The 286,630-nt window shown below is 38.1% G+C and overlaps 9 protein-coding genes and 1 long non-coding RNA gene across 20 annotated transcripts; 5 read left to right on the top strand and 5 right to left on the bottom strand.

Annotated features, from left to right (window-relative positions):
* Positions 1-20,547: 20,547 nt before the first annotated feature.
* cxcr4a (chemokine (C-X-C motif) receptor 4a) lies at positions 20,548-22,311 on the bottom strand. Its single transcript, XM_055212737.2, has 2 exons — positions 22,166-22,311; positions 20,548-22,026 (listed from the first exon to the last, which is right to left on the bottom strand). Exons 1-2 carry the CDS (start codon positions 22,178-22,180, stop codon positions 20,959-20,961), a joined length of 1,083 nt encoding a protein of 360 aa, XP_055068712.1. The 5' UTR covers positions 22,181-22,311; the 3' UTR covers positions 20,548-20,958.
* Positions 22,312-32,950: 10,639 nt separating this feature from the next.
* On the top strand, positions 32,951-49,550 carry ical1 (islet cell autoantigen 1-like). 4 transcript variants are annotated; one of them, XM_055212736.2, is made up of 17 exons: positions 32,951-33,032; positions 33,881-33,922; positions 34,009-34,042; positions 34,170-34,341; positions 37,634-37,706; positions 37,957-38,080; positions 38,652-38,850; positions 39,075-39,200; positions 39,296-39,394; positions 41,680-41,765; positions 43,209-43,255; positions 43,339-43,407; positions 44,539-44,769; positions 45,258-45,524; positions 45,630-45,731; positions 45,870-45,986; positions 48,081-49,550. In XM_055212736.2, the coding sequence occupies exons 3-16, from the start codon at positions 34,029-34,031 to the stop codon at positions 45,983-45,985; spliced, it is 1,725 nt and encodes a 574-aa protein (XP_055068711.2). In that variant the 5' UTR covers positions 32,951-33,032; positions 33,881-33,922; positions 34,009-34,028; the 3' UTR covers position 45,986; positions 48,081-49,550. The 4 variants fall into 4 exon arrangements, with proteins under 4 accessions (XP_055068711.2, XP_073726925.1, XP_073726923.1 ...); XM_073870822.1 differs by lacking the exon at positions 32,951-33,032 and adding an exon at positions 33,045-33,423; XM_073870823.1 differs by lacking the exon at positions 32,951-33,032 and adding an exon at positions 33,045-33,427.
* Positions 49,547-56,497, bottom strand: fam117ba (family with sequence similarity 117 member Ba). Its single transcript, XM_055212738.2, has 8 exons — positions 56,060-56,497; positions 54,978-55,133; positions 53,642-53,725; positions 53,395-53,505; positions 52,627-52,770; positions 52,320-52,542; positions 52,119-52,239; positions 49,547-51,916 (listed from the first exon to the last, which is right to left on the bottom strand). The coding sequence occupies exons 2-8, from the start codon at positions 54,996-54,998 to the stop codon at positions 51,628-51,630; spliced, it is 993 nt and encodes a 330-aa protein (XP_055068713.1). The 5' UTR covers positions 54,999-55,133; positions 56,060-56,497; the 3' UTR covers positions 49,547-51,627.
* A 3,199-nt stretch (positions 56,498-59,696) lies between these two features.
* On the top strand, positions 59,697-83,114 carry bmpr2a (bone morphogenetic protein receptor, type II a (serine/threonine kinase)). Of its 3 annotated transcripts, none has more exons than XM_055213022.2 (14): positions 59,697-59,998; positions 60,262-60,435; positions 67,009-67,161; positions 67,250-67,426; positions 69,074-69,181; positions 69,280-69,371; positions 71,272-71,496; positions 72,607-72,721; positions 73,068-73,228; positions 73,310-73,457; positions 73,535-73,671; positions 73,754-73,923; positions 78,277-79,415; positions 79,514-83,114. In XM_055213022.2, exons 2-14 carry the CDS (start codon positions 60,360-60,362, stop codon positions 79,774-79,776), a joined length of 2,964 nt encoding a protein of 987 aa, XP_055068997.2. In that variant the 5' UTR covers positions 59,697-59,998; positions 60,262-60,359; the 3' UTR covers positions 79,777-83,114. The 3 variants fall into 3 exon arrangements, with proteins under 3 accessions (XP_055068997.2, XP_055068995.2, XP_055068994.2); XM_055213020.2 differs by having other exon boundaries at positions 59,697-60,067; XM_055213019.2 differs by having other exon boundaries at positions 59,697-60,153.
* Positions 83,115-84,427: 1,313 nt separating this feature from the next.
* On the top strand, positions 84,428-237,613 carry dock9b (dedicator of cytokinesis 9b). 6 transcript variants are annotated; one of them, XM_073870819.1, is made up of 53 exons: positions 84,428-84,696; positions 128,537-128,656; positions 155,189-155,275; positions 158,419-158,501; positions 161,559-161,628; positions 163,275-163,370; positions 164,397-164,531; positions 168,474-168,648; positions 170,192-170,247; positions 170,779-170,853; positions 172,216-172,356; positions 172,466-172,672; positions 176,063-176,185; positions 176,477-176,559; positions 176,651-176,773; positions 178,092-178,171; positions 178,316-178,506; positions 178,664-178,729; positions 180,064-180,156; positions 180,267-180,378; positions 180,981-181,099; positions 182,530-182,616; positions 182,715-182,807; positions 184,876-184,991; positions 185,098-185,167; positions 185,259-185,384; positions 185,480-185,551; positions 185,636-185,782; positions 185,917-186,000; positions 186,153-186,264; positions 188,482-188,660; positions 188,743-188,850; positions 188,933-189,029; positions 189,105-189,235; positions 189,940-190,054; positions 208,624-208,690; positions 208,788-208,835; positions 213,594-213,661; positions 213,967-214,073; positions 214,155-214,292; positions 215,011-215,193; positions 215,286-215,399; positions 216,765-216,980; positions 218,797-218,854; positions 219,804-219,910; positions 221,929-222,051; positions 222,187-222,300; positions 233,012-233,158; positions 233,413-233,623; positions 234,697-234,887; positions 235,788-235,888; positions 236,009-236,147; positions 236,435-237,613. In XM_073870819.1, exons 1-53 carry the CDS (start codon positions 84,580-84,582, stop codon positions 236,558-236,560), a joined length of 6,147 nt encoding a protein of 2,048 aa, XP_073726920.1. In that variant the 5' UTR covers positions 84,428-84,579; the 3' UTR covers positions 236,561-237,613. The 6 variants fall into 6 exon arrangements, with proteins under 6 accessions (XP_073726920.1, XP_073726918.1, XP_073726917.1 ...); XM_073870817.1 differs by having other exon boundaries at positions 84,429-84,696; positions 213,525-213,661; XM_073870816.1 differs by lacking the exon at positions 84,428-84,696 and adding an exon at positions 109,646-110,218.
* On the bottom strand, positions 132,092-140,011 carry LOC129450574 (uncharacterized). Its single transcript, XM_073870820.1, has 6 exons — positions 139,905-140,011; positions 139,211-139,297; positions 138,344-138,952; positions 135,826-137,842; positions 135,587-135,709; positions 132,092-132,491 (listed from the first exon to the last, which is right to left on the bottom strand). Exons 1-6 carry the CDS (start codon positions 139,905-139,907, stop codon positions 132,271-132,273), a joined length of 3,060 nt encoding a protein of 1,019 aa, XP_073726921.1. The 5' UTR covers positions 139,908-140,011; the 3' UTR covers positions 132,092-132,270.
* Positions 140,214-147,945, bottom strand: LOC141365878 (N-lysine methyltransferase KMT5A-A-like). The gene is made up of 5 exons (XM_073870821.1): positions 145,561-147,945; positions 144,837-144,971; positions 141,849-142,011; positions 140,546-140,738; positions 140,214-140,430 (listed from the first exon to the last, which is right to left on the bottom strand). Exons 2-5 carry the CDS (start codon positions 144,955-144,957, stop codon positions 140,317-140,319), a joined length of 591 nt encoding a protein of 196 aa, XP_073726922.1. The 5' UTR covers positions 144,958-144,971; positions 145,561-147,945; the 3' UTR covers positions 140,214-140,316.
* LOC141349103 (uncharacterized) lies at positions 194,102-206,759 on the top strand. Its single transcript, XR_012370825.1, has 7 exons — positions 194,102-194,361; positions 194,538-194,622; positions 194,770-194,844; positions 204,111-204,178; positions 204,296-204,390; positions 204,457-204,556; positions 206,632-206,759. It is a non-coding gene; the product is annotated as an uncharacterized lncRNA (long non-coding RNA).
* A 2,744-nt stretch (positions 237,614-240,357) lies between the features above and the next one.
* On the top strand, positions 240,358-256,443 carry slc15a1b (solute carrier family 15 member 1b). The gene is made up of 24 exons (XM_073870812.1): positions 240,358-240,464; positions 243,188-243,311; positions 243,477-243,514; positions 243,671-243,755; positions 243,874-244,015; positions 244,132-244,251; positions 244,350-244,449; positions 247,275-247,365; positions 247,474-247,563; positions 247,644-247,720; positions 248,008-248,094; positions 248,190-248,279; positions 248,390-248,434; positions 248,832-248,864; positions 248,957-249,045; positions 249,130-249,211; positions 249,365-249,484; positions 250,516-250,650; positions 251,326-251,372; positions 252,672-252,779; positions 252,962-253,073; positions 253,198-253,332; positions 255,294-255,401; positions 255,489-256,443. The coding sequence occupies exons 2-24, from the start codon at positions 243,305-243,307 to the stop codon at positions 255,690-255,692; spliced, it is 2,145 nt and encodes a 714-aa protein (XP_073726913.1). The 5' UTR covers positions 240,358-240,464; positions 243,188-243,304; the 3' UTR covers positions 255,693-256,443.
* Positions 256,444-256,499: 56 nt separating this feature from the next.
* On the bottom strand, positions 256,500-280,770 carry stk24b (serine/threonine kinase 24b (STE20 homolog, yeast)). Its single transcript, XM_055213003.2, has 11 exons — positions 280,116-280,770; positions 274,072-274,302; positions 268,237-268,293; positions 267,775-267,883; positions 266,275-266,432; positions 265,895-266,080; positions 263,398-263,543; positions 263,002-263,119; positions 262,859-262,921; positions 258,714-258,850; positions 256,500-257,358 (listed from the first exon to the last, which is right to left on the bottom strand). The coding sequence occupies exons 1-11, from the start codon at positions 280,155-280,157 to the stop codon at positions 257,319-257,321; spliced, it is 1,287 nt and encodes a 428-aa protein (XP_055068978.1). The 5' UTR covers positions 280,158-280,770; the 3' UTR covers positions 256,500-257,318.
* Between the last annotated feature and the right edge of the window lie 5,860 nt (positions 280,771-286,630).

The raw sequence follows: 286,630 nt of genomic DNA, 5'->3' as shown, positions 1-286,630 counted from the left end.
CACATCTAAAATCCAACTGGAATTGCTTAACTATCTTTTTACTATCTTTTTACACTAAAATGCTTTAAATGCGCTTTAGAAATGTTAGTCATTCAATGCACAAATGTCAGTATGTTACACTATTTTAAAACCATTCATTCATTCATTCATTCATTTTGACGCACTGCTAGATGCAGTGGACAGTGTTTTGACAAATTTGAGGTTTAAGGATCTGTGGCCATTGAGGACAGCGGCCTACTTGTACCTGATAAGAGGAAGTAGTTTGGTTAGCAAGAAACCCACACTTGCTGTTTGAATATACTGAGAAAGTGCACATTATGCACTTATGCATGTGTGTCTGTATCTGTAGGGCGTATGCTGGGTTGTGGTCTCAGTAAGTAGTAGGCTAGTCTGTTGTTTTGAGGTTCTTGTGGCCGTTGATTTCACCAAGTGGCGGCATTTTTAAATTTTTAACTTGCAGTTTGATTGGTTAGTAGAATAAAGACGTGTCGAAATGCAATTAATGCATGGCTCACTATATAAAGAAGTAAAAAAAATACACCAATTAATGTTTATTGAAACAATGCAGTACACATTGTCACATTGTTGATCTCTATACATATGTGCATTTAGAAAGTGCAGTTTGAAACCCATGCAAGAGTTTTGCAATCCTTGGAATCAGTTTAAACTCAGTAAATATAGTAAACATACACAAGTCGCTCAATTACCCCACACACCTGAGCAGGTATAGAGTTATGGCAGCGTCTAGACGGCTTTGTCTGCAGGGCGTCATGAAATCATCACGTTTCGAAACCTTTGGCATAGAAGTGTGTACCGGGGCCGTCTTGCATTTGGGGTGAAAAGAAGATGTTGCATTAGCCGAGAGATTTATGTCTTTCACAATCACCACGCAGAACGCCCTCACACGACGCCACAGCTGTCAAAAAACTGATACAATCTTTTTTGTTGTAAACAAGCATTTGTCATGGTTTTTAATGCAAGACCTGACAGATATTATTCTGGATGTGAAAGCAGAAAAGAATTTTTAATAGCTAAAGCCGCAATCCATAACGTTTGCCTCTATGTCGCCATCTGTGTTTGAACACAAAATTGCAATTATTTTAACTCGAGTTGAAGTCAAACTGACATTTCCAGAGATTTTGAATTAAATGTCTGCATTTTTATCCGATTAATGCCCACAAGGATGCATAGAGTGCCGCATGGATGACTTTTTCTGCATGCGGCTAATGCGGAAGTTAGCGGGATACTAGTCTCAGCCTCAGACGTCTGATGTGTATTGTACACTTAACTCGAAACCCTGGGAATGTCGAAGTCGTTTTCTGATTTGTTGAATTAAACGAATTTCCGGGAGACGAGAGTGTCGCAATTTTTCAGTCCCTCGGGAAACAAAGCTCTGTCGCTCGATCGAGGAAGAGCATCAGTTGTTCAAGTGGGTAATAATGAGCAATTATTGTGATCAGCTGAACGCTGCATATGTTTCCTACTGCTTGGGTTTTGTTAGGAGATAGAGAGTGATGAACCATTGTTAGGCACTTTTGCAATGTTAAACGCTAAAATTACTCACTACTTGTTCGGTCTCTCGACTTGTTGTATGCCGGTCTGTAATTTTGGGGAGACTTCCAAGACCCGAAACATATGCTGCGTCCGAAACCGCCTACTTCATACTATATAGTACGCGAAAAGCAGTAGGCGAGGCGAGTAGTATGTTCGAATACATAGTATTCGTAAAACAGTATGCGAAAAGTACCCGGATGACCTACTACTTCCGGTTAGATTGTGCAGTGTGCATACGATGGACACTTCACTATCCCATGATGCCCCGGGAGAGGAGTTATCCAAGGAAGAAGACGACGCATGCGGTTGTTTTCGCGCTGAAATGACGACGTATGTCACGTGATGTAGCAACATGGCGGATGTAGTACGTCCGAATCTCATTCATACTACCAGGATTCATACTATACAGTACTTACTGTTTTAACGCCAAGTAAGTAGGTACTTCATCTTATTCAGTACCTACTATACAGTATGCGGTTTCGGACGCAGCCATAGATTTCGCTAGGCGAAACAAACTGTGATTGGTTGTTTGACATGTCGGTCAAACGGCCTTGTGGGTGGGTACTGGCCAAAGAAAGCAGTGAAAAACACGCAAGACTAGCGGGATACTGGTTCCCTCGCAAAAAAGACCACTCATTTTTCCCATAACCGTTTGGATTATTGCAACACAGTTTACTGTACCCATTGAATTCCATTGTATTTGTTTTTCCTATTATGGAAGTCAATGGTTACGGCAGCTGTGTGCTTACCATCATTTATCAAAATATCTTCTTTTGTGTCGATCAGAAAAATAAATTCATATAGGTTTAGAACAACATGAAGATGAAGAAATAATGGCAGAATTTACATTTTTAGGTGAACTATCCCTTTAATGTGCGTTTTTGCGAAAGAACCAGTGTCCCGCTAACTTCCTGGTTGGCCTGCAAAATAAGTCATCCCTGCGACACAATACATATTACACACTGTATTAGGATTTCTACTAAGGACTTGCACTGGTTTTTATAGACAGTTTCAGCAGTAACAACATAAACAAGCGGCTTTCGTAACTTCCGGTAAACTCAGTGAAGAATAAATAACAACAAAGTCCTTTTAAAGTAGTTTATTTATATAAAAAGCTAAATAAACAACATGTAGATTACATAGGAACGCAAAACATTTGTTATTTTCGACGAGGTATTTATTTAAGAGTTCAGTTTTAGCAACTAGTCAGACCATTAAACAAACAGAAACCGGAAGTAAAGTTCGGACCAGACGTTTATCGCGTCACCGCACGTGCGCCCGATGAAACGGTCTATACACGAACCAAAGATGTTCGATATAACAAGATTGAGCACTCCTGTCACTATGAATAAAGGACAATGCAACACTCAGTATAGCAGCACTGAACCAATCATCAATCAATAACGACTGACGAGTCTTGGGGGGCTCTATGTAGATTCATGTGAGGTGCTTGCCAACATGTGCGCATGCGCTGTAGCCGAAAAAGGTGTTTTTTTGGTAAGAATATGTTGTTTAATTGTGATTTTAGAAATATCTGTATTTTCCCTTTTAAATTATAAATAGGACTTTAGTCTTGCATGACTAAAATAAATGCCTGGGGGCGTTGCAAGCATGGCCGCCTATAGTGGCGCGACTCCCCTAAAGGGATTTTGGCCCAAACCCTCACACACATAATCAGATGTAAGATCAAAACATAATTTAGTTGGTTTTTAATTCAATCTTACACATTATAAGTCAGTTTTATACACGTCTATAGAAACTTTATTTGTATACACGCAACACAGTCATAAGCTTGATTCGCCCCAAAAAGAGAGAGAGAAAGAGAGAGAGAGAGTGAAAGAGAGCAGGGTACAGATGTCAGAGGTGAAAGGTCTCCAGGAGAAGGTCACAGGAGCACTAAGAGCTCCTAAAGCCATCAGAGGTCAACCTAAGTCTTTCGGGTTAGAGTTTCCAAAGAGTGAAAATCCTGCGAGGATTTAACAGGGTCGGTTGCAAAAGCGAAAATCCACTAAATCCAAAATTTCAGGTGTTTGGTTTAACAGGCTTCCATAATTACACAGACTATAAAATACCTGTAGAGACTTGTGTGCCGAATACATAGGACAGGTACGTATGTGCGCTAGCTTGTTTTATCAAGGGGATATATGTTTATAAGCCTGCATGCCTAAAAGGGCATTTGTTTGTTTCTGCACCTGTATCTCTCTCTCTTTCTCTCTCTCTCTCTCTCTCGCTCACCCTCACCCCCTCGCTCATGTTTTGTATGTTTTGTGTTTGTTTAGGGCTGATTGTGGGAATCTTTAAGTGAGCTGCTCTCTTATTAGCACACAGTGAGAATAGAAGAGTCTTCGGAGGAAGATCATTGTGTCTAACAGCAGGTGTGTGTTTGGATGAGCGTTTCACACAATGTGTGACGATTCATGCAATGTCAGTGCAGGCGGGGAGCCCAATTACCGTCGACTCATGCTGTTTCTCTCAGAGATAAGAATGTACTTTTATTAAGATAAAGGTCTAACTGCATGATAGTTGCTAATATAACAGATTCAGTTCAAAGCACATAATCTATTGAAGCAAACGTCTGTTTTGTAACAGCTTGTGCTCATTTGGACAATTTACCGTCTTTGTTTTAGACTCATTTTTGGCAACAAATGTGGAATAGTTTTCACTTGAAGATGATATGTTGGCATATGTACTGTATATAATGCAGCTAGGACCAGAATGGAGGGTATGCATTGACCTCACTTTTCCACGTGACCACACCAGAGCACGTCCTGTTGAGTGGCAAAAGTTCAACAAAATGGCTGGTTTTCATAGCGGCTGCTGCAAAAATGCCAGTAAAACTGACTATTATTAGCTTAAATTAAATTTAGTTGGACTTTATAGCAGAGGTGGACAATACTTGGTTACATTAGCTACATTTTCCAAGCATCTGTGCTTTATTAGGATGTTTGTAGTGGGAAACATTTTACTTCACTAAAGGATATAATCATACTGTGTATTCTTTAATATTACATCTTAAAATGTATTTAATACCCAATTACATTAAAATTGTATACTTTTACTTGAGTAAAAGTATGTTAATGTACTTAAATATTAAATGTAAAACAAGAACTTGTATTTATGAAATGTAATAGAGTAAAAATTATTATGATAATATGCTTTGGAATGTATGTTTTCCAAAGAAAAACACGGATACAATACAAATACTTGAAAAATACTTTTAAGTAGAAAGTAAAACCTCTGCTTGATAGTGACCCTAGCAACTTATCAAACCACCTGTGGTCTGTGGACGTTGGCATGAACGATCAATTTACTTGTCCTTTCGGTGTGTTTTGGCAGTCTGTAAAACGATAGCTCCGAATTCTTGTTAATCTGTTAGTACAGTATCGTACAACAGCTTTTTACCATTTCAGCGTGTTTTCACGCTGTACTCAAATGCTGCCGCTCTGTCTTTTGCCACTCAGTGGGCGTAACCGCAGTCCCCTCGCCGACGGTGACGTCATGTGCATACCCTCTATGCACTAGTTAACATTTGACGTGGCTTAAAACCTTTTATAAACACACAATACTATTCAAAAGCGTAAGCCACTTAAATGTAAGTCACTTAAATGTTTATCATAAAAACATTCAAAAGTAGTTTTTTTTATAATTTTCTTGCATAACAGAACTCAAATGTTTTTAAAATGGGTGACTGTCATCAGTTTTTAACGCTTAACATTAAGTTTTTGTTGGCCTGTTGGTTATCATATACTTTTTCTGTTTAATTTATCGGTGCATGTCGGATGCAAACGGACGTGTGAACATGGGTGCCTTCTCTGAAGGTCCCTTTTTCCCACCATTGTTACCCTTGATTCACAGGAAACTAGGAAGCGTTGACTGTTGCTCACTTTGCATTGAGCTTGACCGTGAGGCCGTATAGCGGTCCTGAAATGTTTATGATGCATTACGGTGGTTCATTCATAAATAATAAACACACCTGATATCGCAGTGACCCACACGGCGGCCTTCAAAACCTTGCTTGTTAAATTCTCCACCTGTTGCATTGACCTGAATATATAACAGTAGGAAAACAAACAGAGGGACAGTTTTCGATATAAGAACTTTGTTCCTGGTTTATCGCACCACCTTTGAAACCTTTGAAAAGAAACACTTGCTCCCACTCCCTTGTATAGCAAAACACTTGTCAGATGTGTTAGACACTACACACACACAAAGAAGTGCACATGGTTTGCTCTCAGCTGTCTGTCAGGATGTTGTTGGACTTTTGAGGACATCCTCCACACAGCTGAGATCGTGAGAAAATGAGTGATTGAATGAATGAATGGATCCTTCGGTAAACCCGAGGCCGAGTACAGAGAGAGATGAGACGAGTTGACCTGGAAGGAAGCTATTATGGGGCATAATCATATATTGTGACTGACCTATTGTTAGATTTTTCCCATCCTGCAAACAACTAGCATGTGCGTGAGTTATTGTGCGTCTGAGTTCCAAAGCGAACTTTTTCGGCACAGATGTCTGAGGTTGTATTTATTGTTGTTTGTTTGTGTGCGTCAGTGTGTGTCACTAGTTGTATCACAACAACATGTGTGTAGTCTGATGTTTTAACTTTCCTGAAACGAAGCGGAAAAATGTTGTTCCTGTTGTGTGCAGACAGAAATACAGTAGATGTTCTATTAATAGAGACGGTTGTTTGTACAGTACAAGTGTTAAATCCTGGATGATACGTGTTTGGAGGCAGGGTTGTGTGGGGTTAGGCGAATGTTACTTTTGATCATAATTATTTATACATTAGACATAGTGCAAGGCACACCAAACACAATGCAAAATTGCATGAGCAAGCTCAACACACACTTTAGTCTAAAAAAGTATTCATGTTGTATATTATTATTTATTATGTAGGAATAATTGACGACGTGCCATTGAATTATAAGAAAATAATGCACACCCTTTGCGTCGTGCCGTTACACCGCGGGTGTGCATTATTTTCAAATAATTCAAAGGAGCGGAGTCAATTATTCCTCTTATACCACGGTTAACACAAACATTGCTCTGGTGCCTATTTTGAAGACATTTGACAAGTTAGGTGTGTGGTTATTAAAAAATAATGCATACCCATGGAACATTTCTCAACCAATCAGAATACAGCATTCAGCAGACCGTGGTATAAAAATTAAACTCATTTTCTTTTTTTCTGTATTTGTTTTGACTGTTTACACTGTAAAAAAATGCAGCATGAAGTTAAAACAACTTGGTTTTGCAAGTCAATTCAATCTACTATGTTAAAGGGATAGTTTACTTGAAAATGAAAATTCTGTCATCATTTACTCGTCCTCATGTTGTTATAAACCTGTATACATTTCTTTTTTCTGATAAACACAAAAGAAGATATTTTGAGAAATGATGGTAAACACGCAGCAGATAGTGACAATTGACTTCCATAGTAGAAAACAAATATTTTGGAAGTATTGTGATAAATGATGAAGATGATATTTTGATAAATGGTGGTAAGCACACAGTTGACGGTACTGATTGAATTCCATCATATTTTTTATTCCTACTATGGAAGTCAATGGTCACTATCTGCTGTGTGTTTACCATCATTTCTCAAAATATCTTCTTTTGTGTTCATCAGAAAACGGTTTAGAACAACGTGAGGATAAGAAATGATGACAGAATTTTCATTTTAAAGAGAACTGAGACTTAACATATAGTTTTTAAGTTGAACCAACCTAGTGTGGTAAACTCTACAAATGCTGGGTTATTTTCAACCCAGCATTGGGCAAATATTGGACTTTAATATTGGACTTCGAAAAATATTGCTTAAACTCAATTGCTGGGTTATTATAACCCATGCTGGTGGGTAACCAGGATAACTTTTAACGCATCTGTGTATTCTGTCTAATATTTACCCAACACTGGTTGAAGATAACCCAGGATTATTTAAAGTGTAAAGGGATAGTTTACCCAAAACATCATTTACTCACCCTCATTTGGTTACAAACCTGTATACATTGTTTTGTTCTGATACATTTTTTGTTCTGATATTTTGAGGAATGTTTGTAACCAAACCGATCAGAAACCCCATTGACTTCCATAGTATTCTTTTATCCTCAGTGGGGCTTCTGATCGGCTTCTGATCCTGAAATTTTTAAGAGTGTGCGTTAAATGCCTTCAGCCATCCCTGTTTTTTCTAGTGTAGCATGGTGTAATTTGCTGACTTAGGTGTCGGACAAAAGAGATTCACGCAAAACATCATTTGATCTCTGAGACTTGATGACCTTTCGACCCTTTACCTGTCTCCTCAGGTGAAGGTGGGAAAAATGCATCAAAGATCTTACCTGTACACACCGTGACACTTATTGCCACCTATGCACGCACTTTAACAAACAGGATTTCAGTAACACAAGCAGTATAAAATGTCTTGACAGGTCTTTCTCGGTCAGTACACGTGTGCTGGAATGCACTTAAGAATTTGACTGTTATGAGGAGTTGTAGTGTGTTGGTGTGTTTACGTCATCACACAATACAGACATCTTTTGGCTGTCAGTGAAGCTGAGAAGTGCAGTCAGACAGACGGACGACATACAGATGCATGTTGTGCAATGAATACCAGCACGTAGCTCAAATCTTTAATCTCTTTATGATGCATAAAATATAAACAACATTCTCACACTATCTACCTTATACATGTACCTGACTCACTGTGTGTGCTGGCATTTGTATATGATGCCCAACACTTATTAATACTGTAATATTAGCATTGTGATTTATGTTATTGGTTTATTGAGTATTTTAATAATTCCTTGCATTGCACATGATTTATAAATAAGTTATGATATAGTCTCAGAATTAAAGGTACAGAAGCTCACTGTGGCTGTACCTTTATAAAAAGTACACCTTTGAATATAAAGGATGCATAATAATACCTCAAAGGAAAAAATGAGTATCCTAGCTAAATATTGGTACCTCATACTGTATTTGTACCTAAATTATACATAGTATAAGCTTTCTAACGGGTGCTGTCCCAGTTACTGCTTTTGTACCTGTATTTTTAAGAGTATGGTCTTAAATGAGGAAATTTGATAACCTGTTTAACAGCACTGTATCTCTACAGTTAGGTCAGAAGTACAAGTTTCGATTGATCTAAACAGGTTTAAAACGATGTTGATCTCTAAAGCTGATGCTGGAAATAAAGGAGGAAATAAAAAGAATTATGTTTAGCAATGTTTTAAGTTAAAATCGCATAATCTAATTTTGAAATTCGGAGCATCAAAGTTTGATTTAACTTGATTTCACATTGATTTCAATCTTTGACGTGACCTTACTCAGTTATTATTATTATCAAGATATCAAGGTTATATTTTCACAATGTTTTTAGATTATGTAGTATGATTTTATGAAAAAAGTAAATCACAAAAATGGGTTTTCAAAGGCTGGATCACATATTTGAAGGATACAAATGACAAAAAAGCTCCAGAAATTTTGAGGTGCCATGGCATGAAAATCTGACTTTTTCCATGTTTAAGTGCTATGATTGGGTCCCCAGTGCTTCTATCAACCTAGAAAATGTGAAAATGATTAACCCAGTAACTTAGTTTTGCTAAACCATTCTCTACAAGCATGAAAAAATAGGTTGTTGAATTTTGGCTCTTCTTATGATGTCATAAGGAGCTCTTATTATAATAATACCACCCCTTAATCTGCACTCTCCAACCACAGCACTGCCATTTAGTGCAGAGAAAAGCAAAATTAAGTTTTAATTGCAACAAACCACCATCATTGTGATCAGTGTTTGAATTTCATCAGCTAATTTGCATTTTAAAGGACACACCCAAAGCGGCACATTTTCCTGAGATACTGTACAACTGTTTGAAAATATGGTATATGAGGATGCAAAATTTTGAGAGAATCGCCTTTTAAAGTTGTCCAAATGAAGTCATTAGCAACTGCATCCCCTCACAAAAATATTTTTATTTATATTACTACCGTAGGAAATGTACAAAATATTTTCACAGAACGTAAAATTTACGTAATATCTTAATGATTTTTGGCATAAAAGAAAAATAGCTAATTTTGCACAATGTAATTTTAGTTTTGGTAAAACCATTCTCTGCAAGCATGTCAAAAAATAGGTCATTGAATTTTGGCTCCTCTTGTGATGTCTGAAGGAAATAATACCACCCTTTAATCTGCACTATCCAATCACGGCACTGCCATTTACTGCAGATATCAGCTCATTTACATTTTAAAGGACACATCCAAATACGGCACATTTTTGCTCACACCTACAAAGTGGCAATTTTAACATGCTGTAATAAATTATCTATGTGGTATTTTGAGCTACACTTCACATACATACTCTGGGGGACACCAAAGATTATATGACTTTCTTGGGAAATGTCCCCTTTAAGTAAAAAAACGTTTTTAAATATTTGTTACCAATTGAAGTAAGTTTTTATGTGGAGTAACTTTCACTTTTTTACTTGGTTTTGTGATTCAGGGTCACAATTACTTATATACCTATTCAACTTTTTGAAATTGTATAAAATTTGAATTGATACTAATTTGGTTTATAGGAGACAAAGGATTGTTTAAATATTTTTTTTTTTTTATTAAGCAAATCACGAATTTACAGTAATAAAAATTTAAGGAGGACATAAAACTGCACTGTAAAAAATGCAGCATTTTGTCAAATCAACATATATTTTTGTTACTTTAATATAAAAATTAAAAAAATTAATTTAAACTTGTTTTTATATGTTTGTTCATGTAAACTGTAAAAAATGATATCAAATCAACATATATTTTATGTTTGGCTACATTACCTTAACAAATTAAATTAAAACAATTTCAATTTGTTTTTATAAGTTATGCCAACTTATCACAAGGCAAAACTTAAAAATAGTGAGTTGAATTGACGTGCAAAACCAAGTTGTTTTAATGCAGCATTTTTTGGTAGAGATTTGGTCTGGGTTTGATTCTAAATAAGTGCATGGACTGATTAAATGAAATAAATACAATTTTGTGTATTTTGTGTCTACCAAATACATATTATATGTAAATATCCTCTCATGGCACTGGCAGCTGATACTTGTTCTTGGTCCGTCTGCGTGCTTTCAAACCTGTAAACACAAAGCCTTACTGATATCCCTTTCAATAGGCCTTTGTTTGAAGGACACAACAATCGAACAGTAAACACAGGAATTACAAAACAATAAGCATCCTCCGACTCTAACCTCCTTCTCATGCCACCTTTCCATTTTGACAGCTGGGTTCAGGAGCTGAGGAGGGGGAGACCTCCATCTTTCAACCCTCTCCCCTTCGTTTACTATACCACTACCCTTCCTTCTTTCTCTTTCTTCTCCTAAGCCCTCTCTTCCACGTCTGCTCGTGCGACTCGAGGGTGGACCGAAACAGGATGCCCGACAAAAAACAAGGCGCAAAAAGTAAACTTCCAGGTTCTATTTCTCTCTCTTCCTGATGGGAAGTCTTTTCTGAAGCAGTGGGAAAATGCAAACCTTCGCTCAGCATCTCAATGCCCCCATTCCTCTCAAGCTCTGCTTTCACAACCATTGTGTTACACTGACGAAAAAGGGAAATCGGGGGGTTCGATACTGTGTGGTTTGGAGCTAGAGGTGCAGAGATGATGTATACCTCATTGACCTCATTGGTTCTTGGTTTTGGTTTCGTGAGTTTTCGATGTGTGTGTGTGTATGAGTTATCTCTCAAAGGGGAGGTCAAATTAACTGCATGAATTGGATTTATGAGTGTTACAAGTTGAAGGCTTTTCAACATCAGGCCTGTTAGACAAAGCGTCTGACATAAGTGCTTCGGCGGGCAGCACTGAAGTCAAAAGTCAGAAGGTTAATGACCTTCGTGTGAACATTCGCCAAGAGAAACGTTTGCCTTGTCCATCTGCACTATATTAAAATTTCATACATTATAAACTCTTTGATGTTGAATCTTGACATTTTAAGATATGGTCCAGTGATCTTTGAACTCTTGACGAGTCAAAGTGTGTTCTGTTGGTAGAGGTTTATAGTGGCAGGGTGATATTTATATGAATTTTGTTTGGGATACTGTTGTTGTTATTATCATTTGAATGTAAGGAGTTTAGATGCAAAACCCTCTTAACAATTTTTTTTTGCAGAAGATTAAGCGTATTTAAAGCAAAGTACTTCACAAACATATAATACGTGCAGAAAGCATTCGGTCATATCATTATTTCATTTTTGAAGAGGTGACTTTTTATCTGACCTCTTCATATGTTTCTGATTGCTTGTCGAATAATGCTTAAAGGACATGTTCGGTATTTTACACTTAAAGCCCTGTTTTCAGATTGTTTATGATGAAATAGAAAGTTTTTGACTGAAATTTTGACATATGCGGCTGCCCCGAGAATTTTCGGGTGTTTGTGTTTCACCTCCCATCTCTACAATGGGTGTATAGGTGCACAGGAACAATCCTTCCTAAAATGCATTAAACTTTCATTTACAAAGACGTGAAACTCACTGAGTGGTCAGGGGTGTTCACTGATATGCTCACACAAAAATAGCTGCAAAAGATGCTTTCCAACAGCTGTTTTAGCATTCGTTGTAAACTTGTGGACAATCTGAAAACAGGGCTTTAAGTGTAAAATACCGAACTTGTCCTTTAAGAAAAGACATGATGTGCTCCTTCGTTTTCATGATTTTACATTTCTTTTGGTGTGTAAGTTTGTGTTAGTACATGTTAAGGATCGTTACTAGGGCTGTCACAATGATTGAATACTCGTCTCATTGCGATTATTTGACCTCATCGCAATGATTTCAGATCACCGCAATGATTGCACATCTCTTTAAAAAACACAAGGGGGAGCTGTAGGAATTGATTTTTGCAGCCACTACAGACATGTGCGGTCCAATCTAATATGACCTTAGAAGGATTGGCTACTATTTAAGTCCTGGTATAGTTTATTTTGATTGCATTTTTTTATTTTCATTTTTTTCAGACACTTTATTTTGTTTATTTCTTATGAAGAATTTTCAGTTTTTGAAAGATATATTCATTAAATTATTACTTTTAAATATGTGATGTGATGATATTAATATTCACTGGCAGGTAAACCTTGCAAAAGATTTTAAAAATTACAACAATGTGTGAAAATTATTTAATAAACAAACAAAAAATGTATGAGAATTAAATGTCAATGCAATAAAACAGACAATTAATCGTCAAAGCACTAAAACAGGCAATTAATCGTTGTAATCGCCACAAATTATTAGACAATCAACCACCAGCCAAATTTCTTAATCGTGACAACCCTTATTGTTACAAATCCCTACGATGACGCGTAAAATTGTCACACAGGCAAACACAATGTAAATGTTCTGGGATCGCTCCCGGAAAGAGGACCTAGTAACATTCCCATAACATTCCCGGAAAACCCCCTGTGTGAACAAGACGCAGAAACAATGCCGTAGTGAGGACGCGCTTGTCATCACAACAATAACTTTATTGTTGTGATGACAAGCGCGTCCTCACTACGCGTCATCGTAGGGATGTAGTCCAGCTCTTTAAAATGAGGGATTTACTTGCAGATTAACATTCACGATGAGAAATGTCTGCAAACTGGACTGAAGCAGAGATCAGGGAGCTTGTCACTTTCCACGCTGAAGCTGAGATCATTCAGCAACATAGCGTGTCTCCCGCTCATGAGCTTATAATAAACAAAAATACACACGCATCATCGCAACAAGATATATCATCAGCTCTTTAAAACGGGGGTTTTAAATTCACATTAGCAATCACGATGAGAAATGCTAGCAAACTGGACTGAAGCAGAGATCAGGGAGCTGGTCACTTTCACTTTGAAGTTGGGATCATTCACCAGCATACTTGAACAGCCGGTCATGTGCTCCTTTATAATCTTATCATAAACAAAAATGCACACGCATGGTTTCTGAACAGAGAAATAACAGATAATAAGCAAACTTCAGACGATGCAGAGAAAAAAAAACAAGTGCAGGACTTTTAAAACATTGCATGTCTTTTAGGCATCTTTACGGCATCTGCATGAACGCACACAGAAAGATTCAGAAAAATCATTGGCAGTGTGAATGAACCAAAAATCAAACGATCCCGGACAAATCCCAGATGCATTTTCTGTGTATTTTCCGTAATGTCTGTGTGAAACTGCTTAATTCAACTTATGTAATAGATGTAAACTTTTAAAAATTAAGGTCCTAAAAATGGTTCTTCTTGTGATGCCATAGAAGGAACATTATTGGTTCCGCAAAAAATTTTTTGTAGAAGAACAATTTTCTTTATAGACGCTTTTAGCAGTAACAACATAAACACGTAACTTCCGGTAAACTCTGTATAAGAATAAATAAGAACAAAGACCATTAAAGGGACTGTAAGTAGGATTTTAAGTGTTTTATTAATCAAAATCAATGTCTTTATTCATGAATATGTCTTTGTTGGTGTCAAATGACCTCTGCCAGTGATCTGACTTTTCTTTGTAAGCTTAGAATTTCTCCTCTTTACTTACATTAAACGGGTAAGTCCAAGGAGGCATCCATATCGTTCCGCTGTATTGATAAACTATAATAACATAGAGGGACAAAAAGCACTAGCCTACCAACGTGGTTCCACAACGTGTTTTCATTCAGAACACGTGAACCAGCTGCAACAGAAAAGGAGATCAGTGATTACATAACGGCTACCTTAGTTGCAACACACATTTGGAAAGGCGAGGCGCTAGAGAGCACTGTTCTTTGAATGCAAAATACAATTTCACCACTAGATTGATTACCTAGGAAACCAAAACATTTGTTATTTTCGACTAGGTATTTGTTCACGAGTTCAGTTTAGCAACTTAGTCAGAGCATTAAAAAAACTGAAACCGGAAGTAAAGTTCAGACCAGATGCAAATTGCGTCACCGCACGTGCGTCTGATGAAACCGTTTATATTGTCTGTACAACCATTTCCATTACAAACCTTTTGTGTCCCAGAAAAATGATTTGTGGATGTTAAACGTTCTCTGTGGAACCAGACAGCATGTCAAAGTTTATTTTAATAGCGTATGTGTCAGCTATGACTATTCAGCTGCGTGTGTATAGAGGAAATTTGAATCTGGTGGGCAATAACATTAGTTGTGTGTAGACCCATATGAGGAAATGCATATGTTTTTGTGTTTTTGGGTATTCCCACAAGAGATGCCAACAGTGTTAGAAGGACTGCAGGTGGAGGAAGCGTTGAATGTAAGTGAGCCCACTGTTATTGCAACAGGTGCCCAAGCACCTGCCCGTCTGTCATTACACTGAGTTTGTGCACGTGTATGTATAAGTGTGTGTTCGCGTGTGTTAATAAAAAGCCCTCTATCAGTTGACATAAATTCTCTTTAGATCCTCTTTAAAAGCATATCATGTTTCTTAGTAAAATAAAAGGCGTGAAAAATCTAGGTAACCTTAGCTTACAAAATGACTTCTAATTATTAATGATGTAAACAAATAAGCGGAAATCAATTTGTCTAATTTAGCATATCACGGAAAATTGATATGTCATGGGTCTTAAACTTGACGCTCACAAACACATCCACATCCACATTCACCACGTCTAATCCCATCATTCATCTACAGCCTTTAAAAGGGGCAGCTGCCCTCCCTCAAAGCGTACACATCCCCCAAGATCATATTTCCAGCCATAGCCCTGGGTGACAGTCTAGGCCGGGGCTCGTGTTTGTCCAAGAATATTTAAGCTTTGCAGAGGGACGATAAAGATTCCCATGGTTTGATCCAGCAAAAATAGCCCACTAAAGATTCCTTCAAAGAGCAGCGCCGACGTTCGGCTTATCTTTGACAGAAACATGAGTTAATCAAACCCAATCAGAATTCCAGTGTAAAAAGAGGAAATTTAACTACTGATCTTATGCCAACACAAATGAGGTGGGTGTGACTGCTTTTTTTAGAAGATAACACAGTTTGTCTCTGTTGGCAGCTCAAAACAGTATTACGGTAAATACGTTTTTTTTTGTTTTTTTTTTTCTTTAGACGTAACAGCTATTTTTTCTTATTTTGTGACAGACTCGCTTCCAAAGTCAAACAGCATATTCACTCAAAGACAAACAGCTGTCTCCTTAAAACAACAAAACACTTTACAACGGCAACTAAATCATATCAGTACACTGGCCACACTGTAAAAAACGATGGTTCAACTTAAAAAGTATGTTACCTTGTTGCTTTAAAGGGATAGTTCACCCAAAAATGAAATTCTGTCATCATTTACTTACTCTAACCTGTATAAATTTTGTTGTTCTGATGAACACAAAGGAAGATATTTAGAGAAATGTTTATTACCAAAGCATTCGTAGACCCCATTTACTTCCATAGTATTCTTTTTTTCTACTATGGCAGTGAATGGGGTCCACAAACAGTTCTCAAAATATTTTCATTTGTGTTCATCAAAACAAAGAAATGTATACAGGTTTGTAACAACATTAGGGTGAGTAAATGATGACAGATTTTTTTTTTTTTTGGGGCTGAACTATCCCTTTAAAATTTTGCCTTAAAAATAAAAAATCTTTAAACAAATTTTTGATCAACTAATACTTTTAAGTTGAACAAACTAAACATTTTATTGCAACAAAGTAACTTACTTTTTTACTTTTTGTTAACTAACAAATATTTTTTACAGTGCATTTAGACAGTTTGCAAGATGCAAGACAATGTAAAGACAATTTTTTAAAAAAATTATTATTATTATTGTTATTATTAAAATTATTACTTATTACACTTTAAAAACATTCAATCTTTGATTGGGTAAAATAAGTACAGAATAAATTATAATTATTACTATTATTATAATTAATAATAATAATGACTTCAATAAATTCAAAATTATATAATGTAAGCCTTAATTTTAATCACAAACATAACATCGCATAACATCCATACATGTATTTATCATGCATGGGGCTTTTCTCATGGCTCCGTGTGGAAAAGTGAAGAGTGTTATCGTATATCAGCTGTTATCTCTATAGCCTGCTGAAATGTGGCATTGTTGTTATTGAGAGAAAAATGTAAAGTGGGTTGCAGTCAGACCCCGGTAAGTATTTTTACAGCGGGAGCTTCTGTCCCTGCGGATTTGCCGCAGGAAACTGCCTTCCAAACAGCCACTTCCCCTAAAATAACACCCACATTTATCCGTTTATCGCACAACAGACTCTTGGGTGGTGAAGTGTGATAGTGTTACGGTGCGTGTTCTATCTGGCTTATGTGTAATTCGAGAATTTAATATCATACATGTGCACGATAATGCCGGGTTCGTTCAGGTGTGATGTATTTATGCTGTTCCACAAAACAACTATTAAACATGTGTTAAACCGCTTACCGATACAGTAGCATTTGTTTGCTCATTGTCCGAGCCCCAGGAACTGTGATTCATTTGTAAATGATCTTGGTTTTACTGACCTCTCTGGCTCCAGTCCTTTTGGGTAAACATGCTAAGGTTTTGGGGGTCACCGGGGTCGTAAAGTGTCTATATGCCCCACCGGGGTCAATGCAGTGGGACCTAAGAGTGACCGCTAATAGTCTCAGACATGATCTCCTTCCTGCGCTATGGATGTCAATAGCTTTACCCTCTAACCCTCACACTGCTTGTAAGTGGAAAAACACATGCAGAGCTTTGAAACCTGGCCTGCGGTGAAGTTTGTGGAAAAATATTTGGGATTTGGAGACGGAATTGATTCGATATTCAGTTTGTATCTAAATCGATACTCACATGAGAGGTATTGATTGGCAGCTAGAAGAGTGAGATTAACAGCAATAAATGACCGGCTCTTAAGGAATGTTCACTGACCACTTTCCATTCTTACAGCCCCCCCGGGGAAACAGATGCCTGATGGGACACTTAACACTCTCAGACATGCAAATCTTTCACACTCTACATTAGGGCCCATTACTGTGATTCAACGGGCTCTACGGTCCCTGGTGTTAGTCCGCATTGTCCTTACGCGCGGATTTCGATTGTCAATGGGTCGACCCTGACGCATTTCCACCTCTTAAAGTGGGGGCCTGGCTACCAGCTTTTGCAATGCAGAGGTCACGGACTCTTGTTTCCTACGGCTGTGCATTGCTGTAGTGCACTATTGCCTTGTAAAGACCTCCCATGGTGTTATTACGGCTCATCTTCATCCCATTCAAACTAAATGCATAACGAGTAATACATGGAGGTTTCGTGTGCAAACATTCAAAGAAAAAGGTTTAGAAGTGGTCTTATGTTTAGCATTGTTTCGGTTTGCTGTGCAGAAGCGTGTAGGTGCACTTCGCTATATGGGTGATTCTCACGAAAACTTAGTTTTAAACATGTCAAGCATGAAAATGTAAAAATTGCTTAAATTTACTTTTTTTCCCACCAGACATTGAAAAACAAAGTCTGGAGTAAATGGGAACATTAATTTAAAAACTTTTACTTATCATTTAACACTTTTTGTAACATAATTTAAAAAATTAGTCCTAAAAAATCTCATTACCGCAACAATCAGAAAACATCAACACTGACGTATTTTCAAAATGACATGACAAACCTGAAAGAACATAATTTGGAGATTCTGCACATGCATTTAAAATCAAAGTATTATGCTTCTATTAATTAAATTAACATTTAATAAGCATCTGTTGCGGTAATGATAATCAAAATGTCGTGTAAGCATTCTGACAAGACAATATTTCAAATTAACTGTAAAAAAAATGATCTTACCTGGTAGCCATCTTGAAGTAACTGGTCCATGTGCTTGGTCACTCAAAATCAAACTTTATTAAAATGATGTATGTGTGCTTAAACTGTTCTCAAAAAGTGTTGCGGAGGATGAGAACATCAGGCATGGACACATCATTTTCCTAATTTTTCTTCATTAATATTATACATGAATATTCAGTAAATATTTTTTCTGTCATCTAGCAAAACATCCATTTATTTTTTTTCTTAATATTTTTGTGTTAATTTGATTAAATTACAACATAACGCATGTTCAAACACAGCTGGACACATTGCAGTAATTCAATTTCAGCAGAAAATGAGATAAAATTTCCAATTATAAATTCTTATTTTGAAATCACACATTGTGCAAGGTAAAACACAGTATTGTGTTAATTCTGATGCTTTTTAATGTTACTATATTACACATTTTAAAGCTAAAATCATTAGTGCCGTGGTGTTTCAATGGTTTCGTGAGAATCACCATATATGCCTGTGTGTATACTACGAAAGTTTTCAACAGTGTATACATGATCTTAAATAGCTTCTAGAGGGCATTACTACATTAAAAATTAAGATCAATTTACACCAATCATTGTGTTCAAAAGTTTACATACCCCTGGCTCCTAGCATCTTAGTATTGCCTTATTAAGCATCAGTAAATGTTTGTATCATACATCACTATTGAAAGTGGCCAAATATGCAGATGATGCTGAAAAAGCAAACACAAAGGAGCTGGTGCTTTAGTGGCTCTGATATGTACATTTTGAACAGGGTTATTTTTGAAAATCCACTTATTGTGTGGACTATATGCAAACATCTGTTATGTGAAGTAGTCATTCCAATGGAGAACTGAATAAAAAAGAAACTTCAGTTTATATTTCTTGAAAACAAACATTTTGCAAATGCTTGTAAGCTTAATTGTAGGCCTATATATGGGGAGGAGGGAACCACCCAAAATTTTTAACACTATAAAAAAAATGCAGCAACAAGTTGATTTTGCAAGTCAATTCAACCTACGTTTGGGCCTGTGACACATCACATAGCTTATGAAAACAAGTTGTCATTGTTTAATTTGTTAAAGGGATAGTAAATCCAAAAATGAAAATTCTGTCATAATTTTCTCATCCTCATGCTGTTCTAAAGCACACATCTGATTGTAACCATTAACTTTCATAGTACGAAGACAAATATTATAGAAGTATTGTGATAAATGATGAAGAAGATATTTTATTAAATTATGGTAAGCACAGAGTTGACGGTACCTATTGAATTCCATTGTTTTTGTTTTTTCTACTATGGAAGTCAATGGTTAAAGTCAGCTGTGTGCTTATCATCATTTATCAAAATATCTTCTTTTGTGTTCATCAGAAGAAATAAATTCATACAGGTTTAGAAAAACACGAGGGTAAGAAAATTATGACAGAATTTTCATTTTTAGGTGAACTATCCCTTTAATTTATAGTAACATAAAAATATATGTTGATTTGACAGAAATTGTGCATTTTTATTATTTATATTAATAAAAAGTATATAAATGAAAGTTTTCCTTTTAAAAAATAACTTTTCTACAAGCCTTCTATAATGTAGCATAAATGTGTGGTAAAAAATTATCTGGTTTGACAGGTTTTTCTACAGAATTATGCTCTACTGAAAATCTGATCGTAAACGCACATGTCCTCACAACCCGAACTGCAGGATTTTACCTAGACTACCTCAACACGTCATGTTGAAAAGTTTTCTTGTTCTTAATGACTCATATGTGGGATGTTTAGGATTATTAATCTGTGACATACGCATGGTGACTGTGTAATGTAGCCTAATAAACACAATCCCTTTGAATTAAAAGGACATTTGTGAAAAAATAACGAAACATGAATGTGGGAGATCATAGAAAGAAATGAAAGTTATTAAATGATAACAACTTTATAAATGTTTGCATTTACAACGTTTTTTTTTGTGTGTGTGTTTTCGGTTCTGCTGTTTATTTTGTCAAAAACTGAAAACGTTTACCTCTCAGGGAATCCCCAGTCTTGTGTATGCGTCAGACGTGAGGTTATCATCACATGGGGGACTATAATCACTGTACTTTTTACACTACATGCTTGGCTAGCTTTTGATAAGAGTACTTAACAAACTTAGTGGCATCCCTAGAGTAAAAGTGTTTTCCACTACATGTCACACAGTGTTGTTGAAAGTACGAAACTTGCTTTGCATAACCAAAACCATGCGTGCAAACACACAAATGACGTAAAATCTTGAGTATCAAAACATTTATTGCAAAGACTTCACATAGCAAAAACAACTTTTGGACCTGAAAAGACCCAAACATGCATCAATTCAGTCTATGTTTGACCTAACCTGTAATAAATAATTGCAATGGTCTACATACGTAAGTGCAGAAAGGAATCAGTTCAAAACCATTTATATACATGATATGTACAGTAAACGTTATGCACACCATATCAACAATTAATGTCCACTATACCTCTTCTCACTATGAAGAGATTTTACAGTAATACTGAAGCAAAATTCAGTATGTAGCTCATACTGACTGTCATATTTACATTCTAGCAATGCAGCAATCAGGCTCAACCTGATTGTTTTCACGTAAAGCGTAAAAAAGTTCATATCAACAGGAAAAAGTCACTGTCCAAATGGTGTCTGTGTTAACTAGATTGAAAGCTGGAGGATTCGGACTCTGTGGATACAGATGACATCCCACCTCTCTTCTTAGGCAGAATTTTCAGACTGGACCCCCGGCTTGGGGAGAGAGCACTGCGGGCGGACTTCTTGAACTTTACCCCCAGAAAAGCGTACAGGATCGGGTTAAGGCAGCAGTGAAAGTACGCCAGAGCCTCCGTCACGAAGATCCACTTCTGTAGCCCCTGCTCCAGCTCGCAACTATGAGGAATCACCTCGAGCATCATCAGCGTGTCCAGCAGGATCCCACCGCAGTACGGCAACCAGCAGACGAAAAAGCAGACGATGAGAACAACGGTGGTTTTCAGGGCTTTGCGCTTCTGCGTTCCCTTGGAGCCGCGCGACAGCTTGGAGATGATGATGCAGTAGCAGACGAGAATCACGAGACCGGGCAGCACGAAGCCCACCAGGATGTGCTGAAAGCGGAACGTGACCACCCATGTGACGTAGGAGTCCTGCGGGTAGATGCGCTCGCAGAAGGTCCGGATGGAGCTGCTCTCCGCCTTGGCGAACACGAGGTCCGGTACCGTGAGGAGCGCCGCGGGGAGCCACACGCCCACGTAGATGATGCGATTGGCCAGAAGTTTCCTCGGACCTTGGCTGTTGGTGGCGCGCACCACGGCGAGGTACCGGTCCAAACTGATGAAGGCGAGGATGAGCACGCTGCTGTATAAGTTAACCGTGTAAATCATGTGCACGGCCACGCACATGAACCCGCCGAAGTACCAGTCTTTGGCCGCGTCCACGGCCCAGAACGGCAGGGTGAGCACGAACAGAAGGTCCGCCACCGAGAGATGCAAGCGGTACTTGTCTGTCATGGTGCGGGATTTTCTCTGGCAACCCATCACCAGAACCACAAATCCGTTCCCGATCAAGCCCAAAACAAATATGATTCCGTACACGGTGGGAAGAAAGATCCGCTGGAACTCGTGGCTGACTTCCACGTCGCACGGGGCATCGAGGTTAGCACCGATGTCACCCGAACCGAACTCTGAGCTGTTGTCAGATGATAAATCATCCTCGAAGAAGATGTGCTGCAGGGAAAGTAAACAAAGTTTAGTATCAAATCAATGTAAAGTGCGTAACTGTTTCTTTACCTCAGTTGGTAGCAGCGAATAAAATAAATAAATAGGCCTAAAAGAGACTGCAAAATGCATGAATATAAACACTTACTTCGTAATATGCCATCTTGAAAACACAATCCAACGTTGTTAGTCACCTCCGACTCTACACTGACTTTGTCAGCCTCAGAGGGTTTTAAATACCCCTCTCAAGCGCCGGAGCTCCGCCCCCTCACACGCGCAACATCAACCGCAGCGTCGCGCGCACTGTGATCGCGCTCAGAGAACAGGTAGCGCATCTGGACCGTCTTCCGCAAACACTCTTTTCCTGTTTACGTGTTTCAAATCTGTGTCGAAAACAGCCTTTAGTTGTCCCACGACTGAAATCAGTGTTTTTTAATAAATGCCTTAAACAAAACCAGTGTATTTATCCCAGGTTATCTTCCAAGTATATTTTAATAGTAAACTGGAGTAAAATATACATTTCTTTAACCCTATATTAGTAAATAATAAAGTTTGCTGCAGTATTCAGAGCAGTTTATCAATATACGTATGCTATACAATAACAAAGTTTAGTACTATAATTTAGGCTTTTACCCAAATTTACTTTAGCAAATACTAAAGTATATATAGTTTTCAGGGCACATTATCTATTTACTATAGTTAATCTTACAAAATAGCATATTTTAACAAAGTGTAGTAATTGCTATAACATGCTACAGTACAATTTAAGCCTATAGTAAATATTAAAGTATACTACATTATTTATTCATGTGGGATGGTGGCCTGCATAATATCCCTAACTTGGTTAATTTGCATGTATGCGTTTTTCCAAAGCAATTTAAGCATCTCTGTGATCAAACCCATGCATTGCTAAAACAGTTGAACTACAGGAACACTAAATATGATTCGGGATTACTTTGACAATAACAAGAAGCCTAAAGTCGTGTGTGGAGTGTCATGGATGACAATCTGTTGAATGTTTATAGTGATTTGAAATTCCCAGCGAAGTGGCTCACTCACTAAAACCCTTAAAACACTTTGAAATGTCATTCAACCAGATGCTTCAGTTAAGATCTAAAGATTACACACAGCATACTTGTAAATGGTGAATGCATACACTAGCCTTCTCTTTTTGTAAATAAATTCAATTTAATTCAATTCAATTAAAAGAATAGGGAGGATCAGTTTTTTGAGGACACACACACACACACACTATATGTTAATCTCTTAAAGTGCTCCGAGCTGTTTATGTTTTGCATACGCTGAATGGCTTTTTATCACATGAAAAAGGTGCTAATGTGTTGACCATCAGATAAATTTAAAGAGACAGCCTGAGTTTTCACAGATCGTTCGCTTTTTTCTATAGTTAAATCTTACAAAAACACAAGACTTCTTTAAAAAACCGGGATATGTCAGTCATATGCATGCATATAGATGCATGAAGACCATCAACTAATTTCTCTCACAATACCTGCCACTCACAACTCCAATATTCCAATGTCATGGATGCCAGTTAGGCATACAAAGCATGACCGGGACACCTGGCTGAAATAAGAGGTCAGACCTATATGGTTGTAGGGAGGAAGGGCTGTTCTCAAATACAAAAACCCTTTGGCAAAGTGTGTGTGTATATATGCTCCTTCCTTTGGGAGAACATGTGTTCTCACCTGCCCCCATCAGCTAAGAAAGATGGGTTCCTGAAGTCAGCCTCTCAAACTGGCAGAATGTGTTGTAAGGTGATCCACGTGTGTGTGTGTTTGTGTTCATCCTATACTCTAAATATGTATATTGATCTATAAAGAAACATTACCGCACCTAATTATTTTATCGGAACTAGTAATGAAATACAAACATAAACATCATTAATCTCTCAGTCAATGTATAAAATCTTAAATCTTAATAAGTTTTTATCTCAAGAGTTTTTCCACAGGTACATTGGCACCGTTTGTACATGTGTTCATGTGTGGTTGTGTGTGTGGGCCGATGAAAGAGAGCTGGTGCAGTAAGACACAAACTGAACCTCTTTAATGTCTACAGAGGTGTCTAGGCAGTATATGAGAGGAATGGATGTTTTCATCACATCTTAAGCTGGTGTCAGTACAGCAGAACATCTACTCATCCATAAACATTTGATTTTCACTTCCTGTTGTGGGGCAACAAAGTTTCGATTGCAGTGAATAGGAAGGTGACCGTTGGTATGATGATAGCAGTTTGGAGACAGCTGTCCTTAGTGTTCTTATTGAAAGAAAAGAAAGACTACTCTGTTCGTGCAAGTGTAATTTGTGTAAGATGAAGGGCGATATGTATATCTGAAAACATTTTTATGAAAGAAATTACTGGTGTTATTGTTCCCGTTTGGATACACGCCAGTGCATATGTGTAGCTCATGATTCATTGAATTTACTCAATTTTTTAAGGTAAGTGCTTGCAATCAATTTATTTAAGCTACATTTAAACAAAAAAGATTAGTAAAGTAAAATATAAAACTTTTGTTTAAATGTAGCTTAAATAAATTGATTGCAACCACTTACATTAAAAAAATTTTGTAAATTCAATTAATCATTTTTTTTCAGTGAATTTTGTAAGAGGCATTCATTCAAACAGAAAGGAAATGTGTCATATTTGTGTGCTAAGAAGATGAATGCAACATTAAAAAAAAGAAATGAATTTTTGATGATTAAGTTGGATGACTGCTCCTGTATAGCTGAGTTAAGCATTGCGTAAGCGGCACAAAAAGTCACGTGTTTGAACCTTGGGAACACACATACTGATAAAAACATATAGATTGTAATAGGCTGTAGTCGCTTTGGACAACAACATCTGCAAAATGCATAATGTAATAACTATTGTATCTAATGTGTTTGCTAAAAACATTGTGCACTGAAAAAAATGATTCAATAAATTTATTTAAGCAACATTTAAAGAAAAGTTTTTGGTTTTGTTTTGTATTTCACATTTTTTTGTTTAAATGTAGCTTAAATAAATTGATTGCGACCACTTACCTTAAGAAATTTAGTAAATAGAATGAATCATTTTTATTGTGTGTTACTGCACTGCATTAGCAATGCAAAAGGTTGTGGGTTTGAATCCCAGAAAACAGACATTAAATATACACACAAAAAAATGATTCATTCAATTTACTCAATTTTTGAAGGTAAGTGGTCGCCATAAGTTTACTTAAGCTACTGTAAAATGTGTTTCTGTGCCTTAGTAGATTTAACTAAATAAAATGAGTAAACTGTGTTACAATTTTTTTTTAATTAATCAAAATATGAGTTAAAATAACTTAACTATTTGAATAATTTGAGTAATTCTAAATGAACACATCATTGAGTAAATTCAACTTCATTTTATCATGTATAATCCACTTAAATTTGTAAGAAGGAAATTAACTTAATAATTTTGTGTTGAAACTACGTGATTTTATTATTAAACATAACTAACTAGGCAGTGGGCTCGTTCCCAGCATGCTTTGCACGGGACTGCATTTGAAGATTATAATTTGAATTTAAACTCTATTTTAGGTGTTTTTAACTAAAAAGAAAGATTTGTTAGTTTTTAATGTTCATTTATCTTCGAGATTTGGAAGAGTTTCTGTTTCTTCGTTTGAGTTTTGTAGTTACCATCGTTCAGAAGACGTACTTGTGCATAGACTGCATACTGAAGTATGTCGCGCTTTACAGCTGCCCAAAACTAAACTGGGTGGTCGCATTGATTGAAATATGAAGAAATATTAAGTCTAAATCAATGTTTATGGAAACAACAACAAACCATAAAAAAAGTTACCTGTACCAAGAAAAGTAAATTAAACTAACAGAGTAATACTAGAACTATTAGTTAACTAAGCTTAATTTTGTTGCACTTGTATTAGGTAATATTACAGTGTTTACTTAAAAAGGTTGCAAGCTGACTCAACCTAAAACTTCCCATCCAATCACTTTCCTCACTTTTTATAAGTTAGATCTAGGTATTACTTTTTACAGTGTACATTTAAAAAAAATAGAAAAAAACTGTTGTTTAAATGTAGCTCAAATAAATTGATTGCAACCACTTACCTTAAAAAATTGAGTAAATTGAATTAAAAATTTGTTTAGTGTAAATGTATGGCTTGAATGTACTGTAAATCACTTCGGATAAAAGTAAGTCACGTCAGCCAGATGTGTAAATGTGGATAACATTTACATTTCTTTAGCCCATTTCTTCACATCTGCAAATCATTTGTAAATTCTGTCATCATCTATCCAACCTCAAAAGTTGACTTGACTTTATCCTCTGTAGAATACAAAAATTGATTGTAAATAAGTCATTTTTTTGACATTTTTGTTCAGGCACAATTTGCATGATTTTGCATAAAAAAGATGATGTATTCGCTTGGAGATTTGTAGCTGCTCTTGAAGCAATCAAAAGCTGTGCCAATTACAATATCTTATATAGAACTTTTTTTTACTCAGCATACAAACTGGTTTATATTTAAAAATCTTTATAAATTAAGCTCATTCTTGATGTCTATGTGAACCAAAAGGCTTTACACTGCATACAATGTGCACAACTACAATTTTTTTTAAATCCCTGCCACAGACACACTCTTCCACAGGGTTTCCTCCCTTTTCCACGGAGCATGACAATAGCCCTCGGGACAGGGCAGAGAGATTCTGATAAGGATACAATAGGTCTGATGAATCCAGATAAGGATTTAGCCTTTCTGAGAATCATTAGGCTATCTGCATGGATGTATGTGTGTGTCTTTCTTCCTATCCACTTTATCTACTAATAACGATTAAAACAGAGATTCATTTAAAGGGTAAAGATTCAGATAACAACACGCTGAAGCTCAGCTTTTCTCTGGAGTGTGTTGAAAAGAGAGATTGTGCTCTATTTGCTCCATTGCTATTGACGGCACGGTGGTGCCTTGAAGTCTATACGGTGGCCAGCCTTTAGGCGACAGAGAACAAATCACTGCTTGGCCACCCCATTCACAGAGGTGAGCAGAGACGGGGGGAGAAAGAAAAGGTAGTATTAGGGTAAGAGGAGACACCTGTTTGAGTAGCCCAATGTCCACGCTCTCTTCTTTCTCTCTTTCATCCCAACTTGTCTGATTGTGGAGACAGCTGAAAAGTCTGTTATGAAAGGAAACGATGTCAGTGACCGACCCTTATTAATTAAAAAGCCATTCGAGACCAAAGCATTGCCTGCAGCGTTGATTTATACCGAGTTACTAAACCAGTACAGACACTGGTCACAAGTAAATAGGAGATCATTTGAATACTTACAAACCAAAAACATTTTAAGCTGATTTACTTTATATTATGATGATAATAGCAAAATTGTTTCTATTTCTGCTGGCTAGAAATCTGACTCTGAAATTGTGCTGCAGGTCTTTGAGAGGATTAGATGGGCTGATCTGAGCACTGATATGGACCCTCCTGTCTATCCATTTGCATCCTTTTTCGATGGACTTTCACTCTTCTGTGTGTATATGTGTGAGATGGGGGGTGGGTACTGCATGGTAAACGGCTAGTGCACTTTAAAGGTACGTACTCGGTTTAACGGCCACACATAATGTTACATTTCATACGTCCGGGTGGGGTAATTTCCTTTATAGACGTTTGACTCATTTTTGCACTACACGGTTTGGTCTCCTCCTATGTCTTGTGGTTGGCTTATTGATCGAGAGCCACTCCTAAAGTGAAAGGGCAACTCCTTCACAGAGTGCATGTCTGGAAACTGCAACAATTTATGATGTGATTTTGAAAGTGGGGGCGCTGCCATGATTTTGATTTATTTGTGTGAGTAATGCACGCATTAATGTGCCTATTGGAATGTAAGATTTATTACAGGGGAGTCCGCCACTCGTGTCACCCCCTTAAGGAAAAATCTACCTTTTTTTGGGTTTAACTGCAAACTGTGCTTAAGAAATTTGTGACTTTATCTATAAAAGGATATTGTATGTTTCACATTAAACATGACAATACTGCGGCCTCTTGATTCAGGGTCAAGCTCATTATTATATCACTGTCATCATCTATTTAACTTGAACTGAAGAGGTTTGACTGATTCATTCATCTTTTTCTCTCCAGACAAGCTAATAACAAGTGAATACAGTGTAAATACACAATGGTCTGGCTGTGTAATTATATCACCATGGTAACATCGTAAGCTGTCATTCGGGTGAGACTAAGAGAGGACCAAGATGTCCATTGTCCTAAACAACTGGTAGCTAATTGAGATAAAATAAATTGAATGATTGAATAGAATGGACCATTATAGAGCATACACACACACAGACACACACACACACACACACACACACACACACACACGTAAAATGAACAGCTATAGCCCATTAGTGTGCTGACAAGCACTGTTTTTGGGGGGAAGGTGGCGGAGGGGTGTGGGGCGGTGTGTCTGTCCTTAGTCGTATGTGCCAGACTTTACTAAACCGACGTTTGTCTGCTGTCCAGGTGTGCACGAGCTCTGTGTAAAGAGAGCTATAAGAGTTTACTGTTAGATGATTTGACTTTAATCTTGTCACCATCCGTCTATGTCTACCTGCCTTCTTTTGTTTTTACAGAGATCCTGCATACGTTAAGGCCACATAACTGAAGACAAGGGTCTTCTTGAGGTTAAAGATTTGTGGTTGGCTGGGGTGTGGTGTTGGCATATGCCCGTCTGTGTATGAGTACGTGTGCGTCTGGGTGTGGGTACGCCTGCATACGTGTGAGAAGATTGTATAGATGCTTGAGCTTCGGAGCCGCTTTTTCTCTCAGATTGCGTGCGATGGTGTACCAAGCTAAACCACAGCTTCCTGATTTTTTTTCACCTGTTTGTATCTTGTATCTTGTACAATTTCACTTTTATGGAAACACTGGTTATGCGACAAATTTGTATGCATATTATGCTGACACCTATATAACAGATTAGTTGAACTCACATACTTAAAATATTAAATATAGTTTTTAGGGTAATTGTTCTTAGTTTGGGATTCATGTTTGCTAAATTAGTGCTAATCAAAAACATTCAAGATGAATATTTTTCGTGTGGTTCTCGCGCCATCTACAGGACAAAAGTACTCAATACCTCTCTAATTCTAAAGTAGGCCTACTGTTTTTCAACCAAAGGGGGCATTAAAATCAACAAACTACAAAAGAGGTTCAAGCTAGATATTTAATTAAAAATAAATAAATAAAGAACATACACATATCTAGTTTTGTCAAAAGGTTGAAATCCATGGCTCTGAAGGTTACATAGATCAAACTTTGCATGTTAAAATGATGCAGGGAGTTTATTGTTTATATATTATATTATGTTATACTATTATAGTAATTTTTGTGCCTTACTGTTTATTTTACATAAAAGCACTCTACATAATGTAAAGAAAATTATTTGAAAATATAATCTTAAAATCTTTAATATTGACTGAATTCATGTCAAAGATTGAAATAATAATTAAATTAAATGTTGAAATCAAATCAGCATCAAATTTTGATGCTCATTATTTCATAACATTTGTGAGACTTGGCTTTCACGTTTTTTACTTTTTTATTAAGTCTCTTTATTGAAATACAAACAAAAAAATACAAGAAATTTATATGTAGTATTAAAAACAGTATAAAACTCCCCTTTCACTTGAGTAATAGCAGGCAACTGCAAGATCTCTTAAACCTAAATGAAATTAAAGGGATAGTTCACCCAAAAATTTAAATTCTGTCATCATTTACTGACGTTCATGTTGTTACAAACCTGTATACATTTTTTTTATTATTTTTTTATGAACACGAAAAAAGATATTTTGAGGAATGTTTGTAACCAAACCGTTCATGAGCCCCATTCACTTCCATAGAAGGAAAAAGAATACTGTGGCTCATGATCGGTTTGGTATCTTGTACAATTTCACTTTTTTGGAAACACTGGTTTATGCAACAAATCTTATGCTGACACCTAAACAACAGATTAGTTGAACTCACATACTTTAAATATTAAATATAGTTTTTAGGGTAATTGTTCTTAGTTTGGGATTGATATTTGCTAAATTAGTGCTAATCAAAAACATTTAAGATGAATCTTTTTTCGTGTGGTTCTCGCACCATCTACAGGACAAAAGTACTCCACAATTCTCTAATTCAGTGGTTGCCAAACTTTTTCAGTGTGCGGCCCCCTTAGTGTACGGTGCATTCCTTTGCGGGACCCCAAAGAAAATTTGTGACAAAAACTGTTCTAAAACTCAACATTTTAATTAAAAAAAACATTAAATTATACAAAGAAGTAGTGCTTTTGGTTAGTAGCCTCATTTTTTTAGGTTTAATTACACAGAATTCATGATAAATTAATGTTTTTCATAAAATGTCATAAAACTGGGACCCCCCTGGCATCATCTTGCGTCCCCCCTGGGGGCCCCGGCCCCCAGTTTAAAAACCACTGCTCTAATTCTAAAGTACTGTTTTTCAACCAAAGGGGGCATCAACAAACTACAAAAGGGGTTCAAGCAAGATATTTAATTAAAAATAAATAAATAAATAATGAACACACACATTTCTAGTTTTGTCAAAAAGGTTGAAATCCACTTTTCTAAAGGTTACATAAATCAAACTTTGCACGTTAAAAATAATGCAGGGAGTTTATTGTTTATATATTATATTATGTTATATTATTATAGCAATTTTTGTGCCTTACTGTTTTTTTACATAAACCACCCTACAATGTAAAGAAAATTATTTGAAAACATAATCTTAAAATCTTTAATATTGACTGAATTCATGTCAAAGATTGAAATAATAATGAAATTAATGGTTGAAATCAAATCAGCATCAAATTTTGATGCTCGTTATTTCATAACATTTGTGAGACTTGGCTTTCACATTTTTCACTTTTTTATTAAGCCTCTTTATTCAAATACAAACAAAAAATACAAGAAATTCATATTAAAGACAGTATAAAACTTTCCTTTCACTTGAGTAATAGCAGTCAACTGCAAGATATCTTAAACCTAAATGAAATTAAAGGGACAGTTCACTCAAAAATGAAAATTCTGTCATCATTTACTGACGTTCATGTTGCTACAAACCTGTATACATTTTTTTTTTTTTTTGATGAACACGAAGAATTTAACTTTTTTGGAAACACTGGTTATGCAACAAGTCTATTATTATGCTGACACCTAAACAACAGATTAGTTGAACTCACATACTTTAAATATTAAATATAGTTTTAATGTAATTGTTAATCTTAGTTTGGGATTTATATTTGCTAAATTAGTGCTAATCAAAAACATTCAAGATGAATATTTTTTCGTGTGGTTCTCGCGCCATCTACAGGACGAAAGTACTCCACACCTCTCCAATTCTAAAGTACTGTTTTTCAACCAAAGGGGGCATCAACAAACTACAAAAGAGGTTCAAGCTTAACATTTAATTAAAAATAAATAATTAACGAAAACACACACATGAAGTCCACATTTCTAAAGGTTACATAAATCAAAATTTGCACGTTAAAATGATGCAGGGAGTTTATTGTTTATATATTATATATTATAGTAATTTTTGTGCCTTACTGTTTTTATTTTCACATAAAACCACCCTACATAATGTAAATAATTTTATTTGAAAATATAATCTTGAAATCTTTAATATTGACTGAATTCATGTCAAAGACTGAAATAATAATGAAATTAATGGTTGAAATCAAACTTTGATGCTCGTTATTTCATAACATTTGTGAGACTTTAGCCTGGCTTTCACATTTTTCACTTTTTTATTAAGCCTCTTTATTAAAATACAAACAGAAAATACAAGAAATGCATATGTAGTATTAAAAACAATATAAAACTTTCCTTTCACTTGAGTAACAGCAGGCAACTGCAAGATATCTTAAACCTAAATGAAATTAAAGGGATAGTTTACCCGAAAATGAGAGTTCTGTCATCGTTTGCTGACGTTCATGTTGTTACAAACCTGTATACGTTTATTTTTTTCTAATAAACACAAAGAAAGATATTTTGAGGAATGTTTGTAACCAAACCGTTCATGAGCCCCATTCACTTCCATAGAAGGAAAAAAGAATACTGTGGCTCATGATCGGTTTGGTTACAAACATTCCTCAAAATATCTTTCTTTGTGTTCATCGGAAAGGAACATTTGTGCAGGTTTGTGGCGGCATGATAGTGAGCGGGTGATGACAGAGTTTTCATTTTTGGGTGAACTATCAAACTTTGATGCTTGTTATTGAAAATACAGGAAATACACAACATTAAAAACAAAACAGTTTTCAGAATTAAATGTCTTCTTTATTCATCAATCAGTAATAAGTGTGACCTCTTTTGGCACTATCTTGAGCTTTTTTGAGGAGACTAAAGTCCTAAAGTCATTCAATTAGAATTGGGATTTAAAAGGATAGTTCACCTAAAATGAAAATTCTGTCATCATTTACTCACGCTCATGTTGTTACAAACATGTATACATTTCTTTTTTTCTGATAAACACAAAGAAAGATATTTTGAGGAATGTTTGTAACCAAACCAATCATGAGCACCATTCACTTCTATAGTAGGAAAAATACTATGGAAGTGAATGGGGCTCATGAACGGTTTGCTATTACTTAAGTGAAGGAGAAGTTTTATATTGTTTTTAATACTACATACAAATTTCTTGTATTTTCTATACATTTTTATTTTAATAAAGAGACTGAGAAATAATTATATATGATTATACCATTGCAAAAACAACAAATATAATGGTGTCATTGGTGGCCTAAGACTTTTCCACATATAGGACTACTGTATAATGATGCTCTCGGCACGTATCTAAGAATATTTCAATCAAACTATTAAAACACTTCATTTAAGATAGCTCTGTTAAACGTAGCACATTTGGCCATATTAATAATCAGTGTGGATGTTTTGGCGCATGCGCACGTGCGCTCTCTGAGCTCACGGGAATGACGTGCGTGAACGTTCCCAGCGCTGCTCAAGGCAACGTCAGCGGGTAAGGAAATGCGATGCCCTAAAAACATTTCATTAAAATGTAGACACTACTATGATCGGTGCGGTCTGAAAAACATTAGCACCAGTATGTTTTCCGTTCCTAAAGACGTCGTGTGGGTGTTCGTGCAAGTTTAATAGGAAAACGCAGCGCGAGCTCGTTGTCTCCTTATCTTCTTGTCTTGTTTGGGATCCGGTTGCCTCCTTACTTGGACATGTATTCGTTTATCTTCATAAGGAGTGCTTTGTTTAGTATGGATACACAGTACAATGCAATTGTTACAATAAGGTATCACATGTGCGCGGCACAAAAGCTCGTAAGATGCAAGCAGATGTGAGAAAACCAAGCGGACGGGTTGCAACATTGTAACGAGAGCCCATGATGAGTTTCATCCGTGCGTAAGCTCCATGAACTGTACAGATCTGCGTTTTTGTTTCAACAAACGAAGTATAATTTTCACTGTGTATAGATAGTACATCAACACTTCACATAGCTAAGCACAAGACACGAGTGTTAAAACGCAGATGTGCGGTTAAAGGGCTTTTTCGCATTGTTTTCTCAAGAGTCGACTTTTTGAACGCTTGTTTGCTTTTTAGACTGATATGTGTTATCGCATGTAACGTTTATTTGCTTTTTTAGCCTGATATGTGTCATTGGTGACTAGAAATGATTTCTGTAGTCACTGTTGCAGCTAACAGCTGTTGCCTCAGAATAAGACATAACAAATGGAGACAATAGAGAATTCAATGCTCTTTAGCTCAGTTTCATCGGTTATTGATTTGCATAGTCCGTTTAACTTAATTTTTAATTAAATACGTTAGGATTGTTTATATTTTTATTATATTTTACAGTTACTTCAGTGTCTGCTGAATGCATCCGCTGAATTTTGCAACGTGAGTATTGAAGTTTCTATCTTTTTCACGTGTGGTTCTTGCTACTGATTTCACAATGTGTTTTTTCTTCATGTTTTGCTTTACAGAAGCAAAGCTCACCAAAAACATGGACAGCTATGGGTTTGTATATTAATTTTGTCCAATAAACGTAAAAGACATGGTGCACTTGATGACGTTCATGTCTATATTATTACCATATGCATTATATTTGTATATAAAAATTACCACACGCTGTGTCTTTTCTCAGGTTCTCCAGTGATATGTTCAGTGGCAGAGCTGTGCTGGGGGAGGACAGCTCGGTCATGGCTCGAATGCAGAAGAAGTTCTGGAAAACCAAGCAGGTGCTGATCAAGGCCACAGGAAAGAAAGAAGATGAACACGTGGTGGCGTCTGACGCAGACCTTGATGCCAAATTGGAGGTATGAGCACCTTTCTGATCCTCATGAAGGTGCACTCTGTTGTGATTGGTCAGCAATAAAAGAAAGGGTAGCCTAATTGGTCCAGGATGTACTTTCAGTGGCAGTGTATGACTCACGCTGTATGCTTGAAAGCAATAAAAATGTCTTTTTTTAGAAGCATGTGAGCCAGAAAAGGAGAAATGAATGAGATGGATTTTGAATGAATGAGATGGATGGATTTTAATGGAACAAAAGCAAATGATGAAAGAGGAGAAAGATGATGTCTGAGGTCTAGATGCTGCTGCTTTGATCAACAGTGCTTGATCTTACTCAATTTTTATAGTCCGTCTGTGAGCATGTATGGGGCATCTCTCTATCTCTCTCTTTCTCTTGCTCGCTCTTAACCACTCATAGTTTTAAAAAAGGTTTGTTTGTTTGTATGCCTGTCTAACTAGTCTTGCCTTGGGCTGGTACACTTAAGCATATCCTGTTTTATAAGCTATTAGACTGTTTCCTGCCTGTATGCCTGTGTATGAGAGTAGGGAACAGTCACTGTAGGCCTCCAGGGTGCTTGCTTAAAGAACAGGTGTCTCCGTTTGAATTGCCTTGAATAGTCTGTTTACCAAATGTTTACTTAGTTTCTTTAAAGGTTAATGCACAATAATGATTTCTTATGGTGAGGGAAAGTGACATTTGTAACTTCAACATGAGCACTTAAAAAGATGAAAGTGTGCAGAGCTGCCTAAATGAAGGGTGTTACTATTAAATGCATGTCAGGTAGTTAAAAAGTAACCTGCCTTTCTTGCACGGGTCATGCCTTCTATTCAATAGGTGTAACTTTAAAAACACATCGCTCTAAAACTTTCTGGCGGACAATAAACGGAGAAAACATTGGTTGTGAAAATGAGATTGTTTTACTTTGTTCAATATAAACATGAGAGTTCCTGTAGTTCAGTTGGTGAAGTGTGACCGTGGCAATTAGGGGTGCTCGGTTATTATGCTAAATCACGGTTATTTAACACATGCATTTATTTAAGTACGTGTTGCAATAGGCTACCCGTGTCAAAGCAGTGGTGCCTTCGAAGTGCCTTACAAACACATCGGTCTAGCAGCACGCAATTTATATTTTAATCACATAATATTTGTTTTACCTTGATTATCTTGTTTTTGAATAAAAAACGATTAATTGCACAGCCCTAGTGGCAATACAAAGTCATGGGTTCGGTTCTCAGGGAATGCACATAGGCCGTTTCTCAATCGGAAGGCTGCAGCCTCCAGAGGTCGCATTTGCAGGCTGCATATGCCATAAAGACTATCTTATTTCAGAATATTAACAGTTATAAAGTTGACACTTATTCTCATATATTAATATAATATAATCTCATATATGCTTATAACTTGCGAATGTAATGCCCAGTTGACTTATGCAGCCTGCATATGCAACCTTAGGAGGCTGCAGCCTTCCGATAGAGGGTATGCATTGATGTCACTTTTCTACGTGACACCCTGTTGAGTGGCAAACGTTCAACAAAATTGCTGGTTTTCATAGCGGCTGCTATGAAAAAATGGACTATTATCTGCTTAAATTGAATTTAGTTGGACTTGATAGCAGAGGTGGACAATACTTAGTAACGTTAGTTACATTTTCCAAGCATCTGTGCTTTATTAGGGTGTTTGTATTGGGGAAAATGTTACTTTACTACATTCTAAAGCAATCATATTGTGTATTCTTTAATATTGCATATTACAATTTATTTAATACTTAATTACATTAAAATTGTGTACTTTTACTTGAGTAAAAGTACGTTAATATACTTAAATATTAAATGTAAAACAAAACTTGTATTTATGAAATGTAATAGAGTAAAAATTAAGATAATATGCTTTGGAATGTTTTCCAAAGAAAAACACGGATAAAAATACAAATACTTGAAAAATACTTTTAAGTAGAAAGTAAAACCTCTGCTTGATATTGACCCTAGCAACTTGTGAACCCACAGTGGACTTTGGCATGAACGATCAATTTACTTCTCCTTAAGGTGTTTTTTGGGAGTCTATAAAACGATAGCTCTGAATTCTTGTTAATCTGTTAGAACAGTCTATCGCACAACAGCTTTTTCCCATTTAGATGCATTTTCCCTGTGTTCACGCTGATTGAACTGACGCTCTGTCTTTTGCCACTCAGTGGGCGTAACCGCAGGCACTTTCGCCGAAGTTGACATCATGTGCATACCCTCTATTGTGAAATAGCAATAGTCTATACAACTATTTGGCTTTGGATAACATTGTCTGTTAAGAATTTTAAATTGCTAGTTGCGTACAATAAATCGCAAGACAATAGTTTTCCTTTCTAGTCTAGGAAGCATGTCATTGGACAAAAAAATTGCATGCCTGTGTGGGTGCAGAATGAGTTTACCAATATTTTCCCAAGAAGATATAGAATATATATTTAAAAAAAATATATATAGGGCTACAAGTTAGTGCTAAAATGTACTCTCCAGTGTTTTTATATTCCCTGTTAAAGGTGGGGTGCATGATCTCTGAAAGCCAATGTTGACATTTGAAATCACCTAAACAACCACTCCCCTACCCCAATAGAATCTGGACTTTCTTTTGATAGACCGGCCCCACACATACGCAACCCCAGCAACAATGTTGGTTATTGGACATGCCCCTTACTGCTGATTGGCTAGAAGTGTGTTTTGGTACTCAGCCTGACTCTCTTTTCCAAAGTGGTTTTCAAAAATCATGCACCCAGCCTTTAAAAGAGTTATGTTTCTGTGTTCCAACTCTGTTTGAGAGAACACTCAGTGTGCACACTACAATGAGTCAATTGTATCAGAGTTTCCTCTCATGCTGTTATGGCCTTAACATCCTTTGTTGCCAAGACAGCGAGACGTGCAAGGCTACTTTGTGTTCTGATGTGTTGTCTGGGTTTGGAGATACGAGATTACCGTGTGTATGATTGACGGACTGAGTGTATAAATGCTGAACATCACAAACGACTCTGAGATTAGATCTTGTGCATGGTGTGTTAAAATAATGGCTTGGAGCAACTCTAAAATATCTGCCAGGCCTGCTGTTTCATTTGGCCTGATTTGCAAGTTTTTGTAAGAGGTCGTTTGTTGGGGTTAACTAGAAGTGAAACAATTGTTTGATTATGAAAGAATGATACTGCAACAAAAACATTTTCACATTCCATTTAGGGGCGGAGTTATTTGTTTCAAACAAAAGTGCTTATCGTATCAGCCTGTTACCTTATTAAACACAGATTACGAAATTAAACTTATTGCAATATTTCTGTTCTCTGCAGTTTTTCCGTTCTGTCCAGCGCACTTGCACAGAACTTCTGAAAATGATTGAGAAATACCAGCAAAGGATCACACGTAAGTGAGGAACATGATCTTCTGCCCTCTTTGTGTGCCCGGGCACAAAGACCCTTGTTTAGCCTGTTTTGAATGAGGTGGCTTAAAATTACGGTTTCCATGGGTACTGATGTGTTCGGTCAAAAGTCACATATACTGTAGGGTAACATGTGTATCTATGAATGTATATCACCAATCATAGCATTTAATAAAGCTTTTTAGGTTTCCAGTTTTATTACATTGTTTTTCCCTTGTCATCCTTTCTTTTTAGATCTTTCTCTGGAGGAAAACGAGCTCGGGCTATTCCTGCGCTTCCAGGCAGAACATGATAAAACAAAAGCAGGCAGTATGATGGATGCCACTAGTAAGGCCCTATGTTGCAGTGCCAAGCAAAGGTAAGCACACACATTTGATTCAGTTAATTCATTATAGTTTTTGTTTTGATGTTTCTCCGTGATGTTTATTCTCATCTATAACATCTCATTCATTTATTTTGTAATTATCAGATTAAAGGGATGGTTCATCCAAAAGCGAACATTCTGTTATCATTTACTCACCGTTAAGTTGTTACAAACCTGTATACATTTCTTTGTTTTACGGAACACAAAGGAATATAGAAATAAATTTGAGCAATGTTTGTAACCAAATCGTTTTTATGCACCACTGACACTATAGTCATTTATTTCCTATGGAAGTGGTGTAGTTTCAATTCAAATTAAAATGTTAAATGTGGAATATTTTGATTGAAACTTAGATAAGGTATTTATAACCCATGTGAAACGTATTCCTTTACAGTCCTAGAAAAAATATTTATATTTTCTATGCATATTTAAGATCCACACAATAGTTCAACCACAGTCTTGGATGCAACATCATCTAGACCCTGACATGCCACATTAATTCTCTGGTAATTAGTAATAAAGCCAATAACAACAGTTTTTGTCTCGTTCTGTCTTTCGTGTCCAGACTGGCCCTGTGTACTCCTCTCCATCGAATGGAACAGGAAGTGGAAACGTTCCGGAGGAGAGCTATCGCTGACACTCTGCTGACAGTGAGCCGGATGGAGAAAGCTCGGACCGAGTACCGTGGAGCTTTACTCTGGATGAAGGATGTCTCACAAGAACTGGACCCAGATACTTACAAACAACTGGAGAAATTTCGCAAGGCAAGAGCATACAAATCAAATGAAGGAGGAATTGTATATACTGTATGTATATAGGTCAAGTTTGAAGGGATTTGTATTGCCACAAAATCAAAGATCATCTCATTAATTTGATCATATTGAGACAAGCTTTGTCATGTGTAAACCTTAATCACTTGAACACTTGTAACTTAGATGAGCAGAGACATATTTAGATGTTAACAACGACTCTGCATGTTTGTGAACAGGTTCAGGCTCAGGTGAGAGGAACAAAAGTACAGTTTGATAAGCTGAAAAATGATGTGTGCCAGAAAGTGGATATGCTGGGAGCCAGTCGCTGCAACATGCTTTCACATTCCTTATGCACTTACCAGGTATAACATTTATCAGATACAACAGCATGTAATACATTTTTCTTAAGTTGTTATTTTTCTTCTTAAATTTTTTATTTTTTGTTGTTTTTCTTTAGACAATCCTTCTACAATACTGGGAGAAGACCGCGCATGTGATGTCTGACATTCATGAGGCCTTCAAAGGATATGTACCCTACCAGTTTACCACCCTCAAAGTGTGTATTAGTATAAGCAGATATGTGACCTCACCTATGAAAACCCAGCTAATGTCATTTTTCGGTCATTTATGTTTTACAGAAAATCATTCTATGTAAAAAACATTTGGTGAAAAATCACTTTGCTATCTTTAATACTCACTAAGTGAGTATTTCATGAATTTCGTTTTCAGAAAATCATGTTTTTGTGAATTTTCAATTTGAAAACAAGCTTATATTTAATGCTGCATCACAATTGAACCATAATTTGTCTATCTGTGTGTTGTATACCAAGTTGAGATTGTCCTGTTTTCATCAATATATGACACATGTATAGGTGCATTCTAAAAGTCTTGTAAAACAGGTTTATTTATGTGATGTGCGTGTCTAAAAAGCAGAAAAATATTTAAATCAATCCTGTGCTGCGTGTCATATTCATACTCAGAATTCATCACGTAACAGCATCTAAAAACTGAATTTTTTTTCCGACACGTAGCAGCTTTAAAATGTATTTAAAGTTGAGTTACAAAACAGATCATCTGTTCCTGGAATTTCGGAGATGACAAGAAAAATGTCACCAAAATAAGAGCCAGGTTAAAGTCACAATATTTATGCCTTGCCCTACACTGACCTGGGCCGGGTTTCCCAAAAGCATCGTAAGGCTAAGTAAATCGTAAAAACGATCGTACGAATGATCTTAGAATTAGGGGCCGTTTCCCAAAAGCTTCGTAACTTAAGTAGCATTTGAAAATCATCGTAGAACTACGAGTGCTCTGAAGTAATCGTTTATTCATAAGTGCATCGTAAGACAACAGAGTTACAAGGTCACCTGCAGGACAACCAGCAAATTGCACTCCTGCAATAACAATAATGTAATGTTTTAAATGTATATTTATTTATTGGGTTCTTCATTGTTTGTTTTATATTAAACATATTATATAATATATTTAAAATTCAAATGAGAAATCAAATTTAAATGACTAAACATAAATTAATAAAGAAGGAAAACGTATTAGGTACAAGTTGGTAAAAGTTTTTTTGTATTTTGGTAAAAGTTGGTACTAGCAAATTGATAAATGGTTTCTACCAATTGCTGCTATAATTCATCTAAAAATTGTGACATCTAATTAAAGAAACCAAATAAATGTTTACCGTACAATGCAATAGGCTAATTCATAATAATAAATAAACATAGATAATAAAACAATAATAATAATCTAAACTTTAATATAAAATGCAGAAGGCATTGCACAGTGGGACAAGTCCTAACTAATATGAAAAAATAATATTTAATTACGCACAAATTATTAAAACATTTAAAAAGTAATTGAACAATTATGAATAATAATATTAAAAATATTAGTGCACATCGGCTGAACATAATTGGCCTAAACAAGCTTCTGCTACAAATTCAAATCATTCTATAGGTGACATTTCAGCACTTGACAAACGAGCGATCGTTTTACGTGTATCTTTGGGAAACGCACATAAATGAACAACGAATGTTTGTTAGGTAGATCGTAGAAAGTGCTCTTAAGTGCTAAGATCAATCGTTATCGGGAAACCCAGCCCTGATTGTCACTTGTCCGATTTAATATTATGGTCCATTTTCACTTTCTAATCATAAAAAAGAGGTTCCTGAAACAAATGATATAAGAATCATTGTGTGTTTCTGTGCATAAAGTGAACACAGAGTCGGTCAAAGTCAATATTTTTGCAAGCCAAGTTTAGTTATTATTATTTTTAATACTAAAGAATAATAAAGCGTAGTGCCAATCAAACATTAATTTCAGTATTTTAATGTTATAAATAAACGTTTAATGGTTCTTTCTGTGTTTTTAAAGCTTTGATTGTGTTTACAGTGCACAATATAACAAGTGTAGTCAAAAAACTGTTCTAGTGACGTCATTAAAGCAGGAAGTAGAGGGCTGAAGTCCAAACTGGCCGTTCGCTGTAGGCTTTGAAAGGCGAATTCTGTTAAAGAAAATATATCACATGGCAGTGAACTTTGAGCTTCATCATTTTACAGGTATTGTTAATGCTATTATAGCAACATTACACACTAACTAGGGTTTAAAATAAAAATACGTGACCTTTAAGTATTGTATACGTTTTGAATCTGTCATTTATAGCAATAATCACAAATTACATATTTTTGTAATTTTTATGGTTATGACAACTTTGATGCTATAAATCTCAAAATTCGATTATGCGACTGTAGCCATGGCTTTCACAGGTGGGGTATGCCAAAAAATCTAAACTGCTGAGATGATGCAATTTTGTATGTAACTTATGACCAATCACAGGAGCTGAGGGACCCACTGGACCTGATTGCTTCAGAACAGCCAGCAGAGGACAGCAAAGATAAGGACAAAAAGACACATCCAGACAAGTGAGTACACACAGGGTTACCCATCCTATTGATTAATTTTGTATCTTGTCACACAGAACAGGGTCATGAAATCTGGTCTACTCCAAGGACCACCAACCAAACAAGATATTTTTTTGATTGACAGCTAGAGCAATTTAAAGCTGCAAAAAATAGGCAACTTAATTAATAGTGCCCTCTTAAAGGAATAGTTTACCAAAATATGAAAATTGTCACATTTGCTATTCATATTTTGAACATATTTAGCTATTGATAGTAATGCGAAAGATACAATCCAGCACATGAAGTTCACATGTAGCAACACAGTGATAAAATCGAATTTTATTGGTTTGTCCATGTCTCACAACCAAAAACATGCATGTTACAGCTAGTTATGCATCATGTGAGAACCAGTGAGATTCGACATTATCAGCAATCTGCCAAATTTAAAGGGCACATTTCACAATACTTTTTTTTAAGATGTAAAATAAATCTTTGGTGTCCTTAAATTTCATATGTGATAATTGCCACTTCGTAGGTGTGAGCAAAAATGTGCCATTTTTTGGTGTGTTCTTTTAAATGCAAATGAGCTGATTTTTTTTCTTTCTAAAGGCTCTGATTGCTGAGTCAGAAGCCCTTTTCACGCAGAGATACGGAAAATACACGGAATGCGTCAGGGATTTGTCCGGGATAGTTAGATTTTTGGTTCATTCACACTGCCAAAGATTGTCTGGAATCTGCGTTGCATTCACTCACATGCCGTAAAGATCCCGTAAAGACATGTGACGGGTTTAAAGTCCTGCTTAGTAGGTTTTTGCTTATAATCTGCAATTTCTCTTTTGCGAAACCACACGCATGCATCTTTGTGATAAGATCATAAGGAACGAATTTTGAAATGACGCATGGTTCACATGACGCAACAAACACATATTTTGACATGATGAGCCACACACATGGCGGGCTAAGTACATGTTGTGACAAGCTTGAAAAAGAAGTGACTGGTCGCGGGTGGTTACAAGGTCCCCTATACGGGAGCGATCCCAGAACATATATGGGACGTGTTTGTGTTCACACAGAAGGCTCTCTGCCAATTTAACGAAAATTTTCTGGGACCAAAGTGCTGTGTGAATAAGGAACAGTGTAACTCCATTACAGACCACTCCACCTCTGTAAACAGGAAACACTGCTTGAGTTTGTCGTCATTTCCTGGAAATCGTGAAATGAGATGGTGCTTTTGTTTCTGTGCCACCTGTGTATATACCCTGTAATAAGTTTAAGCACCCATTTCTTGGAAACATGAAGTGACTCACTCTTATTCGTCATATTAGATTTAATCAAGTGTGTTTGGTAATACTAATCTGATACTGTCCATGTCTAATGTGAATCATCATTTCCCATCTTATTCTCACAAACTATTGTATCCGTATAGCTGTTAATCTATCTAATAATTTGGCATTTGTATTTCAGTCTTGTCTCCCTTGAAGATGAAAAACAAGATGAATCATCTAAGACCGGTATGGTTAGCTCTTAGCGATTGTTAGTTTATTATCTAAATGCTCATGTTTCTGACAAACATGTTCTTTATTATTGTTGACAGTTTCTACTCATGCTGTGGATGGACAGAGCCGAGGGTCTAACAGTTCATTGTGTGCCAGTCTGGATTCTGGTAAGTTGGGTTTATATATGTGACCCTGTCTGAAAAATCCAGGCTACAGTCTGATATTCAATTTATGAGATTAGGACCATCAAAGTTTGATTTCAATCATTGATTTCAATTTTCACATGACCTTATTTAGTCAATATTAAAGATATCAAGGTTATATTAAAAAAAAAATGTATTTACTTTGTAGGATGATTTTATGTTAAACGGACATTCCACTTTTAAAAAAAGAAATATTTTAATTTTCCAGCTCCCCTAGAGTTAAACATTTGATTTTTAACGTTTTGGAATCCATTCATCTGATCTCCGGGCCTGGCGGTACCACTTTTAGCATAGCTTAGTATAATACATTGAATCTGATTAGACCATTAGCATCGCGCTAAAAAATAACCAAAGAGTTTCGATATTTTTCCTATTTGCCGTAACATGGCTGCAGGAGGCGCAATGATATTACGCAGCAGCCGAAAATAGTCCCCTTAGTAACTTTCAATGGCAGGCGACTATTTTTGGGCAGTGTGTAATATCACTACTCCTACTGCAGCCATGTTCTAGCTGCAAAATCCTTGAATATTACACCAGAATGAGAGTATAATCCTAGTCATATCTGCCTTGAAAATCACAACTTTTAATTTTCTGTCGGTCTTAATACACAATGTAACTACAGAAGAGTCAAGTTTTGGATGGGAAAAATGTCGAAGCTCTTTGGTTGTTTTTGGGCATGATGCTAATGGTCTGGTCAGATTCAGTGGATTGTGCTAAGCTATGCTGGGAGTGGTACCGCCAGACCCGGGGATCGGCTGAATGGATTCCAAGACAGTAAAAATCAAATGTTTAACTCTAGGTGAGCTGGAAAATGTGTATATTTTCAAAAAAGTAGGGTGTCCCTTTAATCACAAAAAATACTTTAGCTGGGTTTACACAGACTGGGTCACGTGTGCACTTGCATACTATTTGTCCATAAAACTAGTCTGCTAGTCCATGACCATCATTTTCTGATTGAGGTCATTTAACCTATTAAACACAAGAATTAAATGGTGGTAGAACTCTGCGACTTATTGATGCAGTTCCTAGTGCCCACCTTTGTCTTACTATCTAATGTTCTTAAAACACCTGTTTGCATCTGTTGTGTTCACGCAGCTTTGAACGAACAGTTAGGTCCCATCAGTGAATTTAGCAGAGGCGATGACCTGCTTTTAATGAACCCTGACCCTGCATCGTTAATGACCCCGACCCTGAACCCAGCCTTACCTGCTATGCAACCCCAAATACCACAGGAGGCCACGGCGCCCTCTGTTGTTCAGTGGGGTTTAAGCACCTCACATGAGGGAGAACAGGAAGGTTTACCCAGAACTCTAACACCTCAAATAGGTATAAACGCCTTAGTGGGCATCTCTTCAATGCCCAGCTCTCCCTGAAGGCTTGTTCTTGCTACCTAAAATCAATCTTAAATCTGCTTTGGATGTGTTTTAAATCATTTTCTGGCAGAACAGTGCAGTTTTTCATTCTTATGCTTCTTTCCACATTCACAAAAACTGTAAATGCTCATCTTTACAGCCCCTTTCTAAGAGTTTGGTCAATTTCTTGAGTATTTACATTTTTTCCACTCGTTTTTCTTGTCTTTGAGAGGATTCTGGGTAATTTTTGTGTACATTTGTTAACCCTGTCGTGCTCTTCATTATAATTGCTACACTTATTGATACTTATTGATGTTTATGTCTTGCATATTGCACAATGAGATTATATAACCGTCTGTTACATAACTGACCATAAATCTATTCTCTAATATTTATGTTGCCGCCTCTTTTTATGAAAGCATTTTTTGGCAATCCTCTCAGTTTATCTTGTTTGTGCCACAGGTAGAGACCTGCTGTCTGATGCTTTTTACTCTGGAGAGGTGAAGGAAGAGGAAGGAGAGCGAGGTGATCTGACATTCCTGCAGGATCTGTTGAGTCCTGGGGCTGCGGGTGGCGCTAGTGAGTTCAGTAAGGCGTGGCAGGATGCTTTTGGCTGTTTTGAGGCTCCATCTGGTCCTGTTGAGCCCGCTTCACCGCAAACAGGAACTGCAAACACACCCACTGGATTCCTGCCATCTCAACTCCTGGACCAGAGCCTTAGCACCACAGGTTTGCCAAATCTTTGAGACTGCCCTCTAGTGGCTGGAGGAATGAACAGCAAAAACTGATAATACAGTGGGACAGACTCTTATTTGTTCTCTTTCCGTTATTCAGGTTGGGCAACACCACCTATGTTTCAGACCCCACCACTTCAAACACCATCTACTGGAGGACAAGCTCAGCACATTCAGAGTAGCCCAAACTCTTCGGTCAATGGTGCGAGTTTAAGATTTTACTAAATAGATTTACATTTATGCATTTGACGCATGCTATTAGCTCATAAAATCAATTAACTCATAAATCTATTGAATGTTCACTGTTTTTGTGTTACTTTTTGTGTCTGTGTGATGTCAGACCCAAAGGGAAGCTCCAGGGATATGTCTGCCTGGTTCAACCTCTTTGCAGATCTGGACCCTTTGTCCAACCCTGACGCTATTGGACGAAGCGATGAGGAGATCCTTAATGCCTGAGGTGTGTGACCTTTGTTTAACACAACATTATGCTTTCTAAATCAAATGCCTTTTTATGTAAATGAAATGTTTCAACTCTAAAGGCCGAAGTATACTCCATTTTTTACGTGTACGGAGGGTGTGCGTACAGTGCGTGTGATGCAATTTTGGTCATCAGAAGAGTGTGTGCGTACTGTACATGAATGAGTTAAATAAATTATACTTTGCAAGGCTGTGTGTTTGACCGTGCACGTATGTTCATGTACACGTAAAAAACAGACTATACTCCAAGCTTCAGGGAGGGCTTCACATTTTGCAAACCTTGTTGGAGAAACTAATTAGTAAAATCAATATCCTGAGGTGCACAAACACAGTCCTCTATGACGTTATTGCCATTATGGTTATTGAGTACTAGTGCAGCTTCCCTTTTTGGAGTTTATATGGAAACGATAAAGCTGCGTGCACGCCGCAAAGCAACTAACAATAGCAGATCGACGCAAATTCATTTTTTTTATGTTGCAATGTTGGACTTTTATGAAGAATCTTCTGACAGAAATGCAATATAATATAATATATATATACATGCCTATATTTTCAGTGGTGTATAAAGACGACGTGTATGTCCTGTGGCAGCTACCGTAGCTTCTCTTTGTATTTTGAAATTGAGGTTGGTTGCAATCCGCATCACCTCTAGATGCTGCTAAAAATCCCACATTATACCTTTAACAGAAGCTTACCGACTTCCGGGGACGCAAGCGACAGTTGGCGACAGCAAGTGTGCATTTTGAGCTATGCAACAAAGTTTACATTTATGGAAACGATGATTGATAAAATGCATGTCCGTGAGAACTGTAAGTGGACTTATGTTTTGGGGTTATTTAAGCCTGTTATTGTATTAGTCTATAGTTCTTGCAAATTTAAAGTAAGGTGATTTTATTGTTTGAGCAACCTGCTAGCTAGGTTTCACGTGCCTGTTGATTCGATATAATTGTTGAGCGCTTCTGCTCACTTTATTTATGTGCATTATTTACATGCTACAGTAGTTACACTCCTTTAAGATAATGTCATTAATAGTGGGAAATAATCAGTTTTTACAATCTTTGCGCCATCTATCATCGTTCGCCAGACATTCTACAACATCTGCTTTAGTTTGTGTTTATTAACCCTTTAGTTTCACTTCATCACGCAGCTATTCCCATTAGAGGTATCTGTTAAAAACATTTAATTAATTAATAATCTAGTATGTGCTCATTTGCTGCCATATTTTCTCTAAAATTAAGTTTTGAGTGTTTTAAAAAAAAAAAAGTTCATCATGACCCATACGCCCCGCCCCTTTGATTGCCACACCCTCTGCCCGCCCACTCGCCCAACCCTACCACCTTAACTAACAAATTTTCTGCGGGAAACCCTGGAACGCCTCATACAACCTCATTTAAATAGATGGGCGACAAAGTCGGTAGTGCGCATGCAGCTTTAAAAAACTTGCACATTATAACTCACATTTTTTTATTTTTAGGCCACTAATATACCGTTGTCTTGTAAATGGACAGCCAAATGCATAAATGTGACCCTGGAACACAAAACCATATAATTTGTAGCAACAGCCAACAAAACATTGTATGAGTGAAAATGATGGGTTATTCTTTTATGCCAAAAATCATATGATATTATGTAAAGATATTGTAAATTTCCTACTGTAAATATATCAAAACGTTCTTGTTGTGAGTAGGTGCAGTTGCTAAGGACTTCATTCGGACAACTTTTAAAGGTGATTATCTCAATATTTAGATTTTTGCACCCTCAGATTCCAGATTTTAAAATAGTTGTATCTCGCCCAAATATTGTGCCATTCCAACAAACCATACATCAATGGAAAGCTTATTTATTTAATTTAAAAACAAATAGACCATTATGACTGGTTTTGTGGTCCAGGGCACAAATAGTTTTCCATTTTTGGTTAAAAATGTTGTTGTGTAAACCTGGCCTAAATCTTTTTAATTCATCAGACATTGGCAAGCCAGAAATAATGTTTTAATTTCTGTGCGTGGGTTTGTATTGCAAAGGGGAAATTGTATGTGCATTAACCACACTCTCTTCCTTCTGTGACTTTCTTTAGTGAGTGAAGGTATGAAGTTGGAGTGCATTAGAATGAAGGAAATGAGCGCATATCCCAAGCCTTTGTCTGGAGATGGAAAGCTACCTCTCCGGAACCAATACATCCTGAGCCAAGGAAGGATCCAGAAATCTGAATCCGCATCCAAAACTGCAAGCTTTCTTAGTTATGGGAATGCGTCTCCTTCCCTTGTTGTTCTTTCAACGTGCGTGTGTGTTTGTGTGAGTGAATCTACTGTATGCTTATGAATACACTGAGGGGTTAAATACTTCACTACATCTCTATATCAGTTTTTTGTGCTGTTACATAGGAAAGATACTTTAGATGGGAAAGTATTTCTGTGAAGTGCACATCTCTAAAGGGAAATGAAAGGCTGTAAGTTCTATGCGGGACCAAACAAATAAACATATAGGAAATATCTCTGTGCTTTGTAAAAGGGGGTTTTAAATGTCCAGAAACAGGGTTACAGATTTATTACATCTATTATGAGACATATTTTTAACTACTGATACCCAAAATGTGTGAAGTTTGCATGCATAACAAAAATATTTATTTTTAGAGCCTCTTTCACTGGATAGTTTAACTCTAAATAACAAAACAAATAAATACAATTATTTATTAATATCAAAGTGTTACTGTAAACTACATATGCAAGTGTGCTGTGCCATTATTTGGTAAGAATAAAGCGTAATATTAAGTGATCTTTAAGCAATCTTCACAATACACTCGAGAACTGAACTTCTCCCAAATGTTCCCAAATATTCTTCACGCTCACTGTGTGGAAACACTGGAATGGATATGTGTTTGTGTTGTTTTGAGTTTTTTCCCAGATAATCGTATAATGTAATATAATCAGATAATGAGTTGATCTAAAACTATGACCACTATCTGTTTTCTATTGTTTTTCTATTAAAAATCAAGTTGTTGCTTGCACTAAACTGTCTCCGAGCAATATCTCGGACGGTTCTAGAATGTATTTTGTCTTTTTAAGTATGTAAATCCTTAAAACATTTCAGAGCATTTCCTATGGGATATTACTCCATATTCAGTAGATGCATTTTACTTTAAGTGTGGTTTAACGTTTTGAAGTGTTTCAATTTTGTTTTTGTGCAAAACTTTTTATTTTAAGAATGTACACCGCACCATTTACAGCTGCTTTCATCTGTTTATTTTATGCAACTTTTGTTTCAATCAAATAAACAATGTACTTTTTCATTGAAGCAAATTGGAGGGGGGAGAGCCTTCATCAGCAATGCTTTGATACTCCATCGGAGCGGAAATAAATTTGAGTAGATTTCCATAAGGGCATTGGATCGTCAATCATTTTTGCTCTTGCATATGATTTTATGTATGCCAAACATTTGATACTGTTTTATAATACTGTAATGAGTTGCTAGCTTGAAAGATTATTCACATAAAAAAGTCAAACTACTAAGATGTAAAACAAAATTAATACACTTTTCCAACAATCAACATCAGCCACCTGTTTAATTTACAAACATTTTTCTAGATTTAAGGCAATTACATACATTTTGCCTGTTTTCCTCCTTGCTTCAACTAATTGATTCGTTTTAAAGAATACGTTTTACTGTATGACCAGTGGATATTTCACAGTATAAAGATGCTACGGTTCAAATTTGTATGTTAGCTAAAGCCATGCTTTCCCTTTAGCTCTCTCTTGCTGTTTTTAAAGGTGCCAGAGAATGCATTGATGCAATATGTAACTTTTTTAAGTGCAAACATTATTCATTAACCCTAGGATTTGTCCCTAGAATGAAACGGGCTGTTATTACCTTATTTGGAAAGGTCATAAATAATAATGTTGAGCTCTGCTCCGATTGGCTGTTTCACAGCGAGGTTCATGTTAGTAGCTCATATTAAGTAAACAGACCATATTGGATGGTTTCCCGGACAGGGTTTAGATCACTCCAGGACTAGGCCTTAGTTATTTTAGGACACTTAAGAGGTTTTTACAAACAAACCTTACAAAAAACAATGGCACTGATATATGTTCAAATATGTCAGTACAAGGTGTGTTGAAATTAAAGTAGCTGAAACATGCAAACCGCCCCTATATGTTTGAGCCTGTTTTAAAGGTGCAGTGTGTAATTTTTAGAAGGATCTCTTGACAGAAATGCGATATAATATACAAAACTATATTATCAGGGGTGTATAAAGACCTTTCATAATGAACCGTTATGTGTTTATTACCTTAGAATGAGACCTTTTTATCTACGTACATCGAGGGTCCCCTTACATGTAAGTCGCCATTTTGTGCCGCCATTTTTCTACAAACTGACAATTTTTTTACTAAGTTGTCTCCGACGATGACATGTTTGTCCGGTGGTGGCTACCGTAGCTTCTCTATGTGTTTCAAAAGTGAGGGGTGAGCAGTGGACTAAGCCGTTGGTTGCAATTCGCAACCTCACCACTAGATGCCGCTAAAATTTACACACTGCACATTTAAATGAAGATACAGATCAACCAATTGTTTGGAGATTGGAAATGGATGTTTCTGAGTTGTAAGTTTGTGTTTTTTTCAGTATGACCTTCAAAACGTAACTGTAACTTCAATAGTAGAACTTTAGGCTAAACGTTAGCATATAGCGCTAACTCATTAGTCACAACTTTATTTTGCATTGTAACAACATTGCAATTAATTAAATATTGGGGCGTACATCCCAACTGTAACGTCACCGTTGTTGTTATGTTTTGATTGGCCTTATTTTTGCGTTTTTTTGCATGCACATGGATTACGTAAGAAGGTGGAAACAATCGTGATTGAGGTTCACGATATGTCATTACCATGTACATTCTATGGCACCCTTAAAGCATTTCTGTTACCTCATACATAATCATTGTATTTGAGAAAGATTTGATCCTCCAACCAACCTACTTTTCCTTCATTCTATTTGAATTATAGATTTTGCATCATTGCATTGTAAAACTGTTCAGTACATCTTCATGATAATGTCCAGTGTGACATGCACCTTCAAATTGTGTCGCACGCCAACATTTTACATTAAGCACATACAGAGTTATGTATATGGGGGGTTCTATACATTTAGGGGTAGAGACGAACGTAGCTACGGATGAGACGATGATAAGAAAAGGACTTTAAGCAAACGGAATGATGGGATTCAGGCACATTTGTTAGTCGTCCTCAAATTGCTACAACATTCCTGTTTGTACCTCCAGTGCTATTTGAACTGCATGTAAAACTGATCTATATCCTTCATTTCACCACTAAATCAAATCACACATTTAAGTAAAAGATGCATCTGTACATAAGTAAATCCTAAAGGCTTCATGGTAAAATGCAACAAACTGCTAAGAAAGTAAAAAGCAGTGCAATGCGAATTTTTTTGGCAATATACAATTCTGCTAGAAGACGTAATACCATTACCATCATTAACAAATGCTCTTCCTCTTCGAGGTTCAAATCGCCATCTCTCTCGACTCTCTTAAGATCACCGCATGTTTTTCAATAAATGAATGTTGAAAATACGTCACTGAAATTTGGGATTTCTCTGTTCGGTTAAGACCCTCTTTAACCCTCTGGCTCCTCAATGTGTCGCGGAAGACATGGCGACTGACGTCCGTGGGAGAGGACGCTTCCCATGGAGGGGGATAGACTCCTCACCCCGACCCCACTCAGAGGCATCAGGGAGGGGGAGATACTGCGATATGCCATCCCACTACGGAAGTTCAGCTCCTGGGTGGGCAGCAAGGGCTTTAAGATGCTCACCAGGCAGAATGCGGAGCCGCTTTTGGGAATGAAGTTCACCTTGTTCCTGTCTGGGCAGAGATATGGGGGGATCTCGTGGAGAGGTTTTGGCCTGAAGGATTAAAACAGGAAGGATTTTGTTATATTTACGTAGACATGCTTGATTTCCATGTAAACGTGTAAATTATGAAAAATTTGGATTTATTATTCTTTTAAGCGCCTCTTTCCATCTAAAACATTTCAGTCAGGCTCTATATTGTAACCTAATCAGTTGTGCTATGTAGATTTGTATAGACTCTTATTTATTTACTCACTGGTTTTCCTCAAAGGCTTTAATCCTCTCGCAGCCTTCAGGTGGCTCACGTTTGAACATGTAGCTGTTGTTGGGCTTCGGCGATGAAGCATATTTGGGAAGAGGAGACCAAGGTCCAAGTTCTAAAGAGGAAAGGATGATAGTTTACGAATGGATTTGAGTAGCTGAATTGTGTATTTGTGATGGTGGTTGTGTGTCTCACCTCTTTCATTAAGTGTGTCATCATTTGGGAGAGGACTGTTTCCAAATGTGTCATTGAGGATGCTAAGGTACGAGGGTGAGACTGAGTCAGCTCGGCTGCTGCTGTTGCTACGGTTACTGCCAAGCCCACCGTTGGAGGGCGTCTGCGTGTCGATGCTGCGGGTGCTGCTGCTGCGCTGGGGGATGGGAGGGGGGGCTCGGTGCCCATCAGGAACATCCTGTGGCTAAAATACAAGTAAATCTGATAGTGAATCCTTTATTCTTGCTTTATATAACATCTTTAGTCCGAAATATATATTTGGATTTACTATTATGATTTCATCCCGTTCGACCGTGTCCCGTATGATGATGCGTTCGATCTCTTGGTTGAGGCCTTCAATGCTGTTGCGAAATCTGGGAGGTGTGGATTTGGAGATTGAGATCGGGATCAGGATGGTTTTAGGCATCTGAGACTAAGAGAGCACCGGAGACAAAACAAGAAGGTACGTAGTGAATATGCATGTTTTTATGTCTAGGCCTAATGTACTCAAACCAGATCCTGTTAGAATTCCCAGAAATCAGGAATCCAGAGTCTGGATTTGATCCATCAGTAGACTAACCAATGGCTACTACAGAGAGCATTACTGTTGAGAGCCCATTACTGCATGGCTTGGGGGTGTGCGTATTTTGAGAATGATGTAAGTGCTCTTTGTCTTTTCTGTTATTCATTTTTTCTTACTTCATCTCTCAGAAATGATCATGAGTTATCCTAGCTTGTGCTAAGAGATGTGATCTCATTTGTGTCATGTGATCTGTCACGCTTTTAAGCCATATTAATTTTAAAAATGATTTTCTTTCTCTAAAACACAACACATACTGTCCCCCAATCTCAGAAGTTCCAGAGAAGCCTCATAAATAGAGCAGACATTCAGGAATGTGGAGTGCTCTTAAATTCTCCAGACGTTCAGCCTACTTCATTACTGTAGCCTGTACTAGTACTGTAGCCTCTGGTTTATGGGGGCACTTATTTATGCACACAAGTACAATCAGCCGTCTGATTGGATAATGGCGGGCGGCTGGGATGTAATGATGTCTACCTGTGATTGGATGATAGCATGGTTGCCATTAAAGGGTGACTTGCGGTCTTTGTCACGGCGATGACGGCTGCTGCGTTTGCTGCGCTGGAGCTGCTGTCGCAATTTTGCAATCTAAAGGAAGCCAACATAGCAATACTCTTAGCATAGGTAGGTATATATATTATACATTTTATGTACATATTAGATCAAAAATTCAATAATATTATAGCCCAAATGGCCCTTTGTTGTTTTATAAAAGCTTTCTTACCTCTTTAAGCTGATCGGTGCTACCGCACGAAGCCGATCGCTTATGAGAGCCTCTCCTCCGCTCATCTACCCAGGCCCTAGGGGTCTGATATAAAAATAAAGAGAAGTGGAATTGTTTGTTTCAAGAAACAAAAAGACAGAGAAACAGCTTCGCCAAATGACTCAAGTGTGTAATTTAGCATCACCAGACGAATTAATGCATCATTAAAAAATAATGACCCAAACACTCCCCTGTCTGCTAGAACTTAGGTTTTGGTTTATACAGTAGCTGAGCCAAATGCAGTGTATGGCTTGCCGGGTTGCTCACACAAACAGGACAATGTTTTGCAAAAGATCCACATTGTTTACACTTTTCAGCCTATATATTGTAGCCTATATAAGTACAGAAAAGATTACAAAAGTCTATTTGCACCCTAAAACACTTTCAAATTACAATCAAAATGATCCCTTGTTTTCATATTACTTGGTAGGGTTTTACTTTAATATATATTTCGCACCTCTGCGTTAAAGGAAAACACCACAGTTTTTCAATATTTTACTATGTTCTTACTTTAATAAATGTAAAAACATACCTATCTTTTTTTTCAATGCATGCATTTAATTTTTGTACAGCGGGTCGTGACTGTGTTAGCATTTAGCCTAGCCCCATTCATTCCTTGGGATCCAAGCAGGGATGAATTTGGGAACCACCGAACACTTCCATGTTTTCCTTATTTGAAGACTGATACATGAGTAGTTACATGAGTAAGTATGGTGGTACAAAATAAAACGTGGCGATTTTTTTTAAGCGGATAAAAATGAGAACTATATTGTATGGCGGAAGAGCACTTGGTTTGCGGCACTTTGAACTCGGCGCGCAGTAACATCATCACTCCTGACTCCTCCTCTCGCTTAAACTTCCGTCAATATTACTTCGACAGAGGTCAAAGTCAAATATTGAAATAAAATATTTATTGAAAAACAGTGGTGTTTTTCTTTTAAAGGTGCAGTGTGTAGATTTTAGCAACATCTAGCAGTGCAACCAACGACTCAGTCCACCGTTCCCTGAAACGCATGAAGAAGCTACGGTAGCCGCCACAGGACAAACATGATGTTGTCTAAGACAAAATACTAGAGTAAAAAAGCAGGGCTTCTGTAAAAACATGATGGCACAAAATGGCGACTAAGGTCTTTATACAACACTGATAATATAGATATTATCATATTATATATAATATTGCATTTCTGTCATTAGATTCTTCTATAAGTTACACACTGCACCTTTAATGGTCTCTATTGCATGATTTCAGTGTCTGTTTCATTTTTAGGTGAGCAGTTAAATAGGATAAATATCTCACCTGGGTTGCCTTGTCCCTCATTTAGAGGGTGTGGTGGGCGGAGCTGCCGTGCCGCTGCCAGGTCCTTAATAGGCCAGAACGTTTTGGTGACTTCAAGGGAGGATGATCCCTCTATGTTTCAGCTTAAGAAGGGAAGTTTGCAATGAGGAGTGACTACTGTAGAGGGAAGCAGATAATATGATATTACTGATAAGTGCTTTTTATATAGTTTTGATTTTTCACCAGCTGAGCCAGCATCCCCCTTCCCCAGCTGTAAAATAATCATCATATCCTGCCTCTATACATAATCTCTTAATCCTTGCGTGGCCTTTGCTTTATTATTCACATTGCCCCCTCCATTTTTTCTCTCTATTTCTTTGTCATTTATACATGCACATACAAACACAGTATTGCTCTGTGAGTTCACCCTACATTTGTTTTGAGCAAATATTTTGCATATCATTATTTATGCTGTAATGCTAGAATTTACATTCAGCTAAAGCTAAAGGCTACAGCAAATGTATACTGTTTGTAATGTAGTCTACCCATTGTTTACCCACTGTAGTGCCCCCTTAAGCCTGTTTTCGATCGTGGTGTGCGCCATGGTAACCAATATTGAAAACCCAAAATATTAAATGCAAAAAGCACGCTACCAGACCGAATCTTATTCATTGCATTAAAAATGATAACGATAATATACCAAAATATCCAAGGTGCAAGACTGCACGCGGTATCGTGGTGTACGGTATCAGGAAAACAATGCAACATTGAAACAATAAAACGCGTCAATCATAGTTTTTGTTTTTATTTTAATGCACAAAATGCAATGTAGCATGTATATTCCCAGTACTCGATTGAATTGCAATGAATGCAACGACTGCACAGTCGCATTGGGCTCGGTGTGATATCTGCAACGCCGCACCCGTATGAAGCATAACGAAAACAACCTCAGTCTGTGCCAAGCTACACCGATTGCATCGTCTGCATGAATCTACAACGGTTGCAGACATTTACTCTATTTGCTTGAAAAACAATATTCATAACAGAACAACAAAAATGCATTGATAATAAGCGCTAGTTAATTAATTCAAACGGGTACCCACCTTTGACGGATGAGAGAAGGACTGCACGCGACGCATTCATTGTCCTTTTAAATAATAAAAAGATTGATGGGTGATGGATCTAGAGCAATAACATTAGAAAAATGGTGTAAAAATAACAGGTTAGATGTCGGCCGGTGTTGCTGGGTCAGAGAGCAGATTGAGGATGCGCAGGATGAGGGTTGCTATGGGCGTCGCTGTGCTCCTGGTGGTCGTTGGGATGACGCTGCGTAAAGGTGATGCTAGCTGAAATGTGAATTTATTAGAGTCCTGTCGATGAATTAAAATGCCTTAAAAATCTGCTAGCACGTGAACTGAATGTGGCTTTTGCGGGTGCATATGTTGGGGGGTGAACGGCTCCTCAATGAACGGCTGACGTTGAAGATGCGCGCGCGCGCAAGCCGCTCTCTCAGTGGTTCAGTGGACGTGCACGCGCACAGCAGTCTACGTTACTGTTGCTGAGGCGCGTGGTGTTATTTTTCTCGGTGTGTGCAGATGTGCTGATCCACGGCCACAGTTGGGCGCTAGTTCACAACAGAAAGTCACAAATCTTTAAAGATGCCAGATAATGCATTGAAATAGTATGTTAGAATTGTTCTTTTATATTTACATAGAAGTTATACTACTTTATTAAGTGCAAAAATTCTCCAGAGACGTTTTTACATGTCCATTTACAACCTTTGTAATTTGAATAAAATTTTCTATTTTTGCCCTATTTGGAAGGGCCATGAATAATAATGTTGAGCTCTGCTCTGGTTGCTCTGCAGCTCATGCCAGCAGCACACATTAGTAAACATTTTAACAACTTTGTAATTCATTTAATGTGTAATTTCACGTTGGGGGCGTACATCTCGAAAACTGGACAAAATGGTCAAATAACCTTGAATACTAAAAAAAATGTAAGAAATGTTTTTACATTTAGAAGAGTTTCACGAGTTCACATTAAAGGTGCAGTGTGTAATTTTTAGAAGAATCTCTTGACAGAAATGCAAAAGTAATATACAAAACTATATTATCAGTGGTGTATAAAGACCTTTCATAATGAACCGTTATGTGTTTATTACCTTAGAACGAGACCTTTTTATCTACATATACGAGGGTCCCCTTACATGGAAGTCGCCATTTTGTGCAGCCATGTTTCTACAGAAGCCCTTAACGGACAATTTTTTTACTAAGTTGTCTCCGACGATGACATGTTTGTGCGGTGGTAGCTACCGTAGCTTCTGTGTTTTAAAAGCAAGGGCTGAGCAGTTGACTAAGCCGTTGGTTGCAATTTTCAACCTCACCACTAGATGGTGCCAGAGCAGCCGCCAGACCATAACTAACAGGGGTGCACGTGGCTTCCAACGGGGGGGGGGGGGCACTCAATAAGCAAAAATAACTTGCAAAAACAAGGCATTAAAACAACAAATACAGTGCAAGCACACACTCATACAACTAGTACAGACTGTCAGCTCATTTCCTGTATAAAGTTCAGAAGATCACAAACTATGTGTAAAAGTTGAACTATTTTGAACTTTGACCGCAGCTGGACGCAACAACAAACCGCCCTAGCCATTGAAATGAATGGGCTTCATGGCGCAGCGCACACCGCGTCCTAAAAGCCAATTTACCATAATCACGTCGCATTTCTGTTAACGGTCCATAGCCACACTTCACATTTAAGCTTACGTAAATTAAAACAACGCTAACTTACCTTTGGAAAGCTGAAGCCGGCATGTACAAACATTAAACTTCCTTAAAACAGTGTCCTGTAGATTTGAAAATTCCACCTCGGCCTCTAATCTCCGAGTTTGAGCCAATCGGTGTTTGCATGAAGTCAGATGAAGCAGGTGGTGCTGGTTCGTTCTAAATGTTCTAATATCCATATTTTACACGATCCATAAAATGCAGTGAAAAAACACGTTGCTAGTATCAAGTCACAAATAAAAAGACGTAAAGACGCATGAGACGCTGCAATACAACCAATCAGAGAAACTGGTCTATTTTAATTAAACTATATTTTCCTCATTTGATTACATTAAAAGTCATGAAACATTCAATGTTTAATTTATTTTAAATTTTTCTTGAAATATATTAAATTAATAAAAAACTGTGTAGGGGGGCAAAACCTGTTTGGGGGGGCACGGCCCGCGAATGCCACCCCCCCGATGCCAGCCCTGGATGGCGCTAAACACTGCACACTGCACCTTTAATCCAATATTTAGTAAAGCATATTTGGCATATATGTTCCGAAGGGAGGGCTTAATTAATTACTAGTTACTAATTACATCTTCAACCATGTAATTAGATTACTGTATAAATTACTCTCTATCCAAAAAGTATTTTATTATTTATTAATTATTACTTTTTTAAAATCCTATTTAGTAAATGATACAAAGATAGGCTTGAAACGGCTGGAATAAATCATATAAAAGTACATAAATTATTCTGGTCACACTTTTTTACGGTGACCACACTTTTCCAATTTTCACTATTAACTACTTTAACCTCAATATACTCTAATTGCTGATTATTAATAATTAGTAAAGTAGCTGTTACGTTTATGTATTGGTATAGTAATTAGGTAGCATTAAAGGGGCCATGGCGTGAAAATGTTAGCATTGCCACTTTGTAGGTGTGAGCATAAATAGGTCATTGAAATTTGGCTTTCCTTATGATGTCATAAGGACATCTTATTAGAATAATACCGCCCCCTTAATGTACACTATCCAACCACAGCACTGTCATTTAGTGCAGAGAAAAAGAAAGAGAGAAAAAATGATTCACAGCACAATTGAGTTTGAATTGCATCAAACCACCATCATTGTGATCAGTGTTTGCACTTCATCAGGTCATTTGCATTTTAAAAGACACACCCAAAACGACACATTTTTGCTCAAACCTACAAAGTGGCAATGCTAAAATTTTCATGCTATGACCCCTTTAAGGATGTAGAATAAGTTTTTGCTGAATCAGGCATTTTTTAAGTACTAATAAATAGCCAATATTTCAGTAATATTAATGCTAATAACCAACCAGTTAATAGTGAGAATTGGAACTATACTAGAGTGTACCATTATTTTTATTAACTCACCAAAGTATTTAAAGTGAGATGGATTCAAACATGCATTTTAACCTTCGACTATACATTTTGATGTTACATCCACTATTGTATTATATATAATTTTCCTACAGTCCATACACAGTATTTAGTTCAATTAGATCAGAAGTAACTGTAATTAATTTACTAAAAAAATAAGAGTAATCCCTTACTTTACTTTGTCAAGGGAAAAGTAATTAAAATACAGTTACTAATTACTTAGTTGGGGACTTTGTGTCATTCCTGCTGAGGTATATACAATAATAATAATAATAATAATAAATAAATAATATACATGTTATATACTAATATTATATTTGATTTTATATATATATAAAAGAAGGACATAATACTGGACAAATACTAAGATTTCTGAAATTCTTTTTTTCCCCTTCAATTTCCATAAAATTTTGTAATGAAAAAGTGTTTCCATACACATTACATGATAACGTGGGCAGTCTGTATTTATCATCCTTGTCATTCTATCAGTCTGCCACATGAGGGCGCGTCGTCTCCTTTCTCTCATAAATCTGCCCCCACATTGAACAATTGCATCGCGGAGAGAATCTGAAGACGAGGCGTTTCCAGTCGCTGTCTGGTTTACTGAACCTTCCTGACGATCTTCTGCTGTCCGCTCCCGTTGTTTGGAGCACGATCGATAAACGCCACGCAAACGTTCAGTTTCTCGAGGCGATACATGATGGAAATAGATGGAATTCCTGAAACGAAGATAAAGAGATAACGAACGAGAGGAACATGACGACAAATGGACATCTTAATTCTCCGGAATCACGAAACGGATGTTTCCCTTTTCACTGTGGGTTATCTTCAAGCAGACGCGCGCTCGCGTGATGTCCCATGTAACTACGAGATTTTTTTTTTCATCTTCAAAGTGCATCCTGAGGAACAAAGGACACGAAAAGTTTGATGTAGGCTTTGTTGTGAATAGTACAGCATACGCAGACTTTTAAGTAATCAAATGAGTCTGTCAGTTGGTTACATTTGATGCTTTCCGGTAAAAAAAGAAATTAATATATAATCCCCGATTTTCAGTATTGAGTTATACTGTGATTTATACACTGCTTGTCATTTTGGTTGACATTTTTTTTTGCTTTTTTGAAAGAAATGTGATGCTGGATTTCTTCCTGACTGCACCCTAGTCGCAAATAACTGAGAATAAACCACAAAATATTGCCTTTGAAGAGGAGATAGCAAGTTAACATGGCAGTTAAAGGCCGAATGAGAATTCTCGACATTGGACTGTTTGCCATAATGGTTTTTCTCGGTCCTGTGACAGGTAAGTTAGTCAAGTTACAATATCAGAATGGTAAAAGTAAGAATTAAAGGGAAAACTATAATGTCATGTAATTTATGTAATATTGATGTTACACATCTTAGTTTCACCAATACTTCACATCCTTTCAAAGTGTAGTGTCATTTACAGTACTTTGTGTGTGTGTGTGTGTGTGTGTGTGTGTGCGCGCGCGCATGTGTGTATTCATCAATGCCTCCAACATCCATCAGGAACTCTATTTCCTGTGTGTATGTGTGTACAGTATGTGTGTGTTTGTGTGTAGGAAACTATAGAACATTGGTGGGTGTATGTCATCAAACAGGGTTTATTCTGACTGCAATCTTTGTGTGTATGAACATGTGTGCATGTGTGTGTTTTTATGTCCGTTATATATTTGTATGTGTGTTTTTGCTCTTTTTGGCACCTGCCCCAGAGCTGCAGTGAAGCTACTGAGCATCACACAGATAAGATAAGACCCGACCCTGTTCACAGGCTAAACACCGATTAGCTGTGAAGACAAGCACGATACTTAATTTCATTGTGTGGTTAGAAATGTAAACGGACACAATGTGGCTCATAGTCCGGCCTCCTTCACAATGAACTCTGCAATTTGACCATCCAGGTTGGAACCAGAGCCAAATATCTGCTCACAGGGATACTTCATCTAAACCAGCCACAGATTTGTTGATATTGTGCTGTTGTTGCTATAAATTAGTTGTTCTTGCAAGAGCATTTGTGATTCTCAAGTTCTGTTTATTGTTCTTCGCTTGCATTTTTTCAGCAAACTTCTGTGGGTTCCATCCTGTAGCATCGGATAGTGTTGATAACTAATGGTTCGAGTCCAGAAAAATGCTGTTTTTATTCACCTGTTTAAAATAATATAATTTTTTTCATCATTTAACCACAATGACATCTATTAAACCCCACACTGTTTCCTTCTTTAATGAAAGTGGAAAGTTTAAAGAAATAATATCATTTTTTGTTTTACATAAAAGGATGAGGATGGTGATTTTTAAGTGCAAAAAACCCAACATAAAAATACCATAAAAGAAGTCTGTTCAACTCTGTATGTGCTATATTCCGTATTGACATTAGAGCCCTTCAAAAGCTGTGTGAGAAACAGGTTGAAATTTTTTATGGTTTACTTATTTCCTCTTGAAAAATAGCACACATGTAGTTTGAACTTTTTTATAATACTTTTATTTTGTTGTTTTCTGATTTAGCAGTAAAAAATCACTTTTGTAAAGAAACATTGGCCCGTATTCATGAAACATTTTAGCGCAAAGAGTTGCTCCTAGTGTCAAAATTCGAAGGAAATTCTTAGAAATGTGCGCGTTTCCCCTACGTAAGTTAGAAAGCAGAAAGTAATTCCGATATTAAAGTCTCACCTTTCAAAGCATCTCTTCCTTCTAGTTAATTTATAGCATCAAATAAACATGAATGACCATAAAAAGGAATGTTGTTTTAACAGCAAAGTCATACTGTTTAAAGCACACTTGGCATCACATTCATGATTTAAGGGTAAAATGACACTTTTTTCGCATTAGTCCACAAGCATTTTTAAACCATAAACAAAGCACTGTCACTTAGCATGAGCAGCGCAGCAAAAATAGAACCAAGGCTGAAATGATCGCAGCACTGCTGCTTCGTGCGGTGTGAAACCGTTGTCGTATAACAGACGAACTTCGCAATGTGCAAAATGAATTTGACTTTAAGCACATTATTGGGACCTTAAGAACTCTTTTAAGGGTTAAGATGCTCTCTGAATTACTTCTTTCTTTACTAGGATCTTTTCTTTAAATTTAAGGGAAAACGACCACATTCCTAATGGTGCTTTCACGTAGGATGCAGTGTGCGCTGCGCTGGGCTTGCCGCGATAGTCGGTGAACCGGTGATAACCGGTGCTTCAGCCTCTCACCGGTTAGATCACTTGCCCACCGCGACACCGTCTTTCACCGTCGTTTTGATATTTTCGTGTAATTTAATCATGTAGTTTCGTTAGAGAGAGCAAACTGAATGTGTCTGGTGCCTGAATTCAGCGAAGCTGAACGCGCGTCACGTCACAGAGCAGCAGGTGTCAGATTTCATTTATTCCTGTCAGAGTTTGTGAGGCGAGCTGACTGACCAGACGAAGGCAGAAGCCGCGTGCTTACTCGTTTTTGTTATAAGATACATATATGATGTTTAATATAAGCCAGATCGTTTTGTTGTTGTGTTTTTCATCAAGAAAAATAATAAACCCATCATTCAAGCAGCGCTTTATGGAGAAGTAGCCGGTTGCTCTGCTTGGGACTGGCTGGTTCTTTGAGAATTACCTGCGCACATTTTAAGTAAACCAGCTGTTGCACTCGCATTGCATGCAAATTCATTTGCAATTTAACGCACCGTACGCAAGCACTGCATTTAAACAGTTGCGTAATTCAAAAGTGAAAGTAAAATGTGCATGTCTGCATGCGCATTTATAAGCCCCTCCCACACGGTGACACCGGTATCACCGGGTTTGTGACGCGCTGATTAACCGGTGGGAAAATTACGTCACTGCAGCAACCCTACGCTGCGCTATGAAACCCATTCATTTCAATGGCTTGCGCCACGCGAAGCGGTTTTTTGTTGTGTCTAGCAAAGTGCAAGCTTTGTGACGATTACCCGTGCGGCCAATAGAAACGGGGCATCCAAACAAGCAAATCAAAATGGACGAAAAGCTTATATACTGTTTGTTACAGAATTCCCGGAGCTTTATAAACAAGTTTACGATCCTACAAAGACATCAGAAGGAAAGCCGTATCATGGAAACACGTAGCAATTCAAGTTGGTAGTCAGGTGTGTTTTAAGTTAAGTAGCTTGTTGTAGGTAGGCAGCTTAAAGTTACGTGAAATGGAGATGGGCAACATCAGTCTCTGTATTCCTCATCTGCTATTTAATCCAAATATAAATACTGTAGTAATTTATTGAAAACCCTGCCTACTTTGGTCTGGCCATCAGAGCACAAATCGCTTGGCTGCGCTGAACCCAGCGGCGAGAGCACACCGTGTCCTATGTGAAAGCCGCATAAGAATTTTCTTAGAATTTTGTCACTGGAAGCGACTCTTTTTGCGCTGGAATGTTTCATGAATACGGGCCTGGGAGTTTATGTTTAAAGGTGCAGTCAGGTAGTTTTTAGCGGCATCTAGTGGTGAGACTTTGAATTGCAACCAGTGGCTCAGTCCAAAGGTCACCCGTCCTTTTCGAATCGCATAGTAAAGCTATGGTAGCCGCCACAGAACAAACACGTCATCATCGTCTGAGACAATGTAGTAACAAAACGTGCTCTATAGAGCAGTTTGTCTGTTTAGGGCTAGTGGCTACCGCAGAAACATGATGGTGACATATTCCAAGGTAATAAAAACTGTTTTTTATCTGTTTATTATGTAAGGTCTTTATGCACCACTGAAAAGATAGTTATGTATACTGCCCTCCAAAGGCTAAGTGCAGTATCTACGCAAACACTGAAACTGAGAAAAAGGGCTTTAAAGTTTTTTACACCAGCCAGTCAAACATGTTACTGCAATTTTGGCACACACATTTCTCTGAAATGGGACAAAATTTAACCAGGAGACTTTGTCACAAGACACAACAGATCTCACAAAGCCCATTTTAACCCTTAACTCAATTTTGACCAAATGCGTAGTTACTGCGCTTTCGCTTTGTAGGGCAGTATATTATATTGCATTTCTGTCAATAGACCCCCCTAAATTTGACACACTGCACCTTTAAAAGGGCAGTTGATCAAAAAATGAAAATTCTGTCATCATTTACTCACCCTCAAGTTGTTACAAACCTCTATTCTGTTGAACAAAAATGAAGATGTTTTTGAGTAATGTTTGTGACCAAACAGTTTTGGAGCCCCATTGATTTCCAAAGTATTTTTCCTACTATGGAAGTCAATAGTGCTCCTGCCTTCTGCTTGATTACAAATATTGTCCTATGTGGAAATGTTCATATCTGGGTTCATTCTTTTAAATGTAATAAGCATTTGCCGTGATCCTATTCTGGGATTTGTCTCTGTCTCATACACACTCTTCATCTCTTTCATACAAACACATAGAGAAATATTTCTGGTTTCGTCAATATTTTTGTTGCACTCAAACAGTTTAGTAGACCAACTGGATGGAGCATGGATGGTTAGACAGATAATAGCAAGGGAGGGTTTTTGGCCGGAAGCTTTAGGCGTGAATCACTATTTAGGTCGTGGGCACATTGCTGTGCTTTGCAGTAGTGGAGAGTCATAAATTATCCACATCACTGAATTGAATTTTGATTGCTGTTTACAGAGATTTCATTTAATATTATTTTGTAGTTTTTCTTCCCATCTGATTAACATTTTTTAAGATGTAATAATTGTTATATGCTGCACAAGTCATTTTTTTCTCAACTCACACTGTCAAAGACAATCATCTTCAAGAACAACACACACACCCATACACTGTTTTCCTCCCCAAGGTGATTGTCTATTGAATACTAAGAGGGATGAATAGACTACTTTTATTATCTCGATAAGTCAGTCTTTGACTGAGCTTCCTATTGGCTGACTGCTCATTACATTGATGTGTCCAGTGTCAGAAACGAAGTATGTGAGCGGATGGGAGCGGACTCAGTGGAGCAGTTGTATTTTTCCTGGAGCGAGGAGAATTTTTTTCTTCTAGTATTGCGTATACATTTTACACTGAGTGCATCTTCTGCACACACAAATACTTTGACTGAGCTTCCTATTGGCTGACTGCTCATTACATTGATGTGTCCAGTGTAAGAAACGAAGTATGGGAGCGGACTCAGCGGAGCAGTTGTATTTTTCCTGGAGCGAGGAGAATTTTTTTTCTCCTAGTATATATATATATATACAAAAATATTTTATAATGCAGTGTTAATTAGGTAATTTTTTTCCAATTGAGCTAACACGACGTGAGGAGGGAGCGGGGAGAGGGCAAAGAGGAAGCACGGGTAAACCTGGAGTGGAGCTGGAGTGGTTATGCAATGCTTTGAGCGTGGAGCAGAAACAGTTTACAAAAATCTAGCTTTTAGCGTTACTGAAATATATTGGCTTTTGGGTCCCGATAGCAACATTTACAAGGATCAGTCATTTTAGAAATATTTGGTGTGAGGAACATGGTACTTAATAGGGCTGTCACAATTATGAAATTTGGCTGACGGTTAATTGCCTAATAATTTGTGGTGATTATGGCAATTAATTGCCTGTTTAGTTGCTTCGACATTTAATTCTCATAATTTTTTTTGGTTGTATGGTATTGTATGGTATTGTATTCATTGCAATACTTTTTCTTTTTTTATCAAAAATAAAAAAAAGGGCTGAACACCTGCAGCTCTTTGAAAGCTGCTGGTGTTTTTAAATTTTCTGCCATTTTCTCACTCCCTCTAACTTCTGAGACATTGGCCGAATGGCCGTATATGGCAGACAACTGGACAGTGACAACTACAGCAGCGGCATAGGAGGTCGTTTGACGCACACAGAGGGATTTGATGGATTTTTAAATATCGATAGTAGAGATCGAAATATCGACACGCTATCGATACAGCTAACTATCACGATAGTTAGCTGTATCGATATTTTTGCACAGTCCTAATTTAAATTAAATCTTTTGCAAGGGTTACCTGGCAGTAAATATCAATACACATAACACATATTTAAAAGTAATCTGATACAGTCTCGTTTATACAAGCACTGCAGCTCCCCCTTGTGGTTTTTAGAGAGATGTGCAATCATTGCGGTGATCTGAAATCATCGCGATGAGGTCAAACAATCGCGATGAGACGATTATTTAATCATTGTGACAGCACTAGTACTTAATAATTAATGGTGAATGGTGATTGGTTACATTTAAACACACAAACTTGAAAAGTATAAATGAATAGCTTCAAATATTCATTCAAGAAACATTTCAGTCAAACAACCCTAAACTTTTGACCAATGGGGAGTATGAACATAAAAAAATGTGGGTAAGCAATGAAGTGTGTGTGTCTTTTGAATCAGTTATTTTGCTATCAGAGAATGTTCACATCATCCTACACGAAAAGACCATGAGCAGAGACGAAAGTAGGAGTCACAAAGATATAGCAGAAGACTTGAAGAATTGACCTTGGATGTAATCTTCCGAGTTGAGCTCCCTTCTGAGATAGACGTTATCTGCATTCCTCTCTTCAAACAATAATTAAAACAGTTATCACACTAAAAACATTGCCTACGCAAGCCGTAAGTGAGATGTTTGGAGATGTCTTTTTCTCACAATGCTGGATGAGCTATTCTCAAAACAACCGATGGCCATAGAACGGCACCAGTCAGGCATAACTGTCTTGTATTTCCTCCTCAGCCATAGTGCCAGATAGTGCCAAACACCTGTTTTAAGACAAACCCAGGTAGACAACAGAATCGACAACAGCAAATAATAGAAGCACACAGGATCCTTATGTAGGAGAGGATGTGAATCTAGTCATTGCTAAAGTGCATTGAGTTGAAATGGTTTCATGTCCCTGTTTCTCTTATCTATCTCATCCTCTTTTAAATCCCTGTCTCTCTTTCTGTAGCTGCCCAGAGCGAGCAGAGGGAGTGCGCTTACATGAAAGATGGTGGAGAGGGGCGTGTCTTTCCTGAGAACTCTACGATTCGCTGCATTCACGGAGAATACTGCTTTGGATTCTGGAAGGAAATAGATAATGAGATTCGAATAGAAAAACAGGGTATACTGATGTTCTCCAACCACACGTACAAGCATAAAACTTTATCGTCTCTCTCTCATCTCACCTCTGTGTCCTCCATTTAATACAGGTTGCTGGAAAAACGGTAATAGCCAGGAGTGCACCGACCGCTGCGTGGTGACCAATTCTCCATTACATTTCCAAAATGGAAGCACTCGCTTCTGCTGTTGCAACAAGGACATGTGCAACACCAACTTCACTGAAGCCTTTCCACCACCTTCCTCCACCGCCACCAAACAACCACTCTGTAAGTGTGTTTTACGATATATATATGTATATGTATGGGTGATTCTCACAAAAACTTGGTTTTAAAAATGTCAAGCATGAAAATGTAAAAATTGCTTAAATTTACTTTTTTTCCCACCAGACATTGAAAAACAAAGTCTGGAGTAAATGGGAACATTAATTTAAAAACTTTTACTTATCATTTAACACTTTTTGTAACATAATTAAAAAAATTAGTCCTAAAAAATCTCATTACCGCAACAGTCAGAAAACATCAACACTGACATATTTTCAAAATGACATGACAAACCTGAAAGAACATAATTTGGAGATTCTGCACATGCATTTAAAATCAAAGTATTATGCTTCTATTAATTAAATTAACATTTAATAAGCATCTGTTGCGGAAATGATAATCAAAATGTCGTGTAAGCATTCTGACAAGACAATATTTCAAATTAACTGTAAAAAAATGATCTTACTTGGTAGCCATCTTGAAGTAACTGGTCCATGTGCTTGGTCACTCAAAATCAATCTTTATTAAAATTCTGTATGTGTGCTTAAACTTTTCTCAAAAAGTGTTGCCGAGGATGAGAACATCAGGCATGGACACATCATTTTCCTAATTTTTCTTCATTATTATTATACATGAATATTCAGTAAACGTTTTTTCTGTCATCTAAAGTAGTCTAGCAAAACATCCATTTATTTTTTTTCTTAATATTTTTGTGTTAATTTGATTAAATTACACATAACGCATGTTCAAACACAGCCGGACACATTGCGGTAATGAAAATTTCAGCAGAAAATGAGATAAAATTTACAATTATAAATTCTTATGTTGAAATCACACATTGTGCAAGGTAGAACACAGTATTGTGTTAATTCTGATGCTTTTTAATGTTACTATATTACACATTTTAAAGCTAAAATCATTAGTGCCGTGGTGTTTCAATGGTTTCGTGAGAATCACCCATATATGTGTATGTATATGTATATGTATAATATATATGTATATGTATACATTATAGCAGAGATCCTGGAGTGCCGATGTCCTGCAGAGTTTAGCTGACTAATGTTTTAAGAGTCATTTAAAAACTACAGGTAGGCAAGGTTTTATCAGGGTTGGAGCTAAAATTTTGGGACATCGGCACTCCATGACCGACATTGCCTACCATACTGGGCCATATTATGTCCTCTGATACCGATAGCCGATTACCTAGTGATATCTGCCGATAGTTTTGTGGTTATATTAACTTGCATTAACTCAATTCTGAAGATTCAAATTTTCTAACTGTTATTCATCCACATAATGACAATTAATATTGAATTTAAACGAGTGATGTTTCTTTACAGACCATGTCTATAGTAAGCAAAATGGCTTTCATAGACCGATACCGATTATTGCCAGATATATCTGTGCATCTCTAGCAAAACTATCGGTATCTACCAATGTCGGTAGATGTCATTTTAACTAATCGAATATCAGTACTGGCACAGAAATTTTGTATTAGTGCATCCCTAAAAATAACACGTATACATGCTTGTGGTCATGCCTACTTAATTCTCTCTCGAAACTGATATACTACTGAACATTGTTGTGATGAATATTTGCACACAGTTGATTTTCTGCTTTATTAATGCGATGTTTGTCTCCGAACCCTTTAAGATTCTCGTCGGCTTTATGGAGAAGAAGCCGTAGTTGTCCCCTTAGCAATCGTCTTCACGATCGCCATCCTTATTGTTCTGCTTTTCTTCTCCTACCGGATCTTAAGAAGTGAGTTGCGATAGCAATGTTATGTTACCTACTTTACATACATCAATGATATTGTGTCATGCATGTGTGGATTTGTGCATCTGTGTGTGTGTATACAGGGCGCGCTAAACACACGCTGCACACTTTGGATGTGCTGGAGTCTGTGGTTTCCCCCCCTTCTCTTAATCTGGACAACCTCAAAATGCTGGAGGTACATATGACCCTAATTAAAGCACAGATGTTTTTGCAATTAGTGTTGTAACACAAATAGTCATCTTTAAAAGGAAGAAGAAACATATATACATAGTATATAATAACACTAGACAGAGTTAGATTAATTAAAAGCATTAGTCCATTTTCTTAAAAAATTCAAGATAATTTACTCACCACCGCGTCACCCAAAATGTTGATGTTTTTCTTTGTTCAGTCGAGAAGAAATTATGTTTTTTGAGAAAACATTCCAGGATTTTTCTCATTTTAATGGACTTTAAACGACACCAACATGTAACAGTTTTAATGTAGTTTAAAATTGCAGTTTTAACGGAGTTTCAAAGGACTCTAAACGATCCCAAAGAGGCATAAGGGTCTTATCTAGCAAAACGATTGTCATTTTACGTAATTGCGTAATGCCATGGAAAGGTCACGTGTTACATATATAAAACGCACATTTGCGGACCATTTTAAACAATAAACTGACACAAAGACATTTAATTAGTATCATTCCACATACAACAACGTCGGAACGGTCCTCTTTCTCCACACTTGTAAACACTAAACACTGGGGCGTAGTTTCGCATACGTCCTCCGTGACCTCTTGACGTGATGACGTATTACGTGAGGTCTCGCTGGTGCGTCACATGACCGGAGATATACGAAAAGTTGTGGTTTAAAAGTGCATATTTTTTATTTTTCTCGTCAAACATGACAATCGTTTCGCTAGATAAGACCCTTATGCCTTGTTTGGGATCGTTTAGAGTCCTTTGAAACTCTGTTGAATTTGCAATTTTAAACTGCATTAAAACTGTTACGTGTTGGGGTCCATTAAAGTCCATTAAAATGAGAAAAATCCTGGAATGTTTTCCTTCAAAAAAACATAATTTCTTCTCGACTGAACAAAGAAAGACATCAACATTTTGGATGATGTGGTGGTGAGTAAATTATCTGGATTTGTTATTTTTGCTTTTTTTTTGAAGAAAATTGACTTATCCTTTAAATCTTTATTTGTCTGACTCGTAAAAAACACATTCCCTAAACTGCATCAAAATGCAAACAATAAAATGCAAATATGAAGTATTAAAGGCGGAGTCCACGATGTTTGAAAAACGCTTTGGAAAAGGAGACGGTCCGACTACCAAAACACACTTATAGCCAATCAGCAGTAAGGAGCGTGTCTACTAACCGACATCCTTGCCGGGTTGCGTATGTGTAGGGCGGGTCTATCAACAGAAGGTCCAGATTCTATTGGGGTAGGGGCGTGTTTGTTTGGGTGATTTCAAATATCAACATTGGCTTTCAAACATCGTGGACTCCGCCTTTAAAGCTGCAATTCGTAACTTTTGCCTCTCTATCGCCATCTCTGTTTAAAACCTAAAATTGCAAGTTACTTGCAGATTTATTTTTTTACGTGGGTTAAAGGGATAGTTCACCCCAAAAAGAAAACAGATTGGCAAAGCCCAATAAAAAGCCACATTGACTTTCATGGTACTCTTTTTTTTCTACTGTGGAAGTCAATGGGACGGATCAGTTTGGTTACAAACATTCATCAAAATATCTTCCTTCGTGTTCATCAGAAAAAAATGGATACAGGTTTGTAACAACATGATTGAGTAAATGGTGACAGAATTTTCATTTTTGGCTGAACTATCCCTTTAAAGTGAAACTTGACATTTCCTGCAAAGTCAGAACAAAAACAGCACATTTTTGTTTGTTTGTTTATTTGTTTTCATTATTTTTAACAACAACAAAAAAAGAACTTTTGTATTGCAGCACACAAGTAAAAGTAAAAACATTAAGTAAAATTAAGTAAAAACATTAAGTAAAAAACATATTTAATTAATTGCATGTGTAAACGTATTACTTTTCTGACGCAACTCGCTTTCCTATCCTGACAGCTGATTGGCCGAGGCCGATACGGTGCAGTGTATCGCGGATCGCTGGATGAACGATCTGTCGCAGTGAAAGTTTTCATCGCAGCTAACCGCCATCAGTTCACCAACGAGCGGATGATTTATCGCCTCCTAAAGCACGAGAACATCGCACACTTCATAGAGAGCGAAGAACGCATTGGCACAGAAGGCAGGACAGAGTTTCTCCTCCTGCTCGAGTTTTACCCTCACGTGAGTACTTTAAGGGGGCGTGTACCCCAAAGCTTTTAAATGTGGCTGAAACGCCAGGCAGATGCAAACTGTTGGCGCTTGCCAGCATTTTTTCAGCTAAGTGCTTTGATTGCTGATACTTCGGTTTTGGAGTTATACAATGCGCCTGGTAGATTGTTGTGGTATATGCCCGCCCCTCCTCCAGTGTGATTGGACGGCTGAGAGAAAAGTGAAAATATAACCTTATTTACACTAAATTTTGGGGTTTTTGGGCTGCCATTTTATTTTTCGAACTCAACCTATCACATTTCCCACACACACACATACACACGGATAGATTCGTGGGACAAGATGATCAAGGTATTTCAGGAGTCAGGAAGTAAAGCAAACATTGGATTCGGATGTGCCTTGATGCCTTCCTGCCTTGGAATGCTGCCTCGCAGCCAATGTGTGTTATTCTGAAATTAAGCTGGCAAGAATTAACCAAAAGCAAATTCCCACACACATTTATCTCCTGTCACAGTCTTTCTTCTCTACATCACACGTTAGCTCCAAAAGTGTAAGGGCTAGAATTAATTTTGTGGTTATATTTAGAGACAGCAGGGATTTGGTCTTGTTGGAACAGCAACTTACGAGCGTGATTTGATCTTCAGATATCACACAAACTAGCTGCCTTCCTGTAATTGTCCTTTCCATCTTATTTTACCTTTGCTTTTTTACATTTGTGATCACAGTTAAGTTGAACACAGTGTCCTTATTTTACTGTGTATGTGTTCAAGCTCTTGTTACATACACACACCCCAACGCTTTTAGAGAGAGTTTATTGACTGAGCTGAGAATTATTCAATTATTCATAATTGTGGGCTGCCTGCCTGTACTTCCTGTGGACTAACTTCAGACCAGGTTACCATAGCGACAGGTGGCATCCTCAAGCTAACACTGTGGTATGTCTGGAGTGTGCATTTTTGTTTCTTATGTAACACTAAGGATTGCCGCATCTATATTTATCCTTACCTTGTGCTTTAACCCCCTCCCTCCCACTTCAGCTTCCTTCTGTTTTTCCTGAACATTCCTCCCTGTACTTTGCAGATGCTTTGCTCTGAATGGAATACTCCCTCTTTTGTTTCCCAGGGCTCTCTGTGCACGTATCTGAATGGGAGTACCGTGGACTGGCTGAGCTGCTGTCGTTTGGCGCTTTCCGTCACCCGAGGCCTTGCGTACCTGCACACAGAGATAAGAAGAGAAGGTGAGGCGCACATTAAATTTATAATTTTTTACTCATCACTCACTCACTCACTCACTCACATAGTCTCATGGTGGTTCAAACCAATATGATCTCCTTTCCTGTGTGGAAGACAAAATTAAATGTTTCAAAGATTCTCTTTTCATACACAAATGTGTTAGCGACTCACCTGTGGTAAAAAATCACTGTTAAATGGCCTGCTGCTTTATTATTGCACTGTACATTGTAGTTTCTAGACACACTGCTGGGTTATAGTGCACTCTAGTGGCAGTCTTTTCACCTACGTCTCTCTTATCACCCCACCCTTTCCATTTCCCTCACATACCCCCCTCCTTCCTGTTATTGTTAGGCGTGTATAAACCTGCTATATCCCACCGGGATCTAAACAGCAGGAATGTGCTAGTAAAGGCAGATGCTTCATGTGTGATCAGCGATTTTGGACTTTCCATGATTCTGACGGGAGAGAGACCACCCGGGCATGGAGAAGAGGACAGCAGATCCATCAGTGAGGTTAGCAAACGCAACCCAGACCGGTCCAATTCTGTCCCATCCATCCCAGTGTCTTAATCAAATCTGTTGTACACTCTCTAGGTGGGTACAGTGCGGTACATGGCCCCGGAGGTGCTGGAGGGGGCTGTGAATCTGCGAGATTGCGAGTCTGCGCTAAAACAGGTGGACGTTTACGCGCTGGGTCTGCTGTACTGGGAGACTTTCATGCGTTGCGCCGACCTCTTCCCAGGTACCGCACACGCAAACACGCACTTTCCATTTTACTCCTGCAGTAAGTTCTTATTTACTTTTCTTTCGTCACATCAGGCGAGACCGTGCCGGCGTTTCAGTTTGCATTTCAGGCAGAAGTGGGCAATCACCCGACCTTAGAGGACATGCAGGTATTTGTGTCCAGAGGAAAAGAACGGCCCAAATTCCCAGAAGCCTGGAAAGAGACTAGCATGGTAAGAAATCGCACCGGACATAGACATATAGGTTCAAGCCACCTGTAATGCGTATGTGCAATTGTGTTTGTTAATGTGCATGACGGTCCATTCTCTGAAAGAGACAATGGAGGACTGCTGGGATCAGGACGCTGAAGCCCGACTTACGGCTCAGTGCGCAGAGCAGAGACTCGCTGAATTGCTATCTGTCTGGGAACGAGAGAAATCAGTCAGCCCTGCTTTGCACCCCATCACTGCACTACATAACCAAAGGTAATCAATAACAATTAATCATGGCATAACTAAAGGTAATCAATATGCAGAAATCTCTTAGTTTTAACAATGTACAATTCAACACTGCACTGTACAGCCATCATCAAGTTATCCACAAAAGACTTCAGTTTAACAAAAAACATCACTGATGGTCACAAATAGGTGTAGACGTAAGGGTATGCATTGACGTCACTTTTCGCCCTGAGTGGCAAACATTCAACAAAATGGCTGGTTTTCATAGCGGCTGCTGCGAAAACGCCAGTAAAACTGACTATTATCAGCTTAAATTGAATTTATTTGTCCTTAACAGTGACCCATCAACTTTCTGACATATATGTTTGTCTTGCCTAACACTATTAAACCATCCCACCTTTGTAGAACACAATGCTCATCACAATGGATGATTTTTAAATGAAGGCTCACTGACCAAACTTTGCAATTACACAGAATAAGAGTATTCATTTATGTGTATTTCATGTATTTTTATAGTATTTTTATTCCAAAATTTTACATACCTGACACATGGCTACTGCTACTGATTTATTTCTCCTTTGAGTGGCAAAACATTCAACAAAATGGCTGGCTGTTCTAGCGGTGGCCGCGAAAATGTCAGTGTAATTGAAAATTATCAGCAAAAATTAAATTTAGTTGCACTTGATAGTGACCCTAGCAACTTGTCATCCCACCTGTGGTCATTGGACGTTGGCACGAACGATCTATTTACTTCTCCTTTCGATGTTTCTTGGCAGTCTGTAAAACGATAGCTCCGAATTCTTGTTAATCTGTTAGTACAGTCTATCGCACAACAGATTTTTCCCATTTAGACGCGTTTCCTCATGTTTTCGCTGATTTCACACTGTACACAATTCTGCTGCTCTGTCTTTTGCCACTCAGTGGGCATAACCGCAGTTACTTTCGCCGAAGGTGACGTCACTTGCATACTCTCTATAGAGAGCTTCTCATTGGTTCCCACGGCAAAAAGTCAGTGGGATTTTCCATAGGCATAGGAATATTGCAAAAATATAAGCTTAAAAGGATAAACAAAAGGTTCAAAATAATTTTGTCCATCAAGATAATTTTTACAAAGGAACACAACTTTTATGAATTTTGGAGTCTAAATGTGTTTACTAGAAATTAAATGTTGACCTTAAAGGCAGTTTACACATGGTATTAAAATGCGTTTTGGTCGATCGGATCACAAGTAGATGACGCTAAAGGCAGATGTAAACAAGGTGTAAAGCATTTTGAGCTTGTCTACTTTCAACCACATTCAGAGGTAGTCGAAAACACATTTGACCGGATTGCTTTTGTAGAATGTGTTCGAACAGCCAGAAAAGACCGCCTACTCTCCACCTATTGATCTAATATGATGTACGAGCACAATGTTTTACAACGTTTCTGATTTCTAGGGTGAGCACACAGTGTACAGTGCTATCTTTAGGCTTTTATTGATAAAACTAAAGTGGCTGCTCTCTGCGTCTTTCATTAGTTCAAAGTTGTGCAAGCTTATTTCATCAATTGCTCTGAAATATCAGAGAAAGCTATCTTACATATACTCATACAAAACACTTTGCAGCACATTTACTTGCAACACAAGCAGCAGACTCTGACATAATATTAGTTTGCGTTAATTTGAACCCCTCATTTCTCCTGCTTGCGTATAATTGAAAGCAGAGGGACTCGCACAAAGTCTCCACAGATCAGCCCATCAAAGTCATCCAGGCAGAAGCGGCCGAAAGTGGATGAAAGAGACAGATTAAAAGACCAGAATGCAAATGTGAATGGGTCTTTCTTGTCCACTTGTGATCTGATCGCCGAAAACGCATCTTAATATCAGGTATAAACAGCACCTTAGGGTAAAAGCGATCTACACTATGGTTGCTCAGCTTTAACGTCATCACCAACAAGTTTTGACAATATTTTAAATTTTGTTAAACATATTTAAAGACACGTAAACATGTACAATATCACACACATATTGATGGAGGGAGAATATAAAAGATTCAATTCGAGTTAAACTTAATTAAAGTGTTGCACCCCAATCCTAGACCATGACTGAGGTCATAACATTTAAAGGAACCCGCCCACATTTTGGGAATTTAGCTTATTCACCTTATCCCCCAGAGTTAGATAAGTCCATACATACCTTTCTCATCTCCGTGCGTGCTGTAACTCTGTCTGAAGCAGCCCCCGCTAGCTTAGCTTAGCTTAGCTTAGCACAAAGACCGGAAGCGAATGGCTCCAGCCAGCACACCGCTCCCAACAAGCGACAAAACAACGCAAACATTTTCCTATTTATGTGCTGTGATTTGTATAGTCACATCGTGTACAAATAACAAGGTCATATGAGACACAGCCATCTTTTAACAGTATACATACTGGGAACTATATTCTCAGAAGGCGAAGCACTGCTACTTGGGTGGAGTGATTTGCACAACTCTGACCGAACTCTCTGCTCCTCACTAGGGGGCTTCTTGGGTGCTGCGAGCAAATCAATCATAGGTGTGACTGTGCAAATCGCAACACATAAATGGGAAAGTGTTTGCGTTGTTTTGTCACTTATTTGGAGCAGTTTGCTGACTTGAGCCAGTCACTTCCAGTCTTTGTGCTGGGCTAGGCTGGCGGGGGCTGTGTCGGACAGAGTTACAGCACGCACAGAGATGAAAAAGGTATGTACGGACTTACCTACTCTGGGGGATACAGTGAATAAGCTAAATTCCCAAAATGTGGGCGTGTTCCTTTAATAAATTGCCAAAAAATGACTTTCTTACTTAGTATTTTTGTATTGTTTTCAGTGACAATATCTAAAAATTCTTAATTAAAGGCAGGGTATCTCATTTGATCCAGAAACATTTTTAGTTATGCGGGTTAAAAGTCTCCTCACATCCTGATAGCAATCACTATGTAAAGTTGTTTAAATGTATTTGTAGAAATTTATGTCATCTGTGAAAGGCGTAGGACCAAAACATTTTCAACCAATCATAGATCTCGGTCCGAACGGACGTTGCCTTTTTTGTCCCTTATCCATAAGGGTAATTTGAATACCACCGTGCAGCTTGTTCACGCAGACGCATACGTCATCGGTGCGTATACGTGCGCTCACCTCCCATCTGTAAACAGGGAGAATGGCAAACTTTTCTGCACAGGAGCCACAAAACAAAAGACTTCTTTTAAGACAACAACAGCAAAAACTGCCTGGATCAGTAAAGAGCAAAAAACCAAATTAATATCAGTAACTTTACTGCTTTACGACGAGATGCAAAGGCAGGAGAGCTGCAGGAGGCAAAGGGTCTGAAAGGGTCGTTGCACTGTTTATTTTGGTAAGGTAGGTACGCAATATGTTTGTATTGAGATGGATTCAGATATTCTACTTTGATGAAACATTGTGTTGCTTATGAAATTTGTGTTAGTTTACGGATTAGTGTAACTATATAGTTACTACGTCTACACAACCGAAAGTGTGCTTTAACTAATTCTGATGTAAAACATTTGTTTATGTTGGTTATTTTGGTAATGTTATTCACTTTGTACTGCAAAGTTTTCTTACTGGTGAATGAGACATGAGATGTGACCGTCTGATGATGGGTGGGGTCGTGATTACATTGTTAGTCGGCTACCGTTAGCATTTTTCAAAATGTGATATCCTACCTTTTAGATGTATTTTCTTGATGAGCAAAATGACCTAGAAAGATAAGTCTAGTTTTTAGACAAAAATATGAAACTTTTAAGTAAATTAGTGCTTAAAACAAGCAAAAAAATCTGCCAATGGAATAAGAATGGACCTTGAAATAAGTTTACTTTTTTCATAAACACTTACTTCAAGAAAAATGTTCTTATTCAATTGGCAATTTTTCTGGTTTTGAGCACAAATTCACTTCAATTTTATATTTTTTGTCTAAAAGCTGGACTTAGTTTTCATCAGACTTTTGTTCATCAGATCAAAAATACATCTTAATTTAAGAATTGTTTGATTTTCCACTGAAAACAAGACAAAAATAAGTAAGAAAGTCATTTTTTGCAGTGTGTGCTTGTTCAGCATTGGTGGAGTAGGATGTGGCGTCATTAACTTTAGGAGCAATAGTGGCAGTGTTTTTTTTTTTGTTTGTTTACTTTCAACAGAATAAAATGTGAAAATATCTTGACTATGTTTTAACCGAAGATCTTATTTAAGGAGTTTACCCAAAAGCCTATTCAAAAAACACTAGAAGTGCTAAAATGCTTTCTTGTTTGTTTTTTATCTACAAAAATGCATCATCATTGCAGCTTTCTATTGGCTATCTTTTAAAATGTGCATATGATTCTCTGCGGATTTGTATCTTTTACGTTTCAAGCAACAAATCTTCTGTTTTCTAGAAACGACTCTACTGGACGTCAGACACCGAGGTCGGGTCCTGACGTTGAATATTCATCTGCAACCACTGAAGACCTTGACACCTCTGTTGACCCACCCCCAGTGGGACGGTCTAATCCTGCAGAGAAAAACTGCATTAACTATGAGTGGCAGCAGGCCCATTCTTTGCAATCTGGCACAGAGAGCTCCTCCCCAGCCTCTGTTTCCGAGTCCTACACTGCTAATCAGCCTCCACCAGGGGGCAATATCCGCCTTCTCTGTGTTCACCTGACCCAGGAAGACCTGGAGACACCAAAGCTGGACCCAAGCGAAGTCCAGAAGAACATGCGGGAAAGCTCTGATGAGAGCTTGATGGAACATTCACAGAAACAGTTCTGCTCTCCGGAAACGGTGACCATGCGCAGCCCGTTCTACCCCCTGATGACCACGGCTGCCGAAGCTTCAGGGTCACAGGGTTCGGGTCGCAATGCTGACAGCCCTGTAACTATTTTACCCAAGCAACAAAACGTCCCTAAGAGACCAAGCACCCTGAGGCTCAATGCTAAGCATTCTGGGAAGACATCCACCTCCTCTTCTTCTTCGCTGCGGATGAAGTTTGGAAAACTCGGCAAGTCCAATCTGAAAAAGGTTGAGATGGCCGTGGCCAAAGCTAGTGCGGTAAACTCAGCCCACGGGGCCCAGCCAATTCCCGTCGCCAGCAATGATGCAACGGCGAACAAATACGTGAACGGAGCAGCACCTGAGTCTGCGGGGGCGGCCAACAGCACAGAAGACTTGACCTTCGGTCTCTTGACCACTAGCCCTGATGAGCAGGAGCCTCTTCTTAGAAGAGAGTCGTGTCCTGACAACGCAAATAACAATAACAGCAATAACAACAATGGAGAGGGGGATGGAGATGCTGAGGGCGGAGAGGAAGGAGGAGAGGATAATGAGAATAGTGGTTCGGCAGGAGAAGCTCAGTCTGCTTCTAACATGGAGCCGGTTGCACCGCCTGATTCCTGTCCGGCACCACCCATCGCTCCCGCACAGGCCCAGTACCAAGCCCAGACACAAGGAGAGGCTCTGCTTAGACAGAACCGGGGGCGTAGACCCGAAAGGCCCAACTCGCTGGATCTGTCCATTACCACGCTGCCTTTATTAGGTGAGTATAGAAAGGATATATACGGCTCCTTGGATATTATTGTTCCAGTTTTGATCTTGTGGTTTCATGAATGAAAATGAGTCATTTCTTTTTCATAGGAGGCAAATCGGATGGGGACGCGACCGAGGGATCGGGAGATAAAATAAAGAGGCGAGTGAAGACGCCTTATGCTCTAAAGAAGTGGCGTCCTGCCAGCTGGGTTATCACCAGCGAAACGCTGGACGGCGAAGTCAACAACAACAGTCGCCACGGAGGTCAGAATCAGGCCGGTACCAGCAGACCTAAATCAGCCTCGGCTCTATATGCAGGCGGTCGGCGAGGATCTCAGTTTTCCACAGATCGCAATGATTGTGACTTTTAAACTTTGCAATGAAGCAGGCTACAAATCCTGTCGAGTCAAATTCTACCATTTTCAAAGGCAAAGGATTGTCTTAAATTTGTCCTCAATAATAAGCACAGTAAAAGTCTTAGTGGCTTTACAGTGAAAAGAGCTATGCAGCCATCGTTTAACGGTCATGTGCATTTTTATTGTTTTGTGTTGGCATTTTTTTCTTCTAGAAAATGATAAATCAGATCTTAGATCAGTCTTTAGACCATTTATGAGAATGGTCACTAATATTAAATGAGTGCAAATGCCTACCTAATCATCGCATTCCCAGTAAACCTGGAAAATCAGGGAATTATACCGTAGTTGCGATTTCCAGGCCTAGAAAATATTGAACATTGAAAGGAAATATAATTTTAAAGTCCTGGAAATTCCCTAGTGATGTCAAGCTCTAAATTATTATTGGCTACTAGAAACTATTCCCTCTTAAGTACAATCTTAATATGTTAATATTTTGCATATAACTGAAATGACTGGAAACTTAACCGACCTCAATTTCGAAATGCAATGAGAAGCTACGGTAGCTGGCACAGAAAAAACCATAGACTTGAAAAATATGGACGTAGTGTCCGTGACGTCACCCATAGGTTTGTGCATTTTTAAAACCAATAGCTTGCGGAGCCTGCCGTTGCCATCTTGGCTGCGCGTCACTCACGGATAACCGAAAATGGGTAAAGAAGCAGGACGTGGGTGAAGCTGAGATAGCTGGTTGCTGAAACCACGCCCACCTAGTTCGAAGGTAGTGACGGCAGTGGCAGTTCACCTGTCACTCAAATGGCCACGCCCTTAGGGGTTGTGCACACCAAAACTTTTAAACGCAGCTGAAAACGCCTGGAGGATGCTGAATGCCAGCTGTTTTTCAGCTGAGTGCCAGCTTTCTTCAGCTGAGCGCTTTGGTAGCTCTGATACTTCAGCTGTGAGCCGGTTGGCTGTTGTGATACTTGTCCCGCCCCTCCTCCACTGTGATTGGACGGCCGTGTGAGAACTGACATTGACGAGCGGAGCTTTTCACCCAAAGTTGAATATTTTTCAACTTTCTGCGGTTTTTCGCTGGCTTATTTAAAAAAGCTGAGCTTCTATTGTAAACAATTGAAAACATGCGCCGGCCGCGGACGTAAAAGCTTTGGTGTGCACGCCTCCTTTTTATGGAGAACTTTAAAGATTAATATAATTTAAACGACGGATGAGTTCACAAATTCTTGTCGTTGTCCTGAAGGGCAAAATAGCTATTTAGACAAAAATCAGTTTTTGTACCAGGCTGTAAACATATTATTTTCTGCTGTGAATTTGGGCATTTTAACATGGATGTCTATGGGAATTGACTCCTTTTTGGTGCCAGCCTCTAGTGGCACGTCGATGAATTGCAGTTTAAGTCATTTCCCTATTGGCTTCATCAGAGAGATTGGAAAATTGCCGCTCTGGAAAAACATGTTGTCATCTTATGCTACATACAAACAAAATGTGTGGCATCGCGTTACTCGCTCTAGATTACTCGCGGGATTTCACTTCGTGTCATGCAAATTTTTGTGCGAGTTGAATAGTTTCAATTTGGGTGAAGACGCGTTTGAGGCAAACTTGCCACCCATATCGCGTCATTCGCATCGCCCCATGCGAGGATGCATCTCACCGCATCTTTACATTGACTTTGTATGTAATCTACTCACGCAAATTGTTGAACTCGCATCTGGTGTGAACCCAGAGTTAGACAACATAGCGACAAAACGCGCTCCAAACAGTTTGTCCGTTTAGGGTTACTGTAGAAACACGAAGGTGACTTCCATGTAAGGGGAACGGCTCATTCTAAGGTAATAAAACAATACAGTTCATTTTGTAAGGTCTTTTATACACCACTGATAATATAGTTATGGATATTATATTGCATTTCTGTCAAGAGATCCTTCTGAAAGTCCCACATTGCACCTTTAAGTACAGTTTAATCTAAGTACAAAGCTTTATTCTTTTGCCAATGCAAAAAATCCCTGCCGAATATGTTTTCACCTTTTACTAATATCTTCCCACGAACATCTGAAGTTTCTGTGTGTTTCTGTGGACACAGTATTAAGTCATTGTACTTGTAAATGCTATTGCAAACCCAGCAATTCAACGTACAGTATTTCACTGTGGAGGGGAACTGTGCTAGCACTAAATATCAGCATCAGCACTCAAACCTGCTACAAGCAAATATTTTGAAATGTATATAGAGACTGCACAGCAACATCCGATATGAACAAACACAGGGATCACACTTTATCACTTTCTGGACAATTTACAAGTTTTACTCAGAGACAAAAGACAACACTGCACTTGGTCTGGAACGTAAACGGTTCTGGATCACACTATTAAAGGGATAGTTCGCCCAAAAATTTAAATTCGGTCATCATTTACTCATTCTCGTGTTGTTACAAACCTATATGAATTTCTTTATACACAAGAGAAGATATTTTGAGGAATGTCTGCAACCAAACCATTCATGAGCCCTATTCACTTCAATAGTATTCTATGAATGGGGCTCATGATTGGTTTGGTTAAAAAAATTCCTTCGTGTTCATCAAAAAAAAGTGATGAAAGTGAATGAAAATGATGACAGAATTTTCATTTTTGGGTGAACGATCTCTTTAAGATGTCTAATGATATGCTTTGGACCTGCTTGTTATTCACTTATTTTTTTATGTGTGAATGATGGCGCATGAGTGCACCAGATCAATTATCGCTGCTTGCGTTTCCTTGTCCTCTTATCTTGTCTGTAGACGTGTGAAAGGTTTTTGTGCTGCATGTTTGTATGTATTTCTGTGGGATGTGCATCAAGTGCATCTTGTTTCAGTCATTTGATGAAAAATGAGCTTTGATGCTCCTAATTTCATAATGACATTATGAGACATCAGTCTGGATTTCACAGACAGGGCCACATATAACAGCTGTGGTCTGAAATGGAAAATTCTTGTTTTATTGATCTGCTCTGGCATGTCAGTCATAATTTAAAGGGCACTGTTATTATAATCATGTATACTGTGTCCCATATTATCCTCTTGCTGCTGCATGTCTTAAATTCGTCTTTTAGAGCACAAGGCATTTTCACCTGAGACCGTGTGTGTGTGTGCGTATGTGTGCGTTTGTATGTATGTATGTATGTATGTGTTTGTTTGTGTATGTGTGTGTGGTTCTCCTGTTAACACAATCGTTGTAATCGTGTTGTGGTCAATCATTTTATTACTCCTTGCTGAGACATTTTGAAAATTGTGATTTGTAAAACAGGGTGCAGACTGTAAAAGTGTATTGTTATTTGCAAATTCTAATTAAATTATGCTTTGCATTTGCACAGTCTCAGTTTATTTACAGTGTGTGATAATGAAAATAAATGAAGTACTTCACTGTTCTGGTTGCAAGGTCCACCTTGCATTAAAAATTGCAAGATGACCGTTTCACCACCAGGCGTCGCACTAAACACGCTATACAATGTAAGAACATTGTCGCATGTTTTATTAAGCCATTATTTGATCTGTTACAATCAAAATACGTCACAGATTATAGTTGCTTTGTTAATTAACCATTTCTAATAATAAACAACCATTATTATTATACACATATCGTTAAAACCAGTTACATTATATATTTTTTTATTTTTATAAGATAGGCCTACACCTTTACAGTGATGACTATAACACAATAAACCAGTGCTATCTAAACTGGGGGGAATAGAGGCACATTATCATCATTTTACATTACATTTCATAAATACATGTTTTTGTTTTAAATTTAATATTTAAGTACATAAACGTACTTTTACTCAAATAAAAGTTACACAATTTTAATGTAATTAGGTATTAAATACATTTTAATATGCAATATAAAAAATACGATGATTCTATGCTTAGAATGTAGTGCAGTCTTTTTATCCCAAGACAAACACCCTAATAAAGCACAGATGCTTGGAAAATGTAACTAATGTAACTAAGTATTGCCCACCTCTGCTATCAAATCCAACTAAATTCAATTTAAGCTGATAATAGTCAGTTTTACTGGCATTTTCCTAGCAGCCGCTATGAAAACCAGCCATTTTGTTGAACATTTGTCACTCAACGGGACGAGTTCCGGGGTGGTCACGTGGAAAAATGACGTCAATGCATAACCTCTATAAAAATGTTAAAATATTAAATTATTTTTTCCCTCAATATCTTTTGATGTTTAACAAGCTCTTGTCTAAACCTGAATGGCTATGCGTAATAACAAATAATTGCGTATATATGGTAAGAGTTTTGTTTTATCAAGCACGGTGAATTGATAAACTGTAGTAAAAACTGTAGTATACTTTAATATATTTACTATAGTAAAGTTTAGTAAGTAAGGTTCAAAACCACTAGCATCTAGAAATTCTAATACAGTTAACTAGTTTTAGTTAAAATAAACATACTACAGTATTTCTTACGTGGGGCTTCTTGTGTGGTTCTAAATGGACCTCATATGGCTCTGGTATCTCTCAGATCTTGAGTTTCTGCTGTTTAAACTGAGAGGGGTGTCGCTTCTCGCGCGGGACTCTCGTCACCACTTGCACGCGCAGGCTGAGTGTAATCTGGCACGAGCCGCTCGGGACTCCGGGGAACGTGTATCGGCGCAACGGGGACGCGGGAACAGACGCTGAAGGATGAAGTGTCGAAGATGACAGATGAGCGGTCTCACTGCGTCGTCGCGGCTTGTTGTGAAGAGCAGGTCACAACCGAGGACTTTATCGGAGGACTTCTATAGCAATGTATTCATAGACTGTTATTTAAAAAACAAGGTGCGATGGCGTCGTCTGCTCAGCCCGAGACGCGCAAGTTTACGCGCGGTCTGAGTAAACCCGGCACCGCGGCGGAGTTGCGCCAGAGCGTCTCTGAGGTCGTGCGCACTTCTGTCTTGGTGGTGAGTGAGTGCATCTTTTTCCAAAAAGTTTGCCCACTTTTATTGCCTTTCTGTTTCGTTCAGTGTAATTGCATTATGGCCTGTAATCAGCATTATGAGCTCATTGTTGGAGCATTGCGTTAGCAAATGTCCCAGAAACACACATGCTGATAAAAATGTATAGGCCTACATTAAACACATTTAAGTCAGTTTTGTGTGCCAAATGAATAAAAATGGAAGTAGTGCAATGCGGGACAGGGCTGTAAACATGCAAATAAGAATTTTAAACAAACTAAAAGCAGAAATATCTTTTGTAGATTCATTGACAGGTTAAACATCTTTACATAATACACAGTAATAGGGCATTTGGTACTTTGAATATTGAATATTACTTAGATTCGTTCATGCCACCTGTTGTGTGTCCATCATCTTTTTTCAGCCATGCCTTTTTCCAATGGATTGCACTGGTCTGAGAGTAGAAATGGGGGAAAAATCTTTAAAAATTTCCATCTGTGCTGTCTACTGCTAAAATGGATATAACAGCAGTTAACAGTTATAATGACACTTGCTTGAACAGGAGAATTTGGGAACAGGACACCCGGGAACTTGTCAGAACGCTCTTATTATGGCCACTGAAAATTCCTTTCTGGAATGAATACGAAAGATCCTTGACCTGTCTCATTCCACCATAATTCAGTTGTTGCCTTTTTTTCACTTGCACATATTGAAAATGTTAAGAAGTGTTATGAAGTATTTGAAGTATTATGAATAACCAAATTACTAAAAGGGCAGGTTCAATCCCAAGCAATACAGGCAACCATGGGAGTTGCTGCGTTAGGTTATAATCTTAATTTGTTTCAATTGTGCCTATCCTGCAGCTGGTGTACTATTTGGCTGAATGGGAAGTCACTACATTAAAATGCTGTAAAATTTGATTCCGCAGTAAATGGATGCCCAGTGCAGCAATGTCCCACTACTGGAAAGCATTTTGGCAGGGGTTGACCCACAAGGCCCGATTTATTGAGCGCTGTATCAAACAAGAGTGTTTCGCGCTCCAGCTAGTATTACTATGGTAACTCACGATTCAGGGATTAGATTTGATGTTTGTCCTTGTGACATCAATTAGGTTTGGCTTTGTGAATTAGTGCTGTAAATTTTAATGACATGCTTTCGTAATCAAAGAATGGAAATAAACAATATACATCCAAATACACTCACCTAAAAGATTATTAGGAACACCATACTAATACTGTGTTTGACCCCCCCCCCCCTTTCGCCTTCAGAACTGCCTTAATTTAACATAGCATAGATTCAAAGTGCTGAAAGCATTCTTTAGAAATGTTGGCCCATATTGATAGGATAGCGTTGCAGTTGATGGAGATTTGTGGGATGCACATCCAAGGCACGAAGCTCCCGTTCCACCACATCCCAAAAATGCTCTATTGGGTTGAGATCTGGTGACTGTGGGGGCCATTTTAGTACAGTGAACTCATTCTCATGTTCAAGAATCCAATTTGAAATGATTCAAGCTTTGTGACATGGTGCATTATCCTGCTGGAAGTAGCCATAGAGGATGGGTACATGGTGGTCATAAAGGGATGGACATGTTTAGAAACAATGCTCAGGTAGGTCATGGCATTTAAATGATGCCCAATTGGCACTAAGGGGCCTAAAGTGTGCCAAGAAACGCCAAATTTTGACTCTACCATCTGAATATCTCAACAGAAATCGAGAGACCAGGAAACACTTTTCCAGTCCAATTTTGGTGAGCTTGTGCAAATTGTAGCCTCTTTTTTCTATTTGTAGTAGAGATGAGTGGTACCTGGTGGGGTCTTCTGCTGTTGTAGCCCATCCGCCTCAAGGTTGTGCGTGTTGTGGCTTCACAAATGCTTTACTGCATACCTCGGTTGTAACGAGTCGTTATATCAGTCAAAGTTGCTCTTCTATCAGCTTGAATCAGTCTGCCCATTCTCCTCTGACCTCTAGCATCAACAAGACATTTTCGCCCACAGGACTGCCGCATACTGGATGTTTCTCCCTTTTCACACCATTCTTTGTAAACCCTATAAATAGTTGTGGGTGAAAATCCCAGTAACTGAGCAGATTGTGAAATACTCAGACCGGCCCGTCTGGCACCAACAGCCATGCCACGCTCAAAATTGCTTAAATCACCTTTCTTTCCCATTCTGACATTCAGTTTGGAGTTCAGGAGATTGTCTTGACCAGGACCACACCCCTAAATGCATTGAAGCAACTGCTGTGTGATTGGTTAATTAGATAATTGCATTAATGAGAAATTGAATAGGTGTTCCTAATAATCCTTTAGTTGAGTGTATATTATTGTTTATATCCTTATGTCTCTTTCTTTTATAATCTTTACTTTAACAACGTTATATGCATGGAAAATCTGCCCATAAGTCGAAATCCAAAAGGATTTGGCTCGTCTGATGTTCACAGGTCACTTGATCAAACAGATCTGCACAGTAGGGTCTGCAGCCGAAAGGTCTAAATTGGGATATTAAAGGGCACACTTTAACATACACACGGATACATCATTATGATGACTCTCACACGAACACACACATGCTTAGTGACAACAAACTACAAAGGCATTTGAGAACTTGAGCTTTCACATGTACTTTTCATTTTAATTATACTTTCTGTTGTTTTGCGGTATCATTTAATTAACAACAACATCTGATCATTGACAGGTTGTGTGAATTCTTCTTATTTTTCCTGTATACACTTTGTTAACAACACTGGTTGTGGTGTTATTAGCTCTGTGGGGAAGTGATTAGAGCCACGAATGTGTGTTTGGATCAATGTGAGTGTTACATTTCAATTAATGGCTATCCCTAACCCCCTCAAGAGCTAACACACCCACACACACACAAATGTCAGTTTCATTAATGACATTTATGGATATGTGTCATCTGTGATGTAGCACATATCAAAGGCCCTGCCCAAGGTTTCTGTTACCGTCCCAGATGGATTGCTGGTGTCTTTGCTTGTGGACAGCATACGTTAGATAGAACTCTCAATATAACAGCTCAGATTACTGGAATACTATAAGATGAAGCTTCATTTTTTTGCATGTATTTATACTTGAATGTGGAAATTATATGGTAATAATAGCATAATGGATGTGCATGCTATGTATTTCATGTTAAGCTGCTCCACACGTGTGTGTGAAGCAGGTGAGGCCGGTTGACTAGATATCTACTACCATTTATAATGGATGAGAGCAGCTTGGGTGTCTGATCTATTTTTAAACGGTCTTTGTCCTGTGGGCTTGTTAAAGGACACTGAGAAGCCTCTGATCATGTGATCCACTCATTCCCGGGATGGTGTGAATGCGGGGAGTCGGGGAGCATTGGAAGTTTTGATGACGGCTGTAGTCAACTGCTTATGACATAACATTGAAATCACACAGGAATGCTTCTTTTAAAGTAGTACACTCAAAAAAGAGTATTATTATTAACCTCAAGGTGATTATATAGATTATTATCCTTACGGGAGTTACTGTAAGTATTGCACTGTAAAAAGTAAAAGTTGGATCAACTTCAAAAATGTACTTTTTGGTAATGTCAAAGTTTTTTCTCACTTACAGTTTACCCCCAAATGAAAATTGTATCATAAATCTCTTACCCCTGTGATTCGATTCGATTCAAAACCACCAAGTCCTTCAATTGTCTTCAGAACACATTTTTAGATATTTTGAGGAAAACCTAGAGGCTTGTGACTGTCCCATAGACTTCTATTTGATTTACAAATTTTTCCCCAGAAAATAATAAAAGACATTGCAAAAAAGGTCCATATTCCATCAAAAGTACAATAATAGTATTATGAAGCGACGAGAACACTTTTGTGCGCAAAGAAAACAAAACTAATGATTTTACTGAACAATTGTTTCTCCTCCTTGATCATTCAGTGCGTGTTCACGAGCAGACTACGGTGCATGCTGCTGACCTCACCTTTTATGATAAAATTGTCATTTTGGGATGAACTAACCCTTTAAGTGAAAATTTAAGGTAAAAAATATTTTAAAAAATGCTTTAAAGGGGTCATAATATGAGATTTTTTTAAGATGTAAAAGAAATCTTTGGGGTCCCCAGGGTGCGTATTTGAAGTTTTAGCTCAAAATACTCCACAGCTAATTTATTATAGCATGTAAAAATTGCTAATTAGTAGGCCTGAGCAAAAGTGTGCCGTTTTTGGGTGTGTCCTTTAAAAATAGGTAGGAAGACCTCACAAAACAGGCAAAATCTGAACGACATAATTTTTCACACGCTTGCAGAAAATGGCTTAACCATACAAAGTTACTGGGTTGATCTTTACATTTTCTAGGTTGATAGAAGCACTGGGGACCCAATTATAGCACTTAAACATGAAAAAAGTCAGATTTTCACGCTATGACCCCTTTAACACCTAAAACGATTTACGTTTATGTTGAAACCTTTTTGGTTACACTTTACTTGAAGGGGTGTTCATAAGACTGCCATGACACCTTCATAATTATGAGATGAGATGTCATGAACATAAAGGAGATTTTATGCAAATTTATGACAACTGTCATTAAAGCAACACTATGTAGTTTTTTTTACTCTAAAATTATTTCAGTGATAGAACAACTTTTAACTGGACAAATTGTACTGTGCACAATACATTTTTATTATTATTATTATTATTATTATTATTGAACTATTATTGTTTGCTAAACACATGGTGGAAACTTAAAAAAACATTATGAACGGAAGAATATTCATGATGTTGTTATAAAACTATTTGACAGAGTATTAGAACTTAATGACCTTTTAATGAAACATTTTATTTGTACCACTTTAGTTGAGGTCAAGAAAAATATTCACAACGCTGTTATAAAACTATATAACTATAAAACTATATAATGTTACGAGTATTAACACTTAATGTCATTTTAATAACAAATTCAATTTGTATCAAATTGGTCAGTTATGTTGTCTTGGTAATGTCAAGTTGTCATGACAAGTTATGATGTATTGGTTTATGTCAAGTTGTCATGACAAGGATATCTCGAGCGGTGTCATCTTTGCATTGAAAATGACATAATTGAACAAGTGACACTTAATGACAGTTGTCATGAACGTGCATAAAATATCCTTCATGTTCATGACACATGTCATGTCATGATTATGAAGGTGTCATGTAAGTCTTATGAACACCCCTTCAAGTAAAGTGTTACAAAAATGATTTGTTACCAATTGAATTAAAAAAAAAATGTTCACCTCAAATTTTCAAAGAAAATTTTAATTGGAAATAACTTAATAAATAACTTTTTTTTTTTTACATTTTTCCATCTTACATTTTTACTTACGTTAGAAAATTTTTGTTGGAAAATACTTCAGATTTTAGGCGTTGCAATTTGAAGTCATTTTTTCACATTTATTTCACCTTAAATTTTCACTTAAGTAAGAACATTTAAATTGGAAAAACTTTACATTTACCGTAATTGAAATATATAGTTGGTCCAACTTTTACTTTTTACAGTGTGTGCCATCTGCAGACTTTTTAAGATAAATATTTATTTTACCTCTATTCTGCATCTATTTTACTTTTTAAATGTGAAGTAGAGTTCCTGGCAGCTTTGCACTTCTGGTGTTTGTTAAATGTTTGGCATGATGCTCTGTTCAGACCCATGCTGATATAAATTGCTTCACTACCTCTAGGCTGCTTGCTCATGGTTTTACGGGATGGCCATGCTGTGTGTAATCATGTTATTTTGGGAAAAAAATTGTGTAAGACTGAAATGATGTCCCAGTTTGTGTTATTCCTTAGAATATTTAACTTTATCTGTCAGTGTGGGTGTGTTTCAGTGCCCCTGTTGGCTCCTCTGTGCTCCTAATTTAATTTACAGAGGAACCAGGCTACAGCAAACATTAAAGAGCAACCCTGTCTCTGTGTTATTGCATCCTGCTACTGCTGTAAACAGCAAGCCAAGCTTTGGCCTGCAGTGATATTGATGCCATTTGCCTTGGCAGCAAACATAGGCTGTCTGGGTACACTGTACAGTATATAAAATGCATTTATTGGGCGAATTAATTGTGCATCGTTTTTTTAACTTGTCGCATAGTTTCGAATCAAAAACGCTTTGAGTAACGCTTGAGGATTGTTTCCATGGCAGAGGAACCATAATTTGACAGATGCAACCAATTACATCATTAACAACTCAAGACGATAGCTCTGGAAAATGTCACATCAGCGAATGAATTCCCCCTTTTTGCGTCAAGAGATGTGATTCTAACCGAGCTCTTAAACCTTAAAGATATAGTTGATCCAAAAATGAAAATTCTGTCATCATTTACACCGACTTTCTTCCATGAAACAAAACTGCTGATTGTTTTAACAAATATTTCAGTCATTAATTTCCATTTATGCACTTGGCAAAAGTGCCTTGGAGTGCATTTAATCCATACATATTTCATCAGCATGCGTGTTCTCTGGGGATCGAACCCATGACCTTTCTATGACGCAATGGTCTGCCAGCAATGGGAGCACTTTTAATGAACATAAAAGAGGACTAGATCTGTCCAGCTGTAAAACGAAAAGCAACATATTGTAAAAGTATCACGAAAGTTGTCCGGACAACCACTGTGCACTTTGGTATAAGTTTAAATGATGACAGAATTTAAACTTGAGGTGAAATAAAGGAGACGTTTCCATTTCAGAGAGACTCACGGATTCACACGCAACACACCGCTGGAAAATCTATCAAGGCCTTTTTTCATTGTGGAAATTTGTCTAACATCCACATTGAAAGTGAGGGAATGGAACTACTAGTGAAAGATTCTTAACTTTTAGCTGCTGTGCTAATATCTTCGGTCACTCTTTCACATGCACAAGTTGCAAATATTACATATTACTCATGAATATTGGGGTCAAATGTTCAAATATCTGGATATAACAGTGTTCTGTAAGTATTATTTTTTGCAAAAGGTACTGTGGTTAAACTGTGGTACAGTAATGGTATTGTATAGTAATACTATGCAACTTTAATACAGTAAATGTGATGGTACTTAAATGTATATAGCACCACTTATGGTTTGACATAGCACAATATGGTGCTTCACAGTTTCTATATAGGTGATGTTTATCACTAACAATGTTTACCGCTGTTAGTGCTATTTAGCATTATAAATAGTGTTACTATTTCAAATCCTGACATGAAGTTCGCCTCCCCCAGTGTATGCAGTCTTTGGTTGGCCAGTTTTTGCACTAAACAAAACAAAACATTCAGGGAAAACTATCATTATGTCCCACAATTCTAGCCCATGTCACTGGTCGAGGTGATAAAAGGCAACATAGTTTATCATTTTATGTTTTTTCATACTTTAGTGAGTTTTTCAGCCAGCTCTTTGAGGGACTAAAAGGCTTTGCTATTATACACTCACCTAAAGGGTTATTAGGAACACCATACTAATACTGTGTTTGACCCCCTTTCGCCTTTAGAACTGCCTTAATTCTACGTGGCATTGATTCAACAAGGTGCTGAAAACATTCTTTAGAAATCTTGGCCCATATTGATAGGATAGCATCTTGCAGTTGATGGAGATTTGTGGGATGCAAATCCAGGGCAGTAAGCTCCCGTTCCACCACATCCCAAAGATGCTCTATTGGGTTGAGATCTGGTGACTGTGGGGGTCATATTAGTACGGTGAACTCATTGTCATGTTCAAGAAAGCAATTTGAAATGATGAGCTTTTTGACATGGTGCGTTATCCTGCTGGAAGTAGCCATCAGAGGAAGGTTACATGGTGGTCATAAAGGGAAGGACATGGTCAGAAACAATGCTCAGGTAGGCCGTGGCATTTAAACGATGCCCAATTGGCACTAAGGCGCCTAAAGTGTGCCAAGAAAACACCCCCCACACAATTACACCACCAGCCTGCACAGTGGTAACAAGGCATGATGGATCCATGTTCTCATTCTGTTTACGCCAAATTCTGACTACCATTTGAATGTCTCAGATGAAATTGAGACTCATCAGACCAGGCAACATTTTTCCATTCTTCAACTGTCCAATTTTGGTGAGCTTGTGCAAATTGTAGCCTCTTTTTCCTATTTGTAGTGGAGATGAGTGATACCCGATGGGGTCTTTTGCTGTTGTAGCCCATCCGCCTCAAGGTTGTGCGTGTTGTGGCTTCACAAATGCTTTGCTGCATACCTCGGTTGTAACAAGTGGTTATTTCAGTCAACGTTGCTCATTCAGTCGGCCCATTCTCCTCTGACCTCTAGCATCAACAAGGCATTTTCACCCACAGGACTGCCGCATACTGGATGTTCCCTTTTCACACCATTCTTTGTAAACCATAGAAATGGTTGTGCATGAATATCCCAGTTACTTAACAGAAATACTCACACCGGCCCGTCTGGCACCAACAACCATGCCACGCTCAAAATTGCTTAAATCACCTTTCTTTCCCATTAGGGCTGAACGATACATCGAATTTTCATTGTCATCGCGATATGAACTCACGCGATGAACACATCACAACAGACAGCCTTGACGCGATAAATGAAGGGAAAACAGTAAGCGCATGTAATAAACGTTTGACCAATGACGTTTAGTCCTGAAGACATGTGCTGCGTCCGAAATCGCCTACTACCATACTATATAGTATGCAAAAAGCACTACTTTGCCTACTATATAGTATGGGGGTGGGCGGTTTCGGACGCAGCGATGGTTTGCGCGTTCATGCTATTAGGCCAATCAGGGGAACCCCCAAGTCAGCTACGCTCAGATTGATATGTGAGGTGTCAGTTGCGACGCTGTGCCTGTTAGCAAAAACGATGGCAGAGGAAGGAGAGAAGAGTGAGGAAAATGTGTTGTCAGACGAAGACCTTGTGGTGAAAATGAACAGCACTTCAGCTATATCATGAAATTATTTTGGATTTAGGAGAGATGACGCCGCAAACACAGGTACTGTGGAAGCGGTGATTCTTATATTGCATCTATTGCGCGCTCAAGTTCATTATTTCAAATGTATGTGTGCTGTGGAAGCGCCGCTGTCGCGACACGCTCGTTTTTTCCAGGTATTTCAAAAACATTTTAACTTTTCAGAATGACACAAGCGCAGCGTGGAGGTCATGTGACAATAACCTACGTGTCTAGTGTTTTCCACGTGTTTTTAGGCGCAACATGTGAATGGCCCCTAAAACATGAAAAAAAATATTTATCGCAACTCACATCGTCATCGCAACATTAAACAATGTCATCGCACATCGCAACTTTTCCTCACATCGTTCAGCCCTATTTCCCATTCTGACATTCAGTTTGGAGTTCAGGAGATTGGTTGATTAGATAATTGCATTAATGAGAAATTGAACAGGTGTTCCTAATAATCCTTTAGGTGAGTGTGTATGCAAACCCAGAATGAGAAGACTAAACGAGAAAGCAGGCAGCTGAGAAAGAGATTTCATCTAATACCTTGTGAGCTGATTTGAAGCTGACCAGAAGCCCTGTGTCTCTGGTTTGTATAGAGACACACTAAATGCATTACTGTCTTTATTTAAATTCCACACTTTGGACTTTCTGAGAAGAACATTTATCAAATCTGTATCTTAAGTTACCCTATCTGCAAATTTTCCTTTTCATTTTAGCTATTTGTGTAAATATTTATAAAAGCTTAGGTTGAAAGTACTTGGCGATAGTTCACCAAAAAATTAAAATTCTGTCATCATTTACTTACACTCAAACCTGTTCAAATGTCTTTGTTCTGTTGAACATGAGGGAAGATATTTTGAAAAATGTTTGTAACAACGCTAATCTGGGGCACCATTGATTTTCATTGTACGTAGATAAAAATAATTCTATGGATGTAAATGGTACCCCTTATTTGTTTGGTTACATCAAACATTTGCATTCCATCGTGCAAGATGTATATGACATCAGTTTAACTTAAATTAATAATTTTATTTTAAAATGCAATCATGTCATCTTCTTTAAAAAGCAACTATGGTCCAATTCGCGATGTATTAGTACATGTTAACGATATGCAAAAGGTACATACCCCAAAGTAACTGATGACACGAGATATAATTTCCAACGTAAATCTCTTTTCTTGGACTACAACAAACACATGGCAACAATTCGCTTCCTAGGATTGGTGATGTAGACAAGGCCGCATTAATTCCTACCGCTTCAGACTCACAGCCTTAATGCGTTTAAGGAAAGCAGTATATCTGGAGCCACAAAAATGTATGGTATGTGGAAAATAATATGTTTTTTGAACCATAAACCAAGCAAACACATTGTATTATACTAAATACACAAAAAACGTAGTTTTTTAGCAATAAAATAGGTGCACTTATATGGGAGTCAACATTGGCAAAGCTCCAAAAAGCACATACCTGTACATCCATCAATAGAGAAATCTAAATGACTACAGTGGGTCTGCTAAAGTATAATTATATGTTTGTTAAAGGCAATGATTAATATTTTGAGCTTATTTTGTGATTTATACATCCTGTATGACAAAATATAGATCAGCGCAGTAAGTTCACATATGGCGTCACTTCGATAACACTGAATCTTACTGGTTCTGGTGTGTCTCTCGATGAAATACATATGACAACTAGTCATGCGACATGCATGAACCAATATGATTTGGATGAACTGTTCCTTTAAAAATGTTTTGGCGTGCATCTTAAGCATAATCTTTTAATAAACAATTTCCAATACAGGTGTGACAGTGACTTGGCAGTTAAGGTGGTCTTCTTGCCTAATATTAATATTAATAATATTCAAATTTGTATGTTTCTTGGGTTTGTGTGGCTAAATTTTCATATTACATCCGATCATGCTATGTTTTAGGTAACGTTTACCTCTGAAATGTACTGAAAGCGAGATCAAAGGGCAATTCACACTAGCTTGCACACTAAAATGCAGTTTTATTCTTCTGGGGTCGAGTGTATTGAGGTCCCTGGCATGGCCATAAGTTATCCTTACTGTGTTATATGCACACGATTGTTGTGCATTTACAGAAGTGCAGTGTCAGACTCAGCCGGCATAATGGGGAACTGCATGTTCTCTGCCAGCACAGTCATTAAAGCAGCCCTCGATTTAATACTCTTTAACTACTAAAAGTCAATGGTTTCCCATAATGCGCTCTGTACTATGCAATGCTGTAGTAACTGGAAAATATCTATCCCTAGCCTCTTTGTGAGCGTTGTGTGGTGAACATGAACTCAAGTTTACCAGATTTACTTAAATGTATGTTTGTTGTCTCTCTGATTTGATGTTTGTCTTTGTGATGAAGATCGAATAACTTTCTCCGCCTCTAAAGGAACTTTTAGTTTTTAAACCATTCTCATTTTCCACCTGACTTAAGTGTGCCCGATCCACTTTTCACAATCCAGCTTTTCACAATTTGTTACAGGAATGTATAGAAAAAAATCCTGCATTGATCCCAAATTTGGTGGTGTTTCATTCTGAAATAGAAAAGTAAAATCAAGTAGATGTAAAATAACAATTCCCGTTTGAATTATTTAGCATAATAAAGTTGATGTCTTGCTATATACAGTACAAATATATCTACAGTAAGAATGTAAAGTTTGAACCCTGCTGCTCTAATGTATCGTTCTGCTTCAGTGCTTGCCTGTTATGAAAAGGATTTCCTATGATTAAAGGAGGGGATTATCTCTCAAACTGGCGCCCTATATTTCTACAGTAAGATTACAGTTAAACCAGCCAGTGGGTCACTGACTGACTGACTGACTGATCCTCTCTTTCTTTCTCTCTGTTCAATTATCTTTATTAATTTATCTTTTAATCCACATCTTACCTTATCTTATGTCAGTATAAATATAAAGTTATACTGTACATATAAAACGTATTGATTCTTTTGTCCAAAATGTTAACCTTGCTCTGCATTGTTCCTAAGCATTAGCCAGTGCATCTCTTCTTTTCCATCTATCCAGTTGTATCTGAGGAGAAAGTAGGAAAAATACTGTAAGCAAGTCAAAACAAAAGGTTGAGGATACCACATAAATAGGTTAATGTCTAAACTTTTGGTTTATTTTTTTAGAGATTTGGCTAAACCAGAATGTTTCAGTGTAGTTTCTCAATGATGTGCCTGAATATGCAAGACAAGGTGGATGTGTTTGTAAATGTATTTATGCTACACAGCTGAATACCTACAGTATTGTTCAAAATAATAGCAGTACAATGTGACTAACCAGAATAATCAAGGTTTTTAGTATATTTTTTATAGCTACGTGGCAAACAAGTTACCAGTAGGTTCAGTAGATTCTCAGAAAACAAACAAGACCCAGCATTCATGATATGCACGCTCTTAAGGCTGTGCAATTGGGCAATTAGTTGAAAGGGGTGTGTTCAAAAAAATAGCAGTGTCTACCTTTGACTGTACAAACTCAAAACTATTTTGTACAAACATTTTTTTTTCTGGGATTTAGCAATCCTGTGAATCACTAAACTAATATTTAGTTGTATGACCACAGTTTTTTAAAACTGCTTGACATCTGTGTGGCATGGAGTCAACCAACTTGTGGCACCTCTCAGCTGTTATTCCACTCCATGATTCCTTAACAACATTCCACAATTCATTCACATTTCTTGGTTTTGCTTCAGAAACAGCATTTTTGATATCACCCCACAAGTTCTCAATTGGATTAAGGTCTGGAGATTGGGCTGGCCACTCCATAACATTAATTTTGTTGGTTTGGAACCAAGACTTTGCCCGTTTACTAGGGTGTTTTGGGGCATTGTCTTGTTGAAACAATCATTTCAAGGGCATGTCCTCTTCAGCATAGGGCAACATGACCTCTTCAAGTATTTTAACATATGCAAACTGATCCATGATCCCTGGTATGCGATAAATAGGCCCAACACCATACTAGGAGAAACATGCCCATATCATGATGCTTGCACCTCCATGCTTCACTGTCTTCACTGTGTACTGTGGCTTGAATTCAGAGTTTGGGGGTCGTCTCACAAACTGCCTGTGGCCCTTGGACCCAAAAAGAACAATTTTACTCTCATCAGTCCACAAAATGTTTCTCCATTTCTCTTTAGGCCAGTTGATGTGTTCTTTGGCAAATTGTAACCTCTTCTGCACATGCCTTTTTTTTAACAGAGGGACTTTGCGGGGGATTCTTGAAAATAGATTAGCTTCACACAGACGTCTTCTAACTGTCACAGTACTTACAGGTAACTCCAGACTGTCTTTGATCATCCTGGAGGTGATCATTGGCTGAGCCTTTGCCATTCTGGTTATTCTTCTATCCATTTTGATGGTTGTCTTCCGTTTTCTTGCACGTCTCTCTGGTTTTGCTCTCCATTTTAAGGCATTGGAGATCATTTTAGCTGAACAGCCTATCATTTTTTGCACCTCTTTATAGGTTTTCCCCTCTCCAATCAACTTTTTAATCAAAGTACGCTGTTCTTCTGAACAATGTATTGAACGACCCATTTTCCTCAGCTTTCAAATGCATGTTCAACAAGTGTTGGCTTCATCCTTAAATAGGGGCCACCTGATTCACACCTGTTTCTTCACAAAATTGATGACCTCAGTGATTGAATGCCACACTGCTATTTTTTTGAACACACCCCTTTCAACTAATTCAACTAATTGCCCAATTGCACAGCCTTAAGAGCGTGCATATCATCAATGCTGGGTCTCATTTGTTTTCTGAGAATCTACTGAACCTACTGGTAACTTGTTTGCCACGTAGCAATAAAAAAATATACTAAAAACCTTGATTATTCTGGTTAGTCACATTGTACTGCTATTATTTTGAACAATACTGTACATTGTAAATTACTAACTTAGGGCTCTATCTTACACCCAGCGCAATGCAGCGCAATGCGCGACGCAAGTGTCTTTCGCTAGTTTCCACCCTAATTTTCACGTTTAGCGCCGCACTGATTAAATAGCAAATGCATTTGCGCCCCCTTTTGCGCCCATGGGCCTTCTGGTCTGAAAATGAGGTGTGTTCAGGTGCATTGTTGGCGCATTGCTATTTTGAGGCAACTAAAATAGACTACGCCATTGACCAACTAAATCCTGGTCTAAAGTCTAAAGTCAATGGCGCAATGTGTTTTATGTTATTTAAAGAGCGCATTAGTATGCACCTATAAACGGGAGGACAACGCGGGTTTGCTTATCACAAAGTACATGAATGCGCAGCAGCACAAAAATGCTTTTAAATATGAAAGATTAAAGGATTGAATGTAAAAGATTATTATTGAATCTTTTGGTCATAAATGAGGACTAATTATGAGATGTTAGAAGGCGCAAAGAGCTGCTTCACCTGCAGCCTGGTAAGTAAATAAATGCTTTGCTTTAAACAAATGCATCTGTTTTTAAATGTTTTTTTTAAATGCTACCTCACAGATTTATTATATGATGACTCTGTACCTGCGGATATGGTGAGATGAGAAACATTTTTAAGAAATGCTTAAAAAAAACTCTTTGCTAAAAAAAACGCTGTCCAAAGTGCTGAAACGCACATAGAGCCGTTTGTAAATTTTGTAAACTTTTTCTCCTGTTTGTTACAAATAAAGTATTTTTACAGTACAAACCTTTTCTTGCATACTTGTAAATTATTTTTTGATGATATTGGATAGCCATACATTTAAAGCAATTACAAGCCTGCTTTTTTACTTCCATGGGTAAAAGAAAACGGGTTTTAAAGGTTTTAATAAAAAAATAACAATTTCAATACAAGTGAAAAACAACACAATTATTTAACATTAATCTTAAACTGGGGATCTTCTTCCTCCGCTTAGTTTTTCAGTTTACAAAGTCCGTCATCTAAATAGGGATTAGACATAGCGCCAGCGCAACTTGCTTTTAAAGGGGATGAGAGCTCAGACTCTCATTGGTTTACTGCACTTTACGCCCAAAATACTCCCATTACAATAGGACCAACCCTTTTCGACAATGCGCTCGGCGCACAAACCATTTTTCCCGTCGTTAAATTAGCAAAAGTGGATTCGGACACGCCCATTTACACGTTGCGCTGTGCGCTTTAGACAATGCGCTTAGATCGTTAAAATAGGGCCCTATATCCTCTTCGTCCTGTGTGAGACATAATGGTGCATACTTTGTTAATAGTCAAAAAGTAAGTTATTAAATTCAAAACATTCAATGAAATTCATACAGTTTCATCTGCTTTACTGACTAGATCTGACAACAGGTGTATATGGTAATTGCCAGTTATCTGTGTGTGTTTATTTCAGTAGGGATTGCATTCTTCGCTATTAAAGTTTGATTCCATTTGAGTCATTTTATTGATAACAATAAGAGAAGTACTCTGATTGGTGTTTGTATTTGCATATGTGAGAGAACAGACAGCACTTTTCCATCAATAATTCATGGCTGCTTGAAGTGATGCTCTCAGATTGTGTTTGCTGCTTTACTCTGGATGTGAAATATAATAATATATAACATATATCGTTGTAATATTGTACTACATCCCCACATCCCAGATTTTGTGTTGTGATCAGGGATGAACTGACGGGAATTTGACTCCATCCAGGCCACCTTCGCTACTGCCGTCACCATGTTCATGTACTGGACTTGCTAATCTTATAAATAAATATTAGTTGATGTAACAGGTAGATTACCAGACAAATAATAAATTCAGCCACTGTGTTCATCTGACTGAGAACAATTTATACAGATTTAAATATAGAATAGGGGGCTGGCCAAGACACGATCTATCTTAATACCAAGTTGTCAAGATGCAGTATGTCTATACCTCAAAAACGTACTAGGAATACACATGTATACTACCATACCACAGTCAAATATACAGTTGCCGTACACTTAAAAGGTATGAGACACAGTTCAAATGTTCAAATATTTATAAATTAAATGAAATAAACATATTAAATTATCTACACTTTACTTATATTAATAGATAAAAAAAGCATGATTTGCACTTTTTTCACAAAAAGATTTTTATAAAAATAAATATAACTGTCATGGTCCTGCCTTTTTGTCATAGTTTTTGCTCCTTGTGGCAGGATCATGACAGCCCCATGTGTTTTGTGTGATAGCACATGGCTTTTGTGCTGTGTGCTTACCTGTATCGTCTTCTGACCCCACCCCCTTGTCTCCTTGTTAATTACCCTATTGTTTAATTCATGTCACCTGCTACCTCATCATTTACTCTCCTATTTAGTGCCCTTCTGTTTGCTGTTCTGTGCTGGTTCGTTTTGTCTCATGTATGCCATGTTTCCGGGCCTGTCAGTTATTTTGCCCCTCGTGGGACTGTATGTTATTGATATTAAAGTTTTCTGTTAAAAGTCTGCATCTGGGTTCTCCGCCTCATGATTCATGACAATAACTTGCTATAATGAGAGGTCCGTCATTCATTTATCAGTAGATCTATCACATGTCAACCTGAGCTGGCTGCAGAGCAGGCCGGCCAGAACAACCGCCAGGCCGCCAGGAAATATGTACTTACTATCATTTATCAAAATATTTTCTTTGACAGAAATTTCATTGTGAACTATCCCTTTATTCTTAGTAAATGTTAATTTCAACATTAACTAATAAATTTTTACATTTTCAAAATTAACGTGTTAGCAACGCATCTGTTTGACCCTAGACCTAGCAGCACGTTCTTGGGTAAATTGAGACGCTGCCTTAGACAGTAAATAGTCATCAAATATCTAAAATGGTCTTTTTGTACATTTTATGAGAGGTGTACCGTCCTAAATGCTTAAATAATACAAATGATGCGTGTCTATCCACTTGAGCGTCTGAGATTTTTGTTTTGGTTTTACGTGCAGGAATTATAAAATAAAGTGCAGGACTTGCTTGATGTGTAAAATAGCTATTAAAAGAGATAAAGTTTGGCACCTGATTGATGTTAAAAAGAGTTATTAAGAGTGACAGGACTCAAAAACGATCTTCCTCACGCTGACTGATACATCTGAAGCATCTACACAGGACGACCTCGATATATGCACATATACTTACCTAAAGGATTTTTAGGAACAACATACTAATACTGTGTTTGACCCCCTTTCGCCCTCAGGACTGTTTTAATTCTACATGGCGTATAGCATTCTTTAGAAATGTTGGCCCATATTGTTAGGATAGCATCTTGCAGTTGATGGAGATTTGTGGGATTCACATCCTGGGCATTAAGCTCCCGGTCCACCACATCCCAAAGATGCTCTATTGGGTTGAGATCTGGTGACTGTGGGGGCCATTTTAGTACAGTGAACTTATTGTCATGTTTAAGAAACCAATTTGAAATTATTTGAGCTTTGTGACATGGTGCATTATCCTGCTGGAAGTAGCCATCAGAGGATGGGTACATGGTGGTCATAAAGGGATGGACATGGTCAGAAACAATGCTCAGGGAGGCCGTGGCATTTAAATGATGCCCAATTGGCACTAAGGGGCCTAAAGTGTGCCAAGAAAACATCCCCCACGCCATTAAACCACCACCAGCAGCCTGCACAGTGGTAATATGGCATGATGGATCCATGTTCTCATTCTTTTAACGTCAAATTCTGACTCTACCATCTGAATGTCTCAACAGAAATCGAGACTCACCAGACCAGGCAACATATTTCCAGTCTTTAACTGTTCAATTTTGGTGAGCTCGTGCAAATTATAGCCTCTTTTTTCCTATTTGTAGTGGAGATGAGTGATACCCGGTGGGGTCTTCTTCTGTTGTAGCCCATCCGCCTCAAGGTTGTGCGTGTTGTGGCTTCACAAATGCTTTGCTGCATACCTTGGTTGTAACGAGTGGTTATTTCAGTCAAAGTTGCTCTTCTATCAGCTTGAATCTGTCTGCCCATTCTCCTCTGACCTCTAGCATTTTCTCCCACAGGACTGCGCATACTGGATGTTTTTCACTTTTCACACCATTCTTCGTAAACCCTAGAAATGGTTGTGCGTGAAAATCCCAGTAACTGAGCAGATTGTGAATTCTCAGACCGCCCCGTCTGGCACCAACAACCATGCCACGCTCAAAATTGCTTAAATCACCTTTCTTTCCCATTCTGACATTCAGTTTGGAGTTCAGGAGAGATTGTCTTGACCAGGACCACACTCCTAAATGCATTGAAGCAACTGCCATGTGATTGGTTGATTAGACAATTTCATTAATGAGAAATTGAACAGGTGTTCCTAATAATCCTTTAGGTGAGTGTACAGACAGAATTACAGTTTAAAAAAAATCTGCTTTAGAAAGAATTCACGCAGACATAATCTGTTATATGTCTTATGTAAATGTCTAATGTGTAACATTATATTAGATCCTTGCATTACAGTAAATCTTAAAGCTGTCTGTGTCTCCATGTCAATCAAACAATAAAAGAAAGAAAAACGCTTAACATATATTGATATTGTTTTTGACTTTGTGTGTGCCAAATCTATTAGTTTTACCAGTGATTATAAGAAATGGATGCAGTAATTTTGTTTTTGAACCTTAAAAATCTTTAACTGGATTGTTTTCAAAATTAACTTTGCTGAAGCATCCATATTTGTCCATGCCCATGTTGATTAGAGTATTATAAACTTGAAAAGTGTTAAATATAGAACAGATAAAAAAATGTGCGATTAAGTTGCCATTAATTCAAACAATCGTGCGACTTAACTCATGACAATCAATCTACATTAAATATTTTAATTGATTGACAGCCCTAGTTGTAAGCAAGCATAAACAATTGCATTAGTATTATTTAGCATTAACAAAGAGTAATAAATGCTGCATGTTCATCTTAGCTATAAATGCATTTACTTGTGTTAACAAATACAGCCTTATTGTAAAATATTACTGGACTTTAAATATTGCAGTCTTGCTTTTTTGCACCATAGAGCACCTCAGATACTTTTTTAAAGTATTTAAAGTTTTAGGTTGCCCAGAAACATATCTTCATGTCATTTGAGGTTTATTGCATTACATGTAATTGGTTTATAAGCAATGCAACATTATATAGAAATGAATGTGTCCCAACCGAGAGGACAAAAGGGCCAAAAGACTTTAAGGTATAAGTTTTATAAGCAAATTTTCTTATTTTTTCTTTATGGACAGTAATGACTTAAGCATTTACTACAGTTTTCTGTAGTAAATAGTTTAGTTTTACTCTGTGTTATGTCACAAAAATAAAGAAGTCATTAATAAAAATCTGAACTGGAAAACAGTATTGTTTTCTGAAAAGGTCTGGTCAGTGCCTGAGGGACCGCATGAGGAACAATACTAACACTGTCCTGTGTTCTTCTGCGTAGCACCCGGCGGGGTTAGCGTTAGCATGTGTGAGCGTAGCCGTAGTCTGTGGTCACTAAGCTTGAGCCAAATTTCAGCTGTATGAGGAACTTACCCCGTCCTTACGTAACCTCTCCCCCATGCAGGGCTGTGATGTACAATTTCTCAGCTTTGCCACAATGGACATTAAAGGGATAGTTCACCCCCAAAATTCCCTTGTCCTGTAAATTAGCATAGATGAAATAACCATGTTATAATCATTGTCAGTAATTTTTGAAGCATTTGTCATATAGTTTGGAGAAACAGTATGCTTGGAAGCAGTTTGTTTTGTGCCTGTAGATGGCAGAAGAACACAGGAAGGTTTGTTGACCATCCAAAATGTATTGATTTGAGCTAATAGTTTGCTGATGTTTCAGCTTATGTGATGTACTTTAAGTACATTTAATCATTAATGTACTTTTAACATTGTTTTCTTTCCTCTTTTCCTTTCTTAAAACATTTTTATTGTATTTTCTCCTCTATGAAACACCTGCTGAGAAATGATTCCACTTCTGAGTGCATTCTCGCATTTAATCCAGCAACAATTATTTCCATATGCGTATACGCCATATGAATTTGTTTGTACGGATGTTGCCTTGTGTGCGTGCTTGTAAATTAACGTCTTTCAGACTCATTTACAGTATTGCATTATCTCCATGGCAACTACATGCATTACATCAGTTTTGGACTGAGCCACCTGGATTATCAGAGGCCTCTGACGTCTGTATCCACACGACCAGATACAGAGCCAAACCAAAACAATATGTACAAAACTGGAACCGAAAGGGCTCCAAGAAACATATGTTAAAAAAAGACAATTTAAGGAACCAACTGGAATGACATGAAAAAGTAGTACACTTCCATAGTGTACTTAAAGTGCTTTATTTTCGCACACTAATTTTGTACTTAATATACTAAAATTACTAAAATACAAAAAATTAATCATTAGTACCGTTCTTAAGATTATCTAAGTTTACTTCACTGTGCTATTTTGAGACCGTATGAATATGAACTAAAATGCACTTTTAACATACTATCTCTGTATAAAAAAAATTATTTAGTTAACACTTGTATTAAACTTGAACTCAACTTTCATACAAAGATGGGTTCAAGTTTACTACAAGTGGTACCTAAATACATTTTTAAATACATTTTAGCACATTTTAGTGTGCATATTTATGGTGTCTCAAAATAGCACAGTGAAGTACACTCAGATGATCTTAAGAACATCTTAAGAAGTACAAAAGATGAATTTTTAGTATATTAATACAAAATTAGTGTGCGAAAGTAAAGCACCTTAAGTACACTATGGAAGTGTACTACTTTTTCACCTGGGTATGAAAGACGCGAACCTTACACTATAATTATTAGAGTTTAAAACAACTCTATGTTTTTAAATGTTTTTAAAAAAGTGTTTGAAACAAAGCTAGCATCAAATAGAACTTCCTTTCATGTTTAAATTCACGAGATTTGTTTTTGTCACTTTCCCTATTTAAATTATAATTGGCATGTTTGGGAAATTCATTTAAAAATTCAAGTTAAAAATCTTCTAGGCAATACAAAATGATGGGGCATCTGTCCTCAACAATCTGCATTAGATGTATTTTCATATAATGTGGGAGACATTTTTAATGTAACGTTAAGAGATTGTTTCAAGTATGATTTGAACTGCACCTCAAAATATTAAATAATTACATTTTACATATAAAAGTGAAATTGGAAAATGAATGTGTTATAGTAGTTTGCTCCTTGCTATTTTTAAAGCCCCTTAATTAATTTTTGCCCTCAAGAAAAGGGTTTGTGGAGCATTGATCTTATTTCAATTAATCTTTTTTTCATCTTGAAGTTTGAATGTTGAGATAATAAAAGAATGGGGTTCTTTTGATCAGATCCTTCTTTAACAAGCTCTCAAGTCACTCTCTCTCTCACTCTCTCTCTCTCTCTCTCTCTCTCTCTCTCTCACTCTTCACAACTCTTCCCAGCATTATCTTTGGTCAAAAGAGATGCTTATAAGAAAAATGAACCCCATCTAGTGAGTGCATTCATCTTTTTTGAGTACTTATGTGCTTCATATCGGAATAGTTAAAGGGATCGTTCACCCAAAAATGAAACTTCTTAAAGGATTAGTCCATTTTCTTAAAAGAAAAATCCAGATAATTTACTCACCACCATGTCATCCAAAATGTTGATGTCTTTCTTTGTTCAGTCGAGAAGAAATTATGTTTTTTGAGGAAAACATTGCAGAATTTTTCTAATTTTAATGGACTTCAATAGAGCCCAACATCCAACACTCAACTCAACACACAACAGTCTTTTCAACAGAGTTTCAAAGGACTATAAACAATCCCAAACGAGGCACAAGGGTCTTTTCTAGCAAAATGATTGTCATTTTTGACAATAAAAATAACAAATATACACTTTTAAAGCACAACTTCTCGTCGTGTAGATCCGGTTGTGATGCGCCAGCTGACCCCACTACGTCACCGCAATACGTCATGACGTCAAGAGGTCACAGAGGACGAACGCGAAACTCCGCCCCAGTGTTTACAAGCGTCTTGAAAGAGTACCGTTCTTACGTTGTTGTATGTCAACTGATACTAATTAATGTCTTTGTGGCAGTTTATTGTTTAAAATGGTCCGCAAATGTGTGTTTTATATATGTAACACGTGACGTCACTATGCATTTACGTTAGGTCGCGCTGGACCGGACCTTGACGAGAAGTTGTGCTTTAAAAGTGTTTATAAAACGGCTAGTTCCAATCCTTGATTCTGATTGGTCAACAGGTGTGCTTTATTCACAATAAAACACTGCTATGACCGCTTTACCCGACGGTTCTATTTAATATCACTGCGCCCTTAGCAACACCCTTAGCAACACATAAACATATAATGAGACAAAGTCTGAGAACAGTTTGTTGTTTTTATTTGAGCTTTCATGTTGTTGTTCGCAGTCAGGGACTATTTTTTCTAGCGGAAGGAATGCTTTTATTGATTTAACTTCATGAAAGTTGCACTAATATTTTTTTTACTTTAATATTGTGTGGTAACCGTTTTATAAAAGCAATAAGGTACTCGAGGCAAGTGCTGTATCGTGAATAAGTAACGGCTGAAGGGGTTGCAGGCACTCCGCTTCGCGTCGTGCCTAACAACGCCCTTCAGCCGTTACTTATTCACGATGCAGCACAGCCTCTCGTACCTTATTCCTTACATATTTGTCATTTTTGTTGTCAAGGGTGACGGTCGTTTTGCTGGGTGGGACCCTTGTGCCTCGTTTGGGATTGTTTGTAGTCCTTTGAAACTCAGTTGAAAAAAACTGTTAAGTGTTAAGTATTAAATGTTGGGCTCTATTAAAGTCCATTAAAATGAGAAAAATCCTGCAATGTTTTCCTCAAAAAACATAATTTCTTCTGGACTGAACAAAGAAAGACATCAACATTTTGGATGACATGGTGGTGAGTAAATTATCTGGATTTTTCTTTTAAGAAAATGGAATATTCCTTTAATGTCACTCCAAACCTACAGTACAAACCAAAACCAATGTCTTACAAAAGGAGGGGTACATTATAATGACCTCACAGGTGTTTTTCCTAACAATCAATGCTGACTAAATTCCTAAAGGCATTCAGTAAATAAGGAGAATGTGCCAAAGTAATGTCAAAAGCATCAAGAACCCAAGCGTTTCTGATTGGTGGAGGCACTTGACCAGCCCCAATCAGTGTTAATGTCACTCAGCCTGCATACACCAGCATTAAACGTAAACTGCGGGCTTCGATAAATCTGCTCTAAAGTAACGTCTGGTGATTCAGAGTGAGGTAAAATCAGTCTTAACATTAGTGGGCAGTTAAATCTTAAGCAACAAACTTTCTTTTTATTAAAGGGGACATATCATGAAAATCGGACTTTTGTCATTTCCAAGTGCTATAATTGGGTCCCAAGTGCTTCTATCAACCTAGAAAATGTAAAAAAGATTAACCCAGTAACTTAGTTTTGGTAAACCATTCTCTGTAAGCATGTGAAAAAATAGGTCATTGAAATTTGGCTCCCTCTGTGATGTCAGAAGGAGTTAATCCCGCCTCTTAATCTGCACTATCCAACCACGACACTGTCATTTAGTGCAGAGATCAGCTCATTTGCATTTTAAAGGACACACCCAAAACGGCAAATTTTTCTCACACCTACAAAGTGGCAATTTTAACATGCTATAATAAATGATCTATATGGTATTTTGAGCTGAAACTTCAAATATGTGCTCTGGGGACAACAAAGATTTATTTTACATCTTAAAAAAGTCTTGTGAAATGCCCCCTTTAAAGGTTCAGCATGTAAATTTTAGCGGGATCTAGTGGTGAGGTTGCGAATCGCAACCAACGGCTCAGTCCACTGGTCATCCCTCACTTTTGAAACACATAGAGAAGCTACGGTAGCCGCTACCGGACAAACATGCCATCGTTGGAGATAACTTAGTAAAAAAAGTTTGTCCTTTAAGGGCTTCTGTAGAAACATGGCGGCACAAAATGGCAAGTTTCATGTAAGGGAACACTCGATGTATGTAGATGAAAACGTCTCATTCTAAGGTAATAAACACATAACGGTTCATTATGAAAGGTCTTTATACACCCCTGATAATATAGTTTTGTATATTATTTTGCATTTCTGTCAAGAGATCCTTCAAAAAATTACACACTACACCTTTAATATTTGAAAGGTGGTGTTTGTCAATTTTAGAGGCATCTAGTGGTGAGATTGCTCACCCCTCAATTTCAAAACGCATATGTTAGCCGCCACAGGACAAACATGTTGTCATCTGAGTCCATGTTCGTTATGTAAGGTCTTTACACCACAATTTTATTGCATTTCTGTCAAGAGAGATCCTTCAAAAAGTTACACAATGCACATTTAAGGGACAGTGCAATCGAAGAGAAATACAGTACAGTCCAGTACATTGAGATTACATGCACGTGACATCATGTACTGTGATGTCATGTATGAGCAAGATAGAGACAGATGTAGTCACCTGTGGGCACCCTTATTTGTTCAGGGTCTTGCTGTATGTCATCCCTGTTACGTCTGAGTCATTGACACTAAAGTAGGTGACTGTGTCAGTGCCTGATGAAATATTAACGCACAGAGGGTCTTTTCTGTGTATGTTTCAGCTGATGTATGTTAAAGGTATAGTTCACATAACAACATCAGGTTGTAATAATTTATTTGTTTTGCTGAACTCAAGAAAAATATATTGAGCAATGTTTGAAACCAAATCATTTATGAGCACCATTGACTTCTATAGTAGTATTTTTTTCTACTATAGAAGTCAATGGTGCTTATGTTTCTTGCTTGATTACAAATATCTTCTTCCACGCAAGAAAGTCACACAGGTTTGAAAAGATATAGAAAGTTTTAGTAAATGTAAATAAATATTTTAGTTATTTTAAGGTGAACTATTACTTTAAGGAACTCTTTGATGGTCCTATTTTAAGCACAGATGTGTAAGATGTTTGCATGTGTGTTATAGTTAGAGCATGAATGAAACTCAAAAGATGTTGCTGTGCTGTTAGATGTGGGTCAGGAAGCACAGATACAGTAGTGTGATGTTGAGAGAGAGAGAGAGAGAGAGAGAGAGAGAGAGAGAGAGAGAGAGAGAGAGAGAGAGAGAGCATCTCCAGGCTGTGGAGAAGTCGACGCCCAGCACTGCTCATCATTCGCTCCTTCAATCCTCAGCATTTCTCTTCCTCGTGTCCTAGATTCAATACAGCAGAGTCACTTTCTCCTAAAAAAGCATGTCATCTTAACACCACCCAGTGCTGTTTCAGATAAACGCACAATTTAGGGAAGCCGGCAACTTTGAATCTACCTCATTTGTATGGATGAAGTCAATTTGCTGTCATCTTCAAAGAAGATCTCTCCCTTTCCTCCTGCTCTAATCGTGGTTCAGGGCGGATGATGGAGTGATGTGTCCCAGGTCATAGGGGTCTGTGTTGGGTCTTGATTTTTGAAAGCTGGGTCAGCTCTCAATCTGGTTCTCGCCAGGCTTTGGAGCAGGAACTGGAGGAGTTTGATCTGATCTGCTCAAAGAAGTGTGCGTATGTTTTTGGGACCAGGCGCAATGGGTTGCACAGCGAGTGTAATCCTGTTTGAAGGACTGCGGCGTGTTTTGCACAGTAACTGTGGATATGTGTGCAAACCAGAGCCTGAGACATCAGAAGCAACAGAAGAAGAGGATTCACTCAGTTGCAGAGATTCACTGACAATCGCAACGTTGCCAGCTGCAGCTTTGGTAATATTTGTGCCTGTGTTTGTATGTGTGTGTGCTTTATCTTTTAATGGCTTTAGTTTGAGTTTTATCACTGAGTATTGAGTTTAAATGCATGCTGGGGTAAAGCAGGGAAATTTATGTTAATCTCTCATGAATTGTGGAGCAAAATTTAAGACTTTCTCTAATAGTATTACTCAGCAGTCTCTGAAGTAGCTGTGAACTGAGGAAGGTTACTTCAAGTGTGTGTGTGTGTGTGTGTGTGTGTGTGTGTGTGTGTGTGTGTGTGTGTGTGTGTGTAGAAGTGTGCCTGTAGGTTTATGTATTATGTATCTCTTTGAAACTCGTGCAGGGGTTATAAAGTAAGCCTGGGGTTTCCTTGCGCAAGTATGATATACAGTACAGTACCGTACAGTATAATTCCCTACAAGATAACAAGATCCAAACTAAGGTGTATATTAGCATGCATTATTTTAGCCACTTTAATAGGCAAAATAACATTAAAACAGACAGCAGAGAGGACTTGTTCACTTTGTTTATGTTTGATTGGGGATTAAAGGAAAACACCACCGTTTTTCAATATTTTACTATGTTCTCACTGTAAAAAAATTCCGTAGAAATTTGCAGCTGGGTTGCCGGTAACTTACCGTAGATTTTAATTTATGTGATTTACTGGCAACATTTTGTTCAAAGTTAATTGAACATTAAACATTTACAAGTCTTTGTCTTTACAGAATAAAACTAGAAAAAAAGCATCAAGCAAAACATTCTGGGAAACAAAATCTCAAGCAAAAAACGGAAAAGGTTGATGATGATTTTTGGTTCCCAGAATGCTTTGCATGAGGCTGTTATTGTATAGTTTTATTCTGTAAAGATAAATAATTTCTACAGATTTTTTTTACAGTGTACCTTAACTTAGATGAATTAATACCTATCTTTTATCAATGCGTGCACTTTTAATATTTGTACAGCGCTTCTTGAATATGTTAGCATTTAGCCTAGCCCCATTCATTCCTATGGCTCCAAACCAAAGTTTTATTTTGTGCCACCATACTTACTCTTGTAACTACTCATATAACAGTATTTAAATAGGAAAAACATGGAAGTGTTTGGTGGCTTCTAAATTCATCCCTGTTTGGATCCTAAGGAATGAATGGGGCTAGGCTAATGCTAAGGCATTCACAAGGTGCTGTACTAAGATTAAAAGTGCACGCATTGAAAAAGATTGGTATGTATTAATTCATCTAAGTTGAGGTAAGAACATAGTTAAATATTGAAAAACAGTGGTGTTTTCCTTTAAAACTGCTTACAATATGCCTATAAATAAAAGTGCATAATAAGGAATTTTGGTATTAAGCATATTTTATGGCAATTTGGGCTGGATTTGATTGATTATTAGGCTGATTTTGTAACACATATTTGGAAAACAGGAAACACTTATTAATCAGAGTCAGACAGCAAGCATCAAAGAAGACTATTTTAAAAATTGCAAACACAAATGTGACCCTGGACCGCACAACCAGTCATAAGGTCCAATAAACAAATAAGCTTTCCATTGATGTATGGTTTGTTAGGATATGACAATATTTGGCAGAGAAACAAGAATCTGAGGTTGCAAAAAATCTAAGTATTGAGAAAATGACCTTTAAAGTTGTCCAAATAAAGTGCTTAGCAACACATATAAATACATTTTTTATATATTTATGGTATTATTATTATTTATGGAATTTTACAAAACATCTTCATGGAACATGATATTTACTTAATATCTTTTTTTGACCCATACAATGTTGGCTATTGTTACAAATATACCCGTGTGACTTATGACTAGTTTTGTGATACAGGGTCACAAATATGAGTTATATTGTATTTGTAATATATGGCAAAAATTGTGCGTGCACAGCTATGAAATACACGTGTAAACTGCATTGGTTTAAAGCTCACATCACACACGCTGTTTCTGCTTATCTCATGTTCATATTGAGTACCTGTAGAGTAGTATTGCATCTTTTATATATGATTTATGGCATTCTGTAGAAAAGGGGGAATGGCGTTTATTGCATTTTGGGAAAAAGGGTGAAAAGATGACAGAAAAACACGGCGGATATTGGATTTTGCGTAAAATTAAAAATATTCTTTTTAATACTGACCTGATATAATACTGATTCTGGCAGTAACTCATTTTTTTCAAAAATGGCGTTTATTGCGTTTTGGAACCAAACTATTTATATCTAAAGAGTCTTTAGTTTTATCAAATTTATAAAAGACAGATCAGCTGTACCAATTCTTTTTTGAATAAACCCATGCTCTTGGAGGTGTACCGTGGGGGGAGCAAGTCACAAGCAAGCAACACACACAAAACATCCCACTATCTCTAGATAACTTATGATTCACTAATGTTTGTGTTGTTTACATTATATGCATTAACGCACAGATTGCATACAAAACACAGACATTTAATGCAGTTTTACTAACCGCCTGCGACTCATGACTCAGTTGAGACAGCACCAGTTTAACCAAATTTAGCGTTAAAGGAATAGTCTACTTATTTTCAGTGTTGAAATGTGTTATTGCCTTGACTGGGGGCTGTTGGTGCATCCCTCTGTCGTCTGTGTGCGTGCACGTGGGCGCTGGAGCGCGCTGTGGCGCTTGGATGGCATTTAGCCTAGCCCCATTCATTCAATGGTACCATTTAGAGATAAAGTTAGAAGTGACCAGACACGTCAACGTTTTTCCTATTTCAGACGATTAGTTATAAGAGCAAGTTTGGTGGTACAAAATAAAACGTAGCGCTTTTCTAAGCGGATTTAAAAGAGGAACTATATTTTATGGCGTAATAGCACTTTTGGGAGTACTTCAACTCGCCTGAAAAGTCCGCTCCCCTTCTCCCTCTCATAATGGGAGAGGGAGGGTGTTACTGCGCCGAGTGGAAGTACTCCCAAAAGTGCTATTACGCCATAAAATATAGTTCCTCTTTTAAATCCGCTTAGAAAAGCGCTACGTTTTATTTTGTACCACCAAACTTGCTCTTATAACTACTCGTCTTAAATAGGAAAAACGTTGATGTGTTTGGCCACCTCCAACCCCACCTCCAAATGGCACAACTGAATGAATGGGGCCAAGCCAAATGCCATCGAAGCGCCGCAGCACGCTCCAGCGCCCACGCGCACGCACACAGATGATAGAGGGATGTATCAACAATTCTTATTTAAGGTAATAACATATTTTAATATTGAAATTATTCAATATTTTAATACTGAAAATGAGTAGACTATTCCTTTAAGCAAACACACACGCACAACTCCCCTCCTACCACAGAATAACAAACTATATCCATTGTTTCCATAAGTCTGGGTTCTTTGGGAAACTGAAAAATCTTACATTTCTTTCACAAGCAACAACACACTTCTTTAGTGACATTGATTTTGTATCAGCTCTTTGTTGGTGTATGCGTGCGCTATTCTGGTTAAAGTGCCCATATAAGGACTTCCATTGTACTGAAATCGTCCCTAAAAAAATATAGCAAGATTGTTACATATGAATCTTTCATATTCTTAAAAAACTTTCAGAAACTTGTTCGAACCCTGACAAAGTGCATTGGTCCAACTGCTTTTTTGAAACTTTGCATATGTTTAGCATGGGGAATCTTAATCGGACACTCCACTTTTTAAAAAATTTGCTCATTTTCCAGCTCCCCTAGAGTTAAATATTTGATTTTCACCGTTTTGGAATCCATCCAGCCGACCTCCGGATCTGGGGGTACCACTTTTAGCATAGCTTAGCATAATCCATTGAATCTGATTAGACCATAAGCATCGCGCTCAAAAATAACCAAAGAGTTTCAATATTTTTTCCTATTTAAAACTTGACTCTTCTGTAGTTACATCATGTACTAAGGCTGACGGAAAGTTAAAAGTTGTGATTTTCTGGGCAGGTATGTCTGGGAACTGTACTCTCATTCTGGCGTAATAATCAAGGACTTTACTGCTGTACCATGGCTGCAGCTGGCGCATTGATATTATGCAGTGCCCCTAAGTAGTCCCCTTGGTAAAAATTTAATAGCAGGGGACTATTTTTTGGCACTGCGTAATACCATTGCGCCCCCTGCAGCCATGGTATGGCAGCAAAGTTTTTGATTATTACAGCAGAATGAGAGTATAGTTCCTAGCCATATCGGCCTAGAAATCAAAACTTAATTTTCCGTCTGTTTACACAATGTAACTACAGAAGAGTCAAATTTGAAATAGGAAAAATATAGAAACTTTTTGGTTATTTTTGAGTGTGATGCTAATGGTCTAATTAGATTCAATGGATTATGCTAAGCCATGCCAAAAGTGGTACCGCCAGACCCGGAGATCAGCTGAATGCATTCCAAAACGGCAAAAATCAAATGTTCAACCCCAGGGGAGCCGGAAAATGAGCTTAGTTACAAGGAAAATTGAGTGTCCCATTAAACAGTGTTAATAAGGCAGATGGCATTAAATTAGCTATAGACCCCCTTTAAAACTTTGACAAAAAGTCCCTCTAGAGAAGTCGCGCCAGTCGCTGCCATGTTTGCAATGCCTCCAGGCAGTTATTTCAGTCATGCAAGACTAAAGTCCTATCTACTTGAATGTGGGAAGACAAATAACTTGTCTCTCGTGTGCTAAAATCACAAATAACTGCACCATAACTTTCGTTTCTTAAGCATAAATTGCTCTATAAACACAGGTTGCTTTGAGCACCACACATTTCCGTCTAGGGAATCATCAGTTTACAAAAAAAGATGATTGGCTCTTTTTGATGGAAGGCCGGACTTTCTTCACTAGAGCTGACACTGAGCATTGCATTTCTCTCATTCATAAAAATAGCAGTGTCATCTGTGAATATCTATTATCTTTAAAACATTATGCATCTTGTTATTTGTGTGACTCTCTTCACTCATCATACAAAGTGGGTGAACATCATCAAATGATCACCATCAATAAATCCGGTTATCGGATCTGTTGCTAAGATGCTATCGTAGGCTCCATCCCCATGGCATTAGAGGACAAGTGGGTTCAGAGAATGGATGGATGGATCTGTTACTTTCTATATGTTTCTGTAAGTTTCTGTTAATAGATTATATTATCTGATCTTTATCAGTTTTTTGTTCTTGATTTCTGTTGAAATTTAGTGCATTCCCTGCAACCCGGATCAATCCAAGTCATGCCACCCACGCAAACAAGTTTAGCGTTTTTGCCAACTGCTAGACCACGGCAGCACTTTCATAGAAACGGGCAAGCTCCATCACTTTTGCACCCCTTTATTGATCTTAGAGATCCATCTCTCACAGGACTGCATTACTGTGGCCTAATCTCACGTCGGTTAGCCTTTCTCCCTGCTGAAGAAACATCATCGACTTTTCCATATCACATATCACACATGCTTTTAATCTGAAGCTCCCAGCTCATCTCTAGATAATGCATCGCCCTTTCTACAGCCTACAATGGTTTTGAAAGGTGCGTGAAATTCTCTTATCTAGCTGTCATCTACATTACACAGCACCAGCTGGCCGACGTTCAGCCCAGCTGTGAGGCTTCCACTGTGGTTGGGTGTAGGCACTAAGGAGGGGGGCTTCTAGATGTTTTCTTTTTGGTCTGTGGTCTCCACCCTGGCTCCCTGCCCTGACCCCAATTGGGAGACTTCCCAGTTATTGCGTCAAAGTGAGATTATGCAACTCATCCGTATTCTGTCATAGCCCAGGGGCATGGATGACAGGGTGTGTATATGTGCGTGTTGGTTTTTATTGATGCGTTTTTCTGTATTTGATCAATCACTTACATATAATATAGAAGGTTTGTTTTCTTTACTAGCAAGCGACTATCCAATGACCATTTATACCAATATACTATCAATGATAATACGGTAGTAACTTAAAAGTACTCACAAAACCTTAACAACCGGTTTGCACCCCTCACATTTAAAAAAAATAATCTGGCTGATATGTTTATTTAACTCCATATGGTGAGATCTTTCTAAGAGGCTAAGACGTTTGATATTATAAACAACAGCAAGTGCATTCGTGCAGCAACACACATTTTATCTGCTCTAGTCCAGATTTATGGCGTCTTCGTAAAAGGTCAGACGACAGTCCGGCGTACACTTGGCATTCATATTCAGACACTCATTAAAAGCTTGTGTGTACATGAACACACACAGTATACACACACACACACACACACACACACACACACACACACACACACACACACACACACACAAACACTTCTAAAGTCACCCATAAAAGGTCAAAAGTCAACCTTGGGATATGTAAGATAGAACAGTTGGTACTGTCTACATCCTTGAGATGCAAGATGATGCTAAAAGGGAGAATTTTAAGATAATATTTATTTTAAAGAGACAGATTTTTGTGTTTTCACATAGATCTAGATTTCTATGAGGCTTTGTTTAAAACTTTGGCCGTGTCCTTCTTTTTCCTAAGCAACATAGGCCCTTAGAATTCCACAGATTTCTTTCTAAGTATTTGTTTTTATGTGTTTTTTATGTATTGTTTACTAATGTTTAGACTCACCTAAAGGATTATTAGGAACACCTGTTCAATTTCACATTAATGCAATTATCTAATCAACCAATCACATGGCAGTTGCTTCAGTGCATTTAGGGGTTTGGTCCTGGTCAAGACAATCTCCTGAACTCCAAACTGAATGTCAGAATAAGAAAGAAAGGTGATTTAAGCGATTTTGAGCGTGACATGGTTGTTGGTGCCAGACGGGCCGGTCTGAGTATTTCACAATTAGTCTCGCGTAGCCATACTGAAGGTCTGGTGTTTTTCGCTGCTTTTTCTGGACAAAGCCCGCCCACAAGCTGTTTGACCGACATGTCAAACAACCAATCACAGTTTATTTCGTCTAGCGTCACGTTTCGAACTCCTCACAATAACGAGCCGGCTGGCAACAAGTCAGTTATTGAAATAACCAGCCGCAATCGAATAGCATCTAAATAAACAACATTACTCACCATAGAACAACGTTGTGCACTTCATCAACAGCCCCACCAATGAGACGCTCCCGTTAAATGTCTGTTTGAAGCATATCTCTCAACACATACAAGCAATTCAGGAGAACCGAACTTTTTGAATCCACTAACTGCCTCAAGCTAAACTCTTGGACGTCTTTTAGAGTCTATGCTGCGAACTTTGCATATTTTTGAGAATCCAATGTTTAGCTGATCATGATAACTGGTCATTATTATCCACGTGAACACGACTGATTCTCTTCCTCAATGGAACGTCAGAGCTTTGTTTTCCAGGGACCGAAACTAATCGCTACACTCGCGTCTCCTGGAAATCCAGTTTATTTCAACCAATCAAAAGACGACTTTAGACATTCTCACAGGGTTTCCAGAAAAGTGTACAAAAAACATCAGACGTTCAGCCAACAGTTTGTGGGTGTGACGTCTGAGGCTGAGACTATTTCACAATCTGCTCAGTTACTGGGATTTTCACAAACAACCATTTCTAGGGTTTACAAATAATGGCGTGAAAAGGGAAAAAATCCAGTATGCGGCAGTCCTGTGGGCGAAAATGCATTGTTGATGCTAGAGGTCAGAGGAGAATGGGTCGACTGATTCAAGCTGATAGAAGAGCAACTTTGACTGAAATAACCACTCGTTACAACCGAGGTATGCAGCAAAGCATTTGTGAAGTCACAACACACACAACCTTGAGGCAAATGGGCTACAACAGCAGAAGACCCCACCGAGTACCACTCATCTCCACTACAAATAGGAAAAAGACGCTACATTTTGCACGAGCTCACCAAAATTGGACATTTGAAAACTGGAAAAATGTTGCCTGGTCTAATGAGTCTCGATTTTGAGTCAGAATTTTGCTTAAATAGAATGAGAACATGGATCCATCATGCCTTGTTACCACTGTGCAGGCTGGTGGTGGTGGTGTGATTGTGTGGGGGATGTTTTCTTGGCACACTTTAGGCCCCTTAGTGCCAATTGGTCATTGTTTAAATGCCACGGCCTACCTGAGCATTGTTTCTGACCATGTCCATCCCTTTTTGACCACCATGTACACATCCTCTGATGGCTACTTCCAGCAGGATAATGCACCATTCTTGAACATGACAAAAAGATACTGTACTAAAATGGCCCCCACAGTCACCAGATCTCAACCCAATAGAGCATCTTTGGGATGTGGTGGAACGGGAGCTTAATGCCGTGGATGTGCATCTCACAAATCTCCATCAACGGCAAGATGCTATCCTATCAATATGGGCCAACATTTCTAAAGAATGCTTTCAGCACCTTGTTGAATCAATGCCACGTAGAATTAAGGCAGTTCTGAAGGCAAAAGGGGTCAAACACAGTATTAGTATGGTGTTTCTAATAATCCTTTAGGTGAGTGTATACTCTAGTAGATAAAATATTGTTTCAACAGTATTTGTTTACTTTATTGATAGAAATCACTTACATATAGTAAAATTTCTCGTTATCAGCAAGCGACTATCCAGTAACCATTTAACTTTTAGAACATCCTAGCAACCACCCAACCATGCCCTAGCAACCACCGATAATGCTGTAGTAACTCAAAAGTAATCACAAAAGCTTAAAAGGTCTGTGTAAAGTCTGATATTAAATGTGTTCTTGGTTTTTTGACACTATTAAAAACTTGATATTAACCACCAAGCCAAAATTTGGTTTCTCTGCTTTCAAACGCTGGGGGTGTGTCCGCTGTTGGCACTGAAACCAAAGCTGCTGTTCACAATCTTTCTTATCTGTTTCAGCTAAACATTTCTAACATTTATAATGTGTTTAGAAACAATTTTCTGAAAGACAACTGCATAAAAACGCCCTCATAAACACAGAAATTTGCACGGATAACAGTGGCGGCCGGTGCCTTTTTTTTGAGGGTGAACGATGCGAAGCTCGTCAAAACATGTATTTAGCCCATCATGTGTGTGGCTCATCGTGTCAAAATATGTGTTCGGCGTGTCATGTAAACCGTTTTGCAGCACACATCATGTCAAAATACGTGCCTACTGCAGACACTTTGAAGGTGTTTATAATAAAAATTATGCTTGCATTTGCCGGATACCCGCTTAATGTCATGTTTAATCAAAGTTTAGTGTTAAGTTAGTGTCTTCCGAGTATTTTGTGAATGTGAGCATCACAAACCCTTTCAATGCGTGTGCAACAGGCATGTATTTTGACATGACGCATGATGCCCATTTGTTCAAATGACATACCGAACATATATTTTGAATTCGCACCCCTCGAAGAGAAGTCATCGGCCGCCATTGATGCATTAGCATCCCTCACATTCCCAAAAACTGTTTTTACACAAATCAAAATGTCTGTGCCTTTAAGCCATCTGCAAAGAGAATTTGTTTAAAACTTTGGCTGCATTTAACTTTTTCCAATGCCACATGGACTCTACGCCCTCACACAGCGCCGCAAAAAGTAGATTTGCAGATTTGTGTAGAATAAAAAAAAAGTTCAAAACATATCGACTTTTCGATTCGTTCGTCCGGTGCAGCATGATGATATCAACTCATGGTCATGGGTTCGAATTCCAGTGAGTGTGTGTAAAATGTAATGTAATGCACGTCAAGTCGGCCAAATTCGTAAATGTTAACTACAATCCCATCTGTAATGAATTGATCGGCCTATGTAATATGACTTAATCTCAAACTTTCTTTCTTTGTCATTCTTTTGGCAAAATCCTAATAAAAGAAGAGGGACTTTCCATTGCGTTTGCTCTTCTTATTTGTTCACTTCACATTTGTTCGTCTCATGAGCTTTCGTCTGTTTTTCTCTGGCAGGTGAAGCCGACAGTTAAGATCTCTGTTTAACCACAGAGGGAGGACAGATGAGTTTGACACAATACAATAACAACAGTGGACATGAACACACACACACAGACACACACATGCACACACTCCCCCATACCATAACAGCTGTGTGAAGGAGTGGTCTTATGTCTCTAACAGGGAAGAGAGAGAGAGGGAGAAAGTGAGCAAGAGACGGAGCGAGTGAACTGATAAACACTCTTGAGAACTCCACATGGTAAAGTTCAGAGTGAAAGACCAGAAAGAGGGACTCAGCTGGGGACAGAGCAGAAAAGTCTGGCGTGTATGCAGTTTGTCTTTAAAGCAGTGAAACAGACGGAGCCTGGTTCTCTATTCTGTTAGTGGCGTGACTCTGAGGCTTTAGCTTCTTTGAAGAGAGGGTGTTTTGGATCATGCAGGGCAGGGCTGGACGAGCCGCCCGTAGTAAGGATGCAGTGTGTGAGATTCCTCAGCAGGGCAGAAGTCTGGGGGAGATGGAAGTTGAGGGGGAAACAACAGCGCCCGTAGGGGTAAGTCTTTCATCTGATGTACATAGCAGAACCCTTGAAAACTTTGGTATTGTAGTCTACAGCTGAATTTTTTACTAACAGCTTGCGGGAAATCCAGAAATCAAAAGAGGAAAAAATTACACTTGCATTAAATTTACAGTAAGCTTGTTTTCCAGCCAAATACTTAGTATTTTAGTCGTACTTAGTCATTTTGATTTGTTTTTTATTTGTTTGCATTTTCAGCAGCAATTCTCATTACTCTTATACCTTTTCATTGTAATACAATTACTTCAATATCCATGCAGAACAAAAATACTACAATTGGTTCCCATGGGTCCTTGAAATCCTTGAAAGTTTGTGAATCTGGGGAAAAATTCAAGGCCCTGGGAAGTTTTTGAAAATATACATACATAGATACAGGTCATTAAAAGTGCTTGAATCTATTTTAAGTTTTCTGGAAAAAAATCCATATTATTCCCTGTGTTGTGTAGGATAATACAAAAAATCTAGCCTTTTAAGTACACATGATAAACTTTCGCTTTAAATACTTATATCTTCTGTATGCGAATGTTGAACCAAAATGCTTTTTTGCATAGTTGTGTTTGACACATGAAAACGTCTAGGGTTACGTATGTAACTGCTGTTCCCTGAGAAGGGAACGAGACGCTGCGTCTCCCTTGCCATACTTCCTGTAACGCCGCCTTTGGCAATATTTCAGATAGCGATATACTTTTTTTGATATACACATTCAGACGCACTTAACCATGGAGGCGTCCCAACAGTGTCACCGCAGTGACGCAGCGCGAGTTCCTTCGAAAGGGAACTGTAACAGTGTATCTTTAAAGGTAACACGATGTAACCTTGCTTTCACTTGAAATGTGTCCCCACATTTAGTACTTGAATTTAAAGGTATTGGAACTGGAAAGTCCTTGAAAGGTCCTTGAAGTTAACTAAGGTGTGGGAACCCTGAAATGTGAATCGTTTGTATTTTGGTTATCTAAATCTAGGTTTGGGATTCCTTAGCTGTCACCCTTTCACCAAAGTACACATTTGCATCTAAAGAGTTTTTATTAGTACCTTAGATGTATAAAAATGTATACATATCTGTACCTTAATGTTACATGATATTAAGACCTAAGGACAGCTTGACCATTTATTCTGACAGTTTACTTCTTTTAATTCTTGGATGAAACATGACCTGGGGCCTCGTGTATAAAACTTTGCGTAGATTCTATCCTTAAAGTGTGCTTATGCATATTTCTATGCCCATTTTGTGTGTACGCAACGTTTATACATCAGGCCCCTGGGCTTAATCTTGAAAGTTTTGTGCGATTACTCAACACTAAACAAATTTACTAGCGAATGATGCAAATGTTTATGCCTTTATGCAAATGCAAGAGAGAGTCCTGTATGTTTTAGGGGCTTTTATCATAGGTTTTTGCACCTGTGTTGGCGCACACTCTGAAAGCTCCATTATTTAGCTTGCAAAGTTTTACTTTGAAACTTCTCCTTATTTATTGAACTACAGCACAGAGTTATGTGTATTACTTTGTGTCCATGTGTCTGTAGCAAATCAGGGGTTACAAGGATTTACAATCTAGTTAAACAGCAAGGGACGTCTGCTCTTACCTTAAGATCCTCCCTCGACCCGAAGGGAGTGAAACGGTTTAATGAGATTCTCTTTCTTCTTCTTCTACTTGACATTTGACACAACACAATATGCAGTCGTGCACACTTAAACATACTGTATGTGAGCGCAAACGAGTGTGCCAGAAGTTTGACAGGATATCTACCAAATGTTTGTTTGTGTGTGTGTGTGACTGTCTTGGCAAGTTCATAAGTAGTCTCACACTGTATTCATTAAGCAGTGTTTGTGTTGGCTTTGCTGTGTAACCTATAGGAATTGTGTTCAGGTTGGCACATGAGCTGTTTTTGGCACCTTCAGAAACCTAAATACTTCCTTCTGGTAGAAGTTAGCATCCTTTATATTTATGCAGCATGTTGCAAATGCTTTTATTCAAAGTGACTTTTAATGCATTCTTATTCATGGTGATGTTAACGTCATACTTTATCAGCTGAACTACAGTACAGGGGGAAATAGATTAACCAGATATGACAATGCAGATGCAAATTTCTGCAAGTGCTGCCTTGTTTTGGAGTTTGGAGTAATTGATTTCTGCATATATATATATATATAGGCCTACATTTATATTTACCTTTATTAATTTCGCAGACATTTTTATCCAAAGCGACTTACAAATGAGAATGCATGTGAAGACATTTATTGATATTTGTTTGACTAAGTAAACTAATTGTCAGAACAAACCTGATAGATTGCTAGAGATATATGTGATGTTTTTTAAACGTATAGTGTTGAGCGCAGAGCGCATTCCTCAGCAGGGAGTCCCCATCAGTGCACGCGATGGGTAGATTGCGGCCAAGAAATTTTCCACACGTGCTCAAATGCGCACACGGATGCATCAACGCACTAGTTTAAACCCACAGGACTCAGTTAGGGAGGTTTTAGTTGTGTTTCTTTGAAGTTTCAACTTTGTTTCACGTTTCTCGTAAATTTTTATGAGCGGACTAATGGATAATGTTGGATTCTCTGACTTTTGATAAAAGACTTTAACATCTTGGCAAATCTGAGTATTATTTGTGACATTGTTGGGATCTGTTGTGTCCTTTTCTTCATGGGAAATGTAGGTATAGACTTCTTAGGCTGCGTCCGAAATCACATTCTGTGACAGTAGGTACTGAATTAGATAAAGTACCTACTCATTTACCGTTAAAACAGTAGGCACTATATAGTATAAATATGGATAGAATGAATAAATTCGGATGTACTACATCTGCCATGTTAAAGGGGACAGAGAATGAAAATAAGTTTTTACCTTGTCTTAGTTGAATAACGGTATTCTACCCGCATTCACTAACATACGAAAAGTGCTAGACATTCTGAACATCTCCGTTTCATAGAAATTCCTCCTTTAGAAATGTATGCCAGAAAATGGCCCAATCTGAACAACGGATACATGGGTGATTCTCACGAAAACTTGGTTTCAAAAATGTCAAGCATGAAAATGTAAGAATTGCTTAAATTTACTTTTTTTCCCACCAGACATTGAAAAACAAAGTCTGGAGTAAATGGGAACATTAATTAAAAAACTTTTACTTATCATTTAACACTTTTTATAACATAATTTAAAAAATTAGGCCTAAAAAATCTCATTACTGCAACAGTCAAAAAACATCAACACTGACATATTTTAAAATGACATGACAAACCTGAAAGAACATAATTTGGAGATTCTGCACATGCATTTAAAATCAAAGTATAATGCTTCTATTAATTAAATTAACATTTAATAAGCATCTGTTGCGGTAATGATAATCAAAATGTCGTGTAAGCATTCTGACAAGACAATATTTCAAATTAACTGTAAAAAAATTATCTTACCTGGTAGCCATCTTGAAGTAACTGGTCCATGTGCTTGGTCACTCAAAATCAAACTTTATTAAAATTCTGTATGTGTGCTTAAACTGTTCTCAAAAAGTGTTGCGGAGGATGAGAATATCAGGCATGGACACATAATTTTCCTAATTTTTCTTCATTATTATTATACATGAATATTCAGTAAATATTTTTTCTGTCATCTAAAGTAGTCTAGTAAAACATCCATTTATTTTTTTCTTAATATTTTTGTATTAATTTGATTAAATTACAACATAACGCATGTTCAAACACAGCCGGACACATTGCGGTAATGAGAATTTCAGCAGAAAATGAGATAAAATTTACAATTATAAATTCTTATGTTGAAATCACACATTGTGCAAGGTAGAACACAGTATTGTGTTAATTCTGATGCTTTTTAATGTTACTATATTACACATTTTAAAGCTAAAATCATTAGTGCCGTGGTGTTTCAATGGTTTCGTGAGAATCACCCACATATTACGTAAAATGCATCTCACTCCCCCCACTCTCATTCAATTCCCTCCCGTTCAAAATAATTTGCATACATCCGGCCTCTCGCCTCCAACGGGAAGTAAATTGCAGCAGTGTTCAGGAAGCTCAAGGCGAAATGGCGAGTCGCGTTCCAAGGTGTGCTCTTCTCTCTGTAAAATTTTGGTCTGTCCCTGTCCTGAAGACGGCAAAGTAAAAAAAAAAGACGGCAAAGTTGACATTTTTTTGAGTGGCAGCAATGGCAGCCAATCAGTGTCAAGCCCTTGAATTTCATAATTGAGGTTGCCAGTTAAGCCCGAAGGGACCCCAAATAGGTGCAAAACCACGCGTTTAAAATCCCCCACCCTAATATAGCTTTCTGAGAGAGGTTTTTAGGAAGCTTTCAGTTGGCGCCAGCAGTAGCCTACATGAGTTATGGAAAGATGGGCTATGGACCCAACCAACTCTATGGGAGGGGAGAACTCCTTCACATGGTACAACCCATGCAGAGGCTGCGTGGTGCAGTGTCAGAATGCGGAACGTGTGTAGTGTTATTTAAGAAAAGAAAGACTCACTAACGTGACAAATGTAAAAAAAACTTGATCGGCCCAAAAGTTAAGTGGCCCACTGGGAATTCTCACGGTTCTCACTATTACACACCCCGGGCCTGGTAAAGTGTCCATCAAATGACCACTTCAGAATCTTGCCGGAAGTAGTAGGTCATCTGGAAACTTTTCGCCTACTGTTTTTACAATACTATGAATTTGGACATACTTGCCTCACATACTACTTTTCGCCTACCATATAATATGGAAGTAGGCAGTTTCAGACGTATCCTTAGTTTACTCCTTATTGCTCACTCAATGGAGAACATTTTAAAGATTTTTCTCTCTAATGAGAATAATTGACGTCTGATGAAACTTTACTGTTTTGATGTTACTCTATATTTGGTCAAAAATTCATCCCTAGCTATCACTGGGGCAGTACCCTTTTAAATAGTACACCTTTGCCCCAAAAAGTTTTTATTCAGAGGTACATATTGGTACTAGGGCTGTCACTTTTCAGAAAAATCAAATTCGAACGGATTTCGAATATCATGCAATTTATCCGAATAAATTCGAATATCTAGCACCCCCCCCCCCCCCGTGCGCATAAAAACCCCACCGTAATGGAGATTCAATCACAAAATTATTAACAGTGACAGTCATAAACAGGGTTGTCTGGATTACTTTTTTACTTAATGTTTGAAACAGCAGGTTATCACTTATGAATAACAAACTTATATATATAGAAAAAACTAATCAGAACAGTTACAAACAATAACGTGACAACTTAAATAGCAGCAGGAGTATATGCAGACCCAAACGGAATTCGCACCCGCAGATTTCGGCAGAAAACTTCGCGGAATTCGACGGGTTTATTGCCCGTCATTGACAAGCACACATATCCCGCGCTTGAGCGTGTTTGTGAGAAGTAATCTCATTGACAACAAGCACACATACAGCCTATAACCCGCGCGTTTGTGAGCCGTCATTGACAAGTGCATTATCTCTGCGCGTGCTGTTTGCTTGACCGTTTTTAATGATAGAGAGCACAAACCCTTTGAAACTTGAGATGAAATTAAACTTATAGATGAGTTAAGCAGATCTCACTTGACTCTCTCGTCTATGTGACGCGCGACAGTCAACACATCATCATTTTAAATCCGTTTACAAGACGAATGCTGTTGTTGTTTAATATAAAGTTTACATTGCATTGTAAAAATGATGAAATTATCTTCATACATGCTAATTTCATAATGCGAACGTATTAACACGTATTTTTATTCTGCTATAATATTTAACACTATAAACAATATGCCATTTTATATACAAACTATAATTCTATCTTAACATGCACATGAGGTTCATTTTGGTCCCATTTGATTCCCTCTCTTGCGCACAGTTGCAGTCGTCGGTCTCACTCTCAGCCTCCTTCCTATTAGGAGGTGTTCCTGTAAAAAATGCGCCACACGTGGCATTTTAAAAACCGGATGGTTTATTTATAGTTCGAATATGGATATTTCACGTCATGTTCGAATGCATATTCGAATATCGAATAAAAAGTGACAGCCCTAATTGGTACCAAAGAGGCCATATTAGTACCTATTGGTACATACTGGTATCAAATGTATTTGGTGTCCACAGTCAATATTTCTTCTCAGTTCAGTTTTCTCTTCATTTTTTTTCAAATGGTGATTTTAAAAAAATAATTTAGTCATTTTCATGGATAACAATATGTTACAGGTCATAACAACATAATATTTGCTGTAAAAAGTGTCTTGGATTCATGAATACTGTTATGTGTCAATTCTGTTACTGTCAAATTCTGGTACCAGGGTAGTTTTAAGGCCAAAGTATAGTCTAGTAATTTTTTGTATAATGTATGAGCCTGGAGGAGAATGTAGTATGTAAACCCAGGAGATGTATTGCATTTTGTCGCAATGTGCATTCGTCAAACGTCTGTGTATGACTCAAATAAACTATGGCCGTTTCTCAAACAGCCTATACTTGACCATGCGTGTACACGTTAAAACAGACTACACTCTGGGCTAACAGTGCTACCATGATAACAGAGTTTGACGGTAACAGAATTAATACTGACTAATTCGGACACCAAATGCACCTGCAATTATATAATCACCCATATACATATCTGTACTTAATGGACATATTAGGACCTTTTTAAAGAATACTGCCCCAGTGACAGTTTGGGACCATTTTGACCATTTGGTTTTTGTAAATGTTTCTGTGAAAAGTTATTTTGATTGTTTTTCCAGATTCATATTGTTTTCACTAACCTGGTTGTCTTTATTTTTTCGTCTCTACACCCACCAATGCCCGCTAGCTTGTAAATCAAATCCATATTGTGTTTAACATTTGCTTGCTGGCTTGTGTAAACATATTTCATGGAGGGTTGTGGCAAACAGCTTCATGAACGTGTGTGTGTGTTGAAGAGGAAGCATTACCTATATGGTTATCTTCATCATACCCTAACTAGTTAGTGCCCAAGGCAAAGTTTTGCCACTCAGTGCTGTGTGTCCTTGTAAAGCTATGAAGTCACATTGTAACGGAGACTCTTTCCTCCGTCTTTATTGGGTGATTTAGGCAGTTGACACTGACCTCAGCCAATCATAGCGTGTCTAATGGAAAGCCATCTGTGTGAACTGTGCCTGGTACAGTAAAACACAATACTCATTCACAACTCTCGAATGCCTTCCCCTATCTCTGTCTCATGCTCACAACCAGAACAGAGGATCTTTGTACAAAGACATTTGTGTTTGTATTTGAACAGCTAACACTTTTTTTGCATCATAGATTTTTGTTTAGAAACTGTACTACAAATGAAAAGTATTTCATTTTCCGATAAAGGATAATGCACCAGATTCACTTTAAAGAACTGGAAATCATCTGAGATAAAACAGGCTCTTTTATACAATGAAATCATACTATAATTTTCAACTTAAAACTACCTCCCCCAGTCCAAAAACATCTAACATTTAAGCTGAAACAGCTGGACACTGTTAAACTGATATGTTTAGGCAACAGGTTCATTTCTTGAACATTTCCGTAAACTGAAATTATATGTAATCTCATTCAAATGTCAACAAATTTTAAAGACCTTTTTTGGGCCATTTTGCCTTTATTTGATAGACAGTAATTAAGAAACGACAGGGTGGAGAGAGGGGTATGGGATTGGCAAAGGACCTCGAGCCGGGATTCGAACTCGGGTCGCAGGAAGTGCATCTGCACCATATGTCGGAGCACTGTCCACTACACCATTGGCTCCATTTTTGTCAAACAAATAAAAACTGTGAAAAAAGCATTGTTCCTGGACAAAATAAATGTTAATAAAAATATATGACCCCTTAAACAGTACAATTTAAACACAATGTATTTCCACAAATCTCACATTGTTATTGAAAGTCATTCATGGCTGAGTTCAGTTGAACTCCTTTGGGGCAACATTTGATCTGTTGATATAGTTTGTCTCTGTTGAAATTGACTTTGTGTTTTGTTTCTAGGTCAAACCGAAGGTGATCGAGCCGTTGGACTATGAGAATGTTCTTGTGCAAAGAAAGACACAGATACTCAGTGATGTCCTCCGAGACATGCTGCAGTTTCCCATTGATGACTTTCAGATAAGAACGTCTATTTGTGACCCAGCTAAAGTCATTTTTTGATATTAACTTTTTTCTACATAAAATCATTCTACTTAATGTAAAGAAGATTTTGTGAAAATATAACCTTGATATCTTTAATATTGACTGAGTAAGGTCACGTCAACGATTAAAATGTGTCCTGTATTACGTTTTACTTACAATGCTTCTGAGAGTTTTATGATGGGGAACCTCCACAGCTGTTATTTTTTGCAGTGCTCGGTGGTGTGTGTTGAGTTGTTTTTGACACACACACACGCACGCACACACATACCTACTTATCTACCAAGTGGGGACGTATGACTGAACACCCTACCTTTGGGTACACCCCTTTCTGAAGGGTCTAGAGACAAAATAAAGATATCCCTGCACTACTGGAAATGCCCTCATTACAGATATCAGTTGATATTTTCAATAAAAGCCTTCTTTCCAGACCTGACATTTTGCCTTCACTTTGGGGACAGTATTTTTTATGTCCAATTTGAGGACAAACACAAACTCTGATCTAGTCGACTTTTGAGGACAATGGTGATACACAAACTCTGATTATGTTAACCTTTGAGGACTTTAAGATTATGCTGTATATGACTCACTCTAATAAGCAACATTACAATTCAAAGTTCAAATACTGACTTGAAAACAGCCTAGTGCAGATATACAGCGGTTACAGTTAAGTTCTTCTATTATTTAGTGATTATTGATTGGTAAGCTGATTTTATGAATATATACTACTTCAACATACATAAAAGACAGGAATTGCCTAGTTCAGTGGTTCTCAACTCCATTCTTGGAGGCCCACTGCTCTGCACATTTTGTATGTCTCTCTTATCTGACAGATTTAGTTTAGTTCATGCTGATCTCTACTAATGAGCTAATGATTTGAATCAGGTGTGTTAAATAAGGGAGACTTAGAAAATGTGCAGAGCAGTTGGCCTCCAGGAATAACGTTGAGAACCACTGGCCTAGTTAATGTCAATAGACCAAAATTATTGCTTTCTTGAAATCCAAGACTCTGGTGATACACAAATTCATATTTTAAGTCACTTTGGGCAGTCTGGTCATACACAACTCAATTCATACACAACAACATAATATCAATTCACTTTGGTTGAAACACAAACTCGGATTTTAAGTCACTTTGGGGACTTTGGTTGATACACAAACTCAAATTTTAAGTCACTTTGGGGACTTTGGTTGATACACAAAGTCAGATTTTAAGTCACTTTGGGGACTTTGGTTGATACACAAAGTCAGATTTTAAGTCACTTTGAGGGCTTTGGTTGATACACAAAGTCAGATTTTAAGTCACTTTGGGGACTTTGGTTGATACACAAACTCAGATTTTAAGTCACTTTGAGGACTTTGGTTGATACACAAACACAGATTTTAAGTCCCTTTGAGGGCTTTGGTTGATACACAAACTCAGATTTTAAGTCCCTTTGAGGGCTTTGGTTGATACACAAACTCAGATTTTTAGTCACTTTGAGGACTTTGGTTGATACACAAACTCAGAATTTAAGTCACTTTGAGAGTTTTGGTTGATACACAAACACAGATTTTAAGTCACTTTGAGGACTTTGGTTGATACACAAACTCAGAATTTAAGTCACTTTGAGGGCTTTGGTTGATACACAAACTCAGATTTTTAGTCACTTTGGGGACTTTGGTTGATACACAAACTCAAATTTTAAGTCACTTTGGGGACTTTGGTTGATACACAAAGTCAGATTTTAAGTCACTTTGGGGACTTTGGTTGATACACAAACTCAGATTTTAGGTCACTTTGAGGACTTTGGTTGATACACAAAGTCAGATTTTAAGTTACTTTGGGGACTTTGGTTGATACACAAACTCAGATTTTAAGTCACTTTGAGGACTTTGGTTGATACACAAACACAGATTTTAAGTCCCTTTGAGGGCTTTGGTTGATACACAAACTCAGATTTTAAGTCCCTTTGAGGGCTTTGGTTGATACACAAACTCAGATTTTTAGTCACTTTGAGGACTTTGGTTGATACACAAACTCAGAATTTAAGTCACTTTGAGAGTTTTGGTTGATACACAAACACAGATTTTAAGTCACTTTGAGGACTTTGGTTGATACACAAACTCAGAATTTAAGTCACTTTGAGGGCTTTGGTTGATACACAAACTCAGATTTTTAGTCACTTTGGGGACTTTGGTTGATACACAAACTCAGAATTTAAGTCACTTTGAGGGTTTTGGTTGATACACAAACTCAGATTTTTAGTCACTTTGGGGACTTTGGTTGATACACAAACTCAGATTTTAGGTCACTTTGAGGACTTTGGTTTATACACAAACTCAGATTTTAGGTCACTTCGGGGTCTCTGGTCATACACAAACTCAGATTTTAAGTCACTTTGAGGACTACAAGAAAACAAGGAAAAATGACTTCAAAAACCATTTATTTACCATGCAAATGCATGCTATAAATGTCAGAAGTTTTGGCAATACCAGTAACAGCACTTAACCATAAACACAGTTACTTAAAAGTTAAGTGCATTTTAGTTTGCCAATAAAAGTCAGTATAAAATATAGGACAGTATAATCAATGAAACTGATATGAACTCTTTCACTCTTTTCTTCACCTTTACTTTCTTGCCTTCTACCTTGCTCCTCCCACTTCACTTTCCTTTTGCTCCTCCCTCTTCTCTTTTATCTTTGCTTCTCCTTTTATCTCTTTACTTTCAGTTCACTCAATTAACTTCTGTCTACATTGAACTATTGTAATTACAATTAAAGGAAATAAACAATACTGACATATTTTAAAAGTGCATATAGAACAGAATGAATGACAGAAAAAAATAGCAACATGTAAACATATAACAACATGTAAACATGCATGTAAACAAAGAATGAAAATGAGAAATTTGTCAGTGCAGCTTGTTCTTTTTGCTTTCCTCAGCTTTTTACAGAAATTATCGTCTTACCATTACATTCAATCCTCTCTCTTCTCCTGTCTTGCTTACCTCATTAATATTCTGTTTCCTCCTGTACTCAAACAAATTCTCCCTCTTCATACACCTTTACTCTTCCTTACTATTTTCACTCATTTTTAAAAAACAGAGCATGATGTGTAAAGTATAAAGACAGTTTGTCTGAAAGGAACCTATTATATATTACAAACATACAAAATGATGAATCGTTTGCAGAAGAAAAGCTTTTGTTTACATCATATATGTGTGTACTGTGTATAATAATTATGTAGCTCATACACACACATGAATGTATAATTTGAAGAAACAAAATCTATTTATATTTTAAGTGTTTATATAATATAAAATACATATAAACATTTACATGTGTTTATACATTTTTATATTTATTAAATATAAACATGCATGTGTGTGTATTTATATATAGATAACTATTATACACAGTATACACACATATGATGTAAAAAAAATTATTCTGCAAACGATTGGTCATAATTCATCATTTTGCAGCCCTAAACATATTAAAAAGTTATTCTAGAAAAGACATTCATTATTTTATGTTTTTGTAACATGGCAACTTTTCCTCACCATGCTCTGTTTTTTACAGTAAAAAGAAAAAAAGTGTTTTTATTTGCTCCCCTATAATCCACCCTGTTTTTTTAAAGTGGTGATCCTGTTTCGCACATAATTTTTCACACCAGTCCACGTACGTTCCTTCAAGGCTTCTGGCTCTGCTTGAATGCATCTCTCGCAGTCTTGCTTACCAGGAACTTTGCATGTCTTTATGAACTTCATCATGTGTTTTTCAACAGCTTTTACCTCAACTTCTTCCCATTTTCTTTTTGGAGGTATTGATGAACCTATAAAGTGAAAAATCATATCCTTATTACAACTAAAGTCAATGGGATTTATTTATCAATCAAATGTAGAAACAAGCACAGATACATGCGCAAACATAATCTTACAACAACACTCATGTGTGATTCATTAAACTTTCATGTGGCCAATTCCATCACACAAATGAATGGGTGTTGATAAATGTGGTGAATGAAAACTATAGTAATTTAAATAATATACCAATATAAATGAAGCCTAGCCCCTAGAGAATATGACATGAGGAAACATAACCTGGCCACACAGAGGAACATCTACATAGGATATTGAACTTTGACATTTCAAGTTCAAACAAAGTACCTTGAAAAGCAATATTCATGCAGTTGGGAGCCAGATCACTAAAAAGTAGAGCTGCAACTAACTACTATTTCTTCTGTCGACTAATCTAGCGATTATTTTTCTGATTAGTCGACTACTCTAACGATTATTTTTTTATTAATACAGTGTTCTTTTTTTGATTAGCTATTTAATCTGTTGGATAATCTGTTTTCTACTCTCTGTCTGATCTGACAGTCATTGTTTGTTTTATTGTATTTTCACAACTGAATGCTATTTTCACATATTATCTGTTCTGTTGTCAGACATATAGAGGCGTTTTCCCAGACAGGGATTAGACTAGTCCTAGACTAAAATAAATATAAGAGCTGTCCAAACTGAAAACATCTTCCACTGACATATCTTTAAATACATCAGTGCCCTTAGTTTGGCCTCAAAATGCACACAAATAATGTTTTTAGTAAGGCATGTTTGTTTAAACTAATTATATTTCCTAATTAAACTAAGGTCTAGTCCTGGCTTAAGCTAATCTCTGTCCAGGAAACCACCCCAAAGACTATTAAAATAGTGACAAAACATGACCCAATAACCTTGTGTTTAATCCTACTAAGTTACTAAAATCTTGATTTATAAACGCGACATCGCAGACAATTCGGCGCAAATTAAAAAAATTGCCATTACACAGAGTTACTACAGAAGACATGCGCAGGCATAGGAGAGAGAGCGCTCGCGCACAAGCACATAGAGAACCAGTGTGTGTGGGAAAACACTGCTAACCTTTCATGATAAACTCGAATCAGTCGTCTTCTCTGTCAGTAACATCTGACGTTTACGTGAAAATGCAAGTACACAGAAGAATCCGCACGGAAAACACAGCCAACTTTTAATTCTTTCACTCAGTGTCATGTATGAGAGGCGCTGTCTAGGGGCTTCACGCAGAGAAAGAGAGAGAGCGCACGTGCACAAGAGAGGCACCACTGAGCGCTCACAACAATAAATTAAGCCGTTTTAAATGAAAATAAAAATGTAAATGTTGCAACCATTGTTGATTTTGTGGCGCACACAAACAAATCAATGTATGGAAAACACTTCCAGGAGCAGAAGCAGCCTTTACCATAGATGAATGTAAACAGCGTGATGCGTCGACGCATTTTACGCATGTCGACGTATTTTCGTAGTCGACGTAATCGATGACGTCGACGCGTCGCTGCAGCACTACTAAAAAGAAATTGATATTACACCAAAACACCAACATTGTAATTTTTAGATATGTGACCGAACACGAAAAGTAGGGACACAAGTCTGGGGCAGATTCTTAATGTGTAGTATCTAAGCTTTCCAGCGATGTGTAACACATGGGAATCAGATAATATTTGGAGAAGTTGTGGCCATTTGAATGTAGGAACTCAAAAGACCTCAAAGCAGAGATATAGCCTTTTAAAGTTTGGATCATTTTCACCTCTGTTCTGCTGGGAGTGACAATAGGGCTCATTTACATCTCATTAAGCTAAGCCATACACCCTGTAAAGCCGTTTTGAGATATAGATGCTCTATCATCATATGTAGTTTTTTGTGACAGAAGTCTGGATGACAACAGACAAAAAATAAACAGGATTTTTTGTGTTTATCACAAGTCGAATCCAGTCTGTTTCAGACGTGTGAATCATCCAATGACCATTTTTGTCCACAAATGCCGTGAAATATAGAAATATATAGTCTATTGTTTACATCAGATTTCGAATGAAAGTCTGGTAATAGATTATAAATATACAATCTGATGACTATTTACGTCGTAACACTGTATATCACTGTATCGCTCGATCGTTCCTCCATCAGCCAATGACTTCATGGCAAATATTGATAGACAAAATACGTAGCCAATAACATAAAAGTCCACAAAGATCGTTGAATTCGTTTTGTGTGTTCGACTTCATGTGGCGCTGCAAGAACTGACAGGCTGATGACGTTAAAGTACTGCGAGAGCGAGTCGAAATTAGACTACTCCGTAAGATTTCTTGAATAGCTTGAATAGCTATGAAACGAAGAAGACTCCTAACTGTGAGTATTTTTGGTAAAAACAACCATTTTAGTGAACGTAGGTTGGTTTGGGCTACAGTGGGGCTCATTTTCAAGAGGTTAAGTAGCCACGCTGAGGGCCGGGGCAATAACAAAAGAAACAAAAGCTGGCTTATCCTGCATGTAAATGCACACAGACTACGACGCCACCTACTGCATTCTAGAAACTGCGTAAAAAAAGCAGATATCAACCTCAAAATGTACCCTTTTAAATATACAAATACTGCTATCTCAAACATGTAGAGGCTACTTCGTGATCTCAACAGATTCTGCAAAAAATATAAAAATGCTTTTCTATCATTAGCTCAAAAGTTGTTTTGCCGACTTGTGTCACTGGTTTCCGTGACGGGGCACATATTACTGTTTTTAAGACTTGTATATACCCAATTTACCATATTACAGCTGTATAGTAAAATCCTTTTTATAATTAAGTATTCTGCATTGATGCATTAAAATATAACAATGTAAATAAAAATCATACTGTGTATGTGAATTTCATTGCAGGTTTTGCACATAACAGTGTAGGCAGAATTAGTGAACAAATGACAAAATCACATAATATATGTTTATCTATTTCTTCAAACTGACTGTACAACAAACTCAAATTTTGAAAAGCTCCTGTCTTGCTACTGTTGCCTATAGGTATTGTATTTAGTAATTCAGGGTTTGCCATTTCTTGCTGTTTGTGTAGTTTAAAGATTTTTTTTACCTTGATCTTTCTGGGAAGCAGATGGTTGATCAGTCTCTGCTGGTACTGGTGATGTTGTCTGAGGCAGGTCACTACAATCCTCTTCATCACTTGACATTGTATCACCTTCGGCCTCAAGTTGCTCTATAACAATAAAAGGAATCAGTCAATGCATTTTTTGCAAAAGATGATGAAAGATAAATACAGATTTGCAAATTTGTAAAGCACAGACTCGCACAAAAATCTAATTTCATACATACCATTTGGGTCGATTTCAATGTCATCAAGTCTCTTTCCTTTAAAGCTGGACAGCGTTCCTTTCTCCATTGCCATTAAGACCTTACTCATTTTTGCCAGCTGCAATGTCCCCTCTGGTAACCGGTAATACTGTCTGTGGATCCTTATATCGTGACCGAGAAAATCGGCCAGTTGATCTGCTTCATTTTCATCAAGGTTGAGAATCTTTGACATGGTAGCTATGTGTTTCCTGAGCCTGGTTGAGGAAAGAGCTTCAGGATTCTTAATGCCATATTCACGACCAGCTTTACTTATGCACTCTCCTCCTCTGTAGGCAGACATTGCACCAGATCTGGCAAACATAAAAGGATTCTCATTTAGGACACCACAAGCCTCACGTGTTTCAACAAGCAGCTCCATGGCAGAAACCAATGAAGGTTTGAGGAGGACAGGGACCTTTCTCCCTCGCTTACCACGGATCTCTACTCTGGTAAAGTGTTTACACAGCTTCCTCTCGAACTCAGAAAGACAGATGGCTATGTCTTCATGCAGCTCAGAAGAATCCCGGCTTTGAAAAGCTGACAAAAGCATCCGTGACACCTCACCTTCTCTTCGTCTATTGAACAGGATAACTTGGGAGAGTGTGACTTTGGCCAAAGCAGCATAGCTGTCTGCAGAGGGGCAGTTTTTAAGTTTACTAAGGAATTTATCCCGTTTCTTTTCTAGATGTGCGTGCAGGACTTTGACATCCTGAGTGAAAGGAATGATCTGTGGTGCATTCCACTTGGCTTCCTTCAATGTAGTTATAGCACCAGCAGAAATGTATTCATTCCACCTTGCTTGGTGTACTTTTCTGAAGTCTCGAGCACACTCAGCACGCTCATGGTCTCCATACATCATCGCATTACTTTCAACAATGCTACAGATCTTTTTTAAAGAATGTCCAAGTTTGAGGGCTAAAGAGGGAATGCGGTAAGAGTTCTTCTCTTCGTCAAAGCCAGACACAACTTTCACAGCTGATATGACATGTTTGAAGTTTGCTGGTATCATGAAGTCCTCCATTGTTTTCAGTGGGGTTATCCTTCTTGCTTCAAGAAGAAGTCTGCCAACTTCTCTCATTTTCTGTCGGATGTAGTCATGTTTGGTCACATCAGATCCCATCCTGTTAAACATGTGCTCTCCCAGTTGCATGATGCATCTGTCACTATGAATCACCCTTGAAACTTCGTCATAGTTCATCAGGGAAAGTACTTTCTTGAAACCTTTACTCACCTCTAAGCCAACAGGTGTTTTTAGGGCACAAAGAGATCTTACTCTTTTTCTGCCCTGAGCATCATCATCCTTCGGTTTAAGTGGACAGTTTTTAATGTGTTTCCATAGGCTGAGCTTGTTGTAAAGGCCTTGACAGTGAATACAGTGGATAAATTCTTTGGGGTTTTTGCACTTTTTTGGGCGGTAGCAGGCAATCATCTCACCTTCCCCTTTTCTCACCACATCTGTGTTGTGGGCAAAGTTGCCCTTTTTTCTAAGAAGGTTTAACTGGACTCTTCGTTCTTTGGAACGTTTTGGGAAAGCTACAGCCTTTGCAACCTCTACTTCATTGCGATGTACAAACTCAAGGTGTCTTGCCATTTTTGCATATGGCTTAGAGCAATAAAGGCAATACTGTTTTTTGTTATATGACCTGCTCTTTTTTTGTGGTGATGGCATTGACTGAACCAAAGTCTTTTTGTCAGATGAGGTTTTGGTCTCTTCAGTTTGGCATTTCATCCTTTTTGATGACACTGCTGTCATACATTTGGCAGATGAACTACCTGCCTCTTCAGCTTTCCTTTTTGAAAGGGGTGATTTAGTCTGTCTTAAACGTTTGTTGGGTCTAGGATCACTACATTCAGACTTATTGTTTGATCCATCTGAACTTCTTTCAGCCTTGCTTTGTCCAGAAGCACTTCCATCTGATTCATCTGAGCTGATCTGGGGTATGTAGTCAACATCACTGTAGTCCGTAACATCTGAATCACTGTAGGCACTCCCAGAATACTAAATGAGAAAAATGTTACACTTACTTAAATCATGCAAAATTATTTCTTTAACTAAATGTTTAAAAACTTGCTTAATGGGATAGACAACTGCCAGAATCCAACTGATTTTCAACAAGAGGAACTCATTTAAGCATATAAAGTGCATGGTTAATTACAAACCTGTCTTTTTCTTGATTGTTCTTTTTCCAGATGCACTCATTAAGGCAAACAAAACTAATGTACATAAAATTGTATATAATAATTAAATGTAAATAATAATAATTAAAAAATAAAACACTTAAGAGTAAAAAACAGTTATTTCAACTAGATATATTTCAAACTGTAGCTCAGCAAATAAGGCCTTAGTAGATGGCACACTTGGCACGGTTTGATAATCACAAACAGAAACTCTGTACAATACAACTGTATCATAAAATCTTCTTGCACCATGACATAGATGATAATAATATTAGGTCTGTGAATTCACATTAAACAGTTCTTACTAATCTCAATTACCCACCTCCATTAAAGATAGTGTCTCAGACACCTGTGATGAGGAAATCACAGGGGTGGAAGCAGCACAGGGCAAGGGTGTAGAGGGATGCACAGGAGAAGAGGACGATGATGTGGTCTTCACAGGTGATGAGGGCTGCACAGGAGAAGAGGACGATGATGTGGTCTTCACAGGTGATGAGGGCTGCACAGGAGAAGAGGACGATGATGTGGTCATCACAGATGATGAGGGCTGCACAAGTGCAGAGAAAGATGATGTGGTCTTCACAGGTGATGAGGGCTGCACAAGGGCAGAGGAAGATGATGTGGTCATCACAGGTGATGAGGGCTGCACAGGAGAAGAGGACCATGATGTGGCCTTCACAGGTGATGAGGGCTGCACAAGTGCAGAGGAAGATGATGTGGTCTTCACAGGTGATGAGGGCTGCACAAGGGCAGAGGAAGATGATGTGGTCATCACAGGTGATGAGGGCTGCACATGAGAAGAGGACCATGATGTGGTCTTCACAGGTGATGAGGGCTGCACAAGGGCAGAGGAAGATGATGTGGTCATCACAGGTGATGAGGGCTGCACATGAGAAGAGGACCATGATGTGGTCTTCACAGGTGATGAGGGCTGCACAGGAGAAGGAGAAGGGTATGAGGGAAATAAGGCTTCTACAGAGGTAGACATAGCACAGGGTGCCTAAGACGGTGCATTAAATGTGTATGCTATAATACTGTCTGTAACTTTAAAAGTATAATTGAAAAAAAAAGTTAAAAATAAAAGCAGCATGGAAACTGTTCAACAACTATTAACACTTTAAATAATAAAGTCTTAATTGACTGAGGTGCTAATCAAGTAATGTGATGATCATATCCAAATATTACTCACCATGAAATATTCTTGTGATTGCTCTATGGCAGTCTTTTTCGTTTTAATTTGTGCTCTGTTAAAGCGCTCATGGCAATCTTTGAGTTTCTGAGGATATATGAAAAGGTATTTAACTTAAAATAAAAGTAAAATGTACATAATGTTAAAAGCTGTGACTTCAAAGACATTAGGCAAAACCAATTAAAAATATAGAAAACAAAAAGTAAATATAAAATATTGCTTAATTTCAAGTGCTCTGGTTTAGATTAAGAGCAAGCCAAATAAATTTAGTTTAGTAAACTAAATAAGGAAACCCATAAATCTGTTAGAAAAGATATAGCACATAAAGTAAGAAGGGTCTATGGGCCAGATTTACTAACAGCTTGTGCCAGCGCAAACCATCATTTTGTTGTTAAATAACGACTGTTGTGATTTACTAAAGACTTGAATGTCTTTAAAACACAAAATCGATTGTGGGGCCATTGTCATGTTTGAATAGAAAAGAGCTCTGCCCGAACTGCTGCTATAAAATTAGACGCACACAATTTTGGAAAATATCATTATATGCTGTAGCATTAAGATTTGTGCTCACAGAAATGAGTAGTTAAATGTGTTCACTAGAAGTTGCCGTCCAATACTTTTGTCCATATAGTGTAACTAGTTATCTGATGAAGTAAACAGCCTAAGATACTTTCTGCATGTATAGAATGGTTACCATTTTATTCTCTGATGTACTTGCTTTGCCTGACTGTTGTGGCTCAACTTGCTTATGTGGTTCATTGATGTACACCTTATACAAGGCAGATGAGGAAACAGGAGGAGCCTGATTGAACTGGAAGTCAGAAAAGAAGAGTTAGGGGGTACATTTTGTACTGTATTTGCTAAGCTTTTGTATGGTTTTGTTTTATACTGTGATGTATAAAAGACAGTGAGATGCAGTAATATAAGGTACACGTTCATCTGTCCTACAGTAACTTTAGCTGAACCTACTTTTAAAAATGTCAGTTTTCCTCTGTTTAAAAAAAAACAAGAATACGTTTACTGAAAAAATGCATGATTTAGAAGTTGTGGCACTGTTTCACAGAGGATTAAATGCTTGTCCAATATGTCAAAAACCTCTCAAATTGCTAGTTTCCCACATGACTGTATAGAACCCGAATATAGATGTTTTGTGTACTTACCAATTTCTGCAAATCCAAACTGCTGACTGGGCTTTCATCACTGGATTCTGTTGATGATACCTAAATGAAAGATTTGAGAAATATGAGAACACAATCATATGGTATCAAATCAGCATAAGAGAAAAATGTAATCATGAAATATTTTTAAAGATTCTTAGGATATACTTGACAGTACCTTAGCTCGCCAAGGCCAATCTGAATCTCCATAACTGTAAGTGATTTCTTCCCCTGGTTGAATATCTCGTACAGCAAAAAGACACAGATGAGGTTTTTTGTTCACTTCAACAGTTCTTATTTTGCATGTAGGATTTCTGTGCTCATCATTTACAAGTCTTCCCAAAGACCCATCTTCCTTGGATGCATCCATGCTATAAATACATAAAAATAACACCAAGCATAAGAGACTGATTTGTAATCTTGTACAGCAGTTGTTTCCTTTATGCCTGTACCTCGTAAGAGTAACTTCTGTAAACATATCTTAACAACTACATGAAATCAAAATGAGTTTTTTGGGCTTTAAGGCATTTTACATCAGTGGGTCTGGTTATATGGTCTGCTCTACACATTTTGGGGCAGATTCCTGAACAGGGCTAAAGTCTATTCGCAGACTTGAATACAAGTTTGAATTGTCTGAACAGAAAACAGCTTTCACTGAGATATCTTAGAGAGTGCCTATTTCATTGCTAAAAAACAATATTATTTTGTGTATTTGGTATAATATAATGTGTTCATGTGGTTTATGGTTAAAAAACACATTATTTTCCACATAAGGTTTATTTTTGTATTTCCAGATTTCACTCTCTTCCTGAAACGCACGGATTTGAAAAGCTGTGTGCCTAATTGGTCAGCTAATCTGTATGTTGTGATTGGTCTGATTAGCTCTGTCAGCTGGAAACGTGAGACTTCTTACCATGATTGAAAGATTCAGTTACTAACAGGAGTTACAGGAGTTAACTTACAGGCTGAGTTTGAAGCAGGATGAATTATGATAATGTCGGTCTTGTCTACATCACCAATCCCCAGGAAGTAAACCTTTTGCCTACAATCCATGTGTTTGTTGTAATCCAAGAAAAGAGATTTACGCTGGAGACGATAACTCGCGTCATGGTTTACTTTGGGGTTTGTAACTTTTGCACATTGTTAACATGTACTAATACACACTTACACACCAAAGGAAATTTAAAAACAATAGGTGCTCTTTAACATATCAGTGCCACTGTTTTTATCACAAGATGCACAGCAATGTTTTTTTTTTGTAAAATGTCCTAATATTACTAAGCCCTAGTCCTGGATTAATCTAAACCCTGTATGGAAAACTGCCCCTTTGTGTCTGCTTTTTTACACACAATAAAAATCATCAGCTGGGTGCTGAGTGCGTCATACCAAATGTGCAGAGACGAGGATCACCAGGACCCAGGAGTTTTGGTGAACTAACCCTTAACCGCCCTATTACTTCAAGACAATAACTCTATACTCACCACCAATTTTTGCCATGCCACTGAAAATCAAACAAGAATGTGTTCTCAACGTCATTGTAGAGTTTAGATCGATCAAGGCTCTCCTCTGAAGTCAGAAGTTCACCTCTGTATTCAAGGACAAAATCACCTCTAAAAAATGCTTCAGTGGTGAAAACTCCACGTCCTAAAAAGAAAAAAATACCAGTAAGTTCTGATGTTCCTTTAAAGTTAATTATTATTTTCATGAGCTCTTATCCAAAAACAATAATAAAAATTACTAGATCTGAAGTTTTATCTGTGGTATCCAACAAATTTGGACATTGCCCTAGTTGGATCTTTCATTTTGTTGTTGTCGGCTGGATTAAAAGGAGTAAAACAATAAATTTTACCTTGATAATTTGTTATATAAGAGGTCATCATACTTAAATGAACATCACAAATTTGAAAACGTCCGTGCTATTGAAATATAACAGTTTTTTGCACCAAGCCAGGAAAATGGTCTATTCAGGAATGTGCTGAAATATGATGTCAGAGTAGAATTGAAACACCTCCCCAAACCCATATACAATGACCACTTTTGTAGCCCCGTCCACAGCTTTGCGTGACATGTGTGGGTCAGGGGTAAAGCAAACCATGCAGTGTCTCAACAATCAGTAAACATTAGGGGTGGCACGGTTCATGAAAAAAATCCGAATCGTTCAGTTCGGAGCGTGTGTGCGTCGCACGGTTCATGGCATGCGCAATAGCCTCGTGCCCTGTATGTGACCTTGCCTCAGATGGCGTGTTTCCCTTTCGCGAAAGAAAAGTTGACTGTTGTGGAGAGTGAGTGCTGCAGGTTATGTTACATGTAGAAATGGCAAGTGGGAGAGAAAAGGAAGTCTGCCCGGAGTTGGAGGATGTTACCTACAATGACAGTAGAAAAAAACAATAGATAGAACTGCAGTCTATGGGTTGAATTTGTTCGAACAGCCACAGGAGACCGCCTTCTCTCCGCCCATTTATCTAAGCTAAGGTACTGAACGTCTTTTCTGACTTCTGCCGCGAAAACACAGTGAACGTGCGCTATTTTTAGCCTTTTATTGATAAAACTAAAGCGGCTGATTTCCGCGTAGTTTCATTTTGCTAGCGTAGGAAAGTTGCGCGATCTTATTTCATAAATTGCCTCTTAAAGTAACCAGGACAGAAGTGGTCAAAAGTGGAAAAAAGAGACGGATTTAAATATTACAGGTGTAAACGTTGTGTTTCTCTCTCGTCCACATATACTCTCTGCAGTATTTAAGCAGCCTCTCAGTGATAAATCTAAGAGCTACACTGAAGTTGGCAGTTTGATAAATGCAAGTTATCTTTGTGTGCTAAAAAGGCACATAAGATGGATATACACATTCTCCTTTTTTGCCAAAAAAAGAGAGGGTCCCAATAATGTGCTTAAAGTCAAATTCAGTTTGTGCATGATTACATGATATAACTTTTTTAATAATGTATCCTAAATTATGGATAATTACTACATTAATAAGATAATACATTTCTGGAGTGTTAAAAATTAAAAGTAAAAATAACAACAAGAACCGTACAGAACCGAGAACTGTGGCCATTAAACCGTGATACGAACCGAACCGAGGGTTTTGTGAACCGTGCCACCCCTAGTAAACATGTCTTTAAAGATTGCCAAATGTAACCAAAATGACTTTTGAAAACATGTTTCCTTTTATTTTGACGTGGTGATCTGTTATAAGTACCCAACAAAGTGTTCGGTTGTGGAAGAACCGTCTATGGGAAGAACACAGACGCTGTTTAACGGAGGCTTGGAACATAACATTAGGAATGCGTGGTTAAAGTTTGTTTTTGAAGAAGTTCCAGCTCGGGTGGGGAGTGTTTGTTTACTATGTGTACCACGGATTCATTTGTAAAGAAGCCATGAGTCGGTGCTGGATTTGCAGAGAAACTGTGATTAAAAGCACCAGTAATATTGCATCTGGCAGGAATGACACAACAGTATACACAGTGAGAAATACATTTTACTTTAAGTTACTACGCGTCACTACTGTTTAGTAAAAGATCGCTTGATATGTCCTGTTGTAACATCAGTGTCTAAACACGTATATTTTACTGTTTTAATTTACTAAAAAAATTAAACCATTAATAAAGGTGCAACACTTAACAATATGACTGTAATATAACGATAGAAATATACAAAGTTAGTTATAAGGAAGAACTTACCAGCCCTAATTTAGATTCTGATGCCTGCTTACTGTGTTGTATACGGTAATTTAGGCAAGTCGCGTTTGTAAGGTCCAACACTCAACAAAGCTTTTTTATCATATAACTGTGGTATGTAACGTTACGTGTATGTAAGAGCAACCTCACAAGCACAATAGAAATATACAAAGTTAGTGATAAGGGACTTATCAGCCGTGGTTTAGATTCTGATGCGTGCTTACTTGTGTTGTTTATGGTAATTTAGTCACGTTGAGTTTAGTTTATACTTTACTATACGTATTATCATTTATGGGTATCATCTTTAGCACCCAGAATCTTTTGTGGCTCAAACATATTTGTGTTCGGCTGCTATTTTTACACATCAATGTTTTTAAAACATTTCCCCACATGTAATGACGGGGATCATAGCAGTGGGCGTTTACGTCCAGGTCTTCACTGCGGCCAGCCCCTTCAAACGAACCATTATCCAGAGAGCAACTAATCCATGTTACAAAATAACGCGAACATCATAAGTAGATATCAGACAACAGTAGTAAAACAATAAAATCGACAGATTCATTGCCCCTTTAAGTCAGCAGGATCTATCACAAGAGTCCATGTAGAGTGCACGTGACACAATTTCCATCATGCATTCACTGACGGATTTTGAAGTAGGTAGCCCAGGCGATGTGTTGCATTTTGTCGCAATGCGCATGCATCAAAAGTCTGTATGCACATACAAATAAACTATGCTTTGCAACTTACATTTGCGTACATGAAAGAAAACCGTCTATACTACAGAATTTATCTTACCTTTATATTTGCTGATAACTTGCTCATAAAGCTCAGGCTTGTCTGTTTTGCAAGTAATGTGATGCTCAGCATCCTGTTGAGGTCTTTTTCGTTTTTTCTGCCTTGGTATACCCAGCATCATGGCGACTGCAGTGACTGAAAATAATTAAATTAATCAATCGATTAATCAACCATAATATTAAGGTTGCTAAAATTGTTTACCCAAATAGCCAACAAATGGTATAACATATGTATCTAACTTATGTATATGCATGTATACTTTTGTAAATATACATATAGCTTAGATATACACACACACATACATACATACATACATACACAACTGTAGTTAACTTAGATATACATACACAACTTAAAATCTTTAAAGATATCTGTGGCTATTCGTGCCACTGTGCATGATAAGAAAATCGCATGATTGAAACTTAGATTAAACAATAAGAATTAATTACTAATTACCCAATCTATTACTGCTATTTCACATAATTTTACTAAGCACTTAGTCGTTTATGGACAACATTAATAGATCAGTAAAGTAAGTTAAGTTACTCTGAAACCGAATGTTTGTTTACTGACCAATGCCAATATCATTATAGGCTACTCAGGAAGATAATATTTTTGACCACAAACCGTCAAATAAGATAAAATATTTCACAAATCGTATGTTAATCCTGCTTATCTTTCATATTTTGCAAAAATATGTTATTATACATAGGACTGAACTCACCTTTCCTCCTATAATGAGCGCGTGTAGTCTGCTTCGCGGGAAATTGGGGCTAACAGCGGTGATGTCATTATCACGTGTCTGCATTTCCAGGGAAACGAATCCACTGCTGCTGACTTGCGTAGTAAAAGTGTCGTTGATAGGAAGGCCGAAAGGATGTCACGTTGAAATATCGCGTGAGCGATTCGAGCACGTATTGATAAAGTGTGATCTCGCGGTACTGTGATGTCATATCTTGTTCGATCTGCGCAGCGCTGTATAAACACAGCTTAGTGTTTTTGCTGTTACGCTACAGACAAGGGGATCAGCACAGCACCTCGTGCTACTGTCCAAAACAACTGCTATTTACAGAGAGATTCCTCTAAATGTTGACAAATCCACATGGAAATTAATTGATGGAATGTACTTTTAAAAACATTTAATACATACAACAAAACAGCTTAATGAAAGCTCTGTTTCTTGAGAACATTTACTGCTCCACCTACAATATCTTATTGGACTGTCTTTTTTATTACCTAATAAAAATTAAACATGCAACAAAGCTTTTTTAAACAAGTAAAAAATATAATATAATAACTTTTGACCCAAATTGAACACAGCTGAAACAGAAGGTGTTCAGGGTTGTTTGATAATTACAGACAGGTGTATGAGCAGGGTTTTAGACACCTGACCTAGGGTTTAGGAATACACAATGTGTAACTTCAGATTATGAATACCCAGGGTTATCTCTTAACCCCTGGTTAAGCACGAACAGTGTGACACGTGAAACAGATAACCCAGGATTCCGTTAACCCGGGGTTTAGAATAACCTGGTGTTAACTTTTCCAGTGTGAAAAGCATGTTTATATGTTGATAACCTCAAATGACACTAAATCTCCTGTTCATTTCTTCTGGTTGTGTAGTTAGCAGTTTGATGTGCTGCTCTGATGTGGAGCATCAGTGGCTAAAACAAGTGGGTTTCAATGTTTACATGCACAACAATATTCAAATAAAACAACTGCAAAACTAAGATGTAAACAGTGGTTTTTAATTACTCTTATTTGGCTAAAGTCATAATCAAAGTAAACACAAATCAAATTCATATTCATATTTTAGCTTCATTATCAAAGTGCATCATGACCTACACACTTCAATCACAATACTAACGTTGTGTGGGAGTTTTGTGACAGGACACATATACACACACAGTGGTCAACCGTTTGGCTGTAAACAGATGGCTTCAAGCAGGAAAGGCCCTCTAGCTAGGTTTCCAACTGTCCCGTATTAGTCGGCATGTCCGTATTTTGGGTCTCATTGATTTTAGTCCTGTATGTGACCTCCCATGTCTTGTTTTTGACTGCTACGTTGATCTAAACAGTGACTGATACAACAGGCTTGCTCGACTTCTTGTGGCTCCACAACAACTGAGAAGCAGATGACGACAAAATCCAACAAGAGTGATTTGAGAATTCAGACAAAGTGGACTGCTATCGAAATGCTCTCGCGGTACTTTGATGTCATCCGCCTGTCTGTTCATGCGGCACCGCATGAAGTAAAACAAGTAGCAAGCAGTGCTGAACACTTGAGAATAATCTCAAACACAATCAGTATACGCTAAAGGGGGTCATATAATATGATATCATGTTATCCTTTTATTATTTGTGCAAAGATCTTCATAATTAAAATGCTCAGTCTCAATTACAAAGAGATCACTGATCCAGACCTGCGTAATAAATCGATCTTAAAGGCCCCAACAAAACATTTCCAACTTTGCTTGGACTAGGGTGGCCATTCGTGCCAGTTCCGCCGGACACGTCCCGAGCATGTTTTCGGGTTCGTTCTCCGGAAGTCGCGCGCATACGTCATCGAGGTTCTCACATTTCAGTTAAAATACATTAGAAAATTAAGATTTATTTCTTTTAAGACATACAATCATTGTAGTTTCATTCTTACCTTGAAATGTAACGGTTGCTTTTCTGAAATTAAACCCGAAATATTAAACCTCGATGACGTATGCGGTCGACCAACGCGACTTCCAGAGAACGAACCCGAAAACACGCTCGGGACGCGCCCGGCGGAACCGGCACGAATGGCCACCCTAGCTTGGACATTCTCACACTTCTAATTCACATCCTGTGTGTTTTAATTAAAGTATTTGAAGTTGACTCTGCAAAACTACAGCTCACAGAATCATTGAATCTATGTTAGTTTTAGTTTGTCACATGTAAGATGAACATGAAGGGGATAACGTTTACCCTTAGTGCAGAAATCACAACTGTTTTGTCTTCCCTGCTGAAAAAACCAGCATACCAGCAAGACCAGCATATGTTGTGTTTTGGTGCTGGTTTGCTTGTGAACACCAGCTAAACCAGCATCAAACCAGCATCAGCACCAGCATTAGCACCAGCTAAACCAGCACCAAACCAGCATTAGCACCAGCTAAACCAGCATTAGCACCAGCATCCCATGCTGGTCATACCAGCATATGTTGTGTTTTGGTGCTGGTATGCTGTGACCACCAGCTAAACCAGCATAGACCAGCATAATTCCCATGCTGGTCCATGCTGGTTTGATGCTGTTTTTTTTCAGCAGCGTTATACGGTAATGGTTCAATTTAAGGACTGTGTTAAAAGTACCTGCTGTACCAACAAACTGTTAATAAACCCATTGTATGTTGCCAAGGCATAAGAGTTATTATACAATTTTAATTAAGGGATTAGCTATCATTTGGACAAAATACACTGTATACAAACAAAACCATGCCTGCACTGCTGCAGCAGACCACCTTTTGTCCTGTATTTGGTGAGGGTGACAAAGTTAGCAACCCTACATATAACACATATAACAAATAATTAACTGCACTTTAAGCTTTCGTAATATTTAAAATAAAAAAATAATATAGTATCACAACAACGATGAACTTTATGTTGTTCAGGAGTAACATGGGGATGTAATAATGTCTGCGATTAATGGATTTATTCTATAACATGTAAAATGGGAACATGAAAGCATTAAAAGCATTTTATGTAAACACCTTAATTTGAATACTGTATTATTTAGAATAAGGTCAGTAATTAGATTACTACTGTCCATGTAAACATAATCACTGGCTGACCCTGCTAACTTTACTTCAGTGGACTGCACCTTTTAAATTAAATGATAAAGTTCTCTAAACAAACAGCTTATGACTTTATTTCTGAATGAGAATTGTATTGTAAAGTCTGATGTGCTACTGTGATGTCGGGGGAAGGGTGCTCAGACATGTGAGGCCTGAAATCACTGACTGACAAACTGCTAACTTTACTTCAGTGTACTGCAAAATTAAAATAAAATTATACAGATCTCTAAACAAAAATCTGGCTTATATGACTTTATTTCTGAATGAGTATTGTTGTAAAGTCTGATGTGCTACTGTGATGTCGGGGGAAGGGTGCTCAGACATGTGAGGCCTGAAATCACTGACTGACAAACTGCTAACTTTACTTCAGTGGACTGCACCTTTTAAATTAAATGATACAGTTCTCTAAACAAACAGCTGGCTTATATGACTTTATTTCTGAATGAGAATTGTTGTAAAGTCTGATGTGCTACTGTGATGTCGGGGGAAGGGCGCTTAGACATGTGAGGCCTGAAATCACTGACTGACAAACTGCTAACTTTACTTCAGAGGACTGCACCTTTTAAATTAAATGATACAGTTCTCTAAACAAACAGCTTGACTTTATTTCTGAATGAGAATTGTAGTGTTGTAAAGTCTGATGTGCTACTGTGATGTCGGGGGAAGGGTGTTTAGACATGTGAGGCCTAAAATCACTGACTGACAAACCTTTACTTCAGTGGACTGCACCTTTTAAATTAAATGATACAGTTCTCTAAACAAACAGCTGTCTTATATGACTTTATTTCTGAATGAGTTTTGTTTATGTTTTGTATATTATGATGTTCTTCTGTGATGTCGGGGGAAGGGTGCTTAGACATGTGAGGCCTGAAATCACTGACTGACAAGCTAACTTTACTTCAGTGGACTGCACCTTTTAAATTAAATGATAAAGTTCTCTAAACAAACAGCTTGACTTTATTTCTGAATGAGAATTGTAGTGTTGTAAAGTCTGATGTGCTACTTTGATGTCGGGGGAAGGGTGTTTAGACATGTGAGGCCTGAAATCACTGACTGACCCTGCTAACTTTACTTCAGTGGTCTGCACCTTTTAAATTAAATGATACAGTTCTCTAAACAAACAGCTGGCTTATATGACTTTATTTCTGAATGAGAATTGTATATGTGTTGTAAAGTCTGATGTGCTACTGTGATGTCGGGGGAAGGGCGCTTAGACATGTGAGGCCTGAAATCACTGACTGACAAACTGCTAACTTTACTTCAGTGGACTGCACCTTTTAAATTAAATGATACAGTTCTCTAAACAAACAGCTTGACTTTATTTCTGAATGAGAATTGTAGTGTTGTAAAGTCTGATGTGCTACTTGATGTCGGGGGAAGGGTGCTCAGACATGTGAGGCCTGAAATCACTAACTGACAAACTGCTAACTTTACTTCAGTGGACTGCACCTTTTAAATTAAATGATACAGTTCTCTAAACAAACAGCTCATATGACTTAATTTCTGAATGAGAATTGTATATGTGTTGTAAAGTCTGATGTGCTACTGTGATGTCGGGGGAAGGGCGTTTAGACATGTGAGGCCTGAAATCACTGACTGACAAACTGCTAACATTACTTCAGTGGACTGCACCTTTTAAATTAAACGATAAAGTTCTCTAAACAAACAGCTGGCTTATATGGCTTTATTTCTGAATGAGAATTGTATATGTGTTGTAAAGTCTTTTGCGCTTCTGTGATGTCGGGGGAAGGGCGTTTAGACATGTGAGGCTAACTTTACTTCAGTGGACTGCACCTTTTAAATTAAATGATCAAGTTCTCTAACAAACAGCTTATATGACTTTATTTCTGAATGAGAATTGTATATGTGTTGTAAAGTCTGATGTGCTACTGTGATGTCGGGGGAAGGGTGTTTAGACATGTGAGGCCTGAAATCACTGACTGACAAACTGCTAACTTTACTTCAGTGGACTGCACCTTTTAAATTAAATGATACAGTTCTCTAAACAAACAGCTGGCTTATATGACTTTATTTCTGAATGAGAATTGTGTTGTAAAGTCTGATGTGCTACTGTGATGTCGGGGGAAGGGTGCTCAGACATGTGAGGCCTGAAATCACTGACTGACAAACTGCTAACTTTACTTCAGTGGACTGCACCTTTTAAATTAAATGATACAGTTCTCTAACAAACAGCTTATATTACTTTATTTCTGAATGAGAATTGTTGTAAAGTCTGATGTGCTACTGTGATGTCGGGGGAAGGGTGTTTAGACATGTGAGGCCTGAAATCACTGACTGACAAACTGCTAACTTTACTTCAGTGGACTGCACCTTTTAAATTAAATGATACAGTTCTCTAAACAAACAGCTTATATGACTTTATTTCTGAATGAGAATTGTTGTAAAGTCTGATGTGCTACTGTGATGTCGGGGGAAGGGTGTTTAGACATGTGAGGCCTGAAATCACTGACTGACAAACTGCTAACTTTACTTCAGTGGACTGCACCTTTTAAATTAAATGATACAGTTCTCTAACAAACAGCTTATATGACTTTATTTCTGAATGAGAATTGTATATGTGTTGTAAAGTCTGATGTGCTACTGTGATGTCGGGGGAAGGGTGCTCAGACATGTGAGGCCTGAAATCACTGACTGACAAACTGCTAACTTTACTTCAGTGGACTGCACCTTTTAAATTAAATGATACAGTTCTCTAAACAAACAGCTGGCTTATATGACTTTATTTCTGAATGAGAATTGTATATGTGTTGTAAAGTCTGATGTGCTACTGTGATGTCGGGGGAAGGGTGCTCAGACATGTGAGGCCTGAAATCACTGACTGACAAACTGCTAACTTTACTTCAGTGGACTGCACCTTTTGAATTAAATGATACAGTTCTCTAAACAAACAGCTGGCTTATATGACTTTATTTCTGAATGAGAATTGTTGTAAAGTCTGATGTGCTACTGTGATGTCGGGGGAAGGGTGCTCAGACATGTGAGGCCTGAAATCACTGACTGACAAACTGCTAACTTTACTTCAGTGGACTGCACCTTTTAAATTAAATGATACAGTTCTCTAAACAAACAGCTGGCTTATATGACTTATTTCTGAATGAGAATTGTATATGTGTTGTAAAGTCTGATGTGCTACTGTGATGTCGGGGGAAGGGCGTTTAGACATGTGAGGCTAACTTTACTTCAGTGGACTGCACCTTTTAAATTAAATGATCAAGTTCTCTAACAAACAGCTTATATGACTTTATTTCTGAATGAGAATTGTATATGTGTTGTAAAGTCTGATGTGCTACTGTGATGTCGGGGGAAGGGCGTTTAGACATGTGAGGCCTGAAATCACTAACTGACAAACTGCTAACTTTACTTCAGAGGACTGCACCTTTTAAATTAAATGATCAGGTTCTCTAACAAACAGCTTATATGACTTTATTTCTGAATGAGAATTGTATATGTGTTGTAAAGTCTGATGTGCTACTGTGATGTCGGGGGAAGGGTGTTTAGACATGTGAGGCCTGAAATCACTGACTGACAAACTGCTAACTTTACTTCTTTGAATTCCAGCTATATAATTATAAAAATCATATAAACTTCATCTTGATTTGTGATTGTTTTTAGAGCTTTTAGTTAATAAACTGAAAATACACATTTATTCTTATTCTAGAAACTGAATATAATAATTAATGATGAAATATGGCATGAGGATTGTTTATATTATAAATCACTATCTGATGCCATGAGGTGATGTTTGCTGTGCTTATTGTGTGGAGTGGGGATTGGGCTACAGTCTGCTTAGCCATCTGAATTAAACAGAATGGTCAGAGATCGATTTTATTCAAACTAAACATAAAGAAGGAAAAAATATTCAAACCAATCAAACTGCAACAAAAAGCACACAATTCCTCATGTTTTAACATATTTTCCTTACGAAAATTAACCATGGTTTTATTGTGTTAAAAGTGAATTAATCATGTTTTTTGGGGTAATGATTACTATCAGCAAAAGCATGGTTTTACTACACTAACCAATTTTAGTTTTTGGTTATCAACAACCATGGTTATTTTGTGGTTACCATGGTTTACTATTTGTTTTTGTTTAACTGTAGTAAAACCATGGTTAATTTTCGTAAGCGTTGTGTCATATATATTTAATTAAATAAACAAAAACATTGTAATGACACCTACTGCATTAAATGTAAACATACCACTTTACTTTTAGAAAGAAATGTTTCATTTAAAGCCTAATGTCCGTCTCCGCTGTATTAAACTGTTCCTGCACCATTAATAAACAACTGTTATCGATTTTATACAGCGCTGCGCATATTGGTCCGGCTATGAAATCAAACTACCGCGAGCACAGACGGTTGACTGTGCTTTTGAATCGCTTTCGCAAAACTGTGATGTCACAAACCGATCGATCTGCGCAGCACAAACACACGTGCTGCCTGCATTACTGTACCGCGGGTCCTGTCAGTCACTCGATGAGTGAGTCGAGGGAGAGGCTGCACGGGTCATCTTTACACAGACGCGACAGAGAAACCGAGTATACGATGCAAAGTTGAGAAACACATCATAAGAGATCCTGATTCTTAATACAGGTTAGTCTGTTTTAAATTGATAGGGTTTATTTTAAACAACTGTAAATAATGTGTCCATTCTTTCATATAATATCTTCCGCAATCTCTACTGATCGCGTATTTGGCCTCTGATTGGTCAGATTATCATTATATTTAAAATGTGCAGTTCATTTAATGGCCGATTGGGGCGATATGGGGCCCTAATCTTCCTGGCCTGTGATTGGTCAGAATCTCCCGAGTGTGTATCTTTCAGGAAGTGCAGTTCTCCTAGAGGGCGCTGCATTATACACAAATTAGTGGGGGGGCATACACACTTTGAGTACACAAATCATGTAAAAGTGCATTTTTGGGACAAGTGAGATTTTAAGTTAGGACACCATTTTAGGACATGCTGAATGCCATTATATAGTCAAACAAATGAGGACATCAAAAAAGTCCTAAATTGTCAAGGTGGTCCTCAGTTTACTGGTGTGTACTCTGGTGAATGTCCCCAAAAGTGACATAAGTAAGTGCACACACACACACACACACACACACACACACTCCCTCCGCTCACTGGTCAGAAGTCTTTATTTCTTTATTTATGTCTTTATGAGGACCGGCTTTTCCATTACTAGTTACAACTATTACACAACCCTCCCATAACATTACAGTAACGTTTTCTTAGGGAAGCTCCCCAAATCTCGTTTTTTCTGAATCTTTCCTGAACCATCCACTTGTACTGGAGAGATCATTATTCTTGACCTTTAAATGTACACTGGTGCAATTTATGGACAGCAAACTACTTAATAAAGCGTGCAACATCTCTAAACTGGCAGTTGAATTCTAGTTAAATGAGGATTTTTTGACATTCACCTCAAAGTGTCCCAATTTACCTAAATTTAGTCTATATGGTTACAATCTAGCTCAGATATCCGCAGGGTGCTGTACACATGAACTGAACTAGTTTCTCTTAAACAAACACATTTCACTTAGCTGTTTATACAGTATGAGGATGTATAAACTTACTTATAGCTAACTTAAACCGTACCCCCCTTTTTCACATTTTATGCTTTTTTGCTTTATAACCTGAAAACTGTATTTGATTTATTTATGAATTATTTTAAGGTTTTGTTCAATTCAGATAACTTCTCCGGCCATTTGTGTCCCTTGGTAATAAATCCTTACCCACAAAAAACACACTGACCTTTAGCTTCTTCTCCATTGCCAGGAGCAACAGTGCTTAGCACACGCTCTCATACAGCGCTACATTTGTGTGTGAAGTCATGCCCAGTCTTCAGACTCACTTCCGAGTGCAATGTCCCAGACTGGTTAGGGATGAGTTCCTAAAGATTATTCTTTTAAAAGCATAGTTTGCTTATTTAAATTATTGCAGCTTCACGTTGTCTCAGGTTCAGCCTCAGGCCCTATAACCATCATGCAGACTTTCATACAGACATAAAGTATGGATGAAGCCTTAATTTACTAAGACAATGTGACCTACAAAGGCACATCTGAGCCCCTGTAATGACAAATCCATGACATGAACATTAAAAATCATCCTCCCATCCTAAAAACCTCCTTTAGTTTTCACTTTAGCATGATTTGTTTTCGCTACATGAAATAAGAAGATTTAAACTCATAGTTTTGTCCTATTATCATGCACAAGCATTTATGGCCTTTCATTAAACATTTGTTAAAACCCAGCTAAAGTCTTTTTTGTGATTTACTTTTTGTGTTTTCTTCCAAAATTCATCCAACAGAAATCCAATACTGACTAAGGAAATTAAAATATTAAAATTATAGTGATATCAATGATTGAAATCAAACTTTGATGCTCCTAATCTCAAAATTAGATTGAGACTTTAGCCTGGATTTTACAGACAAAGCTAAATTTATGTATGTGTAAGATATGTTTGTGTATGTCTGATGTCTCACACACTTCCCCATCATCTGTGTAGATATCCACTTTGAAGCGTCAGGGCAGAACTCTGTATTCGTCTGTACCAGATGGGGCAGAAAAGAGAGCCAGCAGCCTGCTCGTCCAGGAGGTAAGACTATTAAAACTGTCAAATCAACCACCTGAAACCATCTAAGCCATCTAACCCAAACTATCTTAACTAGATGCTGAAAGACTCACCATTACTAAACATAGCAAGCTGAAACTACAAACTAAAACTAACCCTAACCATTTGAACCATCTAAGACTCACCATCAGTGGCGGCTCGTGACTGCTCCTCTGAGGGGCGCAAATTCTAAATAAGAATAATAATAATAATTCCTTACATTTATATAGCGCTTTTCTCAGTACTCAAAGCACTTTACATATGAACGGGGAATCTCCTCAACCACCACCAATGTGCAGCATCCATCTGGATGATGCGACGGCAGCCATATTGCGCCAGAACAGCCACCACACACCAGCTTATTAGTGGAGAGGAGACAGAATGATATTGCCAATTAGTATGAGGGATGATTAGTAGGCCAATGGGCAAGTTTGGCCAGGATGCCGGGGCACACCCCTACTCTTTTTCGAAGGACATCCTGGGATTTTTAATGACCACAGAGAGTCAGGACCTCGGTTTAACGTCTCATCCGAAGGATGGTGCTTTTTTTGACAGTATAGTGTCCCCGTCACTATACTGGGGTGTTAGGACCCACACAGACCACAGGGTGAGCACCCCCTGCTGGTCTCACTAACACCACTACCAGCAGCAACCTGGTTTTCCCAGGTGGTCTCCCATCCAAGTACTGACCAGGCTCCCACAGAATGTTGGCTAAATGTCTGATGCTTATCGTACACTTTCCTGGAAACCCTGTGGGAATGTCGAAGTCGTCTTTTGATTCGTTGAAATAAACCAGATTTCCAGGAGACGCAAGTGTCGCAATTAGTTGTGGTCCCTGGAAAACAAAGTCTTCCATTGACGTTCCATTGAGGAAGAGATTCAGTCGTGTTCACGTGGATAATAATGACCAGTTATCATGATCAGCTAAACGTATTCTCAAAAATATGCAAAGTTCGCGGCATAGACTCTCTAAAAGATGTCCTAGAGTTTTGCTTGAGGCATTTAGTGGAGTCAAAAAAGTTCAGTTCTTCTGAATTGCTTGTATGTGTTGAGAGATATACTTGAAACAGATGTTTAACGGGAGCGTCTCATTGGTGTGGCTGTTGATGAAGTGCACAACGTTGTTCTATGATGAGTAATGTTGTTTATTTAAATGCTATTTGGTTGCGGCTGGTTATTTCAATAACTGACCTGTTGCCAGCTGGCTCGTTATTTTGGGGAGTTCGAAACTGACGCTAGACAGAACAATTTGGTTGTTTGACATGTCAATCAAACAGCCTCGTGGGCGTGCTTTCTCCAGAAAAAGCAGCAAAAAACACCAGACCTTCAGTATTAAAGGTCTGGCTACGCGAGACTATCTAACCACCTAAACCACCAATACTCAGCATTACTTAGCTCAACCATATGAAAATCTAGCAATAAATGCGGTTTGCACAGCTTTATTTCTTGTGTGTCGAATCAGAGTGCAGATTGATCTGTATAGAATACAGTAGATGACCAATTTAAAAACCTCATTTATAGCTTGCTTTTTATGGGTGGTTATTCCAAAGGCAAATTAAGTTTCATGAATAAAGGTCAAAAGACTTTTATGAGACCACAGTTATATACCTAGAAATAAATTCTACTTCAGTTTATCCAACCTAAGATTGGGATTGGTTAGTAAATCTGATGCAGGTTTTGTGCTGAAGTACTGAGTGCAGTGGTACTGTACACACACACACACACACACACACACACACACACACACACACACGTGTTCAAGGATGAGGTCCGGGTCAGAATAGGGTTGCGTGGATATATATCACAGGCATTGAGCCTCATCAGCGGAGAGTGTAAAATGATACTTCCTCCCACTTAATAGCTCGATGACATCATCAAGGGCAGCTGGGCCAGATCCAGGCAGTTTTCCAGCATTTAAAAAAAAACATCTGCTTGGACCATAAGTCAAGTGCACATCACAGCACTCCACAGCAACATGCAAGGATTGTTCTGTTCAACTTTGCAAACAAGCTCTGGCAAATATCTTCGTCCCCTACATTGCGGACATAAAGTATGTTTAATTGAAATGTCAAGTAAACATTTGTCACGGTCTGACCAGAGCTAATGTCATTGTGGTTCTGAGAGTTTTAATTACATGTAATCCACACGGAAATGCAAACAAGATGAGCTCAAGATGAGCCGGCCAAAACCTTTACAGATTGTTTTAATGAATTTCTTTTCTCATAAGGCATCGGTTGCCGGTGGTTTTGTTGTTTTTCTTTTTAATACTTTTTGTTTTGTTACCCAATAGCAATTTTAGTATGAGAAATGTTTATTTAATTATGTATTTATCGTTGTGGCGGTGCTTCTGTAGGCAAATACATTTTTTTATAATTTATTAGTTACACACCCGTCTTTATAAATTGCCATCTTCCATGAATCACAAAAAGGATATAATAAACAATATTAGGACAGGAGCTCACAAACTTCCTAAAGGACACACTATAAAGATGTTTATTGTAACTGCTTTGAAAAGAATAAGAAATCCTTTTTTTAAAACTGTTGTGTCTACAAAATAAAGTTTTATAGGTTTGGAACAACATGACAGTGAGAAAATAGACATAGTATTATTTATGCACTGTATAAAACGATTAGTTAAAAAAGTCAGTGTGGTTGATCTATTCCTTTAAATTTATTGCATCAACTAAACCTTTCTCTCGCTCTCTCTCTCTTTCTCTCTCTCTAACTTTCTTCCATCAATTAGATTTGAAATAAGAGCAAGCTGTTTTATGTTTTGGTGGCTTTTAGTTTCATCTTATCCCTTTAACAACTGCTGAGGACTGAATGCTTGTCTTGCCAACAAAGCAAATAGGATTAAATCTTCTTTACTATAATGCCCAGAGGATATGCCGTAGCGTTTGTATGTGGTGTAATGTGGTGACAGCTTTAACAACGATTAGCACAGAGACATAATACCGCCTAAAAAAGGTATTACTTTCAAAAAAAAGAAGTTGCCACAGACGGCTATGAAAGGTGTATTACTAGAAATATATTTGCATTATACGTGTGTAAAGGGGATGTATGTCTATGTGTTTTCCATCTTACCGAATAGATCAGGCAGAGATGTTTGACTTTTTTATCTTCCACAGAGCATCAAGACCTACAACTCTGACTGGCATGTGGTGACCTACAAATATGAGGATTATTCTGGAGACTTTCGCCAACTTCCAAAGTAAGATGCATGACCTAAAGAGTTAATAGTAGTGGGAAAAAAGCAAAAAAAAGAATGGGATGTATGCCAAGGCATGTAAACCTCTATAAGCATCATTTTATAGCAGCATACCATGACCGTTTTAGGTCTATGTAGGCATGCTTGGGATACAAAGTCCCAGAAGGTTTCAGAAGATTATTATGTTGCAATATATTTAGGCATTTAGGAGAGTTGCATATGCAATGTGATGAACTCGGTTCAAAGTTAGCGGCCATTTTGGCACTATGCGCGGACATACAAATTACTTTTTGCGAAAATTTTCCTGTGTCGTTCCTGTTTGGGAAAGGGTGTTAGAAAGTATAATATATACCGTACAATATATTGTACAGTACAGGCAGTACCCTACTGAAAAATTCACCTAAAACCAGCATAAGCTGGTAGCTGGTTTAAGGTGGTTTATGCTGGTCCTCCCAGCCTGACAAAGCTGGTCATTCCAGCATGATTAGCTAATTCCAGCTAGACCAGCTTAAAATGTGACCAAAACACAGCTAGACCAGCTTGCTACACCAGCAAAACCAGCTTCCTACACCAGCAAAAACAGCTAAAACCAAGCTGGGGACCAGCTAAAACCAGCTCACCAGCTTATGCTGGTCTTAGCTTGATTTTTCAGTAGGGTAGACAAAGGTAGGTCACAAGATTTTGAAACAAAGTCCATGTACTGTATGTATGAGAGAGATGCAACACACTCATTTTATCAGTGTCCCCATGCTGCCCTGCCTCAGTGTTGACAATGAGCCCTCATCTGGATCCAAACCAGGAAATGCGTCTTCCTTCACACAACAACAATCCATTAGCAGCTCTTTTCCCACTTCCTTTCCAAATGTAACTCTCACTTCCTGTCTGCGCTGTCAATCAACACACAAATACTCCACCTGTTTCAAAACAAGACAGCATCCACCCGTCTCAGACAAGTGTCTGTTAGATGTTTTCCACTAGACTTGCTTCCTGTCTCCGGCTCCGCTAACTGATTAAAAGGAATTATGCCTTAGCGGTCGATATCTGGAAAATCACATGTGGAGATCAGCAGACAGTATGTGGCGGGTATTTCATAAAAGTCACAGAGGAGGTATGATGATGGTGGAGGAGATGCAGATATTGCGTGCTGTAGTTTCATCATCATTATCAGTGCAGCACAGTGTCTCGGTGCGTAGCACTGTTGCATCACAGCAAGAAGGTGCCCGGTTTGAGCCTCCGGTAGTCGGGTTTTCTCCCACAATCCAAGCAGGTTAGGTCATTTGGAGATGACAAATTATCCTTTCCCAAATTGTGTGTGCACATTGTGTGTAGATTAACCAGTTCCCGCTAAAAATATAGCCATAGATGCTGAAACAAACAAACATCATCATCACCATCCATTATATTGACCTGCCACTACTCTTTCATCATATCTCTGCTAATGCATTTTCTGTAAACACACGTGGTCGTGCGCTCACATTCACAAGCAATTTGCATTCGGTCATTAGTGCATTAGGCCAAGTTTAACCACCGGTCAGGCTGTTTATGATGTTATGAGCAATGAAATGAAAAATTTAAATGGAATGATTAGTAATGTTTGGAGTGGCATGCTGCTTGCAACGTCAAGGTGATAGGTTCAATTTCTCCAAAACACATACTGATAAAATCTTTACATGGAATATGCAAGTCGCTTTGGATGAAAGCATCTGTCAAATCCATAAATGTACTGCATGTATCTAACATAAATGTACTGCAATGTAATGCATATTACAGCTGTTCATAATTAGAGTTAAAAGTGCAAGCAAATTTTCGTTGGGTGCGTTCAGGCCAGTAAGTAACTGGCAAGAAAGCGCTACTTAAAGATGCAATGTGGGACTTGTGTGTGAAGATTTCTTGACACAAATGCAATATAATACACAGAATTATATTATCAATGGTATATAAAAACCCTACAAAATGAATTGTATTGTTTTTATTACCTTAGAACCAGCCATTTTTATCTACATAATAAGTAAAGCACAGGTCTCCTACATGGAAGTTCCCATTTCGCACCGACATGTTTCTACAGTAGCCTTAAATGGACAAACTGTTCCATAGAGTATGTTTTGTAACTACGTTGTCTCAGACAATGATGTGTTTGTTCTGTGGCGGCTACTGTAGCTTCACTTTGAGGTCCTTTTTACACCTGGTCACTTCATGTGTTTCCTCGAATCTGTCTATCTGATTTGTTAAAACTGTTCCATTTACATTTGGCCACATAAATGCGTCTTGGCAAAACGGATAAGAATCCGATCTTCTACTCCCGTGCAAAATGCAAATACACTATTCATTACTCCGCTTTAAAAAAAACTTAAGATGACTTTTATGCAACAAAAGGCAGCACTTACTGTATGTTGTACTGTATGTTGGGCAGGGGATGCGCGTCTCCTTGCACGGCATGAGCTGGAGAGCGACTGCGCATGATTTAACATACAGGTCCATGACGGGGAAAAGCGTCCACAAAACTCTCTCTCAAAGTTTTATTCCTTTGTTTAATATAAGCAAGTTTGTCATTGGACTCTTTTATTGGTTCTTGAAAGCTTTTTAACCCACTGCCATCGCTCCATAAAGCAATAAGCGTGTCGTCTTTGTTTGTTTGCCTCTCTGCAGGCTAACTTCCGGGTGACGTGTTTACGTTTGGGAGAAGTTATGCGCTGACATATGTGGTTTCATTAACCAGATTTACACTTGTCCAGTTTCCTCTGAAATGCGTCCCAGACCACCTCCTGAAGTGGTTTTAATGATTTAAATCCATTTTGAAAACATTTCGAAGAACGTTTACACCTGGTCTTTTTACGATCAGATAGCTTTCTGTTCAGAGAAAACGCATTAAGTGACCATGTGTAAAAAGCCCCTATGAGTTTCGAAAGGTAGGGGTGAGCTGTGGACTGAGCCGTTGGCTGCAATTCACAGTCTCACCGCTAGATGCCACTAAAAGTCCCACATTGCACCTTTAAATTTTCTTTTAAAAATTTGCAAGTCTATTTGTCTTGTTTATATATCATGTTTTGGGTTCTTTCACAGTAAAGTTCCTCGGCCAGATAAGCTAGCCAATCACGTGTTTGAGGTCGATGAAGATGCAGATAAAGAGGAGGTGAGAGACAATAACCCATATTCCTTCATTGTGTGTTTGTGCATGTGGCATTGTCATTAACGTGGTGATATTTGAATCTTAATGTTTTTATTAAGAAATTGTAGCATGAAACTTATTACTAAGTATTATTTTAACAAAATAGAAAATATTACAAGATAAAACAGTATACAGAGTGATGAGAAAAATGATAAATAAATTATAGAACAGTGACAGTGTGTGAATTTGTGAATCTAATTGTAACTGGTTTAAAAAAAATATGAAAAAATTAGATGACTAACTTATAAGACTATGGCCACCCATCTTATAAGTCGATTATGAGACTTGAGTCTGAATTTCACAAACAGGCTCACATATATGAACTGTTATATGTATAAATACCTACAAAACAGCAGTGGCGGCCGGTGACTTCTTTTTTCGAGGGCGCACGATGCGAAGTTCGTCACAACATGTATGTAGCCGTCATGTGTGTGGTTCGTAATTTCAAAATATGTGTTCTGCGCGTCGAGTAATCCTATGTGCATCATGTGTCTTGTCAAAATAACTGCTGCAGACGCGTCTAAAGGGTTTATGATGAAAGAGACGCTCACGATTGACAGATACTCGCATAATCTCATGCATAATCAGAGTTTACTGTTAAGGGAGTGTCTTGCGTGTATTTTGTGAACGTGAGCGTCTCTTTTTTCATAAACGTTTTTTACGTGTGTGCAGAAGGCACTTATTTTGACAAAACATGTGATGCACATGGTTCACATCACGCAACAAACACATAATTTGAAAACATGAGCAACACACATGATACCCCGAACACATATTTTGAATTTGCGCCCCTCGGAAGAGAAGTCACGAGCCGCCACTGCGAAACACTGCTTTCAAACACATTATGCAGGATCACAGCACATATCCTAACATTTACAAGAAGGAGGTTCATCTGTCACATAGTTATGTGGTGATATTTCACATTGTGTAGAATAATGTAATTAGTGTGCACCTCAGGAATTTGGTTAATTAATATTCAGCTGCCTAAACTGTGTACGTCAAGAGGTTTGTTTGAAGAAGTTATGAAAAAGAAAGAGAGAGACACTCATTGCTTACGAACTTATTAGCTTATTAAAATCCTATTCACCATAATTCAACAGCCTAGTGCAACGTATGTGATTTCTTCTTTATGTTCACGCTGAGGAGAATAAATAAATGATAAGGAACTTACAGCTCATTAGTAATGCGTTTGTGCCTCTGGGACTACATTAGGCTTAGAGAAAGAGCAGACACAGGACTCCACTGCCTCTAGGCTATCTGATCCCCTGATTGGGTTTCACCTACATTTCCCAGAATTCCATCCGCGCGTCTGCCACATTGTCTGAGCGCTCTGTCAGGAACGGAGTTTGTTTGTTTAGTTTTAAGTCTGTTCCCCGTTGGGACAAGGGAAAACATGAATCATTGAAAGGTGTCAGGTGGAATGGACTTCATGTTGAAACACGGAGGAGGACGTCTAGGGGCTTTAATGTGGGAAATGATGCTGGATATCGACTTGTGTTTGTTCAGGCCTAAAGATGACAGATGACGTCAGTGTTTTGTGTTTTAATATGAATGTTGTGTTTTTACTCGGTGTGTGGCTGGCATGTTATACATCTCTCCTGTTTCTTTAGGATGCTGCCTCATTGGGCTCTCAAAAAGGTGGCGTGTCTAAGCACGGCTGGCTACATAAGGCAAACATGAACAGTGCCATCAGTGTTACAATGAGGGTGAGTTAACATGTAAACATCCCATTGGCCATTTTGATGATGAGCATTTTGTTTTCAAGATTATAAGAGGATTACTGAATGAGATGTTTGGACATAAATGTGTATTGACTGTGTGTGAACACAACAACCCTACAATTTAAAAAATCCACCCTCTCCTTCTTTTTTAATTCCAATTAAACCAAAGCAGTCTAATTAGCCATGCTGTTTTGATTCTCTTGTTAATGTGACATCACACAAACGAACCCTGCCCGTGTCCACTGACTTACTGTTTAATTTTACCCAAAAGCTTTTCTAAATCTGTTTGTTAGCACATTTTATCACTACTGCGGTTAAAGATACTATTGTCACATCTATTTTTAACCATTAATGTTGGTAAGGGGGTGAAGAGCTGTAGCTCATTTGCATTTAAATGTACACACATGAAAACAGGACTTTTTTGCTTTTACCCAAATAGGGTCATTTTGCACATGCACAGTATAACAAATGATCTGTGGGGTATTTTCAGCTAAAACTTCACAGAGACATTCTAGGCCCACCTGAGACTTATATTATATCTTGTAAAAGTGGCATAACAGGTGGCTTTTAAATTTGTGCTGTGCCATCAGCATTGGTGTAATATTGTTTAATGTAGTAAGAAATGTTTGCATAAACTGGTTGTAAATACTACACTTTTTTGTATTCATTGCTTTAACATCATAAAATACAATATGGATAAGATTACAATAGAAATTAACCAATTTGCATACTGTGCAAGTATAAAAGCTGCATCTTGCAGAAGTAGTGTAGATATCATTTCCATGGTTGCAAGTTCTGCATACAGTAGTTTCGTACTACTGGTGGGTTGCAGAACAAACTTTGACCTTTGGCTCAGCTCTTAGAGTCGGGCAGGAAGTGGGACCTTACCAGTACAGTCTATTTTCCCATGGTCCCCTTCCTACAAGTGTTATTTTTAGAACAGTCCCTGGACATCTAAACATTGGAAGTTTAAATGCAATGCTTATTGTCTCCTATTTTTTTTCTCTTTAGTCTTTTAAGAGAAGGTATTTTCACCTGACCCAGCTGGGAGATGGATCGTACAACTTAAACTTCTACAAAGATGAGAAAATATCTAAAGAACCCAAAGGAACCATTTTTCTGGACTCCTGCATGGGTGTCATCCAGGTGACTATCAATGTACTGTAATCAACAATGGCTCTGTAGAATCAACATCTGTGCTTTAAGTTAGCATAATCAGTCAATATGAATATGATAAGTGCGAAAAAGGTCCATGACCATTTGCGAATTGACCTTTTTAATGGGCTAAAATTCTTATAATGTACTCCCTGCTTATGAAATGTTCCCGCTTCAGGCTCTGTTGGAAGCATTTATGTTGTAATGTTGATTACCACAGAAAATAATAATGTGGGCTTGTCACTCACTTTTTGCAGTTCTCTATTGCACATTTTGTAGAACACTTACTGTAAGTAGGGAAAACAAGGTCAAGCACATAAAGTTTTCTTTTTTTAAGTAAAGCTTGAATTGTTTGTTTTCTGCTCATGCCATGTGTAATATTGAAGTTTTAAATGACAAATTATCATTATTTGTGGTTGGGCTACAGTTCTAGGTTGAAAAATTCTAGTTATTATAGTCAATGACATAATTCCTGTGCTTTTCTTGTGGATATAATGTGTAATTTACAGCAATTACAGTACTGGCAAACTGCACACTTTTAAAACTAGACGTGCTACAAATGGATTTTGATTTCGTAAAAAACAGTTCTCTCTCCATTCCCTTACCTTTTTATAGTCTAAAAAACATAATTCCACTACGTCTTGTAAAACAAAAGGCTCTTTGGATGTTTAAGGTTCTTTTAGGAACCATACAGACAAAAATACTTCTATGGCATTGTTTACAGTAGTACCTTTATTTTTAAAGGGATAGTTCACTTTAAAATGAAAATTCTGTCATCATTTTCTCATTCTCATGTAGTTCTAAACCTGTATGAATTTCTTTTTTCTGATTAACATAAAAGAAGATATTTTGAGAAATGATGGTAAACACACAGCAGATCATTGACCATTGACTTCCATAGAAGGAAAAAAAGTTTTTGTGATAAATGATGAAGAAAATATTTTGATAAATGATGGTAAGCACACAGTTGACAGTACCCATTTAAGTCCATCATATTTTTTATTCCTACTATGGAAGTCAATGGTCACTATCTGCTGTGTGTTTACCATCATTTCTCAAAATATCTCTTTTGTGTTCATCAGATAAAAGAAACTATCCCTTTGAAACAGCATGGCCATGACATGAGTAGACATTAAATTATGACATACTGTTTAAAATAAAAGGTATACACTGTAAAAAAAAGATTTGTTATGTTAACTTAAAAAAGTTACCTCGTTACCTTAAAATATTGAGTTAATTTAACTAAAAAAAATTTTGTCAACTAATATTTTTAAGTTAAATTAATTTAAGACATATTTAAGACAACCAGGTAACTTACCTTTTTAAGAAATTGCTTAACTTAATTTGTTAAAGGATTAGTCCACTTTCTTAAAAAAGAAATCCAGATAATTTACTCACCCCCATTTTATCCTAAATGTTGATGTCGTTCTTTGTTCACTCGAGAAGAAATTAAGGGATTCCAGTACAATCGTTTTGCTAGAAAAGACCCTTATGCCTCGATTGGTATCGTTTGAAGCTTCGTTAAAACTGCAATTTTAAACTGCATTGAAACTGTAAACTGTTAGGGTCCAATAAAGTCTATTCAATTGAGAAAAATCATGGAATGCTTTTTCTAAAAAAACGCAACTTCTTCACGAGTAAACAAAGAAAGACATCAAAATTTTGGATGACATAGGGGTGAGTAAATTATCGAGATTTTTAAGTAAAATATAAAGTAAAATAAAATATATGTTGATTTGACATCAGTGTTGCATTTTACTGTGTACCTTGTAATGCCCTGTAAGTCAATTTGGATAAAAGCGTCTGCCAAATGTGTAAGTGTAAATGACTTACTATAAATGAGGTTAGTAAGCAATTCAATCCCTGTATCTCACCTTAAAATATATAATGTTTACATTTAATGGCTATGCATTCTATACAGTGTATTTTAAAGGCGGAGTCCATGATGTTTGAAAGCCAATGTTGATATTTGAAATCACCTAAACAAACACGCCCCTACCCCAATAGAATCTGGAACTTCTGTTGATAGACCCGCCCCACACATACGCAATCCGGCATTTTATTTGATTTGATTGGCTATAAGTGTGTTTTGGTAGACGGCCCGTCTAATTTTCCAAAGCGTTTTTCAAACATCGTGGACTCCGCCTTTAAAGGATTAGTCAATTATCTTTAAAAAAATCCAGATAATTACTCAGCACCATGTCATCCAAAATGTTGATGTCTTTCTTTCTTCATTCCAGGATTTTTCTCGTTTTAATGGACCCCAACACGTAACAGATTAAATGCAGTTTAAACTTGCAGGTTCAAAGGGCTCTAAACAATCTCAAACGAGGCGTAAGGGTCTTACGATTGTCATTTTGGACAAGAAAAAAAGCACTTTTAAACCACAATTTCTCATTTATCTCCCGTCCTGTGATGCGCCAGCGCGACCTCACGTAATACGTTATCACGTCAAGAGGTCATGGATGACGTATGCGAACTTACGCCCCAGTGTTTACAAGTGTGGAGAAAGAGGGTCGTGCCGACGTTGTTGTATGTGGAATGATACTAATTAATGTCTTTGTGTCAGTTTATTGTTTAAAATGGTCCGCAAATGTGCGTTTCATATATGTAACACGTGACCTTTCCACGCCATTATGCAATTACGTGAGGTCGTGCTGACGCGTCACAGGACCGGAGATAGATGAGAAGTTGTGGTTTAAAAGGGCATATTTTATATTTTTCTTGTCAAAAATGACAACTGTTTCGCTAGATAAGACTCGTTTGGGATCGTTTAAAGTCCTTTGAAACTCCGTTAAAACTGCAAGTTTAAACTGCATTAAATCTGTTATGTGTTGGGGTCCATTAAAGTCCATTAAAATTAGAAAAATCCTGAAATGTTTTCCTCAAAAAACATAATTATTTCTTGACTGAACAAAGAAAGACATCAACATTTTGGATGACATGGTGGTGAGTAAATTATCTGGATTTTTTTTTTAGAAAATTGACTAATCCTTTAATAATTCCTACCTACTGCAAAAAATATCTAAAAAATATTTTATATCTTAAATTAATTTGCATATTTATTTAAGTATGAAGTACATTTTTTCATTATTGTTGAATTTATGTTGTAATAAATAAAACACCTAATGACACAGAGGCCAGTCATGTAGAATTATGTGTAAGGGTCAGAGGTCATCACCCATAAACAATTGGATTTAACATGGATGGTAAAAATGGATGTTAAAGATCTAACCACCAAAAAATGTGTTTACATTATTTTCTTTGACAATCAACAAAATGCCGATGATAGAGCTTAATTTGTATTGAACCTGGAACATTCCTTTGAGAATTTGAAGAATAGATGCTTTGTTTTGTGTATTTACTTCAGCACAAAGCAGTTTATAGAAGAAGACCGCATCTCTAATAACATCCTCATGAGGTTCTTCCTTTGTCAGGTCTAGAGGGGATATCAAATCAGTGTTTGGACCGTCAGTTCCTCAGATGGAGCTGCTCGGGTTTCCAAAGAAAGATAAAAAGAGAGATGAGAAGTCCAGCATAATTGACGCATGGTTTCTCCAAAGTTCAAATCTTTCCACTCTCCTGTGGTGCACTCGGTTTATCTGCCCTCTTGAAAGAATAAAGTATTCCTATATCCACACCCTTCTTTGTCTTTTCAACATCTGTTTTTGTACATCTTGTCTGTTTTCCACATTTCAAACAAAGTAAAAGTTAGAAAGAGAGACAGGTCGGAAGCATAAACATTTTAACAGGTGCACAGGCACTGCTGCCGGTTATTCCTCGACTGTCGTCTGGGAATGAATGGTTTTCAGCTGCAGTAGGACAGATACGGTATTTTCCAGAGTAGTTTCAAGTTAAAAATAGTCATAATAAATGTGTTAAATCTAGCTTCATGCATATATATATCATGTGTGTGTGTGTGTGTGTGTGCAGAACAGTAAAGTGCGACGTTTCGCATTCGAGCTGAAGATGCAGGATAAAAGCACTTATCTTCTGGCTGCAGACAGCGAGGGAGAGATGGATGATTGGATCAGCATCCTCAACAAGATCCTCCACAGCAGCTTTGAGATCGCCATGCAGGAGAGGAGGAACGGCGAGCTCCACGAAGGTGTGTGATTTTACAGATGTGACACATTATTATGTCACATATGTTAACGTGTGTTGATACATTACTGTATGACTGTACAAGGATATTAACACAGTTAAAGTTGGAAAGATGTTTATACACATTACAGAGACCACCCACTTTCTAATAGATCTATCTCTACACCCAACACATGCACTGACGTACAAGCAGCCCTACATAAACACGCGCTTATTAGTAACACTAAACACCTCCTGAACCTTTTGGATTTCACACGGCAGAGGAGGTTGGGAGTCTTTATTTGTGTTTGATAAGTTTCGAGGGAGCCAGCACATTCCTTACGTCCCCGTGTATGAACAACAAACACCTGCCAGCCAATCAGAGCGCAGAACAATGTGCGATTTATTGTTTGTGGTGCCTGCTAGGGGGGAATCACTACTAGTACTGTTTAAAGGTGTAGTGTGTAACTTTTTTAAGGATCTCTTGACAGAAATGCAATATAAAAATTATATTATCAGTGTTGTTATGTTTTTATTACCTTATTATGAGACGTTTTTATGTACATACACAGAGGGTCCCCTTACATTTTGTTTCTACAAAAGCCCTTGACGGACAAACTTTTTTTACTTAGTTGTCTCCAACGATAACATGGTTGTCCGGTGGCGGCTACCATAGCTTCTCTATGTGTTTCGTTAAACGGTGGAGTTAAACGTTTGTTGCAATTTGCAACCTCACCACTAGATGTACTAAAATTTACACACTGCACCTTTAAAATGATGCATTGTGGCACATTTTGTACACTAAAGCAATGAAAATTCCTTGATCATTCACTCACCCTCAAGTTTTTCCAAACCAGAAGAATGTTTGTAGCCAAACTGATCTGGGTCACCATTCACTTCCATAGTATTATTTTTGCTACTATGGTTCCCCAGATATGTTTGGTTACAAACATTCTTTAAAATTTCACATGTGTAATCCGAGTTTAGCGTTAAATTAGTGTCTTGTGAGTATTTTGTGAATGTGAGCGGCCCTTTAAACCCTTTTGAGGCGTGTGCAGCAGGCACATATTTTGACAAGACACATGATCCACATAGGTTGACATGACGCACTGAACACATATTTTGACATGACGGGCAGCACACATGACACTCCGAACACATATTTTGAATTCGCACCCCTCGAAGGGAAGTCACCGGCCTTCAATGCTGTTATCACATTGTGCCATGAGCTTCAGGAATGCTGTTGCTATATTCATGTATCATTATGTCACAGAGAGATATGTTTTTACTTTTCAAACATATTATTTGCAAGATATTTACAGGCAAGTGATATAATGGGGCTACAAATGTAAAAGATTTAAATAATTTAAATTGATGGACTATCATCATAGAGGCTTTTTTGCTTTAGTACATTGAAGCTGCCCCATAGCAGTGTACTTAAAATACACCTTCATAGCAACTGCACACAACCAACATCAAAGCATCATGTCAACAGGTTTTCATACCATAAAATTGAATTGGCTGGATTTTAGAGTTTCAAAACCACATATGTGTTTTCTCTCGCACAGACGATGAGATGGGAAAGACAGACCACGTGCCGGGGAATTTTCAGGACAGTTTCCAGGTAAACACACAGACATACGTAATCTCACAATTAGCTGATTGTCCAAACAATCATCTGCAGATGAAAACAGTTTGTGTGCTGGATGAATGATAAGGACTTGTCCTCAGCTCTTATGTCTTGATTGTAGTATGATCTCAGCGCTGGCGTCCTTACTGTCTGCCCTCTCTTAACACATCTACAGATTTTCCACACACACAGATTTAGTCGTCACAGTTTTTCCACAGTGAGACACGCACACTTTTCTCCTGTCCTCCACATTTCCTCATCTAGACGCCTATTTTCTCTAAAATCTGAATATTTTCTCATGCATCACGATTGTTACTTTCAAACAGTAATATCCAATCACTGCATTCATATGTTACACACATGTGACCCTGCCTGTGAAAACCCAGCAAGGGGTCATTTTGTCGTGATTTATCGTTTTATACATAAACTCATCATAATGTATAGAACATTCTTGTGAAAATATAACCTTAATATCTTAAGATTGAAATAAAGGGAAAATAATGATTAAAATGCTTTTTTATTCAGAGTGCAAGAGACATCGAGTCCAAGATGAGAAGTGAGACTCGTCTTAAGCTTTTTACACTGGACCCTGACACACAGGTAAGACAATCGCAATTTGCCTAATAGACACAATTTCATGATTAAAGAAGGGGTGCATGATTTTTGAAAAACACTTTGGGAGTCATGCCTAGTACCAAAACACACTTGTAGCCAATCAGCAGTAAGGGGCGTGTCTACTAACCCACATCGTTGCCTGGGTTGCGTATATGTGGGGCGGGTCTATCAAAAGAAGGTCCAGATTCTATTGGAGTAGGGGCGTGTTTGTTTAGGTGATTTCAAATGTCAACATTGGCTTTCAAAGATCATGCACCCCACCTTTAAAGGAATAGTTTACCAAAAAATTAAAATTACCTATCCTACTGTAGGCGTATATGACTTACAGAATAAGAGTTATACTAAATAATATTCAGACCCTTTCTGGATTATAACACATTAAAATTTGTCCAGTTTTATGAGGAATTGTGGGTTAATGCATGTGTTCTGAAGAGAAAACATTTTGTATATTGGGCTTATTTAGCAATCGCTATGTCGTTTTTAAATGTAAACACATGAAGAGGATTGAATGCACTTAAAAATGGTGGCACACCGGCTCCATTTCGGTAAATCAATCATTGAGTCTCCTGACTATATTTTTGTGATGGAGCCAAGCAGATCCAGGATTTTATTTAAAGAGCACCAATTTAATTGCAAAAACAACGTTATTTTGTGTATTTGGTATCATACAATGTGTTCGTGGTGGTTTATGAAAACACATTATTTTCCACATAATTTTCCACCGTACATTTTTGTAGCTCCAGATTTCATTCTCTTCCTGAAATGCACGGATTTGAAAAGTTCTGTATCTCTGATTGGCCAGCTAATCTGTACGTTGTGATTGGCCTGAATACCTTTGACGACAGCCGGAAATGTGACGCTCCTTGCCATGTTTAAAAGATTCTGTCACAATGCAATGCTAACAGGAGTTAACTTACAGCTGGCTGTGAGTCTGAAGTGGGAGGAATTATGATAATGTCGGTCTTGTCTACATCACCAATCCCAGGAAGTAAAATGTTGCCTACAATCCAAGTGTTTGTTTGTAGTCCAAGAAAAGAGATTTATGCTGGAAACGATAACTCGCGTAATCGTTTACTTTGGGGTATGTACCTTTTGCATATCGTTAACATGAACTAATACACACTTAAACACCAAAGGAAATGTAACAATTGTGTATTGGACCATTGGTGCTCTTTAATGTAAGTTTGATCGGCTGAAGAAAGGAAATCTAGGATGATGGCATTATGGTGAGCAAATGATTCATTTTTGGGTGAATCATTCTTTTCAAGTCACAGGATGAACTGCTGGTTTTGAGCTCTTTGTGTAATGTATTAATGTGCATTGAGTTTGTTATGTGTTAAAACGCAGAGACTAGATTTGTCTGGCATCGAGCCTGACGTGAAACAGTTCGAGGAGAAGTTTGGAAAGAGAGTTCTGGTCAACTGCAATGACCTGTCCTTCAACCTTCAGAGCTGCATAGCAGAGAACGAGGAGGGACCTACTACCAATGTAAGATACATTCAAACATTAATTTGTGTGTTAAGTCGGTTCTTGTTGAGCACCGGTTCAACGCACACTTCCAGTAAAGATCACATGCAGCTTTGAATGTTTTCTGCAGGTGGAGCCCTTCTTCGTGGTCCTTTCACTGTTCGATGTCCAGAACAGCCGAAAAATATCTGCAGATTTTCATGTGGATCTTAACCACCCGCTGGTCCGATCCATGATCCCTCCACTGAGTGCGCAGATTAACGGAGGGGTGGACGCACCTCATGTGGAAACACCTCTCAGTGAACTGCCAGAGAGGGCACTGCAGTACCCAAGAAAAGTAAGACTGAGAAATAAGAAAAGAAACAAAGCACCAAATGTGGACAGTACATTTTCAAGTATCTGTACTTAATGAGAGATATTTTTTTTAAATATTCACTACATTCTAAAGCTTTTTAATTCACTACATTTCATATTACATTGCAAGTACATTAAAATCTAGTGCTTAATTACTTATTACTTAAGTAAAAATAAGAAAGTACATTTTTACTGTATTTAAGTATTAAATGTGACCCTGGACCATAAAACCAAGTCATAAGGGTAATTTATTTTAATTGAGATTATACATCACCTGAAAGCTGAATAATAAGCTTACTATTTATTTACAATTTGTTAGGACAATATTTGGCAAAGAATATTTAAATATCTGGAAAGCTTATATTTAAATAGGCTAATTTTCCAGCTCCCCTAGAGTTAAACATTTGATATATACAGTTTTGGAATCCATTCAGCCGATCTCCGGGTCTGGCACTACCACTTTTAGCATAGCTTAGCATAATCCATTGAATCTGATTAGACCATTAGCATCATGCACAAAAATAACCAAAGCATTTCGATATTTTTTCCTATTTTAAACTTGACTCTTCTGTAGTTACAACATGTACTAAAAAATTTAAAGTTGCGATTTTTTATGGCGTAATAATCAATTTAAAACTTGACTCTTCTGTAGTTACAACATGTACTAAAAAAATTAAAGTTGCGATTTTTTATGGCGTAATAATCAGCAAAGTCCTTGAAAATTACGCCAGTTTGAGAGTATAGTTCCTAGTAGTGCACCGAAATTTCGGTCGCCGAAAATTTCGGCCGAAAATGGCATTATCGGTTTCGGGACGAAAAAAAAAATCCAGCCGAAAATGTAAACCGAAAATTTATGTCAACCTCACCCCTCCCATCCGTGCGCTAGCAGGTTTCACTCACGGTGATCAGTCCTCTCCCACCCCTCCCCTTCGTGCTCAAGCAGGTTTCACTCACGGTCCAGCTGTTTGCACGCGTCTGCAAAGATTAAGCATGTCTTGATGTGTAAACTTTAGAGAGAGTCGCGCTAAAGTGTCTCATACTGTAATCCATTAACATTTGGCGAATAAAGCAATTAAACACAACGTAACGTTTTTATGTGGAGCGACTGTTGTGCTGTTTGGGATTCACCCTCGGTCTCTGTGTGTGCGCGTGTTTAAGTGCCCTCAATAGTGCACATACAAGAGAAACGCGTTTAAAAAAAAACAAGCAAACATAAAATCTCTATGTTATTGACAGGGCACATATAAACAAAATTATCTCCACAGTATTCTTTTTCTAATAAAAACATTTGTTTATGTCTTAAGTGTATGTATAGATTACAGTCAGATTAATTTACTTAAGTCTGTGTCATTAATGTTAATCAAACAACCTATGACAAAGAGACAAATAGCTCTAAAAATAATAATATATTTAATTTATTGTGTTATGATTCATTTAATTTGATTTCTGCACCTAATGCTAATTTCAGACATTATTAATGTACAACTTTGTTCTTTTTTGTAAATGTTTGCAATTTCTTTATTGTTTATTAGATTTTTCCCACCTGCTTTTTGCTGATCCGAAAAATTATCTAATCTGTGCCTCAAAAACTGTAATGTGATCCGAACTGTGAGTTTTATCTGTCACACACCCCTAGTAAATTTAGTACATAAATGCAATTGTACTAATAATTGGCATAATAATTTCTTTCTGTGTTTCGGTTTCGGTTTTTCTGCCTTGGTTTCCTTTTTTCGGTTTGGGCCAAGAATTTTCATTTCGGTGCATCCCTAGGTCCTAGCCATATCTGCTTATAAAATCGCAACTTTTAATTTTTAAAGTCGGTCTTAGTACACACGATGTAACTACAGAAGAGTCAAGCTTTAAATAGGAAAAATATTGAAACTCTTTGGTCGTTTTTGAGCGCAATGCTAATGGTCTAATCAAATTCAATGAATTATGCTAAGCTATGCTAAAAGTGCTACCGCCAGACCCGGAGATCAGCTGAATGGATTAAAAATCAAATGTTTAACTCTAGAAGAGCTGGAAAATGAGCATATTTTCAAAAAAGTGGAGCATCCCATAAAAAATATATTTAAAATTTTTAAAATTATATTTGAAATGAGGAAATCTTAGGGTGAAAAAAATCAATAAAAAATATTAAGAAAATCGCCTTTAAAGTTCTCCAAATTAAGTCCTTACCAACACATATTACTAATAATAAATACATATTTTATATATTTACCATAGGAAATGTGCAAAATATTTTCATGGAACATGATCTTACTTAATATCCTAATGATTTTTGGCATAAACAATCAATAATTTTAAACCATACCATGTATTGTTGAATATTTCTACAAATGAAGAGTTTGGTTCCAAAACGCAATAAATCCATTCTGACTAATTTAGGTAAAAACGTGTTTTCTATACCAAGAAAGTGGCAAGATGAAAACCACTATTTTCTGTTACAAACTTTCACATAGCATCTTTAGGTTAAATTAAATCCATAATTAGATTTTCAAAGATTTATTATAAAAGCTGATTATTTTTTTCCCAAATGCTCTAAATCTATTGAATCAATATATAAATGTGCATTTATGTTTGCCATGTTATATTCATTTAGTTGACTAGTGGTATACACTGATTAAAAAATAAACATTAATGGCATTAATCAAAACACTTACTTTGTCATATTAAGAACACTGTCATTGCGCTGTCATCCTCGGGATGTTATTGCTGAACTTTTTCGACAGCGATCAGCTGTAAAATGTTTTGGTCCTGCTCGTTTTTCGTTGACTTCGAGTTAAATAATGGAAAGTTTTTCATAAGATCCCCTGGGGTCAATGTGTTAACATGACAGAAGCTTGATGCTATCGTGTGAGAACAAGAAACAGCCGTCATTTTTCATTATTGTGTACAATGCGTAGAATGGTGCGCTGTGATTGGTTAAGTGGATTTATTGCATTCTGCAGAAAAGAAGGAATGGCGTATATCGCGTTTTGGGAAAAAATGTAGAAAAGATGCAGAATAACACGACGGATATCGGATTTTGCGTAAAATTAAGAATGTACTTTTTAAGGATTTTCAAAATTCCCCTGCCACTTATGACTGGTTTTGTGGTCCAGGGTGACAAATGTTAAAAAAACGACTCGCATTTATGAAAGGTATTGAAGTAAAAAGTAAAATATTACGCTTTGGAATGTAGTGAAGTAAAAGTTTTCTAAAGAAAAACACTTTAATAATGCACAGATGCCCGAAAAATGTCCTTCAGTAGAGTAAAAATCCTCTGGAATACACAGCCAGACAGATAGATGGATAGATAAAGTGAAAACAGGATCAAATTGGAGTTTGCTTGAAAAAGAGAATAAAAGAAAGTGACATTTGCATATTTCAGGGTGTCTTCTCTGTAACTTGTCCTCACCCCGACATCTTTCTGGTTGCACGGATCGAGAAAGTCCTGCAGGGAGGCATCACCCACTGCGCTGAACCCTACATGAAGAACTCCGACTCCAGCAAGGCAATGTGCCCATACACAACACATACTTCTATACACAACCAAATGATATATCCCAAACACACTCAGTCAATACAATAACTGGTTATTTCAAGGATAAGGAAAGAGATTATCATAGATTTGAATATGTAAACTTAAAACACATCTCTGCGACATCCTGCCAAAATCCCTACGATACCAACCCAAACCTACGCAAAGCAGCCAGGAACATACCGTCTGCCCAGTTCACTTTGAATAAAAAGGGTCTCTTGAGGGCTTCTGGAAAACATTGTGTATATGTTTTTTTCTTCACAGGTTGCTCAGAAGGTTCTGAAGAATGCCAAGCTGGCCTGCAGCAGACTGGGCCAGTACAGGATGCCTTTCGCATGGGCGGCCCGGTGAGCCAGAACTGTCTGGAAAGTTCTGTTCTTGTCTGCGTGTGTGTTTACTGTCAATATCAATATTTAATCTTTCTGTTCTTTTCCACAGGCCCGTGTTTAAAGACGCTTCAGGAACTCTGGATAAAAGCGCTCGCTTCTCCGCGCTGTACCGGCAGGACGGTAATAAACTCTCCGAGGAGGATCTCTTCAAACTTCTGGCGGATTTCAGGAAGTTAGTATTCAGCTCATATCAACAGATTTTCGGTCCTCTTAAAAGCAGTCTCAGTAAAGAGGCTATCTGTTGGATTTTAAATGTGAATATTTTCCGATTTTGATGTGTTATTGCAGCTGTTAATGGTCCCACTGTTAGAAATAGGAATGTGTTTTGTAAAACCTCCTGCTGTGGTGCATGCCCCAAACTTTATAAGGGTCAATTTATTATTTTGTGTCCGTATGGTTCAATTAAATGTAAATAGATTAAAATCTCAAAATAAATTTGCAGATTACTTGCATACATTCTCTTTTTTGAAGACCAAGTCTAAAATTTCTGGTTTTATTTCATTTTGAAAGAATATTTGGGGGTTAATTGAAAAATGTACCGAGCCCCTAAGGTGACATTGGAGTAAAAAAATCTGAAGTTTAGTTTCATGTGCTCTTGTGAAACTTTCACATGCTCACGTAAAACTTTTGCGTGCTCACGTGAAACTTTCATGCGCTCACGCAAAACCCTTATGTGCAGAATTTTTTTAGTTTAACGTGTGCATGTGAAACTTTCTCGTGTGCATGTGAAACTTTCGCTTTCACGTGCGCGCGCGATGCTTTCTTGTGCGCGCTGCGATAGTTTCACGTGCACACACGAAACTAAACGCAATAGTTTCACGTGCGCACGTGAAACTAAACTTTATTTAAAAAAAATTTTTTAAAACATTTTTACGGAGCCCCTAAGGGGACATGGAGCAAATACATTTTTGCTCCATGTCCCCTTAGGGGCTCCGTAAAAATGTCAATGGGTGTAACTAGTATTTTTTTTAAATGAAAATATAAATATATTCATAAAAAATGTGGAATAAAATATAATGATCTAGTTTAGTGTAATATGATTTTTTTACATACATTTTTACATCATTTGTCAAAGATTATTTAGAAAACAGAGCTGTTTTCAGCGTATGTCAGGACAAATATTACAAAAACGCATTAAAATGTACATTTAGAAATAACTACAAAATCATTTTAAAATATAATTTTATTTTTTATTTTCGATGATTATGCTTACATGCCATCAAGGTGGATAAAATATTTAATATTTCTCATTCTTTGGCGGAATTGGCAGTTACACCATTTGACATTTTTAGGTACATTCAGTCTTAACTTTCATTAAAATGGTGCAAATTTAATTTTTTATTGCATAAAATTAACATAAATACACATTGTATGCATTGAAATATACCTGACACATGCTTTTAAAACAAGTTTTTTAAAAAGATTTTTGAATTTCTCATCTTGCCAAACCGTTTTTGTCACTGACCCATAAATCAAAAATATATCCACAGACCTGAAAAGATGGCCAAACTACCTGTCATCTTGGGCAACCTGGATGTGACCCTTGATAATGTTCCCCCTGATATGGCTAGTAAGTACCGAAACATTTGGTAAAATCGTAACCTATAACCTCAAATTTTCATTTGATGCCGTTTGTCTACCATCATTAGCTGAATTTGCATCGTGTGCAATGAATACTTTGCTGTGATACTCAAATCCCTTCGTCATTGCCTAGATTGTGTCACTCCATCCTATATCCCGGTGAGGCCGTTTGAGAACGACGGACAGAGCGACGGTGTCGTGACAGAGGTGGAGGAGTTTGTTCCCTGTATTGCCAAGTGCTCTCAACCCTTCACCACCTACAACAATCATCTCTACGTTTATCCCAAGCACCTCAAATATGACAACCAGAAGTCTTTCGCCAAGGTACCCTAGCATTGTAAGCTAAAACCGAAATGCCACAAATGCTTCTCCTGGCCAAAGGTGTTGACATACCATCCAGATGGCCAGTGTAATGTGAGCTCAGTTTACACCAGCTGCTCATGAAATTATGTTATGTCTGTGTCCATCTTACGTGACTCAGGCGAGGAACATTGCGGTGTGTGTGGAATTCAGAGAGTCGGATGAAGAGAACGCACAACCTCTGAAGGTATAATATCTATATTATAAACTCACCTAAAGGATTATTAGGAACACCATACTAATACTGTGTTTGATCCCCTTTCGCCTTCAGAACCGCCTTAATTCTACATTGCATTGATTTAACAAGGTGCTGAAAGCATTCTTTAGAAATGTTGGCTCATATTGATAGGATAGCATCTTCCGGTTAATGAAGATTTGTGGGATGCACATCCAGGGCACGAAGCTCCCGTTCCACCACATCCCAAAGATGCTGTATTGGGTTGAGATCTGGTGACTTTGGGGGCCATTTTAGTACAGTGAACTCATTGTCATGTCCAAGAAACTTATTTGAAATGATTTGAGCTTTGTGACATGGTGCATTATCCTGCTTGAAGTAGCCATCAGAGGATGTGTACATGGTGGTCATAAAGGGGTGAACATGGTCAGAAACAATGCTCAGGTAGGCCGTGGCATTTAAACTCTCATTCTTTGGTGCCCAATTGGCACTAAGGGGCCTAAAGTGTGCCAAGAGAACATCCCCCACACCATTACACCTACACAACCACCAGCCTGCACAGTGGTAACAAGGCATGATGGATCCATGTTCTCATTCTGTCTGTTTACGCCAAATTCTGACTCTACCATCTCAATGTCTTAACAGAAATCGAGACTCATCAGACCAGGCAACATTTTTCCAGTCTTCAACTGTCCAATTTTGGTTAGCTTTTGCAAATTGTAGCCTCTTTTTCATATTTGTAGTGGAGATGAGTGGTACCTGGTGGGGTCTTCTGTTGTAGCTCATCCTCCTCAAGGTTGTGCGTGTTGTGGCTTCACAAATGCTGTGCTGCATACCTCGGTTGTAACGAGTGGTTATTTCAGTCAAAGTTTCTCTTCTATCAGCTTGAATCAGTCAGCTAGCATCAACAAGGCATTTTCACCCACAGGACTACCGCATACTGGATGCTTTTCCCTTTTCACACCATTCTTTGTACACCCTGGAAATGGTTGTGCGTGGAAATCCCAGTAACTGAGCAGATTAGACCGGCCCGTCTGGCACCAACAACCATGCTACGTTCAAAATGGCTTAAATCACTTTTCTTTCCCATTCTGACATTCAGTTTGGAGTTCAGGAGATTGTCTTGACCAGGACCACACCCCTAAATGCATTGAAGCAACTGCCATGTGAGTGGTTGATTAGATAATTTAATGACAAATTGAACAAGTGTTCCTAATAATCCTTTAGGTGAGTTTATATATTCTACATGTTCAGCCCTATAATGGATCCTAAATAGGGAGAAGCGGTATAGAGAATGTAATTTCTTTATTTCTCTCTCTGTTTATGTATCTTACTGTTATCTGTAGTGTATCTATGGTCATCCAGGAGGTCCCCTCTTTACCAAACATGCCTACGCTGCTGTTCTGCACCACCAGCACAACCCAGAGTTTTATGATGAGGTGATGATTAAAACCCTGTCCAAAAGTATAATCCAAGGGTTAATAAAAAATAAATTTAAAAAATGCTGGGTTATTTTTAAGGAATTGTGTTGTATGTGTGTGTACTACAGATTAAAATCGAGTTGCCCACACAGCTCCACGAGAAGCACCACCTGCTCTTCACGTTTTACCACATCAGTTGTGATAGCAGCACCAAGAAACGGGATGTAGTGGAGACCCCAGGTACCGTACTGTCCATCCACAAGGCATTTATTACAGTTTAGCAGTATTACAGGTTACATGTAAAGTACAGTGGTCATTCAAAGTCTTTAGGAGGGACAACAATAGCCTCTTTCCATTGCATAGGAACAACTCCTTCCTCAAATGAACTATTCATGATGTCACAAAGAGGAATACTGATCTCAAATGCAAACTCCTTCAATATTTTGGGGGAATCATGTCAGGGCCAAGGGATTTATTACAATTAATTGAAGACAATCTGCTAAACATGTCCCACACTGGTACAGTAGGCATGGAAATGATGGTAGGCAAGAAGGTAAAGCTGAATGATACTCCATGCTGGGATACTGGGAATTGGGGCTGCTGATGGGTAATATGATGAGGCCTAGGCTATGGATGGAAATGCTTTTAAGAGGTTCATTTGAAGCCCTTTGGCGCTTGGTAATTTATGTTATGCATTATGTTATGCATTATCAGATATAGAAACACATTTTAGATTCCAATCAACAAATCATATGAATTTTTAATATTTACCGTACAGTACATGTTCTAGATGTTTTCTCTCCCATACGTACTCTACTCTCTCACATTTTGCCCTTTCTTAGTTGGCTCTGCGTGGCTTCCTCTGCTTAAAGATGGTCGTGTTGTTATGAGTGAACAAAACATCTCAGTGGCCTCCAACTTACCAAATGGTTACCTCAGCTGCCAGGAGGGCGTAAGCAAGGTAAGACCACCATGCACAGTCATAACAAAAACATGCCCTTCTTGGCAAAAATCTTGCTGACCATATCATCTAGTTTAGTTATTTTGTATTTAAATGATTTCTGATTTCTATCCTTTAAGGCAGTGGTCTTCACCAATTTTTTCATGAGGGCCACACTGATAGGTCAGGGTCAATAGGAGAGCCGCCTTTACCGCAAAGTATCAAAAATTACATCCAGTCATAAACAGCATGTCTGCTTATCAATCGGTTGCAATGCAGTAAATACAAAGGCAAATCATTCTTTATCATTTATCAGTCAAATTTGTAACTATTAAGATTATTTCCCTTATGACAAAAACAGGATTTTAATGCTAAGCATTCTTATAATATGCTTATGCAGTGCTCCCCAAACCACCAGGGGGCCACCTTTCTCATAAAGCGGCGCTGCACAGAACGGTTGGCGAGTGACATTACTGTGCCGCGAGAGCAATTCGAAAGCATAACAAGCAGTCTTATCTCACGGTACTTTGATGTCATATGACGACGATCGCTTTGTGCAAGCACTGCATGCGATTGAACACGCTTATCAACATGCATCTTGATCTAACATGTATGGTTTTCTCACAAAGTTAGCGTCCGGAGCAGAAAAGACAGAAAAAGTGCGTCCCTGCATGATCATATCACTGTATTATTTACTGCCATGCGAGCCACAAATGAAAGCTTGCCGAGCCGCGCAATGAAGAACACTGCTTTAAGGAGTTGTATGTGTGTGTGATCTAATCTGCTCTATGGATATACCTACATCTTATTTTTATTGATCTTTTGCCATTCATAAGTGGATTTTATACGTACACGCTAATAGTGTATCCATTTGCATCTGCATTTCTAAGTAGCTTTTTCATAGAGACTTAATGGAGTTTCTTGTAAATGAGAGAATTATGAAAATTGTGAGATCTTATAATTAAAGGTGCACTGTGTAGATTTTTAGCGGCATCTAGTGGTGAAACTTTGAATTGCAACCGATGGCTCAGTCTACAGCTTACCCCTCCCTTCCGAAACGCATAGTAAAGCTACAGTAGCCGCCACAGGACAAACATCGTCATCGTCTAAAACAACATAGTGACAAAACACGCTCTATAGAACATGGTGGTGTGAAATAGCAACAGCAATTCATATCAAAGGGACCCGCGGTGTGTGTAGATAAAAACATCTCATTTTATGGTAATAAAAACAATACAGTTCATTTTGTAAGTTCTTTTTACACCACTGATAATATAGTTATGTATATTATATTGCATTTTGGTCAAGATATCCTTCTAAAAGTTACACAATGCACCTTTAAACTGTTTTGAACAGTAGAAGAAAACTTAAGCTAGGGTCTTCATGTGAACTTTACTGTGATTGTTCTCTTTTAGTAACAATTGCTAATTTGATGATGATTTTGTTTACAGCACTCCAGTCCTGAGATAAAGTGGGTAGATGGAGGGCGTCCTCTCTTCAGAATGTCCACACATCTGGTCTCTACCATATACACTCAGGTACAACTAAATATGATCTTTATAAGATCTAAATAAGATTGTTGAAGTGATTGATTCTTTTTTTATCTGATCCCAATGAATACTTTAAACCTCCTCAGGACCAGCACCTGCACAACTTCTTTTATCATTGCAAGAATATTCAGTTTGCTGCCCCGCATCCAGCTGATGGAGAGCTTGTCAAATATCTCAAGGTGAGAAGATGAAAAAGATGACTGTCCAGAAAATCACGTTTTTTTCGATGCTTGTATGTTTGATTCTTAACTAGGTTAACCTCTGTGGTTAACTAAACTTCGTCCATTACACACTGTCAGAAAAAAAGTTTTAAACTATACCTTTCCTGTCACTGGGGTGGTACCCTCAAATATTCATTTTTGTACCTTATAATTTTATACCCTTAGGACCAATTTTGTACCAGTTAAATGTTATGGGTACTGTACAAAACAGTTAACTGTACCTTTTCCAGTACACTATATGTCCTTAAAGGGACACTCCATTTTTTTTTTGAAAATAGGCAACATTTGATTCTTACCGTTTTGGAATCCATTCAGCTGAACTCCGGGACTGGCGGTAGCACTTTTAGCATAGCTTAGCATAATCCATTGAATCCGATTAGACCATTAGCATAGCACTCAAAAATGACCAAAGAGTTTCGATATTTTTCCTATTTAAAACTGGACTCTTCTGTAGTTACATCGTGTACTAAGACCGACAGAAAATTAAAAGTTGCGATTTTCTAGGAAAAATATTATATGGTTATTTTTGAGAGCGACGCTAATGGTCTAATCGGATTCAATGGATTATGCTAAGCTATGCTAAAAGTGCTACCGCCAGACTCGGAGATCGGCTGAATGGATTCCAAAACGGTGAAAATCAGATGTTTCACTCTAGGGCAGTAATTCTTAAAGTGCGGTCCGCCATCGCCCCCTAGTGGTCCACCAAAAGATGACCTAAACTAGGCAAGTGTTTATACAATCGTCACTTATTTAAGTAGATTTTTAATGCACGTGCGAAAATGTGATATCAGTTCTTGCCATTCTGTTTAAATAACGTAAAAATTGATCGGTGGCTAAACCAAAGAGTAGTCAAAAGAAAAGATCAAGCGTCAACTGACAGCAGCTAAAATCCACAGATCTATTAGTTTTGTAATGTACTATTTTTTGTTTCATGTGTAAAATCCCTGTGATTGCAGTAATATTGGACATTAAGGGTAAAAAAAATTCAGCATTTTATTTTTACCATAGTAACAACCATAGACTGCCTATACCCACCACGTCAGTTTTAAACTAATGGCTCTTTGGAATGACATTAAGTGGGACCTAGGCTGTTACAGTATGTTTAATTGCAGTTTTTTTCACATGTGCATTTTGTTGTTCATTAAAGGAACAGTATGTAGGATTGTGGCCAAAACTGGTATTGCAATCACAAAACTTGTGGCTAAAACTGGTACTGCAATCACACAACTGGTGGCCAATACACAAAATGACAAAATAAACATCAGTTGAGGGCTGCAACTCCACTTTTCAAATGAAAATATCCTGGCAGGACCACTGATGTAAGTGATATAAGTATTTAAAATGAAAATGATTTCTTAATGTCTAGTGACATATCAGGCCCATTTTATGATTAATTAATATAAATTTCTTACATACTGTTCCTTTAAGCTGCAACTCATTTCACATTTTCTTTTTCAAATGAAATAAAATTATTATAATAATTTCTGAACATATCATTGCATTTGTGTTTAAATAATTAGTTTTTGACTTGAAACAGTTGCATATTAAACTTAAATTTAGCTTATCTTTTCAAATTAAAAAAAAAAAAAAATTTGGGGGGGGGGGGCGTGTTAGAGTGGGATTATGTTAGATGGTCCTCAGAAAAAAAATGGAAGATAAAGTGGTCCTTGGGCTGAAAAAGTTTGAGAAACACTGCTCTAGGGGAACTGGAAAATGAGCCTATTTTTTATTTAAAAAAGTGGAGTGTCCCTCCAATAAGGTATAGTAATGTACCCAAAACATTTACAACATTGTACTATATTTTGAGTAACTGTAAAGGTAAAATAAACTTATGGTACCAGCTTAGCGACAGAAAATCTACCTTTTTTCTGACTATGCACTTTGATTGTTGATCTGCATTCTTTGCTGTTGAACAATATGACTAAACCAGCACTACCCAGCATAAACTGTCTGAAACTCATGCTGGTCTACTGTTATGAATTATTATGATATGCTTAATGACATGACATTACCCATAATTCCCCAGAGTCTTCACGCCATGGAAGGTCACGTGATGATCAACTTCCTGCCGACTATTTTAAACCAACTGGTTCATGTTCTGACCAGCGCCAGTAATGAAGATGTGGCCGTAAACACCACCAAGTAAGAAAAACAATGTGTCGCCAATCTTAAAAAAGAAAAAACTGATTCGACTTCTTAAGTCTCACTCATACTCTGTTATATTTACCATGTTTCTTTTCTCCTGCAGGGTCATGGTTCACATAGTTGCCCAGTGCCATGAGGAGGGTCTGGAGCATTATCTGAGATCGTATGTCAAGGTCAGTCAAGCTCTGCTTATTATAATCCATTCTGAATATTTTCACTGTTCAATAACGATTGCTGTATTTTTTTGATTTTTCATTTCTCCAGTACGTGTTTAAAACAGAGTCCTTCTCAAACGGTAGCAATAAGACAGTGCATGAAGAGTTGGCCAAAGCTATGACTTCCATCTTAAAGCCTTCGACTGATTTCTTAACCAGCAACAAGCTTTTAAAGGTATTGAAAAGGCTCTTTATCGTAAGATGCTCCTGAATGGTCAAGTTCATAGTGCCAAATGAGAAATTCATATATTGTGCTTTGTCTTTTTGCAGTATTCATGGTATTTTTTCGAAGCCTTGGTAAAGTCGATGGCTCAGTACCTGATGGAGAGCGGCAAGGTGAAGGTGAGGAACTTATGATTGTCTAACTTCTGTATTTGACACATTTGTCTGAGCTGTGGACAGATCTTATACGTGTTATACGTGTAGCTATCCAGGAATCAGCGGTTCACGGCATCGTTCCATCATGCGGTGGAGACGCTGGTGAATATGCTGATGCCCCACATCACACAGAAGTATAAGGACAACCTGGATGCCGCCCGCAATGCCAACCACAGCCTGGCTGTGTTTATTAAGGTACAGACTGCGCAGATCCTCTGACTATAAATATTGAGTGATATTTGATGACTGTGAATGTCTCTTTGATGTGCTGTTACGTCTGTGAAAGCTTCATTTATAAACTCAATGTCGTCTTATTGTCTGATCATCAGCGCTGTTTTACCTTTATGGATCGGGGATTCGTCTTTAAACTGATAAACAATTACATCACCTGTTTCATGCCTGGGGATCCCAAGGTACATATTAGTATACTGTCATTGTATAATAGTTGTACATAACATTTCGGACTTAAATCAGATGCTTTCATTGGAGGTGGATCTATATATATAAATTATATATCATTAAAGTGCTATTAGCAGTTAATACTGTTTATATTTCTGTCCTGTAGACGCTGTACGAATTTAAGTTTGAATTTCTGCGGGTGGTGTGTAACCACGAACACTACATCCCCCTTAACCTCCCCATGCCTTTCGGAAAGGGTCGTATTCAGAGGTTCCAAGGTAAACAGCTTCTTCAAGAGCCTGTTATTGAAACAGTAGACAAACTGCTCCGCTGTCTTTCTTCAAAGGTTAAGTTGTTCATCAGGAGAATTAGTTTTATTAGATTTAACCGTTTTTCGGTTCTGTCTTTGATGCTTTCTGTGCCGCTTGCTCATGTTTGTCATCTGCTTGGCTTTCTGTTCTCTCTCTTCTGCTGTTTTTTGTGTATGATAGCTTTTCTGTCTCATAATAAGGAGGTTCACGCCAGGTGTGTAGGTAGGTGAGCAGTCCTGCTTGCCCCGTGACTTTAAAATGTTCTTGTGCATTATGTGTTAAAGGTCACGTTCCTCCTGACCTATTTTTTAAACCCTAGTTAGTGTGTAATGTTGCTAATAGCATAAATAATACCTGTAAAATGATCAAGCTCAAAGTTCACTGCCAGGCGATATATTTTCTTTAACAAAATTCGCCTTTCAAAGACTACAGCGAACAGTCGGTGTGGACTACAGCCCTCTACTTCCTGCTTTAATTAATGACGTCCGTAGAACAGTTTTTTGACTAACCTCCGCCCACAGGAATACATCAGCCGCCAGCTAAGCGAACGGCAAGCTAAGCTGCTATCGAATCACAACACACTAAAAAAGCTACACAATCAGAACTCAATACGTATTTCTGAAGGAGGGACATCCAGTGTTGGAAATAGTAATTAGTTACTGATTGCTGATTACTTCTCCAAGAAAGTAATCCAGTTACTTTACTAACTACTTATTTTCAAAAGTAATTAGTTACTTTACTAAGTTACTTTTCAAAAACACGATGCACAATCTAAATATGCTATAAACAACAGACCTTTCAGCCTAATTATATTCTTTCGGCATATTCCATCATCTAAAATTGAATAAAATGAAATACTCTTTTTTTAACCTCTCGACACGCACTAATTCGTGGGCGTGATGACGTCATTTTTTTAACGCTGCTAACAATATTTATTTAGCCTACAAACATAAATAATATTAACATTACTATACATGTTTTAAAAGGTCTGCGGGTTTAGCATCAGTGTATGGTCTCTGTTTTGAGATACAGATGCTCTAGCATCATAAATGTAGTATCATAAAAAGTCCAGATGACAACATGCAAAATATAAACGTGACTTCTTACCTTTGTGTTGATATAACGATCGTGAGTCGAATCCAGTCTGTTTCAGATGTGTGAATAACCCATGAAAACAGTCTAATAAAATACATCCAATGACCGTTTTTGTCCACGAATGGGTATAATCCATGAAATATAGTCTGTTGTTTACATCAGGTTTCGCATGAACGTCTTGTTCAGGGTTTTTTTTCAGTAAGTTTCACATTCCTGTGCCGGCTTGCTAGGTGTTTGCTCAGATTTGAGGTGGAAGTTTTCGCTTAAGTTTTATTTCCACGCAAGTGTGCTGATGTTTTTGTCACCTTTAACTGAGTTAAACTCAAAGTAATGTCGGTACATCCGAGCATTGAACGCTGCATGGTCTTGTTCTCTTCTGCGCTCCATGTTGTCTCTTCATGTTCAACACTACACTGACTGACGGCGCGACGCTCATACATCATTGTCCCTCGACTCACGTCACGACCCGAGACAGTCTCACCAAACAAAATCGAGGAAATACGAGGAAGTAACAGTAATCTAATTATTGTAATCCCTTACTTTACTCGTTACTTGGATTACTTCTAACGCGTTAATGCCCATCACTGGGGACATCATAGAACAAGAAAAACATCAGCCTGTTTTGAGGACAGTGAAAACAGCGCTATACAGATAAGTCAAATGTGTGAAAAATAATGAATTTTTTCCACATGTGAAACATTAACACATGTTATATTGCGCACTGTAAACACAATAAAAGCTTCAAAAACACAGAAAGAACGGGACCTTGTATAAATGACACAGCCCATGAAGCATCTATGTAGTGTCATAGCTATGTTGTTCCATCTTCCTGGTTTGGGATGGACCCTTAAAGTAAACGAATTCACTGATCAGTTTATGAATCAGTGCTCAATGAATCTGTAGGTCTGGTCTGTTCTCCTATTTTCAACTTGCACAAAGACAGGTTTGAGGCATTTGAGCGCCGCCCGATTAGACATAGCTTGTTAAATTAGATGGAAGATATATATACATTTTAATTTACTGTAAAACCTATTTATATTATATACTGTATATATTTTGCATTTGTAATGGCTTCCCGTCGTCTTGCAGATTTGCAGTTGGACTACTCGTTGACCGATGATTTCTGCAGGAATCACTTTCTGGTCGGCTTACTATTAAGGGAAGTGTGCGGAGCCCTTCAGGAGTTTGGAGAAGTCCGTCAGATCTCCATTCAAGTGCTGAAGAGTCTGATGATAAAACACGCATTTGATGACCGATACGCCTCCAAGGTTTGCAATTTGGTGAGACGCATAAACCAAAATTCAAGTTAGTGAGGTCACAACTAACGCGTGTATTTGTTTGTATGCGTAGAGTCAGCAAGCCAGGCTGGCGACACTCTATCTACCGTTGTTTGGGTTGCTACAGGAGAACGTTCACAGAGTCAATGTGAGAGACACGTCTCAATTAAGCGCCAACCAGGTGAATGATCTATTACACAAATCAATCTATTATATATTTGTTCAGGTTCTCTATATTCAAGTGCCCTGTAATTGTTGCATAGAATGGACGAGATGACCCCACTGCAACTCCCCAAAAGCCTGTGGGTAACCTTGACAACAGCCTTCATAAAGATGTGTTTGGGGTCATCTCAGGAACCGGTGAGTGAATTATTATTATCAGTAGATGTTTCTGTGAATGAGTTCTTATATGAATCAAGATCTTTCGGTGTGTAGCGTCTCCTCATACCTCAACGCCCAACATCGGCTCTGTGCGGCACGCTGATTCCCGAGGGTCCTTGATCAGCACTGATTCGGGAAACAGCCTCCATGAGAAGACCAGCGAGAAAAACAGCTCCATGGATAAGGTAGAGAAGGTACTAAACTAATACCAATGTTGCCCAATATAAACTCATGCGTTTAATGATGATGCTTTATTTCAAATTTGAATGTTACTTTGCAGAAAAAAAAAGAGGTAAAATAAAAAGATTTAGCTAATTACATAAATGGTAAACCTTGGTCTAAGTGATCAGAGTGATACCTATGTTAGTTTATCCTAATTCATTGTAATTGTTATCACCTTTTCTTGCCCTTCACCCTCTGAACTCTTAGCCGAAAGAGAGGTTCACACGTAGACACACCCTCACTGCATTGCCCCTCCCCCCTGAAACAGAGGACTCCGCCCCCACCAGTCGTGCAGCCAAACGTGTCACGATGGATTTTTCTCTGCTGTCGAGCCCCGCCCTCTACGACAGCATCACTAACACAATTACTGACACTATACAAGTAGATCAATCCTAGAGTGTCCCCATCTGGGGAGTGAACCTATGTGTGTGTGTGTGTGTGTGTGCTTTCAACTTTTAAACATCATGTCTTGCATGCATATCAACATTTTTTAGCAATATGCATGTGTTTAGTTGTTGACTTTAACTGTAGTTGTTTAATGTTATGCAAGGCCTCTGATGGTCCTCAATCTGCTGTGATGTGATGCTAATGCCATACAGTACAGTATACCTAATGCGTTTTTATGTGCTGTTTTTAATTGTAATATTTGTATGCATGTGTTTGACAGACTCAGTCAGCTTCTGCACTTGGCAGCTCAATGCTACGCTGTGATAAACTGGACAGAGAAGAAATCAAAAACCTGCTAATGTGTTTCCTCCATGTTTTGAAGAGCATGTCTGAGGGTAAGGAAACATGTGGCACAGATATTCTTCAGCTAGGAGCATAAAAAAGGGGAAAAAAATTGAATGTCCGTCATTACAATGTGACATTTTTTTGCACAGTGATTTTCCAATACATCTCAAGTTATGTATTGTATTGTGTATTAGCATTCTGTGACCATTGCTTTACTTGCAGAAATTTGGTGTTGTGCAATTTTTACATTTTATAGCTGGAATGTAACCTAAGTAGTACACCAATAATCTTTACACTTTTAGCTTAACTACAATTTATTTTAATAGGGATACAGTTGTTTGTTGCAATGCACTTCCACAATTAACCCTAGCTATGGGACTAATAAATAAGAATTAAATATAATAATTCTATAATTAAATAAATAATGTTCACACAAAAATATTTTAATGATTATCATAGCTTCAAACATTTAATAATTCACAAGCTGTGTCTCAAATGACACCCCCCAGTGGTCTCCAACATGGTGCCCGCCAAAGCACATTCTATTAATAGCCTCAATTTTAATATTTATTCATGGCTTTATATTACCTTGGCTTCTTCATTTCGGCTTTTGAAATGGGCTGGATTTGAATTTGTCCATCGAGATCTGATTGGATCGTTTGAAGTTGGGTCGTGTTGCTAATTGCTAAAAGGTGTGTTCGACTTCATGCGGCGCTGCGCAGACCGATCGGTCGCTGACTTGAAGCAGTGCATTCCGGTTAGTAATTCTGTCCGACTTAAGCTGGCGCTGCAGGCACGTGACTGCGTCATATGGTTTTTAAGTACCGCAAGAGCGATTCGGGATCAGCCGCCTGAGTTAGCCAGCGCAGTTCGCGAAGAGGAGCTGCACGGGCTGTAATGACGACACAGCTGTTTCAAGATTGGTCGGATTCACCACATGACAACAATCACGTGTGTTTCGTGTGTACTTTCACGCCCTCAGTTCCACAAATGCTCACAAATCTGTATTTTTATAACAGTTAAAGCTCTTTTCATGTAGTCGCGATGTTATATTGTGTCATCTTCATCAAAATAAAATGGATAAAAAACGTAGACCCCACTACATTGGTATTTAAATAATATATGCTTTTGTTAAACTTTATTCTTGTAAAAACAGATGCTGTAAGCCTCTTCAGTTCCACTCATGCTCACACGGACATTCAAAACAGTATAATTCACTTTTTATGTAGTTTACATGTTACAAATCATGTTTAATGCGATAAAGCAAGCAAACGGCACGTGATCAGCCATGCCTGACGTAAATGCAGCAAACTACAGGAACCACAGCGCGTCCGACTTCACGTCTCCGTTTTCAGCTCCTCCCCGCCTGCACGCGGCTAGTCTCGCCGATCGGTTACATCCAGCCACAGCCGATGTCGAACACACCTAATCGCTGCGATCTTCTACCGGACCCGCCCACCTGCCAAACCATATGACCGGAAGTGAAGAGAGATCGTTTTAAGGAGGGGAGGAGATTTGCATTTTTTATTAAAGATTATGAGCACACAGAGATTTTTTTAAAATAATGAAGCTCACAGATAAGCCATTTGTTAATAATACCACAATATAAAAAAAATATATATATATATATATATATATATATATATATATATATATATATATATATATATATATATATATATATATATATATATATATATATATATATACAGTTGTGTTCAAAATTATTCAACCCCCCAATGCTGTTAAGGGTTTTAGGGAATTTAGTGTACATTTGTAATTGTATTCAGAATGAAATCCTACAATGACTTCTTAAAGAACCATATGCAACTAAAATGACATCAATTGGTTTTGTAATATAGTAGTAAATGTTTCTTTTGTGAATTCTTCATTGACACAATTATTCAACCCCTTAAAGAACTACCACTCTGAAGAACAGAGGTTCATTGAAGTGTTTTCAATCAGGTATTGAAAACACCTGTGGATGTCAGGGAACAGCAATAAAGCCTAATAAGCACCAATTAGGCAGCTTTAAAATGACTGTGATACTCAACTCCTTCTAAACATTTACTGGTGTGGTTACAAACATGGTGAAGTCAAAAGAATGGTCCAGGAAGACAAGAGAAGAGGTGATTAATCTTCACAGGAAGGGCAATGGCTAAAAGAAGATTGCAAAGATGTTAAACATACCAAGAGACACCATAGGAAGCATCATTCGCAAATTCAAGGCAAAGGGCACTGTTGAAATGCTTCCTGGTCGTGGCAGAAAAAAGATGCTAACTGCGACTGCTGTGCGCTATCTGAAGCGTAGAGTGGAAAAAAGTCCCCGTGTTACTGCTGAGGAACTGAGAAAAGATTTGTCAGATGTGGGTACTGAAGTTTCTGCTCAGACAATACGGCGCACCCTGCGTACTGAAGGCCTCCATGCCAGAACTCCCAGGCGCACCCCCTTGCTGTCTCCAAAGAATAAGAAGTATGCCAAAAGTCATGTGGACAAACCACAGAAGTTTTGGGATAGTGTTCTGTGGACTGATGAAACAAAATTAGAACTATTTGGGCCCATGGATCAACGCTATGTTTGGAGGAGGAAGAACAAGGCCTATGAAGAAAAGAACACCTTGCCTACTGTGAAGCATGGTGGGGGGTCAATCATGCTTTGGGGCTGTTTTGCTTCTGCAGGTACAGGGAAACTTCAGCGTGTGCAAGGTACCATGAATTCTCTTCAGTACCAGGAGATATTGGATGACAATGTGTTGCAGTCCGTCACAAACCTGAGGCTTGGGAGACGTTGGACCTTTCAACAGGACAATGATCCCAAGCATACCTCCAAATCCACTAGAGCATGGTTGCAGAAAAAAGGCTGGAACATTTTGAAGTGGCCATCGCAGTCACCAGACTTAAATCCGATTGAGAACCTCTGGTGGGACTTAAAGAAAGCAGTTGCAGTGCGCAAGCCTAAGAATGTGACTGAACTGGAGGCTTTTGCCCATGATGAATGGGCGAAGATACCCGTAGATCGCTGCAAGACACTTGTGTCAAGCTATGCTTCACGTTTAAAAGCTGTTTTAACTGTAAAAGGATCCCAGCGGGCACCTTGACGTCAATTTGACATCAACAAATAGTCAAGATTTTGACCACCATGTATGACGTGCATGAATATGCATATTTTCATTATATTTTGTAATTATTTCCTTGTGGTTGTAAAGAGGCCCAACAAAGGTATCAAACTGACATGTTTTTTGTGGTCCCTATATCTCAGGTCAATATCATTGACATTAAATTGATGTTGATTTGATGTCAGGAAATAAGATGTCAAATTGATGTTAAATTTATGTCAAAACAATGTCTGAAAAAGTATATTTATTATTCATTGTAAATCAATGCGACTCATTTTTAACATCTTGAAAGTTGTAATGGTGAGAGTTAAAAATGTAATAAACACGTGCAAATAAACTATTATTGTTTTTATTATTATTATTTCATCACAGTGTCTAAAATGTAACATTTTAAATATAAATTTGAAGAATACCATTAATAATAAAATAACATCAAGACGTTAATATGTTTTATTCATACAAGTCAGTTTGGAATGTTTGATCCTGACAAAAAAGAAGCGAGGTAATCTCGCGAGATTACACGATACTGGAGAGTTTAACGGCTGTCTGCGTGATCATCGAGAAGTGCATCGAGGTAAGGAAATATCAAGTCAATAAGTCAATGTTTAAAACGCGTAACATAATTTTATTCACACATAAAATGTTTTATGACAAAAAGCACGATGCCAATTAATTGTGTTTTTCTGTAAGTTGTGAACGTATCCGTTATAATGGTTGATTCGCTATTCCACGGGATGTTCCCGCCGAAATTGGACTACGGTTAACTTACATTAATATGATTGTAATATGAATATTAATCAATTAATATTATATCGGGTGTTATCAACGTAACCACATTGTTGTTTATTGCTTCAGAAAAGCACATACATGTAAGGGCTTTTTGGACAACTGTTCGGTAGAAAAGCGTTGATATCGTAGTTCAGTCAGTTTATCCGAGAGGTACAGGCGCCACAGACACCTCTGTCAGTCATTTGTAAAGAGGAGCAGCACGGCAGCTGGATGAGTGCGGTCAGTTAATTAATGCTGCTTGCTTAATTTCGTGTTACTGATTAAGTGTTTATACTTAAAGTTAGATGATATGTTGATGTTTTATGGCTCGCGGATTTGCAATAACTGCATTTATCAGGCAATCACACGTTACGTCACACGCTTATGCTTGTACCTGCGGTCGCTCGCGCTGTATCCATGATTTAAAGCAGAGAATAGACTCTTAACTCCTTTGTAAGAAAAAGTCAAGCAGTGTAAGTTTTTGGCATGTGCTATTTGAATTGAAATCAAGTGTAATGGTGTTATTTTGCTTACTTCTCTTGGTGAATAATTAGCACGTTTAATGGATCTTGAAAATATTAGTTATATATAAATGTGCTCTTGTTTTCAGTGTATTTTTATAAATCTTTTGTAATGTCTTTGTTATCAGAGCCCTTCAAAGTAAACATAGTGATGGTGATTTGTCAATGCTGAGATTTTAATGCATCAACAGCCATTACATCTGTCTGGATCAGGTAATGTTGTGACATGTTAACCCTGATATTTTACAGTATATACTTAAATGCATTATGCAAGTGTATGCATTACATTCTGATAAAGGTCATCATTTATAGAATTATCTTTTACTATTGCACTAATTTTACTTTTTTATATGTTGTCAGGATTGAACAAGAAACAGACAGCAAGAGTTGTCAGGTCAGAAACGTGATGACACACAAACATAAGAAACTTCACAGGTGAGCTTTTTAAAAACACCTGCTACTACTTGTTTCTCAGTACTGGTTTATCATTGTCATTAGGAAAATATAAGAAAATAATTCGGTATGCAATGGTCACTGTTCAGCACAGCACTTAATTTCTTCTGTATGTCACTATTCCCTCTATAGTATATACATGTTTCAAACCCTTCGTTTTCAATAGACAGACACAGAAGTTAATTCATAGTTCAGAGTGGATGTTGATGCAAGTTTTAAAGGGGCTTCATATTGACTGACAAAATGGATCTTTGTGGTTGTGTACATAACAGCATTTCTTTCTGTCTTATCTTTATTATGGCTGTGACAGTATTTTACCACCGCCTTGGTAATGCACCAATTCACCACTGTGGTGCGGTGGTTTATATAATGTGTTTGTGTGAGGGGGGAGGTATATATCTTTTATATATATATATATATATATATATATATATGCAGGGCCGTGCACAGGGGGATGGCCCGGTGGCTAGAGCAACTGCCCTTCTGCCCTTATCGGCTGAGGTGCCCCTCTCGCCAACCCCAGTCAAAGTGTTCTGTTACCGCTCGTCTAAAGATCCACTTTTTCTGGTAATCCACTTCGTGATTTCCCGCCCGCTCCGCAGCATCTCTCACATTCTGTGTCCACTCTTTGAAGGGCGAAGACGACAGTTTGGGTAGATTCATTACATTACCTCAGTTGTTGAGCTAATTAGTAATGTGGTAGTTTAAAGCCGAGAGAGGTCGTGTTCTATATTTATTTTTGCTTGCTTGTGATCACTACTTAATTTTCTCGTTATCTCGAGAAAACAGCAGCTTTTCTCGTGATCTCGACGACATAACAAAAGTTGTATTCTTGTGATGTGATTAAAGCTTACGTGTACTCAATAGAACATAATTTTTAGACAGCAAAAGCATATTTCGCTAAATTAGCATGGATGAACAAATGAGATTTTACTTAGATCAGGGATTCGCTCAAGATGAAACAGATTTGCCACTAATTTGATTTTAGGAATTTAGGGACAGTCTTTAAAGTACTCCATATACGTTTCTACTCTAAACAGCATTAAAATGGAATAACTTAAAGTCAACAAACAGTCACAAAACCAACTGTAAATTGTTCGTGGTTGTCAACTATAATGCACACTTTTTTAGATGTTTTATATTTATTCAAATAAACTGTTAAATACTATTGAAGATAGAAACGTGTACAGTGCACTTTAGATGGTCCCTAAATTCACGAACATCAAACTTTATTTATTAAGTCTATCGACAATTAGCTACGCGTGGTAATGGCGAAGACTACATATGCATCAGCAGTCCACTTCAAAATAAATGAAATATTATGGACAGGAAATTACATTATGGATTTGGATTATATCTGGATAGCGAAAAAACAACTTTTGTTATCTTGAGATCATGAGAAAACAAGCAGCAAAAATAAAAATATGGATGACCTCTCTCGGCTTTCCTATGTTTTGTATTTCTGTGGATGATTTGCTCTCTGTCTTAAAGTGCTAACTTAGCAAACATTTTTAGAATTACAGTGATTGTCTAATGAGTAATGTACCCGATGAGATCTAATATAAATAACACCAAATTATCTGTTGTTGGCACACTTTGTCGACAAAAAATAAAAAACAATGTTTAAAAAAAAACCGCAGAGTTGGAAGGGAGGCTGCAAAAGCTGTTCAAAATTGCAAACATGGATTCAAAGCTTCAGCACGTAAATCGTATAGAATATTAAAAAGTTTTGTCACACTCTAAATCTTGTTATAAAGTCTATTTTCCATTATAATCACTTATATTATTTGATACTAATCTATAACACATCATATTGTTAAAACCATATAAATTGTGCCCCCCATGCCCCCTTTTTGGTTTGGGCCACTGCCCCTCAAAATGTCTGTGCACGGCCCTGTATATGAAGAGTTTGGTTCCAAAACGCAATAAATCCATTTTGACAAATTTTGGTAAAAACGTGTTTTCTATACCAAGAAAGTGACAAGATGAAAACAACTATTTTCTGTTACAAACTTTCACACAGCATCTTTAGGTTATAAAAACATAAAAAATTCAAATCCATAAGTTGATTTTCAAAGATTTATTATAAAAACGGATTATTTTTTCCACAAAATGCAATAAATCCATGACAAGTTTTTATTCAAAATGCTATAAATCTATTGAATCAATAGCCTATATAAATGTGCATTCATCTTTGCCATGTTATATTCATTTAGTTGACTAGTTGTACACACTAATTAAACATATAAACATTAATGTTATTAATCAAAACACTTACTTTGTCATATTAAGAACACTGTCATTGCGGTTACTTGACGTCTTCGCTTAACGTCTTTCACAGCGATCGACTGTAAAATGTTTTTGGTCCTGCTCGATTTTCGTTGACTTTGAGTAAAATTATGGAAAGTTTTTCATAAGATCCTCTCGGGTCAATGTGTTAGCATGAGAAGCTTGCTGTCGGGAGAACAAGCACCCGTCTCCCGAGTGCCTCTCAGGGAAATTGTTAGATGCTGATGGCTTATGTTTCTTTCCCATCACAGAAAACCATCACAGGTTTAGCGATGCAATTAAAGTATTATTTTGTTTTGTTTGTTGATCACGTAGTACAAAGTAGATGAGGAAAACCAGGACTCCGTGTACTACGCGCGTCCGCCATTGTTTGTTTACATTGCGTGAACGGTTGGCTGTAATATCAGAAATGGAGTTATTGCGTTCTGTAAAAAAGTGGGAGTGGCGTTTGTCGCATTTTGGGAAAAAAGGGAGAAAAGATGACAGAATAACACGGCGAATATTGGATTTTGCGTAAAATTAAGAATTTACTTTTAACTACTGACCTGATATAATACTGATTTTGGCAGTAACTCATTTTTTTCAAAAATGGCGTTTATTGCGTTTTGGAACCAAACTCTTCATATATATATATATATATTGAAAATAAAAATGTAAACAAAGATCATATATGATGTTTCTTAACAAACGTGTGTGTTCACAGGCGGCAATTTCTTTTTCCACCGGTGGGTGCTCATCACAACCTCCAGCTTTACTGGACGCCAGGTGCTCTGGAGCGCTCAAAAGCTTTGAAGAGGTGGAAAGCAGTGCAGTCATGTTTTCGTGTGATTTTACATGCGAATTGTAAAGTTAAAGGTAATGTTTTTTCTGTGTTTTTGATTGTGTTCATGTTTTGTGTGTAAAAAACAATACAGTGTTTCCTCTAGGATTTTTTCCAGCTGTGGCGGCAGGGGGCGCCCATGATGATTATAAATGTTATAAATTGTAAATTATTTGTTATAAAAAATGTTTATGTAGAATATAGGCTACAGTAAACTAACATGTATTTTTTATCATTTTCATGCTGTCATTTACGTTTCCTTATATTTATAGCATATTGCTTTTCTATGTTTGATCTAAACTGTATTTTCTTAAAAAATACGTAAGTTTTATAGCTTCATACGGATCTTTCATTGTAGTTTTAATGTAGTGTGCAAGTTCGTGCTCATGTTTAGCGTTACAGAGCTGTTGCAAAGTCACGCACAGTCCTGTTTGATAATGCGCACCGCTGTGATTGACAGAACACCTGACCAGCTATCCCACATCAGCAGCAATTTATTCCAGCATTCCACACCCGGCCTGTTTGACATAAAGAGCCCGACCCGGTCACACCGCAAATCGCGCAGCTAACCTTTAACGTTCTTCAGACAGAGCTTAAACACAAATAAGCCATTTAAAAACCTATCGGAATCGAGTCGAATTTTGGTCTTGGATGTTAGACCTGCAGTTTAGCCTACTCTTGCTTATTGAGTCCCGACCTGCATCTACAACGCAAATGACACGTTAATATTATTACACCCGTTACATCAAATATTATGTGGTTTACCCGCGGGTACCCTGATCCCGCTGTCTGAAAACAGATGAAACCGTCTCACCGTCTGCCTCAAGTTTTTATTACCAACGTCCGTCTCTTCCACAAGAATAATGTAAGTTTCCTTCCAAACAGATTCGACTAAATGTCTTGCAGTCGCATTTAAGTAGTATTCAGTGTTTAGCCTTTTGTTTTTGAACAAACATCTTATCTAATGTGAAACTTTGTCGATCTAAAGCACAGAAGACGCGCAGCGTTTATAGCCTATATTCTGAATAACTAATGGCCTGATAAGTTGATAATATGAGTACAGTGATTCCAAATGAATGTCCAAAAAACTTGTAATATGTTAAATCGAAAGTTTAATCATGTCTTTTCTCGCAGCCCTGCGCTGCGTCGGTGTATATGCGCATGTGAAAAGCATACGCATGATGACCTTGCAACTTAAATTACCCTTAATTTATTGCCATACAGATAAAAGTAAAATAACATTCGAAACAAAAAAAAATTTTTTTTTATTTGTGTAAACTCACAATAAGGAGAAAACCTTGTGCTTATTTAAAATCATTAAAAACATGAAGTGCTTTCTGCTGCTTTGGTTTAACAGCGCGTCACAAAAAAGAACAGCAACTCAAATAGTTTTTTAATTGTCAATCGGATAATTATAACATATTTCGTGTAGGCTTATTTATTTTATTATTATTTCTCAAAACAGAGACGTAGCCTAATCATCATCTGTCGATTTAAATCTATTTGTGCATGAAACTAAACCCATGGGGGAAATTATGATATTTTAAGAGATTTCTTTATTATAAGCGAGTGAACAACGCGAATCCAGAAAGGAATTTATTTCTTTAAAACAGCCAGTCTGGCAGGGCGGACATTTCGGTAGCTTTATTTATTTTGCGAGCTGCCGCCGTGGGTTTTGTCTAGAAGGGATACATTAAATGCCGAAAAGTTTAGAATTAGATTTGGAGGTAGGATTTTTAGGATGAAAACAGCGGCTCTGGCTAAATGAGATACAAATACATCCTACAATCCTGGGAAATTTTGTGTTTAGAGTTGGGTTTGGGTGAAGGATTAGGATAAAACAGTGCTCATCCGGCGAGAGTTCGTTTGCTGTATCCCTTCTATACACATCCGCAGGCGTGGCGGGGATGTTTTAGGTGTGGCGGCCCGCCACGGTTGAATGTATATAGCGGAAACACTGCAATATTTTTCACACAATTTACTGTATAGCGCTGTTTTCACTGTCCTCAAAACGGGCTGATGTCTTCCTTGTTCTATGAAGTCCCTCCTTCAGAATTATGTAACGAGTTCTGCTTGTGTAGTTTGTTTAGTGTGTTTCGACAGCAGCTTAGCTTAGCCAGAGCTAGGGCTGCACGATTGATGGCGCGTGATTGTCACACGCATCTCGTCAGTAAAGCTGGTTTCTTGATAAGTAATAAATCGCCATCAGCTGCTTTCAGATGGAGCGCCATTTACTACACAGAGCCATAGTTCACTGACAAAAGGGGAAATAAATATTGCATTCATAATCGGCAATGATTTCCCCTTTTGTCAGTAAACTACGGGTCTGTGTAGTAAATGGCGCTTCATATGAAAGTAGCTGATGGTGATTTATTACTTATCAAGGAACTGTCTTTACTGACGAAATGTAATCGTGTGTAATTAATTGTGCAGCCAGAGCCATTTGAGCTTAGCTGACGCCTGACATGTTCCTGTGGGCAGAGGTGAGTCAAAGCTCATCATTCAACTTGGAAGTAGAGGGCTGTAGTACAAACTGGCCGTTTGCTGTAGGATTTTGTCACAGGTGGGAGCGGAGCGGACCGCCCCTGTCGCGGGTCATGCTCCTCCTTCTGTTTCCACCCCGAGGACGTCCCAAAATGCCCCAATGACCAAACAGACAAGAGGAATAAAATGTAACAGTCTTTATTTAATTAAAAACAGGGAAAAGGGGAAGGGTTCTAAAAATGGTGAGCTTTCTGGAACTGAGGGAACAGTGATCCGAGTCACTTCTGACTCTTCACGTGGACTGCAGGTAAGTCTTCCTGACTTTCCCTCATTCTTCGTCTTCACGTGAACTACAGGTAAGTCTTCCCGGCTTCCTCTCTTTGCGTCTCACAGGTGAACTACAAGTGAATGTTTCTAGCCTCTTTTCCTGAGCTCAGAAGGAAAGATACAGGTAAGTACACTGGTAAGTAAGCAGGTAAGTACACTGGGCTTGCAGCTTCGGGCGTACATGGAGGTATACAGGTGAGTACACTGGTAAGTGGCTTTGGGCGTACAGGGAGGTATGCAGGTGAGTACACTGGTAAGTAGCTTTGGGCGTATAGGGAGGTATGCAGGTGAGTACACTGGTAAGTAGCTTCGGGCGTACAATGAGGTCTACAGGTGAGTACACTGGTGAGTAGCTCTAGGCGTAGAGGGAGGTATATAGGTGCGTACACTGGTGAGTAGCTTTGGGCGTGCAAGGAGGTATACAGGTAAGTACACTGGTAGGTAGCTTTGGGCGTACACAGGGGAGTATACAGGTAAGTACACTGGGCTTTTAGGGATACAGGGAGGTATACAGGTGGGTACACTGGTATGTAGCTTTGCAACTTGAACTTACTGGCAAGGGAATGGGCGGATGTACAAGGCTTATCCTTCTTGACACTCTGGTGGTTGGAGCAGACGTATAGGCATACAACGACTTCTAGTCTTCCTCTCTCGAACAGACTTACGACGACCACTTAGGCGCCGACTTCAGGCAGGAAAGGGGCAGATAGAGGCACCGGGTGAGGCGGCTTTGTTGTTTAGACAAACGCACCCACTAGATGGGGTCACAGAGGTAGGTAGATGGAGGTGGGGGGTCGTACGGTACAGCGTGCTACAAGAGCGGGGCCAGCCACTTCACCTCAACTTTCTTTCAGACAACCAGGCAGAAGATATGGACATAGATTGACATCTGGAAACACTCGACACGTGTATAGTTATACACAACAACAGTAAGTACACTTTTTCCCCACCACAAATAGATAGATACAAGCTCTCCCTCTGCAGATGTCGAACACAATGTTCACAGCCCAGCCTTACTTGCTACAGTCGAGGCGCCACCACAGGCGGGGGCAGTTGAATTGGTCCCAGTCGTATAGGAATAAAAGACAGCTGTCCAGTGCCACCACTCTGCTCTTTGGAAACAGGTCTCTTTCTTCAACCTGGGAAGTGATTGCTGACAACACTGACAATACACAGCACTCCAAAAATCCAAGTGTACACTCTCACAAAATAATCACCCACCGCACTCCACGCACTCACGGTGATGAAGGTCAGGGTCACCCGTTGGGCCGTGTTCAGAGTCCTGTATCGTTCGATGACTAAGGCAGAAGACAACCATATGTAAACGTCAAGGCCACGACTACTTGAGCCCTTTCCTTCCTCGGCCGACTCCAATGTGTCAATGAATTTTCACAACAAGCTGGGGGCTAACACAATCAATCAGGGACAAAGACAAACTAAGAGGACAGTATGGTTAATATTGCAAGTGACAGAGTGATAACAAGACAAACTCCAACGTATCGCACTGTTCCTTTAACTACTCCTTCCCTTTTTCCTTACAGATGTCCCAACCATCCAGGGCCTTGTTTATGCAGACTCCTCCATCCTTTCGACATATAAGATTCCTTCAACATACACAGTAGAATCAACAGCACATCACTGCAGTATAAATGAGTTCAGCACTTATCTCCGTCTTTATTTCAGCCCAATTCTCCCGTCTTAATTTCGCCCAGCCTCGAATCCACACAAAAGATGTCTCTCCAAACACACCATAGACCTCCGCTTCACACACAGCGATCGACGGAAAACGAGCACCCGCTTCGCTCTTCCGCGAACGCCGGAACAAACGTGGCTTTTCACTCCTTCGTTGAAGGCTACTTTTCATCTGCCATTGGCTTCCTTCATCCAGATGCTTGTCTTTACTCTTCCTTTCGTTTTTCCGGCTTGCCCTCACCCGCCCCCTTTCACAACAATCCAGCGGGCTCCCAAAGCGAACTCGTGGAACAACTGCTCTCCTTCAGTTTCTTTCACGCCCTTTTTATGGGCCTCCTCTCCTCTTCAAAGCCCAATCATTGATCGCCACACTTGCTTTAACACACCTGATCCTTCTTATCCTCGATTTGTTTGCCCGGAGTTGGCCGGAACCGACCTGGTGTTTCATTAAAATTCATGCGGGCGGAAGGATCTTCGCCCTTTTCGTTCCGCCGATAAAAGTCACTCCATGACAGTTTGAAAGGGGAATATATTGCTTGGCAGTGAACTTAGAGCATAAATAATACCTTAGCTTAAACAGCAAGATTACACACTAACTAAAGTTGCGATCAGGGAAAACCGTACCTTTAATGTGAATAAACTGAGCATATGTGCTTTGCCATTTTGCTGGGTGCTAGAGCCGAGCTTCTGAGCACCCACGGGATTGGCGCCTATGTGTGTGTTTATTGTAGCACTTCAAACCATGAAACAAAAAGTGAGAAACCTTATTGGGGTTATAATGTTTCCAGCAGCACTAAAAACATGTTCTGATGGTGTACGGGTAACGCAGATTGATACTTTTTCACAACCTTGAGTGACCAAGAAAGAATATTTTGCCTTTGTTCTGCTCGAAAGCTAGCGGGTCATCACTGATATCAGTTGCAAATAGCGCTCTAACTCTGAATCTCCTGGCTGTTTGCGTTCACACAAACTTGAAGATATCTCGCTGGGGGAGATTGTACTTTATATTTTTTCATAGTTTGTGACGTGCACGCAACCGCAGGGCTCTCCTGATTTTGCCAAGTGGTTGATGTCCTCAGGGCAACATTATGTTGACCTTGGGACAACATTTCAATCAACCAATCAGATTTCAGAAATAAATTTAAAGTTTGTTTTAAGTTTAAGCTTACAACCAGGATTAGCTGTTTCTAGACCATTGTTTTTCACTTATCATGTCCATCTGATTTTAGGGTTTGGTTAGGGTTGGGGTTTGAGGTGGGTTTAGGTTTTATTTAGAAAATTGTTGTCCTTGGGTCAACACAATATGTTGCCCTGAGGACATCAACCACTTGGCAAAATCAGTTCAAGCCAACCGCAGGCCGCACTTTACCATATGTATTATGGCTCTAATCATCACTTTTAAAATGATGGCTATGTCCATGAGTTATAAAATTAAAGTTACCACCAACCATTGTAATCCACCACCAAGCTACCATGTTGTAATGGAACCTTACAATATATTTTGTACTTGTTTTGGATTGTATTCAGATAAAATTCTAGTTATCCTAATAATTAAGATGCAGTGTTTTGTATTTCACAATTTATGTTAAAAGGGGCTATGACTTGTTTTTTTATTTTATTATGTGTTTTATTGTAGGCAGATCACCGTGCAACTTGGTGAAGTCATGTGTCTTTCCAGATGCCAAAATCTGTACCCCTCAAAAAGTAAGTAAATAATAATGGTGTCCCGTGACAAAAAATGGAAACATTCTTTATTTTTAATAGTTGTACTTGGGCCAGTTTTTTGTATGTTTCTGTACTAATGAAATATGTTTTTTTAAGGACTTTATTAAATGCCATGATAGCCAAGATGAGCCTGAAGAGGAGATTTGGGAAGATGCTGTTTCATAAGTCTTTGCTTTGCCAGATTATCTGTGGTAAGTTTGTAAAATGTGTATTAAAAATAGGACAAGAACATCTCCTAATCAAAAATTTTTGATCAGGTAGGGGTGTCTGCCAACGTGATGCCTTGCTGGTTTGGTTTGAGTTTGAAGTCTCTCACAGACAGTCCAGAAGGTCTGGAGTCCATCTTAGCTTTCATTGGTAAGTGACTGCATGACTGCACAAGAGGCTGTTTGACCCACACATAAGGCAAACAGTCAATGTTTGCTTTGTTTAGCATCTAAATTTGGGGCGGTAAAAATATAAAGTCAATATCACCCAAGTATTCAGACCCTTTACTCTGTACTTAGTTAACGCACCTTTTGAAGCAGCAGTTACAGCCTCAGGTCTTTTTGGGTAGGATGCAGCAAACTTTGCAACACCTGGATTTGTTTGTAACCAAACCGTTCAGAAGCACCATTCACTTCCATAGTATTCTTTTATCCTGCTATGGAAGTCAATGGTGCTTCTGGTCAGTTTGGTTACAGACATTCCTCAAAATATCTTTGTGTTCATCAGAACCCTTTAAGGTGTAGAAACTAGGGATGCTCCGATCAGGATTTTTGCAGCCGATACCGATCACCGATTTGTAATCTTCGTGATCGGCCGATACCGATTCCGATACCGATTTTTTTTAAGCTGATATGCAAGCTCTTTGATGACTGTAACTGTTACAATCTTTCTAAATAAAATAATACCACGGATGTTGCCTTTGTTATATTACTTGCAGTAATTAGGTATATTATTGTTTTAATAGAGACTCAAATAAATAAGCACAACAAATATTTATTCTGCAAAGAGAAATTTTATATGGCTTTAAAAAGGCTTATGTCTCCTAAAAGTACTGAAAATAAAACACTTCATAGACTGTATACTGTAATATACACGCATTCGTATGAAGTTTAAAAATTCTTTAGTCAAGAGCAGAGAGTGATTTTATTGAGAGATGAATTAGGTTACTGTAGCTTTAAGACTTGACAGAGATCGCTCTGTTCACGTGCACTGATGACAGGCTGCAGTGTGTGTGGGCGGCGGCTGAACGCAGACAAGCAGCTGTGAGGAAAATAAAAGTTGAAACGCTCAAAACTTTAAGACGCATGCAAATAAGAAACTTTTGGCATGAGGATGCAATTGTCCGTGATAGATATGTGTTGTATACGCTGTTTGATGGGGATGTGAAGACGCCTCGCGCTGTTTACCGGAGCGCGTCCTCCGGTAAATACGCATATCTCTGTAAAGGCAAAGAGAGACATACAAATCTGCACGCTGCACATGAGCAACAGGTTGTAAAAATGCTCGCGCTACGTAAAAAATGTCTTTAATTGCCGCCGCATTCAGGATCCTTTTGATGACAAAAGTAAACAGAAAGATCGGTTTATGAGATCGGCAGATTTAGCGAGCACCGATCGAGTCATTTAATGCCATTATCGGCCGATACCGATTGGTGGCCGATCGATCGGAGCATCCCTAGTAGAAACATCAAGACCAATAGGAGACACCTGAGCTAAATTCCAGGTATTGTTGCAAAGGGTCTGAATATGTATAATGTAAAAAGGATATTTCAGTTTTTCTTTTTTCATACATTTGCAAACGTTTTAAAAATCAATTTTATGAGAAAAAAATGTAAACAATTGAAGTATCATGCAACAACATAACAACATTGAAAAGTGAAGGGGGTGTTAATACTTTCTGAATGCACTGTAGATTATCTTAATTAAAGCTCATTGTCACATTTGTAAACACAACAGCTTTCTTCCTTCATCAGACAGTTATGCTATGTTTTTAGTCAGACCATTAAAGAACACACATTGGTAACACTTTAAAATAATGTTCATTAGTTAATATTAGTTAACTACATTAGTTAACATGAATTAATGATGAACTGCAATCATACAGCATTTATTAATCTTTATTAATGTTAATTTCAACAATTACTAATACTTTATTAAAATTTGGTTAATGTTAGTTAATGCACTGTGAACTAACATGTACAAACAATGAACAGCTTTATTTCTATTAACTAACATTAACAAAGATTAATAAATACTGTAACAAATGTATTGCTCATGGTTTGTTGATGTTAGTTAATACCAGAACTAATGTTAACTAATGAACATTATAATAAAGTGTTACCCACACATCTTGCCTTAATGTGCAATAAAAAAAAATTATACATGGGCTAAAAAACATAGCATTTTTGACAACGGAATAACATGTGGTTTGTTTTTCCTCTTTAGATGCTGTCATCATATTTTAAGTGCATAAGCCAGAATGGATGGGTGGTGGTAACCATAAAAAGACTGTCAACTAAGCCAACAACAAAATTCATATTTGCAGTAATAAATAAAATGACTTTTAAACATGATTTTGTTTTCTTATTTTATGATTTTACTTTATATTTGGAATATTCCACTTTTGCACTACTAACTGGAAACTGTTTGAAAGAATGTGTTTTTATCTATAAAAGATAAAATTCAATGGTGAATCAACGTTAAAATGCCGGCTGGAATATCAAAATAGCATTAAAATAACATCAACATCATAACATCCTGATGTCAAATAGATGTAGAATTGACATCAAAATGACATCAGCAGAGGTCAAAATCTTGACATCAAATTGACATTGACACTTTGACGTCAAAATGACTTTCATTTTTGACCTATTCTGTGACGTAATTTTGACGTCAATGTTTGATGTCAAATTGATGTTAAATTGACATCAAATGCCCGCTGGGATGTTGTACTAAGTACTAAGATTGAATGTCACTTGGGGGTTGAATAAAACTGATAATGATGTGAGCACAGAAAAGACATTTGTGGTTATTTCATTATAAATGTTATGTTATATTTGTCTGACCTACACATGCCTCTTTGATGTAATTGTAAGCAGGATGACTGAATGATCAAAATCAATGTCAAACCGGCCAAAACAATCAATTTCAGTTGGGGTTGAATAATTTTGAACACAACTGTATATATATATAGTTTTTCATTTTAATTTCATTGCGACTTTAAAGAAAAATAAAATGTAAATAAAACAGTGACAATATATGAAGAGTTTGGTTCCAAAACGCAATAAACGCCATTTTTGAAAAAAATGAGTTACTGCCAAAATCAGCATTATATCAGGTCAGTAGTTAAAAGTAAATTCTTAATTTTACGCAAAATCCAATATCCGCCGTGTTATTCTGTCATCTTTTCTCCCTTTTTTCCCAAAATGCGACAAACGCCACTCCCACTTTTTTACAGAACGCAATAACTCCATTTCTGATATTACAGCCCACCGTTCACGCAATGTAAACAAACAATGGCGGACGCGCGTAGTACACGGAGTCCTAGTTTTCCTCATCTACTTTGTACTACGTGATCAACAAACAAAACAAAATAATACTTTAATTGCATTGATAAACCTGTGATGGTTTTCTGTGATGGGAAAGAAACGTAAGCCATCAACAGCTAATAATTTCCCTGAGAGGCACTCGGGAGACGGGTGCTTGTTCTCCCGACAGCAAGCTTCTCATGCTAACACATTGACCCCAGAGGATCTTATGAAAAACTTTACATAATTTTACTCAAAGTCAACGAAAATCGAGCAGGACCAAAAACATTTTACAGTCGATCGCTGTGAAAGACGTTAAGCGAAGACGTCAAGTAACCGCAATGACAGTGATCTTAATATGACAAAGTAAGTGTTTTGATTAATGACATTAATGTTTATATTTTTAATTAGTGTGTACAACTAGTCAACTAAATGAATATAACATGGCAAAGATGAATGCACATTTATATAGGCTATTGATTCAATAGATTTATAGCATTTTGAATAAAAACTTGTCATGGATTTATTGCATTTTGTGGAAAAAATAATCCGTTTTTATGATAAATCTTTGAAAATCAACTTATGGATTTGAATTTTTTATGTTTTTATAACCTAAAGATGCTGTGTGAAAGTTTGTAACAGAAAATAGTTGTTTTCATCTTGTCACTTTCTTGGTATAGAAAACACGTTTTTACCAAAATTTGTCAAAATGGATTTATTGCGTTTTGGAACCAAACTCTTCATATATTTTTAAAAGATTTATATATTTATGTATATATGACATGAGTAATAAAAATATATACTGTAAATGACAAAAAAATAAATAAGGCATGGTGAAAGGTTTTTCTTTTTTAAACTACACACTAGCTTGCCTTATACTGTATATTTTTGCACTTTTGATTTTTTTCAGATGCTTTATTTACATACTGGAACAAAGCCACAACCTCTGAACTGATGGACTTTTTCACTTTAGTAGAGTAAGTCATCCAGTGCAACACTAATCACATCACCGTATAAAAATACTGAGATCCTGTAACTCAATACTGAGCACTCATCTCTCTCTCTCACATACAGAGTGTGTCTGCATCAGTTCAGGTATATGGGCAAAAGATTCATTGCCAGGTAAAAAAGAAATTCTTCTTTATTTTCTTATTTTGGGATATTGAATAGTGAATAGTCGATAATATTTGCAGGAAAACAGGAATATTTAACAGGAATATCTGTTTATGAAATATTAAAAAACAAGTATGCTCAAATGCAAATGCAACACAACCACTCTTCTTCTCTTTCTCTCACTCTTTCTTACACAACCTCAAATGACTCCACTCCTTTATGTGTATACTGTATACGTTTATTTGGCTGAAATGCGGGCGAGGGTTCAGTTAGTCAGTGATACTGTAGCATCCTGGCACCCCTGAACAGGGTAAGAGCTGTGTGCTTTTGAGTGGCTTTTACTAACAGCATGCTGACTTATTTCCACTTACAAACTCACATATTGTTTTGTGTGCTGGTAAATAATTTCCACACATTTCCATCATTTTGTGCGTTTTAACAGTGTCTCTTTGGGCAGTTATGTCTGTTTATGAACTGCATGTTTGGTGTCCATTAAAGATGAGAACTACAGATTTAAAGTGCTAACAGAATACACCAATAGGCTTATATCATCACATCTACTGACAAGTGTAATTTGTTCAATGATGTCATTTTTGATGCAATAGTTGCCTTTGAGATATGAGATGCCTTTGTTATGGCAACTTGGCATTAACCAATACATCATAACTTGTCATGACAACAACATAACTGACCACTTTTTACCAGTGATTCTGTCAGGGATTTCAGGACGTGAACCCAAACGCAGACGATGAGGGGTTAAATAAAAGACACTTCAATATACAAAACAAGAAAACAAAGGCCCACGTGGAGGCAAACAACATTAAACAGGGCAACAAGACTAAAACAGAAAAACCACTAAACTTGGCACAATATATAAAACTAAACTTGAACACACAACAGTACAAAACTAGACTACGCATAAGATCACAGGACTCACAGGTAGTAGGACAACGCACGAGTGAAGAATATCAAACACAAGGGGCTCTATCTTACACCCGGCGCAATGCAGCGCAATGCGCGACGCAAGTGTCTTTCGCTAGTTTCCACCCTAATTTTCACGTTTAGCGCCGCGTTGTTTAAATAGCAAATGCATTTGAGCCCCCTTTGCGCCCATGGGCGTTCTGGTCTGAAAAACGAGGTGTGTTCAGGCGCATTGTTGGCGCGTTGCTATTTTGAGGCCACTAAAATAGACTACCCCATTGACCAACAAAAACCTGGTCTAAAGTCTAAAGTCAATGGCGCAATATGTTTTATGTTATTTAAAGAGCGCATTAGTAATATGCGCCTATAAACGGGAGGACAACGCGGGTTTGCTTATCACAAAGTACATAAATGCGCAGCAGCAAGAAAATGCTTTTAAATATGAAAGATTAAAGGATTGAATTTAAGAGATTATTATTGAGTCTCTTGGACATATTTATAAATGAGGACTGATTATGAGACGTTATGAGAGCTGCTTTACCTGCAGCCTGATAAGTAAATAAAGGCTTTGCTTTAAACAAATGCGTCTGTTTTTAAATGTTTTTTTAATGCTACCTCACGGATTTATTTTATATGATGTAGACCTACCTGTGGATATGGCGAGATGAGAAACATTTGTAAGTAATGCTTAAAAAAATTCTTTGCTAAAAAAAACGCTGTCCAAAGTGCTGAAACGTGAGGAGAGCCGTTTGTAATTTCATTATCCCCTGTTTGTTACAAATAAAGTATTTTTAGAGTACAAACCTTATCTTACATACTTGTAAATTATGTTTTGATGATAGCCATACATTTAAAGCAATTACAAGCCTGCTTTTTACTTCCATGACTAAAAGAAAACGGGTTTAAAGGTTTTAATAAAAAATAACAATTTCAATATAAGGGAAAAACAACACAATTATTTAACATTAATCTTAAACTGGGGATCTTCTACCTCCGCTTAGTTTTTCAGTTTACAAAGTTCGTCATCTAAATAGGGATTAGACATAGCGCCCGCGCGCCTTGCTTTTAAAGGGAATGAGAGCTGTGACTCTCATTGGTTTACTGCACGTTACGCCCAAAATACTCCCATTACAATAGGACCTACCCTTTTCGACCATGCGCTCGGCGCAAAAACGATTTTTCCCGTCGTTAAATTAGCAAAAGTGGATTCGGACACGCCCATTTAGACGTTGCGCTGTGCGCTTTAGACAATGCGCTTAGATCGTTAAAATAGGGCCCAAGGACTCTTAAATAGGGAGAAAATAAATTACAAACACCTGAAACGAACCACAAGTAAGGGACCGGGTAAAAAGTGACGAGACCCGGGAAATGCGTGGTCAGAATAAATCAATACTAAAACCATGCATCTCCCATATAGAACATTGTACTGTCAGAACCCTGCCATGCTTACTAGACCTATATACAAACAAGGATCTGGCAGGATCCTGACAGATACAAATTGTACTTGCCATTCAAATGTCATTAAGTGTTAATACTCTGACAAATAGTTTTATAACAGTGTCATAAATATTCTTCAGTTCATAATGGGTTTTTAGGTTTCCTTTAGGTATTAGAGAAATAAAATAATCATCCAATAATATTATTATTAATAATAATAATAATAATTAAAATTGATAAAATCAAATTTTATTACATTTGGAGACTGATTCACATAAAATTAAACGAAAACAGTACAATACTGGGTTAAGCCGTGCAGTGTTGGGCCATATTGCTGCAAAAACAGTTAATTACATTAAACTTATTAATTAATTAAATTAATTAAAAAAAAATGTTTTTCTTCTATGTCAGAAAATTTTAGAATCCTCTGTGTGAAGAAGAACAAGGTCTGTTAATTGTCATTTTTTTATGTATTGTGCACATACATAAAAGTAAGTATAATCTCTTGACATGTCTGTTGCATTTTGTTAAGGTATTTAAAAGTATTAAACATAGTATTAACACTTATTGACATTTTAATGACAAGTTCAATTTGTACCACTGTAGTTGAGGTCAAGAGAAATATTCATGATGCTGTTATAAAACTATTTGACAGAATATTAATGCTTAATGACATTTAAATGACAGTCTAATGTAATGTTAACCCATAAAGATGGGTACACTCTAAAAATGGCTGGATTATTTTTGACCCATACTGGGTAAATATTGGACAGAACACATGCTGGGTTAAAATTGACCCAATGTTGGGTTGTTTTAACCCAACTGCTGGGTTATTTACCCCATGGCTGCATAACAACAACCCAACATTGGGTCATTTTTAACCCAGCATGTGTTCTGTCAAAAATAACCCACCCATTTTTAGAGTGTAGTTTCTTAAGTTTGATAATTATTATGCTATGTCATGTTTATGACAGATTTATGACAGGTTATGTTGTATTGGTTTATGTCAAGTTGTCATAACAAAGACATCTCAAACAATGTCATCTTTGTATTAAAAATGACATAATTGATCAAATGACACTTGTTATCTAAACGTGCATAAAATCTCCTTCATGTTCATGACACGTGTCATGTCAGTCTTATGCACACCTCTTCAAGTAAAGTGTTACCCTTTTTTGATACCAGCTTAACTCCCATATTATTCAAATAAATTAATCTTAGCACAAAAACAGCGTTTACCTACAGACCATCCAAATTCCAAATAAAGTGTTTGTTCAGGCAGGTGTAAGGATAAAAACCACAAATAAAATATTTTGTACTGTACTTGAAAATTGTCACCCAAATCAGTGCAAAAGAACTTCCATTCATATACATACATAAACAATATTTCTAGTATCTTGATGTTAAATTGTTGACATCTGTGGATGGTATAAATTCAATTTCCATATTAATTAATAATAAAAAGTTATTAAAGTAAAATATCTAAACATAATGTTAAAACTGGCTTAATGTTGAATCTCAATGGCATATCAGCAACGTCTGCATGGATTCAGCTTTTTACATGTGTGACATCATCATAACCCACCCATCTTCTGTAACCTGTCTCTAAACTTCAGCCACTATTGTCTCCTGTTGTCTGATCAAAAGACGACCAGTCCTATAACTAACAAACACAAAAGCATCTAAAGCACTGTATGAACCTCACTTGCATTACTTACTGTAGCGTGTACCATCTAATGTTGAATGTGTAGCCTATGCATGGATAATTTGTTAACTTTTTTCATAAACCTTTCGAAAGCAGGAATAGAGGTGCAACTTTGTGGCATATATATATATATATATGATTCATCTATAGTGTTACACATCAGAGCTTGATGGGTAATGGGTACAGGGTGCACTAAGTAACACTCTGTAAAATAAATGATGAGTACTTTTAACAAATATGTTTAAAATGATGCACATGAGATAAAGACATACTGTAACAGTGGCCTAGAAATAGGTCATTTGCATTAAACAGATCACTTTCCATGGCAGACAAAAAGTACTTAGTGCTCCTTTACACAAGTATTTGGTCCCACTTTACATAAGGTGTCTTTAACTACTGTACCTACATAGAAATCATTTATTACATTGTACTTATTGTGTACACGTGTGTTGTTCAGGGTAGGTTTAGGGGTTGACTTTTGGTCAGGGCTAGGGTCAAGAGTGGAATTACATAGAGTCAACGTGTTCTTATGTAAGTACATAGTAGTTGAAGACACCTAAAGTGTGAGCAGTATTTTTAATTGATATGATTGACAGCTCACTAGACCTCTCATAAAAGCTTTACTTTTCCCTCAGAAGCCAGGAGGGGGTGGGGTTTTTGGCTCCGGACAGGAAGTCTTTGACTCTTCCTGTCTCTCGTAACAGAGGGAGCGTCGTGCACACGCGCTTACACCAGCTGGGCAACCTGGAGAACGCACACACTTTTAACCACAGTAAGAAATATTAGCACACACGCATGCATTGACCATCTCAAGTGTTATGGGCCATATTTAAACACCTGTGCCATTTCGTTACATTGCATTTATGTATTTTTTTCAACGCTTTTATCCAAAACAACTTTCACAGTGTTATCAGTATCTGTGTTGTTCACTGGGAATCGAACCCACAATGTTTTGCAATGGTATGCAATGCTCTAGCAGCAACGCTTATGGTCCTAATGGTCAATGCAACTTATCAGTTCTGGTCTGTTTAGTTATTAAATAAATTATACAATTATTTTGCGTCTTTTCATCTTCAGCATATAGCTATGGTGATGCTGACGCGTGTCTCCTGGAGGCTAACGTCTCAACGGAGGTCTGCCTGACTGTGCTGGACACACTCAGCGTCTTCATCATGGGCTTTAAGGTATAGAAATGTACGTTTTTTTAGTTAAAGTGATGAATGTTTAGTCCTGATGTATTTTTAATTGAAATCTCGTCTCCGCAGACCCAGCTGTGTGCCGATATGGGCCATAACCCGCTGATGAAGAAGGTTTTCCAAGTCCATCTCTGTTTTCTTCAGATCCCCCAGTCGGAGACGGCACTGAAGCAGGTCTTCACCTCTCTGCGCACTTTTATTTACAAGGTACACACAACAGATGGGACATGAGAGCTGATGGATACAAAATGTAATATGATTAGATAAGGCGTTGTGACATGCTCCATTTCCTTAAAGGGACACTCCACTTTTTTTGAAAATATGCTAATTTTCCAGCTCCCCTAGAGTTAAGCGTTTTGTCATTATGTCGTCAGAGGATGAAATGTTTGTCCTGTGGCAGCTACCGTAGCTTCACTATGCGAAAGGGAGGGTGAACTGTCGACTAAGCCGTTGGTTGCAATTCACAATCTCACCACTATATGCCGCTAAAAATCTACACACTGGAGCCTTAATTATGAGATCTCACAATTTTCATAATTCTCTGATTTTACAAGAAACTCTAGACAGTAGACCTTTATACCTGATCAAAAATATTATTTTATATGCACCAAAGAAGCTTTCAACCTCCTATTTTTTACATTTGGCAACCCTCTTATCCGAAGCAACTTAACAGTGTATTCAAGCTATGCATTTTTATCAGTATGTTTTTCTTGGGAATCAAGCTCACAACCTTTTGTAATGCTAATGCAATGCTCTTCCAACTGAGCTATCTTCATACATCATAATTTAAAGATTATGCTTTTTGTCCTTGCTAAAAAAACAGCATAAAAGTTGGTCCAGGCTGGTTTACAGTATGTTGCGTAAAAGTAGTCTGGTGCTGTTCTTATGTTGGCAAGTTTTAATTCTCTCCATGTTTTTTTTTCAGTTTCCCTGTACGTTTTTTGACGGACGGGCAGATATGTGTGCCTGTCTGTGTTATGAGATTCTGAAGTGCTGTAATTCTAAACTGAGCTCCATACGTAGCGATGCCGCACACCTGCTTTATTTCCTCATGAAGAGCAACTTTGAGTATAGCGGCAGAAAGTCATTCGTCCGGACGCACCTGCAGGTAAGAGAGGGAATAGATCACATAATCGTAGTCTGTATTGTCCGCTATTTGTATGGTGCCTGACATTTTATATGTAATGGTTTTTTTTTCAGGTGGTGATTGCAGTTAGTCAGCTGATCGCTGATGTCATTGGGATCGGTGGCACACGCTTCCAGCAGTCGTTGTCTATCATTAATAACTGTGCCAATAGCGACAAAATCGTAAAGGTAAAGACTCAGAGATGCCCTCGGGTTAACAGACTTCAGTTAATGATGAATAATATAAATCTTACTTTTATTTTAATTTAAAGGACAAGTTCGGTATTTTACACTTAAAGCCCTGTTTTCAGATTGTTTATGATGAAATAGAACGGTTTTGACTGAAATTTCGACATTTGCAGCTGCCCAGAGAATTTTTGGGTGTTTGTGTTTCAGCTCCTACCTTTACAATGCGTTTAATGGTGCACTGGAACAATCCTTTCTAAAATGCATTAAACTTTCGTTTACAAAGACATGAAACTTGTCGAGTGGTCAGGGGTGTTCAATGATATGCTCACACAAAAATACAAAAATCGCGTTAAAAGATGCTTTCCAACAGCTGTTTTAGCATTCGTTGTTAACTTGTGGACCTATTTTTCCAAACGCCCCACACCCGTATATTCTTCCGCTTAGAGCTTGAATAATAGACACTCCAGCCCAGTTGGTGGCGCTAATCCGCCATTGCCAATTGCAAGAATAGAAACAAAGTTCCCGGCGCGGAGTAATACCGTACCTCACAGCACAACTAATATAAGTCAATGGAGTTGGCAAAAACTACGATAAAACCTGTTGGAATGCGTATTTTGCAGCGATTTTTGTTTGAGCATACCAGTGAACACCCCTGATCACTCCGCGAGTCCCACGTCTCTGCAAACGAACGTTTAATGCATTTTAGGAAGGATTGTTCCAGTGCACCATTAAACCCATTCTAAAGGTAGGAGCTGAAACACAAACACCCAAAAATTCTCTGGGCAGCCGCATATGTCGAAATTTCAGTCAAAACCGTTCTATTTCATCATAAACAATCTGAAAACAGGGCTTTAAGTGTAAAATACCGAACTTGTCCTTTAAAACATAATAATGCAAATAAGAGATCTCTGTGTTTGCCACACAACCGTGTTTATCAAAAATCTTAAGATTTTTAATGTTAAAGGAATAGTTCAACCAAAAAAATGAAAATTCTGTCATCATTTACTCTCTCTTATATGTTGTTACAACCTGTATACATTTATTTGTTCTGATGAACACAAAGAAAGATATTTTGAGGAATGTTTGTAACCAAACCGATCAGAGGCCCCATTGACTTCTATAGTATGTGAAAAGAATACAATGGAAGTCAATGGGGCCTCTGTTCGGTTTGGTTACAAACATAAATATCTTCCTTTGTGTTCATCAGAAAAAAGAAATGTATAAAAGTTTGTAACAACATGAGAGTGAGTAAATGATGACAGAATTTTTATTTTGAGTGAACTATCCCTTTAATGGCAAAAAAAATGGAAATCTATATCGTTTTTTTCCTACTTCCCACACACTAAAGACTTCATTTACCCTCAGCACACTGCTTTCCCCTCCGATGTGAAGGATCTGACCAAGCGGATCCGAACTGTGCTGATGGCTACTGAGCAAATGAAGGAACATGAGAAAGATCCGGAGATGTTGGTGGACCTGCAGTACAGCTTGGCCAAATCCTACACTAGCACACCTGAACTACGCAAAACCTGGCTGGACAGCATGGCCAAGATCCACGTGAAGAACGGAGATCTGTCTGAGGTAAGCTGGCGAAAATAGATCTCTGACAAGAATTAGGATAGTTCACCAAAAAAAGTGTCATTATTTACTCACCTTTAAGTTGTTCAAAACCTGATTTAATTTCTTTGTTTGGCTGAATACAAAGGAAGATATTTTTAATATTTTGAATAATGTAACTAAGCAGAACTGGGGCACCATTGACCTCCATAGTAGATAAAATAATACTATGGAAGTGAATGGTGCCCCAGATCTGTTTAATTATTAACATTTTTCAAAATATCTTCAATTTTGTGTACAGGTTTGGAACAATGTGAGGGTAAGCAAATGATCACAAATTTTCATTTTTTGGTGAGCTATCCCTTTAAAGTATCCCTGTTTATCCCTGCCCTCCTCTCAATTATAACAGCTCCACTACCTGATCCACTCGTGACTTTGTCGACACATTGATGTGATTAATTACAACATAATTGTCATGTAGAAATAGTGTGGGTGGTTCAAACGTTAAGCATGTATTTGGTTAGCTGCAGTTTTAAAGGGGTCATATTATGAGATTTTTGAAGATGTAAAAGAAATATTTGGTGTCCCCAGAGTGTGTAAGTTAAGTTTTAGCTCAAAATACTCCCCAGATAATTTATTATAGCATGTTAAAATTGCAAATATGTAGGCCTGAGCAAAAGTGTGCCATTTTGGGGTGTGTCGTTTAAAATGCAAATGAGCTGATGAAATGCAAACACTGATCACAATGATGGTGGTTTGTTGTAATTGAAACTCAATTGTGCTGTCAATTATTTTTTCTTTCTCTCTGCACTTAATGGCAGTGCTATGGTTGGATAGTGCAGATAAAGGGGGTGGTATTATTTTAAACTGTTAAGCGTCGCCGTCCCGAATACGGGACACCTAAGTTTGCATTAATATTGTTGATTAAAATTTTAATCTATCACTACAAACTATATATCGTTGGAAAGGTCTAAGCCTCCAGAATAGACATTTCAACAGTGTTTTATAAAATAAATTATGTAGGGAGAGTAATTGATTCATTTATGAAGAGAGAGTGCCTCAAAAAATTTATTTTCTACTAAATGTCACTGTCCCACCAGCAGGACGACTACATTTACTTCAATGTTTGCATATGAATTCTTATCTAATCATGACAAACTGTATATTGTTTGAAAGCTCCAAGGGTGTAGATTTAACTCAATAGGGTGGGGTGACGCTTAATATTAAAGATGGGGCCCATTGACTTACCATAGTATTTTTTTCCTACTATAAAAAGTCAATGGACCCCATCTTTAAAGTGGACTACTACTTTAAATTATTATGTGTACTAATATATGATTTGAGACAAGCATTGCGCAACTTTAGCAGTTAACACCATTACTGATCATTTTCTCTTAAAGGGGTCATAGCATGAAAATCTGACTTTTTCCATGTTTTAGTGCTATAATTGGGTCCTCAGTGCTTCTATCAACCTAGAAAATGTGATAAAGAGCAACCCAGTAACTTTGTTTGGGTAAGCCATTTTCTCCAACCATGTGAAAAATGAGGTTGTTCAGATTTCGCCTGTTTGTGAGGTAGATAGCAAGGCGAATTAAAGTGGACTACTCCTTTAAGCAAAAACCAGATTTTCACCACAGTCGGGATTTACAGTAAAGCTAAAAGGTTATGTATATTAGATAGCTTCTGGACTGTTTGTAAATATTCACTATTTTTGATGTATTTATCATTTTAAATGTATTAATAATACATTTGGTGGTTTTGTTAAAAGAAAGCTGATTGGAGGATAATGATGACATGCACTGGCTCAATAACATTATCCTGGGATTTTGTTTTTTATTAGGCTGCGATGTGTTACGTGCATGTGGCAGCACTGGTGGCCGAGTACCTGAAGAGAAAAGGTGAGGAATTACAGGGGCGCTATAGAGTTTGTTTGCAGGGATTTTATATACTCAGATGATACAAAGAGCAATTACAAAATCATTGTTTACACATGTTCACGTTATAGCAAACATATTGTATTTAACTTTAAAGGCAGGGTGCATGATTTTTGAAAAACACTTTGGAAAAAGGAGTCGGGCCAAGTACAAAACACACTTGTAGCCAATCAGCAGTAAGGGGTGTGTCTACTAACCGACGATGTTGCCTGTTTGCGCATGTGTGGGGCGGGTGTATCAAAAGAAGGTCCAGATTCGATTGGGGTAGGGGCGTGTTTGTTTAGGTGATTTCAAATATCAACATCGGCTTTCAGAGATCATGCACCCCACTTTTAAAAAGAATGAAGCCTTACTTTATTAGCAAAAAGCTTTAAGTTATTTGGGGAACTGTTCAAATTTTGTTAATTTTTCTCTGCAAATCCAATTAGAAATGTATTGTTTAGTGTATAAATAATATGAGAGTTCATTGGTAAGAGGTAATGCATATATTTGTAGGTAAAAGGTGATTTAACAGTTTTCACCATGCATGAACGCACGCACACAGTGCACGCACACGTGGATACACATACTTCATTAGTATGTTTTGTACAAGGTTCAACTGTATTTTGATTGTATTTTACAATGTGGAGAGAAGTGATAACAACACTTTACTGGGGTCAGGAGAAGTAGATACATGCACATATGCACACAAATCCATGCACACTCACTTATTTAGCACCATGAGGACCATTTACAAATGGGTTTTTATTGGGACCTTGTCTGGTCTTTCTTGCAAAGTAATATTTAATTTTCTTTAAACTTTCCTTATATTAACACCTTAATGTAAAGTGTTAGACTAAAGCGCAAACCTGTTATTAAAATGCTATGATAGAGCTTTTGGGCCTATTTTAAACATATTCGCTCTCCTTTACAGGAATGTTTCGTCAGGGCTGCTCTGCATTTCGTGTGATCACACCCAACATCGATGAGGAGGCAGCCATGATGGAGGACGTGGGCATGCAGGACGTTCACTTTAATGAGGTTCAATTCAACTTTCTCCTTAACACCATGTACATAATCCTTAATCCCATTGTCACATAGACCACACCCACTTACATTAAGCCACGCCTTCACACTCCACATCCAAAATGCACTGAAATGAATTCAAACTGTTTAACAATGTCTATAATAATAACCCGTGGCAGAAAGTCAGATTTCTTATCTAATCAGTAGTAATTGCTCTTCTCCAGTGGGTGTGTTAGTAAAGAACGTCCAGATAATAAATAGATAAGATTTTACTCGTCACTGTGAATAATACGTTTTCACGACAGATCAACTTGAATTTAAGTGAAATGTAGTAATTAGATATCTGTAATGCATACTATGTCATTTTTTGCTTGCAGTTCTGATGATAAGCTAAAACAGGCTTTTTGCATTGATTTGTTTATTTTATTTTTTAATCTGCAGGATTGTGCATTGTAATTAGGGTTGCATAATATATCGACATTATCCAAATATCACAAATGTGAATGTTGCAATATGCATATTGCAATGGTTTGCAATAACTGGATGATTTTAATACTTCAGAAGGTTAAATGAAGTCAAAGTTTTAGCAAAGAGCTCGGCTCTTCACTTTTCATAAAAATGTAAAACATGTAGGTTTGTATACAAATTTTAGCTTTAACCCTCTGGGGTCTAAGGGGGTTTTGGGGGCCTGGAGAAGTTTTGACCTGCACCGACATTTGTGCTTTTTTCAGTTGCTTAAAAACATAATGGCAAAAGTCTCATAAGTACAAACTGGGCTACAATAATATGTGAGCAGCATGTATGTGCATGTTTGTATTTTTGAGAGTAAAATGTTTATGCATGGTTTTTGAAAAAGCAAAAAATTTAAGTCACTGATATAAGGCCATGAAACTCACACTAAACATGTTTTCACGACACGTTTTGAGAACTAAATCTTGTAGTCTAGAATTTTTTTCTAGAATATGATAATTCATCCTGCCTACTCATTCACATGAAACAATATATTGATTTATATTTCGATAACGTTTACATTTTATTTTAGAAATGTAAAGCATTATCCCATCACATATTGTATATCGCATTATGAAGCTAGTTATAGCATATCGTATTTTTCTTTAATATTGTGCAGCTCTAGTTTTAAATTATTGAATGGATTTAAACATGATAAAGTGTTGTAACTATACTACATTCTTACTGCTTGCAGGAAACAACAAAGTACTGAAATAGTAAAAATATGGAGAACTATGTGAATTGTCTAAGGCGATATTCTGCATGCATATTCTGTGTGGATGAGTTATGCATCAAAGCTGAATACTTTGGGATTTGTTCAAATCCCCAACTTTAACTTAGAGCAATAGTAAGATTGATGTTAGCCTTAGCAACCACCACTAATAACATAAAACACTTTAAAGGATTAGTACAAAAAAAATCCAGATAATTTACTCTCCACCACCATGTCATCCAAAATGTTTTTGTCTTTCTTTGTTCAGTCAAGAAGAAATTATGTTTTTTGAGGAAAACATTCCAGGATTTTTCTCACTTTAATGGACCCCAACACGTAACAGTTTTAATGCAGTTTAAAATTGCAACCTTGTCAAAATTGACAATTGTTTCGCTTGATAAAACCCTTATGCCTCGTTTGGGATCATTTAGAGTCCTTTGAAACTGCAATTTTAAAGTGCATTAAAACTGTTAAGTGTTGGGATCCATTAAAGTCCATTAAAATGAGAAAAATCCTGGAATGTTTTCCTCAAAAAACATAATTTCTTCTCGACTGAACAAAGAAAGACATTAACATTTTGGATGACATGGTGGTGAGTAAATTATATGTTTTCATTTTTTTTTAAATGGACTAATCCTTTAAATTAGTAGCTTTGCCTGTGACACGTTTTTGTGGTGAGGTTAGTTTGTTTGCATCATGAACACATGTGGAAAGGGCTTATGTTAAGGCATAACGCAGGTGAAGTGAACAAGTGAGTGTAGTGTGTGAGTCCATGTAATTATAGTCTATATGTGTGTGTGTCTGTATGCAGGAGGTGCTAATGGAGTTGCTGGAAGCCTGTGCCGACGGTTTATGGAAAGCTGAACGTTATGAACTCATTTCAGACATCTACAAACTCATCATTCCCATTTATGAACAACGCAGGGATTTTGAGGTAAAAACACTCACAGTCTGCATGTCACGGGCCGTGCAACTTTAACCCTTAGCAGAATACCGACTGTGCACTCTTTTTCAAAGTGTTGTACACTGAACTATACACAGTATGAATATAGTTTGTGCTTTTGTGTAGAAACTTGCCCACCTTTATGAGACGTTACATCGTGCTTACACTAAAGTGATGGAAGTGATGCATTCTGGGAAGAGGCTTCTTGGGACCTACTTCAGAGTGGCATTTTTTGGCCAGGTAAAACATTGCATAACAGCCCATCAAACACAAAACTCTTTTTTATTTATCCTTTAAATATTCCTGCAAGTTATTCTAAAGGGTTCATACGAGGAATCAAATTATCCTTCCTTTTATCTTCTGAGATAAAAGGGTTCAATGTGCCATGAAAACATATGCTAGTTATTAGAACTCAAAACTTCCTCTAAAGTCCAAAAGGACCATCTTTTGAAAATCTTTGCAGTTCTGACATCCATAGCGTAAAATATTAACATGATACAGCCAACAATAACATTCCTTTAAAGGTGCATTGTGTAACTTTTAGAAGGATCTCTTTACAGAAATGCAATTTAATATACATAACTATATTATCAGTGGTGTATAAATTATTACAAAATTAACTGTATTTTTATTACCTTAGAATGAGACTTTTTATCTACATACACTCCTTACATGGAATTCGCACTTTTGCGCTACCATGTTTCTCAGTAGCCCTTAATGGACAAACTGTTCTGTAGAACACGTGATTTGTCACTACGTTTTCGCAGACGATGACGTGTTTGTCCTGTGGCGGCTACTGTAGCTTCTCTATTTGTTTCGAAAGGGCGGCCTAAGCTGTGGACTAAACCATTGGTTGCAATTCACAATCTTACCACTAGATGCCGCTAAAAATCTACACAGTGGACCTTTAAAACGTATTTGCTGTTGAGAACGTCTCGGTTACGTATGTAACCCTCGTTCCCTGAAGGAAGGGAACGGAGACGTCACGTCGTGACCGACGAATTGGGAACCGCTTCGCGGGTGACCTATCTACTTCGAGAACTATCAGAAACGCCAATGAACTTGGCATGCAGGTATTTGCATAATGCCGGCGCCGCCCCACCAGGTGCGAATATAAGGCGCAGGTGCATAATACCAAATCAGCTATATTATTGCTGAGAAGCCGAGCAACAGTGCCCGGCCTGAAAACAGCAATGGAACAGCAAACTGTGGCGACGGGACGTGACGTCTCCGTTCCCTTCCTTCAGGGAACGAGGGTTACATACGTAACCGAGACGTTCCCTTTCAGTCGGTCACTACGACGTCACGTCGTGACCGACGAATTGGGAATCCCTACCAAAACGCCACTGCAGCTGAACCCTTCCAGTGCCTGCAAAAGCCCTCCGCCCTCCACATAAAGGGGCGGAACCTAAGGCGAAATGCAGAAGGCCGGTCACTACCTGTTCCTTAACCCACGATAGTGAAGCAGCGAACTGGGGAAGCGTCTAAACTGAGCGGAGCTAGAACACTGCGGAAGCCATCCCCTAAGAAGGTTAAATGGATGACATAAATATATGAAACAACCGACAGGTTGCTCAAAAAAGTCTCTGAACAATACATGGTATGCCGAGAGATGCAGAGCAGGCTCTGCTAAGGAAAAACGTGGAGGATTAGAACCCCACGGACTATACACACAAATGAACCCCACGTAGGGGACAAATGATGACGCCTAGCCTACACAGGTTTACAGAAAATACATCAGTGATAGGTTGACAGCGGATGCTCCGCAACACCAGCTATCAGGGCGGTGGAGGAGAGGCAAAAACAGTTTTTGAGACGTTTTTGCCCCGATGGCCTTCCATATTGATGCAAATGTACAGCACCAAAATAGAGGCTCCAAGCCGACACACGAGCCGACCCTCGGCATTCTTAACTAGTTAGTAGAAAGAACCCGAGTGGAAACCGGTTCGACACAAACACTATAGAATCTTGTGAACGTATTAGGTGTCGCCCAGCCTGCAGCTCTACAAATATCTGTTAGCGAGGAACCGCGAGCCAGTGCCCAAGATGATGCCACACTGCGTGTAGAGTGAGCACGTAAATTAAATGGACAAGGCACATTCTGCTTTTGATATGCAAGGGCTATAGTATCCACAATCCAATGGGACATCCTCTGCTTGGTGACAGTTTTTCCTTTCTGCTGACCACCGTAACACACAAAGAGCTGATCTGAGGTCCTAAAACTTTGCGTCCTGTCTATATACACACGTAGTGCACGAACAGGGCATAACAAAGCCATGGCTGGGTCTGCCTCCTCCAAAGGCAGGGCTTGTAGGTTCACCACTTGATCTCTGAAAGGAGTGGTGGGAACTTTGGGCACAAAGCCCAAGGGTCTCAGTGTTACGCTGGATGCAGCCGGCCCGAACTGAAGGCACGAATCATCGACCGAAAATGCATGAATATCCCCTATCCTCTTAACAGAAGCCAAAGCAAGGAGAGTTAATGTTTTCATAGTAAGAAATTTAACACTCACACTATGGAGAGGCTCAAATGGGGCTTCCTGGAGTGATTTCAGCACCAAGGACAGGTCCCAAGGAGGAATAGAGGGAGGACGCGAAGGATTCAGTCTTCGAGCGCCTCTGAGAAATCTAATGACCAGGTCGTGCTGACCCACTGTTCTACCGTTTACGGGTGAATGGTGAGCTGATATCGCAGCGATATCGACCTTAATAGTGGATGGTGACAGCCTATTCTCCAAACGACGCTGGAGATACAAAAGCACAACACTAATCGGGCATTCTCGGGGGTTTTCACTTCAGGAAGAACACCAGTCGACAAACAGGTTCCATTTAAGCGCGTAAGCCTGTCTCGTAGACGGCGCTCGCGCAGCAGCAATAGTGTTAGATACCTCTTGCAGTAAATCACTCACATCCTCCGTGCCCCGTCCAGAGACCACACATGGAGGTTCCACAGGTCGGGGCGCGGGTGCCATAATGTGCCCTCTTGTTGAGAAAGAAGGTCCTTCCTCAGGGGAATCTTCCACGGAGGGGCTGTCGCGAGGAGAGAGAGTTCTGGAAACCAACTCCTGGTTGTCCAATACGGTGCCACCAACAGCACGCTCTCCTCGTCCTCCCGGATTTTGCATAGGGTTTGCGCAATGAGGCTCACCGGAGGGAACGCGTATTTGCGCATGTTTCGCGGCCAGCTGTGTGCCAATGCATCCACGCTGAGCGAGTCGTCGGCTAGTGAATAGAACAGGCGACAATGGGTCGTCTCTGGGGAAGCAAACAGATCTATCTGCGCTTTGCCGAAACGTCTCCAAATCTGCTGAACCGCAATGGGGTGGAGCCGCCATTCGCCGGGACACGCAGCCCGAGAGAGCGCATCCGCCTCTACATTGAGCGTGCCCGGGATGTAAATGGCACGAAGAGACCTCAAATTCTTCTGACTCCAAGTGAGGAGGTGACGGGCGAGATGCGACAGGTGACGCAAGCGTAAACCGCCTTGACGATTGATGTACGCCACGGTCGCAGTGTTGTCTGTTCGAACTAATACATCTTTGCCCCGTAACTCGTTGCTGAAACGGACGAGCGCAAGATATACAGCCCACATTTCCCGGTAGTTTATGTGCCAATGCAGCTGGGGTGTCGTCCAGACCCCCGAAGCCGCAAGCCCATCGTACGTGGCCCCCCACCCCGTGTCTAAAGCATCTGTGCATACTATCGCATGCTTGGAGACCTGTCTCAGAGGCACACCGGCTCGGAGAAACGCACGGTCTAACCACGGAGTGAAAGTGCGACGACACGCAAGTGTAATGATAACACGGTGAATGCCGCACAGCCACGCTCTCCTCAGGACTCGATCGTGAAGCCAATGCTGAAGCGGTCGCATATGAAGCAGTCCGAGCGGAGTTACAGCTGCGGCTGCTGCCATATGCCCCAAAAACTTCTGAAATTGTTTCAGCGGGACCGCGCTCTTGCTCTTGAATGTATTCAGGCAAGTCAGAATCGACTGTACACGCGCTTCTGTTAGACGAGCTGTCAAATCGATCGAGTCCAGTTCCATACCGAGAAAAGAGATTCTCTGCACGGGGCAAAGCTTGCTCTTATCCCAGTTGACCCGAAGACCCAAACGATCGAGGTGTTTTAAAGTTAAATCTCTGTGATCGCACAGCGTCTGATGTGTTTGAGCTATTATTAGCCAATCGTCCAAATACGCGAGAATGCGCACACCTCTCTCTCTCAGGGGTTTTAAAGCCCCCTCCACTACTTTGGTGAATACACGGGGCGACAGAGAGAGCCCGAATGGGAGGACTTTGTACTGGTATGCTCGCTCCTCGAACGCAAAGCGGAGAAACGGCCTGTGCCGGGGGAGAATCGACACGTGAAAGTACGCGTCCTTCAGGTCGATAGATGCGAACCAACCGTTTGGACGAATGCATGGAAATATGCGTTTGGGCGTCAGCATTTTGAACGGCATTCTGTGAAGTGCACGGTTCAGTGAACGCAGGTCCAGGATCGGTCGTAAGCCGCCGCTTTTCTTGGGTACAATAAAGTAAGGGCTGTAAAACCCCGACCTCATCTCGGCTGGAGGGACCGGCTGGAACGCGTCTTTCACCAATAAGACAGCGATCTCCGCACGGAGGACGTGCGCATCGGCAGCTCTCACCGTAGTGAAACGAACGCCGGAGAATTTGAGGGGACGCCGGGCAAATTGGATCGCATAGCCGAGACAAATCGTGCGTAAAAGCCAACGCGACGGGCTGGGAAGCTGTTCCCACGCCCCCAGATACTGTGCGAGGGGGACTAAAGGCACGATCGGTGTACCCGCGGCGGGCGCAACGGAGGTGATCGCCGGTGTGTGCGTGACGGCCGCACCGACAGCAGTGTTGTGTGTGATAACACTCACCTGAGTCCGTTGCTGGGTGGTTGAGTAAGGGAGGCTCTGCTGAAGACACCTCACACCACTCGATGCACCCTCTGGCGACGGAGGAGGGAGACGATGGGTTATGAGCCCGTAGCTGTCTCCTACCGCCTGAGAAGTTGGAGAGCGCGGTGGGGTTATGAGCCCGTGCGTCGCTCTCGTTCTCCTCTGATGAGTCGGAAAACGAGGGGGGGTTATGAGCCCGCTCGTGTCTCCGGCGCTAATCTGAAGACCTAGAGATGGAAGTGGAATTCGCTCTTTCTGTGAATTTGTGGGTGCCGACTGAAAAGTCGGCGGAACAGAAAAATGAAACAAAAGATTCCCCAACCGGCCCTCCTCCGGTGGGGGGAGTGGTGCCTTCACCATCTCCCGAAGAGCGATCCCCTCCATCTCTAGGTCGCCCGTCTCAGGGCCGCTTTGATCTTCTTTTTCCACCCTTTGAAGCGGGCGGGGCGGGCTGCTGACGACTGGTTCCTCGCTTCTTAGAAGAGCCCCGGGGAGGAACGGAGGCGGCCGCCGCAGGACGCCCTCGGCGAGGAGCAGGCTGAGGCGCCGACGTGGATGGGGCAGGCGCAGGACGCTTCCGACGTGGCATGATCTGAGCGATGGCCTCAGTCTGCTTCTTGGCCGCGGAGAATTGCTGCGCAAACTCCTCGACCGTCTCGCCGAACAGGCCGGTCTGGGAAACCAGAGCATTCAGGAGCCGGGTTTTATCGGCGTCCTTCATGTCCGCCAGACACAGCCAGAGATGGCGTTCCTGGACTACCAGGGTAGACATCGCACGCCCGACGGCGCGTGCGGTGACCTTGGTCGCACGAAGCGCCAGATCCGTAGCCGCATGCAGTTCAGAGAACTCCGCCGAGTCGTGACCTCCCGCGTGCAGGTCCCTCAGAGCCTTAGCCTGGTGAACCTGCAGCAATGCCATGGCATGCAGGGCAGAGGCTGCCTCCCCACAAGCCTTGTAAGCAGCACCGGACAGCGCCGAAGACTGCTTACAGGCCCGTGAGGGGAGAGTAGGCTGGTCCCGCCAGGAGGAAGCGACACCGGCCGGACACAACTGCATCGCGACCGGGCGCTCCACTGACGGGATACCAGTGTACCCCTTGGCATCTCCACCCTCGAGAGAGGTGAGAGGTGAAGGCTGATACGGCCGGTTCCGGGCGGAAAACAGGGTTTTCCACGACCGCGTCAGCTCTTCATGCACCTCGGGGAAGAAAGGCACCGGGGGCGAGGACTGAGAAGCCCTGGCACCCCCGAAGAACCAATCATCGAGGCGGGACGGTTCAGGTGGGGGAGGTTTAGTCCACTCCAAGCCGACCGCCTCCGCCGCCCGAGCGAGCATGGCTGCCATCTCAGGGTCAAACGCAGGACCCGCAACCTGGCCCGAAGGCGGGAGCGGATCCGGATTGACGTCCGAGGCTGACAACCCCCCCTCCGACGTTATGGTGGACATCGCATCAGGTGGAGGCTCGACAGAGCGCGAGGACACCGTAGAACACGGGCCGCTCGTCTCCATCGGGACCTCCGCTGGCAACGGATCAGGGCGCTGGGAGCTGCTGGACGAACCAGCAGACCGACCCAGAACCGTTATACGGAGATCATCCTTCGCAAGTCTGGTAACTGCGCCCTTAGCAGTATCAGACTTGGAAGGCAGGGGCCGTTGCCGGAGGAACGACACCCGTCTCCGCAAATCCGCCATAGTCATGCCCTTGCAGACGGAGCATGAACTATCACGCAACGCTGCCTCTGCGTGCTGGAGCCCCAGACACGAAAGACAACGCTTGTGGCCATCCTGGGGGGCGATGAACACACCGCATCCAGAAACGGAGCACGGACGGAAATCCATCTTTAAAAAGACGACCCCGACCGTGACACGAATGAGTGGCTGTCTTTAAAAAGACACAAAGCTCAAACGTGCTTCTCTTTCAGGGAAATCACTCTTTTGTGCGAGCTGGTGAAACACACAGGGAGAGGCAAACGCACTCACTCGAACTCAAGTCCTAAAAAAAGAGACAGAGAGAGAGAGAAAGGGTGGAGAAAACACTGCGAGCCTCCGCTGAGGTGTCTTTGCCCAACCAACTTCAGCAAGCTGAGATTTTTTCTTTTCCCTCTTAGAGACAGGATCTACGAAGATCAGTTTAAACAGCTTCTCGAGAGCAGATGTCTGCCGGCTTCGAAGCAATAAAGCTGATTTGGTATTATGCACCTGCGCCTTATATTCGCACCTGGCGGGGCGGCGCCGGCATTATGCAAATACCTGCATGCCAAGTTCATTGGCGTTTCTGATAGTTCTCGAAGTAGATAGGTCACCCGCGAAGCGGTTCCCAATTTGTCGGTCACGACGTGACGTCGTAGTGACCGACTGAAAGGGAACCTTGGCCCACCCACTCGGGATAATGTAGTAAGGATGCATAAACATAGATATTATTATTTCTAAACACCAAAATGAAAAGGTTCAGAATGTTTGCCAAATCTTTGTTCCTGACTGTTTAAAGCACCTGCCGCACCCTTGCCGCCCTTATCTCTATCAAAACATGTTTGGGCATCCAAACACACATCAGCACTAATGCTGAACCAACATTTTGTGTCCAATGGCAAACAGGGGGAGTATCTTGTTTGGTGCTGTCAGGGGCAAAGAAATTGCACGTAGATAATAAAATGATGACAGAAATTAAACTTGGACCATAAAGAAATTAAGATAGAATTTATGATGCAACCCCCATAAAAATGTAATTTATAAAAATGCATATAAGAGATCCTATTTGCATGATTAATCTGACCTGCATGAATCCTGTTTAAAGCATGTCCAAGGCATTGTGGGTCTCAGTTAATCTTTCTTTTCTGTTTTCTTTTCTGTCCTAAGGCTGCGGTAAGTTTTGTTGTGAATAAAGTGTGTGTGTGTTGTGTGTGCTGTCTTACTCATTTACACTCAGACAAAGCTTTGCTTTGTGACCGTAATGGTCTCAAAATCTCTGCTTATTTGCCTGCATGCCTAATGTGTTTAGGTCAGAAGTTGAGGACACGTTTCTCTGTGTGCCGCTAACATCCTACCGTCCATCAATCTTTAAACAGATAACATATCTCCTCATCTGTACATCCTGTCATTACTTCATCCTCATTGAGCTAGGCAGCTATCTGGCAGGTTTTGTTTACTATAGAAGCCAATTTGAAATGGGTTCGGACAATAAAAATGAACCAGGCAAAATTTTCCGAGCTCTTTTGCCATACAATGTGTCCATAAACCATAAGGAAGCAATGTGATTTTATGGCTTACGACGTTTCAACTCGAGAAGCCCGGTGAATGCTAAATCCTGACATCTCCAAAGCCATCTCCAACAAACAGATAAGGGATTATTAAAGGACCGAAGGATGAGCATTTTCTAAAAGAGACAAGATCTTGCTGGTCTGTGTCTTTTATATGAAAGTTTGCATTCATATTCTGGGTGTGCGAACTCTTAATTTTCACCTGTGTGATGTTGAGGTTTGTTTATTTAGTTTTAAATTCATAACACAACAGTAAATGCATCAGTGTTGGGGAAAGTTACTTTTAAAAGTAATGCATTACAATATTAAGTTACTTCCTAAAAAAAGTAACTAATTGCGTTAGTTACTTTTCATGAAAAGTAATACTTACGTTACTTTTAAGTTACTTTTGCGATACTTTTTCTTACTTGGCAGAGGCTTAATCTCTTTCAGACCTAGGTGTTTTTTATGACTTCTGCAATCAGAAATTGCATATTTCCATCGCAAAAATGTCAAGTTCTGGTCTGCCATCTTTTTTTCTGACTCAAACGTTCCTGCTCAGGCGCGCACGCATAAAGTGCGTAATTCTAAGGGCCTGTTTACACGTGAATGCTCGAGGGTGAAAACGTAAAAATATTTTATCGGATGTGCCTTTCATTTACACGGCGACGGCGTTTTGGGGGCTTAAAAACGCAAAAAAGTGAAACCACCCTCCAGAGTGGAAATCTTTAGACGCATTCTTGTCTAAAGAGTAAGAACGCAAAAGTCTGCTCACGGTGGCTCTTGTCGCGTACGCGTTTACGTCACATGCCCCAGTTCAGGAAAATAACAACAAACATGTCAGATTATTTCCATACGTCCGACCTTTAAGTTGCCATAGCAGCTCTGATAAATATACAAGACTCTTTCCAGCAGTTGTACGAAATATTCACAGCTAGTATTACTGATCAGAGAAGGCACATTAATTACCTTAGATAAACTGTTGATGCGGCAATTCGTCTGAGGCAAACCAGGCGGCTTTGACAAGACCTGGGAGAACCAGGAAGAAGGTTGTACGCAGGCACATGGACTTGGTGTGTTGTGTGTCAGTGCTTCACATTGCCACCTAGCCGCCTGGAATGCATACTACATCGAATATCACACACTTTTGCGTCACCATATGCGCGCAGATTTCCCCCTCAAAACGCTTGTATATACGCGGAATTAAAAGTGATAACGTAACGCCACTTTTGCGGTTTCTTTTCAGATTGTTTCCATGTAAACGTAGCCTAAGTGACAACACTTTTTATTATTATTATTTTTTAAAATCTAATTAATTAAACTGAAAAGTAACTCAAATTACTTTTTAAAAAAGTAACTCAAATATTAGTGTGTACATTTATAAAGTAATGCGTTACTTTACTCGTTACTTCAGAAAATTAATATTATTATTACGTAATGCATGCATTACCCCAACTCTGAAATGCATTTTGGTGCGTTCACACCAGACTCGGTAGAGGCGGCAAGCGTGAGTGATTTACATGTCAATGCAAAGACGCAAATAGGCATCCTGTGGCACAGCAAGCGTGAATGACGCGCGATCCACTCAAAGTGAAAATTCTAAATTTTGGCGGATTTTCGTGCCGTGTTAACCATTCAGGAGCTTGCTCTAGCAGTGACGTGATTACATATAGCGAGCGGAGGCAGAAAAACAAAACAGCAATGGAGGACAGTCACCGCAATACGAGACATCTTCGTACTTTTATAGGAATTAAAAGGATCTTAAGGAGGTCGAACACTCGTTCAATTTGAGCTATATAAGCCCCTCCCTTGATGCGAATTTACGTGTGAATGTCTCGAATGACTACAATTTCATGCACGAATGAAGCAAGTACACTCAAAATGTTTAAGCGTCCAATAACGCGCGAATAGTGCGTTTTTGCCGCCTCTTCTGCATCTGGTGTGAACGCACAGTAAGGGATGTGCAATACTGCATACTACATTTCTTAAATCGACTAGTCCAGTTGTCTAGTTAGTGTAATACTCGCATGCAATTAAGTTTTACAAGAATCAGATGAGGCATAGTTATTTGGCGCAGTTTATTTTCTTCAAGACTTTCCTTCAAAAATGAAATGTTTGGGACAATTGTCAGCGGTTGTGTGCGGGGCTTTTCCTATGATGATGTCACTCTAGAGGAGAATCTGAAACGGGTCATTTGAAGAAACTGCATTAAAATGGTCAAGAAATGGTTCCTAGCTGTCACTGGGGCAGTACCCTTTTAAAAAGTACACTTTTGCACCTATTGAGTTTATATTAGTATTTGAAAGGTACATATTTTTACAGAAGACTTCATATCTGTCCCTAAATTGTACATATTAGGGCCTTTTTAAAGGTTACCTAACCCTAGTCCATCCTTAGTATGCATGTACACGAAATGTACTACAATGGTTGTATTAAATGGTACACATCAGGACCTTTTTAAAGGTTATCTACCCCAATGACAGCTTGGGACCATTTTTGTGACTATTTATTTGATAGTGTAGGCTGGTTGTTTGTTTACACACACACTGGTGTTCAAGTACATTAAAAAAGTGAATTTTTTATAGTAGGTCCCCTTTAAAAAACACTCAGATAGATAAATAAAATGCAAAGGTCCCACAATGCATTTTTAAAAGTTGAACCATGTTAATTTGGTGATTTTTAGTATCACTGCTAAAAGATGAAATAATTAAAAAAACATCCATCAAGTCCATCCCTCGTATGCATGTACCGCACACACAAATGTACTATTACACACATTGTGACAAAGACACTTTGTGTGTTTTAGGGTTTCTTTGAAGATGAGGATGGAAAGGAATACATCTATAAAGAACCAAAATTTACTCCTCTCTCAGAGATCTCCCAGCGCCTCCTCAAACTTTATTCGGACAAGTTTGGCCAAGAAAATGTCAAAATGATCCAGGACTCTGGCAGGGTGAGCAAAACACTTCTGTTTTATCAAAAAGCACAATCAACTACTGTGTACAGTGACTGTAATCTGTTGACATGTATACACACATATACACAACGATCTTCACGTCATAGTTGAGATAAAACAATATTTATACGCATATGAAACACCTTCGACCTACTGTACCCAGACAAGAATACTGTTTATTCATAAATTTATCTGCATTTTATTGCTATTCACGTAAACTGTATACCACTATCTTCTCCCACCTGTCTCAGGTAAACCCTAAAGACCTGGAGGCAAAGTTTGCCTACATCCAGGTGACGCACGTGACCCCGTACCTGGAAGAGAAGGAGCTGGAGGAGAGAAAGACAGACTTTGAGAGGAGCCACAACATCCGGCGCTTTGTGTTCGAGACGCCGTTTACGGAGTCGGGCAAGAAACATGGTGGTGTCGAGGAACAGTGTAAACGCAGGACTGTCCTCACTAGTGAGTGGGAATCTGAAATGCTGTCCTACTGTACAAATACCATTTTTCCCTACAGTTTGGTTTCTGCATTCCTGCTAATGCTAATATGACATATTACATGTTCAAATATCAGTTCATATATGGCAGCATTATAGTATATGCGGTAATACACATATTACACAGTTTTTAGAGGATGTATACAAGCAGGGTAATGCACAGCCAATCTATACAGGGTAATATAATTTTATGAACAAATGTCCTTGGGCCTTGGCCTGTAACTATTTTTTATAAATACATTATAGTTTTTATCTTCCATTAGTAATCCCGTGATTGTAAATCATGGAATGCAGTTATGCGCAGTAACAATTTTAATAAATGAGCTGTTCTTAATTTTAGGTTAAGCATTATTTTAGATCATGTCATTTAAAGAGCACCTATTGTCCAATTCACATTTTTACATTTCCTTTGGTGTGTAAGTGTGTTTTAGTACATGTTAACGATATGCAAAAGGTACAAACCCCAAAGTAAACGATGACCAGAGTTATCGTCTCCTACGTAAATCTCTTTTCTTGGACTACAACAAACACACGGATTGTAGACAAAGTGATGTAAACAACACTGACATTCCCATAATTCCTTCCGCTTCGGACTCAGCCTGTAAATTAACTCCTGTAAGCATTGCATTGTGCGCGAATCTTTCAAACATGATAAGGAGTGTCACATTGCCGGCTGACGTCAGAGGTATTCAGGCCAATCACAACGTACAGATTAGCTGGCTAATAAGGGACACAGAGCTTTTCAAATCCGTGCGTTTCAGGAAGAGAGTGAAATTTGGAGCTACAAAATGTACTGTATGTTGAAAATAATGTGTCTTTTTAACCATAAACCACGTGAATACACAAAATAATGTTGGTTTTTAGCAATGAAATACTGTAGGTGCTCTTTAAAAGTTAAACTCGGGTCTGACCATTAGGAGCTTTTTCTTCTGAATGCAAATAACTGCAAGTTAAACCTTCAAGCCTAATTAGACTTCAGCTAGGAACTGCATCTGTGACATTTATTTTATGCTTATAGATTCTCTATCTGCATTTCAGCCACTCACTGTTTCCCATATGTCAAGAAGAGGATAGCAGTGATGTATCAGCACCACACAGACCTGAGCCCCATCGAGGTGGCCATAGACGAGATGAGCGGGAAGGTTGCAGAACTACGCGCTCTTTGCGCTGCCAGTGAGGTCGACATGATCCGACTTCAGCTCAAATTACAAGGGAGCGTCAGTGTACAGGTGTGTGTGTGATGCATAAAGCTCAAAAACATCAAATGCATTATTGCCTATATATATATATATATATATATATATATATATATATATATATATATATATATATATATATATATATATAAGTACATGTTAACGATATTTATATATTATTTATATATATAATTTTTTTTTATTTTTTTGTGGAAAAAATGTATTAGCATTTTTTTTGTTTTTTTACTTTTTATTTTTTTTATCAAATTGTCAATAAAAAAAGAGAAAAAAGTTGTCACACCACAGCTCCAGCACCACAGTTCCTGCTTATTCCAACAATTTTTTATTGTTTACATTTTTTTAATTGTAAATTAGTTTAACATTATTTTTACATTTTTAAAATTTATTTTTCTTTTTCATTAAATGTATTAAAAATGTAATGCAAAATGTTTAGCTTGGTTTCAAAACCTAATGAGCTACCGTCAGTAAGTAGGTTACATTTTTGACAAAAGCTGTAAATTAGCTGTGAATCTGTGTTAACTAGACTCCAACACAAAAATTTTGACAAGAGAAAAGCTAGTTAATAGGGAACAAATCTCTCCTCTAAAAATAACGTCACATCTTATTACAATCTATTGCTACATTTAAAAGTTAAATGCCAGCTAGCTGAAAAAAAAGAAACAATAGTGTAGTGTTGACTGTGTTGCCATGAAATGATGGTTGACCATCACTACCATCGCGGGTCTTGTTTTTATACGTCTTGTTATAGGAGTGAACTTTTTAGACGGTCCCTTACCCACCACTTTTAATAATGGCATTTGGCAGATGCTTCGTATATATTGCACTTTAAATTAATCCACTGATCTTTATGACCTCTGATTCTTCCAAAATTCAAGAGCTCAGACATTTGAATAAATATTTATTTCTCTTCAGGTCAATGCTGGGCCACTTACATATGCCAGAACGTTTCTTGATGATGCCTGCGCCAAAAAATACCCAGATAACAAAGTCAAACAGCTGAAAGAAGTCTTCAGGTATATAAACACCATCTGCTTTCATCTGCGAAAGCAATGAATGTCACGTCAGAGACTAGGAAATGTCTTCTTTCCTTTTCTGTGTGCATGGCTAATGTGCATGTATATTTGTGCATACAGGCAGTTTGTGGAAGCGTGTGGACAGGCGCTGGCTATAAATGAAAGATTGATCAAGGAGGACCAGCACGAATATCATGATGAGATGAAGGCCAGCTACAAAGATCTGGCCAGAGAGCTTTCCCAGATCATGCATGAACAGGTAAATAAACTAAACATTTATTCTTTCCAATCGGTGTATATATGTGGTGGTTATTTGGTTCAAATATATAAGAGTCATTGTCACTGTCCATAGATTAAGAGAAACCTCATTAATATGAATGTTTGGTTTGTGTTTTACTCTTCATGACAATCCTTCTCTTTCTCTTTTATGCCGGCCCATAGATCGGATGGTAATGCAGCTTAAAATGTATCATCTTATCTCTAAAAGAATAGTTTTAATCTTCAAATGTCAGTTTCAAATGCTCTTCCTCACTCTTTTTCTAACAGATCTTTACTGTGGAAGGCGGGACTAAGAGCGCATTGTCTGATTCGCTGCACATTTTCAATGCCATCAGTGGCACGCCCAGCGGCACCACCCTGCATGGCATGCCTAGCTCCGCCTCCTCCGTGTGATCTCTCACCCCTGGCCTTAAACCTAGATGAATGCATAAAGGCATAAAAACTACGAAAGAACAAAGAAAAATAGTATTTATTCGTCACCGGGTCTTTCCTTCTCTTCTTGACTTGGACAAAGTTTACACATTCCTGTATGGATTGCCTATCGATCAGCATCCAGGACAATGGGATTGAACACGTGTGTCATGTGCTTGGAATGGCCAGATGCAATTCTCATGTGACTTGATGGATTGAAGGAAGGCACATGTTTTTCCTAAGGATTTTTTTGCAACCAGATTTAAGCATTAAAAAACGGCATTTTACTTTCACATTCCTTCATTTCTCTCTTCCCATATACTCTGTTTCTCCAATCTTTAAATTTGTTGCTCTGTCCTGAGAGGGAGGATGTGACATCACTTCCTCTGACTGGAGTAATTATATTAAATATAAATATTTAGTGTACCAGGAAGTTTGAGCTTTACTGTACAGAAAATACCCACGATCACCTGAGCCACTCAAACTTCTGAAGCTTTCCACACTTGTCCTTGTTTGTTTCCATAGAGGTGTTATCATAAATCAAGAAACAAGTGCTGTTTCTTTGTAGAAGAGTGCAATAATATTTTATTTTGTCCTGCTTTTGTTTTCTTAAGATCTCTTGCCAAAGTGGGAAGGGTAGATGTGAAATACAATATATACCGTACACTGAAAAAAAAATATTTATTCAATTTACTCAATTTTTTTAAGGTAAGTCATTGCAATTAATTTATTTAAGCTACATTTAAACAAAAGTTTTTTATTTTATTTTATTTTTCTAATTTTTTGTTTAAATGTAGCTTAAATAAATTGATTGCAACCTACCTTAAAAATATTGAGTACATTGAATGAATCATTTTTTTTCAGTGGACAAAAGACATGAACACATTTTTATAGCCTTTCTGTAATGTTTGTTTTAATGTTCATGTAAATTGTTTTATACATATATTGGTTTTAAATATGCGGGGGGTATTTTTATTTAAAAATGTCACCACTCTGGAAAGATATTCATGTCCCCAAATAAAATGTATTATCTTACATCGTTTTTTTGGGGTTTTCATTTAAAGTTATGAGTGTTGAGTCTAAACACGCTGACACGCACAGATAGGTTTTAAAAAACGTATCAGATTTGAATTCCTTATTCTTTAAAAAAAAATGATATAATATTTATTACAGTGCACTTTATCATTTCCGACACAAACCAAGATCCTTACTGTATAAAGTTCATTAGGAAGTTACTGTTTTTCTTCATCTTCAGTTTACAGCCTGCCACATTGATCCTACTTCAGATTATGAGGCCTTTAGAGGGAAATCAATATCAATTGCATGTCATTAATCATCTCTGCCATATTTAAAGCTCTTAACACATTGTTTAGAGAGAATTTGAATATATTTGAGTATAGAATTGTAATATTTGCCTACAGTTTTGTTTGACAATTGCTGAATGCATTTGGCAGATGCACAAGCTTATGCTGGGTACACACCAAAAGGTAATCGGGCTGATTTAGTAGAAATGTGGATATTTGGTTAGCATGTTGATTTTCGGTTTGTGCCCCAAAATTTTCTGGTTGCGCCCCTAAAATTTTCAATTGGGTGCCACTGTGCTCCTAGTGAAAAAAGTTAGTCTGGAGCCCTGTTAAGAGTGTCCGAACCTGATTGGAAGAACGTTGGAGCCACCCCGATCGCAAATCGTAAATATTAAACAGAAAGCGAGATGATGGAAGACGGAAACAGTCATGGCACAGCACAAAGTGAAGTTGATGCAAAGTGAACTTCTGCAGAACATGTTCCCGGTGTCTCCGCGACTTCACCCAAACCCTTTTCTTTTTTCCTTTGAATTTTCCAAACCCTATCATTGAAATTTCTTCCTGCATATCGTCCGCCATACTTATTCTGAAGTTTCAAGAGATTTTGCGAGATTTCCTGTGTTCACACTCGAGACTCTGGTTGAAAATCTGTTTGTGTGTGGTGTGCTGTCTTTGAACAGGGGTCTTGTCATTGGAAGTAGCTAGGTAACGCTGCTATCTCCGCCTGTACTTCGAATTCATGGACGATGCCGGACTTTTGCACTGCGTATGGATGTTTGGGCTACTACAACTATGCATTATAGTTAGAAAAGGTAGATTTTCAAAATTTTAAAACTTTAATTTTTTTCTGGACTCAATGCTAAATACATGTCTGACTGTTGAAACGATCCAAAAGAAATCCCAAAAAATCACATTCATGACGATTTATGGTGATTTTATTTCCGTTACACCATTGCCTACAATGACGCTGATGCGGGAAATTCCCTGTTTCAAGATGGTGGCTCTGTTTGAAGCATTCAATCCAATGAACTCTAGTGTACATATCTATGGATTCTCGCCAATAGCAAAACGCATTATTAATTATTATTATTATTAATTATCATAACATTAGGCTACATAAAGCAATAAAATAATGTCATGCCTTTCAAAAAGTGCGTTATCATTTCCTATATCTAAGAACTTCTTAAGAACAACTCAGCTTTGACTTTGTACATTTATTCTGAGATAAAGCGTGAACTCAATCAGTGTGCAGTGTTGCCAAGTCCTCTGCTTTTTTCAGATTCAGATTTGGGCTACTGTTTCCACGAGTTGAGTTTTTTCTGAGGGTTAAAGATGAAAGGATTTCGTTCATTAGTTATCATTTTGGGCTGTGAATAGTCATTGGGATGCTTTTGAGCTAGTTTTAAATGTATGGGATGCTTTTGATATGCGAATCTGGCAACCCTGACTGTGCGCTTGCGCATTATAGATTATATAGAATGTACATGTAAACAAACAGATTAAATTCTGTCGGACTGACAAAATGTTGTGCATATAAACATAGCTACTCAAAAAGTGTTGGTTCGACTTAAAGTAAGCTACCTGGTTGCCTTACAAATTTGAGTTAATTCAACCTAAAAATTTTATTTAACCAAAAATAAGTAAAAATGTTGTGTCAACTAATACTTCTAAGTTGAATTAACTCAAAATTTGCTTCAAGCTATACATGTTAAAATCGGTATGTTTTCAGTGTGAATCGAACTTGACTTTGGTGTTGCTAATGCAATGCTCTACCAGTTGAGCTACATTAGCACTGCTGGTTTCTCTGTGCATTCAAAATATAACCTGCTGACTGGACTTCATACCGTACACACACCATCCTGTCTATCTGCCCACTCTCCTCTCTAAACATTGTACATGGGGTATCTCTGAACGGAGGGGGGAGTTTGTTTACCTCTCACTCTCTGTGTCACTTCCATTAACTCAAACATCTCCAAACATCAGTGCTTACGTCTGGCCTCCATTTGGTGTACTGAGTTATGTAAGTCATTTTATTACTGTGTAACAGCTGACATTGTGGTTTGTGAAAGAGTCATTCAGAACACTGTCATTTCAAAGTCCCTTAAAGGGATAGTTCACCCAAAATGATGAAAATTCTGTCATCATGTGCTCACCCTAATGTTATTCAGAACCTTTCTTTGTTATCATTTTATATTATCATCAAAATATCTCCTTTTGTGTTCAAACAGAATAAAGAAACTCATACAGGTTTTGAACAACATGAGGGTGAGTACATGATGACAGAAATTGTTTTCATTTTTGGGTGAACTATCCTATGTTATAACCAGCAAACACAGAATGTTGTCTCAACGTAGCCAACTTTCTAACAACATTGTAACAACATGAGCAAAAGGCTGGGGTTTCTACTTTGTGGATTGAGGTTGTCACAATTCTGCCACAATGTTGCCTTCTAACCAATCTCCATGGTCTGTGGTTTAAGTTGTGCAAAACAACCAGTGGACGACATTTACACATCACTGTGTTGAGGCACAGCCTTTAAATTTTCAAGTGAGAAGAGTTTGCTTTTGTTCGAGCGAGGATTTGTGAGTATTTCTGCTTATTTCGGTCAGCCAAATGCTCATGTACCTCATAATATACCCTAGTTTAATTTATTTACAATGCAGTCATGATAGAATTTAAAAATTTCTTATGCTTTTTTTCTTACTTTCAACTACAGTGATGCTGCTGTGACAGGTGTCTATGTAATGGGGTTGTAATTAAATGTACACTCAAGAGAGGGTAATAAATACCATTATGATGCGTTCTAGTTTGATCACATGGTGATGTGTTGGCTGTGTTTCGATTGTACCACTGTTATCCCGCATATCTAATCAACAAGTTATTACTACGCAGTTTTAGCTTTTGAGAACCATGTTAAAAGAGTTAATAATTACATTAAATGAGCCTTCAGTTTTGGAGCTTTAACAAAGTAAAAGCTTTTACACATTTTAAAATGTAAAAGTTGGAACTCAAAAATGTAATAAAATTTTCCAATTTTTAAGTAAAAAATGTAAGGTGAAAACTTCAATTTCAATTGGAAACACCTAAAAAATGTTCTACTTAAAATTTTCAAAATTGTTCGGAGACACCCTGAGGCTTCGAGTTTTGATTGATCATTGGGCTGGTTTTGTAACGCAGACCTGGCAACCCTGTCTAACTGTGAGAATTTTATTTCACAAATTTGTTTGATTTCAATCTTTGACATGACCCTACTCAGTCAATATTAAAGGTGCCATGGCACAAGACTTTTTTAAGATGTCAAATAAATCTTTGGTGTCCCCAGAGCACATATGTGAAGTTTTAGATCAAAATACCATATAAATAATTTATTATAGCATGTTAAAATTGCCACTTTGTAGGTGTTTGCAAAAATGTGCCGTTTTGGGTGTGTCCTTTAAAATGCAAATGAGCTAATGAAATTCAAACACTGATCACAATGATGGTGGTTTGTTGCAATTAAAACTTAATTGTGCTTTTCTCTGCACTAAATGGCAGTGCTGTGGTTGGATAGTGTAGATTAAGGGGTGGTATTATTATAATAAGAGCTCCTTATGACATCATAAGGAGAGCCAAATTTCAACCTATTTTTTCATGTGCTTGTAGAGAATGGTTTACCAAAACTAAGCTACTGGGTTGATCTTTTTCACATTTTCTAGGTAGATAGAAGCACTGGGGACCCAATCATAGTACTTAAAGGAACAGTATGTAGGATTGTGGCCAAAACTGGTATTGCAATCACAAAACTTGTGTCTAAAACTGGTACTGCAATCCCACAACTGGTGGCCAATACACAAAATGACAACATAAGCATCAGTTGAGGGCTGCAACTCTTTTTAAATGACAATATTCTGGCCGGACCACTGTTGTCAGTGATATAAGTATTTGAAATGAAAATGATTTCTTAATGTCTAGTGACATATCAGGGCCATTTTATGATTAATTGATACAATTCCTTACATTCTGTTCCTTTAAAGGGGTGGTTCAATGGTATTTCAAGCATTCTGACTTATTAACATGGTTATAGAGCTGTTTCCTCATGCTAAACGTAGGCAAAGTGTCAAAAAAGCATGTGGGCGTGTTACAGAGTATTTCTGTGCCGAATGCACTTCGGCAAGGTTCGTACAAGTTTCGGAAAGTTTTTTTCGATTACAGGTCCAACTGACGTTTCAGGGGTTTTCTATACGTATCACTTCTTTATAAGGGCACTTCTCCCAGAAATCCCCGCCCACCTGTCAATCAGCGGGAGACGCTACAACTTACAAACATCTTATCACGCCACACAGCTTTGTTTAATTTCAAAACTCAACAATGGCACGAAAGAAGTGTGTTTTTGGATGTAAGGAGAAGAAATCCAGCCTTATGAAAAAAATGGATATAGTTTATTATCCGGGGTAGCAGCTGAGTTTTGCGTGTGTGTTTGATGCGCTGGATTTTCCAAACCGGGTCGTGAGTTGCATGCCGTAAGTAAGACTTCTGTCTTATGTTGGAAATAGGCGCGTGCATATTATATAAATGACACGAACATGAATCATAAGTTATAAGTGTTGTATAGTGTTGCATGACTCATACTCGCTTCACCCGCGGTAGTAACTCCTCCTTGTTCATTTTTTTGTACGTTATCGGAAAGATTCGGTAAAGCGAATCTTTCTTTTATAAATCTGATTAAACTAAAGACTCTTCGGAGATATAAAGGATGTCATACTACTCTATAGGTACTCCAGATTAACATCAGAAATGAAGAAACAGCATGTGTTACGTTAGCTTAAAACATGGAAAAAGTCAGATTTTCATGTCATGGCCCCTTTAATCAAGGTTATATTTTCACAAAACGTTTTTTAAATTATATTTTAATGTAAAACTGTGAATCAGTAAACAATGACTTTAGCTTGGGGGTTTTCACAGAGTGGGTCACATTTATTTTTGTTTTCAAAGCTCTGATCATAAAATAATATCTGCAAAGCATAAATAATCAAATGTAGCATTTTCTTAGCTGCTTTCATTTTTAACATGATAAACTTTTATGATTTTAATTATTAACTGCATTTTTTATTAAAAAAACAAAAGTTCACATTGTTTGATTTATGGTATAGATCGATAAGAAAGCTGTAAATAACTGGACAACTCCTTAATTAGCTCAATCCACCCACCCCACCACACTCAGTCATATTCCTGTCATAAACAACCACGTCAAACCTATTTTAACCCACTAGTGACTGAGGCTCAATGTATTGCCCAGAGTCTATAAATCCTGCTACCTGTGTCCCAGGTCTTCAGAGTACAGCTCCATCTGTCTCCATCTGTCTCAGGGACCGTGTGCGAGTTTCTCTCCGTAACAACGGATATTATTAAGAACTAGAAGGCAACCTCAGACGAAGCAGTCATCATGGACGGTGAGGAAACCTTGATGTTATGTCCACCTGCAATATGAATACATACATAAATATGTATATTGGTTAACAAGACTGCTCAGCATTGACAGGCATTTTCCAATTGTATTTAAATGTGATTTTAGCTGGAAAACAACAGGCTTTGACACTATGCATAATGTTTTGCAGACAAAGAACAAGGAAGTGAAAAGAAGTCCAAGAAAAGTGTAAGATTTGCTGTCCTGAAATATTAAGAGTTAATACTTTAACTGTAGATCTGAGCAAACAGAATTAAACTTTTACAAATATGTCTTGAAATATGGTGACGTTTGGTATTTCAGGAAGTTTTGCATGAATGTTTATATGACTTTGTGTGCTTGTAGGCCGAATGTTGTGGATATCCCATCAGTATATTTTTCATAGTGGTGAATGAGTTCTGTGAGAGATTCTCGTACTATGGCATGAGAGGTGAGACCAAATAAACCACGCAAAGCGACAAAAAACTATGTGATCTGTGTTTATGAACCTCTATTGTGTTCCTCTCTCTCTCTCTCTCTCTCTCTCTCTCTCTCTCTCTCTCTCTCAGCTGTGTTGGTCCTGTACTTTAGGTATTTTCTCCGCTGGGATGACGACCTTGCCACCACCATCTACCACACATTTGTGGCTTTGTGCTACCTTACACCCATCCTGGGAGCTATAATAGCAGACTCATGGCTTGGCAAGTTCAAGTAAGGATCAGGGCTGATCTAGCCTGGTTACCTAGCAAATGTACTATTAGGAATTTAGCATGCAATGAAAGTCATATTGAGGGACATCTCCACTTCAACATCTCTACTTTCCACAGGACTATCGTGTACCTGTCCATAGTCTACTGTATTGGTCAGGTGGTCATGGCCGTCAGTTCCATCAACGACATTACAGACAGCGATAGAGACGGCAACCCTGACAACTTAACTCTGCATATGTGAGTAAGCCATTACATTATATGTATTTGATGTATATGTAAAGATTATATTGAATGTGAGCCGAATGTAATTTTGGAGATTTTTCACTTTATTTTAGTGTTTTGTCCATGTTGGGACTCATGCTTATTGCTTTGGGGACTGGAGGTATTAAACCCTGCGTGGCTGCGTTTGGAGGAGATCAGTTTCAAGATCATCAGGCATGTGGACAAGCACACACACACATACACAAATGCACACGTAATGATTCTTGTTTACTTTCCAGTACTAAATGTTCATATCAGCTGTTCTGATATGATCAGAGCTCAAGGTTAAGTTTCTGATACAGTGTGTTAGATATTAACAAACAACTGATTAGCAGGCACCTGAACCCTCCTACACCCTTGGTGCCACAGCGACACACGTTTTCAAAGGTCACAAAATATGAAACGTTTAGCTCTGCATTCAAAGTCTAATAGATATCGTTCAAAGCCGATCTCACAACTCTAACTATTTCACAAGTGGGTAATTTCTTATGACTAACGCTAACGCTGATTACTACAACGCTTCATCTTTTAAAACTAAACAGGGTGAATGGGGCATGAGCAGATGCTATGAAAATGTATAAATATGAACAATTTTCTGTTGTTCATCATATTTAAAATGTAATTGTAGCATTCTAGACCAGTGGTTCCCAAACTTTTTCAGCGTGCTGCCCCCCTTGTGTACAGTGCATTTTTTTTGCGGCCCCCTGAAAGAAAATTTATGACAAAAACAGCTTTAAAATGTAATATTTTAATTAAACAAAACTTATTAAATTATACCTAGTAGTGCTTTTGGTTAGTTGGCTTATATTTTTTTAGGTTTAATTACACAGAATTCATGATAAATGAATGTATTTTATAAAATGTCATGGCACCATCTCGCGGCCCCCCTGGGGGCCCCGGCCCCTAGTTTGAAAACCACTGTTCTAGACTATTGTTGCCTCCTTTAACAAAATGATAAACGCTCTCCCATTTAAATGTTAATGTAAATATCCATTCACCTCCACTTCGATTAAGATTTGAAAGAATATTTGAAGGCCCCTTAAACATACCAAAAGCTACAAGCCCCCATTTTTGTCTTATAGTAAAACGTAGACTAGATAATACAGATAAATATGCATATATGTAATAAACTAGACTTTGCAAATGGTTAATGTGAAATATGGCCACTACCATAAAATCTGAAAATCATTCCATATGTCAAAAAATATATATTTGAACATATAATTTGAAATATACTTCAAAATATGCAAAGAATATACTGTATGTTCTGAAATATATTTTGAAATATGTTTACAAACACCAACACATTTTTTGGCAATTTTTAAATATATTTTTAAAATAAATATATTTTAAAAGCATTTATATTCACGTACCATTGAAAGAACACCGTTGTATGTTAAAAACCTGTAATCATAACAGGTTTGAAAAGGTTAATATTCAATATATTTTCAACTGCAAAAACATACTTATAATTTTATATTTTATACATACATATACAGTTTATACTTTAGACATTTTATACAAACTTATATATTTTGGCCTGGAAAAATGTATTTGTTGCCCCTGAAATACATTTTGAAATATATGCTAAAGGTTATAAAATATATTTAATAGTGCTGCGTTACGTTTAGTCGCGACTAATCGTTTGCAGAATAAAAGTATTTGTTTACATAATATATGTGGGTGTACTGTGTATAGTAATTATAAATACACACACAGACACGCATGTATATAATTAAGAAACATTTGCATGTGTATATACATGTTTATATTTATATATAATATTATATATAAATATTTATTATATAAATATATTTTTTCTTAAAATTATACATGTATGTGTGTGTATTTATATAAACAAAATTATTATACACAGCATGCACACATTATAAAATATGTAAACAAAAACTTTAATTCTGCAAATGATTAGTCGCGACTAATTGTGAGCCAGCACTAATATTTAAGCTTTACTTTCTACAAAATGTATTTAGCATATATTTAAAACATATTTTGGGCAAGGGAAATTTATTTTTTGCCATATGGGATATTTTATTAAAGGTAAACATTTTAACAAATACTGCACTGTAAAAAAAACTTTGCTGCCTTAAAATTTTTTGATAAATCAACTCAGATTTACAAGTCATGTCAACAGAGAAGAGTTGTCACAACTTAGTTGTGAAAAGTCAACTTACCTGTAGTTATAACAACTCATCTCTACTCAAGATAAATAATAGTAAGTTAAAATGACTTGTAAATCTGAGTTGATTTAACAAAAAAATGTAAGGCAGCAAAGTTTTTTTTACAGTGCAGTATTTGTTAAATTGTTTAAAGTGTGTAAATCCATAACATTGCATACTATTAACATATACTTAACATATAACAAAAGTTATAGTCAGTTTACAAATTTTTTGCAATAAAATTCATACAAATGTTTTTAATTATTTAAAACACATAGCGTTTTAAGTAGTACTGTAAAGGAGTAGGCTACATTGAATAAGTTCATCAGACGCACGCGTGTTGTCGCGGTTACGCGCCTGAACCGGTCTGTATTTATTTATCTGTCTGACTAAACTGATCTCTGAAACGAACACCTTGTCGAAAATAAGATGGTTTGGTTTCCTAAGGATGAGGGGTTGCATGGATTGGATCACAATAATGCGGAAAGGTTTGGCGGCAAGGCGAGAATTGAAGAACCTGTAGCATTGTATACATTCATTTTACGTTACACACTAGCTTGAAGGATCTGTAGCATTGTAGCATTGTATACATTCATTATACACGTTAGCTCAGTTTAATAGAGGATACGCCTTAGATATGATATACGAACGGAGGTATTGAACCTGTCATGTTTCCCTTGTTATCAGAAATAAACTTAACTGTAACTGTAAAATGACTCTGTTGTTATGTATTCTATGTAAACGTCAACCGGAAGTTGCGTTTAGTCCACAAAAGCCGTTTTTTTATGTTGTTGATGCTAAAACTGTTTTTTTTTCTTGCAGGAGAAACAAAGAAGTACTTTCTTCTCCATATTTTATTTGTCCATTAACGCCGGGAGTCTTCTCTCAACTCTCATCACACCCATTCTGAGAGGTGTGTATTGCGCATGCGTTATTAATATTCGATGAGGACGCTGTACGTTTGTTTAAGATTAAATGCGTCTCTCTCATTGTGTTTGTATAAATTTGTTCTGTTCATCAGCTCAGACGTGTGGTATCCACACACAGCAGAAATGTTACCCGCTGGCCTTCGGTGTCCCGGCAGCTCTTATGGTGGTCGCCCTCATTGTGTGTTATCTATCGTGCGATACCGTGTATGACCACACGGTGGCAGCAGTGACTAACGAATATTTCTTTTTTGTGCAGTTGTGTTCATCTTGGGCAGAGGCATGTACGTGATGGACACCCCTAAAGGAAACATCTTGTTGGAAGTCGTAAAGTGCATTGGTGTAAGAACATACATACATTTATTTAGATAACAATTTATTAAAATATGTATATGATGTACATGGGTCAAACATTCAGAAAACGGGATTTTAAAACTTTAGCTTAAATTTAAATATGCACACTTACAAAAAAAATCAACAATACATCGCATCTTAAGGCTTAAATTATCAGCCAAATGTTTTTAAAAACGTACTTATCGGTAATGTCTTAGTTGTAACATCAACTATAGCATGCAGCACAAAGTAATCCGGTACAGTAGCCTCACCTGGATGTATTTTCTCTTCTGCAGTTCGCAGTTAAGAACCGTTTCAAAAAACGTGGCAGCCAGTACCCAAAAAGAGAGCACTGGATGGACTGGGCTGAAGAAAAATATGATGTATGTTAGACACACAGTATTCCTTGCAATGCTGTGGGTTCAAAAATGTATACTGTAGATATGACATCATGAGATTGAACACACTCTCTTTGCAGAAACTCCTGATCGCTCAAGTGAAAATGGTATTGAAGGTGCTGTTTCTCTATATCCCTCTGCCAATGTTCTGGGCTTTATTCGACCAGCAGGTCAGTATACAGACAAACAGTGATGCCACAAACACATTCACATATTCAAGCAGAGATTCACACACAAAATGTTTTACAAAAATGTCAGCATGACTTTTTATTCTCTTCAGGGCTCCCGCTGGACCCTCCAGGCCACCACTATGAATGGCGACTTTGTAAGTTAAAGTGACATTTTTGCATTTTACAGTTTTAAAGGTGCTGTGTACATTTTAGCGGCATCTAGTGGTGAGATTGCGAATTGCAATTGGCAACCTCCCCCCTCAATTTCAAAACGCATACGGTAGCCGCCACACGGTAGTTTAGGGCTACTGTCGAAAGATGAAGGGCGACTTCTGTGTATATAGATAAAAACGGCTCATTCTAAGGTTATAAAACAATACAGTTAATTCTGTAAGGTTTTTATATACCACAAATAATATAGTTATATAGTATACTATATTGCATTTCGATCAAGAGATTCTTTTAAAAGCTACACAATGCACCTTTAAAGGAAACTAGAGAGCCAATATGTACCAAATTGGCTTAAATTCTGTCTTTTGTCTGCCACCACAGGGAGGATTTCTCATTCAACCCGATCAGATGCAGGTAAATGCGTGATAGTATTGCTTACATATACATGCAGTGCATGTGTTACGTTTACAATGTGAAATGAAAGCATCCTTTGTGCTCCGCTGCAGATCGTGAACCCCATTCTGATTGTGATTATGGTGCCCATCATGGACAACTTGGTGTACCCACTTATCAAAATGTGCCACATTAACTTCACGTAAGTGCAGATGGGCAACTCCCTTCCAGATTTGCATTCGATTCGATTTGTGTACCTTGTGTTTACGTGCGTGGTGACTTCCAGGCCGTTGCGGAGGATAACTGTTGGTATGCTGATGGCTGCGTTGGCATTTGTGGCGGCCGCCCTGTTGCAGCTTCAGATTGATGTGAGTGACACCTTACAATACACTTTCCTTTCTTACCACACTTACTAACAAAACCTGACACTTCTTTAAACCTATCAAAGTACAAGGATGCACCACTGCAGATACCAGGTCCGAGTGAGAAAAATAAAACGTACATGCATTTCAATCCAACAGGACACATTGCCCAAGTTTCCCTCAAGGTCCCAAGCCCACGTGAGGTTCCTGAACTTGGACGTTGTAGGTCAGAGCGTTTCGGTGGAGGGACGAGAAACATTTAATGTGTCTAGTTTTCAGGCAAGTTACAAACAAACCAGTAATCATTATTTTTTCCTACTTTATAATATTCCAACAGAAACAGTTCGAAAGTCTAGGATAACTTGACGGTAATGTGTGCCAGGTTCTTAAAAAGGTGCATGCTTGAAAGGTTTAAATGACTTTTGTAGACAACAAAATATGATTATGCAAACCAATAATTCTCTTTCAACAACATTTTATTTTTAAAGGGCACATATTATGCAAGATCCACTTTTACAAGGTGTTTAGACATAGATGTGTGTTGGCAGTGTGTGAACACAACCAACCTACAGTAAATACTTATTTTTTTAATCCCCATTAAACCAAAGCAGTCTGATTAGACATGCTGTTTTGATTCTCTTGTTAATGTGACATCACAAAAACAAAAAGCCCTGCCTCATCTACTGACTGACTGGTTAATTTTTTCCTGAAAGCTTTTCTAAATGTGTTTGTTAACACACTGTTGCGCTAATGCACCTGAAGATAGGAACTGTAGCTCATTTGCATTTAAAAGTACACACATAAACAGTGCTTTTTTGCTCTCACACAAATAAGGGCATTTTGGACATGCCATATTAAATGATCTGTGGGGTATTTTGAGCTGAAACTTCACAGACACATTCTAGGCACACCTGAGACTTATATTACATCTAGTCAAATTTGGCATAATATGTGCCCTGGCTTTAAATCAGTGTTTTTTTTAATCTGTGATTTAGACGTGAACATAAGAAAGTAGCCAGTAAGAGCCCACCAAAGATGGAGACATTCAAAAAGCTGGATGATAAAATGCAAGAGTGTAAACTGCAAAGTGGCTACTTTGAAGATGCTAACATAATTTTCATTTTTTGTCAGTTGTTTTAATCACAACAATTCCTTTTGATGCGTGTTGTTGCTTAGTTTACTATTTTTCTAAAATGTGAGGCAAACTACTAAAAAGAATGAAGTGATCCTAAACTTTTTAACAATAGTGTATATACTGTTAAACCATACAGTACATTTTTAACGGTATCATTTCCTCTTGTTCCCTTTAGACCTCGGGTGATTATATGACTTTTGAAAATCTAGAATATAGTGTGTCGATTGGTGGAGGATACGCCGTTGAGACTCGTTTTTGGTTTGGAAGGAGGCAAACGGTTTTAATTAGTTCAGCAGGAATTAAAGATATCGTAAGTGCTCATCATAAGAATTGTTTTGTTGTCGTATAACATTTTGATATTTTTCTACTCTTAAAGGGACACCCCACTTTTATTGAAAATATAGTCATTTTCCAGCTCCGGGTCTGGCGGTACCACCTTTAGCACAGCTTAGCATAATCCACTGAATCCGATTAGACCATTAGCATCACGCTCAAAAACAGCCAAAGACTTTTTATATTTTCCTATTTAAAACTTGACTCTTCTGTAGTTACATTGTGTACAAAGACAGACGGAAAATTAAAAGTTGCGATTTTCTAGGCTGATATGGCCAGGAACCACACTCTCATTCTGGCGTAATAATCAAGGACTTTGCTGATGTAACATGGCTGCAGCACGTGCAATGATATTACGCAGCGCCCGGAAGTAGTTTAATAGCAGGGGACTATTTTCGGGCACTGCACTGCAAAGTCCTTGATTATTAAGCCGGCATGAGAGCTAATGGTCCAATCAGATTCAATGGGTTATGCTAAGCTATGCTAAAAGTGGTACCGCCAGACCAGGAGATCGGCTGAATGGATTCCAAAATGGTAAAAATCAAATGTTTAACTCTAGGGGAGCTGGAAAATGGGCCTATTTTTTTTTAAAGTGGAGTGTCCCTTTAATCCCTTTAACTGTTCTGATCAACCATTTATTTTTTCTTCACAGATTTTAGAAACTACTGAGAAACCAGAGCAAGGCGCAAATGATATCAAGTTAGTGCATTTCTAAATGTTTCTTCATAAACTTTTACCTGGAAAATTTGAAATATTCAAATCTATCAACAATACTTCATATAAATAAATTATAAAGGTGCTATAAAGAAGTGGTTCTCAAACTGGGGGATGCAGGCTGGTGCCAGGGGCCTAAAAGTTTAAGAAATACTGCAATAAAATAACTGTTTTTGATTGCCCAAGGAACAATTGTTAAAGGTGCATTGTGTACATTAGAAGGATCTCTTGACAGAAATGCAATATAATATACATAACTATATTATCAGTGGTGTGATATGCACCTTACATAATGAACTGTATTGTTTTATTACCTTTGAATAAGCCATTTTTATCTACATACCCCACGTGTCCCCTTACGTGGAAGTCGCCATTTCGAGCCGCCACGTTTCTACAGTAGCCCTAAATGTTCTACAGTGCATGTTTTGTCCCTACATTCGCTGACATCATGTTTGTCCTGTTGTTTCGAAAGGATGGGGGAGCTGTGTTGGTTGCAATTCACAATCTCACAATCTTTTGCCTTTGTTAGGGCAGCACAGTGCACCTTTAAAGGTGACATAGAATGGTTGAACAGAGTATTTATCCTTGTTCTGTGATGTGACATGTAGACAAAAAAAATGTTGTTTGGGTCTGTAATGCCTTAGAAGCTTCCTGAAAACCTCTCTCAAATAGCTCTATTAGGGTGGGGGATTTTAAACAAGTGGTTCTGCACCTATTTGGCTCCCCTTACTGGCTTAACTTGCAATCTCATTACTGATTGGCTGACTTTGTTGCCACTCAAAAAATGTAGCCAATTATTTTAAAGTGGATGGGCAGTTAGATGCCTGTGATGTCATAAGCATCAGTTTTTCAGATTGGGCTGTTTTCTGGCTGACATTTCTAAAAGAGAAATTTCTATGAGACTGAGATGTTTAGCATGTTTAGCACTTTTTGTATGTTTGTGAATGTGGGTAGACTACCATTATTCAACAAAGACAAGGTAAGAATGGTTTTTCATTCTCTGTCCCCTTTAAAAGAACCATTTATTTCTTACAGTTTTATTATCTACAGAATTTTTATCCAATACAAAAATCGTCTTGTAAAACAAAAAGGTTCTTGTGAAATGTTTCTTCTATGGAATCAATAGCACTTTTTTGAAAGTGTTCTCATAGATGCATATAATAAATTACACACCTAACCCAACTTTTGGTTCCTCTATAAGAACCTATTTGTGCAAGCTTTCATGTTAAAGCCTGACAAAGAATCTTTTGAAGTTTTTAAATATATATATTTTTTTTTCCCTAGATTTGTGAATGGCTTTCACTCAGCACTAAACATCTCAACAAATTCTGAATCATTGGGTACCATCTCTCCATTAGAAGTATCAGCCTACACCAGTCTTCCCCAGGGCAAGTACGTGTCTTTGTGGTAATCTACGAAATTGTGCGTACGTGTATGATAGCCATTGATACTGTAAGATATAACTTAACAAAAAGTTTGCTAATATATATTTGTAGAGATGCAGGAATTGCATCTCGAATTAACAGCAATTTGCGAGAAAACAACATTACATTCAATTTATGTTCACTTCATAGAGCTAACTTCACCATTGCGAACGAGGAAGGACAGAAGTGCGATTACATCATGACACTGGGCTTTGGTAGTTCCTACACCATTGTGATTCCCAGCAATTTCGATTTGAGCAACGTAGGTTGAACAGCTGTAGACATAAAGCATCTTGATGACATGATCTTGAATCGATTAGAATAGGTAAATTTAGTGATGTGTTGGGCTTTTCTAATGTAAAATAACATTATTTTTGTCTACGCAGTGTGACAACCTTAATAATATAGAAGATATTAAACCAAACACAGTCCACATGGCCTGGCAGATCATTCAATACTTTCTGTTGACCTGTGGAGAAGTGATGTTCTCCGTCACTGGACTGGACTTCTCCTACGCACAGGTATGGGGTGCTGTTAATAATGAACTAAATTTCATGCAGAATTTGGTTTCAACCCTCAAAGACACTAACATTTAATATTCAAGCTCTGCATTCGAAGTCACGACAAACAAAACGTATCTCCGCTTTCATTTCGGCCATGAAAATATTTCCACCATACTGTCATGTAATGCATTGTCTTTGTCCAAGAGTACAACTGATTTTCTATAAGGATATTAAAAAACAAAACAAAACAAAAAACAAATCATGGCAGCCATTGCTAATCGAGTTTGAGGGAATAGTCTACCCTTTTGCCATATAGCTATGTTATTGCCTTAACCTAGACGAATTAATACATACCTATCTTTTGTCAATGCGTGAACTGTGCAGCGCGTTGTGAATGTGTTGGCATTTAGCCTGGCCCCATTCATTCCTATGGCACCAAAAAAAAGGTTTATTTTGTGGCACCATACTTACTGGTATAACTACTCATGTAACAGTCTTTAAATAGGGAAAACACAGAAGTGTTTGGTGGCTTCCCTGTTTGGTACCATAGGAATGAATGGGTCTGGGCTTAGTGCTGGCGCATTCACGACGCGCTGTGCAGTGCACGCATTGAAGAAGGATGGATATGTATTGATTCGTCCAATTTAAGGTAATGGCATAGTTTAATATGGCAAAAGGGTAGACTATTCCTTTAAAAACCTAATAGACAAGGTTAACAGAAGCCGTTTGGAACAAAACAGGTTTGGCTAGAAGGTATACAGCTATGGCCTTAATCTCGCAAGATGTTGGGTTTAGGGTTGGGGGTTAAATTTAGGTTAAAAACAGCACTCATCCAGCTAGATTTTGGCAGTAGGTGTATCCCTTCTAGCCACTACCGGACAAAACCCGATGGGCCTGTTTGACTCATGGCCCCTAAGGGGAATTTTTTTTTTTAAATCAGCCACTGGGGCCACTTTCACTTTTTTCTATGTGTAAGTAGTTGTATGTTATGCCATGTTTCTTATATTAAAAGAAACATATCATTTGTTACAACTTCTTATTCTAAACAACTTTGCCTCAAAAAACACTGGTGCAAGTCGAATCATCTGCTAGATATTCAGCATTATGTTAAAAACCTATTTTTGCAAACGGGCCCTAGGTTTTCTATCCATAATCAAATTAAAACATTTTTAAACTGAATATCAAATATTCGATTCATCACCAGACCACCACGCCAAAATGTTTAATGTGGGCATTGCCACTTTTACTTGACTAGCAATAGCTATTGATGGGAATGAGATATTGACACCAGACTTGTATGGGTCCACATACAAAACTGGGTCAAATTACGGAGCTAAACCACTAGTTGGAGCTATAACACGACAAAACTGAAAAATGGTTCTAACTAAAGAAATGTTGGTCCAATCGTGATGTGTGAGACTAGGGTTGGAGCTAAACTCATTAAAAGGACACTCCAGGCAAATTTTCCATCTCCCCTAGAGTTAAACGTTCGATTTTTACCATTTTGGAACCCATTCAGATGTTCTCCGGGTCTGGCGATACCACTTTTAGCATAGCTTAGCATAATCCATTGAATCTGATTAGACCATTAGCATTGCGCTAAAAATAACCAAAGAGTTTCGATATATTTTCTTTTTAAAACTTGACTGTTCTGTAGTTACATCGTATACTGAGGCTGACGGAAAATTAACTATACTCTCAATCTGGCGTAATAATCAAGGACTTTGCTGCCGTAACATGGCTGCATCAGGTGCAATGATATTACGCAGCACCTGAAAATAGTCCACTGCTATTGAAAGTTACCAAGGGGACTGTTTTCGGGCAGTGCGTAATATCACTACCGAATGGATTCCAAAATGGTAAAAATCAAACGTTTAACTCTAGGGGAGCTGGATATTAGCATTTTTTTAAAAAGTGGAGTGTCCCTTTAAAGAGTTTGAACAAAAGTAGTCTTACCTTGTGGTTTTGTTACCTTTTAGGCACCGAGCAACATGAAATCGGTCCTCCAGGCAGGCTGGCTGTTGACTGTAGCTGTGGGCAACATTATTGTACTCATTGTGGCTGAGGCAGGCACACTTCCAGATCAGGTATGCTATTTAAAACTGTGGGTCAAAAGCCAATTATGGTTTGCGATTGTTACTGACGGCTACGTATATGCGTTTCCTTATCTACAGTGGGCAGAATATATCCTGTTCGCCTCCCTTTTGGTGGCTGTGAGTATCGTCTTCTCCATCATGGCTTACTTCTACACCTACATGGATCCGGAAGAGATCGAGTCGAAATTTAAAGAGCACGAGCCAGAAGACAAGCATAAGAAACATATTGAGATGGTTAAAAGAGATTCTGTTTCGTCAGAACTCAAACAGACGAAGATCTAGACGTGACACTTCCTCGTCCTCCGGCTGTATGGCTTACAAGTGTTCTTGTCTGATGTCTTTAACAACTAATTTGCCATTTTCTTATCATGATTTGGCTTGGGATTCATACAGTTAAAATTTCAACTCTACCTTACAATGCTCTGGTGTGGTTTGGGATGACTGCTATGGTCGGCACGTTTGAGTTTGAAAAGTAACACTACTGTAGGTTATGAGACATATATCAGACGTGCGTTAGTACTTTTGCAGGTGGGTTATGTTACTATTAGGGTAAAATAAAAAATAAGTGTTTTTCTGCAAGCAATGCAATTGACCTGTGCCATAAAAAAAATGTAGACTGAACCTCTTGTATGTTAATTCATACTACTCTTTGTGTTGAGCAACACCCGTTTTGTTTCTGAAATCGCAGATTGGACCATTACAAAAAGAAATGCAGTTTCAGAAAGCACCTTTAATTTTTGTTAATAGAGATTTATCGATAAGTGATGGGTGAGTAGGAGTTTTACTAACGTTATAGGGAATTCATGTTTGCACTTTGATGGTTATATTCTGGATTTGAATTATTTAAAGGTTTACGATAGGGAACTTATAAATAAACACTTTGTGTTTTTATGCGAGATGTATTTTTAGATTACTGTATTTTTTTATTTCTACATGACGTTGACTCGCAAACGGATTTTAAACTACATCTGGTCTAATAAAGTTTGAAATACTTGACATGGAAGAATCAACTCGTAATAAATATCTACCATCATTTCTAGGTGTTTTTTTTTTCTTTTAAGGAATCAGAAACAAAGCAGAGACCATTGGTAGGAGGATCTCGAATTCTTATTTGAGTAAAACCCTTTAATGTCTTCTTATTAAAATTAACAGAGCACCCCCAAAAATGTACATTTGATAAAAAGGCAAGGCATTTCAGTAATGGCCATTTCAGAGGCTTGATTTTTAAATATTTACCGTTCTTTTGTTTCTAACAATATCTACAGAAGCTCTTGGCCATCTGTACACAGTGATTCGTTTGCAAAAATCCATCATCTCTTTTAAAGGTCTGTAAAATTGAGACTATATACACAGATCTGTACACAAATCCAAACATAGCGCCCTCTGTCTTCCTGGATGACTACAGATTACCTGAGATTTCAGCATGAGAACTGCAATCTCCTTCACATCAGGGCTTGGACACACACGCACACACCAACAGACATACGTCGTCATACATGCAGTTTGTCATGCACACTACCTTGTTTTCTTTTGGGTGAAGGGAGAGGCAAACGGCCCACTTCCCTACCCTACAATGGCATGTGGATTCGTCCAAAAGCTCGGGTGCGACAATGCAAAACTAACCGTCTCCATTTTTCTCTCCGAGTTACATCTATATCTCGACCATTGCCTAACTTTACAAACACACTATAACACATACACACCCAATCACTCACGCGCTCCAAAGAGTGTTCCAGGAGATTATAAAAGAAAAGTGAAACTAGGGGAAGCTTGAGGAGTTCTCTTGATAAGCTATTGAAGGACAGTTGGTCCTCCAGGGTAGACGTCACAGAGTCTGCTGGTGTCAGGATTCGCTGAGCTGATGCCGGGGGGCGGGACTGAAGAGAGACGGACAGGCTTATGGAATAATCACTGGTGTGAGGAGGACGATGTTCTTGCCCTAGAGAACCTGCATGTGGGAAAGATAAATCAGAGGAATCAGTGCCTGATGTTAGTTAAACAGTAGCTGATTTGTTCACATGCTTAAACTCTGACCGATCAAAACCAGCTTGTGATGTCTTGAAACTTGAATAAAAACAGTTTGGGAAACTTATGCTGAGCAGTGTAACTAAATATTTTGCAGAATGAGCCATGCCTGAATTTAAAAGTCATATAAACACATACTTTGGGGTAAATTGATAAAAATTATTTTATTCTACTGAAAATGTTGTGCTTCACAATAATTTATTTATTTATTTTAAATTTGATGATTCAGTCCAAAACGGCATCATCAAATTTAAAATAATAAATAAATATACTCGCCGGCCGGTCCGCAGAGTTTAAGGGGTTAAATATATTCTCCTAAACCTGAAAGGATTAGTCAATTTTCTTAAAAAAAAAAAAATCCAGATAATTTACTCACCACCATGTCATTCAAAATGTTGATGTCTTTCTTTGTTCAGTCGAGAAGAAATTATGTTTTTTGAGAAAAACATTCCAGGATTTTTCTCATTTTAATGGACTTTAATAGACACCAACACTTAACAGTTTAATGCAGTTTAAAATTGCAGTTTCAAAGGACTCTAAATGATCTCAAATGAGGCATAAGGCTCTTTTTTCTAGCGAAACGATTGTCATTTTTGGCAAGAAAAATAAAAAATAGCATTTTCTCATCTTTCTCCGGTCGTGTGAGGTCACGGATGACGTATGCGAAACTACGCCCCAGTGTTTACAAGTGTGGAGAAAGAGCACGTTCCGACATTTTGTATGTCGAATAATATTAATTAATGTCTTTGTGTCAGTTTATTGTTTAAAATGGTCCGCAAATGTGTGCTTCATATATGTAACACGTGACCTTTCCACAGCATTACCAAATTACGTTAGGTCGCGCTGGCTCGCCACAGAGCCGGAGGAAGACGAGAAGTTGTGGTTTAAAAGTGCATATTTTTTATTTTTCTTGCAAAAAAGACCCTTATGCCTCGTTTGGGATCGTTTAGAGCCCTTTGAGGCTCCGGTGAAACTGCAATTTTAGACTCCATTGGGGCTGTTGGGTGTTGGGGTCCATTGGAGTCCATTGAAGTTGGAAAAATCCTGGAATGTGTTCCTCAAAAAACATAATTTCTTCTTAACTGAGCAAAGAGATACATCGGCGTTTTGGATGGCTTGGTGGTGGGTAAATTGCCTGGATTTTTCTTTTGAGAAAATGGACTAATCCTTGAAGTGACACCTGAACAAAAATCATGATGCAATACTTGTGTTTATGTGTAGGTTAAATAATAAAAGCATCCCATTAAAGATATGCATATGGTTTTGTGCGGTCCTTACCGTTGTAGCCTCTGAATGAGTTGGGTGACCATGACGTCTACGATTCCTGGATACGACTCCTCGGCGAGGAAAATGGCCTCTCCGAGCTGCTCCAGAACTTCAGGCTTTACCGCCGTCTCTCCTGCTCCTTCCTTCAGCTGACAGGACAAACATTTGACATTTAGCTGATGCTAATATCCCATTTATAAGTGTTACCAGGACAGCATTGTAAGAATGACATGGGACAGTTCAAGGATTAACCCTTGATGGATCTGAACCAGGCAACATTTTTTATCATGATGTAACCCTTTTTTAAAGGAATGCACAATACAAACAATTAAAGTTATTAAAGTTTCATTAAACTTATACCTCCATGTCTGTCCCAATTTGTATACTTATTTGGGATTAAAGGAAGATATAAATAGTGTGAATTATGCCTTAAAAACACAGAGGGGTGTAGTGCAATACAACTATTCAAATAAGGCACTTTTTAAAGATGCAATGTGGGACTTTTAGCGGCATCTAGCAGTAAGATTGGGAATTACAACCAACGGGTCAGTCCTTTCCGTTTCGAAATCCACAATGAAGCTATGCTAGCCACCACAGGACAAACACATCATCGTTTGAGACAACGTAGTGACAAAACATGCTCTATAGAGCAGTTTGTCCATTTAGGGCTACTGTAGAAACATGTTGTCGACTTTCATATTAGGGGACCCACGGTGTATGTAGATAAAAACAATAGAGTTCATCATGTAAGGTCTTTACACACCACTGATAACACAGTTATGTATATTATATTGCATTTCTGTCAAGAGATACTTCTAGAAATTACACAATGCACCTTTAAGCAAAATAAAAAACAAAAGTGTAAAATGATGGACTCTATACACACACAATGGCGGTGTCGTTCCATATGCAGGGGAGGCTAAAATAGATTTTTAAAAAATGCTAGCGGCAAAACAATTCTTTTAACAGGAAAAGCTTCTGCACATTAAAAAACAGTTTTAGTTGAGATGATACTACCCATTGGTAATAAATAATTTTTAAAAAGTTGTCCAAGTGATGAATCCACCTCTGTACAAGAATTAAATGCATATAGATGTCCGTGTTACACATCTGGTTTACACGCAATGCATCTGGACAACTTCTTAAGCACGTCTCTCATACTGAATGACAGTTCAGACTGCACTCTCACGAACAGCATGACAGCAAATGGAAGGATTTGTCCTTGAACGAAAAAGTGGGTGGAACGAATTAGTGTGCAGTCACTTGTCCCTGGGCTTTTTTGACCCAGCATCCCTCTATTTTCCGCTCTCCGCCTCAAATACCTCATTGCTTCACACTGATTAGTAAGAAGCCTGAAGGAGTGACGGCTGCCTTCCTTTGATGCTGTAAAGATGTAATAAAGCATTAAGGGGTCACTTTAATCCTCAAGCAGATTTCTCATGTAAGACCCCGTTTACACTTAGTATAAAGAGCCGTCTTGGATGATCCAATCACAATCTAACATTTTAATACAGGTGAGACGCTATGTGATATCTTGTATGTCTGATCACACAAACTATATTCGAGGGTAGCCGAAAATGCTTGTGAAATGCACGCTTGACAGGACATCAATAGTTTGACTGATCATGCGAAACGCCCAAAACTTATGATTATTGTAGAGTTTCCATTTGAAACCAAGGGGGACACCCAGAAGTGACTTACACTGTGTCCTTACTAGACTTGACACCACAATACGCTATAAAAGGCATCTTTTCCATGTTACATTCCTATTTTAAAAAACGGTTTCTCATTTCTGCGACGCTGCGGCTGACAGTTGCGCCTATACGGACATCTCATTCGATTAAAAGTCTGGATGAAGTCAAACTTGGATGAGGAAAGACTGATTATAGATGTTTAAAAGCAGAAATATATAACAAATCTATCAGGTTGCACAAGGAAAGCTATTAAAGGACATTCCACTTTTTTTGAAAATATACTCATTTTCCAGCTCCCCTAGTTAAACATTTGATTTTTACCGTTCTGGAATCCATTCAGCCGATCCCCAGGTCTAGCACTTATAGCATAGCTTAGCACAATCCATCGAACCTGATCAGACCATTAGCATCGTGCTAAAAATTAATCAAAGAGTTTCAATATTTTTCATATTTAAAACTTGACTGTTCTGTAGTTACATCGCGTACTAAGACCGACAGAAAATTAAAGCAACACTAAAGACTTTTTGCTCTTTGCTCCCCCTACAGGTTAGAAGCGTAATTGTCCATTACCACTGTCGTAAATACTGCAGCATAGCTGGCCCTGATTGGATTGTAGGTCTGCCGTAAAGCAAGTTTTTGTAGTTTTCACTCGAACTACAGGACCGTGACGGTTGGAAACTTCTTTAGTGCGGTTTTGGCCGATGGGGGCTGCAAAGCGAATGTGAAAGTGCCGTTCACCCTGTTTCGAGTGGATGAATGACTGAAACTTTTTTGGAAACGTTATTTTATGGTAAAAAAAACTCTTTGGTGTTGCTTTAAGAGTTGTGATTTTTTAGGCAGATATGGTTAGGAACTATACTCTCATTCTGGCATAATAATCAAGGACTTTGCTCATGTAATATGGCTGCAGCAGGCGTAGTGATATTATGCACTGCACGAAATTAGTTCCCTGCCATTGAAAGTAACCAAGGGGACTATTTTCGGGCAGGTCTTAGTACACGATGAAACCACAGAAGAGTCAAGTTACAAATAGGAAAAATATCCAAACTCTTTGGTTATTTTCTGTGTGCAATGCCAATGGTCCAACCAGATTCAATGGATTGTGCCAAGCCACGCCAAAAGTGGTACCGCCAGACGGGAGAACAGCTGAATGGATTCCAAAACAGCAAGAATCAAAAATGCTCAATTCTAGGGGAGGTGGAAATTAACATATTTTCCAAAAAAGTGGAATGTCTCTTTAAAAGCAAATTGATGCGTCTGTGTTTGTGTGCGCTTTAGTTAACATTGCAAGAGAGCAAAAACAAAACAAATGCAATCAGAGTAAGACTGTTCTGACTGGCTCTGTTGTGTGGTTGATTGTTTCACGCTACGCCTCCACCCACATACGACCTCTTTGGCCAGTTTCGTTTATCCACGAGTGATGCACGGTGACGTGCTGTTAAGATGGCGGCGGCAGGCTCCAGCAAATATTGGCTTCAAAAATACTCTTTACAAACCTACAGGTGACTTAACAGACCCTATGTCCATATTTTTAACAGTCTATGTTTGAAACCTAAGCACAGGAGGTCACGTTTGAGATGCATGTTATGTCCTGGTGTGAACAGTGATGTGTCCTGGCCCAACATTTGTGATTGCCTCAGCCGATCGATATATATTACCTCTTTCCCCGTCAGTGTTTTTTTTTAAATATATTTCCTCTTTCCCCGTCAGTGCCAGCCAACGCCACTATTTTTTTTATAATTTTCACAAAAGTCTTTCAAAAAAATGTCTTCTTTAAATATATAAACATACAATATATCAAATGAATGAACAAACCCTCTGCTTTCAAAAAAAGTAAAGAAAAAAAATTTCATCCTATCTTTATTGTTCTCTTTTTATCACCACTCAAATATGGGTATTTCTTAAAAAAATACCAAATTTGGAGCAAAAAGCGGAGAAGATTGCATTTTTGTAAAGGTCAGAGAGTTTTTCCAGTTTTTTAGATCATTAGATGCTTCAGCCCTTGGGGCGGCAGTGGCTCAGTGGTTCATGTAGGTTGTCTACAAACCGGAAGGTTGGTGGTTCAATCCCCGGCTCCACCGGACCAAGTGTCGACGTGTCCTTGAGCAAGACACCTAACCCCAGCTGCTCCCGACGTGCTGGCTGGCGCCTTGCATGGCTGACACCGCCGTCGGTGTATGAATGTGCGTGTGAATGGGTGAATGTGAGGCTAATTGTAAAGCGCTTTGGATGGCCATAGGTCTGTTAAAAGCACTATATAAATGCAGTCCATTTACCATTTCAGCGTTTTTTATAAATCGGGCAAGAGCACCACCTAGTGGATAATAGCAGAATTATGGATTTCCGTAAAAACTCGTTAACAAAGAAGCGTTTTATCCTCGAGATAACGCATCAATGACAGGGAAAGAGTTAATACCATGTGTTAACATATGTCAATAAGGCTAATCTGTTGTCTTATCCTACCTCGGTTAACACTGGATTGATGACAGTAGACAGACTCTGGGACAGGGGCCGCTTGGTTGGCTCCTAAAAGCAGAGAACATCACACAGATATTTACACATTTACTCATCTCAATAATGAGTTTGGGTTTTAAGATGTCACCAACCTCCTCCTCTGTAAGACTGGCCCCATTTTGCAGTTTTTTGGGGTCTTTCTCTCTAATGGTGAAGATCCAATCGTCGCTGCCAAAGTCATTCCCACCAGATGCTTGACCGTCTGGTTCTCTGAGCAACAAATAAGAAATAAAACAGGAGGCTTTAGTAAACCACAGTTTAAGTAACTATATTATGGGCATTTCACACATAAAATTAAAAACGCTGAGTCATTTTTAATCATAGGTTATAATGTGACTACAACTATTATTATGAGGTAAGCACTGATTATATGACTGCAATACCACAAATAACTCTAGGCTAAAAGTTGCCTTAACCCAATGTTGCACAGCGGTAAACCCAGGGTTAAGTGTATAATAAATAGCTTATCAGTATTAAAAGTGCCATACGAGTCAGACTCATCAGAGCTGGACTCCGCTCGGGACTGTTCTGACTTCCAGCGCTTGTACTTGTCGATGAGCTCTGTCAGATAAGACGTTTTTTTCGCGTAACGCACGATGAGCTTGTGTTTCAACAACTCTTTGGCCGTCGGCCTCTGGGGGGGAGAAGACAGAAACAGACAGAAATAGAAAAGAACAAGATGAGTCCTCTGAAATAATCAGCAATATGAAAGACTAGCTTTAATAATATCTATGCTATAAATATATGACACAGCACACAACTGCAATGCATTCTGGGATTACAATTTTCAACACGTGATTCTGTTTTGGTCCAAATTAAAGTCCACAAGGCATTTTTTTTAAACCATAAAGAAGGAGAGGGCTTATGTTGCCTTAGGGACCATTCGGTATTTATGGAAGGGGCCACCGGAGGAAAATAGGATTTTTTTCTTTGTTGAGGGGAGGGTCATCCAACTTTTTTTTTAGTCTACGTGGAGGGTCACTCAACTTTTGTATTCATGTAAACATCAAAATTTCAAAGTTGTTCAGTGCATATTTTCTATGTAGCTCCATGTAGCTCCCTCAGTCCCCCTCAATCGCTAGCAAATGGGTCTGACTCAACAAAAATCGCACCATCCCCAAACCCATGATGCACAAATGACTGAGAATGTAATATTATTAAACTTTGAATAGAATTACACTGAAATCTTTTAAATGCATGCAAAATATCGATCGCGAATTGAATTAAGTCTGTTTCAGATGTGTGAATAATCCATGAAAGTCCAATAAAATCCAATGACCATTTTTGTCCACAAATGCGTATAATCCGTGAAATATAGATACATAGTCTGTTGTTTACATCAGATTTCGCATGAACATATTGTCTTATCGCCTACAATCTTTAGGTTCCAATAAACACGCGTTAAAACTTTGTTTTTAAAAGTAGGCGGGAGTATAATCCATAATATCCAAATAGCGCTGTTATTTCCGTGAGACATGATAACAGCATAGAGGGTATCAGCGAAGTGACTGCTCTGTGCTCTTTAGCTACCTGGTGGGTGGAGACCTGCGAGTGGGGTGGTGGGCGGGAAAATTCAAACGGAATGTGACGAAACGGCTAGTTACGTCACAACGGCGCGAAGTTTGAACTCGTGCAATCTGAGACTCAAGGCAGAGGACATTCAGAAACGTGTATCTCACTCAAAACAGCATGGATGGATTTTTTTCCAAGTTTGTATGCGTGTGGGAGCATCAGAGACACAAATGAACACCCCAAAACCCAGAAAAAGTGAGTTTTTAATAATATGGGCACTTTAAAAAAAAGGTAATATTTTAAATTCTTGCAGGCAGCCAACTTTACAAACATGGACATATGTGTTAATGATGGGTTTTTGCTTCATGAGGTAAGGCAATGGCAATTTATTATGCCACATCACCCATACACTATACCTGTTTATTTTAAAAGTAACTTAAAAGTTACTTTCGGAACGTATAGCTTTTTAAAATAAATGTAACTTTACAGAGAGCGTTTATACTTGGATGTGTAGATTGTTGCTATGGCAAGTGGCACCTTGGAGGTTTTGGGGGAACAAAAAACGATATAATTTGGTTTTGAATTTTAAGTTTGATTCTGTAGGGACAGGCCGCGTGTTTACATCTTAAACGTAAGAGCACTCGTGAATTGTTTTTAAAGCAGTACAAAATGCGAGGATGCCTGAAAGAAGACCTGCAATTTCTGACTGGTCCACTATTCGCCGTTTACATTGCGGCGCTGCAAAGACGAGCGCCAAACACGTCAGTCTAAAGTATTTATAAAGAAAAACAATTAAATGAATGAAAAGTGGAATAAAAAAACTGTGTGAATCCTTAGCCTTACCCTGAAGTTGATTCACCCTCCGGCTATGTTCGGCAGCTTTTAAAGGTAATAGCTGCTACCTATAATGCAAAAATATACGATGACTGAGGAAGCCTAGTGACGAGTCCATAGCGACCAAATGTGTTGAATTTGTTATACCCACTGTGTTTTGTTGAATGGTCTCAATGTCTAATTGTTATATTGCATGTGAACACTAGTTAACGTGAGATGAGTAGTAACTGCAGGAAGTTTGGCTTTATATTGTGTTTCCACAACCTTAGTGAGTAAATCTATTAAAATGGCCACCATAGGATTGTGATAAAGTACACAGAGGTTTGTCATAGTTGTAAAAAAACAATGACTTCTGAACATCTTTGCCAAGCACGAACCAGTACAGAAATTAATAAATTATCGGGGAGGGTCATGCATTTTTTCACAATCAGTTTGGAGGGTCACAGAAAGATTTATTGCAGGCGAGGGAGCGTCATGTCTTTTTTGTCAACTGATCTCAAAAGTCCTCCGGCAGCCCCTCAGATAAATAACGAACAGTCCCTTATAGGGCTGCCTAAGTAGGCAGCTTACTAGGTTTTGGAACAGCCATGGAAGAATTAGCGTACAAGACCGAAAGGAACTCCCTATTAGCATACTCACAAAACTGGGCTCCTTGTTTAAACAGGCCTCGATAAACTCTTTCAGAGGTTTGCAGTAGTTGCCCTCTAGTGTAGGGGGGTTGTTCTTTGGAATAAGAAACAGCACCTTCATAGGGTGCAGATCCGAATGGGGTGGCTCTCCTTTAGCCAGCTCAATCGCTGTGATGCCCAACGACCAAATATCAGCCTGCCAGAAGAAAGAAATGACAAAAAACATAACGTGGATGGGCAAAGACTTTTCAACTAATATCATCTGAATGAATAAGGAAATACTAAAACATAGAAAAAAAAGCATGTTAAGACTGAGACATCTAGAAGCAACTCTTTAGGTCTTCTTTAGAGCCCGTACGTTACATGTGACCATTCTACAGCGACGCCCACCTTTGAGTCATAGGCGGACTGTTTGATGACCTCTGGTGCCATCCAGAAGGGTGTGCCCACGAATGTGTTTCGTTTGATCTGCGTGTCCGTAAGCTGACCAGCCACTCCGAAATCTGCCAGCTTCACCTCCCCTTGCTCCGATAACAATACATTTGCAGCTAAAAGAAAACAAACAATGTTATGGCAATGTTACTAGGTCCTCTTTACTGGAGCGATCCCTGAACATTTACGAGACGTGTTTGTGTTCACACTATGGGTGTGCAATATGCAATATTTGATCATAAATGATTAAAATGTCTCATCTTTTTCGGAAACATCGTTGTATCATGATTCGTGCCTACATAAAGTATGCGACAAGGACGCGCTACATGAAGTCTAGGTAAGGACCGGGTTAGGGGTGCAGCGATTTTTGTGCGAGCATATCAGTGAACATATCGTCTTTGTAAACGAAAGTTTAATGCATTTTAGGAAGGATTGTTCCAGTGCACCATTAAACCCATTGTAAAGGTGTGAGGTGAAACACAAACATTCGAAAATTCTCAGGGCAGCCACATATGTCGAAATTTCAGTCAAAACTGTTCTATTTCACCATAAACAATCTGAAAACAGGGCTTTAAGTTTAAAATACCGAACTTGTCCATTAAGGCTTAGTAATAGCAAAATAGTCTTTAACTCTTTCCACGCCATTGACGAGATATCTCGTCAATTAAGAGAAAACGCTTCCCCTCCAATGACGAGATTTTCCGTCTTTCCGCAATACCGCTATTATCCACCAGGATCCACCCTTCCGCAACTTTTTAAACCCGGAAGTATTGCCCTATGGCAAGCTGCTGCATGTCCGTGTCTGTTTTAATGATCGCTCTGAATGGGATCTCTATGAAAAGACCATCACAAACATGGAATTATCTCAGCTTTTTGCTCAAAATGTGATGTTTTTGCAGAAACCTACCCATATTCAAAAGCTGATTACAAAAGAAAGCCTCAAGGTAGGATGAAACGTTTTTTTTTGTTTGAAAGCAGAGGGTCTGTTCTTTCATTTGGTATATTGTATGTTTATATATTCGAAGAATAACATTTTCTGGAAGGCATTAAACTTTGGTGAAAATCATGAAAAACGCTGGCGCTGGCTGGCAACTTTTTTTAAAAATGCTGGCGGTGAAAGAGTTAAATACCAATGCGTAAAAGAATTGTGATAAAAACATGATTTTGCTTAAACCAATCGTGATATGATCTTTTTCGCATATCGCCCACCTCTATTTCACACAGAAGCCTCTCTGCCAATTTTTCGGAAAGTGCTGTGTGAATGGGGCTTGTGTGTACAACATACAGGTGTTCCTGTAACTCATCTGGTAGAGCACAGTGCTAATAACACTCAGGTAATGGGTTCAATTCCCAGGGAACACATGGACTGACACAAAAGAATACCCTATACGCTCTAAGTTATTTTAGATAAAAGTGAATGGCATGAACCTGAAGCTAGATTTATTTTAGTCTTCACACCTTTAATGTCTCTGTGAATCTTCTTCTCCGAGTGGAGATACTCCAGACCTTTTAAGATCTCTCTCAGAATGGTGGCAATCTGCGTTTCGTCCAGAGCACCAGGCTCCAGCTAAAGAGAAGAAACATCAAACATGAGTCCAAACCAATAATATCAATATGTATATCACCTATACATAAATACAGTATATGCACAGTTACATAAATCTCATTTTTATCCCAAAACTGGTCACAACCATTTTTTTGTCTTTACTTTGTTCATTTTTAAAGTGACATGCATTTTAAAAGCATGTAGTCTTTCAATGCAATATCTTTTATGTGCAAATCATAAACAAAATGATTTTTAAAACAGTATATCATGTCACATCACAGAGATTAGGAGATATTGCAAAAGCTCCATAATGCCATTAGCTTTACAGCAAAAAAATTAATAGTGTTTATAGAAGACAACATCCAGCATCATACCAAATCCAGAGCAGATCCACCACCTAAATACTCCATGATGATCCATAACTTTGTGTCCTACAGGAGACAGAGGAAGTGAAATTAGTGACAATGGCAACAAAAGATGAGAACAATCCATTAACTTTAAGCAAAAGAAAAACAAAAGCAACTTTTCCCAACAAAAAGTTTAGCTATTTGCTAGCAGGAGGGTAGATGTTGTAATCCCATCTCTAATTTGGGATTATCCAGAGGCAGCGAGAGGAGTATACACTGGGTTATATACCTCACACCTCACAGTATAAGTTTAGGAAAGAGAAGGAGATTGTATGTGTAGATATTATAAATGAAGTGCACCTACAATTACACAATTCATTCATTTCATTTATCGAGTTCACATCAGCGCAGCAGGAAAGTTCTTAATGTTCTTTCGTCTTATTATCTTACTGAGCTCTCTCTCTCTCTCTCTCTCTCTCTCTCTCTCTACACTGCAGCACTGGCATGGTGTTAAAACAGGTGCACAAAATTCCATTAGGTGCTTGCTAAGGGATCTAAAATCCCTAACCCACAGTATTAAACTTCTGTGCTATTACCTTACAGACAATCTGGGGACTTGCATTTAACAATGGACCGGAATCATATCTACAATCCAGAGTATTATAGGACAGTGGTTCCCAACATGGGATGCGCCAGAGTTCACTGGGGGCACAGGGTCTCGTGTTTTTCGAGGTTAAATAAAGATTTGCCTAAAATGTTGCACTAATAATTTTATTTAACCAATACTAAAATTAAGGGCTGTGCAAAGAGAAATGAGAATCGCAGCCAATTTTTTGCACAGCCCTACAAAAATTACATTATGTTGCAGGACCCAATGAAAAAAGATTGGGAACCATTGCTATAAACACTATATAGATGTCGATTCCACTATCTGGGATCGACAACCTGACGTCAACGCCCATTCTATCATTGCTAATAGCATCAGGCCAATGGCAACATTGCGTTGACTAGTAGTTATCTATTTATATGAAAACACAACCAGGCTCCATACAAAGCAGTGACTTCACTTACTGTTCTGCTTTAGAGATGATCAAAGTAATAACTGATGCTACAGGCTACGTTTCTCTTCCAAAAATACACGTTGCAACTCCCCAAGGCCGAAATTATAGCTGCCGTCTCGGTTTCTCTCTACGCGACCAGCAGCTCTAAACGCACAACAGAAAAGTGTGACTTCAAAGAAAATAAGCGTGGTTTCTTTTAAACTCTGTCTCCTTGTAAAGCGGCCTTTGCTTGTGCGAACACCCACGGTGTCTGCATCCTGGAATTAATTCTGCCAGTTTTTTGTTGGGAATCACGAACTCTAAATGGAAGATGAAAGATTTGAGACAGTCAGTGCACGGCATGGTCGAGGAGAGAAAGCAAGAGACTGGAACGGTTTCAAGACTGATTTAAACAACGCCCACATGTAATGTGATGTGCACAGCGGGGAGCGTATCCAACACGCTGTCTGACGCTGTGCCAAATAGTACTAAGGCCCGGCAAAGCGAACTAATATCATATTGATCTGTGTGATTTCTTCATCACTAATGAGAAAAAAACAACATGGCATCCCAACATTGTTGCAGGCACAGTTTTATGTCTTGTATTTTTACTTGGTGCTAATTGGTGGGTTGCCTAATAGACAAATCCACAAAGTTGACCAACTGTTCTTGGAGGAGGGCTTAAGCCATTTCATGCATTCTGATTAATTAACACAGTTTAATAGATGGATTCCTCATGCTAAACATAGGCAAAGTGTCAAAAAAAAGCAGTTGAGCGTGTGACTGGTGAAGTCCATTTGGCTACTCAGTGTTCGTATAAGTTTCTAACTTTTTAAAATAAAAGATTCAAACGTAACAATCTTGCTTTGTTTTTCTTTAATGGGCAATTTCAGAGCAGTAAGTACTGTGGAAGTCCTTATATGGGCACTTTAACCTGAATAACGTATGCACACACAAACCAAAAGCTGACACGAAATCAACGTCATCGAAGAAGTGTGTTGTTGTTGTTTGTAAGGGAAATTTAAGCTTGTTCGACTTATCAAAGAACCCAGAATTATGAAAACAACGGATATAGTTTGTTTATCAGAGGTAGCAGTGTAGTTGTGCGTGTGTTTGTTTAACGCTGGATTTTGTTAAAATTGGGCGAACTCAACCAGGTCATGAGTTACAGACATAGAGCTGGCCAATATGGCCAAAATTTCTATCGCCATGATACTTCTAAATTTCGGTCGACACGGTATAAATCCGATAACGGTGTGAATGTTAAAAAAAAAAAACTTCCCCACAGCAAATGTTTGTAACAACAAACTTTTGAACAAATGAATTTGCCAAGTCTATGAAGCATCTTTCTATAAAACAATATAATATTTAAAAAAATGAATAATGGTATAAATAAATTGATGTTCATCTTTAATTTCTATTTAGCCTTCATACAAAATGAAATGTAAACTCAATGTCAAATAAATCGACTTTAGGGCTCAGCTTTAATATTAATAAGGTGAACCTGAACGTCAGTCAGTGATCAATTTGCTATTATATTAGTATGTGGAAAAATATTAATAAATAGCCTAAGTGAAAGTGACCCTAAAACTTTTGAATGGTAGTAGGCTATTTAATGTTACATAAAATAATTGGACAGAGAAATATATCAAAGCTCTATTTGTAATTGCATAGCAAGCTGGATACTAGCATACTACATCGTATAAATATTGTCATATGAGACGAGTGACATAGCTGCATACATTGAAAAAAATGATTCATTGAATTTAATAAATTTTTTTAAAGTAAGTGGTTGCAATCAATTTATTTAAGCTACATTTAAACAAAAAAGATTAGTAACGTAAAATAAAATACAAAACTTTTGTTTAAATGTAGCTTAAATAAATTGATTGCAACCACTTACCTTAAAAAAATTGATTAAATTCAATGAATCATTTTTTTTTCAGTGTACATAAACTTTCCCTTTTTTAACCTGGGCACCAGATTTTTCTCAACCTTAGTTCAGTTTGTGTTGCATTACATCTCCCGTTCTCCCGCCCTATATGGTGTCACCATTGGAAGCTGTGACTTGATGTAAACCAACCCCGCACCTCCTTCTCGTACTTCTGAGTGACAGCTTTTTTTGGGCAAAAACTCCAAAGTCCCAACCAGATTCATTGATCACTTAATAACAATGATATGATTTGACGCGAGGTACAGAAGAGGAATTTAAATCTGATCAGGCATTACGTTTTGCAGTATGTGCGGCTCATGGTTGCTAAAGACGGCACGCACTCTGCAAGAAAGAAGCGCCTTGACCCGCGTTTAACACTTGTTTTTTAGATGTGACATGCGAACCGCCAAGGGACGCTGTAATGTATATCGAAATAGCGGAAATGTGTTTAGAAACCATGTTATTGAAAAATTTAATTATTGTCCAGCCCTACACAGGCGGTAAGTAAAACAGCATCAAATGTCTGCGTTTTGTTTGGCAATCGGTGTGTAAGTGCATATAATGTAAACGACACCAAAATGTTATGAATCAGCAGTTATCCAGAGACAGTGGGATGGTGTTTTGTGTTGCCTGCTCGTGACTCACTCTGCTTGCAGTACACTTCCAGGAGCTTGGCTTTATTCAGAAAGAATTGGTACATACAGTATTTATACATTAGGGTGGTCCTTATTAGGGATGGGCATTTTCCAGTAATTTACTATTCGAATATTTAAGATCATAAAGAACGAATATTCGAATATTCGTTTATTTTAATTATGTTAATTAAGACATGCGTCTTTTGTATTTTTCATTTTGTCATAGTTTCACAGAAGGCTTATAATTAGGAAATATCCACAACAAGCTAAAGTTATAATATGTATGTATGTATTTTTAAGTTGAAAACATTGTAAAAAATATATTTTTTTTTACATTTTTTTTTACATTCTTCTTAAAAAATATGCTACAGAAAAAAAGGCGTTAAAACCCCATGCGGAGCGAAGTCTGAGTCAGTTAAACCCTTTCAAGTCGGTCGTAAGTATGAATTCATTACTGTTTGATCTTACATACATTATATTATACCAAATATTATACACTAACCCCAAATCTAAGCGAAGTTTGAGGACTTGCGAAGTTTAAAGTTTGAGGACTTGACAAAGTAGGCTATCATAATTTAAACCCTTAAACAGACTCCAAATAAGAGCCCGGTGTTAACGAAAACACGCATCTACATAACCGACTGCTCAGTCGCCATATAAATATCTTCTCAGTTTAGTTTGACATGTATTTGTGAATAAAGAAAACCCTATTTATCCTACCTGCTTCGGTGAAAGCCCGTTCTTCCGACTAGATACAATAATGCCGGTGCTGCAGAGAAAACTCTTCCTCGTGATGATGGTTAACCGATAAAAACAACAGACGGATTGAACAAGATTGAATATCTGTGTTTAACATTATTTTACAAATAACGTAAGCTGGCTCGATAGATTATTGTTGACTGTGCAAAGTTGCTAACGTTAGCTTAATTTAACAACATTTCACAAAGACGGAGCTTTGCGTTTTAAACTGCCATGCCGTTATCCAGTTCATTTTCGAAAGAGCACCGCATATAATAAATGTTCTCAGTTTCATTTCGTTCTCCGTGTCTGTCTCGTTATTAACAAAATAAAGGAGACTTTATATCAGAAAGCTTACAAATCTCTCATGATGTGTTGATGCGGGCGGCGGCGAAGCACGTTTATTAACACGTGAGCCCTCACTGAACCAGTGGCCAAATACGGCGGGGCGCACAAACCCGGAGATAAAAGGAAAAACTTCAATTCGTCTGCAATCAGCATTGCCAAACAATAAGAAATACATTCGAATTAATGTTCATGTATATCTTACATTTAAGTATGTAAAAGACAGTATAGATAAAGTGAAAAAGCATTAAATAAGTCGTAACCCTTTGGTGGTACATTAAAAACAAACAAACATTCGAATAGCATTTTTTAAATTCGAATTATTATTGCCGATCGAATATTCGAATATTCGTGCCCATCCCTAGTAACAGGTCAATTTTTTTAAATGTTCAACTCTTACCATAAAAGTGTTAGGATATCAAGAAAAACACACTGTGCAAAATTTTAAATGGTTCCTACAATATCTAGAGGTTGCCCAAAGCCTTTGAATATTTCCAAACTCACATATTTAAAAAAAAAGCACAAAACACATAAAACTTGCTTCTTGGAGGGTAACTTTGTTCCAGTTATTTCGGTCTCTTCTGATCCGAGTAACCATATAGCGGACTTAAAGCTTTCTTGCTTTGAAAGACATATCACAACTAAAACAGGAGTTTTAATTGCATGGAGTGTGTGTGTGTGTGTGTGTGTGTGTGTGTGTGTGTGTGTGTGTGTGTGTGTGTGTGTGTGTGTGTGTGTGTGTGTGTGTGTGTGTGTGTGTGTGTGTGTGTGTGTCTGCGATGTAAAACTACTCTATAGGTACACAAGATTAACATGAGATAAGCAGAAACAGAAATTGGTTCACCAAACCCTAAAACGAGTTCTCGTGCACAAAATCAATGTAATGCAGCGGTGTCTCTGCAACACTTCCTTGAAAGTTAGACTATTTTTGACTTATGCAACATTTTTAAACAAGCAAAACAGATAACGGAACACTAAAATAAGCAGCGCTTAACAGTCCAAGTGTATAAATATGTAGTGGCAAAGCAGCATTGATTTAAAGAGGAAGAATTTAAAGACGTACCAAGTAAACAACTGCTAAAAATATAAATAAACTACAAAAAATATGCAAGAAAAGTCACTCATGCACTTTGACTTTAGAAAGCCCCAATGCTTGTGTTGGGCCACTCACCTTTAGATAAGAGCCATAATACTTTGTAACAAAAGGACTGTCACACTGGCTCAATACTGTGATTTCCTGCTGAATGTCTTCGATTTCGTCTTCAGCCTCTTCCAGATCTATAATCTTGATGGCCACCACTTTCTGTGTGCGATTGTCGATGCCCTTGAACACCTCGCCGAACGATCCCTTGCCGATTCTCTCCAGCTTGGTGAACAACTCCTCAGGATCTGCTTTTAAATTCTAGGAATAAGAGGAAGATCACACAGATTACTGTAGGTCCATTCAATTTGTAGATGTAATGTTACCATAACTTAATCCTTATCCGAAAAGTAAGAACCGGTGGTTTGACTCTCTGTAAGCAGGACCTTAGCATGTCTGAGATCCGAAGCACATCTGTCTGGGACCTGAGGTCAAAGCCATGGCTCCAAAAATCTCAAACCCCTGAGGCCTTCTTATAGACAGCCACAAACTGCAAGGACCACAGCTGTTAAAATGTAAATAAGACCAATGCTAGCAGAGGAAGGATGTAAACCTCAAACCACAGAGATTGTCATGTGCAAGCTGTGCTCTTTAAACCATCCCAAACATCAACATTTCATTGAAGTCCTTCCTTTTGGATTTCTGTAGCTCAACTGATTGATCACCAAGTTAGTCCCATTGAACACACTTTATACTTTAAATAAAATGTTGTTAAAAGAGATGCAAACGATGCTTTACCATCACATGACCTGAATTTTATACAATGTCTGTGCATGCACGTCCTTCGAGCTTCCAAAAATTTCACAACCTTAAAATCCTCCAAATCCCTTTTGCTAGCATAAATCAGAATCATACAGCCACCAGATACAGCAGAAGAACAGCTTGTTCAGTGTCGTATCAAAGGTTCTGGTGAGGATACACAGATGCAGAAATTCATGACCTTATAAAAAAAAGAGTGTAAAATCCAATAAAATGGATGATGACAGAGACGATTATCCACAGCGTTAGTGTGCCTAAGATACAAAGATGCTGATTTCGTTCAAACCCTGAAGTTTGACTGTTATTTTAATGCACCATGCCTAATGTATCCTGAAGTATCTAGAAAATATGTTTAAGGAAATATTTACCATGCTTTGAAAAGCAAAGCTTAAAGCCATACCTTTCGTAAAGCTATAAATAAATAGTTCATCCTGATATAAAATCTCACATAATTTGCTCACCTTTATGCCATCCCAAATGTGTACAACTTCCTTTCTATATTAAATGCAATCATGATATCTTTTTATATAGGGCTTAACATGGTCCAAAATGAGCCAATAAGATTAGGAAGCGTCATCATACTGACACCCATAGAAGAAGATAACATGACAGCGTATAAATGCAAATTTTTATTGTTTGTGCTAAGCTGAAGAAAAAAATCTGGGAAAGAATTTTCATATGTGTGTAAACTGTTCCTTTAAAGAGCCACACAGATCCAAAATCGAAAATGACCTGTATTGCAATGTGTAATGTAGCTGTCCATTTATGTAAACAATGTGCAAAGTAGTTGAACCAAAAAGTGCACGATTAATAAAGTGATTGGCTTCTAAAGTAGGGAGTCGACTCTGAATCGCTGAAACAAGTCGTCATATGGATTGAATCCCCTGCCTGTCTTTATCCATGTCACACGAACACTTTGCATAATAATCTCCGCCTACAGCCTTGCCCGTGGGACAAACGAAAACTATGACCTGCCCACAGTTAGTTCGAACTTCGTGTGTAAACATCATATCACGCTGTGTTTTCAGTTTGTGTTGTTTTCACTACCAATGGATGAAGATATATGAAGAACCTTTTTCAAGGAGGGATTTACTAAACGTTTAGCTGTGAAGAATCAGTGGTTAAAATTACTTTTTCATGGAGGGATTTACTAGACGTTTGGCAATGAAAGATGGGTTCAGTACCCACTTTATTTGGAACAACATGCGTCTCCTAATCACAACCTGTAAATATGATTATAGCTACATACTTGCTTAAATGAATGTAAAAATTGTAATGTCTGTCGTCGTTTTTATAAACTGGACTAATTATGTGTATTGATGTTTTTTAAACTCTTAACATACTGTCAGAGAGTCACGTTAGCAAGTGGCTAACGCATGCTGAACTTACGTTTTGCTATGCCCCAGTTAGCTTACATAAATGCTTAAATGAGTGTAAAATGTTAGTTTCTATTGTCGTTTTAATTGCTTGGATTAATGATGAATGATGTCGTTGTTTAAACTCTTAATATACTGTCAGATAGTTACGTTAGCAAGCGGCTTATGCTGCACTTACGGTTTTGCTATGACCCGGTTAGCTTACATAAATGCTTAAATTAGTGTAAAATGTTAGTTTCTATTGTCTTTTATATTGCCTGGATTAATGATGAATGATGTCGTTGTTTAAACTCTTAATATACTGTCAGAGAGTCACGTTAGCAAGCGGCTAGTCTCGCGTAGCCAGACCTTCAATACTGAAGGTCTGGTGTTTTTCGCTGCTTTTTCTGGACAAATCCCGCCCACGAGCTGTTTGACCGACATGTCAAACAACCAATCACAGTTTGTTTCATCTAGCGTCACGTTTCGGACTCCCCACAATAACGAGCCGGCTGGCAACAAGTCAGTTATTGAAATAACCAGCCGCAACCAAATAGTATCTAAATAGACAACATTACTCACCATAGGACAACATTGAGCACTTCATCAACAGCCACACCAATGAGACGCTCCCGTTAAACGTCTGTTTGAAGCATATCTCTCCACTTTTTAACACATACAAGCAATTCAGGAGAACCAAACTTTTTGACTCCACTAACTGCCTTAAGCAAAACTCTTGGACGTCTTTTAGAGAGTCGATGCCGCGAACTTTGCATATTTTTGAGAATCCAATGTTTAGCTGATCATGATAACTGCTCATTATTATCCATGTGAACACGACTGATTCTCTTCCTCAATGGAACATCAGAGCTTTGTTTTCCAGGGACCGAAACTAATCGCGACACTCGCGTCTCCTGGAAATCCGTTTTTTTTCAACCAATCAAAGGCGACTTTAACATTCTCACAGGGTTTCCAGAAAAGTGTACGAAAAACATCAGACGTTCAGCCAACAGCCTGTGGGCGTGACGTCCGAGGCCGAGACTAGCAAGCGGCTAACCCATGCTGCACTTACGGTTTTGCTATGACCTGGTTAGCTTACATAAATTCTTAAATGAGGGTAAAATGTTAGTTTCTATCATCGTTTTTATTGCTTGGATTAATGATGAATGATATATATTGATGTCCATAACACTTTCTCAGTAAATCATGTTAACACTAGGGCTGCACGATAAATCGCATGCGATACCACGCGCATCACGTCAGTAATGCCGGTTCCTTGATTAGTATTAAATCGCCAACAGCTGATTTCAGATGGCACGACATTAACTGCACAGAGCCGTAGTTCCCTAACAAGCCGGGCCATATTGCATACATATCGCAGGCGATACGTCCCCGATAATTAATGCGAAATTGCCCCGATTGTCAGTGAACTATGGCTCTGTGTAGTTAAAGCTGCTCCATCTGAAAACAGCTGATAGCGATTTAATACTAATCAAGGAACCGGCATTACTGACGAGATGCGTGTGACAAACACATGCGATTTATCGTGCAGCCCTAGTTAGCACCAGGTCAATACATGTTGCACTATTGTTGGTCTGTGCCACTGATCTGTGGTCTGTGCGGAGACTCTGTCAGTTGACCAATCAGAGCAGAGTAGGCTACTGATAGGTGGGGTTTAGGCAGAATGAGTCGTTGAACGGCTTTACATTAATCGTTTGGGGATCTCTGAGAAATGGGGTCATTTTAAATTTATATATTTTGAGAAAATTACAGTGTTTTTTGACCTTGCATGCATTTAAACCTGTTGTCCGGGACTTATGAACAGTAATAGGACGCTTCAAATTGGCATCTTACTGGCTCTTTAAGAGATCTTTCAACCTCATGACTGTTCAAATGTATCATGTTTGATTTGAGTAGCCTATACCAATCACAGCACGAATATCAGATGATGACTACAAACCCCTTTATAAAAAAGGAGATAAAGACTAGCAATGAGCAGTTTGTGAGAAATTACGAATCACCTTTGCACACGATCATGTGTCAGTCTGTTCTCCAACAACTAGTGATGCGAACCGAAACCACCGATGCTCTCAAACCGTTCTTCTCAACCACATACAAACACACAAAGATCATCATCGTACATCTGTCCACACAGCACCGCCCCTCACACGCAGACCTTTAATGCATCACTCAGAGATTTATTAGCTGTCATCCACTCGCCCCATCACACAGATGATGAAGGCTTTGCTCCCTGATTCAGCCCTAATGCTGATTGCTCGCCTACACTCCCAGCTGATCTCTGTTATCCTGATCCCAACGCACGCTGACAGGTGTAACGGCCAACAAATTATTTTAGAAGGACCCGTCATCCCTTTGCTTCCATCTATGTTGAGTTTTAGGAAGGTGGAAACTTGAAGGTTGCCATATGAGTGTTACATTTAACCCAAAAGGGGAAAAAATAATTTAATCTGCACTAAGGGACTAACATGACAGTGATGATTTGAGAATCTGTGAGAGATGGGGGATGGGAGAGAGAGAGAACGTACACTTCCTCTGTGACCAATAGGGAAATACTAGGGAATGTCAGCATGAAAGCATGTCTTTTGGTACCCAATTTCTGGTTCTTCCCATGAAATTCCATAAGCATGTTTTTCTTAAAATCTTTTTCCTTCGCATTTGAAAATTCTTGCCAAAAGCGACATCACAGTGCATCACAGTGTTTTCCTGGGACTCAAAACAACATTAAGCAACCAGCTGAGCTACAGGAACATCTTGTGTAGTCTAAAATCTCCACTTCCTGCATCTTCAAAACAAATTCAAATAAAAATCAGTCGATTCCACTTCTTCAGATGGCAGATTGTTTTACTGTCCTGAGGGCAGACCAATCATATGGCCCAGTTTGTATAAAGAACCAACCAAATGACCCAGTTATGGTGGTTTCTCTCTGGAGACATCGCTTCATCCCTTGTCACCCTCTTTTCATATGTCTTTAACCTTCCACTTCACGTTTTCCTTTTTCCCTTCTCGGACCTTTGTGTGCCGATGAACAGAACGCTTTTAAAAGGGCATTAGGTTGCTACAATGTCATTCTTCATACATGATCTTAGCTGACTTCATTTTACAAAGGCTGCCCCACAAAAGCTGGTGTTGTGTTATTGCTCTCAGGAGGGCTTTAGCATCAGATGCTTAATATTTAATGGAGATGCTTCTTGGTTCTTGTCCTCTAATCTCCGACTAAAGACTAAAAACCTCTTATTTGCTGTGAAGTGCATCTGAATATTTGAAACACACGGAAACCAAACCCATTCAGACCACATCTAGTCAATTGCTACATACACCCTTCAAATGAAATGGTTCTTAGAAAATATAATGTTAGCATCACATGGAGCATTACACAACATATACACATCCATACAGTAGCGGCCAATAAATGTGGAAGGGATATTTGCGCAATATTGCTTTACATGACCACTCATAAGTTAGACTAAACCAACAAAATATGTGGTGTATGGTATAAAATTGATGGTAAAAAAAAAACTAATCTTGGTTCAAGTATTTATTTAAAAAAAATATTGGGCAAACAAGCCTACAGCCTATCAGGGAAAATAAGTGTTATTCTAACATACAAATAAAATGCAGAAAAAAGCTCAAAGGAAATAAAGCAATACTTAAGACTACAAATTTATCAGTTGCTAAAACGTTTGGCTTTCTTTTTTATTAAAAAAGTCATTATCCCTGACCTTGCCTCGATAAGTTTTGCACCTTTCATTTTTGCGTCTTCATAAATTCTTACTGCTGCGCTGCAGTTTACACAACATGCAAACTAAGTTTTTTTATCTTATTTAATAATGTTCTGAAAAAAGGGCCAAGACGTCGATTTTCCGAAGTTGAGCATCACTTTTGGCCACAACTGTATGTGTTAGACCCAGCAGAAGTAAATGATGTTGTGTGTATCTTTACCTGCATTCCAGGCAGACTGCCCTGCACTGGAGAATGAGCCATGTCGACACTTTATTTACCTCAGCTGCCCAGCAATAACACTGTTTCCGGACAAAATACTGCTAACACGCCACTTGATCTCGTTTGCTTAAGTTTTAATACAGTATTTGATCTTTTACAGCAAGAACATCCACAGCAGGACAGACAGATGACTGGCGTGAAAATCTCTCCTCCACTTCCGCAGCTGTTAACGAGAACTGCAGCACTTCCTCGCGGATATCACCGCAAAACCGCCTCGATCAAAGTGTTCGATGAGTTTCGGTCGATATAAAGCGCGATGTGCTGTCGAAACGCTCTTTTGGGGACTCTCGAAGTGGGTTTTGGAGATTCAAGCAGGCCGGATCGCTCATCAAGAGTTGATGGTCCTCTTTGCGCAAACGGATTTCCAAAACATAGCGCACAAACATACGCGCGTTTGCGTGAAAATGTCCCGGTTTCGGTCCTTAAAACAAACGCACGGCACATGAACTATATCGCGTTTGAACGATGGCACATGTGGAGAAAATCCTTGCTTGTTTGAACTGAAGAAATGATGTTGACATCCTCACTTCACTTCCCAGCTGGCCGCCATCTTGTCCGTGCTGTCATCAGGACATCAGGGCGGGGCCGGACGCATGACGTCAGGTCCCCTGCAGGAGAGGGTGCTGTAAACGTTTCGTTTAGCGTTGTTCTCATGTTAGGAAAGTTTGGGAGAAAATGTATAAAATTTATAATTTGTTATATTGACCCCCCCCTCTATTTATACTTTGTACTGTCTTTTTTTATTTAGCTTACTAATATTCTCTCAAATAAATATTGTATTATTAACTCAATTAAAATTTTTGATAAATGTCATAGTCATAACATAAACACAGTAAATCAGAACCTTTGTTTTTGGTTATTAAAATAATTATAAATCAATATAAATATTTTAATTTATATAATGGCCGTATGTGTGTTTTATATGTATGATTGTAGTTTAGAGTTTTACTGTGTTTGTTTTAATTTAATTAATAATAATAATAATAATAATAACTTTAATCATATGACAAGTAAGTTTTTTTTTTTTTTTCTCAAAAGTTGTTTTACCAGATATAAAGAGCACTAAATGTCTTATACCTGCCTTTTTCTGTCTAAAGTTATAATGCCAGGTGGGCTTTAGCTTATCTTTTCACATTATTTAAAAACTTTTCTTTTTAGCCTTGTTAATTTTATTTTTCACAGTTGTTTTTAAATAAGATTATTTCTAAGATAAGTACGTTTTCTACGTAAGTGTACATTTTACATACCTTCCTTTTCTATTCTTTAGTATAATTTTGTACATTTTACGTTAAATGGGTTAAATATAAAAATGTAATTACAATTAAAAGGAATAATAAATGCTCAGATAAGGATTTTATAAATACCGGTGGTACAGATGTAGTACAAACCAGTATGTTTTTCTAGCGACATCTGATGGCCACAAAGAAACAAGCACTTTAAAGTGTAATGATCCGAAATACCGCTAGATGGCAAACAAGTCTTAATTTTAAACACCCCCACTTGTATATCAAACTCATTGAGTAGGGGCATGCATGTAAGTCATAGTCTTGAAAACCATCTTATTGATATAAGATTTAAATATTATAACATTAAACACATTACTTTGCTCTTTTTTTATTCTGTATTACCTCTTGAGAGCATGATAATACTTCTTGTCCCCTAAATTTCATAAAATGATTTGCTTTGCATAAAAGCTCAACTGTATGCCAACACTTTATCCAAGTTTATAAGCTCACTTCAACACTTTTATCTCAACAATCTCTATTTACTGGAATGCTCGGCTGAGCTTCACCTCCCGAGGCATCAGATGCTTCTTCAGCCAGGTCTTATGCTGAGAATAAACACCTAATCCTCAAACACTCTCACATTCCTCCAGAGGGGCTCTTCGTCGCAAATCTGCTCAATTTTCATCAAAGCTCCTCCAGACCTGTGAAAATTGGGTAGATATTTAGTGAGGGCCGATCAAAACTGGTTTGAAGTGCACCACCCTCGACCCATAGACCTCCTGCACGTCTCCCTCTTAAGAGGCCTGCGGATTTGTAAAATGCGCCTTTACAGACTGATAATAAAATGTAAAGTTTTTCACAAGTCGTGTCGTGTCAATCACCAGCAATGTTTATGGACTGTTTCTCTGGGTGTTGCTTATCTGATCTCACACCAAAACGCTTGTATTCCTCTCTTTTTCCCAATACACACACACACATACTCAAGTCTAGCCTCTCTATGTGACTGTGTGTCCATTTAAGGAAAACGTCTGCATGTAGCCATGCCTCTATTAGATTAAGTATATCTGTAAAATTTTATTTTAGATGCAGTTCTCCCATTTTCTGCAAAAAGTACAGAATGGTTCTGGGATAAATGATGTTTTCAAAATGACAGTATAGGGTGGGTGCACAATTGCTTTGAACAATGCATGCTGCACTTTTACTTATGCAGAACCAGACTGTTATGGCAGGTTTAAAAATGCAGGTGTAAGTATTAAACATTTTGACTCCAAAGCCCCCAACAGTATAGAGAAGGGCCCTGCAAGCAAAAACAAGCTTTTGCAATGATGACAAATGTTTAACCACTTATATAATGAATCCAATTCAAATTGTTAATAATTAATCAAGACTAGAATATTTAATATCACCAATATGTTATTTTCATCAATAGTTGTTGGGGACATTAAAAATGTCATGCTTTTGTTTCCCACTCTGCACAGTAGAGGTCTACATTATGGTACACACGGGATGAGAATTTTGTGTTGCACTTGGAAATGAGCAGCTTTTTGCTATTTGGAGTCGAATTTCATCGAAGTGGGCGGGTGTTGAAACTTGCAACCATAAAATCTGTCCCCACAGACACTGCAGTGGGAAAAATGTTTGCCCAAGTGGGATTTCAGGGTTGCATTTTTACCAGACAGTCCCACCAGAATTTCTCTCCCTCTTCTCTCCTTTTTTATACAAGCTCAAAGATGCAACATATTAAAGTTTTATAGCATCATCATTGATATTCTGCTTACAATAGCCTATATAAAAACTAAGAGGCTTTCAATAAATAAAATCGAGAGACACTATATTTCTATCAAAGCTGTGTACCTCAAAGTCAATATAAAGCAAACAGCGGGCGATGCTGAGTCCTTTGCTTGTCCCTATACTTTGAAGTGTGACTACTCATCATCATTTCTGTGACCTGGAAGTAAAACACAATGACCTCAGTCACAGAAAGATCACATTCAATATTTCGTAACATTTCCAACTGACCTCAAGTAGGGAATATGCACTGAATAAAACCTTCATCCATGTATCTATAAACATGCGGTGAAAGACTATAGGTTTGCAACAATTGTCAAAATCAATTTTTATCCCCTTTCACTATTTTAATCTAATAATCTCAATGTACTCTGTATTTGTTTCAAAAGAGCTAGAAAGCCTACACTTTATATGCACAGATTAGGCTGGATGTCTCTGTGTAGTGTATACTTAATTGATCTATAGAGTTACGTTGTGCACCATCAGTCTTCATTTAAACCTAATTTATTATTGCACGTGTGTGTGTGTTTATGTGTGATCGCATTCATGCAAATGTACAGAAGCTTGTGTGTTTGTGAGTGTGTGCAACACACGCCGCACCATGAATCACTGTGCTGCTATGCTGTGGATCTGAGATGTCATTGTAATTAATGGTAATACAAGGCACTGGAAACAGTAGCGGTAGCTCCAAGCTCTTTAATTAGGTGGCGCGATGAAAGAAGACACAAAGAGGAGAAGGAGCCTGCGATGGTGATGAATAGGCCGATGCTTGGAAACAGCACATAGCTGAGGATCCAACAAGATCCAGTCGTTTTGCTCTGTCATGCTCCAAACAAGTGCATGGAAACAGATGCCGGAATATCAAAATTGTGAATTTGAAGCCATGTGCCATTATTTGTCAAATTATGGTGCACCGAGGGAGAAACAGAGAGAGAGAGAGAGAGAGAGAGAGAGAGAGAGAGAGTTTGAGTGGGGGATCTGTAATGTTCTCTGGATGTTATGGTGGTATTTTGCTCAACAGAAGAAGCCCTGTTAAAGGGCAGCGGTGCCCGTGTCTTAGCATGCTCATGTAAAGAGGCATTTGTCATTGCCAGGGCGCTACGATTTAATTAAGCTCTCAGAGCGGCCCCCCCGTGGGAACACCAACCATGCTGGAATACACTCTCCACCATCCACATTTTAGTACATATGATGAGAAATGCCTGCTGGGAAATGTAGTTCTGCTTAAGGGCACTACTATGCATGCACTGTCAGACAAAATGGTCAAAAATTGTCCCAAGCTGTTACTGGGGCAGTTATTTTTAAAAGGGTCCTAAAATGTAATTTTTTTGTATACATTTGGTACTATTATGTACATTTGAGGTATTAATATGCACTCTTTGGTACCAATATCTACCTCTGGTGTATTCTTGATGTACAACCTCTTTAGGTCCAAAGGTGTCCGTATTTAAAAGGGTACGTTTCTTTAGCATTTTTTCCTGACAGTGTCCAAACTGTGATCGAATGCAAGCATTTCTTTTCTTCTAATGTGATTATATCATACACTTATTTTCAACCCACACTGTTAAACATTTCTGTAGAAATTACAGTATTACTGCCAGCTGTTTGCCAGTAACTTTTGGTAGATTTAAATGTAGGTTATTTACTGGCAACAGTTTGTTCAAAGTTAAATGAACATTAAACATTAACAAGTCTTTATCTTTACAGAATAAAACTAAAATAACAGCCTCATGCAAAGCATTTTGGGAACCAAAATCTGAAGGAAAACTTAAGGTAACTTTGATTAACTTAAAAGTCTACAGTAAGTTACTGGCAAACAGCTGCATGAGTGGGTATTTCTCAGATTAAGGGCCAAATTGGGTTGCTGCAATTTTGAAAATTAAAATCCCAAATTATCAGTCCTTAAATCAGGAGCAACATTATGAACTTGGTTGAGACCATAAGATAAGGGAATATATGATTTTTTGCCATTTTCTTAACTATGTCGAGTAAATGTGTCTTTACCATCACATCATCGAATATATGTCACATCTTTACCATAACACCGTCGAATATATGCCACATCATGTGTCTTTACCATCTAATCATCAAATATATGTCACATCATCGAATAAAACTTAAATGATAAATCAGTGCTTTTAAAACATTTTGTGGTTTCACATGGAATCTAATTTATCTTGAACTTAATGAGATTTTTACTTGCAAGATGAATTATAGTCATTTACGTATCTAAATTTCTGATTCATCAATCTACCCTGGCTTGAAATATAAGCTTATTTAAGTAAATGTCATATCAAAACTTTTTAATAGTGATCATTTAGACTGTCCAACATTGTCAGAAATGTATAATTGTAGGATGCTTTTGTTATTTGTACATAATTTAATGGCAAAATTATGTTTTGTGCTGGTAATGACTGTGCTGGTAATGACATTTTTGTCAGAAAACTAGCCCTACTAGTTAAGATGATGACTAAGCAAGTGTAGCTAGCTTTCTACATGTAATGTACATCATTTTAAATATTTAAAACGATAAAAATATTTCAAAAATGTTTAAAAATACAGAAATACAACAGATATGATAATGACGCATAATAAGTGTACATGCCCAACACAAAGAATAAAGAGTAGATTTACTTACTTTTCTGGACATCAAGGCATTAGTCTTGCAGCTTGAAATCCATCTGCTCCACTATGTCATTAGGCTACCATGGCTACCAAATAAATTTTTGATTAAAAAAAGTGGGAAAGTCCCTTTTATGCAGAGCGTGTTGGTATGACAGCTAAACCATGGGACAGGTAGAAATTACGCAAAATAAAGTACAAAATCCATATATATGCTTAATCTGTGCATGTAGTTTATTAGTCCAAGTAACATTTAATTCATATGCATATTTTTTTATTAATTTGTGATAAATAATGTTTGAAATATGGCACAACATGTGAAAACTCTGGTGAAGGACAACACCAAAACACAGATATTGTACCACAAAACACCAATAAAATGTGATAAAATTATTAGTAAGAGCAGCCATTTTGTTTATACTAATTAATGGTGCTCAAATTTATTAGATTTGATTAGTTTTTAATAGAATTACACCCTGGAGACATAAATAGGCCCGAATTCTGGGAAATACCAAACTACTGCAATTTTTAGCGTTCGGTCGAAAAGGGACATAGGCTACCCAACCCGTTATGTTTAAATTTAACCTGCTGGATTGTTTCTACCCTAAATTCTAGGTTGTTTTACCCTGGGTTACATATAAACATTTTGTGGATTAATTTAACCCAACGGCTGGGTTTGCCCGTTTTTTTGACCCAGCGCTTGGTTGAAAAAAACCCAGTATTTTTTACAATGTATTTATTTATGTGTTAATTCATAACCATTCATAAATGCTTCGACACTATATTTACAATTTCATTAATCATTTCAAATTAGATTAG

The sequence above is a fragment of the Misgurnus anguillicaudatus genome, chromosome 8 (assembly GCF_027580225.2).
Source record: "Misgurnus anguillicaudatus chromosome 8, ASM2758022v2, whole genome shotgun sequence".
NCBI classification, from domain to species: domain Eukaryota; kingdom Metazoa; phylum Chordata; class Actinopteri; order Cypriniformes; family Cobitidae; genus Misgurnus; species Misgurnus anguillicaudatus.
This window is presented reverse-complemented; position numbering and strand designations above follow the sequence as displayed.

What these genes read in the sequence shown, in the direction of transcription:
- slc15a1b (XM_073870812.1), top strand. An exon ending in ATCAGTTTCAAGATCATCAG is followed by an intron (nt 244,450 to 247,274) that starts GCATGTGGACAA and finishes TTTTTCTTGCAG; the next exon opens with GAGAAACAAAGAAGTACTTT. An exon ending in CATCACACCCATTCTGAGAG is followed by an intron (nt 247,366 to 247,473) that starts GTGTGTATTGCG and finishes TCTGTTCATCAG; the next exon opens with CTCAGACGTGTGGTATCCAC.
- stk24b (XM_055213003.2), bottom strand. Translation starts at nt 280,157, where the DNA reads ATGGCTCATTCTCCAGTGCAGGGCAGTCTGCCTGGAATGCAG. An exon ending in GCAGTCTGCCTGGAATGCAG is followed by an intron (nt 274,303 to 280,115) that starts GTAAAGATACAC and finishes TCTTATTCCTAG; the next exon opens with AATTTAAAAGCAGATCCTGA. An exon ending in ATTATGGCTCTTATCTAAAG is followed by an intron (nt 268,294 to 274,071) that starts GTGAGTGGCCCA and finishes TGTCTCCTGTAG; the next exon opens with GACACAAAGTTATGGATCAT.
- LOC141365878 (XM_073870821.1), bottom strand. Translation starts at nt 144,957, where the DNA reads ATGATGCTGGGTATACCAAGGCAGAAAAAACGAAAAAGACCTCAACAG. An exon ending in TGGCATGGCAAAAATTGGTG is followed by an intron (nt 140,739 to 141,848) that starts GTGAGTATAGAG and finishes ATGTATTTATAG; the next exon opens with CATGGATGCATCCAAGGAAG. An exon ending in ATTGGCCTTGGCGAGCTAAG is followed by an intron (nt 140,431 to 140,545) that starts GTACTGTCAAGT and finishes TCTTTCATTTAG; the next exon opens with GTATCATCAACAGAATCCAG.
- LOC129450574 (XM_073870820.1), bottom strand. An exon ending in AGACACTATCTTTAATGGAG is followed by an intron (nt 137,843 to 138,343) that starts GTGGGTAATTGA and finishes TTTCTCATTTAG; the next exon opens with TATTCTGGGAGTGCCTACAG. An exon ending in CATTGAAATCGACCCAAATG is followed by an intron (nt 135,710 to 135,825) that starts GTATGTATGAAA and finishes TTATTGTTATAG; the next exon opens with AGCAACTTGAGGCCGAAGGT.
- ical1 (XM_055212736.2), top strand. An exon ending in TGTTGCAGTGCCAAGCAAAG is followed by an intron (nt 38,081 to 38,651) that starts GTAAGCACACAC and finishes TTTCGTGTCCAG; the next exon opens with ACTGGCCCTGTGTACTCCTC. An exon ending in CCCAAACTCTTCGGTCAATG is followed by an intron (nt 45,732 to 45,869) that starts GTGCGAGTTTAA and finishes GTGTGATGTCAG; the next exon opens with ACCCAAAGGGAAGCTCCAGG.
- fam117ba (XM_055212738.2), bottom strand. Translation starts at nt 54,998, where the DNA reads ATGAGGGACAAGGCAACCCAG. An exon ending in ATGCTATCATCCAATCACAG is followed by an intron (nt 52,771 to 53,394) that starts GTAGACATCATT and finishes GTGCTCTCTTAG; the next exon opens with TCTCAGATGCCTAAAACCAT. An exon ending in AACGGGATGAAATCATAATA is followed by an intron (nt 52,543 to 52,626) that starts GTAAATCCAAAT and finishes CTTGTATTTTAG; the next exon opens with CCACAGGATGTTCCTGATGG.
- dock9b (XM_073870814.1), top strand. Translation starts at nt 110,027, where the DNA reads ATGTTTTTGGGACCAGGCGCAATGGGTTGCACAGCGAGTGTAATCCTG. An exon ending in CGTTGCCAGCTGCAGCTTTG is followed by an intron (nt 110,219 to 128,536) that starts GTAATATTTGTG and finishes TTTTGTTTCTAG; the next exon opens with GTCAAACCGAAGGTGATCGA. An exon ending in CACTGCAGTACCCAAGAAAA is followed by an intron (nt 172,673 to 176,062) that starts GTAAGACTGAGA and finishes TGCATATTTCAG; the next exon opens with GGTGTCTTCTCTGTAACTTG.
- bmpr2a (XM_055213022.2), top strand. Translation starts at nt 60,360, where the DNA reads ATGGCAGTTAAAGGCCGAATGAGAATTCTCGACATTGGACTGTTTGCC. An exon ending in TTTTCTCGGTCCTGTGACAG is followed by an intron (nt 60,436 to 67,008) that starts GTAAGTTAGTCA and finishes CTCTTTCTGTAG; the next exon opens with CTGCCCAGAGCGAGCAGAGG. An exon ending in ACAGCAGATCCATCAGTGAG is followed by an intron (nt 73,229 to 73,309) that starts GTTAGCAAACGC and finishes TACACTCTCTAG; the next exon opens with GTGGGTACAGTGCGGTACAT.